We start from the raw sequence: 282,627 nt of genomic DNA, 5'->3' as shown, positions 1-282,627 counted from the left end.
AATGATGAGGATGAGAAGGAAGGATTTTTAACTGGAGCATTGCTTTGATCTCTTTCAGGTGGAAAGGAGAGGCACAATGAAAAGGAAAGCAAGAGCCCAGATTCAGCCGTGAGTTTTGGCATAGGGTTAAAGGACAGCAAACTGGAGGAATGGCGAGGAGGAGAACTGCTCTTTCAGAGTCAGGGTGGCATTGGTTCAAGCCTGTGGGTGCACAGGAAGGCTCTCTTGACCACTTGCCTTTCTCACCTCCACCTCCTTCTTCCTTTAGACACATCAATGTTGGCAGCGACTTTCAGGCTGAGCTGCCAGAGCTGCAGAGCAGAGCACCAAGTGAGGATGAAGAGCCTGCAACCCTGGTCTGGAAGCCCTGGGGGGAGGATGACTCTGACATGGAAAAACCTGACAGAGGTAGCTTTGCTTCAAGCTTTTCTTCCACCCCTGAGCTACTTGGGTCTTTAAAAGGCTCCTTTTGCGTAAAAAGGCAGCCTTTTGCAGGCTCTGCTTCTCTCCTTGTCTCGCCCATCTTCCCATGTAGAAGTGTTAGAGGCAAGGAGCAAGAGCAAGCACCTTGCTCTCCAAATTGGTCAGGGCCGTCTGCCACTGGAAGAGCGGAGATTGGCCCCCACTTCTTCTTACAGAAGCTGCTTTGGAGGGAGAGCCAGCACTGCGTGGGCCCTTGGTTCAGCTGGCCCTGGCTTTGCTCTCCTTTTCATACTCTGCAAGCTGCTGTCTTTAGCTCCCGGCCTTTCCTTCTGCCTTGCATGGCAGTCTTTGCCCTTGCTGGCCTCAAGGCTGACTTTCGGTGGGTTTTTTGTTGTGCTTGCAGTAAGAGAACTGTTGGACATGGCCAGCTCCCGTGGCATTCCCGGGGCAGCAGCTAACCTGGAGCGCGCCCTGCACTGCCTGCACCGGGCACGCGGCAGCGTTCCGGTAAGAAGCGGCTGTTTGGGCGCAGAGAAGAGGGCACAGGGAATGCAGAGGGCCCGGGCACTGGGACAGCCTTTCCTGGCTGCTCTTTGAAGAAGGGTCTTAACAGGGAGCAGAGCACTTGCTGCCTGCTGTGTCTCCTCCAGCTGCGTCAGGGCTGAGCCCAAAGGGCTCCAGCAGGGAGAATCTCCCTCCTGGAGGCGGCGGCGGCGGCGGAAGGTCCTGCTGCCTTGTAAATGGCCTGGAGAGCTGGCTTCTCTAAGACATTTGGAGGGGAAATTCCCAGAAGCCTCAGTCAGCTGAGGCCATTCTGGCTGCAGGAGCAGCAAAATCCTTAGGTTGGTGAGCAAAAGGCCACTCTCGGGGACCAGGATCAAAGGCTTGGGCAGCAAAAACCAGGGACTTGGAGCAAATGACAGTGTTTCACCCACATGGGATACAGTCGCTTGAATGTCTGGAGAGGCAAAGTAGCTGCAAGGCAGCACCTGTGATTTTTTGGCTCATTTTTAATGTGGTGGGGCGGCTAAAGCCTCTTCCCTCTTGATCTTGCAGGAGGCTCTGGAGATGCTGCTCTCAGAGGGGCCTGCAACACCTCAAGGCCACCCCATGGCTGATTATCATTACGCAGGTAAGCAAAGCAGAGCTTCTTGCGTCCCTGACAGATGCTGCCGTCCCCTTCATTGTTGTGGCAAGGGTTTCTGCTTAAAGCAATTGTGCTTAACACCAGCACAAGGTCTTGTCTCCTCTGCGGGTGGGGAAGCACCAGCATCTAGTCCTTCAGCTTTACTTCTTTTCCAATCCTTCTCCCCGGGCAATGCCTGCTCTTGTCTTCATGACCTTCTGAGGGAGCAGACACGTACACACACGTGAATGACGGCCTGCCACCATTTTCTTTCGGCAGCCAGTGGGATCTACTTGGTGTGGATCAAGGGATGCGTTTACTACCCGCTGCTTTTTCTTGCCAGGCTCTGATAGATGGACACCTGAGGAGAAGGAGTCCTTCCAAAAGGCTTTCCACACCTACGGCAAGGATTTTCATCTCATCCAGAAGCAGGTAAAGCCACGGGACATTCTTTACCCGAGCAGATCGTCAGGAGGAAAGCTTGGTTATTTCTGGGAACAAGCACTGGGCTTCAGTCTCTCTCTTCTCAAGTACCAAGTATCTTCAAGAAGTAACAAAAGGGGACATCAAAAGCCTGTGTCAAAAGGATGATCCTGCCTCTCCAGCCCTTTTCTCCAAGCTCTTTTGGAAGATGAAGCTTTCTTCTGTCAGACTTGTCGCACAGGTCTGCTGCTGCTTCCACAAGACGGTGTGCTGGCATAACTGGAGGGAAGCGGGGAAAGAAGAACTGTGCTAGATGGATTTGTTGTTGATCTGTGCATTGCGTGTATTACCACCTAGCAGAATACACGGTTTAAGACATTGCATGATGCCTCTCTTTCCCCATGTTGATTTCATTTTACACCCTACTCCATTTACTTCATGCTTTTCCTTCCTAGTTCACTCCATATTCTACTTTTTCCCCAGTGCACCCGACACCATTTTCGACTCCTTCTTTTTCTCTTCACAACAGATCCAGACTAAGACCGTGGCACAGTGTGTGGAGTACTACTACTCCTGGAAAAAGGAGCATAAACTTGCCAGCACTCTGGCTCAGGTGAGGGGCAAGAAAATCGAGACGTGCCAGGAAGGTCGAGAAACTGGCAGAAGGGGAGAAAAGCTGCTGGCGAGCCATGCCAGACGCCCCTTTGCCAGGATCACATCGTCCCATGCGCTGGGAAAGGCACAGCAGATGCTGCCCGGGGCTTCCTTGTGCTGCTGCCCTGAAGTATGCAATTCTGGAGCCTAACTTTGACCCAAGGAAGCAGCAGCGCCACCAAAATGGGCTTTGACTCTCTACAGATGGGCTTCTCAAGGGCTGGCACCCTCGCTGACTCCAATCAGACCCTTAATTCCCCACTGCTTGCTGACATCAGCAATCCAGGCTGCCTTTGTGGATATGCTGCAGATTTTCAGGGAGTTTTTCTAGCATCGCAGCATACTCCCCAAGAAAGAGCTGCCGGTGCCGTGGCTCCCCTAAAACTTTCCTTACCGGCAAAGAGCAATTTGCTTCACATCATGTGAGAGAGAGAGAGAGAGAGAGAGACAGGGAGGGAGATTATTTTGGGGACTAGAAAATGGCTAACCATGTGTCTACCCTAATTGGACTGAATTTAAATGCCATTGCCTAGACATTTGTGGAGGAAAAGCAGAGAGAAATAGATGTTAGGCAGAAAGGTAGAAATAAGAAATGTAGAGCTCTAAATAGGCAGGTATTTATCCCACCCCTTTGGCCTGTAGAAAAGAGGAGTATTTTCCTCCAAGCTCTGGGTTGGCAGCCCGCCGCAGCCCATTGGCAAAGGCAGCCGTTTTCTCAGCTCTTGAGGGTCTGGAAAGATTTGCTTAGGCCGATAGATTTTTGTGCTGGATGCTCTGATTTCCAGCTTTGTGAGAGGAAGGAAGCATTGATAAGGACTCTTTGATTTCCAGAGTGTGGGCAAAGCAAAGAGGAGGAAAAGCCCTCCCAGAAAGGAGAACGGGGAGACAGGGAAGAGAAGCCGCAAGAGGGCTCGCAGCGCCGAGTGTCCCTGCTGCCAAGCGCGCCAGCCGCCCCGCTCGGCGGGAGGCCCCTTTCCCTGCGGGCAGTGCAAACGGTGCGTAAGTTCCTCCTCTTTCTGCTCAAAGCTGCGCCTTTGGACTAAAACGGGCTGACCCTTTTCAAAGGCACCGCAGGGGAAGCTGGGGGCACTTGCAGCATCGCCCCCGGCAGCCGTGGTCAAGCTTAACACCCACCTCAAACCCAAAGAGCTTAGGTAAAACCCAGCCTTCACAATGAAACCTTGCCGTGCCCCAACAAGACACAGTTCATACAAGTAGGAATAGATCCATCAAAGCTTGGTTTGATGCTGCTGGTCAAATTCAAAAGAGGATGCAGCAAAAGGAGGAAGACATTTCAAGGCATTGAAAGTAGAACCATCAGACTCATGGTGCTGATCAATTCACAAATGTGCCACTGCCCGAAAAGACAGAAATTCCTACTCAAACGGAGATCTCGGCACTTGGTTTCATGGTGTGTACTAAAGTGAGCAATGGATGGTTTGTTTCCTATCTTGCAGGGTGTTTGAAACCGTGAAGGAAAGGAACAAACACAGGAGAAGACATCGGCCTCGGAAGGCAGCAGAGCCTCTCCCCAAGAAGAAAAGACCAAATTAGACAACCCTGCAGGTTGTCCAGGGCTAGCAAGAGTTAGGTATCAATAGGACTAGATAGGAATAGGACTGTTTTTTAAGCTTTTAGGGTAGTTTAATCTTCTACTTAGTTAGTTGACATGATAGGAATCTCCTCAATTTAGTCGTTAAGATCCATTAGTATTATTCAAGATTCAATAGTTTTATTAGATTTATCAATAAATTTCAAAGGTTGGGTGTTGTCTATGCTCTGCCTTTTGTCATTTTGCCTTTGTTGAGAGCCAATGGGTCTTTATCATTAAACCAAAGTTTGTTCCATTTTGTCTTTTTGTCTGTATGAAAACACTCTGGCAATGTTTGTTCCATTTGCCTGGTGTTGCAAAGACGGCACTTGCCCTGAGAGAAGAATCTGGGCAGGCGCCACCTCCCCCGGGCCCAGCCCCTTGCTCAGCTGGCAGGACTTACTGAGGTGTGTCTCCTTTACTGCCAGTGAAATAACGCTGGGGCTTCAGCCTTTGATTCCTCAACATCTCAGCTGGGAGTGGAAAGGGAGGCTTTGTTTAATTCACGGAATTGGATCTAGATGAGTGGTCTGGTCTCACCATATTTTCTGGCATAAAAGCAGCGGCTTTAGTCCTTTTTGGAGCCCAGCAACATAACTTTGTTTCATTTTGGGGGACTGATGGAGCTGACCACCTTGGAGGACGTTTCTAAGCCCTCCGATTCTATCCAATTCCTATCCTGCATGCGCCACAAAGGCATGGCTAGTTCAGTTTCAGTTTCTCTCGAAAGGACCAGTGTCCCGCTCTGGGCCTCCAGCAATCTCCTTAGCTAAAGCAGAGCGGGTGTGATCATTATCCTCTGACTTCTCACAGCTCGGGCACTTGCGCCAAAGAAGAATCAAAGGCACTCTTTCTTCGAGGCCAGCAAATGGCCCTGCCTAGCAAGGCTTTGGTGGCAGGGGCTGTGGAGGGTGGAGAGGGGGCGAGGGAGGGGGCAATTGCCAGGCTGCTTCTGGGAAGCCGAGGGAAGCTTGCCCTTGTCTGATGGAGGCGGTGCAGGTGGGCTTTGGAGCCTACAAAGTATCTGCCTTGCAGTGGGACTTGTTCCAGCTGCCCCCTCAGTTTGCTGGCCAGTGGGTAACGTGCAGGCTGGGAAGGAAGCAAGATTGGGACTGAAGCAAGATTTGCTTTTCCTTAACGACAGGCAGGAAAGCAGCAAAGCTGCCTGGGTTTTGTCATATCTGGGATCTAGGCATTAAAACCAATGTGAAGGCCAGCAGTGTGGAAAGGGAATTCTGTTAGTGTTGCTTTCTTAGAGGAATGCCAGAGTCTTTTGGGGACAAACACCGAGCTTCTCCAAGGGAGCTGGAAGAGGGCTATAGAAATTCTGCATGAATGTTTGCTAGAGAAATGCCCGTGTGCTGTCCCTGTGTGTGTGTGTGTGTCCCCATCAGTTGCCCTGAAAAACATCCTGTTTCTCCAAGTTTCAAGGGAGGAGTGATGAGGTGAGAGACCAGCTCAGAGGCCCAAAGGAGGGAAAACATGCAGTGACATTATTGGGCAGCAAAAGGAGAATTGAGAAAGGGGGCAGGATGAATGGCTCCACTTTGAGAGGAAGCTCTGGAGTTGGCTCTGCGCTGGACAACTTGCAAATTCCAGCTCCTCTCAGAGCTGGAGGAGAGCCAGTGGGAGGAGCCCTTCTGGTTCTCCAGGGCAGGAGATGAGGTCTGGGCCCTTGCACAGAGGCAGGCTCCTGTGCACGTTCAGCTGGAGGCACCTTGCAGAGAAGCACCGGGAAGACCCAGGGCTGTCCCTGCACTGCTTTTGCCCGTCTCATCAGACGACTGAGGAGAAAAGGCCCCATGGGAAGCTTCTCAGAGCAAACTTGCAGCAGAAGAAGTACAAGGGCCAGAGGCGGCCCATGCCTCTTTCTGTCCCATGGCTCCCCTGGGGTTCTAGATGGAATGTTGGGCTGTGGCCATAGCAACTGTCGTTGTCTCCTGCTCCTGCGGCCCTTGCTGGAACGCTGGTGGAGCAGCGCTGGAGCAGCAGCTGCAGGATCAGCTCCTGGGCTGTCCCTGACCAGCCGCCTTCTGCACTCAGCGCCAGACCCGGCCTCTGCACCGACGTCCTGGTCTCCTCGTCTGCCTCCGGGCGTCCCCAGAGCACTTGGGAACCGTCCAAGGTAAGAAAATCCCCGTTTGCCCTCAAAGCACTAGCACAGGGGCAGGAGGCTCCAGCTGCCTCTCCCACCAAGCACGACACACAGGCTGCGTGCTCACTTTCCCCAGACGAGCTTCCACGTGAAAGCAGGCTGCAGCTTCTGAAGGAATCATGTTGCCTCCAGGGGAAACACAGACCTTTCCATAGAGGACCTAGAGAGGTGTCCCAGTGCAGTTGCAGATCCTCGTCCACGGATGACCTGATTAAAAGTTCTTGGCACCCATTTCAGTCCTCAAACTATCTTGTGCTGACCCCAAAACAAATTGTTTGTGGCTGAGCACTTCAGGGCTTCAGTGTCAACAATCCCCTTATGCCCTGACTCTGCTCACACCCGCTCCAAAGCTTCAAACACCAGAATGATGGCACTTCTCCTCTGGCATCCCTGTCGTTCAGGGCATAGAAGCATTTGACTGGGCTTCTCCTCAAACACAGGCTTTCAACTTCAAAAACCATCTGGGATCAGCAATTCTTATATACTGACGTAGTTCCATGGCTTATAGATCCATGCTATTTTAATATCTTTATAGATTCTTTTTCCAGTGCACGTAGGGCTGGTTCTACCTCATGCTCAGGGGCGGCCGTCAAATGCCATCTCCTCAAGAGCACAATCACAGTAGCACAGAATTTCCTGGCTTGGAAGGGATTCTCAAAGATCACTGAGCCCAAGTCCAGGGCCTGCCCAGGGCAGCCTCAACAATCACAGCCTGTGCCCAAGAGCAGTGTCCAAACACTTTTGGAGCTCAGTCAGGCTTGGTGCTGTGCCCCCTTCCCTGGGGAGGCTGTTGCAGTGCCCAAGCAGCCTCTGGCTGAAGAACCTTTTCCTTCTATCCAACCTAAGCCTGCACTGGCACATCTCCCCTGCCATTCTCTGGGCTCTTCTCAGTGGCCCCGGGAGTGAAGAGAGTAGTGCATGGCCTTGTGCTTGCCCTCCTGAGGAAGCTGCTGACTGCTAGAGGGTCCTGCCTAGGACATTCCATGTCAAAAAGGCGGCAAAGAGAAAGGAGCTGGGACACAGGAGCTCGGGCTTTGCAATGATGAGGATGAGAAGGAAGGATTTTTAACTGGAGCATTGCTTTGATCTCTTTCAGGTGGAAAGGAGAGGCACAATGAAAAGGAAAGCAAGAGCCCAGATTCAGCCGTGAGTTTTGGCATAGGGTTAAAGGACAGCAAACTGGAGGAATGGCGAGGAGGAGAACTGCTCTTTCAGAGTCAGGGTGGCATTGGTTCAAGCCTGTGGGTGCACAGGAAGGCTCTCTTGACCACTTGCCTTTCTCACCTCCACCTCCTTCTTCCTTTAGACACATCAATGTTGGCAGCGACTTTCAGGCTGAGCTGCCAGAGCTGCAGAGCAGAGCACCAAGTGAGGATGAAGAGCCTGCAACCCTGGTCTGGAAGCCCTGGGGGGAGGATGACTCTGACATGGAAAAACCTGACAGAGGTAGCTTTGCTTCAAGCTTTTCTTCCACCCCTGAGCTACTTGGGTCTTTAAAAGGCTCCTTTTGCGTAAAAAGGCAGCCTTTTGCAGGCTCTGCTTCTCTCCTTGTCTCGCCCATCTTCCCATGTAGAAGTGTTAGAGGCAAGGAGCAAGAGCAAGCACCTTGCTCTCCAAATTGGTCAGGGCCGTCTGCCACTGGAAGAGCGGAGATTGGCCCCCACTTCTTCTTACAGAAGCTGCTTTGGAGGGAGAGCCAGCACTGCGTGGGCCCTTGGTTCAGCTGGCCCTGGCTTTGCTCTCCTTTTCATACTCTGCAAGCTGCTGTCTTTAGCTCCCGGCCTTTCCTTCTGCCTTGCATGGCAGTCTTTGCCCTTGCTGGCCTCAAGGCTGACTTTCGGTGGGTTTTTTGTTGTGCTTGCAGTAAGAGAACTGTTGGACATGGCCAGCTCCCGTGGCATTCCCGGGGCAGCAGCTAACCTGGAGCGCGCCCTGCACTGCCTGCACCGGGCACGCGGCAGCGTTCCGGTAAGAAGCGGCTGTTTGGGCGCAGAGAAGAGGGCACAGGGAATGCAGAGGGCCCGGGCACTGGGACAGCCTTTCCTGGCTGCTCTTTGAAGAAGGGTCTTAACAGGGAGCAGAGCACTTGCTGCCTGCTGTGTCTCCTCCAGCTGCGTCAGGGCTGAGCCCAAAGGGCTCCAGCAGGGAGAATCTCCCTCCTGGAGGCGGCGGCGGCGGCGGAAGGTCCTGCTGCCTTGTAAATGGCCTGGAGAGCTGGCTTCTCTAAGACATTTGGAGGGGAAATTCCCAGAAGCCTCAGTCAGCTGAGGCCATTCTGGCTGCAGGAGCAGCAAAATCCTTAGGTTGGTGAGCAAAAGGCCACTCTCGGGGACCCGGATCAAAGGGTTGGGCAGCAAAAACCAGGGACTTGGAGCAAATCACAGTGTTTCCCCCACATGGGATACAGTCGCTTGAATGTCTGGAGAGGCAAAGTAGCTGCAAGGCAGCACCTGTGATTTTTTGGCTCATTTTTAATGTGGTGGGGCGGCTAAAGCCTCTTCCCTCTTAATCTTGCAGGAGGCTCTGGAGATGCTGCTCTCAGAGGGGCCTGCAACACCTCAAGGCCACCCCATGGCTGATTATCATTACGCAGGTAAGCAAAGCAGAGCTTCTTGCGTCCCTGACAGATGCTGCCGTCCCCTTCATTGTTGTGGCAAGGGTTTCTGCTTAAAGCAATTGTGCTTAACACCAGCACAAGGTCTTGTCTCCTCTGCGGGTGGGGAAGCACCAGCATCTAGTCCTTCAGCTTTACTTCTTTTCCAATCCTTCTCCCCGGGCAATGCCTGCTCTTGTCTTCATGACCTTCTGAGGGAGCAGACACGTACACACACGGGAATGACGGCCTGCCACCATTTTCTTTCGGCAGCCAGTGGGATCTACTTGGTGTGGATCAAGGGATGCGTTTACTACCCGCTGCTTTTTCTTGCCAGGCTCTGATAGATGGACACCTGAGGAGAAGGAGTCCTTCCAAAAGGCTTTCCACACCTACGGCAAGGATTTTCATCTCATCCAGAAGCAGGTAAAGCCACGGGACATTCTTTACCCGAGCAGATCGTCAGGAGGAAAGCTTGGTTATTTCTGGGAACAAGCACTGGGCTTCAGTCTCTCTCTTCTCAAGTACCAAGTATCTTCAAGAAGTAACAAAAGGGGACATCAAAAGCCTGTGTCAAAAGGATGATCCTGCCTCTCCAGCCCTTTTCTCCAAGCTCTTTTGGAAGATGAAGCTTTCTTCTGTCAGACTTGTCGCACAGGTCTGCTGCTGCTTCCACAAGACGGTGTGCTGGCATAACTGGAGTGAAGCGGGGAAAGAAGAACTGTGCTAGATGGATTTGTTGCTGATCTGTGCATTGCGTGTATTACCACCTAGCAGAATACACGGTTTAAGACATTGCATGATGCCTCTCTTTCCCCATGTTGATTTCATTTTACACCCTGCTCCATTTACTTCATGCTTTTCCTTCCTAGTTCACTCCATATTCTACTTTTTCCCCAGTGCACCCGACACCATTTTCGACTCCTTCTTTTTCTCTTCACAACAGATCCAGACTAAGACAGTGGCACAGTGTGTGGAGTACTACTACTCCTGGAAAAAGGAGCATAAACTTGCCAGCACTCTGGCTCAGGTGAGGGGCAAGAAAATCGAGACGTGCCAGGAAGGTCGAGAAACTGGCAGAAGGGGAGAAAAGCTGCTGGCGAGCCATGCCAGACGCCCCTTTGCCAGGATCACATCGTCCCATGCGCTGGGAAAGGCACAGCAGATGCTGCCCGGGGCTTCCTTGTGCTGCTGCCCTGAAGTATGCAATCCTGGAGCCTAACTTTGACCCAAGGAAGCAGCAGCGCCACCAAAATGGGCTTTGACTCTCTACAGATGGGCTTCTCAAGGGCTGGCACCCTCGCTGACTCCAATCAGACCCTTAATTCGAGCAGTGCTGCTCGAGTCCGTAGGCCGGGAAACAAAAATGGAAACAAAACCCTACTTGCACAGGTTTTGAGACCATGCAAGGGAAAAAGGGAAAAACAGGACACTTGCACGAGTCCACGGACTGTGCAAGAAAATACAGAAGCAGAAGAACACCCGCTGTAAGCTGAGAACAGCTCAGTCGAGGTGATCCTCCTGCACTGAGCGTGCCAAGAGCTGCTCTGGACGCTGAGGCCTTGCAGGCAGCAGAACAACCTCCTGCTGACAAGGCTGTGACGTGGCAGCCCTCTGCTGACATCACAATAGCAGCTGCTGTGGGTTGGTCGGTGAATCCATGCATAGCAACCAAACCTTCTCTACAGCTAACGCAAAAGAATAGCCCAGAAAGTTCTCCTCTGCCCCAAAGCAGCACAAAACCCCCTTGCAGTCCGTAACCCACAGCTGAAAGCATCCAAGAGTAAGACAAAACAGGCACCAAGCCCATACACCTTGTGTACCAAGCTGGACTCAGAGAAAGAGCCAGGATGTGAGGAAACCAAAGGCCACGTGCCCTTCTGCCCAGCAGCACTTCTGACTAAAACCAAGAAGAATTGCTTAAATTCTGTGGATGAAATTGTGCTTTGCTCGTATCCTGGAGAGTTCTCTCCATTGGAATGCCTGTCATTCCTGCCCGTTTGCTGCATGGCTAACATCAACCAGCAAATTGTAGGGCTTGCTGAAGGAAGAATGACACCTGAGTGGGGAGAAAAAGCCAAGTAACCAACCTGCTGCACACGCAGCACACTGCTGCTGCACAATGACGGCACCTCAAAGAAGCCTTTGGGGCCTGTGCCTCACTTCTGGCAGCTTCCCTGCAGTAGGCATCTGGCAGTCACAGGGATATGACTCTAATGGACACACAGGAAGAAGGAAAAGAACGTTAAATCCCAATGTAGGACAATGTAGAAGCTGATGGGAGGAGGAAACCAGTGTGACAAAATGGGCAAGTCCCACTTAAAAGGGAGTTATGAGGCAGAGACCAAATGGGTGGTCCAGCTGGTGGACACACCTGAGGAAAACAGAGCCACCACAAGCTTTCCAAAGTTTGGAAGCTTCCTTCCCCCTCCTCTCCTCTGCCTTTGAAACCAGTTTTTGTCTCCCTCCTAAAAATAATTGCTTCATCATTAGCAGCAAGTGCCAGGAAAACCACCAGTGATTTTCTTTCTTAGTTAAAAACTAAAAAGAATGGAGAAAGATCTGGGCTTTTGCTCTTTGCCTGCTTTTGCAGCCATGGTAGCATTTTGGATGGGCTCTACACAAGTCCAGGTGTTTCCCAGCCCCAGGACCACCACTGGCATGAGCCCAGCAAGTGTAGCGGAGAGAGCAGCTGGTCAGGCACCACATGTGACGTGTGGGAGGCTGCATATTGTCCTGATGCAGATTCCCTCTGTGTGTCAGACTGAAAGTCAGGACAATTCTCAAGAAATGTCTGATTAGATGAGGAACCCCTTTGGATCCACAGACACCACATTTGCGCCTCACTGGTGTCATAATCCCCAATCTTTAAAATGTTGCTGGGTCACCTCAATTTCCTCCAGGCTAGACATCAGGGAATAGTTTCAAACATGCACTGCTTACAAATCAGTCCCCAGTGCCTGCATACCGTTTTCTGCCCACCATTCACAAAACGCCCCTATTTCCTCTAAGGAAAGCAACAGAAAGCTCTAGCAGCCTGCCCCCCACCCCAAGAGTTTCCAACCAATTTTTTCCTCTACTTTCTACATCCTATGTCTTAGCAAAAGTGCTTTCTGCCAGCACAGTGGAGACAGACTGTGCTGTTTCATTTTAGTTAAATGGTATGCTGTTTCACCCCTTGAAAATGTTCCGTTTATTCCAAGCCTGTGACCCTCCCCTGAAGTATCATGTATCTGTAATCCCACTGACCCGAGTTTAATTCCTCACCTACTTTGAATCTCGCTGTTAAGATGTGCAAGGGAGACCAGACTGTCTCTTGGCCCATTTCTCCCTTTCTCACCCTCCCTCTCTTCTCCCTCAGAAACCATGCTGCTCCTGGGGTGGCACCCCCAATAAACCCTCCTATAATTATCATACTCAGAAGCCTTGTGGAGTCTCCTTGCCTGCCTGCCTGCTACCAGCCAACATAAAGCTAAGGGGGCCCCCGAGGACTCCGCAGGGATCCTCAAAACAAACCGCAAGAGCCAAGCTGCTTGCTGAAACCCTGAACTTCAGTGCTCTTGAGAACAACACTTGGAAATCCCACTGGAATCAGCATTTCTTACAGGGATTGGCATTTGCTGAGGAATGGCGTACACTGCTCATCCTCTTGGCAGCTCACCTGGGCCTTGTGATAGAAAGAAGGAAGCTAAGTGAGTCTGTGGAGTTTCCTGGCAGGAACAAAGCCTTGGGAGAGCAAGCAGCATTCTCAGGCTGCTCTCAGGGGAAAATCCCAACAAGCTGAAGACACCTGGCTAAAGGGGTGAATAGCATTGTGAGCTATGCTGGCCTGCAATAGCAAGGTCCTGGACATGAAGGTAAGGGGCACAGTGTCCTCGTGTCCTGTTTCTGCATCTTTCTGGGAAGCAGAGGAATCCTGCCTCCGCCTGTGAGGAATTCAGCCTGGGAACTAATAGTTCCCTTCTGGTTTGGCTTTTGCCTTTTTTTCTTTTGGACAGCATTACTTTGTAACATCAGCTGAGCCTGCTCCCAGGGTGCCTGAGTGGACCCTGTCAGCAAAGGAAGTGCAGGAAGCCTGGAGAGGAGGCACCTGTGCTTGAGGAGGCTTTGTGGCCTGCCAGCTCAGCACAGGACTGGGAATGAAAACAGCTAAATCCTGCACTCCATGGGAAGGTTCCCTTGCCGGTCAGCGTGCGCTGAAGCGAAGCTTTGCCCTGGCGCTGTGCCTTGCGGACGGACAGTCCCGTCGGTGGCTGCGCAGCTGCCCGAGGCTCTCCTCCCTCACAGAGGGGCCCCGGCCCGCCCCGGGCGCCCCCTGGCGGCTGCCCCGCCCCGCCCGCCCCGCGCAGGGGCGCTCCCTTTTCATGGCGCCGCCCAGCGGCAGCCGCCCCTCACTGCAGGCAAGGAGGAGGGACCGGCCCCTGCTGCTCCTCCTGTCACGTGTCTCCTTTCTTTTCCAAGAGACAGGAAGGCTCCAAAGGAAGCGTTTTCCAGCTGTGTCCCTCTGCTTTACTTGCTGGGGGCCGACAGTCTCCCTGAAGGTGGCCCTAGTGCATCCATAAGTTCTGGTGCAGGAAAAGGCCCCTTCCTTCTCCCACCAGCTGTCATTACTGCCTCAAAAGCACCGCCCAGCTCTGGAAGGAGAAACAGCCCAAGGCACAGTGGTGCCATCCCTGCTCAGCCGGGGCTTTCTGGCACAGCAGCAGCAGCAGCAGCAGCAGCAGGGCTTGCCTTGGCTTCACCTGGGAAGCCAGAAGCCTCTGTAAATCAGCACGTTCCCAGGCTGCATCAGCTCCTGCTGCTGGGTGAATCCTACTAGCTCTGATAATTTCCAAAAGGTTATAAAGGCAGCAGTGTAGACATACATGCAGAGCAACCAGCATCCAATAAATGTGTGAGAAGTTTCCCCACAGAAAGGAAAAGAAAAATGTGTCCTGGGAGCAAGATCTCAAGAAGAAATGATTGAGATTTGCAGTTATACACAGATTTGTTGCGGCATGTCTGCAACTAGCCTCTGTGAGTGAGCTGCACTCCCAGAGCCCAGAGCACGCTTGCTTAAACTGCTGAGGAATGAGGCAAGAGACGGGTGTTTGTGTTGAACTCCAGACATTGTTTATTGCACTGAAGAGGGTCTAGGGACAGAGACAAAATGGGGCCGAGGACACAGGGTTTTATATGGGAGGAATAAGGCGTGGAGCAACACAGTAAGCCAGGACCAATAGGTGACAAGTGAGGGGAGAACATTCTAGGGTGTGTACATAGAAGGAAAAAATGGCAGTTGAACTGGGTGATACCAACAAAACCTGCTGCATCAGCATGAGCCTGCAAATGCCCATGGACGAGACTATTGCCTTCTGAGAAGTATCTCTCTTTGACCTTGGTCATCTTTGCCCTGAGGTTAAAGTTCCAATGGTAGGCCCCTAGGCTTCCACACAGATTTAAGGTGCAACCATGATACTGTAAAAAAGGGAAGAAAATTCACCTTTCTGAAGAGGCAAGCTCCTCATTGTATCATGTGCACAGCCAGCCTTTATCAAAATCAAAGGGTAAAAAGAGGGTTACTCCAAGAGGTATGACTTCAATCTAGTTCTCTGCAAATTTCTTATATGTGTTGGGATAAATTACTGTTCCTTTCCTGTGGCCTTGCAAGTGGAGGAGAATAATAGTAATAGTAATAGTAATGATGATTTTATATATCTATATATATATAAATATATATATATTTATATATATATAAAATCATCATTATTAATACTATTATATATATATATAGTATGCACATTAAATTATGCATTAAAAATGGAAGTACTTAGATAATCAGGCAGTATTTGCAATTCGTAGACTATTGATTCCATAGCATGTTTGAAGAAACGATCTTAATTCTGTTGTAATAACTTTTAACTGACGTGGAATGAAGATTGAGTATTGTACTGATGAACTCTGTGAGCTTACTTAGGTTGCACCAGTGGAAGAACAATTTTGTTTAAAATGTGATGTAAATTACATACGACTTTGAAACACAACGATGTTTTGTCCTTGTCATTTTAGAACAAAATTGTTCTTGCTCAAAATTCTGTTTATTAGGCAATGTAATGGTGTCCATTTGGATACATAAAAATTTAAAAGTCAGCTCCATTGCAACAACATATTCATTCAAATACTGGTTTAGGGAATGTTGCTGCCTTAGTGCAGCATAAATGACCACATTAGTTAAAAGTCAACCAATCAACAAATTCAGCTTTAAGTTATCATACAACTGCTGTTGTACAATTCTTTCAGGATCTTTTGCTGGTCACCGTGACTTTGAGAAATGTTAAAAGTCTCTTTCCTCAGCTTGAGTGCTTGAAGAATGAGTCGGAGCTTTTCAGTTCTTGGTCTCAAGGTTGTTTATTGCGTCTTATCTATAAAAAATTTTCTCTTACTCTGCTGAGCTCTGTCCAGCAGGACAGTTCTAGGCACACTGCCTGCCCCCAGAGTGGTGTTATGTCTTTATACTAAAAACTACATATATAATGTTTACAATCACTTTCTAATACTTATCACCTATGTTGACAGTGAGCTTCTACTCTAAACCAATCTAAAAGTGCCAACATCACAGCAGAAGATGGAGGCCAAGAAGAAGAAGGAGAAAGGCTGGACACACCCAGATCCCTCCGTCTTGCCTCCTGAACTCCCATTCTAGAAACCCCAAAATCTACTTTTCCACTCTGTGATAACTTCACTATTACTTTACCTAAAGTGTTGTGGCTTGCTGATCTTCATATAGGGTTGTTAATTTGCTCCATGGGTCATAATCAAAACTACAGGTGTTTTGGGCTCCGTGCCAGGGCTTCTGAGCCTCCTGGCAAGGGTCTTGGCCATTCTGGACAGCTAGAGAGATGTCCTATGTTCCCACACAATTCTAGCAGGATTTTCTTTTTCTCCTATTCTGCTACGTTTTTGTGACATTTGCTTTAGGACTCTGCTCTAGCAGGATGTTGATGACAGCTTCTAGTATTCTCTGCCTGGCATGCCTTCACAAAGATAAAGCTATGCTTTTAGGCCCCATGTGGGCCATTCATTTGCCAAAAATATCCAGTTAAAACATCATTGACGGGTGTAAATATGTGCTTCTTCATTGGTACCTGTTGCAGCGTGATTTCCTGTTTCACCTTTCCCAACCCCCTCAGGTGTGCCAACCTTTCCCATCCCCCTTTTGCCCTCCTGCCTAAGAGCTGTCAATCAACCTTAACATTCCAGCAAGGTGTCTTGTGATTGGCAGAAGTTCAAAAGATGCCCTTCAGGTCCGGGTTCATTGGCCCGTCCAAGCATCTATATCCCTTGAGGCTTCCCCTCCTCACACCTGGTTGGCCCTCACCTGTCCCTTCCCTCCCCCTGTCCCCGGGGCTTAAAAGGACACGAGACCACGTGGCTGGGAGTTCTATTGGGAGCTGTTACAACACTCAGAGGTCTACCACCCTAAAATAAAACTCTGGATTAAGACTCTACGATAGAACCCGCTCCTTTTCTCTTCACCGTCGCCTGAACCTTTTCCACCAGAGGTAAACTGAGTTCCTACTTTGCCTGGATTTGTTCCCAGTGCCTAGCTGCAGCATCCAGCCGGCCAAAGGTATCTCTGGGGTAAAACGCCACAGCTGCTGCCTTTGGTCTAGCAGCGAGGGCTAGACGAAGCCAGGCACCCCACACCCAGAAACATTGGGATTAATATTCTATATATTGGCGCCGAGACATGTGGCTGCACAGACCTGCAGCCCCAAAAGGATCCTCAGAACCTTGGAAAAGCCTTATGGCAGCTTAAGCTTCCACTGGAAGAGCTGTGGTTGCACAGCTCTCCAGAGAGACTTTGGGACTGAACCCACAAGAAGCCTCGAGGAGCGCATTGCGCCTCTGGAAAGTGCAGCTCCTTTATGGTGAGCGAATTTTCCAGGGGAGAATAGGGGAGCCCCTCGTGCCCAAGGGGTCCTATTCAGTGAAGAGACCAGCCTGCCTGACTTTGCCAGCAACAGCTTCAATTTCGTTGAGTATTTCTGCTCCTTGAGGGGGTAGAAGCTTAAACTGCGTCTCTGCTGTGAGAGTTGTTCTTTTTTGCTCTTGTATTTAGGCTGCGCAGCCCTGTGGAGCTAAGGCGGTTCCCTGTGTAAAGCTTTAACTCTGTGGCGTGTTTTCGCCGCTTTTGGGACTCGCGCCATCAGTCGGAGGAGCAGGACAGCTCTGCCTGCCCCTTCCCCAGGCTCGGCAGCACGGCGTGCTCTCTCTCGGTGCGGGGGGGCTGCTCTCTCTCGGTGCGCAGGGGTGGGGGGTGCTCCCTACACGCGGCGCGGAGCGGGCCCGGTTTCGGCTCGCCACGTGGCGCGGGGGGGCTGCGTTCGCGGGCGGAGGAGGCTTTGTCTGTCTCTCCATGCGGCCGGGGCGGATCCCCATTCCCTGCTGCTGTTGCCGCGGCAATTTTAAAAGCAATATATACAGCTGCATTGTGAAAGCTTTTGTCTGATACCGCTTTTTAACCGTGGTCTTTTTAGAAATTGGTAGCTGATTTTGGCTTTGCATTCGGTCGGCGGGACTTTGTTCTGTGCCATTTACATCTAAGATGGGCTAAAATTAAGCGCAGCACAAAAAGGAGTGTGTTATCATATTATTGGAATTTTAGGTAGTGCAAATGTAAAGTTCTCTAAAGGAAAATTGAAACAGTTTATAAGGTGGATAGTTCTACACTTCCCTTAAACTTCTCCTGAGGAAGTCCACAATGTTCAGTTATGGCATAAAGTAGGGCATGAATTGATAACCTTGGGACAGTCTGGGAATACATCCTCAGCTAAATTTGTGTTCCGGAGCTTACATATTCGGACAGCATTGCTGAAACAATGGGAATTGGAGAAAAAGCCCAATGTCAAGCCATGTACCTCTGCTCTCCCTGGTTCCCCCCCGTTCCAGCCCTAAATCTCTTACCCCAAAACTTGGTATTTTTAAGAGAGCAAATCCTGCTCATGTTCTGGGAAGTCGACTCCAGGTCCGGTAAGAAGCGGCTGTTTGGGCGCAGAGAAGAGGGCACAGGGAATGCAGAGGGCCCGGGCACTGGGACAGCCTTTCCTGGCTGCTCTTTGAAGAAGGGTCTTAACAGGGAGCAGAGCACTTGCTGCCTGCTGTGTCTCCTCCAGCTGCGTCAGGGCTGAGCCCAAAGGGCTCCAGCAGGGAGAATCTCCCTCCTGGAGGCGGCGGCGGCGGCGGAAGGTCCTGCTGCCTTGTAAATGGCCTGGAGAGCTGGCTTCTCTAAGACATTTGGAGGGGAAATTCCCAGAAGCCTCAGTCAGCTGAGGACATTCTGGCTGCAGGAGCAGCAAAATCCTTAGGTTGGTGAGCAAAAGGCCACTCTCGGGGACCCGGATCAAAGGGTTGGGCAGCAAAAACCAGGGACTTGGAGCAAATCACAGTGTTTCACCCACATGGGATACAGTCGCTTGAATGTCTGGAGAGGCAAAGTAGCTGCAAGGCAGCACCTGTGATTTTTTGGCTCATTTTTAATGTGGTGGGGCGGCTAAAGCCTCTTCCCTCTTAATCTTGCAGGAGGCTCTGGAGATGCTGCTCTCAGAGGGGCCTGCAACACCTCAAGGCCACCCCATGGCTGATTATCATTACGCAGGTAAGCAAAGCAGAGCTTCTTGCGTCCCTGACAGATGCTGCCGTCCCCTTCATTGTTGTGGCAAGGGTTTCTGCTTAAAGCAATTGTGCTTAACACCAGCACAAGGTCTTGTCTCCTCTGCGGGTGGGGAAGCACCAGCATCTAGTCCTTCAGCTTTACTTCTTTTCCAATCCTTCTCCCCGGGCAATGCCTGCTCTTGTCTTCATGACCTTCTGAGGGAGCAGACACGTACACACACGGGAATGACGGCCTGCCACCATTTTCTTTCGGCAGCCAGTGGGATCTACTTGGTGTGGATCAAGGGATGCGTTTACTACCCACTGCTTTTTCTTGCCAGGCTCTGATAGATGGACACCTGAGGAGAAGGAGTCCTTCCAAAAGGCTTTCCACACCTACGGCAAGGATTTTCATCTCATCCAGAAGCAGGTAAAGCCACGGGACATTCTTTACCCGAGCAGATCGTCAGGAGGAAAGCTTGGTTATTTCTGGGAACAAGCACTGGGCTTCAGTCTCTCTCTTCTCAAGTACCAAGTATCTTCAAGAAGTAACAAAAGGGGACATCAAAAGCCTGTGTCAAAAGGATGATCCTGCCTCTCCAGCCCTTTTCTCCAAGCTCTTTTGGAAGATGAAGCTTTCTTCTGTCAGACTTGTCGCACAGGTCTGCTGCTGCTTCCACAAGACGGTGTGCTGGCATAACTGGAGTGAAGCGGGGAAAGAAGAACTGTGCTAGATGGATTTGTTGCTGATCTGTGCATTGCGTGTATTACCACCTAGCAGAATACAGGGTTTAAGACATTGCATGATGCCTCTCTTTCCCCATGTTGATTTCATTTTACACCCTACTCCATTTACTTCATGCTTTTCCTTCCTAGTTCACTCCATATTCTACTTTTTCCCCAGTGCACCCGACACCATTTTCGACTCCTTCTTTTTCTCTTCACAACAGATCCAGACTAAGACAGTGGCACAGTGTGTGGAGTACTACTACTCCTGGAAAAAGGAGCATAAACTTGCCAGCACTCTGGCTCAGGTGAGGGGCAAGAAAATCGAGACGTGCCAGGAAGGTCGAGAAACTGGCAGAAGGGGAGAAAAGCTGCTGGCGAGCCATGCCAGACGCCCCTTTGCCAGGATCACATCGTCCCATGCGCTGGGAAAGGCACAGCAGATGCTGCCCGGGGCTTCCTTGTGCTGCTGCCCTGAAGTATGCAATCCTGGAGCCTAACTTTGACCCAAGGAAGCAGCAGCGCCACCAAAATGGGCTTTGACTCTCTACAGATGGGCTTCTCAAGGGCTGGCACCCTCGCTGACTCCAATCAGACCCTTAATTCGAGCAGTGCTGCTCGAGTCCGTAGGCCGGGAAACAAAAATGGAAACAAAACCCTACTTGCACAGGTTTTGAGACCGTGCAAGGGAAAAAGGGAAAAACAGGACACTTGCACGAGTCCACGGACTGTGCAAGAAAATACAGAAGCAGAAGAACACCCGCTGTAAGCTGAGAACAGCTCAGTCGAGGTGATCCTCCTGCACTGAGCGTGCCAAGAGCTGCTCTGGACGCTGAGGCCTTGCAGGCAGCAGAACAACCTCCTGCTGACAAGGCTGTGACGTGGCAGCCCTCTGCTGACATCACAATAGCAGCTGCTGTGGGTTGGTTGGTGAATCCATGCATAGCAACCAAACCTTCTCTACAGCTAACGCAAAAGAATATCCCAGAAAGTTCTCCTCTGCCCCAAAGCAGCACAAAACCCCCTTGCAGTCCGTAACCCACAGCTGAAAGCATCCAAGAGTAAGACAAAACAGGCACCAAGCCCATACACCTTGTGTACCAAGCTGGACTCAGAGAAAGAGCCAGGATGTGAGGAAACCAAAGGCCACGTGCCCTTCTGCCCAGCAGCACTTCTGACTAAAACCAAGAAGAATTGCTTAAATTCTGTGGATGAAATTGTGCTTTGCTCGTATCCTGGAGAGTTCTCTCCATTGGAATGCCTGTCATTCCTGCCCGTTTGCTGCATGGCTAACATCAACCAGCAAATTGTAGGCCTTGCTGAAGGAAGAATGACACCTGAGTGGGGAGAAAAAGCCAAGTAACCAACCTGCTGCACACGCAGCACACTGCTGCTGCACAATGACGGCACCTCAAAGAAGCCTTTGGGGCCTGTGCCTCACTTCTGGCAGCTTCCCTGCAGTAGGCATCTGGCAGTCACAGGGATATGACTCTAATGGACACACAGGAAGAAGGAAAAGAACGTTAAATCCCAATGTAGGACAATGTAGAAGCTGATGGGAGGAGGAAACCAGTGTGACAAAATGGGCAAGTCCCACTTAAAAGGGAGTTATGAGGCAGAGACCAAATGGGTGGTCCAGCTGGTGGACACACCTGAGGAAAACAGAGCCACCACAAGCTTTCCAAAGTTCGGAAGCTTCCTTCCCCCTCCTCTCCTCTGCCTTTGAAACCAGTTTTTGTCTCCCTCCTAAAAATAATTGCTTCATCATTAGCAGCAAGTGCCAGGAAAACCACCAGTGATTTTCTTTCTTAGTTAAAAACTAAAAAGAATGGAGAAAGATCTGGGCTTTTGCTCTTTGCCTGCTTTTGCAGCCATGGTAGCATTTTGGATGGGCTCTACACAAGTCCAGGTGTTTCCCAGCCCCAGGACCACCACTGGCATGAGCCCAGCAAGTGTAGCGGAGAGAGCAGCTGGTCAGGCACCACATGTGACGTGTGGGAGGCTGCATATTGTCCTGATGCAGATTCCCTCTGTGTGTCAGACTGAAAGTCAGGACAATTCTCAAGAAATGTCTGATTAGATGAGGAACCCCTTTGGATCCACAGACACCACATTTGCGCCTCACTGGTGTCATAATCCCCAATCTTTAAAATGTTGCTGGGTCACCTCAATTTCCTCCAGGCTAGACATCAGGGAATAGTTTCAAACATGCACTGCTTACAAATCAGTCCCCAGTGCCTGCATACCGTTTTCTGCCCACCATTCACAAAACGCCCCTATTTCCTCTAAGGAAAGCAACAGAAAGCTCTAGCAGCCTGCCCCCCACCCCAAGAGTTTCCAACCAATTTTTTCCTCTACTTTCTACATCCTATGTCTTAGCAAAAGTGCTTTCTGCCAGCACAGTGGAGACAGACTGTGCTGTTTCATTTTAGTTAAATGGTATGCTGTTTCACCCCTTGAAAATGTTCCGTTTATTCCAAGCCTGTGACCCTCCCCTGAAGTATCATGTATCTGTAATCCCACTGACCCGAGTTTAATTCCTCACCTACTTTGAATCTCGCTGTTAAGATGTGCAAGGGAGACCAGACTGTCTCTTGGCCCATTTCTCCCTTTCTCACCCTCCCTCTCTTCTCCCTCAGAAACCATGCTGCTCCTGGGGTGGCACCCCCAATAAACCCTCCTATAATTATCATACTCAGAAGCCTTGTGGAGTCTCCTTGCCTGCCTGCCTGCTACCAGCCAACATAAAGCTAAGGGGGCCCCCGAGGACTCCGCAGGGATCCTCAAAACAAACCGCAAGAGCCAAGCTGCTTGCTGAAACCCTGAACTTCAGTGCTCTTGAGAACAACACTTGGAAATCCCAATGGAATCAGCATTTCTTACAGGGATTGGCATTTGCTGAGGAATGGCGTACACTGCTCATCCTCTTGGCAGCTCACCTGGGCCTTGTGATAGAAAGAAGGAAGCTAAGTGAGTCTGTGGAGTTTCCTGGCAGGAACAAAGCCTTGGGAGAGCAAGCAGCATTCTCAGGCTGCTCTCAGGGGAAAATCCCAACAAGCTGAAGACACCTGGCTAAAGGGGTGAATAGCATTGTGAGCTATGCTGGCCTGCAATTGCAAGGTCCTGGACATGAAGGTAAGGGGCACAGTGTCCTCGTGTCCTGTTTCTGCATCTTTCTGGGAAGCAGAGGAATCCTGCCTCCGCCTGTGAGGAATTCAGCCTGGGAACTAATAGTTCCCTTCTGGTTTGGCTTTTGCCTTTTTTTCTTTTGGACAGCATTACTTTGTAACATCAGCTGAGCCTGCTCCCAGGGTGCCTGAGTGGACCCTGTCAGCAAAGGAAGTGCAGGAAGCCTGGAGAGGAGGCACCTGTGCTTGAGGAGGCTTTGTGGCCTGCCAGCTCAGCACAGGACTGGGAATGAAAACAGCTAAATCCTGCACTCCATGGGAAGGTTCCCTTGCCGGTCAGCGTGCGCTGAAGCGAAGCTTTGCCCTGGCGCTGTGCCTTGCGGACGGACAGTCCCGTCGGTGGCTGCGCAGCTGCCCGAGGCTCTCCTCCCTCACAGAGGGGCCCCGGCCCGCCCCGGGCGCCCCCTGGCGGCTGCCCCGCCCCGCCCGCCCCGCGCAGGGGCGCTCCCTTTTCATGGCGCCGCCCAGCGGCAGCCGCCCCTCACTGCAGGCAAGGAGGAGGGACCGGCCCCTGCTGCTCCTCCTGTCACGTGTCTCCTTTCTTTTCCAAGAGACAGGAAGGCTCCAAAGGAAGCATTTTCCAGCTGTGTCCCTCTGCTTTACTTGCTGGGGGCCGACAGTCTCCCTGAAGGTGGCCCTAGTGCATCCATAAGTTCTGGTGCAGGAAAAGGCCCCTTCCTTCTCCCACCAGCTGTCATTACTGCCTCAAAAGCACCGCCCAGCTCTGGAAGGAGAAACAGCCCAAGGCACAGAGGTGCCATCCCTGCTCAGCCGGGGCTTTCTGATTCACCCAGCAGCAGCAGCAGCAGCAGCAGCAGCAGCAGCAGCAGCAGCAGCAGCAGGGCTTGCCTTGGCTTCACCTGGGAAGCCAGAAGCCTCTGTAAATCAGCACGTTCCCAGGCTGCATCAGCTCCTGCTGCTGGGTGAATCCTACTAGCTCTGATAATTTCCAAAAGGTTATAAAGGCAGCAGTGTAGACATACATGCAGAGCAACCAGCATCCAATAAATGCGTGAGAAGTTTCCCCACAGAAAGGAAAAGAAAAATGTGTCCTGGGAGCAAGATCTCAAGAAGAAATGATTGAGATTTGCAGTTATACACAGATTTGTTGCGGCATGTCTGCAACTAGCCTCTGTGAGTGAGCTGCACTCCCAGAGCACGCTTGCTTAAACTGCTGAGGAATGAGGCAAGAGACGGGTCTTTGTGTTGAACTCCAGACATTGTTTATTGCACTGAAGAGGGTCTAGGGACAGAGACAAAATGGGGCCGAGGACACAGGGTTTTATATGGGAGGAATAAGGCGTGGAGCAACACAGTAAGCCAGGACCAATAGGTGACAAGTGAGGGGAGAACATTCTAGGGTGTGTACATAGAAGGAAAAAATGGCAGTTGAACTGGGTGATACCAACAAAACCTGCTGCATCAGCATGAGCCTGCAAATGCCCATGGACGAGACTATTGCCTTCTGAGAAGTATCTCTCTTTGACCTTGGTCATCTTTGCCCTGAGGTTAAAGTTCCAATGGTAGGCCCCTAGGCTTCCACACAGATTTAAGGTGCAACCATGATACTGTAAAAAAGGGAAGAAAATTCATCTTTCTGAAGAGGCAAGCTCCTCATTGTATCATGTGCACAGCCAGCCTTTATCAAAATCAAAGGGTAAAAAGAGGGTTACTCCAAGAGGTATGACTTCAATCTAGTTCTCTGCAAATTTCTTATATGTGTTGGGATAAATTACTGTTCCTTTCCTGTGGCCTTGCAAGTGGAGGAGAATAATAGTAATAGTAATAGTAATGATGATTTTATATATATATATAAATATATATATTTATATATATAAAATCATCATTATTAATACTATTATATATATATATATAGTATGCACATTAAATTATGCATTAAAAATGGAAGTACTTAGATAATCAGGCAGTATTTGAAATTCGTAGACTATTGATTCCATAGCATGTTTGAAGAAACGATCTTAATTCTGTTGTAATAACTTTTAACTGACGTGGAATGAAGATTGAGTATTGTACTGATGAACTCTGTGAACTTACTTAGGTTGCACCAGTGAAAGAACAATTTTGTTTAAAATGTGATGTAAATTACATACGACTTTGAAACACAAAGATGTTTTGTCCTTGTCATTTTAGAACAAAATTGTTCTTGCTCAAAATTCTGTTTATTAGGCAATGTAATGGTGTCCATTTGGATACATAAAAATTTAAAAGTCAGCTCCATTGCAACAACATATTCATTCAAATACTGGTTTAGGGAATGTTGCTGCCTTAGTGCAGCATAAATGACCACATTAGTTAAAAGTCAACCAATCAACAAATTCAGCTTTAAGTTATCATACAACTGCTGTTGTACAATTCTTTCAGGATCTTTTGCTGGTCACCGTGACTTTGAGAAATGTTAAAAGTCTCTTTCCTCAGCTTGAGTGCTTGAAGAATGAGTCGGAGCTTTTCAGTTCTTGGTCTCAAGGTTGTTTATTGCGTCTTATCTATAAAAAATTTTCTCTTACTCTGCTGAGCTCTGTCCAGCAGGACAGTTCTAGGCACACTGCCTGCCCCCAGAGTGGTGTTATGTCTTTATACTAAAAACTACATATATAATGTTTACAATCACTTTCTAATACTTATCACCTATGTTGACAGTGAGCTTCTACTCTAAACCAATCTAAAAGTGCCAACATCACAGCAGAAGATGGAGGCCAAGAAGAAGAAGGAGAAAGGCTGGACACACCCAGATCCCTCCGTCTTGCCTCCTGAACTCCCATTCTAGAAACCCCAAAATCTACTTTTCCACTCTGTGATAACTTCACTATTACTTTACCTAAAGTGTTGTGGCTTGCTGATCTTCATATAGGGTTGTTAATTTGCTCCATGGGTCATAATCAAAACTACAGGTGTTTTGGGTTCCGTGCCAGGGCTTCTGAGCCTCCTGGCAAGGGTCGTGGCCATTCTGGACAGCTAGAGAGGTGTCCTATGTTCCCACACAATTCTAGCAGGATTTTCTTTTTCTCCTATTCTGCTACGTTTTTGTGACATTTGCTTTAGGACTCTGCTCTAGCAGGATGTTGATGACAGCTTCTAGTATTCTCTGCCTGGCATGCCTTCACAAAGATAAAGCTATGTGCTGGCATAACTGGAGTGAAGCGGGGAAAGAAGAACTGTGCTAGATGGATTTGTTGCTGATCTGTGCATTGCGTGTATTACCACCTAGCAGAATACAGGGTTTAAGACATTGCATGATGCCTCTCTTTCCCCATGTTGATTTCATTTTACACCCTACTCCATTTACTTCATGCTTTTCCTTCCTAGTTCAGTCCATATTCTACTTTTTCCCCAGTGCACCCGACACCATTTTCGACTCCTTCTTTTTCTCTTCACAACAGATCCAGACTAAGACAGTGGCACAGTGTGTGGAGTACTACTACTCCTGGAAAAAGGAGCATAAACTTGCCAGCACTCTGGCTCAGGTGAGGGGCAAGAAAATCGAGACGTGCCAGGAAGGTCGAGAAACTGGCAGAAGGGGAGAAAAGCTGCTGGCGAGCCATGCCAGACGCCCCTTTGCCAGGATCACATCGTCCCATGCGCTGGGAAAGGCACAGCAGATGCTGCCCGGGGCTTCCTTGTGCTGCTGCCCTGAAGTATGCAATTCTGGAGCCTAACTTTGACCCAAGGAAGCAGCAGCACCACCAAAATGGGCTTTGACTCTCTACAGATGGGCTTCTCAAGGGCTGGCACCCTCGCTGACTCCAATCAGACCCTTAATTCCCCACTGCTTGCTGACATCAGCAATCCAGGCTGCCTTTGTGGATATGCTGCAGATTTTCAGGGAGTTTTTCTAGCATCGCAGCATACTCCCCAAGAAGGAGCTGCCGGTGCCGTGGCTCCCCTAAAACTTTCCTTACCGGCAAAGAGCAATTTGCTTCACATCATGTGAGAGAGAGAGAGAGAGAGAGAGAGAGAGGGAGGGAGATTATTTTGGGGACTAGAAAATGGCTAACCATGTGTCTACCCTAATTGGACTGAATTTAAATGCCATTGCCTAGACATTTGTGGAGGAAAAGCAGAGAGAAATAGATGTTAGGCAGAAAGGTAGAAATAAGAAATGTAGAGCTCTAAATAGGCAGGTATTTATCCCACCCCTTTGGCCTGTAGAAAAGAGGAGTATTTTCCTCCAAGCTCTGGGTTGGCAGCCCGCCGCAGCCCATTGGCAAAGGCAGCCGTTTTCTCAGCTCTTGAGGGTCTGGAAGGATTTGCTTAGGCCGATAGATTTTTTGCTGGATGCTCTGATTTCCAGCTTTGTGAGAGGAAGGAAGCATTGATAAGGACTCTTTGATTTCCAGAGTGTGGGCAAAGCAAAGAGGAGGAAAAGCCCTCCCAGAAAGGAGAACGGGGAGACAGGGAAGAGAAGCCGCAAGAGGGCTCGCAGCGCCGAGTGTCCCTGCTGCCAAGCGCGCCGGCCGCCCCGCTCGGCGGGAGGCCCCTTTCCCTGCGGGCAGTGCAAACGGTGCGTAAGTTCCTCCTCTTTCTGCTCAAAGCTGTGCCTTTGGACTAAAACAGGCTGACCCTTTTCAAAGGCACCGCAGGGGAAGCTGGGGGCACTTGCAGCATCGCCCCCGGCAGCCGTGGTCAAGCTTAACACCCACCTCAAACCCAAAGAGCTTAGGTAAAACCCAGCCTTCACAATGAAACCTTGCCGTGCCCCAACAAGACACAGTTCATACAAGTAGGAATAGATCCATCAAAGCTTGGTTTGATGCTGCTGATCAAATTCAAAAGAGGATGCAGCAAAAGGAGGAAGACATTTCAAGGCATTGAAAGTAGAACCATCAGACTCATGGTGCTGATCAATTCACAAATGTGCCACTGCCCGAAAAGACAGAAATTCCTACTCAAACGGAGATCTCGGCACTTGGTTTCATGGTGTGTACTAAAGTGAGCAATGGATGGTTTGTTTCCTATCTTGCAGGGTGTTTGAAACCGTGAAGGAAAGGAACAAACACAGGAGAAGACATCGGCCTCGGAAGGAAGCAGATCCTCTCCCCAAGAAGAAAAGACTTTGAAATTAGACAACCCTGCAGGTTGTCCAGGGCTAGCAAGAGTTAGGTATCAATAGGACTAGATAGGAAGAGGACTGTTTTTTTAGCTTTTAGGGTAGTTTAATCTTCTACTTAGTTAGTTGACATGATAGGAATCTCCTCAATTTAGTCGTTAAGATCCATTAGTATTATTCAAGATTCAATAGTTTTATTAGATTTATCAATAAATTTCAAAGGTTGGGTGTTGTCTATGCTCTGCCTTTTGTCATTTTGCCTTTGTTGAGAGCCAATGGGTCTTTATCATTAAACCAAAGTTTGTTCCATTTTGTCTTTTTGTCTGTATGAAAACACTCCAGCAATGTTTGTTCCATTTGCCTGGTGTTGCAAAGACGGCACTTGCCCTGAGAGAAGAATCTGGGCAGGTGCCACCTCCCCCAGGCCTAGCCCCTTGCTCAGCTGGCAGGACTTACTGAGGTGTGTCTCCTTTACTGCCAGTGAAATAAGGCTGGGGCTTCAGCCTTTGATTCCTCAACATCTCAGCTGGGAGTGGAAAGGGAGGCTTTGTTTAATTCACGGAATTGGATCTAGATGAGTGGTCTGCTCTCACCATATTTTCTGGCATAAAAGCAGCGGCTTTAGTCCTTTTTGGAGCCCAGCAACATAACTTTGTTTCATTTTGGGGGACTGATGGAGCTGACCACCTTGGAGGATGTTTCTAAGCCCTGCGATTCTATCCAATTCCTATCCGCATGCGCCACAAAGGCATGGCTAATTCAGTTTCAGTTTCTCTCGAAAGGACCAGTGTCCCGCTCTGGGCCTCCAGCAATCTCCTTAGCTAAAGCAGAGCGGGTGTGATCATTATCCTCTGACTTCTCACAGCTCGGGCACTTGCGCCAAAGAAGAATCAAAGGCACTCTTTCTTCGAGGCCAGCAAATGGCCCTGCCTAGCAAGGCTTTGGTGGCAGGGGCTGTGGAGGGTGGAGAGGGGGCGAGGGAGGGGGCAATTGCCAGGCTGCTTCTGGGAAGCCGAGGGAAGCTTGCCCTTGTCTGATGGAGGCGGTGCAGGTGGGCTTTGGATGCTACAAAGTATCTGCCTTGCAGTGGGACTTGTTCCAGCTGCCCCCTCAGTTTGCTGGCCAGTGGGTAACGTGCAGGCTGGGAAGGAAGCAAGATTGGGACTGAAGCAAGATTTGCTTTTCCTTAACGACAGGCAGGAAAGCAGCAAAGCTGCCTGGGTTTTGTCATATCTGGGATCTAGGCGTTAAAACCAATGTGAAGGCCAGCAGTGTGGAAAGGGAATTCTGTTAGTGTTGCTTTCTTAGAGGAATGGCAGAGTCTTTTGGGGACAAACACCGAGCTTCTCCAAGGGAGCTGGAAGAGGGCTATAGAAATTCTGCATGAATGTTTGCTAGAGAAATGCCCGTGTGCTGTCCCTGTGTGTGTGTGTGTGTCCCCATCAGTTGCCCTGAAAAACATCCTGTTTCTCCAAGTTTCAAGGGAGGAGTGATGAGGTGAGAGACCAGCTCAGAGGCCCAAAGGAGGGAAAACATGCAGTGACATTATTGGGCAGCAAAAGGAGAATTGAGAAAGGGGGCAGGATGAATGGCTCCACTTTGAGAGGAAGCTCTGGAGTTGGCTCTGCGCTGGACAACTTGCAAATTCCAGCTCCTCTCAGAGCTGGAGGAGAGCCAGTGGGAGAAGCCCTTCTGGTTCTCCAGGGCAGGAGATGAGGTCTGGGCCCTTGCACAGAGGCAGGCTCCTGTGCACGTTCAGCTGGAGGCACCTTGCAGAGAAGCACCGGGAAGACCCAGGGCTGTCCCTGCACTGCTTTTGCCCGTCTCATCAGACGACTGAGGAGAAAAGGCCCAATGGGAAGCTTCTCAGAGCAAACTTGCAGCAGAAGAAGTACAAGGGCCAGAGGCGGCCCATGCCTCTTTCTGTCCCATGGCTCCCCTGGGGTTCTAGATGGAATGTTGGGCTGTGGCCATAGCAACTGTCGTTGTCTCCTGCTCCTGCGGCCCTTGCTGGAACGCTGGTGGAGCAGCGCTGGAGCAGCAGCTGCAGGATCAGCTCCTGGGCTGTCCCTGACCAGCCGCCTTCTGCACTCAGCGCCAGACCCGGCCTCTGCACCGACGCCCTGGTGTCCTCGTCTGCCTCCGGGCATCCCCAGAGCACTTGGGATCCAAGTGTCCAGAATCACTGGCAGGTCCACTGCCAGGGGTACAAAGTTTCTGATCCAGAGTAGGAGTAAGAAGGATAGCCAGAGAACGGCTGGGGTCAGAAGAGCTCCCTGGGGCCTAGTCACTTGCTTGGTGCCAGCCTTCTGCTGAAGCAGAAAATGCTCAGCTTTTGTCTTTGGCACAGTAGGCAGCCTAGGCAGAGCCAAGCCAGGCCCAGCCGCTCTCATAGGCAGCAGGAACTCCCTGAGCTCTGCCGCACTGCCTCAAAGCACAACAACAGCTTCTGCAGAGTTGCCTAAGTGCCTTTGAGACCGAGGGGCAACTTCTGGCGCAGCCTACACCCAGACACGCACACAACACACTGCTCTGGCAGACAAGAAATGCACGGGACGTACTCAGTGTCTTCAGGCCCTGCTCCTCCCTCATCTCGAGCTGCTGGGCTGCGCTGCTGCAGGAAGTGCCAGCAGCGGGGGGCGAGCTGGCTGCTGCAGGCCATGCTGGTCCAGCGGCACCAGGTTGAATTGCAGAGCCCGTCTTGAGCTGGGACAAGAAAGGATTGCCCGTCAGAAGGGTGGCTGGCACAGATGCCCTGTGGAACGCACGGCAAAAGCAAGGCCTTGGGAAGGTGCTGTCAGCCACCGCCGGGCCTCTCCAGCTAGGGCGTTTCCCATGTCCCCTTCTCAAAGGCAACTTTGGGAAAAGCCCAAAGGCTACTTGGATCCAGCCCCTCAGGGACACTTCCATGCTCCACGATTGCAGCTTTTCTGCTAGACACTGGCAACAAGGTATCACTGAGGCTGCCAAGATGCCAGCAAGAGATCAGAGCATGGCCCCAGAGCCTTGTTGCTTTCCTCCTCCTGTCTTTTCCTGGGCAATGAAATCACCCTGCAGCTTGCATGCAACGGTCCACTCAGAAGCCCGCAGCGTGTCCCTTCTCTGATCTGTTTCACGGATTTCCCCTCTCTATGACAGCCTTTAGGGAGCGGCCCTTTGGAGCCACCTTCCAGCCCCGCCCAGACCCACCCGCCTTTCACAACGCAGGGCTGACGAGGATTCTCCTCTCCAAACTCTGCTTTGACCGGCTGGAAGTGAAGCACAGCCTGAAGCTAATTAGTCCATTAGGAGAGGGCAGGTCCCTTCCAGGGCCCAGTGTGATCCCCTGCAAGGCTGTCAGCTGCGTCTCTGGGCCGCTCCGTCTGCTTACCGACCACGGGCAGCCTGCACTGACAGTGGGCACAAGGGGCTGACTCCTACGCTGGGAATCATGGAATGCTGCCTCTTGTCTGATCCCAAGAGACATTCTCGGGCCCTCTCAGCATCCCAGCTTAAATGTCAAACTTCAGAACCCACTGGCCAGCACTTCTTAGGCCCTCCTCAAGCAGCACTACGTCATGGCAGGCACACCGCCCCCAGCATCTTCAGCCACGGGCAACAAGGGCTGCTCCAAAACGGGAAGCCTGGCCCTGCACCAAAGGCAGTGCCAAGCTCAGCTGCCACTTACCGGCTCTGCATGTTCAGGCTGTGGAGGGACAGCAGCTGGAGGCTTGATGTTCCTTTGCTCCTCTTCAGCCTCTTCCTCAATGACAGAGGCAGCTGGAGGAGCTGCTGAGCCAGCTGTTGAGCCCTGCAGACAGACAGAAGTGAGAGAGATGGGCAAAAGCCAATCCCTTAGGAGCTGCTTTCTATTGAGCTGGGAAAGGACCCAGAAGTAGGGGAAATCATAGACTTTGATACACGTGGGACTCTGAGTCGCGAAAACTCGAGGAAGATGGCTGCATGAGGTGCTACTCCATCTTGCTGTGCATTTGAGCTTCCCTGCTGGCTACAAGCAGAAAGACGCCTTGGAGCCGTCCCGTTTGCCTTTCGTCTCTTGAAAAGCTCTTCACTGGAAAATCAGCAAACAGCCAGGGCTCCCTTTGCTACTGCTGATGCCACCGGGCAGTTGGCCTTTCTTTCAGCCTCCCACGCTGGCACTCCACACTCAACTGCAACAGGCCAAGCTGGCAGAATTGCTGCACAATTCTCACACGCCAGCAACCTCTCAGCTTCCTTTGCCACTCACCGAAGGACTGGCTTGTCTCCACCCACGTGTCAGGTGACCTGCAGCGAGCAAGGCAAAAGTTACCAGAGGCCCTTAGAAAAGTGCCCGTGCTGGCGACTTTCACAGCACGAGGCAGTCCCAACACAGAGCCACTTTGCCAACGTGCCTCCAGGAGCAACAGCTCTTTCCCACAGCAAGCAAGAGAACCACAAGGGCGCTATAGTAGGCTCTGTCTACATTTGGGCCTCTTTTGCCAAGAGAGAAATAGAAACACGGTGGTGGAAATGCCCGTTGCTCTTCAAAAGTTGGAGCTCCTGTTGTGCCCAACAGCTCAAGCAGCATTTTCCTCTTCTCTTTCCTGCATTTTAGATCTCTATTCTTTTAAATGGCATGCCCTAATTCCCATTCGTTGGCTGAAGATGATAGCCCAGCAAAGCTTCCATAAAGGGCCCCTGGGCTGCGGCAGCTCCCTGCTGAAGCAGCCCAGGAACAGCTGCTGGGCTCAGCAGCAAACCCTCCATGCATTGGAGTTTGTGCTGCATCGCCAAGGGAATCACAGTCTTGGCACAGCATCAAAGGGTCAAGTCACGCAGCCAAGGCCTCTAAGGGGCAATGTTGGAGCAAAAGGCGTTTTCCTTCACTCCTGGAGAGAACCACTGAGTTGGTAGAAGTACTTCTACAAATCTCTCCTCAGAGTCTGCAATTTGCAGTTCGTCTTGCTTGAAGCAGCAAGCTGAGGAAATGACGGACTCTGCTGCCACGCACTCTCCCGGGGAGGGAAGGCAACCGCTGCAGGTTGCACTGCAAATACTCTGCACCTGCCACCCAGTACAGATGCCCCCTTTTTAGCTGATGCTGCTGGCAGGACATTGACCAAAGCAGTGGCATCTTCATGGCCATTTTGTTCCCAAATAAACTGGGTCACTAGTGCGGCATCAAGAGCAGAGTGAAGCAAAAGCTGGGCGATGCCAGCCCCAGGAGAAACCTTTACTTACGAGTCAGCTGGGTCAGGTAGTAGCCGGAATAGACAACAGAAAAGACAGTGCAAACCATGGCACAGACTTGCCTGATCATTTTGGCAGTGCTGTGTGGGTTTGCACGCTGAATGCCACCCAAGGGAAAGCCAAGACTCCTCTCGGGGTGCAGGCCATCTGCTGAGAACTCCTTGCGCACGAGGATCCTCCTGCAGGGAGCGAGCGGAAGAGCTGCTCTGGATGACCAGGCCTTGCGCGCACTGGGACAACGCTGGGCTGACAGCACTGTTGCACCGCTCCCTTGACCTCACAATAGCAGCTGCTCTGTGGCTTTCTTGTGCCCAGCAAGGCAACCTTCTGTACAGCTAATGCGAAAGAAAAGCCTGGGAAGTTCTCCTCATTCATAAAGCAGCAGAAAATGTCCTCCCAGCCCATAAGGCAGTGCTCAAGGCATCCCAGGGGAACTCAGAAAATGCGCCAACCCAAGTGGCATCCAAGGAAAACCCAAGCAAACCAGACTTTTGGTCTCAAAAGCTTTGACTGAAAGCAAGTCTGCTTCTTCTAGGTGGCATCCTAGCTGGTTCTGAAAAGCCTAACTTCTTCAATGAGATTTAGGGGGCAAAAGAAGCAAAGAGAATAAATTTCCAGGACTCTTGTAGGCTGCAGTTCCTTCTTTAGAATGCGGGTGCATGCTTACCTTTGCTCTGACTCCATTTGCAGGTTGACCTCATTTTGTGGCAGGGAGATGCAAAGCTCCTGTGGTCCTGCTTGCTGTTTCTCTGGCAACTGAATGTCTCCGAACATCCGGAAGATCCGTGCACTGATTCTTGGGCTGCCACACTTGTGTTGTGTTGGAGCTCTGGCAGCAGCCTGTGGCCCACTGCTCTGCAATGGCCTGCAGATGACAAACGCGAAGTAGACCCCTTTGGAACAGTCCAAAGCTGCAGTGGAATATTGGGGTGCATGAGACAGAGAGTACTTTGGACCTTATTAGCATAGGAGAATTGATAGATAAAATGCCTTGGCAAAAGCAAACGGAACTTTGAAAATTAGATCTAGATAGCAAGAAGATTTAATTAGACAGGTTTACCAGAAAAAGAAAATCCTATTAAACAACGTAAGCACGAGGTGTTGTTACATGAATAAGTTTGTGTATGTGATTTCAACCTAATCATTGTAGTATACATTACTAGTCTCCCTAAAATAGTATATAAGTGCTTGTATCCCACAAGAAAATCGGATTCTGATCACCGAGTCAGTCTCCCTGTCTATCTCCATCGCTGACAATTGGTGCCCTGTGTGAGGAAATGAATCTGCCTGACAGGCGGGGAGTCGGCGAGCCCCTGGAACTGATGGTGACGGTTAGAGAACCGCGTTTGGGCCTGCAATCCCTGTCTGCTGCGCTTTGACAGGTGAGCCAGGGGAACTAAAGGAATGGGAAAGGAAATGTTCAAAGAGAGAGACGTCTATGAAACCGTGCTTGCCCTTCTGGACAGGCGTGGCTCCCCCATCCCAAAGCACGACCTTAAGTCATTTTATGTTGGGTGTCACACATGGTCCCCGACGCTACCCCTTCTTCTGTATTTAGTCTCCGCTTCCGGGACAAGGTCGGAGTAAAGCTCTATGACCTCGCGACACTGCCTGGCCACGAGCCAGAGCTCCGAATGCTTCCTGCTTGGAAGGCAGTCATGGGCGCAATTAAAAAAGTGGGAGGCTGCGGGAAGACTGTGAGGCTACAGCCTGTGAGGCTACCCTGAGACGGCCCCAGCCGGATTGAAACCTGCCCAGGTCCCACTCTCCATCTCCCGTCTGCATGCCCTCCCCAGCGAGTGCCAGGGATAGAGCCCGGTCGCCACCCCCAGTCCCACCGCCACACTGCCAGCCATCCCAGAGCCGCCGCACACTTATGGCTTATGCAGCAGACACTGACTCTAGCAGTGAAGGGGAGCTGGACTCTTTCAACCCTGGCCCTGAAAAAGATGCGAGCTTACTCCCTTTGGATACGTGTAACAATTGGTTACAGATAAAAAGGAAAGCCCTTAAGGACAGAGACCTTGACACTACTGCAGAAATCTTTGTGGCCCTTGTGCAATTCGGCCTGAAGGGGGAAAATCCACAATGGGAGCCCCTAGATCACTCGGAAGTTAAGGAACTGCGCCATACGTACCGCTGTGCAGGAATATGGACTGGGGTCCCCCTACTTTAGTAATTTATTAAGAGCAAGCTTTACTACTCACCTCATGACTCCTCATGATGGTAAGTTTTTTGGCAAATCTGTTGCTCACACCAACACAATATGCTATATTTATGCCACAATGGAAAAAAGGGCTGGAAAATTTAATTGCAATGTATGCAGGGCATGCAAACCAAGCCCTGGCTGCCTTAACTATTGACCACCTTGTGGGGGAGGGGGTGCATACCAAGCCTAATGGCCAAGGCACCTTACTGAGAGAAGCCCTACAGGATATTAGGGCAGCTCACCTGGCATTCCTAAAGGTTCCTGATGCCAAAACTACGCAACAGTCCTTCATGAATATCAAACAAGGTCCGCAAGAGCCTTACTTGCAGTTTGTGGACAAATTGACACAAACATTGGAGAGACAAATCAATAGCGAGCAAGCCAGGGAGATTATACTCCTCAAACTGGCCGTCGAGAACACCAACCTGGACTGTAAGCAGCTTTTAAAATCTTTACCCCCTGAACCTGAACCCACTTTACTCCAAATGATACAAGCGTGCCACCACTTGGGGACATTAAAACACACCACAGCAGTCATATATCAAGCCGTGGGGCAAGGCATAGCGAACGCTTTTGCCACCGTGAAACTAACCCCTGGGAAACAGGTGGCTTGTTTTGACTGCGAGAGATATGGGCAAATCTGGAGAAACTGCCAAAAACGCAAAAACCTAAAGCTCCGGGTGTATGCCCTTGCTGCTGGAAAGGCCCTCACTTTGCTAATATATGTCGCTCCAAGTTCCACCACAATGGCCAGCCTTTGCAGGGAAACTTCTCTCGCAGCACGGGACGGCGATGCACGAGGATGCAAATTCCGCAGCCGACGCAGCAGCTGGGAGCAACTATGAACTTCCAATCGGCCCTGCCCTCGCCCGCCGAGCAATTGTCGCTGACTTACAACCAGCCACCCCAGGCAGCGCAGGAATGGACCTGGCAACCTCCGACACAGTAACATTGCTTGATTCATCTGTCCATTTGCTTCCCACAGGAGTTTTCGGACCGCCAGGACAGAATATGCATGCTTTGATTATAGGCAGATCTTCCACCTGGATAACAGGGTTGTTTGTTCTCCCTGGAGCTATAGACTCTGATTCCCTTGGGGAAATAAAGATCATGGCTTGGACCCCCCATCCGCCCTGTGTAGTCCCGGCCGGGAGCAATATAGCTCAACTTATAGCCTTTCCTGCAGCACCCCTGCCTGCACCCCTGATAGATGAATAAAGGGAGGAGGGGTTCAGTTCCACAGGGGTGCCACAGATTTTATGGACACAAAATATTACCTCTGAGCGTCCAACATGCCAATGCAATGGGACTCTGAAAGGCAGAGACACTCCTACCAGGACTCATTGATACAGGAGCCGGTGTGACTGTTATCTGAAGCAGCCAATAGCCCAATGAGCGGCAATTAACGACTCGGGGACTCTCCGGCGTGGATGGAAGGAGCAAAAGCCTGGAAAACCAACACTTGGTGCCAAACTTACATCAATCCTACAAGCAGTCTTTAAAAGCTGCTGCAGGGGGTGCAGCCCCACCTGCCTGGCACCAGCCAGTGTTGAGATTTACCTTCTAACTTGTGATCTGTGATTTTTAACAGGGTTGTTACTAGAACAATTCTAGTGTTGGTATAGAGGTGGTGTCTTTTTACCTATTAATAACGTAGCAAAACTGCATGGTTCACTGAGAGTAATTAGATAAGTCATAAATTCAAGATTCTTAAGCTCACATTCAAGACAAATCTTGAACTTTATCTGTAGTAATTTTTTGAGATTTAATTCCACTGTCGGCTTTTTTAGGTGCTTGCTTTTTACTCCATAGTTCTAACAAGGTAATTTTTTTGTAAAGATTTCAGTACAGTTGTTTACTTGCATGTTGTTTACTTTGATGTTTAACCGTTATATGACAAATTTTCAGTAACATTTTTGTAATAATAGAGTTTAAATAAGTTAATTCTTGTTAAGATTGAGTTTTGTTTAGTCTCAGCAATGTTAACTTTAAGTTCTTTTAGAGATACTTTATTAAGGTTAAGTTTTAGTGAAGTTGATTTTAAGTTTTGTTGAAGTATACCTGTTTGAGTTATAAGACATAATTCCTTTGCTATAACAAGTGAAGGACATAAAGTCTGAATGAATTTTTGTCAAAATTTACTCCTTTAAATTACAAGATAAGATATTTTGCTCTAGAAATAAGAACAGTTTTTGCTATTTTATTTTTCATAAGTAATACTGAAGAATGAGAAATAATTCCATATTAGGACTGTAATTAGTTATGAGTTATTTATTGCCTTCTTTTACTTTTTTGCTTTAATGTCATATATGTCTAGGGAAATAGAACCTCAATTTCTTAAGACCATTTTTACTGATATATTAGGTAACCCTGATTATGGTGTTGATTTTGTGATGTGAATTTGCTGTCTTTTTATAACCAACATTCCTTTTTTCATTTGCTATTTGTCTATGGTACCATTAACTAACTATTTAACTAACGATAAATGAGAAAACCAGCTACTTTTCAAACCTTCACTTATTGTTCTAGAACTATTTATAAGACATCTATTATTTTTCTAACTACTAAGAGGTTTCTAAAATATATTAAAAAGACTCTTCCGGTTAAAAGCCGTGACCCTAGCCAAGTCCTAGCTTTAACTAGTAGAGAAAATTTTCTGCACGAAAATTATATTCAAGTCATTTTGGCTTACCAAATTTAGACCTAGAACAGCTAAACCTCCGTTTAAGATGAACTTAGAAATCTTACCCGAGAATGATTTTTCAAGCCCTCACTTTAAAAAAATAAACCTTGCCGATTACTACAGACTCTAAGTAATGGTACAATATTCAAGAAATTGATCATGTATTGTTTTAAAACACCATTCTATTTCTCATGTGCTATAATTGTATCTATTATCTGATTAATTTTTACTTAGTAAAAGTTTATTGTTATGTTACATACTGTTTTGCTTTGATGTTACCTTCTTATGTTCATCATGAGAAACACACATGTTATTAAAAAGCAAAAAAAAACAGGGGGGAATATAGCTCCTCCAGAACTTTACACTATTTTTTTTTTTTTGAAAGCAGATCAAATCACATCAAATTGGATCCCTTAACCTCATGAACCACCATTGGTGGAACCCCAAGGATTAGAATTCCTGGGTTCTATGAAATTGGATTTTTGTGTTCATTTTAAATACATGGGAAGGAATCAGTCTAAAAATGCTTCTCCCTATCACCCTATCTATAAGAATTAAACTTTCAGTACAATTACACTTCTGGCAGACTTTCTAAATCCAGTAATGCAGCTGCCAGCAGGAATGTTTTTAGTTTATAAAGATCAAGCCTGAGATTTTAGTGGCTGGAGTTTTTAACTAAAAGATTCTTTTTAGGATGGGTATGTATGTGGTAATTTTGATAATAATTATATTAATCATGATACCTTGCTTGCTTCAATGTGTGCAGAGATTAATTAATAAGACCATTAAAGGAGTGGTTTTGGTTGACACAGAAGGGGGAGATATTGGGGTGCACAAGACAGAGAGTACTTTGGACCTTATTAGGATAAGAGAATTGATAGATAAAATGCCTTGGCAAAAGCAAACGGAACTTTGAAAATTAGATCTAGATAGCAAGAAGATTTAATTAGACAGGTTTACCAGAAAAAGAAAATCCTATTAAATAATGCAAGCAAGAGATGCTGTTATATGCATAAGTTCGTGTGACTTCAACCTAATCATTGTAGTACACAGTACTAGTCTCCCTAAAATAGTATATAAATGCTTGTATCCCACAAGAAAATCGGATTCTGATCACCGAGTCAGTCTTCCTGTCTCTCTCCATCGATGACAAGCAGCCATCTCAAAAGGCAAACAAATGAGGCTCTCCTGTACTTAAGCTGTGCCACGCAGCTACACAGCCCTGGGCAGACATCGCGGAGCACAGGGACAACAGAGGGCACTGTAAGAGGGACAAAGCCACTCAAGCACACAGACTTTCCATCATTGCTGAGCCCCAGACAACCTCAAGTGCAGCATCACCCACCAGTCCTGTACTGTTGACAAAGAGCAGGTACAGCGGGTGCTGGCCAGGGTCCTGCCAGGCACTTTCTCTCTGCTCTCCTGCACTGCCAGCAGACGTGCCTGCCTTCTTCGGTGCACTCTCAGAGCCTCATACCTATTAGCCACGGCCACCTGGGAGGCGGGAGCAGTCACAGGGGAGACGTGCCGGCTACACCGAGCAGGAACCAAAAGCATCCATGGGCACAGCTGAAAGCCTGGATCTGCACAGGATGTTCTGGCTGTGTCATGATCCGCTCACGCGAGCAGGGAGCTGTGATGGTTCGTTTTCCTGATCTCAGAGTGCAAAACACAACACAGTGGGGATTTCAGTATTAATCCAAACAAATGCACCTTTATTGAATGAGCACAGCAAATGCCATAGAGGGATTAAGGGAGAGGAAAAAGACAAAAGAGGAGAGAGAGAGAGCGAGGGGATATAGCTAGCAAACGTAGAAAGACAAAGTCCTTGTAATCCAGCTGATGGAGTTCACCAAGTCATGTTGGGAAGCTCTCAAAGGTTCTGGTTAACTCAAGATTCTGTTATAGTCCATTGCTGAGGGGGGGAAAACAGATCTTGAAGAAAGTCTATTGAAACCGCTGAGGGGGACAAAGATCCAATAAAGAATAGATGTAACAGGTAGTCCATGTTCTCAGCAGTAGGCGAGGACCAATGTCTTCTTGGTCCAATGGCCACACTTGCAGGCAAATATCTTGCTGTGGTCAGGTCGGCTCCCCCACACAGCTCCCCTGTGTTGGGGCTTTCAGTCTCAGTCCTTGGGAGGGGGGAGCTTCTCATGTCTCAGTCCTTGAGAGAGAGGCTTCTTCCATCTCAGTCTGTCTGTCACGGTGGTTGAAAAGCAGATGAGGGGTCTTCTTTGGACCACCAAAGGTTACCCCAGAAAAGTCCAACCGGGCCAAGAGGTGGGAAAATTCCTGGGCTATTGTCACCAAGCAGGTGCAAGCACATGGGGCGCCTCGCCCCCTGGCAGGCCCTGCTGGAAGCAGTCACTGTAGACACAGCTGTGAACAATTGCTTGGCAGGCCAGAACTCTGCTCAGGGGCCTCAGGATTTCTGGCCTTTATCCAGCACCGCAGACCAGGATTCCAATCAGGCTCCTCAGGGTCCCAAAGTCGGTCCTTGAGACAGTCATGAGGCAAATGAGGGGAACTTCAGACTGTCTCTCACAGGCTGCCCTGCTCTTCACTGGCTTTTGGCTGGAAATGCATTTGCATATTCTTCCTCATCCCAAAGTCCTCGGCTGGGCAAAAACTGGCCAATGGGCAGCATTCCAAAGGCAGGGTAGGTTGGAGCTGATAAAGGAACGGAGACTGTTCCCAATTCCAAACCACACCAGAATGCCCTTAGGAAGGACTTTCCATCTTTAAGAAAGAATGGCCAATTCAGAAGTGAATGTAGAGCCTTATTCCCTGGCTGACAAGGAAGGGAATCTTCCAACAGGCTTGAGGGTGTGTAGGACTATTATTGTGAGTCCAGCTCCAAGCTGCCATTGCAGAAAGTAATCCTGAAGTGGTCCTGATCATCTCTTCTGCTTCCTCCATTGCTTTGCTGCACGTTTCCTTCGTTTTCATTTGAAAAGCTCTTAGAGTGGGTGTTGTGGTTTGTTTCTAGAATGTTCTCTCTCCCCCATGTTATGGTGTTAATGGTTCTGCCTTTTTCCACAGTTACTTGTCAATCTCCCAACCCCTCCCCGGTTGCCCCAGTTACCGATGTATCATTTTAATTCCCCACCCCCGGCTGCCTGCCAGTCACCTGGCACTCCTGCCTCTATCTCTAGAACCTTCTAGCCAGGGCGTCAGGTGATTGGTTCAGGGGCCGGGGCCCCTCCCTCACTTACAAACTGAGGGCCCCTCCCTCAGTTTGTCCCTTTATGTCTGTCACCTATGTATCACCCTTCCCCAGACTCTGATTTCTTCATGTGTTGTTACCACCCCTACCTCCCACTCCCTTTAAAACCCAGTGTTTCCCCACCCTCGAGGCTCTCTTATTCCTGGATCCCTTGGGTGCACTTGGTCCCTCCGGGGGCTCAAAAAACCCAAATTTGCCACTAACTAGAGAGTTGCCTCTTCCTCCTGCGGAGTGGAAGTCCTGCACGGCAACATCCCTTTGGCTGAAGGCGGGCTGGCCAGCTAGCCTGCACGTTTCACCATCCCATTCCCAATCTCCCAGGGGTTGGGAGATTGACAAGTAACTGTGGAAGGGAGGGGAACAAAGGCAGAACCATTAACACCATAACATGGGGGAAGCAGAACATTCTAGAAACAAACCACAACACGTGGGGATTTAGATGGCGGGGCCCATGCAGCCTGCAAAGGGAATAACAGAAGTACAAACAGTCATAGAGACAACACCAGCATTAAACCAGCCCCACAGCCAAGCAATTTCTCTGAAGTATTTTGTCTCCAATGACTGGTTACCAGTCAGGAGTCTAAAGGGAATCTAGGAAGCCAAGTGTTCTCATCAGTTTGGCTGGACTAGCACACACACCTTCACTGAGTCATTGGCTAGGTTGCAGCCTTCTGCTGCTTGCAAAACAATCCCAGCTTTTGTCTCTACTGCACAGGGAAGCTCAGGCAAAGCCCACCCACTCCCACCTTTTGCCTCAATGGCAAAAGGAACGCCCCGAGTGCTCCCTGCCAGCTTCCAAGCACCACAATGGCTTCTGTAGGGAGTCCAAATGTCTGTCCAGCACCAAGTGAGGAGGAACATGTGCTACAGTTCATGCTGAGGCACCCACACAGTACACTGCTCGATCAGACAAAGGATGCACAGGACGTACTCAGCAGCTTCAGGCACCTCCTCAGCAGCCTGACTGGCAGCCCACTCCCACAGCTCTAGCCTGGCTCTGCAGGGGGCTTCCTGTGGGACCTCCCACCTTCTGAGACAAAGCTCTGGCTTTCCCATTCTCTGGCCCTGCAACGCCATTGCTGCCTTCCTCAAAACCTGCGCTCTGGTAGCCTCTCACCTGACCGGTCCTTGCCCTCTTGGCACCAGCACTGTTTACCAAGGGACAATGCCACCCAGACAGACAGTGTCCAGAGAAACAGTGCCCATAAGGAGCGCAGAGCAGTCCAAAACAACACACAAGCTCTCTTTTCACAGCCTTTGCCTTTTGACTGGCTCTGCTTCGCACCTCTTCTTGTTCAGCTTGCATGGTGGCAACTTCTTGCTTCATCTCAAGCAGCCTTTTCTCCTGCTCCTTCTGTACCTCTGCCAGGAGGTTTGCCCCTTGTGCCAGCAGCTGCTGTGCCGCCAAACGCTGCCCTTCCAGCTCCTGGTGAGGGGAGAAAGACACTTCCACATGAAGTCCCAGCCATCTCCCCCAAGAATCAGTGGAAGCTTCATGCCTCACACCACCCCCCAACTGAAAAGTGCATATCAGTAGTGACTTTGTGCCCTCCAGCAATGCTGTTCTAATCCAAAAGTTAGAGGGAGTGTCAGCAGCTGGGAGAAAAGGAGATGCCACCATGCTTTCCTGCTCTGATGGCTGCCTGTTTCCTGGCCCCTCTCTCCTCAGGATTTCTACCTGCTCTCAGAGGCTCTGTTCTCCAAGTGCTGAAGTTGTCCTTGTCATCTCCTTTGCTTCCTGCATTTCCTTGCTGCAGGAATGACAGCAATCAGCCTGTCAGAAGAGGCTTAAGAGAGGCTCCGCTGATTGGAGAAATGGATGCTGCCCAAAGGGAAAAAGAAACAAAACAAACCAAATTAAAAGAGACAAAGGAAAAAGGAGCCATTCTTTTCCGAACTGAGTTCCTAACAGGGTCAGGCTGGATTCCTCTAGTGCCCAGAAATACACAGACATCGGACTGAGGGCACCAGCAGCACATCTGCTTTCATGTCCAGGATGCTGCTATTGCAGGAAACATGGCCCAGAACTGCACTAGTCCATTCCTCAAGGTGTCGTCACTCTCTGGGATTTTGGTCCTGATATCACTGTGGGATTGCTGCTTGCTGTCCAAAGGTTTTTTCTTTTTAGGAAAGTCAACAGACCTACTGAAGATCCTATTTGCTATAGACATGGCCTATTTGAGTGACCAAGAGAGATCTGGGGCATAAGGCATTCCTCAAGAGACTCCCAAGAGCTCTGAAAATTATTGATCCCACATGTTGTTCTCAGAACCGCTGGACATGCAGGTTTTCAGCAGCAAGCCAGGAGCAAGGACACAAGCAGCAGGGCACAGATGTGCTCAGCTCTGGCTTGCAGGAAGAGCAGTGTCTGCCTCGGCATGCACCCCCTATCCTGTGCCGGCTGGCATCTTCCTTCACAGCAGGCACAGCCAAGGAAGTGGCCCGGTCAGCAGCTCCCTGTCTGCCACAAGACCTGGCAGCAAAGCCACAGCGATTCTCATCTCCTTGACCGGGCCAGGCAGCACATGGGGCTGGCACAAATCCTGCACAGCTGTCCCCGATTGCCTGGCAGAAACCTCTAAGAGTGCGACAGGAGGGACAAGCTGGGTGCCCTCAGATGCTCCCAGTGAGCTCCCCCACAGCCCCCGCCTTCCCACAGACCAATCTAAAACCGCTTGGCAGGGATTTCATTGTGTTCCTCAAACCCCGTCCCTGGCATTGCAATACTTCGGTTCCTTTGCTACCAGGTAAACCTGAATACACCAGCCGAGAGCAAAAGAGGGCCACAGAAATTACCAGAAGGTGGGAATTCTCCTCTAAGGGACAGCAGTGAGAGTTGTGCTTGTTTAGCCTTGTTTAGCTTGTTTAGAAGAGGAAGCCCCATGGAGACCTTTCCATAGCTGTAGGGCCTTCCAAGAAAGATGGGGACATCTCTTTTAGCAGGGCCAATTGCAAGAGGACAAGGGGCAACGGTTTGAAGCTAAAAGACACTCAATTCACATTGGCTCTAAGGAAGAAGCTGTTTATGAGGAGAATGCTGGAACACTGGCCCAGCCTGCCAAGAGAGCTGGGAGAAGCCCCAAGCCTGGCAACATTCAAGGTTGGATGGCACTCTGAGCAATCTGATCTACTTGAAGATGTCCTTGCCAGGGGCCGTGGCTTTGGAGTAGATGACATTCACAGATCCCTTCTAACCTCAAGCAGTCTTGGATCCTACTTGGTTTCCATTTGAAAAGCATGCAGAGCAGAGATTACTATGTGGGGGCCCATCTGATTGCCTGGAGTTTGGCCGAGGAGCAAACCCTGACAGAGAACAGCTGTTTGGCCTGCAGCCCCTTTGCCTTGTACCTGCAGAAGTTCCTTGGCAGAGCCTCGCCTGTCCACATCCATCTGCAGGCAGCAGCCCAGAAATTCACACAAGCCACGGGGTAGCCTGAGCTGGTGCAGATTTGGTACCCCTTGCTTGCCTATCAGGTAGTTAGCCTGAAGTGAAAGGAAACAGGAGACTCTACGTGATTCTTCCATAGCCTTCAGTGCTCACCTAGACCCCATCTTTTAAGCTGCAGTCTACAGTGGCAATTTCTTGCCTTAGCAGACGGTTAGACATGAGCCTTCTCTCCCAAAGGAAGAAAGGTGCCAGTGCAGCCCCAGCTATTCCAAGCTGCACCAGGTCTAGCCTTGACAGCTGATGTGAGTCCCAGGGACGGTTTTAGAAGTGGGCCTTGCTGGAAGCACTTCAAGCTGTGGGAATGGGATTTTGTCTAATAGACAGGGACCAGAAGGACACAGCTAACTGAGCGCATTTGCACCTTACCCTGTCACTGGTTTCCCGAAGATAAGGAGCCTCTCCTTTGGCCATTTCAATTCCCACGATGCCAAGGGACCAGGTGTCCACTTTGGGGCCGTAGGGCTCTCCTCTCACCACCTCGGGTGCCATCCAGCAGGTGGTGCCGACCATTGACCTCCGTTTACTCTGCTCAGGGCTGAGCAGAGCACAGAGGCCAAAATCAGCTGAGGAGAAAAACAAACACTGCTTCAAGTAGGAGACCAAGGAAAAGGGTTCTTCACTCTAAGTCCCAGAATGCAGTGCTGAATCGTGCTGGAAAAGCAGCTGGGCTCTCTTTCCTCAGGGCTGCAGCCAAGGACATGGGCAATTGTCCACTTAACAACCCTCCCACCATGGCTTTTCCTCATTCCCCTGACGTTTACATTGCAACTCTCTCCTTTTGGAAGGAACACACACAGAAACCAGAGTTACTCTTGGCACCTTGTTGCCCTCTAGACCACCCGGCACCCTCCAGCTGCGCCCTGGGCTTGCAGAGTGCTCCCTGCACTCTCACCAGCGCCACTGCTGGGCACCCGGCAGCCACTCCCAAGCAGCCCCACACCGCCTCCCCGCAGCGCTGCGCCTGACCAGGAATACCCACCCAACTTGACGGAGCCATCCCGGCCCAGAAGGATGTTGTCACTTTTGATGTCTCTGTGGATCACCTGGTTGGCATGAAGGAAAGCCAAGCCTTGCAGGCACTGCGAGAGAAAAAAGAAACAGGAAGCCAAAAGTCAGCCTGATCTGATTGCATCAGATGCAAATGGAGGCTGCTCCTGAAGGTTCACAGATCTCAAAGGAGCAGTGAGTGCAGGAAAGAGGAAGAGCTTGCTGCTGCAAGACTCGGAGAGCAGGATCTTTCCAAAGGAGGCGTATTAGCTATTGACGGGGAAATGTCAGTCATTGCTGGAGACTGTCCCCTGCAAAGGCAGTCAGAATGACCGCTGCTGCAGCGGATGCTCTCTCCCTGTCTGGAGGACAAACAAGGGTTTGCCAAAAGAGAAAAAGTCCCTGCCCTGGGTACCAAGGGGATCACCGACAGGTGGGAGCCTGCAGGACAAGGGTTATACGTCTGCCTCGACAGAACCTGGAAGCAGCTCATTGGTCAGTTTTCAGCGGCAAGCACCATGCTGGGTGCTATGCCATCCTTTGAAGCGGAGACCTGTGACAGGTGAGTCTCTCTTTGGCTTTGCCGCTGGTTGAAAACTCGCACACCAGCACCTTTGCACTTACGGGCAAAGAAGGCAATGCAGAAAGGTTTGGGGCAAAGGCTTGGAGAGGAAAAGGGCAGAACAGAAAATAAAAATGAAAAAGAGACAGGGAGTTCAACAACGGTAACTCAGAGTAAAGAACAGACTACAGTAAGGGCAGGGACACTGGCAGGCAGTTCAGTGCAGATGCCCCTTCTTCTCTGAAGCATGAGAGCAACACAGAAAGAATGCTCTGAACATGGAATCGCTCACTTAGCATCTCTTTCGAACTACGAGCCCGTCCAAGCCATCCCAAGCACAAGCAGGACCCCTTACCTCCCGACACACTGTTGCCATGTGTCCTACAGCCATCCTTCTTAGGCTGACTACATCAGCTAAGGAGCCTCCATCCATATATTCCAACACCAGCAGGACAGCCTCATTGACAAGGTAGCTGCAAGATGAAAGCAACAGCGTGGAGCTGAATGTGCACAGCTAAATTGCCGTATGGAAGAAAAGACTGCAGCTGAGTTTTGTTTCCAGGTCACTGGGAAATGAAGATGGAATCAAATGAAGACACACTCCACCCAGGCTATCCAGTGCCCCGTCATCTGTGCTGCCTCAATGAGGAAGGCACACCCGTGGAAAACGAGATGGCTTAGGTGGCAAGAAGGGGAAAAAGGCAGTTTGGTGAGGGCAAAGATCAATCTGGAAGCAGACGCATCCCAGCAGCTGCTTCATCATCTTCATACACAAACTGCACCATTAACTCCAGCAGCAAGGAGACACAGTTTTCACAGCTTTCACTCAGGGCATGTGGGTGTCCAGCACTGCCAACACCCTTTGGGAAACTTTGCAGAAAGGAAAGTACAAACAGGAAAAACAATTTCAAACCTGGCAAATTATGTGCCTCCTAGCCTAGTCTTTTGGCATGCAAGGCAATGAAAAATAGTGGGAATGGTGCAAGGGAAATCATCTCTGGGATGCTTTCTCAGCACTTCTCCTCCAACCCTTGGAAAAAAACACGCCCCAAACCAGCAAAACGTGCAGCCAGTGAACATACAGGCTGCTGGCTTAGTAAGAGAGCCAGGTTTCTGAGATCAATCTTCAAGCTGTTTATGCCACGAACCACTGATGGGGACAAAATGCAATCTCCTGCCATGCCTCATACAGGAGTGGATTGATGTTAATTGAAAGATCCATTTTCTGTCAGAACTACTTACCTTTCAAAGTAGGTGACAATGTTGGGGTTCCTAAGTTCCCGCATGACCAGGATTTCCTTTACCACTTCCTCACAACCCTGGTGCTGGAGATTAAGTTGCTTTACGGCCACCTACGATGACGTTGAAAGCAGTGAGGGACAGACATCACCAGAGCCTCTTTCTCTGTGAACTCACGGGCCTGGGTGCCTTGTCACCTCGGTCAAAAGGGACTCTAAACCATCAACCACAAAGTGCTAACAGCACTCTCTGCACCCACAGACTTCTCAAATAGACTTTGTTTAGCACTACTATTATCGCTTACACATGTTTAGAAGCCAAAAATAATTTTGCTCCTGTGAAGACAAATTGAAATCACTGGCAATACGTTAGCATTTCTAGGGGCTTTGACCAGCCTTTCAGAGACGGCTGCCATTTCCATTGTGTGCCAGAATGAACACACACATATGTGACAGGGAAAACGCTGTCCAAAAAAGAACTCCAAAGCGACTCAAAGTAAAGTTACAATCCTAGCACATCCTAACTTCTTCAGTTTGGGTCTCGCAACTCCGAAGAACAATCTTGCACATGGCTTAGACTTGTAATTATTTAGTGGGTTTATAAATTAATAACCCTTTCTGTGGTACACTGTGGATGCGCCCCAGGTTATAAGCACCTAAGGGCTTAGGCCTTTTGGACGCCTCCTAGACCTCCCCTCCCTCCAAGTGCAGTTCCTGAGCCCAGCACTGCAGGTGGATAAGGAACTTTGTTATCTAATTCCTTACTATTAAGGAAGATGGAATGTATGTGCTGAGAGCCAAAAAGCTGAATTCAGGACTCTGAACTTTTAGCCCCAAAGAGCAGCAGGACTCTCCAAGACACTGCCATGTCTGTGCGGTAGGTAGAGAGACAGCATCTCTCTAGTGGAATGTCACCCACACAGGATCAACACAAGGTTGTACTATTTAAGGCTCTTCAACAACTCCTTCATATTGATCTCTGTGTGTGTGCGTGTATGTGAACTAGGTTCCCTAGGACTGAAAGGCAAAACTGCGCTCCACACAAGATCTCTCCTTCTTTAGGTCTTGCATGATATTTTCCAACTAAACCACATGATGGAAAACAAAATATCTGTCTGAACCTTAAGAGGAATTGGGCCGGAATGAATGCTCTTGCCATCAGCTAATCTATGCAGATTCATCCAGTAAGTCCAAGCTAGGATGTCCTTCTCTGAAGGACACCACTGCCATCCTTGCATTCATTCAGGTGGGTAGGAAGGACAAAGTCTGTCCAAAATGCATTTTGCAGCCTGCCTCTAGACAGGCTGCTTCTGCGGGACAGCCTTTGCAGCAAAGATAGGCGGCCCAAAGCTCTGGCCACAGATCACATCCCAAGGGAAAGCAGTCAAGAGCTGCAAAATCCGCGTGGGCACTTACCGCTTGTCCTGTGGCAGCGTTGAAGGCCTTATAAACACTTCCAAAACCCCTAGAAACAGAGCAGAGGCAAAAAAACAGAGAAGTTGTTCAGTGCTCAGAAGCAAAAGGCAGCCCAGGCAGAAGCTCTCTGCTGCCTGCAGTGCCTCTAAAACACTGGGCTTTGTCTGCTCTTCAGCCAATGGCCCAGCGGCCCAGCAGCCCTCTGCCATGCAGAGTGTCCCAGAGAAAAGCTGGGTCCAACAGGAAAAAAATGGGCCGCTACAAATCTCAAACGTACACACTAGATTATGCATGCAGGGCTGTTCTTTGCCTTTTCCTTCTCGTGTCTGTGCCTGTGGCACGCCTGCCCAGCCAATGAAACACACAGTCCTGCCAGGCCTTCTCGCTCCTCTCTTGTGATCCTACCTGCCAAACTCAGGCAACACCACATGGCCTTTCTTATTTTCCTGACCACTGAATATCCAGCAAAATACGACTAAGAAATGCTACTGAGAGCTGTTATCTGACAGCTATCAGGTGGGAAACGGCTCTCTCAGGTTTTTCTTCTTTCATGAGTGTGGCCATATTACTTGGAATCATACAAAACCACGTCTCATGGGAAAACAGGCAATCTGGTGGCACATCTTGGAGGGACAGGAGGGCTTCCAGGTCCTGCTCCTTGAGGCAGCCAAGACACTGTCAGCATCCAAAGATTCATAATCTTTGAGGAAGCCTTGTACTGCCTCAGCACTGAGACAGGGACAATCTAAAGCCAGGGTCTGAAGATGCTTGCAGCTTGCCTGACTTTCCATGGGATATTGCACCACCAAACTTCCTGGCCCATGGCTCTGTAGAAGTAAGCCTGGCTGCACTCACCCACTGCCAATACGTCTCCATCCCGTGTACTTCTTTTCCGGACCTCCCACACTCACAACATGCCCTGAAAGAAACAAATTGCAAGAAGCAAACTTCAAAACAGAGATCCTGACTTCCAGGACAGCTGAAACCCAGCTCCACTCTCTGGGGCTCTGAGCAATTTCTGGTCGCTTGGCTAACAGTAACATCAACAAGAACAACAACAACAACAGCAGCCCCAGCAAGACAGGCAGCTCTGGCCTGCACAGAGTCTGATTCTCCCACACTCCTTTGGAGGGTTGCCTTGAAGGGAAACTAAGCCCATGGAAAAACCATCAGAACAGACAGAGACCAGAAAAGAATGGACACCAAGGCAAGTGGTGGTCATCTATGGGATGACAAATGGGAAGGAGGGCTGAAAACTCTGGACCCTTCATTTTCTTGGCAAGAAACACTCTCTTGTGAGATTCAACAAAAGGTTTCATACTTCCAAGGATTAAATGCACCCTAACACCTGGGATGAATTTTTATCAACATCCTCTTGTTTTTGGATCAGAAAGAATATTGCAAAGTGAATTCCAGAGAGGAGGGGATTTTCTCTACTTCTCAGCAGTTTGCCTAAAGAATGCCTTGACATTTTTAGAGAACAGCAGCTCATGCTGTGCTACATCCAAGAACAATGGCTGTAAGAAATAGAACCCTTTTCATTTATGAGCAGGCTAAGTTCTGAAGACCACTTTGCCCGTTCCCCATGTAGTGAAGAGCTACAAGGCCTTGTCTTCAGCCTGGGCTGAAGCAGTCACTAGCAGCAGAAGCAGTCACTAGCAGCAGCTGTCACTAGCACTGCACTCGGCCCCTTGGACACCACCCACGGCTCCCATCTTCCCACAGGGCACAGCCCAGACGGGCCACAAGGAGAGCGCCGCTCCTCAGGCGCTGCCGTGACACAGACACCTGCACAAATGAGATGCTGATCCTCTCACGAGTCCAGGTGAAGGCAGCTGAAACCTCACAGCTAAGGAAGGCTGCAGCCTCTGCAGTCACACCACTGTCAGTGGCAGGGCAGGTATGACAAAAAGCTGGGCAAAGCCCACGAATGGCCACTGACAGCCACTGTGAAGAAGCCAGAGCCCCAGCCAGCTGTGTTACAAGCTGTTGACTGTGGAATCCTCTGATTGCTTGTCCCTCAGGGAAATCCCCAGAGCCCTCCCATGAAGGGAGGAATACTTACAATAGAGTTCCACCCTACCTGGGCAGACAGAAAAGTCTTCCTCATGGACTCTTGCATAACACCGATACATCCCACTTCCTTTCCCCATAGGTCCCAACTTTCCCTGGTTTCTCCTTCCCCTGTTTCCTCATTGGTTGTGATACCCCTGGTGGACGGCCCCTTCTTCCTGAGAGCCCATTCCCTTTGCCCTCCCCCTTGCTACCGCCCTCGTACCCGCCCCTACTTAAACCTTGTGCAGAGGACACGGCTTATCTTTTGTCTTCTGGTTCCCCTCGGGCGTGCTCAAATAAACCTCGCTGAAACTGACCTTATAAAAGGCCTCTCTGCCTCTGTGCACTGAGCTTGCTGTGGTGAGTGTGGTGTGTGTGGACTTGACTGCCTGCCTGAATGTTTACCCAAGTGGCTTTTCTCCAGGAGATGCTTATTGGGAAATAGGTAGCAGCAACCAGCATCTTAAACACCCCCCCCCCCCCCCCCCCGCTGCTACAGCTGACCAACTCAAGCCAGAACATGGATGTCTTTGAATTCAGACCCCTGGAGGAGTCGATCCAACCCCTCTTTTGTCCCAGCAGCTGATGGCAGACACTGAGTAAACTGGGCTCTGTTCTGTACCTGACCGGTTATTCTCTGACAGCACTGCACTGGCAGCTCTTACTAGTTGTAAGAAGCAACTCAGTTGTAGTGCAGAGTCACTAAGCCTTGGTGTGCTTTCCTAGAGTGCAGGACTCTGTGCAGGGATTGGAACACTGAGCCAATGCTCAGTGTTCCAAGAATATTTACCAGCTGGGCATTAGCAGTGACAAAGTGCCTGCTACTGGAGGAACATGCAGCAGAGGAGCTGCAGGCTTCCTCCTGAGAATTGCTTGCAGGGCAGTTTTATCTGACCATGCCACATAGATGTGTCTCTTTGATGCATCTTCCTAAGGACACAACTAAAATACCAAGTAGGGATTGTAAGAAAAGCATCCTGGTTTTCTTCTTTAGGGGCACTTTGAAAACAGTTCTTCCTCTCTGATACCTTGAGATTGTTCTAAGAATGTAACTTTTTAACTTGTAGGGGGTACTGAAAAGACATCTTCCACTCTTATTTGTGCTGTCACCTGATGTTCTCTTCAAGGAGGTCAGGCTAACCAAAATGTAGAATTCTTATCAAACCAAACCACAGAAGGAATAACAGAAGGACCAACAGTCATATAAACAACACCAGCATTAAACCAGCTGCACAGCCAAGCAATTTCTCTGAAGTATTTTGTCTCCAATGACTGGTTACCAGTCAGGAGTCTAAAGGGAATCTAGGAAGCCAAGTGTTCTCATCAGTTTGGCTGGACTAGCACACACACCTTCACTGAGTCATTGGCTAGGCTGCAGCCTACTGCTGCTTGGGACACAATCCCAGCTTTTGTCTTTACTGCACAGGGAAGCTCAGGCAAAGCCCACCCACTCCCACCTTTTGCCTCAAAGGCAAAAGGAATGCCCCGAGTGCTCCCTGGCTGCCCCCAAGCACAACACTGGCTTCTGTAGGGAGTGCAAATGTCTGTCTGACACCAGAGTGAGGAGGAACGTGCTACAGCTCATGCTGAGGCACACACACTATAATACACTGCTGGATTGCACAAGAAATCGCCAGGACGTACTCAGCAGCTTCAGGAAGTGCTTCTCTCTCTCCTGGCTCGAGCGGGGCGAACTGCTCATGCTCTGGTTTTCAGGCTGCGGACAGGAGGCTTCTTCAGAGGATGCTGCTGCTGCGGCAGCTTTGACGGCAGATCCTGCGTCCCTCTGGGACAAGAAATTTGTTTGTGTCAGAAGGGCGCCTGGCAGCGATGGCCCAGACACAGCATTTCAAAGGCAAGCCCTTAGGAACAACACTGGTGTTAGGCTGCAAGCTGAGCTGTCAACTCTTCCTCCTCAAGTCAAACCCAAAGAGCAGTCAGAGACTACAGCTTGTCACAGCCAGCCATAGGAGAGACTGTGACAGGGAAAGAACAACTGTACATTTCACCCCGTTCTGCGGACTGCATTCACCATGGACAGGGACAACTTGTTCAGAATCTGTGTGGGTCACCATGCTCACCTGAACAAACCCCTCAAAAAACAAAGCAAGCTCTAAGAGACCAGCAGAAATACATGCACAGGATTGCTGGCCCACCGGCCAAGGCACCAGCCCTGCTGCCCAGGGCAGCAACTGAGATTCAGTGGCCCAGTAAGTGTCCTTCTGACCAGCTGCCATGGAGACCACAGAGCATGGCGCTCAGAGACATTTCCCCATCCACCTGCTGCTCTGCAGGGGAAAGGCAACAAGGGCAGAGACCACTTGTTGCATGAGTGCACTGCCTCCTGCTCTTTCACTCACCTGCTTTTGGTCAGCCAGCCTGTACTGCAGCAGGACCTTGTGCATCCTTTGCATTTCTTCTTGGTGCCTCTTCTCCATTGCCTTCATCTTCCTCTGAGCTTCCTGCAGTTCTGCCTGCAGCTTGTCCTTGATATTCCATCAGGAGAAATCTTACTGGCACCTGCCATCATGCTCAGGTTTCCTCTTTTCCAGTCTCAAAAGCACTTCTATTCAGGCACTTGCTTCTGCTTCTCTACCCAGCTCTAACCCTTCCATCCTAGCTCTTCTTCCTGGTGCTCAGTGCTGGAACCTGCCAGGCTCTGTGCTCCCAGTGCCTGCAGTAGTCCTTGCCTCCCCTTGCCTGAGATGTCCAGTTCATGCCCCATCACTGCCCTTCCCTCTGCTAGCTGGCTAGTCAGGCTCACCTGCCCATTCTCCCACTCCTCCTTCAGCACCTGCCTCAGCTGCTCCCTTTGGTCTAGCTCTCTCTGCAGCCAGTACACCCTGTCTAGGACAGCAGCCTTCTGACGCTGCTCTTCCTGCAGGACCTGCACACAAATGAAGACAGCTTTAAACTTCCCACCCACCGCTTGTGTGGCAAGCAAGACTGATGTGCTCACGCTTTCCAAAAGCATTTTGTTCTCATTCTCATTTTCATGAAGGGTCAGCTAAGAGACAATCCCATCCAGACAGACAGTGTCCAGAGAAGCAGCGCCCATAGGGAGAGCAGAGGAGTCCAAAACAGCGCACAAACTCTCTTTCCACAATCTGTGCCTCTTGACTGGCTCTGCTTGGTATCTTTTCTTGTTCAGCTTGCATGATGGCAATTTCCTGCTTCATTTCTCCTGCTCTCTCTGTACCTCAGCCAGGAAGTTTGCCCGTTCCTTCAGCTGCTCCAGTGCCTCCAAATGCTGTTGTTCCAGTTGTCTCTCCTGATGAGGGGGAGAGACAGTTCCAGATGAAGTCCCTGCAATGATCTCCAAAGAAAAAAAATGGAAGCTTCAACCCTCCAACAACCCCCCCCTCCCCACTTGAAAAGTGCACATTAGAAGTGACTTTGTGCCCTCCAGCAATGCTGTTCTAACCCAAAAGTTAGAGGGAGTGTCAGCAGGTGGAAGGAAGGAGATGCCACCTTTCTTCCCTGCTCTGTTGGCTTCCTGTTGTCTGGCCCTTCTCTCCTCAGGATTTCTGCCTCTTCTCAGAGGCTCTGTTCTCAAAGTCCCTCTGCCCTTTGATCAAGGAAGAGCTGCAGATGGACTGCAGGAAGAGGATGAGGCCAGCACCTCGATGACCCAGTCACTAGGCAGGCCACCAGCTGAAACACCAGCAACATGGGGCCTGTTGCATCTGCTTCAGGCTCAAAGGGAAGACAACTGTCCATCCACCATGGAAGGACAGAAAGCAAGGAACCCAGTTGCTGGCACTGCAGTTGGCAGCAAGCTCAGCAGCCGTCTCCTGCATGGCACGAGGCTGTGGGGAAGATCCTGCCCCTTCGCTGCCATGCTTTGGGTGGTGGGTCCACCAGCCTCCAGGTTATGCCCATCCTGAACCTGTGGCTGCCTATACTATCCCAGCATTATCCTCTGGGTCTTCACAGACCTTGGACTATGAGCCCTTGAAGCCCCCTGCTGCCTGGCTCAGCAAGGTATAGCCCACAGCAGATGCTTGCGGCCATGTCACATACTCAGGCTGCTCTTCTGCTAAGCCAGCCCTCCAAAGTTGCCTGAAATCTTCAGGTGTGTATTGTTTCTTACCAGTTTTTGCAGGAGCTTTTTTTCTTCCACTTGCTGAGCAGATTGCCAGAGTCTTAGAGCCTTCCCGCACTGCTCCTCTGCCCAGCAGAGCTGTTGAGCCATGCGTTCACTTTGCTGCTGGCTGAGAGATCTTAGAGCCAGCAGCTCACGACGAAGGCCCCTCACATCCTCTGCAAACATGACACATGGCAAGAGTCAGAGACTCCACAAGCAGAGGAATGTGCTGAAGTGAAGCCCTTTCAGTTTCAGGCAAGGAGGGACCTGCCCTCAGCTCCTTCACTCCTCAGGAGCCTTGCGGACTGAGCTGGCTTGGGAGCAACTGCACTAGGCCCGGCCATCAGCAGAAACAAAGCGCACGAGGCTCTCACCGAGCATGGCCTCCTGGGCCCGCGTGGCTGTGCGCACTTGGGCTTGCACACGGCTCCTGGCCATCTCCAGCTCCGATATGTGCTGCTGAGCCTCCAGCAGGCTGCTTTGCAGGCTCTCCTTCTCTGACCTACAAGGTGTGAAGATGAAGAGCAATTGTTCCTGGCACACAGGGATAGTTTCTCCAGTAACCTGTGCCTTAAGATCCCTACACCTTAGTATGGAAAATGCCTTGCATGGAAACTCAGAGACAGCAGGACTATTTTACCACTTCACATAGTAAAGCAGGCCCCTCCAGGTGACTGGGCAGCCTTCCCTCATGACCTAGCCCAGCTGAGCTTGATCTCAGCAGCCAAAGCTCAAATTGCTGTTGCCTGACACGTGGCTGTGCCCACCATGTATCTGCAAAGGAGCAAAAGCCCAGCCTCTGCTCACAGCCCTGAGCACATCAGCACTTCCAAGTCACTCTGCAGGGGGACAGAACAGTGCTCTCCTGGCTGACTCGTCAATGTTTCATGCCATTCATTGTGTACGGATCGGTACTTTGTTTGCCAGGCACTCTCTGAGTCAAAGGGACTAAGGGAATTCACCAAACGATATAGTGAAGCCTCCGGCTTTCAGCAGCATGAGTAGGGAAGCAGAACTAGGTTTTTATCTGAACAAGAACTATCTCAGGGTAGGGACCGTTTCCTGCCATTTAAATGACTGGAATTTGATGAACAAGACCACTCGCTACCTTTATTTTTGGCTAACTAAGCCAGCAGTGCCCAAATATCTTGGCACTCTTTAAAAAGGAAGAAGCAGCAGCCAAAGGGACCTTGACAGGTTACACAGGTGGGCGGACAAGTGGGCAAGAATCAGCGCTCATCAAGAATGCCCAGACAATGTCAAGAAGTCACAAGGCCTTTCCCTTCTGCTGCTGCTGCTGTTTGTAAGCCGATCTTGCTCCGGCACTATACTTCACAAGAGTGAGCTCTGAAGGCTCTCAAGATTTTCAGCATGACCCTCCAGCTTCACCTGAAGCGTCAGCACCCTCCTCACAACAATCACATGGAAGAGCCTTGAATTTCAAAAATCCCATGTCAAACTGCTTGTCGTGGAAAAATCGACTATCAGCTGCACCCAAGGAGAAAGCAAAACCGGAGGGAAACTTCCGTTTTCTGCAAACATCTGCTCGGTTTCCCTGCTATTCAATTCATTGCCAAGTTGGCTTGCTTTGCACTCGTGCAAAGTGTAGGAATGTGCAAGGGGTCCCAAGCAGGTGCCCAAAAAGAGCTTTGAGTGCTTGAGCTGGCAGAAAAAAAAAACCATTCGGATGACAGTATCCTTTTCTCTTTGCTTGTGTCTCCTTTATACTCTGTGTGAGAACCATCGGGAGAGCACACAGCAGGCTGTAAATCCTGACATCATGCCCAGCACCTTTGTAATTACAGACCTTCAATAATGTCCCACCCAGGGTCTCCTCCCTGCCCTTACCTGGCCTCTGCCAGCTGCTCTGAAAGGCCTCGTAGGTCCCGCTCTGTGGCTGCCAGTCGGGCTTCCAGGGCAGCATTCTCTTGCGCCAGCACCGCCTTCTCTCTGCACACCTGGGACAGTGTGTGCCCTTGGCGAGAGAACTCCTGGAGCAGCTTCTCCAGACCCCTGCGGGCTGGCCGCTGTGGGCGGCAAACCTGGAAGTGGGGGGGCACCATTTTTCAAGAGGAACAACAACAACAACAACAGCACAGTCTCTGTCTCAGCTTGCTGCCAGAAGCAGCATTCGGGGGGGTCTTGCCAGGACAAATCCCTCTCCCACAAGTGCTGCCTAGGAACAAGGGGAGCGTACCTTTGGCACTACCAGAGGAACGGCTTCCTTCAGCAGATCCCTTTGAGGCTGCCATTCCTCCTCTGTCTGTGCCACCACTTCAGACACCGTCTCTAGTGAGGAGTGGCACTGTCTCTCAAATGCAGCCAACTCCTTCCATCTACGACAAGCAAACAGACAAACAAGCCTTTAATTGCAACACGGTCTCCTTGCAAGACCAGGACTACATACCATGTCCCACGTAAGGCAGTCTCAGGGGCTTCCAACAGCCCTCTACTTCCACCTCAAGAGAATGCTGCAATTCCCTTCCTAGACCAGCATCTCTGTCGTTCGTGCTGGTCAAAGAGTCACCACTGAGGAAGTCAAACTAGCTTCCAGAAGCCACAGAACATTTCTAGAAAGCTCAGGTACTCTCAGTATAACAGCTTCCTGCCTGCTGATTACAGAGCTTCCTGCCTGCTCCTTTCTCATTACAGTGGATACCAGACTTGCAAAAGCTTTTCTTTGGCTTGGGAAGTCCAGATGAATACTCCCACCATTCCTATTGCTCTCACTAGTGAAATAAGGAAAGAGCCTGCAAGCTATAACTTGGGGAGGAGGAGGGTATGATTTCCCAATCCAATTATCAAAGGATGGTTTAGGCTGGCAGAGACCCTAGGAAGCATCTAGCCCAGTCTTCAGTTCCAAGCACTTGGGGTTAGCATCTGGACAGGCTGCTAAAGGCTCTGTCCATCTGGGACTTTTGAATTTCCAGGGGTGGAATCTGCACAAGCTCTCTGAGGCGCTTGTTCTGCTGCATGACTGCCTTTGCAGTTCAATGCTTTGCTGTCCTTAAGGCCAGCCTGAACCTCCCTTGCTTTTTACTCTGGTCTAGTTCAGAATGCTTTTTGTCAAGGTTTAAGAAGTGAGTCCCAGCAGGCAGCTCTGCTCTAGCTGGGTCAGCAGCCAGACCTGCCCTGGGCTGCCTTCCCCTGTCTGTGCTGAGCAAGTCAAAGGATGAGAAAGCCAAATTTGTTCTTTGACACTTGGCTTCCTAAAGCCCAGCAATGCCCACCCTTGCTGAGAGAAAGCGAAAAAGCTTAACACACACCTGAATTCCTGGATGCCGCGCACCGCATCCGTGCTCTCCTGCCGCTCCGCCTTTCCTGCCTGGGCCGAGGAGTCCTGACTGGCAAGAACCTCTCCTAGCGGGGCCTGCAAGGAATGGGCAGGGAAAAAGCACAAACAAGCAATAAGGAGCAGGCAAGTTGGCTCCTGAGAGCTGGCAGAAGCAGCAAGCAGTGACACAGCTCACCTGAAGGCAAAAGCTCATGTGTGGGGCTGCTCATGTGGTATTTCTGTGGTGTTTATGTCCCAAGTAACCCTTGAGTTGCTCTGGAAGTGTCTGAGTAGAAGCAGGGAACATTCCCCTGCTCTGCTCTGCTCAAGTGGCTTCCCCTCAGGATTTCAGGCCTTAGAGAGCAGCCAATAGGAACTGCATTCCAGCCCTTCACAGACAGACCTTGTCTCTGCCACGCAGAGCTGCTCAGGAGTCTTCTCAACAAACGTGGGTCACGTCCAAGTTAAGGGTGCAGTCGAAGCAGTGCCTGTAGCTACCTAGCTAGGGCGTGGAGAGGGGTAGGTCCCTGCAGGCAACAGTGGCTCCTCCACACCCCACAAGGCTGTGAACTGTGCCTTGGGACCTCTCTCTCTGCTGACAGCAGGGAGCCTGCACAGACTCTGGGCACAAAGGGGCTGCCTTTCACAGCAGTGGCCCTAAAGGACATCATGCTACCGCATATCTGACACCAAGGGAAGTTCACAGTCCCTGTGAGAATGCCAGGACAATGATGCCTGCATGTGAAAGTTCAGATGCCATTTCGCGTGGGTGGTCCGTGGCTGGGCTGAAGAGCTAGGTCATGGCAGGACTCCAGCCCACAGCATCCTCAGCCACAAAGGGCAAGTGCTGCCTGCTCAGAAACTTGCAGCCCTGCACTGCACCAAAGCTTTGCACTGAACCAACCAAAGCTGCCACTGATTGCTGCAGTATGCTCAGGCCCTGGACTGACAACACCTTTGTTGTCCTTTGCCTCCCCTTTAGCCTCTGGAGGAAGAGAGCGAGCCAGAGCAGGTTCTGCTGCTGCGGTGCTGCTCTGCAGACAGGCAGCAGCATGAGGGACAGGGAGGAACCTGTCATTTGGAACCTGACTTCTCCTGAGCTCTATCCCCAGATGTCCTGAAGAGAAGTCATGAATTTGGATAAAAGTGGGATGCTCACTCATTAAAACTCAATTCAAGTGGGCTAATGAGACGAATGTTTAGACAGGATTGCACATGCTTCTGAAGGAGCTACTTTAGCTAGGCTATAATTAGCATGCAGCCTCCTGTCTGCAAAGCTTGACTTTCATTAGTTCAAAGCTCTTCAGTGGAAAAGGAGGAAACTGATGGAATCCTTCTGGTCATGTTCATGCAGACTTTGATGTGGACTTTCCTTCGGCCTGCCAGGCCAAGCCCACAGCTTTCTCCAAATCCTCAGACAGCAGGAATTTCAAGGGTGCCCTTCCCACTCACCGAACCCTGGACTTCACTCCTTCCACGCCTGATGCAACCTGCCGGGGCCAAGGGAAAATGAACCAGGCACTCTTAGAAAACTGTTTGTGCTGAGGAATCCCACAGAACAAGTCCACCCAAGCAGAGAGCATTTTCCTTTCACAACATCCCTCCCGGAGCAACACTTCTTTAGCACAGCAAGCAGGACTGCAAACCAGTACCCTAGGCTGTGTCTACCTTTTGCTCGGCTTTGCCACTAAGGAACTAGGAACTTGGTTGTGAAGATGCAAATTGTTCCTTAGCAGTCAGTGCCTGCATGGGAGCTCATTGTCCAGCCTACAGCTAAAGCAGCTTTTTTCTCCTCTCTTTCCTGGACTTGCTTTTTCTTTTTGTACATTGCATGCAGGATGTCCCACGTGGTTGCTGTAAACAATTGCCCACAAAAGCTTCCAGCAAACCCCTCTTAGCACTTGCAGCGCTGTTGGGACACAGCACAGGCCCAGCTCCGGGCTTCAGGAGCACACACAAACTGCTCGGCACTTTGCCCTTCAGCGCAAAGCCAGTGGCTCTTGTAGCACACAGAGGGGCCCAGTTAGACAGGCACATCCTTTAAGGAGGGAATGCAGAAAAAAGATGCTCTTCCTCAGTTCTGCAGAGAAGCGCACAGTTTTTAGAAGGATGCCTGCAAAGCTCTCCCAGTCTGCATTTTGGAAGTTCCTACACCCTGCTGGGCCAGAGACACCCCTTTTCAGCTGAAGCTGTTGACAGGAACTTTACCAAGCCTATGGCATCTTGATGCCCTTGTTTTTCCAACACGCTGCCCCAAGGAAAAAATCTTCTATTTACCAGTCAAACGACGAAAAGCTTTCCGAGAAGCCGCCAATGAAAAGGCACTGCTGAATGCTCTACGGACTCGCTCCATCGCTTGAGCAGTGCTGCTCGAGTCCGTAGGCCGGGAAACAAAAATGGAAACAAAACCCTACTTGCACAGGTTTTGAGACCGTGCAAGGGAAAAAGGGAAAAACAGGACACTTGCACGAGTCCACGGACTGTGCAAGAAAATACAGAAGCAGAAGAACACCCGCTGTAAGCTGAGAACAGCTCAGTCGAGGTGATCCTCCTGCACCGAGCGTGCCAAGAGCTGCTCTGGACGCTGAGGCCTTGCAGGCAGCAGAACAACCTCCTGCTGACAAGGCTGTGACGTGGCAGCCCTCTGCTGACATCACAATAGCAGCTGCTGTGGGTTGGTCGGTGAATCCATGCATAGCAACCAAACCTTCTCTACAGCTAACGCAAAAGAATAGCCCAGAAAGTTCTCCTCTGCCCCAAAGCAGCACAAAACCCCCTTGCAGTCCGTAACCCACAGCTGAAAGGATCCAAGAGTAACACAAAACAGGCACCAAGCCCATACACCTTGTGTACCAAGCTGGACTCAGAGAAAGAGCCAGGATGTGAGGAAACCAAAGGCCACGTGCCCTTCTGCCCAGCAGCACTTCTGACTAAAACCAAGAAGAATTGCTTAAATTCTGTGGATGAAATTGTGCTTTGCTCGTATCCCGGAGAGTTCCCTCCATTGGAATGCCTGTCATTCCTGCCCGTTTGCTGCATGGCTAACATCAACCAGCAAATTGTAGGCCTTGCTGAAGGAAGAATGACACCTGAGTGGGGAGAAAAAGCCAAGTAACCAACCTGCTGCACACGCAGCACACTGCTGCTGCACAATGACGGCACCTCAAAGAAGCCTTTGGGGCCTGTGCCTCACTTCTGGCAGCTTCCCTGCAGTAGGCATCTGGCAGTCACAGGGATATGACTCTAATGGACACACAGGAAGAAGGAAAAGAACGTAAAATCCCAATGTAGGACAATGTAGAAGCTGATGGGAGGAGGAAACCAGTGTGACAAAATGGGCAAGTCCCACTTAAAAGGGAGTTATGAGGCAGAGACCAAATGGGTGGTCCAGCTGGTGGGCACACCTGAGGAAAACAGAGCCACCACAAGCTTTCCAAAGTTCGGAAGCTTCCTTCCCCCTCCTCTCCTCTGCCTTTGAAACCAGTTTTTGTCTCCCTCCTAAAAATAATTGCTTCATCATTAGCAGCAAGTGCCTGGAAAACCACTTGTGATTTTCTTTCTTAGTTAAAAACTAAAAAGAATGGAGAAAGATCTGGGCTTTTGCTCTTTGCCTGCTTTTGCAGCCATGGTAGCATTTTGGATGGGCTCTACACAAGTCCAGGTGTTTCCCAGCCCCAGGACCACCACTGGCATGAGCCCAGCAAGTGTAGCGGAGAGAGCAGCTGGTCAGGCACCACATGTGACGTGTGGGAGGCTGCATATTGTCCTGATGCAGATTCCCTCTGTGTGTCAGACTGAAAGTCAGGACAATTCTCAAGAAATGTCTGATTAGATGAGGAACCCCTTTGGATCCACAGACACCACATTTGCGCCTCACTGGTGTCATAATCCCCAATCTTTAAAATGTTGCTGGGTCACCTCAATTTCCTCCAGGCTAGACATCAGGGAATAGTTTCAAACATGCACTGCTTACAAATCAGTCCCCAGTGCCTGCATACCGTTTTCTGCCCACCATTCACAAAACGCCCCTATTTCCTCTAAGGAAAGCAACAGAAAGCTCTAGCAGCCTGCCCCCCACCCCAAGAGTTTCCAACCAATTTTTTCCTCTACTTTCTACATCCTATGTCTTAGCAAAAGTGCTTTCTGCCAGCACAGTGGAGACAGACTGTGCTGTTTCATTTTAGTTAAATGGTATGCTGTTTCACCCCTTGAAAATGTTCCGTTTATTCCAAGCCTGTGACCCTCCCCTGAAGTATCATGTATCTGTAATCCCACTGACCCGAGTTTTATTCCTCACCTACTTTGAATCTCGCTGTTAAGATGTGCAAGGGAGACCAGACTGTCTCTTGGCCCATTTCTCCCTTTCTCACCCTCCCTCTCTTCTCCCTCAGAAACCATGCTGCTCCTGGGGTGGCACCCCCAATAAACCCTCCTATAATTATCATACTCAGAAGCCTTGTGGAGTCTCCTTGCCTGCCTGCCTGCTACCAGCCAACATAAAGCTAAGGGGGCCCCCGAGGACTCCGCAGGGATCCTCAAAACAAACCGCAAGAGCCAAGCTGCTTGCTGAAACCCTGAACTTCAGTGCTCTTGAGAACAACACTTGGAAATCCCACTGGAATCAGCATTTCTTACAGGGATTGGCATTTGCTGAGGAATGGCTTACACTGCTCATCCTCTTGGCAGCTCACCTGGGCCTTGTGATAGAAAGAAGGAAGCTAAGTGAGTCTGTGGAGTTTCCTGGCAGGAACAAAGCCTTGGGAGAGCAAGCAGCATTCTCAGGCTGCTCTCAGGGGAAAATCCCAACAAGCTGAAGACACCTGGCTAAAGGGGTGAATAGCATTGTGAGCTATGCTGGCCTGCAATAGCAAGGTCCTGGACATGAAGGTAAGGGGCACAGTGTCCTCGTGTCCTGTTTCTGCATCTTTCTGGGAAGCAGAGGAATCCTGCCTCCGCCTGTGAGGAATTCAGCCTGGGAACTAATAGTTCCCTTCTGGTTTGGCTTTTGCCTTTTTTTCTTTTGGACAGCATTGCTTTGTAACATCAGCTGAGCCTGCTCCCAGGGTGCCTGAGTGGACCCTGTCAGCAAAGGAAGTGCAGGAAGCCTGGAGAGGAGGCACCTGTGCTTGAGGAGGCTTTGTGGCCTGCTAGCTCAGCACAGGACTGGGAATGAAAACAGCTAAATCCTGCACTCCATGGGAAGGTTCCCTTGCCGGTCAGCGTGCGCTGAAGCGAAGCTTTGCCCTGGCGCTGTGCCTTGCGGACGGACAGTCCCGTCGGTGGCTGCGCAGCTGCCCGAGGCTCTCCTCCCTCACAGAGGGGCCCCGGCCCGCCCCGGGCGCCCCCTGGCGGCTGCCCCGCCCCGCCCGCCCCGCGCAGGGGCGCTCCCTTTTCATGGCGCCGCCCAGCGGCAGCCGCCCCTCACTGCAGGCAAGGAGGAGGACCGCCCCTAGCTGCTCCTCCTGTCACGTGTCTCCTTTACTTTTCCAAGAGACAGGAAGGCTCCCAAAGGAAGGTTTTTCCCCATTTTGTCTCTGTCCCTAACCCTCTTCATGCAATAAACAATGTCTGGAGTTCAACACAAACACCCTCTCTTGCCTCATTCGTCAGCAGTTTAAGCAAGCGTGCTCTGGGCTCTGGAGTGCAGCTCACTCACAGAGGCTAGTTGCAGACAGCCGCAACAAATCTGTGTATAACTGCAAATCTCAATCATTTCTCTTGAGATCTTGCTCCCAGGACACATTTTTCTTTTCCTTTCTGTGGGAAACTTCTCACACATTTATTGGATGCTGGTTGCTCTGCATGTATGTCTACACTGCTGCCTTTATAACCTTTTGGAAATTATCAGAGCTAGTAGGATTCACCCAGCAGCAGGAGCTGATGCAGCCTGGGAACGTGCTGATTTACAGAGGCTTCTGGCTTCCCAGGTGAAGACAAGGCAAGCCCTGCTGCTGCTGCTGCTGCTGCTGTGCCAGAAAGCCCCGGCTGAGCAGGGATGGCACCACTGTGCCTTGGGCTGTTTCTCCTTCCAGAGCTGGGCGGTGCTTTTGAGGCAGTAATGACAGCTGGTGGGAGAAGGAAGGGGCCTTTTCCTGCACCAGAACTTATGGATGCACTAGGGCCACCTTCAGGGAGACTGTCGGCCCCCAGCAAGTAAAGCAGAGGGACACAGCTGGAAAACGCTTCCTTTGGAGCCTTCCTGTCTCTTGGAAAAGAAAGGAGACACGTGACAGGAGGAGCAGCAGGGGCCGGTCCCTCCTCCTTGCCTGCAGTGAGGGGCGGCTGCCGCTGGGCGGCGCCATGAAAAGGGAGCGCCCCTGCGCGGGGCGGGCGGGGGCGGGGCAGCCGCCAGGGGGGCGCCCGGGGCGGGCCGGGGCCCCTCTGTGAGGGAGGAGAGCCTCGGGCAGCTGCGCAGCCACCGACGGGACTGTCCGTCCGCAAGGCACAGCGCCAGGGCAAAGCTTCGCTTCAGCGCACGCTGACCGGCAAGGGAACCTTCCCATGGAGTGCAGGATTTAGCTGTTTTCATTCCCAGTCCTGTGCTGAGCTAGCAGGCCACAAAGCCTCCTCAAGCACAGGTGCCTCCTCTCCAGGCTTCCTGCACTTCCTTTGCTGACAGGGTCCACTCAGGCACCCTGGGAGCAGGCTCAGCTGATGTTACAAAGCAATGCTGTCCAAAAGAAAAAAAGGCAAAAGCCAAACCAGAAGGGAACTATTAGTTCCCAGGCTGAATTCCTCACAGGCGGAGGCAGGATTCCTCTGCTTCCCAGAAAGATGCAGAAACAGGACACGAGGACACTGTGCCCCTTACCTTCATGTCCAGGACCTTGCTATTGCAGGCCAGCATAGCTCACAATGCTATTCACCCCTTTAGCCAGGTGTCTTCAGCTTGTTGGGATTTTCCCCTGAGAGCAGCCTGAGAATGCTGCTTGCTCTCCCAAGGCTTTGTTCCTGCCAGGAAACTCCACAGACTCACTTAGCTTCCTTCTTTCTATCACAAGGCCCAGGTGAGCTGCCAAGAGGATGAGCAGTGTAAGCCATTCCTCAGCAAATGCCAATCCCTGTAAGAAATGCTGATTCCAGTGGGATTTCCAAGTGTTGTTCTCAAGAGCACTGAAGTTCAGGGTTTCAGCAAGCAGCTTGGCTCTTGCGGTTTGTTTTGAGGATCCCTGCGGAGTCCTCGGGGGCCCCCTTAGCTTTATGTTGGCTGGTAGCAGGCAGGCAGGCAAGGAGACTCCACAAGGCTTCTGAGTATGATAATTATATGAGGGTTTATTGGGGGTGCCACCCCAGGAGCAGCATGGTTTCTGAGGGAGAAGAGAGGGAGGGTGAGAAAGGGAGAAATGGGCCAAGAGACAGTCTGGTCTCCCTTGCACATCTTAACAGCGAGATTCAAAGTAGGTGAGGAATAAAACTCGGGTCAGTGGGATTACAGATACATGATACTTCAGGGGAGGGTCACAGGCTTGGAATAAACGGAACATTTTCAAGGGGTGAAACAGCATACCATTTAACTAAAATGAAACAGCACAGTCTGTCTCCACTGTGCTGGCAGAAAGCACTTTTGCTAAGACATAGGATGTAGAAAGTAGAGGAAAAAATTGGTTGGAAACTCTTGGGGTGGGGGGCAGGCTGCTAGAGCTTTCTGTTGCTTTCCTTAGAGGAAATAGGGGCGTTTTGTGAATGGTGGGCAGAAAACGGTATGCAGGCACTGGGGACTGATTTGTAAGCAGTGCATGTTTGAAACTATTCCCTGATGTCTAGCCTGGAGGAAATTGAGGTGACCCAGCAACATTTTAAAGATTGGGGATTATGACACCAGTGAGGCGCAAATGTGGTGTCTGTGGATCCAAAGGGGTTCCTCATCTAATCAGACATTTCTTGAGAATTGTCCTGACTTTCAGTCTGACACACAGAGGGAATCTGCATCAGGACAATATGCAGCCTCCCACACGTCACATGTGGTGCCTGACCAGCTGCTCTCTCCGCTACACTTGCTGGGCTCATGCCAGTGGTGGTCCTGGGGCTGGGAAACACCTGGACTTGTGTAGAGCCCATCCAAAATGCTACCATGGCTGCAAAAGCAGGCAAAGAGCAAAAGCCCAGATCTTTCTCCATTCTTTTTAGTTTTTAACTAAGAAAGAAAATCACAAGCGGTTTTCCAGGCACTTGCTGCTAATGATGAAGCAATTATTTTTAGGAGGGAGACAAAAACTGGTTTCAAAGGCAGAGGAGAGGAGGGGGAAGGAAGCTTCCGAACTTTGGAAAGCTTGTGGTGGCTCTGTTTTCCTCAGGTGTGCCCACCAGCTGGACCACCCATTTGGTCTCTGCCTCATAACTCCCTTTTAAGTGGGACTTGCCCATTTTGTCACACTGGTTTCCTCCTCCCATCAGCTTCTACATTGTCCTACATTGGGATTTTACGTTCTTTTCCTTCTTCCTGTGTGTCCATTAGAGTCATATCCCTGTGACTGCCAGATGCCTACTGCAGGGAAGCTGCCAGAAGTGAGGCACAGGCCCCAAAGGCTTCTTTGAGGTGCCGTCATTGTGCAGCAGCAGTGTGCTGCGTGTGCAGCGGGTTGGTTACTTGGCTTTTTCTCCCCACTCAGGTGACATTCTTCCTTCAGCAAGCCCTACAATTTGCTGGTTGATGTTAGCCATGCAGCAAACGGGCAGGAATGACAGGCATTCCAATGGAGGGAACTCTCCGGGATACGAGCAAAGCACAATTTCATCCACAGAATTTAAGCAATTCTTCTTGGTTTTAGTCAGAAGTGCTGCTGGGCAGAAGGGCACGTGGCCTTTGGTTTCCTCACATCCTGGCTCTTTCTCTGAGTCCAGCTTGGTACACAAGGTGTATGGGCTTGATGCCTGTTTTGTGTTACTCTTGGATCCTTTCAGCTGTGGGTTACGGACTGCAAGGGGGTTTTGTGCTGCTTTGGGGCAGAGGAGAACTTTCTGGGCTATTCTTTTGCGTTAGCTGTAGAGAAGGTTTGGTTGCTATGCATGGATTCACCGACCAACCCACAGCAGCTGCTATTGTGATGTCAGCAGAGGGCTGCCACGTCACAGCCTTGTCAGCAGGAGGTTGTTCTGCTGCCTGCAAGGCCTCAGCGTCCAGAGCAGCTCTTGGCACGCTCAGTGCAGGAGGATCACCTCGACTGAGCTGTTCTCAGCTTACAGCAGGTGTTCTTCTGCTTCTGTATTTTCTTGCACAGTCCGTGGACTCGTGCAAGTGTCCTGTTTTTCCCTTTTTCCCTTGCACGGTCTCAAAACCTGTGCAAGTAGGGTTTTGTTTCCATTTTTGTTTCCCGGCCTACGGACTCGAGCAGCACTGCTCAAGCGATGGAGCGAGTCCGTAGAGCATTCAGCAGTGCCTTTTCATTGGCGGCTTCTCGGAAAGCTTTTCGTCGTTTGACTGGTAAATAGAAGATTTTTTCCTTGGGGCAGCGTGTTGGAAAAACAAGGGCATCAAGATGCCATAGGCTTGGTAAAGTTCCTGTCAACAGCTTCAGCTGAAAAGGGGTGTCTCTGGCCCAGCAGGGTGTAGGAACTTCCAAAATGCAGACTGGGAGAGCTTTGCAGGTATCCTTCTAAAAACTGTGCACTTCTCTGCAGAACTGAGGAAGAGCATCTTTTTTCTGCATTCCCTCCTTAAAGGATGTGCCTGTCTAACTGGGCCCCTCTGTGTGCTACAAGAGCCACTGGCTTTGCACTGAAGGGCAAAGTGCCGAGCAGTTTGTGTGTGCTCCTGAAGCCCGGAGCTGGGCCTGTGCTGTGTCCCAACAGCGCTGCAAGTGCTAAGAGGGGTTTGCTGGAAGCTTTTGTGGGCAATTGTTTACAGCAACCACGTGGGACTTCCTGCATGCAATGTACAAAAAGAAAAAGCAAGTCCAGGAAAGAGAGGAGAAAAAAGCTGCTTTAGCTGTAGGCTGGACAATGAGCTCCCATGCAGGCACTGACTGCTAAGGAACAATTTGCATCTTCACAACCAAGTTCCTAGTTCCTTAGTGGCAAAGCCGAGCAAAAGGTAGACACAGCCTAGGGTACTGGTTTGCAGTCCTGCTTGCTGTGCTAAAGAAGTGTTGCTCCGGGAGGGATGTTGTGAAAGGAAAATGCTCTCTGCTTGGGTGGACTTGTTCTGTGGGATTCCTCAGCACAAACAGTTTTCTAAGAGTGCCTGGTTCATTTTCCCTTGCCCCCGGCAGGTTGCATCAGGCGTGGAAGGAGTGAACGGCAGGGTTCGGTGAGTGGGAAGGGCACCCTTGAAATTCCTGCTGTCTGAGGATTGTGGAGAAAGCTGTGGGCTTGGCCTGGCAGGCCGAAGGAAAGTCCACATCAAAGTCTGCATGAACATGACCAGAAGGATTCCATCAGTTTCCTCCTTTTCCACTGAAGAGCTTTGAACTAATGAAAGTCAAGCTTTGCAGACAGGAGGCTGCATGCTAATTATAGCCTAGCTAAAGTAGCTCCTTCAGAAGCATGTGCAATCCTGTCTAAACATTCGTCTCATTAGCCCACTTGAATTGAGTTTTAAAGAGTGAGCATCCCACTTTTATCCAAATTCATGACTTCTCTTCAGGACATCTGGGGATAGAGCTCAGGAGAAGTCAGGTTCCAAATGACAGGTTCCTCCCTGTCCCTCATGCTGCTGCCTGTCTGCAGAGCAGCACCGCAGCAGCAGAACCTGCTCTGGCTCGCTCTCTTCCTCCAGAGGCTAAAGGGGAGGCAAAGGACAACAAAGGTGTTGTCAGTCCAGGGCCTGAGCATACTGCAGCAATCAGTGGCAGCTTTGGTTGGTTCAGTGCAAAGCTTTGGTGCAGTGCAGGGCTGCAAGTTTCTGAGCAGGCAGCACTTGCCTTTTGTGGCTGAGGATGCTGTGGGCTGGAGTCCTGCCATGACCTAGCTCTTCAGCCCAGCCACGGACCACCCACGCGAAATGGCATCTGAACTTTCACATGCAGGCATCATTGTCCTGGCATTCTCACAGGGACTGTGAACTTCCCTTGGTGTCAGATATGCGGTAGCATGATGTCCTTTAGGGCCACTGCTGTGAAAGGCAGCCCCTTTGTGCCCAGAGTCTGTGCAGGCTCCCTGCTGTCAGCAGAGAGAGAGGTCCCAAGGCACAGTTCACAGCCTTGTGGGGTGTGGAGGAGCCACTGTTGCCTGCAGGGACCTACCCCTCTCCACGCCCTAGCTAGGTAGCTACAGGCACTGCTTTGACTGCACCCTTAACTTGGACGTGACCCACGTTTGTTGAGAAGACTCCTGAGCAGCTCTGCGTGGCAGAGACAAGGTCTGTCTGTGAAGGGCTGGAATGCAGTTCCTATTGGCTGCTCTCTAAGGCCTGAAATCCTGAGGGGAAGCCACTTGAGCAGAGCAGAGCAGGGGAATGTTCCCTGCTTCTACTCAGACACTTCCAGAGCAACTCAAGGGTTACTTGGGACATAAACACCACAGAAATACCACATGAGCAGCCCCACACATGAGCTTTTGCCTTCAGGTGAGCTGTGTCACTGCTTGCTGCTTCTGCCAGCTCTCAGGAGCCAACTTGCCTGCTCCTTATTGCTTGTTTGTGCTTTTTCCCTGCCCATTCCTTGCAGGCCCCGCTAGGAGAGGTTCTTGCCAGTCAGGACTCCTCGGCCCAGGCAGGAAAGGCGGAGCGGCAGGAGAGCACGGATGCGGTGCGCGGCATCCAGGAATTCAGGTGTGTGTTAAGCTTTTTCGCTTTCTCTCAGCAAGGGTGCGCATTGCTGGGCTTTAGGAAGCCAAGTGTCAAAGAACAAATTTGGCTTTCTCATCCTTTGACTTGCTCAGCACAGACAGGGGAAGGCAGCCCAGGGCAGGTCTGGCTGCTGACCCAGCTAGAGCAGAGCTGCCTGCTGGGACTCACTTCTTAAACCTTGACAAAAAGCATTCTGAACTAGACCAGAGTAAAAAGCAAGGGAGGTTCAGGCTGGCCTTAAGGACAGCAAAGCATTGAACTGCAAAGGCAGTCATGCAGCAGAACAAGCGCCTCAGAGAGCTTGTGCAGATTCCACCCCTGGAAATTCAAAAGTCCCAGATGGACAGAGCCTTTAGCAGCCTGTCCAGGTGCTAACCCCAAGTGCTTGGAACTGAAGACTGGGCTAGATGCTTCCTAGGGTCTCTGCCAGCCTAAACCATCCTTTGATAATTGGATTGGAAAATCATACCCTCCTCCTCCCCAAGTTATAGCTTGCAGGCTCTTTCCTTATTTCACTAGTGAGAGCAATAGGAATGGTGGGAGTATTCATCTGGACTTCCCAAGCCAAAGAAAAGCTTTTGCAAGTCTGGTATCCACTGTAATGAGAAAGGAGCAGGCAGGAAGCTCTGTAATCAGCAGGCAGGAAGCTGTTATACTGAGAGTACCTGAGCTTTCTGGAAATGTTCTGTGGCTTCTGGAAGCTAGTTTGACTTCCTCAGTGGTGACTCTTTGACCAGCACGAACGACAGAGATGCTGGTCTAGGAAGGGAATTGCAGCATTCTCTTGAGGTGGAAGTAGAGGGCTGTTGGAAGCCCCTGAGACTGCCTTACGTGGGACATGGTATGTAGTCCTGGTCTTGCAAGGAGACCGTGTTGCAATTAAAGGCTTGTTTGTCTGTTTGCTTGTCGTAGATGGAAGGAGTTGGCTGCATTTGAGAGACAGTGCCACTCCTCACTAGAGACGGTGTCTGAAGTGGTGGCACAGACAGAGGGGGAATGGCAGCCTCAAAGGGATCTGCTGAAGGAAGCCGTTCCTCTGGTGGTGCCAAAGGTACGCACCCCTTGTTCCTAGGCAGCACTTGTGGGAGAGGGATTTGTCCTGGCAAGACCCCCCCCGAATGCTGCTTCTGGCAGCAAGCTGAGACAGAGACTGTGCTGTTGTTGTTGTTCCTCTTGAAAAATGGTGCCCCCCCACTTCCAGGTTTGCCGCCCACAGCGGCCAGCCCGCAGGGGTCTGGAGAAGCTGCTCCAGGAGTTCTCTCGCCAAGGGCACACACTGTCCCAGGTGTGCAGAGAGAAGGCAGTGCTGGCGCAAGAGAATGCTGCCCTGGAAGCCCGACTGGCAGCCACAGAGCGGGACCTACGAGGCCTTTCAGAGCAGCTGGCAGAGGCCAGGTAAGGGCAGGGAGGAGACCCTGGGTGGGACATTATTGAAGGTCTGTAATTACAAAGGTGCTGGGCATGATGTCAGGATTTACAGCCTGCTGTGTGCTCTCCCGATGGTTCTCACACAGAGTATAAAGGAGACACAAGCAAAGAGAAAAGGATACTGTCATCCGAATGTTTTTTTTTTCTGCCAGCTCAAGCACTCAAAGCTCTTTTTGGGCACCTGCTTGGGACCCCTTGCACATTCCTACACTTTACACGAGTGCAAAGCAAGCCAACTTGGCAATGAATTGAATAGCAGGGAAACCGAGCAGATGTTTGCAGAAAACGGAAGTTTCCCTCCGGTTTTGCTTTCTCCTTGGGTGCAGCTGATAGTCAATTTTTCCACGACAAGCAGTTTGCCATGGGATTTTTGAAATTCAAGGCTCTTCCATATGATTGTTGTGAGGAGGGTGCTGACGCTTCAGGTGAAGCTGGAGGGTCATGCTGAAAATCTTGAGAGCCTTCAGAGCTCACTCTTGTGAAGTATAGTGCCGGAGCAAGATCGGCTTACAAACAGCAGCAGCAGCAGCAGCAGAAGGGAAAGGCCTTGTGACTTCTTGACATTGTCTGGGCATTCTTGATGAGCGCTGATTCTTGCCCACTTGTCCGCCCACCTGTGTAACCTGTCAAGGTCCCTTTGGCTGCTGCTTCTTCCTTTTTAAAGAGTGCCAAGATATTTGGGCACTGCTGGCTTAGTTAGCCAAAAATAAAGGTAGCGAGTGGTCTTGTTCATCAAATTCCAGTCATTTAAATGGCAGGAAACGGTCCCTACCCTGAGATAGTTCTTGTTCAGATAAAAACCTAGTTCTGCTTCCCTACTCGTGCTGCTGAAAGCCGGAGGCTTCACTATATCGTTTGGTGAATTCCCTTAGTCCCTTTGACTCAGAGAGTGCCTGGCAAACAAAGTACCGATCCGTACACAATGAATGGCATGAAACATTGACGAGTCAGCCAGGAGAGCACTGTTCTGTCCCCCTGCAGAGTGACTTGGAAGTGCTGATGTGCTCAGGGCTGTGAGCAGAGGCTGGGCTTTTGCTCCTTTGCAGATACATGGTGGGCACAGCCACGTGTCAGGCAACAGCAATTTGAGCTTTGGCTGCTGAGATCAAGCTCAGCTGGGCTAGGTCATGAGGGAAGGCTGCCCAGTCACCTGGAGGGGCCTGCTTTACTATGTGAAGTGGTAAAATAGTCCTGCTGTCTCTGAGTTGCCATGCAAGGCATTTTCCATACTAAGGTGTAGGGATCTTAAGGCACAGGTTACTGGAGAAACTATCCCTGTGTGCCAGGAACAATTGCTCTTCATCTTCACACCTTGTAGGTCAGAGAAGGAGAGCCTGCAAAGCAGCCTGCTGGAGGCTCAGCAGCACATATCGGAGCTGGAGATGGCCAGGAGCCGTGTGCAAGCCCAAGTGCGCACAGCCACGCGGGCCCAGGAGGCCATGCTCGGTGAGAGCCTCGTGCGCTTTGTTTCTGCTGATGGCCGGGCCTAGTGCAGTTGCTCCCAAGCCAGCTCAGTCCGCAAGGCTCCTGAGGAGTGAAGGAGCTGAGGGCAGGTCCCTCCTTGCCTGAAACTGAAAGGGCTTCACTTCAGCACATTCCTCTGCTTGTGGAGTCTCTGACTCTTGCCATGTGTCATGTTTGCAGAGGATGTGAGGGGCCTTCGTCGTGAGCTGCTGGCTCTAAGATCTCTCAGCCAGCAGCAAAGTGAACGCATGGCTCAACAGCTCTGCTGGGCAGAGGAGCAGTGCGGGAAGGCTCTAAGACTCTGGCAATCTGCTCAGCAAGTGGAAGAAAAAAAGCTCCTGCAAAAACTGGTAAGAAACAATACACACCTGAAGATTTCAGGCAACTTTGGAGGGCTGGCTTAGCAGAAGAGCAGCCTGAGTATGTGACATGGCCGCAAGCATCTGCTGTGGGCTATACCTTGCTGAGCCAGGCAGCAGGGGGCTTCAAGGGCTCATAGTCCAAGGTCTGTGAAGACCCAGAGGATAATGCTGGGATAGTATATGCAGCCACAGGTTCAGGATGGGCATAACCTGGAGGCTGGTGGACCCACCACCCAAAGCATGGCAGCGAAGGGGCAGGATCTTCCCCACAGCCTCGTGCCATGCAGCAGACGGCTGCTGAGCTTGCTGCCAACTGCAGTGCCAGCAACTGGGTTCCTTGCTTTCTGTCCTTCCATGGTGGATGGACAGTTGTCTTCCCTTTGAGCCTGAAGCAGATGCAACAGGCCCCATGTTGCTGGTGTTTCAGCTGGTGGCCTGCCTAGTGACTGGGTCATCGAGGTGCTGGCCTCATCCTCTTCCTGCAGTCCATCTGCAGCTCTTCCTTGATCAAAGGGCAGAGGGACTTTGAGAACAGAGCCTCTGAGAAGAGGCAGAAATCCTGAGGAGAGAAGGGCCAGACAACAGGAAGCCAACAGAGCAGGGAAGAAAGGTGGCATCTCCTTCCTTCCACCTGCTGACACTCCCTCTAACTTTTGGGTTAGAACAGCATTGCTGGAGGGCACAAAGTCACTTCTAATGTGCACTTTTCAAGTGGGGAGGGGGGGGGGTTGTTGGAGGGTTGAAGCTTCCATTTTTTTCTTTGGAGATCATTGCAGGGACTTCATCTGGAACTGTCTCTCCCCCTCATCAGGAGAGACAACTGGAACAACAGCATTTGGAGGCACTGGAGCAGCTGAAGGAACGGGCAAACTTCCTGGCTGAGGTACAGAGAGAGCAGGAGAAATGAAGCAGGAAATTGCCATCATGCAAGCTGAACAAGAAAAGATACCAAGCAGAGCCAGTCAAGAGGCACAGATTGTGGAAAGAGAGTTTGTGCGCTGTTTTGGACTTCTCTGCTCTCCCTATGGGCGCTGCTTCTCTGGACACTGTCTGTCTGGATGGGATTGTCTCTTAGCTGACCCTTCATGAAAATGAGAATGAGAACAAAGTGCTTTTGGAAAGCGTGAGCACATCAGTCTTGCTTGCCGCACAAGCGGTGGGTGGGAAGTTTAAAGCTGTCTTCATTTGTGTGCAGGTCCTGCAGGAAGAGCAGCGTCAGAAGGCTGCTGTCCTAGACAGGGTGTACTGGCTGCAGAGAGAGCTAGACCAAAGGGAGCAGCTGAGGCAGGTGCTGAAGGAGGAGTGGGAGAATGGGCAGGTGAGCCTGACTAGCCAGCTAGCAGAGGGAAGGGCAGTGATGGGGCGTGAACTGGACATCTCAGGCAAGGGGAGGCAAGGACTACTGCAGGCACTGGGAGCACAGAGCCTGGCAGGTTCCAGCACTGAGCACCAGGAAGAAGAGCTAGGATGGAAGGGTTAGAGCTGGGTAGAGAAGCAGAAGCAAGTGCCTGAATAGAAGTGCTTTTGAGACTGGAAAAGAGGAAACCTGAGCATGATGGCAGGTGCCAGTAAGATTTCTCCTGATGGAATATCAAGGACAAGCTGCAGGCAGAACTGCAGGAAGCTCAGAGGAAGATGAAGGCAATGGAGAAGAGGCACCAAGAAGAAATGCAAAGGATGCACAAGGTCCTGCTGCAGTACAGGCTGGCTGACCAAAAGCAGGTGAGTGAAAGAGCAGGAGGCAGTGCACTCATGCAACAAGTGGTCTCTGCCCTTGTTGCCTTTCCCCTGCAGAGCAGCAGGTAGATGGGGAAATGTCTCTGAGCGCCATGCTCTGTGGTCTCCATGGCAGCTGGTCAGAAGGACACTTACTGGGCCACTGAATCTCAGTTGCTGCCCTGGGCAGCAGGGCTGGTGCCTTGGCCGGTGGGCCAGCAATCCTGTGCATGTATTTCTGCTGGTCTCTTAGAGCTTGCTTTGTTTTTTGAGGGGTTTGTTCAGGTGAGCATGGTGACCCACACAGATTCTGAACAAGTTGTCCCTGTCCATGGTGAATGCAGTCCGCAGAACGGGGTGAAATGTACAGTTGTTCTTTCCCTGTCACAGTCTCTCCTATGGCTGGCTGTGACAAGCTGTAGTCTCTGACTGCTCTTTGGGTTTGACTTGAGGAGGAAGAGTTGACAGCTCAGCTTGCAGCCTAACACCAGTGTTGTTCCTAAGGGCTTGCCTTTGAAATGCTGTGTCTGGGCCATCGCTGCCAGGCGCCCTTCTGACACAAACAAATTTCTTGTCCCAGAGGGACGCAGGATCTGCCGTCAAAGCTGCCGCAGCAGCAGCATCCTCTGAAGAAGCCTCCTGTCCGCAGCCTGAAAACCAGAGCATGAGCAGTTCGCCCCGCTTGAGCCAGAAGAGAGAGAAGCACTTCCTGAAGCTGCTGAGTACGTCCTGGCGATTTCTTGTGCAATCCAGCAGTGTATTATAGTGTGTGTGCCTCAGCATGAGCTGTAGCACGTTCCTCCTCACTCTGGTGTCAGACAGACATTTGCACTCCCTACAGAAGCCAGTGTTGTGCTTGGGGGAAGCTGGCAGGGAGCACTCGGGGCGTTCCTTTTGCCTTTGAGGTAAAAGGTGGGAGTGGGTGGGCTTTGCCTGAGCTTCCCTGTGCAGTAAAGACAAAAGCTGGGATTGTGTCCCAAGCAGCAGTAGGCTGCAGCCTAGCCAATGACTCAGTGAAGGTGTGTGTGCTAGTCCAGCCAAACTGATGAGAACACTTGGCTTCCTAGATTCCCTTTAGACTCCTGACTGGTAACCAGTCATTGGAGACAAAATACTTCAGAGAAATTGCTTGGCTGTGCAGCTGGTTTAATGCTGGTGTTGTTTATATGACTGTTGGTACTTCTGTTATTCCTTCTGTGGTTTGGTTTGATAAGAATTCTACATTTTGGTTAGCCTGACCTCCTTGAAGAGAACATCAGGTGACAGCACAAATAAGAGTGGAAGATGTCTTTTCAGTACCCCCTACAAGTTAAAAAGTTACATTCTTAGAAAAATCTCAAGGTATCAGAGAGGAAGAACTGTTTTCAAAGTGCCCCTAAAGAAGAAAACCAGGACACTTTTCTTACAATCCCTACTTGGTATTTTAGTTGTGTCCTTAGGAAGATGCATCAAAGAGACACATCTATGTGGCATGGTCAGATAAAACTGCCCTGCAAGCAATTCTCAGGAGGAAGCCTGCAGCTCCTCTGCTGCATGTTCCTCCAGTAGCAGGCACTTTGTCACTGCTAATGCCCAGCTGGTAAATATTCTTGGAACACCGAGCATTGGCTCAGTGTTCCAATCCCTGTACAGAGTCCTGCACTCTAGGAAAGCACACCAAGGCTTAGTGACTCTGCACTACAACTGAGTTGCTTCTTACAACTAGTAAGAGCTGCCAGTGCAGTGCTGTCAGAGAATAACCGGTCAGGTACAGAACAGAGCCCAGTTTACTCAGTGTCTGCCATCAGCTGCTGGGACAAAAGAGGGGTTGGATCGACTCCTCCAGGGGTCTGAATTCAAAGACATCCATGTTCTGGCTTGAGTTGGTCAGCTGTAGCAGCGGGCGGGGGGGGGTTTAGATGCTGGTTGCTGCTACCTATTTCCCAATAAGCATCTCCTGGAGAAAAGCCACTTGGGTAAACATTCAGGCAGGCAGTCAAGTCCACACACACCACACTCACCACAGCAAGCTCAGTGCACAGAGGCAGAGAGGCCTTTTATAAGGTCAGTTTCAGCGAGGTTTATTTGAGCACGCCCAAGGGGAACCAGAAGACAAAAGATAAGCCATGTCCTCTGCACAAGGTTTAAGTAGGGGCGGGTACGAGGGCGGTAGCAAGGGGGAGGGCAAAGGGAATGGGCTCTCAGGAAGAAGGGGCCATCCACCAGGGGTATCACAACCAATGAGGAAACAGGGGAAGGAGAAACCAGGGAAAGTTGGGACCTATGGGGAAAGGAAGTGGGATGTATCGGTGTTATGCAAGAGTCCATGAGGAAGACTTTTCTGTCTGCCCAGGTAGGGTGGAACTCTATTGTAAGTATTCCTCCCTTCATGGGAGGGCTCTGGGGATTTCCCTGAGGGACAAGCAATCAGAGGATTCCACAGTCAACAGCTTGTAACACAGCTGGCTGGGGCTCTGGCTTCTTCACAGTGGCTGTCAGTGGCCATTCGTGGGCTTTGCCCAGCTTTTTGTCATACCTGCCCTGCCACTGACAGTGGTGTGACTGCAGAGGCTGCAGCCTTCCTTAGCTGTGAGGTTTCAGCTGCCTTCACCTGGACTCGTGAGAGGATCAGCATCTCATTTGTGCAGGTGTCTGTGTCACGGCAGCGCCTGAGGAGCGGCGCTCTCCTTGTGGCCCGTCTGGGCTGTGCCCTGTGGGAAGATGGGAGCCGTGGGTGGTGTCCAAGGGGCCGAGTGCAGTGCTAGTGACAGCTGCTGCTAGTGACTGCTTCTGCTGCTAGTGACTGCTTCAGCCCAGGCTGAAGACAAGGCCTTGTAGCTCTTCACTACATGGGGAACGGGCAAAGTGGTCTTCAGAACTTAGCCTGCTCATAAATGAAAAGGGTTCTATTTCTTACAGCCATTGTTCTTGGATGTAGCACAGCGTGAGCTGCTGTTCTCTAAAAATGTCAAGGCATTCTTTAGGCAAACTGCTGAGAAGTAGAGAAAATCCCCTCCTCTCCTGGAATTCACTTTGCAATATTCTTTCTGATCCGAAAACAAGAGGATGTTGATAAAAATTCATCCCAGGTGTTAGGGTGCATTTAATCCTTGGAAGTATGAAACCTTTTGTTGAATCTCACAAGAGAGTGTTTCTTGCCAAGAAAATGAAGGGTCCAGAGTTTTCAGCCCTCCTTCCCATTTGTCATCCCATAGATGACCACCACTTGCCTTGGTGTCCATTCTTTTCTGGTCTCTGTCTGTTCTGATGGTTTTTCCATGGGCTTAGTTTCCCTTCAAGGCAACCCTCCAAAGGAGTGTGGGAGAATCAGACTCTGTGCAGGCCAGAGCTGCCTGTCTTGCTGGGGCTGCTGTTGTTGTTGTTGTTCTTGTTGATGTTACTGTTAGCCAAGCGACCAGAAATTGCTCAGAGCCCCAGAGAGTGGAGCTGGGTTTCAGCTGTCCTGGAAGTCAGGATCTCTGTTTTGAAGTTTGCTTCTTGCAATTTGTTTCTTTCAGGGCATGTTGTGAGTGTGGGAGGTCCGGAAAAGAAGTACACGGGATGGAGACGTATTGGCAGTGGGTGAGTGCAGCCAGGCTTACTTCTACAGAGCCATGGGCCAGGAAGTTTGGTGGTGCAATATCCCATGGAAAGTCAGGCAAGCTGCAAGCATCTTCAGACCCTGGCTTTAGATTGTCCCTGTCTCAGTGCTGAGGCAGTACAAGGCTTCCTCAAAGATTATGAATCTTTGGATGCTGACAGTGTCTTGGCTGCCTCAAGGAGCAGGACCTGGAAGCCCTCCTGTCCCTCCAAGATGTGCCACCAGATTGCCTGTTTTCCCATGAGACGTGGTTTTGTATGATTCCAAGTAATATGGCCACACTCATGAAAGAAGAAAAACCTGAGAGAGCCGTTTCCCACCTGATAGCTGTCAGATAACAGCTCTCAGTAGCATTTCTTAGTCGTATTTTGCTGGATATTCAGTGGTCAGGAAAATAAGAAAGGCCATGTGGTGTTGCCTGAGTTTGGCAGGTAGGATCACAAGAGAGGAGCGAGAAGGCCTGGCAGGACTGTGTGTTTCATTGGCTGGGCAGGCATGCCACAGGCACAGACACGAGAAGGAAAAGGCAAAGAACAGCCCTGCATGCATAATCTAGTGTGTACGTTTGAGATTTGTAGCGGCCCATTTTTTTCCTGTTGGACCCAGCTTTTCTCTGGGACACTCTGCATGGCAGAGGGCTGCTGGGCCGCTGGGCCATTGGCTGAAGAGCAGACAATGCCCAGTGTTTTAGAGGCACTGCAGGCAGCAGAGAGCTTCTGCCTGGGCTGCCTTTTGCTTCTGAGCACTGAACAACTTCTCTGTTTTTTTGCCTCTGCTCTGTTTCTAGGGGTTTTGGAAGTGTTTATAAGGCCTTCAACGCTGCCACAGGACAAGCGGTAAGTGCCCACGCGGATTTTGCAGCTCTTGACTGCTTTCCCTTGGGATGTGATCTGTGGCCAGAGCTTTGGGCCGCCTATCTTTGCTGCAAAGGCTGTCCCGCAGAAGCAGCCTGTCTAGAGGCAGGCTGCAAAATGCATTTTGGACAGACTTTGTCCTTCCTACCCACCTGAATGAATGCAAGGATGGCAGTGGTGTCCTTCAGAGAAGGACATCCTAGCTTGGACTTACTGGATGAATCTGCATAGATTAGCTGATGGCAAGAGCATTCATTCTGGCCCAATTCCTCTTAAGGTTCAGACAGATATTTTGTTTTCCATCATGTGGTTTAGTTGGAAAATATCATGCAAGACCTAAAGAAGGAGAGATCTTGTGTGGAGCGCAGTTTTGCCTTTCAGTCCTAGGGAACCTAGTTCACATACACGCACACACACAGAGATCAATATGAAGGAGTTGTTGAAGAGCCTTAAATAGTACAACCTTGTGTTGATCCTGTGTGGGTGACATTCCACTAGAGAGATGCTGTCTCTCTACCTACCGCACAGACATGGCAGTGTCTTGGAGAGTCCTGCTGCTCTTTGGGGCTAAAAGTTCAGAGTCCTGAATTCAGCTTTTTGGCTCTCAGCACATACATTCCATCTTCCTTAATAGTAAGGAATTAGATAACGAAGTTCCTTATCCACCTGCAGTGCTGGGCTCAGGAACTGCACTTGGAGGGAGGGGAGGTCTAGGAGGCGTCCTAGGAGGGCCTAAGCCCTTAGGTGCTTATAACCTGGGGCGCATCCACAGTGTACCACAGAAAGGGTTATTAATTTATAAACCCACTAAATAATTACAAGTCTAAGCCATGTGCAAGATTGTTCTTCGGAGTTGCGAGACCCAAACTGAAGAAGTTAGGATGTGCTAGGATTGTAACTTTACTTTGAGTCGCTTTGGAGTTCTTTTTTGGACAGCGTTTTCCCTGTCACATATGTGTGTGTTTACTCTGGCACACAATGGAAATGGCAGCCGTCTCTGAAAGGCTGGTCAAAGCCCCTAGAAATGCTAACGTATTGCCAGTGATTTCAATTTGTCTTCACAGGAGCAAAATTATTTTTGGCTTGCAAAACATGTGTAAGCGATAATAGTAGTGCTAAACAAAGTCTATTTGAGAAGTCTGTGGGTGCAGAGAGTGCTGTTAGCACTTTGTGGTTGATGGTTTAGAGTCCCTTTTGACCGAGGTGACAAGGTACCCAGGCCCGTGAGTTCACAGAGAAAGAGTCTCTGGTGATGTCTGTCCCTCACTGCTTTCAACGTCATCGTAGGTGGCCGTAAAGCAACTTAATCTCCAGCACCAGGGTTGTGAGGAAGTGGTAAAGGAAATCCTGGTCATGCGGGAACTTAGGAACCCCAACATTGTCACCTACTTTGAAAGGTAAGTAGTTCTGACAGAAAATGGATCTTTCAATTAACATCAATCCACTCCTGTATGAGGCATGGCAGGAGATTGCATTTTGTCCCCATCAGTGGTTCGTGGCATAAACAGCTTGAAGATTGATCTCAGAAACCTGGCTCTCTTACTAAGCCAGCAGCCTGTATGTTCACTGGCTGCACATTTTGCTGGTTTGGGGCGTGGTTTTTTCCAAGGGTTGGAGGAGAAGTGCTGAGAAAGCATCCCAGAGATGATTTCCCTTGCACCATTCCCACTATTTTTCATTGCCTTGCATGCCAAAAGACTAGGCTAGGAGGCACATAATTTGCCAGGTTTGAAATTGTTTTTCCTGTTTGTACTTTCCTTTCTGCAAAGTTTCCCAAAGGGTGTTGGCAGTGCTGGACACCCACATGCCCTGAGTGAAAGCTGTGAAAACTGTGTCTCCTTGCTGCTGGAGTTAATGGTGCAGTTTGTGTATGAAGATGATGAAGCAGCTGCTGGGATGCGTCTGCTTCCAGATTGATCTTTGCCCTCACCAAACTGCCTTTTTCCCCTTCTTGCCACCTAAGCCATCTCGTTTTCCACGGGTGTGCCTTCCTCATTGAGGCAGCACAGATGACGGGGCACTGGATAGCCTGGGTGGAGTGTGTCTTCATTTGATTCCATCTTCATTTCCCAGTGACCTGGAAACAAAACTCAGCTGCAGTCTTTTCTTCCATACGGCAATTTAGCTGTGCACATTCAGCTCCACGCTGTTGCTTTCATCTTGCAGCTACCTTGTCAATGAGGCTGTCCTGCTGGTGTTGGAATATATGGATGGAGGCTCCTTAGCTGATGTAGTCAGCCTAAGAAGGATGGCTGTAGGACACATGGCAACAGTGTGTCGGGAGGTAAGGGGTCCTGCTTGTGCTTGGGATGGCTTGGACGGGCTCGTAGTTCGAAAGAGATGCTAAGTGAGCGATTCCATGTTCAGAGCATTCTTTCTGTGTTGCTCTCATGCTTCAGAGAAGAAGGGGCATCTGCACTGAACTGCCTGCCAGTGTCCCTGCCCTTACTGTAGTCTGTTCTTTACTCTGAGTTACCGTTGTTGAACTCCCTGTCTCTTTTTCATTTTTATTTTCTGTTCTGCCCTTTTCCTCTCCAAGCCTTTGCCCCAAACCTTTCTGCATTGCCTTCTTTGCCCGTAAGTGCAAAGGTGCTGGTGTGCGAGTTTTCAACCAGCGGCAAAGCCAAAGAGAGACTCACCTGTCACAGGTCTCATCTTCAAAGGATGGCATAGCACCCAGCATGGTGCTTGCCGCTGAAAACTGACCAATGAGCTGCTTCCAGGTTCTGTCGAGGCAGACGTATAACCCTTGTCCTGCAGTCTCCCACCTGTCAGTGATCCCCTTGGTACCCAAGGCAGGGACTTTTTCTCTTTTGGCAAACCCTTGTTTGTCCTCCAGACAGGGAGAGAGCATCCGCTGCAGCAGCGGTCATTCTGACTGCCTTTGCAGGGGACAGTCTCCAGCAACGACTGACATTTCCCCGTCAATAGCTAATATGCCTCCTTTGGAAAGATCCTGCTCTCCGAGTCTTGCAGCAGCAAGCTCTTCCTCTTTCCTGCACTCGCTGCTCCTTTGAGATCTGTGAACCTTCAGGAGCAGCCTCCATTTGCGTCTGATGCAATCAGATCAGGCTGACTTTTGGCTTCCTGTTTCTTTTTTCTCTCGCAGTGCCTGCAAGGCTTGGCTTTCCTTCATGCCAACCAGGTGATCCACAGAGACATCAAAAGTGACAACATCCTTCTGGGCCGGGATGGCTCCGTCAAGTTGGGTGGGTATTCCTGGTCAGGCGCAGCGCTGCGGGGAGGCGGTGTGGGGCTGCTTGGGAGTGGCTGCCGGGTGCCCAGCAGTGGCGCTGCTGAGAGTGCAGGGAGCACTCTGCAAGCCCAGGGCGCAGCTGGAGGGTGCCGGGTGGTCTAGAGGGCAACAAGGTGCCAAGAGTAACTCTGGTTTCTGTGTGTGTTCCTTCCAAAAGGAGAGAGTTGCAATGTAAACGTCAGGGGAATGAGGAAAAGCCATGGTGGGAGGGTTGTTAAGTGGACAATTGCCCATGTCCTTGGCTGCAGCCCTGAGGAAAGAGAGCCCAGCTGCTTTTCCAGCACGATTCAGCACTGCATTCTGGGACTTAGAGTGAAGAACCCTTTTCCTTGGTCTCCTACTTGAAGCAGTGTTTGTTTTTCTCCTCAGCTGATTTTGGCCTCTGTGCTCTGCTCAGCCCTGAGCAGAGTAAACGGAGGTCAATGGTCGGCACCACCTGCTGGATGGCACCCGAGGTGGTGAGAGGAGAGCCCTACGGCCCCAAAGTGGACACCTGGTCCCTTGGCATCGTGGGAATTGAAATGGCCAAAGGAGAGGCTCCTTATCTTTGGGAAACCAGTGACAGGGTAAGGTGCAAATACGCTCAGTTAGCTGTGTCCTTCTGGTCCCTGTCTATTAGACAAAATCCCATTCCCACAGCTTGAAGTGCTTCCAGCAAGGCCCACTTCTAAAACCGTCCCTGGGACTCACATCAGCTGTCAAGGCTAGACCTGGTGCAGCTTGGAATAGCTGGGGCTGCACTGGCACCTTTCTTCCTTTGGGAGAGAAGGCTCATGTCTAACCGTCTGCTAAGGCAAGAAATTGCCACTGTAGACTGCAGCTTAAAAGATGGGGTCTAGGTGAGCACTGAAGGCTATGGAAGAATCACGTAGAGTCTCCTGTTTCCTTTCACTTCAGGCTAACTACCTGATAGGCAAGCAAGGGGTACCAAATCTGCACCAGCTCAGGCTACCCCGTGGCTTGTGTGAATTTCTGGGCTGCTGCCTGCAGATGGATGTGGACAGGCGAGGCTCTGCCAAGGAACTTCTGCAGGTACAAGGCAAAGGGGCTGCAGGCCAAACAGCTGTTCTCTGTCAGGGTTTGCTCCTCGGCCAAACTCCAGGCAATCAGATGGGCCCCCACATAGTAATCTCTGCTCTGCATGCTTTTCAAATGGAAACCAAGTAGGATCCAAGACTGCTTGAGGTTAGAAGGGATCTGTGAATGTCATCTACTCCAAAGCCACGGCCCCTGGCAAGGACATCTTCAAGTAGATCAGATTGCTCAGAGTGCCATCCAACCTTGAATGTTGCCAGGCTTGGGGCTTCTCCCAGCTCTCTTGGCAGGCTGGGCCAGTGTTCCAGCATTCTCCTCATAAACAGCTTCTTCCTTAGAGCCAATGTGAATTGAGTGTCTTTTAGCTTCAAACCGTTGCCCCTTGTCCTCTTGCAATTGGCCCTGCTAAAAGAGATGTCCCCATCTTTCTTGGAAGGCCCTACAGCTATGGAAAGGTCTCCATGGGGCTTCCTCTTCTAAACAAGCTAAACAAGGCTAAACAAGCACAACTCTCACTGCTGTCCCTTAGAGGAGAATTCCCACCTTCTGGTAATTTCTGTGGCCCTCTTTTGCTCTCGGCTGGTGTATTCAGGTTTACCTGGTAGCAAAGGAACCGAAGTATTGCAATGCCAGGGACGGGGTTTGAGGAACACAATGAAAAAAATCCCTGCCAAGCGGTTTTAGATTGGTCTGTGGGAAGGCGGGGGCTGTGGGGGAGCTCACTGGGAGCATCTGAGGGCACCCAGCTTGTCCCTCCTGTCGCACTCTTAGAGGTTTCTGCCAGGCAATCGGGGACAGCTGTGCAGGATTTGTGCCAGCCCCATGTGCTGCCTGGCCCGGTCAAGGAGATGAGAATCGCTGTGGCTTTGCTGCCAGGTCTTGTGGCAGACAGGGAGCTGCTGATCGGGCCACTTCCTTGGCTGTGCCTGCTGTGAAGGAAGATGCCAGCCGGCACAGGATAGGGGGTGCATGCCGAGGCAGACACTGCTCTTCCTGCAAGCCAGAGCTGAGCACATCTGTGCCCTGCTGCTTGTGTCCTTGCTCCTGGCTTGCTGCTGAAAACCTGCATGTCCAGCGGTTCTGAGAACAACATGTGGGATCAATAATTTTCAGAGCTCTTGGGAGTCTCTTGAGGAATGCCTTATGCCCCAGATCTCTCTTGGTCACTCAAATAGGCCATGTCTATAGCAAATAGGATCTTGAGTAGGTCTGTTGACTTTCCTAAAAAGAAAAAACCTTTGGACAGCAAGCAGCAATCCCACAGTGATATCAGGACCAAAATCCCAGAGAGTGACGACACCTTGAGGAATGGACTAGTGCAGTTCTGGGCCATGTTTCCTGCAATAGCAGCATCCTGGACATGAAAGCAGATGTGCTGCTGGTGCCCTCAGTCCGATGTCTGTGTATTTCTGGGCACTAGAGGAATCCAGCCTGACCCTGTTAGGAACTCAGTTTGGAAAAGAATGGCTCCTTTTTCCTTTGTCTCTTTTAATTTGGTTTGTTTTGTTTCTTTTTCCCTTTGGGCAGCATCCATTTCTCCAATCAGCGGAGCCTCTCTTAAGCCTCTTCTGACAGGCTGATTGCTGTCATTCCTGCAGCAAGGAAATGCAGGAAGCAAAGGAGATGACAGGGACAACTTCAGCACTTGGAGAACAGAGCCTCTGAGAGCAGGTAGAAATCCTGAGGAGAGAGGGGCCAGGAAACAGGCAGCCATCAGAGCAGGAAAGCATGGTGGCATCTCCTTTTCTCCCAGCTGCTGACACTCCCTCTAACTTTTGGATTAGAACAGCATTGCTGGAGGGCACAAAGTCACTACTGATATGCACTTTTCAGTTGGGGGGTGGTGTGAGGCATGAAGCTTCCACTGATTCTTGGGGGAGATGGCTGGGACTTCATGTGGAAGTGTCTTTCTCCCCTCACCAGGAGCTGGAAGGGCAGCGTTTGGCGGCACAGCAGCTGCTGGCACAAGGGGCAAACCTCCTGGCAGAGGTAGAGAAGGAGCAGGAGAAAAGGCTGCTTGAGATGAAGCAAGAAGTTGCCACCATGCAAGCTGAACAAGAAGAGGTGCGAAGCAGAGCCAGTCAAAAGGCAAAGGCTGTGAAAAGAGAGCTTGTGTGTTGTTTTGGACTGCTCTGCGCTCCTTATGGGCACTGTTTCTCTGGACACTGTCTGTCTGGGTGGCATTGTCCCTTGGTAAACAGTGCTGGTGCCAAGAGGGCAAGGACCGGTCAGGTGAGAGGCTACCAGAGCGCAGGTTTGAGGAAGGCAGCAATGGCGTTGCAGGGCCAGAGAATGGGAAAGCCAGAGCTTTGTCTCAGAAGGTGGGAGGTCCCACAGGAAGCCCCCTGCAGAGCCAGGCTAGAGCTGTGGGAGTGGGCTGCCAGTCAGGCTGCTGAGGAGGTGCCTGAAGCTGCTGAGTACGTCCTGTGCATCCTTTGTCTGATCGAGCAGTGTACTGTGTGGGTGCCTCAGCATGAACTGTAGCACATGTTCCTCCTCACTTGGTGCTGGACAGACATTTGGACTCCCTACAGAAGCCATTGTGGTGCTTGGAAGCTGGCAGGGAGCACTCGGGGCGTTGCTTTTGCCATTGAGGCAAAAGGTGGGAGTGGGTGGGCTTTGCCTGAGCTTCCCTGTGCAGTAAAGACAAAAGCTGGGATTGTGTCCCAAGCAGCAGTAGGCTGCAGCCTAGCCAATGACTCAGTGAAGGTGTGTGTGCTAGTCCAGCCAAACTGATGAGAACACTTGGCTTCCTAGATTCCCTTTAGACTCCTGACTGGTAACCAGTCATTGGAGACAAAATACTTCAGAGAAATTGCTTGGCTGTGGGGCTGGTTTAATGCTGGTGTTGTCTCTATGACTGTTTGTACTTCTGTTATTCCCTCTGCAGGCTGCATGGGCCCCGCCATCTAAATCCCCACGTGTTGTGGTTTGTTTCTAGAATGTTCTGCTTCCCCCATGTTATGGTGTTAATGGTTCTGCCTTTGTTCCCCTCCCTTCCACAGTTACTTGTCAATCTCCCAACCCCTGGGAGATTGGGAATGGGATGGTGAAACGTGCAGGCTAGCTGGCCAGCCCGCCTTCAGCCAAAGGGATGTTGCCGTGCAGGACTTCCACTCCGCAGGAGGAAGAGGCAACTCTCTAGTTAGTGGCAAATTTGGGTTTTTTGAGCCCCCGGAGGGACCAAGTGCACCCAAGGGATCCAGGAATAAGAGAGCCTCGAGGGTGGGGAAACACTGGGTTTTAAAGGGAGTGGGAGGTAGGGGTGGTAACAACACACGAAGAAATCAGAGTCTGGGGAAGGGTGATACATAGGTGACAGACATAAAGGGACAAACTGAGGGAGGGGCCCTCAGTTTGTAACTGAGGGAGGGGCCCCGGCCCCTGAACCAATCACCTGACGCCCTGGCTAGAAGGTTCTAGAGATAGAGGCAGGAGTGCCAGGTGACTGGCAGGCAGCCGGGGGTGGGGAATTAAAATGATACATCGGTAACTGGGGCAACCGGGGAGGGGTTGGGAGATTGACAAGTAACTGTGGAAAAAGGCAGAACCATTAACACCATAACATGGGGGAGAGAGAACATTCTAGAAACAAACCACAACACCCACTCTAAGAGCTTTTCAAATGAAAACGAAGGAAACGTGCAGCGAAGCAATGGAGGAAGCGGAAGAGATGATCAGGACCACTTCAGGATTACTTTCTGCAATGGCAGCTTGGAGCTGGACTCACAATAATAGTCCTACACACCCTCAAGCCTGTTGGAAGATTCCCTTCCTTGTCAGCCAGGGAATAAGGCTCTACATTCACTTCTGAATTGGCCATTCTTTCTTAAAGATGGAAAGTCCTTCCTAAGGGCATTCTGGTGTGGTTTGGAATTGGGAACAGTCTCCGTTCCTTTATCAGCTCCAACCTACCCTGCCTTTGGAATGCTGCCCATTGGCCAGTTTTTGCCCAGCCGAGGACTTTGGGATGAGGAAGAATATGCAAATGCATTTCCAGCCAAAAGCCAGTGAAGAGCAGGGCAGCCTGTGAGAGACAGTCTGAAGTTCCCCTCATTTGCCTCATGACTGTCTCAAGGACCGACTTTGGGACCCTGAGGAGCCTGATTGGAATCCTGGTCTGCGGTGCTGGATAAAGGCCAGAAATCCTGAGGCCCCTGAGCAGAGTTCTGGCCTGCCAAGCAATTGTTCACAGCTGTGTCTACAGTGACTGCTTCCAGCAGGGCCTGCCAGGGGGCGAGGCGCCCCATGTGCTTGCACCTGCTTGGCGACAATAGCCCAGGAATTTTCCCACCTCTTGGCCCGGTTGGACTTTTCTGGGGTAACCTTTGGTGGTCCAAAGAAGACCCCTCATCTGCTTTTCAACCACCGTGACAGACAGACTGAGATGGAAGAAGCCTCTCTCTCAAGGACTGAGACATGAGAAGCTCCCCCCTCCCAAGGACTGAGACTGAAAGCCCCAACACGGGGGAGCTGTGTGGGGGAGCCGACCTGACCACAGCAAGATATTTGCCTGCAAGTGTGGCCATTGGACCAAGAAGACATTGGTCCTCGCCTACTGCTGAGAACATGGACTACATGTTACATCTATTCTTTATTGGATCTTTGTCCCCCCCAGCGGTTTCAATAGACTTTCTTCCAGATCTGTTTTCCCCCCCCTCAGCAATGGACTATAACAGAATCTTGAGTTAACCAGAACCTTTGAGAGCTTCCCAACATGACTTGGTGAACTCCATCAGCTGGATTACAAGGACTTTGTCTTTCTACGTTTGCTAGCTATATCCCCTCGCTCTCTCTCTCTCTCCTCTTTTGTCTTTTTCCTCTCCCTTAATCCCTCTATGGCATTTGCTGTGCTCATTCAATAAAGGTGCATTTGTTTGGATTAATACTGAAATCCCCACTGTGTTGTGTTTTGCACTCTGAGATCAGGAAAACGAACCATCACGGCTCCCTGCTCGCGTGAGCGGATCATGACACAGCCAGAACATCCTGTGCAGATCCAGGCTTTCAGCTGTGCCCATGGATGCTTTTGGTTCCTGCTCGGTGTAGCCGGCACGTCTCCCCTGTGACTGCTCCCGCCTCCCAGGTGGCCGTGGCTAATAGGTATGAGGCTCTGAGAGTGCACCGAAGAAGGCAGGCACGTCTGCTGGCAGTACAGGAGAGCAGAGAGAAAGTGCCTGGCAGGACCCTGGCCAGCACCCGCTGTACCTGCTCTTTGTCAACAGTACAGGACTGGTGGGTGATGCCGCACTTGAGGTTGTCTGGGGCTCAGCAATGATGGAAAGTCTGTGTGCTTGAGTGGCTTTGTCCCTCTTACTGTGCCTTCTGTTGTCCCTGTGCTCCGCGATGTCTGCCCAGGGCTGTGTAGCTGCGTGGCACAGCTTAAGTGCAGGAGAGCCTCATTTGTTTGCCTTTTGAGATGGCTGCTTGTCATCGATGGAGAGAGACAGGAAGACTGACTCGGTGATCAGAATCCGATTTTCTTGTGGGATACAAGCATTTATATACTATTTTAGGGAGACTAGTACTGTGTACTACAATGATTAGGTTGAAGTCACACGAACTTATGCATATAACAGCATCTCTTGCTTGCATTATTTAATAGGATTTTCTTTTTCTGGTAAACCTGTCTAATTAAATCTTCTTGCTATCTAGATCTAATTTTCAAAGTTCCGTTTGCTTTTGCCAAGGCATTTTATCTATCAATTCTCTTATCCTAATAAGGTCCAAAGTACTCTCTGTCTTGTGCACCCCAATATCTCCCCCTTCTGTGTCAACCAAAACCACTCCTTTAATGGTCTTATTAATTAATCTCTGCACACATTGAAGCAAGCAAGGTATCATGATTAATATAATTATTATCAAAATTACCACATACATACCCATCCTAAAAAGAATCTTTTAGTTAAAAACTCCAGCCACTAAAATCTCAGGCTTGATCTTTATAAACTAAAAACATTCCTGCTGGCAGCTGCATTACTGGATTTAGAAAGTCTGCCAGAAGTGTAATTGTACTGAAAGTTTAATTCTTATAGATAGGGTGATAGGGAGAAGCATTTTTAGACTGATTCCTTCCCATGTATTTAAAATGAACACAAAAATCCAATTTCATAGAACCCAGGAATTCTAATCCTTGGGGTTCCACCAATGGTGGTTCATGAGGTTAAGGGATCCAATTTGATGTGATTTGATCTGCTTTCAAAAAAAAAAAAATAGTGTAAAGTTCTGGAGGAGCTATATTCCCCCCTGTTTTTTTTTGCTTTTTAATAACATGTGTGTTTCTCATGATGAACATAAGAAGGTAACATCAAAGCAAAACAGTATGTAACATAACAATAAACTTTTACTAAGTAAAAATTAATCAGATAATAGATACAATTATAGCACATGAGAAATAGAATGGTGTTTTAAAACAATACATGATCAATTTCTTGAATATTGTACCATTACTTAGAGTCTGTAGTAATCGGCAAGGTTTATTTTTTTAAAGTGAGGGCTTGAAAAATCATTCTTGGGTAAAATTTCTAAGTTCATCTTAAACGGAGGTTTAGCTGTTCTAGGTCTAAATTTGGTAAGCCAAAATGACTTGAATATAATTTTCGTGCAGAAAATTTTCTCTACTAGTTAAAGCTAGGACTTGGCTAGGGTCACGGCTTTTAACCGGAAGAGTCTTTTTAATATATTTTAGAAACCTCTTAGTAGTTAGAAAAATAATAGATGTCTTATAAATAGTTCTAGAACAATAAGTGAAGGTTTGAAAAGTAGCTGGTTTTCTCATTTATCGTTAGTTAAATAGTTAGTTAATGGTACCATAGACAAATAGCAAATGAAAAAAGGAATGTTGGTTATAAAAAGACAGCAAATTCACATCACAAAATCAACACCATAATCAGGGTTACCTAATATATCAGTAAAAATGGTCTTAAGAAATTGAGGTTCTATTTCCCTAGACATATATGACATTAAAGCAAAAAAGTAAAAGAAGGCAATAAATAACTCATAACTAATTACAGTCCTAATATGGAATTATTTCTCATTCTTCAGTATTACTTATGAAAAATAAAATAGCAAAAACTGTTCTTATTTCTAGAGCAAAATATCTTATCTTGTAATTTAAAGGAGTAAATTTTGACAAAAATTCATTCAGACTTTATGTCCTTCACTTGTTATAGCAAAGGAATTATGTCTTATAACTCAAACAGGTATACTTCAACAAAACTTAAAATCAACTTCACTAAAACTTAACCTTAATAAAGTATCTCTAAAAGAACTTAAAGTTAACATTGCTGAGACTAAACAAAACTCAATCTTAACAAGAATTAACTTATTTAAACTCTATTATTACAAAAATGTTACTGAAAATTTGTCATATAACGGTTAAACATCAAAGTAAACAACATGCAAGTAAACAACTGTACTGAAATCTTTACAATAAAATTACCTTGTTAGAACTATGGAGTAAAAAGCAAGCACCTAAAAAATCCGACAGTGGAATTAAATCTCAAAAAATTACTACAGATAAAGTTCAAGATTGGTCTTGAATGTGAGCTAAAGAATCTTGAATTTATGACTTATCTAATTACTCTCAGTGAACCATGCAGTTTTGCTATGTTATTAATAGGTAAAAAAAGACACCACCTCTATACCAACACTAGAATTGTTCTAGTAACAACCCTGTTAAAAATCACAGATCACAAGTTAGAAGGTAAATCTCAATCTGCATGGAGGGTTTGCTGCTGAGCCCAGCAGCTGTTCCTGGGCTGCTTCAGCAGGGAGCTGCCGCAGCCCAGGGGCCCTTTATGGAAGCTTTGCTGGGCTATCATCTTCAGCCAACGAATGGGAATTAGGGCATGCCATTTAAAAGAATAGAGATCTAAAATGAAGGAAAGAGAAGAGGAAAATGCTGCTTGAGCTGTTGGGCACAACAGGAGCTCCAACTTTTGAAGAGCAACGGGCATTTCCACCACCGTGTTTCTAGTTCTCTCTTGGCAAAAGAGGCCCAAATGTAGACAGAGCCTACTATAGCGCCCTTGTGGTTCTCTTGCTTGCTGTGGGAAAGAGCTGTTGCTCCTGGAGGCACGTTGGCAAAGTGGCTCTGTGTTGGGACTGCCTCGTGCTGTGAAAGTCGCCAGCACGGGCACTTTTCTAAGGGCCTCTGGTAACTTTTGCCTTGCTCGCTGCAGGTCACCTGACACGTGGGTGGAGACAAGCCAGTCCTTCGGTGAGTGGCAAAGGAAGCTGAGAGGTTGCTGGCGTGTGAGAATTGTGCAGCAATTCTGCCAGCTTGGCCTGTTGCAGTTGAGTGTGGAGTGCCAGCGTGGGAGGCTGAAAGAAAGGCCAACTGCCCGGTGGCATCAGCAGTAGCAAAGGGAGCCCTGGCTGTTTGCTGATTTTCCAGTGAAGAGCTTTTCAAGAGACGAAAGGCAAACGGGACGGCTCCAAGGCGTCTTTCTGCTTGTAGCCAGCAGGGAAGCTCAAATGCACAGCAAGATGGAGTAGCACCTCATGCAGCCATCTTCCTCGAGTTTTCGCGACTCAGAGTCCCACGTGTATCAAAGTCTATGATTTCCCCTACTTCTGGGTCCTTTCCCAGCTCAATAGAAAGCAGCTCCTAAGGGATTGGCTTTTGCCCATCTCTCTCACTTCTGTCTGTCTGCAGGGCTCAACAGCTGGCTCAGCAGCTCCTCCAGCTGCCTCTGTCATTGAGGAAGAGGCTGAAGAGGAGCAAAGGAACATCAAGCCTCCAGCTGCTGTCCCTCCACAGCCTGAACATGCAGAGCCGGTAAGTGGCAGCTGAGCTTGGCACTGCCTTTGGTGCAGGGCCAGGCTTCCCGTTTTGGAGCAGCCCTTGTTGCCCGTGGCTGAAGATGCTGGGGGCGGTGTGCCTGCCATGACGTAGTGCTGCTTGAGGAGGGCCTAAGAAGTGCTGGCCAGTGGGTTCTGAAGTTTGACATTTAAGCTGGGATGCTGAGAGGGCCCGAGAATGTCTCTTGGGATCAGACAAGAGGCAGCATTCCATGATTCCCAGCGTAGGAGTCAGCCCCTTGTGCCCACTGTCAGTGCAGGCTGCCCGTGGTCGGTAAGCAGACGGAGCGGCCCAGAGACGCAGCTGACAGCCTTGCAGGGGATCACACTGGGCCCTGGAAGGGACCTGCCCTCTCCTAATGGACTAATTAGCTTCAGGCTGTGCTTCACTTCCAGCCGGTCAAAGCAGAGTTTGGAGAGGAGAATCCTCGTCAGCCCTGCGTTGTGAAAGGCGGGTGGGTCTGGGCGGGGCTGGAAGGTGGCTCCAAAGGGCCGCTCCCTAAAGGCTGTCATAGAGAGGGGAAATCCGTGAAACAGATCAGAGAAGGGACACGCTGCGGGCTTCTGAGTGGACCGTTGCATGCAAGCTGCAGGGTGATTTCATTGCCCAGGAAAAGACAGGAGGAGGAAAGCAACAAGGCTCTGGGGCCATGCTCTGATCTCTTGCTGGATCTTGGCAGCCTCAGTGATACCTTGTTGCCAGTGTCTAGCAGAAAAGCTGCAATCGTGGAGCATGGAAGTGTCCCTGAGGGGCTGGATCCAAGTAGCCTTTGGGCTTTTCCCAAAGTTGCCTTTGAGAAGGGGACATGGGAAACGCCCTAGCTGGAGAGGCCCGGCGGTGGCTGACAGCACCTTCCCAAGGCCTTGCTTTTGCCGTGCGTTCCACAGGGCATCTGTGCCAGCCACCCTCCTGACGGGCAATCCTTTCTTGTCCCAGCTCAAGACGGACTCTGCAATTCAACCTGGTGCCGCTGGACCAGCATGGCCTGCAGCAGCCAGCTCGCCCCCCGCTGCTGGCACTTCCTGCAGCAGCGCAGCCCAGCAGCTCGAGATGAGGGAGGAGCACGGCCTGAAGACACTGAGTACGTCCCGTGCATTTCTTGTCTGCCAGAGCAGTGTGTTGTGTGCGTGTCTGGGTGTAGGCTGCGCCAGAAGTTGCCCCTCGGTCTCAAAGGCACTTAGGCAACTCTGCAGAAGCTGTTGTTGTGCTTTGAGGCAGTGCGGCAGAGCTCAGGGAGTTCCTGCTGCCTATGAGAGCGGCTGGGCCTGGCTTGGCTCTGCCTAGGCTGCCTACTGTGCCAAAGACAAAAGCTGAGCATTTTCTGCTTCAGCAGAAGGCTGGCACCAAGCAAGTGACTAGGCCCCAGGGAGCTCTTCTGACCCCAGCCGTTCTCTGGCTATCCTTCTTACTCCTACTCTGGATCAGAAACTTTGTACCCCTGGCAGTGGACCTGCCAGTGATTCTGGACACTTGGATCCCAAGTGCTCTGGGGATGCCCGGAGGCAGACGAGGACACCAGGGCGTCGGTGCAGAGGCCGGGTCTGGCGCTGAGTGCAGAAGGCGGCTGGTCAGGGACAGCCCAGGAGCTGATCCTGCAGCTGCTGCTCCAGCGCTGCTCCACCAGCGTTCCAGCAAGGGCCGCAGGAGCAGGAGACAACGACAGTTGCTATGGGCACAGCCCAACATTCCATCTAGAACCCCAGGGGAGCCATGGGACAGAAAGAGGCATGGGCCGCCTCTGGCCCTTGTACTTCTTCTGCTGCAAGTTTGCTCTGAGAAGCTTCCCATTGGGCCTTTTCTCCTCAGTCGTCTGATGAGACGGGCAAAAGCAGTGCAGGGACAGCCCTGGGTCTTCCCGGTGCTTCTCTGCAAGGTGCCTCCAGCTGAACGTGCACAGGAGCCTGCCTCTGTGCAAGGGCCCAGACCTCATCTCCTGCCCTGGAGAACCAGAAGGGCTCCTCCCACTGGCTCTCCTCCAGCTCTGAGAGGAGCTGGAATTTGCAAGTTGTCCAGCGCAGAGCCAACTCCAGAGCTTCCTCTCAAAGTGGAGCCATTCATCCTGCCCCCTTTCTCAATTCTCCTTTTGCTGCCCAATAATGTCACTGCATGTTTTCCCTCCTTTGGGCCTCTGAGCTGGTCTCTCACCTCATCACTCCTCCCTTGAAACTTGGAGAAACAGGATGTTTTTCAGGGCAACTGATGGGGACACACACACACACACAGGGACAGCACACGGGCATTTCTCTAGCAAACATTCATGCAGAATTTCTATAGCCCTCTTCCAGCTCCCTTGAAGAAGCTCGGTGTTTGTCCCCAAAAGACTCTGCCATTCCTCTAAGAAAGCAACACTAACAGAATTCCCTTTCCACACTGCTGGCCTTCACATTGGTTTTAACGCCTAGATCCCAGATATGACAAAACCCAGGCAGCTTTGCTGCTTTCCTGCCTGTCGTTAAGGAAAAGCAAATCTTGCTTCAGTCCCAATCTTGCTTCCTTCCCAGCCTGCACGTTACCCACTGGCCAGCAAACTGAGGGGGCAGCTGGAACAAGTCCCACTGCAAGGCAGATACTTTGTAGCATCCAAAGCCCACCTGCACCGCCTCCATCAGACAAGGGCAAGCTTCCCTCGGCTTCCCAGAAGCAGCCTGGCAATTGCCCCCTCCCTCGCCCCCTCTCCACCCTCCACAGCCCCTGCCACCAAAGCCTTGCTAGGCAGGGCCATTTGCTGGCCTCGAAGAAAGAGTGCCTTTGATTCTTCTTTGGCGCAAGTGCCCGAGCTGTGAGAAGTCAGAGGATAATGATCACACCCGCTCTGCTTTAGCTAAGGAGATTGCTGGAGGCCCAGAGCGGGACACTGGTCCTTTCGAGAGAAACTGAAACTGAATTAGCCATGCCTTTGTGGCGCATGCGGATAGGAATTGGATAGAATCGCAGGGCTTAGAAACATCCTCCAAGGTGGTCAGCTCCATCAGTCCCCCAAAATGAAACAAAGTTATGTTGCTGGGCTCCAAAAAGGACTAAAGCCGCTGCTTTTATGCCAGAAAATATGGTGAGAGCAGACCACTCATCTAGATCCAATTCCGTGAATTAAACAAAGCCTCCCTTTCCACTCCCAGCTGAGATGTTGAGGAATCAAAGGCTGAAGCCCCAGCCTTATTTCACTGGCAGTAAAGGAGACACACCTCAGTAAGTCCTGCCAGCTGAGCAAGGGGCTGGGCCTGGGGGAGGTGGCACCTGCCCAGATTCTTCTCTCAGGGCAAGTGCCGTCTTTGCAACACCAGGCAAATGGAACAAACATTGCCGGAGTGTTTTCATACAGACAAAAAGACAAAATGGAACAAACTTTGGTTTAATGATAAAGACCCATTGGCTCTCAACAAAGGCAAAATGACAAAAGGCAGAGCATAGACAACACCCAACCTTTGAAATTTATTGATAAATCTAATAAAACTATTGAATCTTGAATAATACTAATGGATCTTAACGACTAAATTGAGGAGATTCCTATCATGTCAACTAACTAAGTAGAAGATTAAACTACCCTAAAAGCTTATAAAACAGTCCTATTCCTATCTAGTCCTATTGATACCTAACTCTTGCTAGCCCTGGACAACCTGCAGGGTTGTCTAATTTCAAAGTCTTTTCTTCTTGGGGAGAGGATCTGCTTCCTTCCGAGGCCGATGTCTTCTCCTGTGTTTGTTCCTTTCCTTCACGGTTTCAAACACCCTGCAAGATAGGAAACAAACCATCCACTGCTCACTTTAGTACACACCATGAAACCAAGTGCCGAGATCTCCGTTTGAGTAGGAATTTCTGTCTTTTCGGGCAGTGGCACATTTGTGAATTGATCAGCACCATGAGTCTGATCGTTCTACTTTCAATGCCTTGAAATGTCTTCCTCCTTTTGCTGCATCCTCTTTTGAATTTGATCAGCAGCATCAAACCAAGCTTTGATGGATCTATTCCTACTTGTATGAACTGTGTCTTGTTGGGGCACGGCAAGGTTTCATTGTGAAGGCTGGGTTTTACCTAAGCTCTTTGGGTTTGAGGTGGGTGTTAAGCTTGACCACGGCTGCCGGGGGCGATGCTGCAAGTGCCCCCAGCTTCCCCTGCGGTGCCTTTGAAAAGGGTCAGCCTGTTTTAGTCCAAAGGCACAGCTTTGAGCAGAAAGAGGAGGAACTTGCGCACCGTTTGCACTGCCCGCAGGGAAAGGGGCCTCCCGCCGAGCGGGGCGGCCGGCGCGCTTGGCAGCAGGGACACTCGGCGCTGCGAGCCCTCTTGCGGCTTCTCTTCCCTGTCTCCCCGTTCTCCTTTCTGGGAGGGCTTTTCCTCCTCTTTGCTTTGCCCACACTCTGGAAATCAAAGAGTCCTTATCAATGCTTCCTTCCTCTCACAAAGCTGGAAATCAGAGCATCCAGCAAAAAATCTATCGGCCTAAGCAAATCCTTCCAGACCCTCAAGAGCTGAGAAAACGGCTGCCTTTGCCAATGGGCTGGGGCGGGCTGCCAACCCAGAGCTTGGAGGAAAATACTCCTCTTTTCTACAGGCCAAAGGGGTGGGATAAATACCTGCCTATTTAGAGCTCTACATTTCTTATTTCTACCTTTCTGCCTAACATCTATTTCTCTCTGCTTTTCCTCCACAAATGTCTAGGCAATGGCATTAAATTCAGTCCAATTAGGGTAGACACATGGTTAGCCATTTTCTAGTCCCCAAAATAATCTCCCTCCCTGTCACTCTCTCTCTCTTTCTCTCTCACATGATGTGAAGCAAATTGTTCTTTGCCGGTAAGGAAAGTTTTAGGGGAGCCACGGCACCGGCAGCTCCTTCTTGGGGAGTATGCTGCGATGCTAGAAAAACTCCCTGAAAATCTGCAGCATATCCACAAAGGCAGCCTGGATTGCTGATGTCAGCAAGCAGTGGGGAATTAAGGGTCTGATTGGAGTCAGCGAGGGTGCCAGCCCTTGAGAAGCCCATCTGTAGAGAGTCAAAGCCCATTTTGGTGGCGCTGCTGCTTTCTTGGGTCAAAGTTAGGCTCCAGAATTGCATACTTCAGGGCAGCAGCACAAGGAAGCCCCGGGCAGCATCTGCTGTGCCTTTCCCAGCGCATGGGACGATGTGATCCTGGCAAAGGGGCGTCTGGCATGGCTCGCCAGCAGCTTTTCTCCCCTTCTGCCAGTTTCTCGACCTTCCTGGCACGTCTCGATTTTCTTGCCCCTCACCTGAGCCAGAGTGCTGGCAAGTTTATGCTCCTTTTTCCAGGAGTAGTAGTACTCCACACACTGTGCCACTGTCTTAGTCTGGATCTGTTGTGAAGAGAAAAAGAAGGAGTTGAAAATGGTGTCGGGTGCACTGGGGAAAAAGTAGAATATGGAGTGAACTAGGAAGGAAAAGCATGAAGTAAATGGAGTAGGGTGTAAAATGAAATCAACATGGGGAAAGAGAGGCATCATGCAATGTCTTAAACCCTGTATTCTGCTAGGTGGTAATACACGCAATGCACAGATCAGCAACAAATCCATCTAGCACAGTTCTTCTTTCCCCGCTTCACTCCAGTTATGCCAGCACATAGCTTTATCTTTGTGAAGGCATGCCAGGCAGAGAATACTAGAAGCTGTCATCAACATCCTGCTAGAGCAGAGTCCTAAAGCAAATGTCACAAAAAGTAGCAGAATAGGAGAAAAAGAAAATCCTGCTAGAATTGTGTGGGAACATAGGACACCTCTCTAGCTGTCCAGAATGGCCACGATCCTTGCCAGGAGGCTCAGAAGCCCTGGCACGGAACCCAAAACACCTGTAGTTTTGATTATGACCCATGGAGCAAATTAACAACCCTATATGAAGATCAGCAAGCCACAACACTTTAGGTAAAGTAATAGTGAAGTTATCACAGAGTGGAAAAGTAGATTTTGGGGTTTCTAGAATGGGAGTTCAGGAGGCAAGACGGAGGGATCTGGGTGTGTCCAGCCTTTCTCCTTCTTCTTCTTGGCCTCCATCTTCTGCTGTGATGTTGGCACTTTTAGATTGGTTTAGAGTAGAAGCTCACTGTCAACATAGGTGATAAGTATTAGAAAGTGATTGTAAACATTATATATGTAGTTTTTAGTATAAAGACATAACACCACTCTGTGGGCAGGCAGTGTGCCTAGAACTGTCCTGCTGGACAGAGCTCAGCAGAGTAAGAGAAAATTTTTTATAGATAAGACGCAATAAACAACCTTGAGACCAAGAACTGAAAAGCTCCGACTCATTCTTCAAGCACTCAAGCTGAGGAAAGAGACTTTTAACATTTCTCAAAGTCACGGTGACCAGCAAAAGATCCTGAAAGAATTGTACAACAGCAGTTGTATGATAACTTAAAGCTGAATTTGTTGATTGGTTGACTTTTAACTAATGTGGTCATTTATGCTGCACTAAGGCAGCAACATTCCCTAAACCAGTATTTGAATGAATATGTTGTTGCAATGGAGCTGACTTTTAAATTTTTATGTATCCAAATGGACACCATTACATTGCCTAATAAACAGAATTTTGAGCAAGAACAATTTTGTTCTAAAATGACAAGGACAAAACATCTTTGTGTTTCAAAGTCGTATGTAATTTACATCACATTTTAAACAAAATTGTTCTTTCACTGGTGCAACCTAAGTAAGTTCACAGAGTTCATCAGTACAATACTCAATCTTCATTCCACGTCAGTTAAAAGTTATTACAACAGAATTAAGATCGTTTCTTCAAACATGCTATGGAATCAATAGTCTATGAATTTCAAATACTGCCTGATTATCTAAGTACTTCCATTTTTAATGCATAATTTAATGTGCATACTATATATATATATATAATAGTATTAATAATGATGATTTTATATATATAAATATATATATTTATATATATATATAAAATCATCATTACTATTACTATTACTATTATTCTCCTCCACTTGCAAGGCCACAGGAAAGGAACAGTAATTTATCCCAACACATATAAGAAATTTGCAGAGAACTAGATTGAAGTCATACCTCTTGGAGTAACCCTCTTTTTACCCTTTGATTTTGATAAAGGCTGGCTGTGCACATGATACAATGAGGAGCTTGCCTCTTCAGAAAGATGAATTTTCTTCCCTTTTTTACAGTATCATGGTTGCACCTTAAATCTGTGTGGAAGCCTAGGGGCCTACCATTGGAACTTTAACCTCAGGGCAAAGATGACCAAGGTCAAAGAGAGATACTTCTCAGAAGGCAATAGTCTCGTCCATGGCCATTTGCAGGCTCATGCTGATGCAGCAGGTTTTGTTGGTATCACCCAGTTCAACTGCCATTTTTTCCTTCTATGTACACACCCTAGAATGTTCTCCCCTCACTTGTCACCTATTGGTCCTGGCTTACTGTGTTGCTCCACGCCTTATTCCTCCCATATAAAACCCTGTGTCCTCGGCCCCATTTTGTCTCTGTCCCTAGACCCTCTTCAGTGCAATAAACAATGTCTGGAGTTCAACACAAACACCCGTCTCTTGCCTCATTCGTCAGCAGTTTAAGCAAGCGTGCTCTGGGCTCTGGGAGTGCAGCTCACTCACAGAGGCTAGTTGCAGACATGCCGCAACAAATCTGTGTATAACTGCAAATCTCAATCATTTCTTCTTGAGATCTTGCTCCCAGGACCCATTTTTCTTTTCCTTTCTGTGGGGAAACTTCTCACGCATTTATTGGATGCTGGTTGCTCTGCATGTATGTCTACACTGCTGCCTTTATAACCTTTTGGAAATTATCAGAGCTAGTAGGATTCACCCAGCAGCAGGAGCTGATGCAGCCTGGGAACGTGCTGATTTACAGAGGCTTCTGGCTTCCCAGGTGAAGCCAAGGCAAGCCCTGCTGCTGCTGCTGCTGCTGCTGCTGCTGCTGCTGCTGCTGTGCCAGAAAGCCCCGGCTGAGCAGGGATGGCACCACTGTGCCTTGGGCTGTTTCTCCTTCCAGAGCTGGGCGGTGCTTTTGAGGCAGTAATGACAGCTGGTGGGAGAAGGAAGGGGCCTTTTCCTGCACCAGAACTTATGGATGCACTAGGGCCACCTTCAGGGAGACTGTCGGCCCCCAGCAAGTAAAGCAGAGGGACACAGCTGGAAAACGCTTCCTTTGGAGCCTTCCTGTCTCTTGGAAAAGAAAGGAGACACGTGACAGGAGGAGCAGCAGGGGCCGGTCCCTCCTCCTTGCCTGCAGTGAGGGGCGGCTGCCGCTGGGCGGCGCCATGAAAAGGGAGCGCCCCTGCGCGGGGCGGGCGGGGCGGGGCAGCCGCCAGGGGGCGCCCGGGGCGGGCCGGGGCCCCTCTGTGAGGGAGGAGAGCCTCGGGCAGCTGCGCAGCCACCGACGGGACTGTCCGTCCGCAAGGCACAGCGCCAGGGCAAAGCTTCGCTTCAGCGCACGCTGACCGGCAAGGGAACCTTCCCATGGAGTGCGGGATTTAGCTGTTTTCATTCCCAGTCATGTGCTGAGCTGGCAGGCCACAAAGCCTCCTCAAGCACAGGTGCCTCCTCTCCAGGCTTCCTGCACTTCCTTTGCTGACAGGGTCCACTCAGGCACCCTGGGAGCAGGCTCAGCTGATGTTACAAAGTAATGCTGTCCAAAAGAAAAAAAGGCAAAAGCCAAACCAGAAGGGAACTATTAGTTCCCAGGCTGAATTCCTCACAGGCGGAGGCAGGATTCCTCTGCTTCCCAGAAAGATGCAGAAACAGGACACGAGGACACTGTGCCCCTTACCTTCATGTCCAGGACCTTGCTATTGCAGGCCAGCATAGCTCACAATGCTATTCACCCCTTTAGCCAGGTGTCTTCAGCTTGTTGGGATTTTCCCCTGAGAGCAGCCTGAGAATGCTGCTTGCTCTCCCAAGGCTTTGTTCCTGCCAGGAAACTCCACAGACTCACTTAGCTTCCTTCTTTCTATCACAAGGCCCAGGTGAGCTGCCAAGAGGATGAGCAGTGTAAGCCATTCCTCAGCAAATGCCAATCCCTGTAAGAAATGCTGATTCCATTGGGATTTCCAAGTGTTGTTCTCAAGAGCACTGAAGTTCAGGGTTTCAGCAAGCAGCTTGGCTCTTGCGGTTTGTTTTGAGGATCCCTGCGGAGTCCTCGGGGGCCCCCTTAGCTTTATGTTGGCTGGTAGCAGGCAGGCAGGCAAGGAGACTCCACAAGGCTTCTGAGTATGATAATTATAGGAGGGTTTATTGAGGGTGCCACCCCAGGAGCAGCATGGTTTCTGAGGGAGAAGAGAGGGAGGGTGAGAAAGGGAGAAATGGGCCAAGAGACAGTCTGGTCTCCCTTGCACATCTTAACAGCGAGATTCAAAGTAGGTGAGGAATAAAACTCGGGTCAGTGGGATTACAGATACATGATACTTCAGGGGAGGGTCACAGGCTTGGAATAAACGGAACATTTTCAAGGGGTGAAACAGCATACCATTTAACTAAAATGAAACAGCACAGTCTGTCTCCACTGTGCTGGCAGAAAGCACTTTTGCTAAGACATAGGATGTAGAAAGTAGAGGAAAAAATTGGTTGGAAACTCTTGGGGTGGGGGGCAGGCTGCTAGAGCTTTCTGTTGCTTTCCTTAGAGGAAATAGGGGCGTTTTGTGAATGGTGGGCAGAAAACGGTATGCAGGCACTGGGGACTGATTTGTAAGCAGTGCATGTTTGAAACTATTCCCTGATGTCTAGCCTGGAGGAAATTGAGGTGACCCAGCAACATTTTAAAGATTGGGGATTATGACACCAGTGAGGCGCAAATGTGGTGTCTGTGGATCCAAAGGGGTTCCTCATCTAATCAGACATTTCTTGAGAATTGTCCTGACTTTCAGTCTGACACACAGAGGGAATCTGCATCAGGACAATATGCAGCCTTCCACACGTCACATGTGGTGCCTGACCAGCTGCTCTCTCCGCTACACTTGCTGGGCTCATGCCAGTGGTGGTCCTGGGGCTGGGAAACACCTGGACTTGTGTAGAGCCCATCCAAAATGCTACCATGGCTGCAAAAGCAGGCAAACAGCAAAAGCCCAGATCTTTCTCCATTCTTTTTAGTTTTTAACTAAGAAAGAAAATCACAAGCGGTTTTCCAGGCACTTGCTGCTAATGATGAAGCAATTATTTTTAGGAGGGAGACAAAAACTGGTTTCAAAGGCAGAGGAGAGGAGGGGGAAGGAAGCTTCCAAACTTTGGAAAGCTTGTGGTGGCTCTGTTTTCCTCAGGTGTGCCCACCAGCTGGACCACCCATTTGGTCTCTGCCTCATAACTCCCTTTTAAGTGGGACTTGCCCATTTTGTCACACTGGTTTCCTCCTCCCATCAGCTTCTACATTGTCCTACATTGGGATTTAACGTTCTTTTCCTTCTTCCTGTGTGTCCATTAGAGTCATATCCCTGTGACTGCCAGATGCCTACTGCAGGGAAGCTGCCAGAAGTGAGGCACAGGCCCCAAAGGCTTCTTTGAGGTGCCGTCATTGTGCAGCAGCAGTGTGCTGCGTGTGCAGCAGGTTGGTTACTTGGCTTTTTCTCCCCACTCAGGTGTCATTCTTCCTTCAGCAAGCCCTACAATTTGCTGGTTGATGTTAGCCATGCAGCAAACGGGCAGGAATGACAGGCATTCCAATGGAGGGAACTCTCTGGGATACGAGCAAAGCACAATTTCATCCACAGAATTTAAGCAATTCTTCTTGGTTTTAGTCAGAAGTGCTGCTGGGCAGCAGGGCACGTGGCCTTTGGTTTCCTCACATCCTGGCTCTTTCTCTGAGTCCAGCTTGGTACACAAGGTGTATGGGCTTGGTGCCTGTTTTGTCTTACTCTTGGATCCTTTCAGCTGTGGGTTACGGACTGCAAGGGGGTTTTGTGCTGCTTTGGGGCAGAGGAGAACTTTCTGGGCTATTCTTTTGCGTTAGCTGTAGAGAAGGTTTGGTTGCTATGCATGGATTCACCGACCAACTCACAGCAGCTGCTATTGTGATGTCAGCAGAGGGCTGCCACGTCACAGCCTTGTCAGCAGGAGGTTGTTCTGCTGCCTGCAAGGCCTCAGCGTCCAGAGCAGCTCTTGGCGTGCTCGGTGCAGGAGGATCACCTCGACTGAGCTGTTCTCAGTTTACAGCGGGTGTTCTTCTGCTTCTGTATTTTCTTGCACAGTCCGTGGACTCGTGCAAGTGTCCTGTTTTTCCCTTTTTCCCTTGCACGGTCTCAAAACCTGTGCAAGTAGGGTTTTGTTTCCATTTTTGTTTCCCGGCCTACGGACTCGAGCAGCACTGCTCAAGCGATGGAGCGAGTCCGTAGAGCATTCATCAGTTCCTTTTCATTGGTGGCTTCTCGGAAAGCTTTTCGTCGTTTGACTGGTAAATAGAAGATTTTTTCCTTGGGGCAGCGTGTTGGAAAAACAAGGGCATCAAGATGCCATAGGCTTGGTAAAGTTCCTGTCAACAGCTTCAGCTGAAAAGGGGTGTCTCTGGCCCAGCAGGGTGTAGGAACTTCCAAAATGCAGACTGGGAGAGCTTTGCAGGCATCCTTCTAAAAACTGTGCGCTTCTCTGCAGAACTGAGGAAGAGCATCTTTTTTCTGCATTCCCTCCTTAAAGGATGTGCCTGTCTAACTGGGCCCCTCTGTGTGCTACAAGAGCCACTGGCTTTGCGCTGAAGGGCAAAGTGCCGAGCAGTTTGTGTGTGCTCCTGAAGCCCGGAGCTGGGCCTGTGCTGTGTCCCAACAGCGCTGCAAGTGCTAAGAGGGGTTTGCTGGAAGCTTTTGTGGGCAATTGTTTACAGCAACCACGTGGGACTTCCTGCATGCAATGTACAAAAAGAAAAAGCAAGTCCAGGAAAGAGAGGAGAAAAAAGCTGCTTTAGCTGTAGGCTGGACAATGAGCTCCCATGCAGGCACTGACTGCTAAGGAACAATTTGCATCTTCACAACCAAGTTCCTAGTTCCTTAGTGGCAAAGCCGAGCAAAAGGTAGACACAGCCTAGGGTACTGGTTTGCAGTCCTGCTTGCTGTGCTAAAGAAGTGTTGCTCCGGGAGGGATGTTGTGAAAGGAAAATGCTCTCTGCTTGGGTGAACTTGTTCTGTGGGATTCCTCAGCACAAACAGTTTTCTAAGAGTGCCTGGTTCATTTTCCCTTGCCCCCGGCAGGTTGCATCAGGCGTGGAAGGAGTGAAGTCCAGGGTTCGGTGAGTGGGAAGGGCACCCTTGAAATTCCTGCTGTCTGAGGATTTGGAGAAAGCTGTGGGCTTGGCCTGGTAGGCCGAAGGAAAGTCCACATCAAAGTCTGCATGAACATGACCAGAAGGATTCCATCAGTTTCCTCCTTTTCCACTGAAGAGCTTTGAACTAATGAAAGTCAAGCTTTGCAGACAGGAGGCTGCATGCTAATTATAGCCTAGCTAAAGTAGCTCCTTCAGAAGCATGTGCAATCCTGTCTAAACATTCGTCTCATTAGCCCACTTGAATTGAGTTTTAATGAGTGAGCATCCCACTTTTATCCAAATTCATGACTTCTCTTCAGGACATCTGGGGATAGAGCTCAGGAGAAGTCAGGTTCCAAATGACAGGTTCCTCCCTGTCCCTCATGCTGCTGCCTGTCTGCAGAGCAGCACCGCAGCAGCAGAACCTGCTCTGGCTCGCTCTCTTCCTCCAGAGGCTAAAGGGGAGGCAAAGGACAACAAAGGTGTTGTCAGTCCAGGGCCTGAGCATACTGCAGCAATCAGTGGCAGCTTTGGTTGGTTCAGTGCAAAGCTTTGGTGCAGTGCAGGGCTGCAAGTTTCTGAGCAGGCAGCACTTGCCCTTTGTGGCTGAGGATGCTGTGGGCTGCAGTCCTGCCATGACCTAGCTCTTCAGCCCAGCCACGGACCACCCACGCGAAATGGCATCTGAACTTTCACATGCAGGCATCATTGTCCTGGCATTCTCACAGGGACTGTGAACTTCCCTTGGTGTCAGATATGCGGTAGCATGATGTCCTTTAGGGCCACTGCTGTGAAAGGCAGCCCCTTTGTGCCCAGAGTCTGTGCAGGCTCCCTGCTGTCAGCAGAGAGAGAGGTCCCAAGGCACAGTTGACAGCCTTGTGGGGTGTGGAGGAGCCACTGTTGCCTGCAGGGACCTACCCCTCTCCACGCCCTAGCTAGGTAGCTACAGGCACTGCTTCGACTGCACCCTTAACTTGGACGTGACCCACGTTTGTTGAGAAGACTCCTGAGCAGCTCTGCGTGGCAGAGACAAGGTCTGTCTGTGAAGGGCTGGAATGCAGTTCCTATTGGCTGCTCTCTAAGGCCTGAAATCCTGAGGGGAAGCCACTTGAGCAGAGCAGAGCAGGGGAATGTTCCCTGCTTCTACTCAGACACTTCCAGAGCAACTCAAGGGTTACTTGGGACATAAACACCACAGAAATACCACATGAGCAGCCCCACACATGAGCTTTTGCCTTCAGGTGAGCTGTGTCACTGCTTGCTGCTTCTGCCAGCTCTCAGGAGCCAACTTGCCTGCTCCTTATTGCTTGTTTGTGCTTTTTCCCTGCCCATTCCTTGCAGGCCCCGCTAGGAGAGGTTCTTGCCAGTCAGGACTCCTCGGCCCAGGCAGGAAAGGCGGAGCGGCAGGAGAGCACGGATGCGGTGCGCGGCATCCAGGAATTCAGGTGTGTGTGTTAAGCTTTTTCGCTTTCTCTCAGCAAGGGTGGGCATTGCTGGGCTTTAGGAAGCCAAGTGTCAAAGAACAAATTTGGCTTTCTCATCCTTTGACTTGCTCAGCACAGACAGGGGAAGGCAGCCCAGGGCAGGTCTGGCTGCTGACCCAGCTAGAGCAGAGCTGCCTGCTGGGACTCACTTCTTAAACCTTGACAAAAAGCATTCTGAACTAGACCAGAGTAAAAAGCAAGGGAGGTTCAGGCTGGCCTTAAGGACAGCAAAGCATTGAACTGCAAAGGCAGTCATGCAGCAGAACAAGCGCCTCAGAGAGCTTGTGCAGATTCCACCCCTGGAAATTCAAAAGTCCCAGATGGACAGAGCCTTTAGCAGCCTGTCCAGATGCTAACCCCAAGTGCTTGGAACTGAAGACTGGGCTAGATGCTTCCTAGGGTCTCTGCCAGCCTAAACCATCCTTTGATAATTGGATTGGGAAATCATACCCTCCTCCTCCCCAAGTTATAGCTTGCAGGCTCTTTCCTTATTTCACTAGTGAGAGCAATAGGAATGGTGGGAGTATTCATCTGGACTTCCCAAGCCAAAGAAAAGCTTTTGCAAGTCTGGTATCCACTGTAATGAGAAAGGAGCAGGCAGGAAGCTCTGTAATCAGCAGGCAGGAAGCTGTTATACTGAGAGTACCTGAGCTTTCTGGAAATGTTCTGTGGCTTCTGGAAGCTAGTTTGACTTCCTCAGTGGTGACTCTTTGACCAGCACGAACGACAGAGATGCTGGTCTAGGAAGGGAATTGCAGCATTCTCTTGAGGTGGAAGTAGACGGCTGTTGGAAGCCCCTGAGACTGCCTTACGTGGGACATGGTATGTAGTCCTGGTCTTGCAAGGAGACCGTGTTGCAATTAAAGGCTTGTTTGTCTGTTTGCTTGTCGTAGATGGAAGGAGTTGGCTGCATTTGAGAGACAGTGCCACTCCTCACTAGAGACGGTGTCTGAAGTGGTGGCACAGACAGAGGAGGAATGGCAGCCTCAAAGGGATCTGCTGAAGGAAGCCGTTCCTCTGGTAGTGCCAAAGGTACGCTCCCCTTGTTCCTAGGCAGCACTTGTGGGAGAGGGATTTGTCCTGGCAAGACCCCCCCGAATGCTGCTTCTGGCAGCAAGCTGAGACAGAGACTGTGCTGTTGTTGTTGTTGTTCCTCTTGAAAAATGGTGCCCCCCCACTTCCAGGTTTGCCGCCCACAGCGGCCAGCCCGCAGGGGTCTGGAGAAGCTGCTCCAGGAGTTCTCTCGCCAAGGGCACACACTGTCCCAGGTGTGCAGAGAGAAGGCGGTGCTGGCGCAAGAGAATGCTGCCCTGGAAGCCCGACTGGAAGCCACAGAGCGGGACCTACGAGGCCTTTCAGAGCAGCTGGCAGAGGCCAGGTAAGGGCAGGGAGGAGACCCTGGGTGGGACATTATTGAAGGTCTGTAATTACAAAGGTGCTGGGCATGATGTCAGGATTTACAGCCTGCTGTGTGCTCTCCCGATGGTTCTCACACAGAGTATAAAGGAGACACAAGCAAAGAGAAAAGGATACTGTCATCCGAATGTTTTTTTTTTCTGCCAGCTCAAGCACTCAAAGCTCTTTTTGGGCACCTGCTTGGGACCCCTTGCACATTCCTACACTTTGCACGAGTGCAAAGCAAGCCAACTTGGCAATGAATTGAATAGCAGGGAAACCGAGCAGATGTTTGCAGAAAACGGAAGTTTCCCTCCGGTTTTGCTTTCTCCTTGGGTGCAGCTGATAGTCGATTTTTCCACGACAAGCAGTTTGCCATGGGATTTTTGAAATTCAAGGCTCTTCCATGTGATTGTTGTGAGGAGGGTGCTGACGCTTCAGGTGAAGCTGGAGGGTCATGCTGAAAATCTTGAGAGCCTTCAGAGCTCACTCTTGTGAAGTATAGTGCCGGAGCAAGATCGGCTTACAAACAGCAGCAGCAGCAGCAGAAGGGAAAGGCCTTGTGACTTCTTGACATTGTCTGGGCATTCTTGATGAGCGCTGATTCTTGCCCACTTGTCCGCCCACCTGTGTAACCTGTCAAGGTCCCTTTGGCTGCTGCTTCTTCCTTTTTAAAGAGTGCCAAGATATTTGGGCACTGCTGGCTTAGTTAGCCAAAAATAAAGGTAGCGAGTGGTCTTGTTCATCAAATTCCAGTCATTTAAATGGCAGGAAACGGTCCCTACCCTGAGATAGTTCTTGTTCAGATAAAAACCTAGTTCTGCTTCCCTACTCATGCTGCTGAAAGCCGGAGGCTTCACTATATCGTTTGGTGAATTCCCTTAGTCCCTTTGACTCAGAGAGTGCCTGGCAAACAAAGTACCGATCCGTACACAATGAATGGCATGAAACATTGACGAGTCAGCCAGGAGAGCACTGTTCTGTCCCCCTGCAGAGTGACTTGGAAGTGCTGATGAGCTCAGGGCTGTGAGCAGAGGCTGGGCTTTTGCTCCTTTGCAGATACATGGTGGGCACAGCCACGTGTCAGGCAACAGCAATTTGAGCTTTGGCTGCTGAGATCAAGCTCAGCTGGGCTAGGTCATGAGGGAAGGCTGCCCAGTCACCTGGAGGGGCCTGCTTTACTATGTGAAGTGGTAAAATAGTCCTGCTGTCTCTGAGTTTCCATGCAAGGCATTTTCCATACTAAGGTGTAGGGATCTTAAGGCACAGGTTACTGGAGAAACTATCCCTGTGTGCCAGGAACAATTGCTCTTCATCTTCACACCTTGTAGGTCAGAGAAGGAGAGCCTGCAAAGCAGCCTGCTGGAGGCTCAGCAGCACATATCGGAGCTGGAGATGGCCAGGAGCCGTGTGCAAGCCCAAGTGCGCACAGCCACGCAGGCCCAGGAGGCCATGCTCGGTGAGAGCCTCGTGCGCTTTGTTTCTGCTGATGGCCGGGCCTAGTGCAGTTGCTCCCAAGCCAGCTCAGTCCGCAAGGCTCCTGAGGAGTGAAGGAGCTGAGGGCAGGTCCCTCCTTGCCTGAAACTGAAAGGGCTTCACTTCAGCACATTCCTCTGCTTGTGGAGTCTCTGACTCTTGCCATGTGTCATGTTTGCAGAGGATGTGAGGGGCCTTCGTCGTGAGCTGCTGGCTCTAAGATCTCTCAGCCAGCAGCAAAGTGAACGCATGGCTCAACAGCTCTGCTGGGCAGAGGAGCAGTGCGGGAAGGCTCTAAGACTCTGGCAATCTGCTCAGCAAGTGGAAGAAAAAAAGCTCCTGCAAAAACTGGTAAGAAACAATACACACCTGAAGATTTCAGGCAACTTTGGAGGGCTGGCTTAGCAGAAGAGCAGCCTGAGTATGTGACATGGCCGCAAGCATCTGCTGTGGGCTATACCTTGCTGAGCCAGGCAGCAGGGGGCTTCAAGGGCTCATAGTCCAAGGTCTGTGAAGACCCAGAGGATAATGCTGGGATAGTATATGCAGCCACAGGTTCAGGATGGGCATAACCTGGAGGCTGGTGGACCCACCACCCAAAGCATGGCAGCGAAGGGGCAGGATCTTCCCCACAGCCTCGTGCCATGCAGGAGACGGCTGCTGAGCTTGCTGCCAACTGCAGTGCCAGCAACTGGGTTCCTTGCTTTCTGTCCTTCCATGGTGGATGGACAGTTGTCTTCCCTTTGAGCCTGAAGCAGATGCAACAGGCCCCATGTTGCTGGTGTTTCAGCTGGTGGCCTGCCTAGTGACTGGGTCATCGAGGTGCTGGCCTCATCCTCTTCCTGCAGTCCATCTGCAGCTCTTCCTTGATCAAAGGGCAGAGGGACTTTGAGAACAGAGCCTCTGAGAAGAGGCAGAAATCCTGAGGAGAGAAGGGCCAGACAACAGGAAGCCAACAGAGCAGGGAAGAAAGGTGGCATCTCCTTCCTTCCACCTGCTGACACTCCCTCTAACTTTTGGGTTAGAACAGCATTGCTGGAGGGCACAAAGTCACTTCTAATGTGCACTTTTCAAGTGGGGAGGGGGGGGGTTGTTGGAGGGTTGAAGCTTCCATTTTTTTCTTTGGAGATCATTGCAGGGACTTCATCTGGAACTGTCTCTCCCCCTCATCAGGAGAGACAACTGGAACAACAGCATTTGGAGGCACTGGAGCAGCTGAAGGAACGGGCAAACTTCCTGGCTGAGGTACAGAGAGAGCAGGAGAAATGAAGCAGGAAATTGCCATCATGCAAGCTGAACAAGAAAAGATACCAAGCAGAGCCAGTCAAGAGGCACAGATTGTGGAAAGAGAGTTTGTGCGCTGTTTTGGACTCCTCTGCTCTCCCTATGGGCGCTGCTTCTCTGGACACTGTCTGTCTGGATGGGATTGTCTCTTAGCTGACCCTTCATGAAAATGAGAATGAGAACAAAATGCTTTTGGAAAGCGTGAGCACATTAGTCTTGCTTGCCACACAAGCGGTGGGTGGGAAGTTTAAAGCTGTCTTCATTTGTGTGCAGGTCCTGCAGGAAGAGCAGCGTCAGAAGGCTGCTGTCCTAGACAGGGTGTACTGGCTGCAGAGAGAGCTAGACCAAAGGGAGCAGCTGAGGCAGGTGCTGAAGGAGGAGTGGGAGAATGGGCAGGTGAGCCTGACTAGCCAGCTAGCAGAGGGAAGGGCAGTGATGGGGCGTGAACTGGACATCTCAGGCAAGGGGAGGCAAGGACTACTGCAGGCACTGGGAGCACAGAGCCTGGCAGGTTCCAGCACTGAGCACCAGGAAGAAGAGCTAGGATGGAAGGGTTAGAGCTGGGTAGAGAAGCAGAAGCAAGTGCCTGAATAGAAGTGCTTTTGAGACTGGAAAAGAGGAAACCTGAGCATGATGGCAGGTGCCAGTAAGATTTCTCCTGATGGAATATCAAGGACAAGCTGCAGGCAGAACTGCAGGAAGCTCAGAGGAAGATGAAGGCAATGGAGAAGAGGCACCAAGAAGAAATGCAAAGGATGCACAAGGTCCTGCTGCAGTACAGGCTGGCTGACCAAAAGCAGGTGAGTGAAAGAGCAGGAGGCAGTGCACTCATGCAACAAGTGGTCTCTGCCCTTGTTGCCTTTCCCCTGCAGAGCAGCAGGTGGATGGGGAAATGTCTCTGAGCGCCATGCTCTGTGGTCTCCATGGCAGCTGGTCAGAAGGACACTTACTGGGCCACCGAATCTCAGTTGCTGCCCTGGGCAGCAGGGCTGGTGCCTTGGCCGGTGGGCCAGCAATCCTGTGCATGTATTTCTGCTGGTCTCTTAGAGCTTGCTTTGTTTTTTGAGGGGTTTGTTCAGGTGAGCATGGTGACCCACACAGATTCTGAACAAGTTGTCCCTGTCCATGGTGAATGCAGTCCGCAGAACGGGGTGAAATGTACAGTTGTTCTTTCCCTGTCACAGTCTCTCCTATGGCTGGCTGTGACAAGCTGTAGTCTCTGACTGCTCTTTGGGTTTGACTTGAGGAGGAAGAGTTGACAGCTCAGCTTGCAGCCTAACACCAGTGTTGTTCCTAAGGGCTTGCCTTTGAAATGCTGTGTCTGGGCCATCGCTGCCAGGCGCCCTTCTGACACAAACAAATTTCTTGTCCCAGAGGGACGCAGGATCTGCCGTCAAAGCTGCCGCAGCAGCAGCATCCTCTGAAGAAGCCTCCTGTCCGCAGCCTGAAAACCAGAGCATGAGCAGTTCGCCCCGCTTGAGCCAGGAGAGAGAGAAGCACTTCCTGAAGCTGCTGAGTACGTCCTGGCGATTTCTTGTGCAATCCAGCAGTGTATTATAGTGTGTGTGCCTCAGCATGAGCTGTAGCACGTTCCTCCTCACTCTGGTGTCAGACAGACATTTGCACTCCCTACAGAAGCCAGTGTTGTGCTTGGGGGCAGCCAGGGAGCACTCGGGGCGTTCCTTTTGCCTTTGAGGCAAAAGGTGGGAGTGGGTGGGCTTTGCCTGAGCTTCCCTGTGCAGTAAAGACAAAAGCTGGGATTGTGTCCCAAGCAGCAGTAGGCTGCAGCCTAGCCAATGACTCAGTGAAGGTGTGTGTGCTAGTCCAGCCAAACTGATGAGAACACTTGGCTTCCTAGATTCCCTTTAGACTCCTGACTGGTAACCAGTCATTGGAGACAAAATACTTCAGAGAAATTGCTTGGCTGTGCAGCTGGTTTAATGCTGGTGTTGTTTATATGACTGTTGGTCCTTCTGTTATTCCTTCTGTGGTTTGGTTTGATAAGAATTCTACATTTTGGTTAGCCTGACCTCCTTGAAGAGAACATCAGGTGACAGCACAAATAAGAGTGGAAGATGTCTTTTCAGTACCCCCTACAAGTTAAAAAGTTACATTCTTAGAACAATCTCAAGGTATCAGAGAGGAAGAACTGTTTTCAAAGTGCCCCTAAAGAAGAAAACCAGGATGCTTTTCTTACAATCCCTACTTGGTATTTTAGTTGTGTCCTTAGGAAGATGCATCAAAGAGACACATCTATGTGGCATGGTCAGATAAAACTGCCCTGCAAGCAATTCTCAGGAGGAAGCCTGCAGCTCCTCTGCTGCATGTTCCTCCAGTAGCAGGCACTTTGTCACTGCTAATGCCCAGCTGGTAAATATTCTTGGAACACTGAGCATTGGCTCAGTGTTCCAATCCCTGCACAGAGTCCTGCACTCTAGGAAAGCACACCAAGGCTTAGTGACTCTGCACTACAACTGAGTTGCTTCTTACAACTAGTAAGAGCTGCCAGTGCAGTGCTGTCAGAGAATAACCGGTCAGGTACAGAACAGAGCCCAGTTTACTCAGTGTCTGCCATCAGCTGCTGGGACAAAAGAGGGGTTGGATCGACTCCTCCAGGGGTCTGAATTCAAAGACAACCATGTTCTGGCTTGAGTTGGTCAGCTGTAGCAGCGGGGGGCGGGGGGGGGGGGGTTTAGATGCTGGTTGCTGCTACCTATTTCCCAATAAGCATCTCCTGGAGAAAAGCCACTTGGGTAAACATTCAGGCAGGCAGTCAAGTCCACACACACCACACTCACCACAGCAAGCTCAGTGCACAGAGGCAGAGAGGCCTTTTATAAGGTCAGTTTCAGCGAGGTTTATTTGAGCACGCCCGAGGGGAACCAGAAGACAAAAGATAAGCCATGTCCTCTGCACAAGGTTTAAGTAGGGGCGGGTACGAGGGCGGTAGCAAGGGGGAGGGCAAAGGGAATGGGCTCTCAGGAAGAAGGGGCCGTCCACCAGGGGTATCACAACCAATGAGGAAACAGGGGAAGGAGAAACCAGGGAAAGTTGGGACCTATGGGGAAAGGAAGTGGGATGTATCGGTGTTATGCAAGAGTCCATGAGGAAGACTTTTCTGTCTGCCCAGGTAGGGTGGAACTCTATTGTAAGTATTCCTCCCTTCATGGGAGGGCTCTGGGGATTTCCCTGAGGGACAAGCAATCAGAGGATTCCACAGTCAACAGCTTGTAACACAGCTGGCTGGGGCTCTGGCTTCTTCACAGTGGCTGTCAGTGGCCATTCGTGGGCTTTGCCCAGCTTTTTGTCATACCTGCCCTGCCACTGACAGTGGTGTGACTGCAGAGGCTGCAGCCTTCCTTAGCTGTGAGGTTTCAGCTGCCTTCACCTGGACTCGTGAGAGGATCAGCATCTCATTTGTGCAGGCGTCTGTGTCACGGCAGCGCCTGAGGAGCGGCGCTCTCCTTGTGGCCCGTCTGGGCTGTGCCCTGTGGGAAGATGGGAGCCGTGGGTGGTGTCCAAGGGGCCGAGTGCAGTGCTAGTGACAGCTGCTGCTAGTGACTGCTTCTGCTGCTAGTGACTGCTTCAGCCCAGGCTGAAGACAAGGCCTTGTAGCTCTTCACTACATGGGGAACGGGCAAAGTGGTCTTCAGAACTTAGCCTGCTCATAAATGAAAAGGGTTCTATTTCTTACAGCCATTGTTCTTGGATGTAGCACAGCATGAGCTGCTGTTCTCTAAAAATGTCAAGGCATTCTTTAGGCAAACTGCTGAGAAGTAGAGAAAATCCCCTCCTCTCCTGGAATTCACTTTGCAATATTCTTTCTGATCCGAAAACAAGAGGATGTTGATAAAAATTCATCCCAGGTGTTAGGGTGCATTTAATCCTTGGAAGTATGAAACCTTTTGTTGAATCTCACAAGAGAGTGTTTCTTGCCAAGAAAATGAAGGGTCCAGAGTTTTCAGCCCTCCTTCCCATTTGTCATCCCATAGATGACCACCACTTGCCTTGGTGTCCATTCTTTTCTGGTCTCTGTCTGTTCTGATGGTTTTTCCATGGGCTTAGTTTCCCTTCAAGGCAACCCTCCAAAGGAGTGTGGGAGAATCAGACTCTGTGCAGGCCAGAGCTGCCTGTCTTGCTGGGGCTGCTGTTGTTGTTGTTGTTCTTGTTGATGTTACTGTTAGCCAAGCGACCAGAAATTGCTCAGAGCCCCAGAGAGTGGAGCTGGGTTTCAGCTGTCCTGGAAGTCAGGATCTCTGTTTTGAAGTTTGCTTCTTGCAATTTGTTTCTTTCAGGGCATGTTGTGAGTGTGGGAGGTCCGGAAAAGAAGTACACGGGATGGAGACGTATTGGCAGTGGGTGAGTGCAGCCAGGCTTACTTCTACAGAGCCATGGGCCAGGAAGTTTGGTGGTGCAATATCCCATGGAAAGTCAGGCAAGCTGCAAGCATCTTCAGACCCTGGCTTTAGATTGTCCCTGTCTCAGTGCTGAGGCAGTACAAGGCTTCATCAAAGATTATGAATCTTTGGATGCTGACAGTGTCTTGGCTGCCTCAAGGAGCAGGACCTGGAAGCCCTCCTGTCCCTCCAAGATGTGCCACCAGATTGCCTGTTTTCCCATGAGACATGGTTTTGTATGATTCCAAGTAATATGGCCACACTCATGAAAGAAGAAAAACCTGAGAGAGCCGTTTCCCACCTGATAGCTGTCAGATAACAGCTCTCAGTAGCATTTCTTAGTCGTATTTTGCTGGATATTCAGTGGTCAGGAAAATAAGCAAGGCCGTGTGGTGTTGCCTGAGTTTGGCAGGTAGGATCACAAGAGAGGAGCGAGAAGGCCTGGCAGGACTGTGTGTTTCATTGGCTGGGCAGGCGTGCCACAGGCACAGACACGAGAAGGAAAAGGCAAAGAACAGCCCTGCATGCATAATCTAGTGTGTACGTTTGAGATTTGTAGCGGCCCATTTTTTTCCTGTTGGACCCAGCTTTTCTCTGGGACACTCTGCATGGCAGAGGGCTGCTGGGCCGCTGGGCCATTGGCTGAAGAGCAGACAAAGCCCAGTGTTTTAGAGGCACTGCAGGCAGCAGAGAGCTTCTGCCTGGGCTGCCTTTTGCTTCTGAGCACTGAACAACTTCTCTGTTTTTTTGCCTCTGCTCTGTTTCTAGGGGTTTTGGAAGTGTTTATAAGGCCTTCAACGCTGCCACAGGACAAGCGGTAAGTGCCCACGCGGATTTTGCAGCTCTTGAGTGCTTTCCCTTGGGATGTGATCTGTGGCCAGAGCTTTGGGCCGCCTATCTTTGCTGCAAAGGCTGTCCCGCAGAAGCAGCCTGTCTAGAGGCAGGCTGCAAAATGCATTTTGGACAGACTTTGTCCTTCCTACCCACCTGAATGAATGCAAGGATGGCAGTGGTGTCCTTCAGAGAAGGACATCCTAGCTTGGACTTACTGGATGAATCTGCATAGATTAGCTGATGGCAAGAGCATTCATTCCGGCCCAATTCCTCTTAAGGTTCAGACAGATATTTTGTTTTCCATCATGTGGTTTAGTTGGAAAATATCATGCAAGACCTAAAGAAGGAGAGATCTTGTGTGGAGCGCAGTTTTGCCTTTCAGTCCTAGGGAACCTAGTTCACATACACGCACACACACAGAGATCAATATGAAGGAGTTGTTGAAGAGCCTTAAATAGTACAACCTTGTGTTGATCCTGTGTGGGTGACATTCCACTAGAGAGATGCTGTCTCTCTACCTACCGCACAGACATGGCAGTGTCTTGGAGAGTCCTGCTGCTCTTTGGGGCTAAAAGTTCAGAGTCCTGAATTCAGCTTTTTGGCTCTCAGCACATACATTCCATCTTCCTTAATAGTAAGGAATTAGATAACGAAGTTCCTTATCCACCTGCAGTGCTGGGCTCAGGAACTGCACTTGGAGGGAGGGGAGGTCTAGGAGGCGTCCAAAAGGCCTAAGCCCTTAGGTGCTTATAACCTGGGGCGCATCCACAGTGTACCACAGAAAGGGCTATTAATTTATAAACCCACTAAATAATTACAAGTCTAAGCCATGTGCAAGATTGTTCTTCGGAGTTGCGAGACCCAAACTGAAGAAGTTAGGATGTGCTAGGATTGTAACTTTACTTTGAGTCGCTTTGGAGTTCTTTTTTGGACAGCGTTTTCCCTGTCACATATGTGTGTGTTCACTCTGGCACACAATGGAAATGGCAGCCGTCTCTGAAAGGCTGGTCAAAGCCCCTAGAAATGCTAATGTATTGCCAGTGATTTCAATTTGTCTTCACAGGAGCAAAATTATTTTTGGCTTCTAAACATGTGTAAGCGATAATAGTAGTGCTAAACAAAGTCTATTTGAGAAGTCTGTGGGTGCAGAGAGTGCTGTTAGCACTTTGTGGTTGATGGTTTAGAGTCCCTTTTGACCGAGGTGACAAGGCACCCAGGCCCGTGAGTTCACAGAGAAAGAGGCTCTGGTGATGTCTGTCCCTCACTGCTTTCAACGTCATCGTAGGTGGCCGTAAAGCAACTTAATCTCCAGCACCAGGGTTGTGAGGAAGTGGTAAAGGAAATCCTGGTCATGCGGGAACTTAGGAACCCCAACATTGTCACCTACTTTGAAAGGTAAGTAGTTCTGACAGAAAATGGATCTTTCAATTAACATCAATCCACTCCTGTATGAGGCATGGCAGGAGATTGCATTTTGTCCCCATCAGTGGTTCGTGGCATAAACAGCTTGAAGATTGATCTCAGAAACCTGGCTCTCTTACTAAGCCAGCAGCCTGTATGTTCACTGGCTGCACGTTTTGCTGGTTTGGGGCGTGGTTCTTTCCAAGGGTTGGAGGAGAAGTGCTGAGAAAGCATCCCAGAGATGATTTCCCTTGCACCATTCCCACTATTTTTCATTGCCTTGCATGCCAAAAGACTAGGCTAGGAGGCACATAATTTGCCAGGTTTTAAATTGTTTTTCCTGTTTGTACTTTCCTTTCTGCAAAGTTTCCCAAAGGGTGTTGGCAGTGCTGGACACCCACATGCCCTGAGTGAAAGCTGTGAAAACTGTGTCTCCTTGCTGCTGGAGTTAATGGTGCAGTTTGTGTATGAAGATGATGAAGCAGCTGCTGGGATGCGTCTGCTTCCAGATTAATCTTTGCCCTCACCAAACTGCCTTTTTCCCCTTCTTGCCACCTAAGCCATCTCGTTTTCCACGGGTGTGCCTTCCTCATTGAGGCAGCACAGATGACGGGGCACTGGATAGCCTGGGTGGAGTGTGTCTTCATTTGATTCCATCTTCATTTCCCAGTGACCTGGAAACAAAACTCAGCTGCAGTCTTTTCTTCCATACGGCAATTTAGCTGTGCACATTCAGCTCCATGCTGTTGCTTTCATCTTGCAGCTACCTTGTCAATGAGGCTGTCCTGCTGGTGTTGGAATATATGGATGGAGGCTCCTTAGCTGATGTAGTCAGCCTAAGAAGGATGGCTGTAGGACACATGGCAACAGTGTGTCGGGAGGTAAGGGGTCCTGCTTGTGCTTGGGATGGCTTGGACGGGCTCGTAGTTCGAAAGAGATGCTAAGTGAGCGATTCCATGTTCAGAGCATTCTTTCTGTGTTGCTCTCATGCTTCAGAGAAGAAGGGGCATCTGCACTGAACTGCCTGCCAGTGTCCCTGCCCTTACTGTAGTCTGTTCTTTACTCTGAGTTACCGTTGTTGAACTCCCTGTCTCTTTTTCATTTTTATTTTCTGTTCTGCCCTTTTCCTCTCCAAGCCTTTGCCCCAAACCTTTCTGCATTGCCTTCTTTGCCCGTAAGTGCAAAGGTGCTGGTGTGCGAGTTTTCAACCAGCGGCAAAGCCAAAGAGAGACTCACCTGTCACAGGTCTCCGCTTCAAAGGATGGCATAGCACCCAGCATGGTGCTTGCCGCTGAAAACTGACCAATGAGCTGCTTCCAGGTTCTGTCGAGGCAGACGTATAACCCTTGTCCTGCAGTCTCCCACCTGTCAGTGATCCCCTTGGTACCCAAGGCAGGGACTTTTTCTCTTTTGGCAAACCCTTGTTTGTCCTCCAGACAGGGAGAGAGCATCCGCTGCAGCAGCGGTCATTCTGACTGCCTTTGCAGGGGACAGTCTCCAGCAACGACTGACATTTCCCCGTCAATAGCTAATATGCCTCCTTTGGAAAGATCCTGCTCTCCGAGTCTTGCAGCAGCAAGCTCTTCCTCTTTCCTGCACTTGCTGCTCCTTTGAGATCTGTGAACCTTCAGGAGCAGCCTCCATTTGCGTCTGATGCAATCAGATCAGGCTGACTTTTGGCTTCCTGTTTCTTTTTTCTCTCGCAGTGCCTGCAAGGCTTGGCTTTCCTTCATGCCAACCAGGTGATCCACAGAGACATCAAAAGTGACAACATCCTTCTGGGCCGGGATGGCTCCGTCAAGTTGGGTGGGTATTCCTGGTCAGGCGCAGCGCTCCGGGGAGGCGGCGTGGGGCTGCTTGGGAGTGGCTGCCGGGTGCCCAGCAGTGGCGCTGCTGAGAGTGCAGGGAGCACTCTGCAAGCCCAGGGCGCAGCTGGAGGGTGCCGGGTGGTCTAGAGGGCAACAAGGTGCCAAGAGTAACTCTGGTTTCTGTGTGTGTTCCTTCCAAAAGGAGAGCGTTGCAATGTAAACGTCAGGGGAATGAGGAAAAGCCATGGTGGGAGGGTTGTTAAGTGGACAATTGCCCATGTCCTTGGCTGCAGCCCTGAGGAAAGAGAGCCCAGCTGCTTTTCCAGCACGATTCAGCACTGCATTCTGGGACTTAGAGTGAAGAACCCTTTTCCTTGGTCTCCTACTTGAAGCAGTGTTTGTTTTTCTCCTCAGCTGATTTTGGCCTCTGTGCTCTGCTCAGCCCTGAGCAGAGTAAACGGAGGTCAATGGTTGGCACCACCTGCTGGATGGCACCCGAGGTGGTGAGAGGAGAGCCCTACGGCCCCAAAGTGGACACCTGGTCCCTTGGCATCGTGGGAATTGAAATGGCCAAAGGAGAGGCTCCTTATCTTCGGGAAACCAGTGACAGGGTAAGGTGCAAATACGCTCAGTTAGCTGTGTCCTTCTGGTCCCTGTCTATTAGACAAAATCCCATTCCCACAGCTTGAAGTGCTTCCAGCAAGGCCCACTTCTAAAACCGTCCCTGGGACTCACATCAGCTGTCAAGGCTAGACCTGGTGCAGCTTGGAATAGCTGGGGCTGCACTGGCACCTTTCTTCCTTTGGGAGAGAAGGCTCATGTCTAACTGTCTGCTAAGGCAAGAAATTGCCACTGTAGACTGCAGCTTAAAAGATGGGGCCTAGGTGAGCACTGAAGGCTATGGAAGAATCACGTAGAGTCTCCTGTTTCCTTTCACTTCAGGCTAACTACCTGATAGCCAAGCAAGGGGTGCCAAATCTGCACCAGCTCAGGCTACCCCGTGGCTTGTGTGAATTTCTGGGCTGCTGCCTGCAGATGGATGTGGACAGGCGAGGCTCTGCCAAGGAACTTCTGCAGGTACAAGGCAAAGGGGCTGCAGGCCAAACAGCCGTTCCCTGTCAGGGTTTGCTCCTCGGCCAAACTCCAGGCAATCAGATGGGCCCCCACATAGTAATCTCTGCTCTGCATGCTTTTCAAATGGAAACCAAGTAGGATCCAAGACTGCTTGAGGTTAGAAGGGATCTGTGAATGTCATCTACTCCAAAGCCACGGCCCCTGGCAAGGACATCTTCAAGTAGATCAGATTGCTCAGAGTGCCATCCAACCTTGAATGTTGCCAGGCTTGGGGCTTCTCCCAGCTCTCTTGGCAGGCTGGGCCAGTGTTCCAGCATTCTCCTCATAAACAGCTTCTTCCTTAGAGCCAATGTGAATTGAGTGTCTTTTAGCTTCAAACCGTTGCCCCTTGTCCTCTTGCAATTGGCCCTGCTAAAAGAGATGTCCCCATCTTTCTTGGAAGGCCCTACAGCTATGGAAAGGTCTCCATGGGGCTTCCTCTTCTAAACAAGCTAAACAAGGCTAAACAAGCACAACTCTCACTGCTGTCCCTTAGAGGAGAATTCCCACCTTCTGGTAATTTCTGTGGCCCTCTTTTGCTCTCGGCTGGTGTATTCAGGTTTACCTGGTAGCAAAGGAACCGAAGTATTGCATTGCCAGGGACGGGGTTTGAGGAACACAATGAAAACAATCCCTGCCAAGCGGTTTTAGATTGGTCTGTGGGAAGGCGGGGGCTGTGGGGGAGCTCACTGGGAGCATCTGAGGGCACCCAGCTTGTCCCTCCTGTCGCACTCTTAGAGGTTTCTGCCAGGCAAACGGGGACAGCTGTGCAGGATTTGTGCCAGCCCCATGTGCTGCCTGGCCCGGTCAAGGAGATGAGAATCGCTGTGGCTTTGCTGCCAGGTCTTGTGGCAGACAAGGAGCTGCTGACCGGGCCACTTCCTTGGCTGTGCCTGCTGTGAAGGAAGATGCCAGCCGGCACAGGATAGGGGGTGCATGCCGAGGCAGACACTGCTCTTCCTGCAAGCCAGAGCTGAGCACATCTGTGCCCTGCTGCTTGTGTCCGTGCTCCTGGCTTGCTACTGAAAACCTGCATGTCCAGCGGTTCTGAGAACAACATGTGGGATCAATAATTTTCAGAGCTCTTGGGAGTCTCTTGAGGAATGCCTTATGCCCCAGATCTCTCTTGGTCACTCAAATAGGCCATGTCTATAGCAAATAGGATCTTGAGTAGGTCTGTTGACTTTCCTAAAAAGAAAAAACCTTTGGACAGCAAGCAGCAATCCCACAGTGATATCAGGACCAAAATCCCAGAGAGTGACGCCACCTTGAGGAATGGACTAGTGCAGTTCTGGGCCATGTTTCCTGCAATAGCAGCATCCTGGACATGAAGGCAGATGTGCTGCTGGTGCCCTCAGTCCGATGTCTGTGTATTTCTGGGCACTAGAGGAATCCAGCCTGACCCTGTTAGGAACTCAGTTTGGAAAAGAATGGCTCCTTTTTCCTTTATCTCTTTTAATTTGGTTTGTTTTGTTTCTTTTTCCCTTTGGGCAGCATCCATTTCTCCAATCAGCGGAGCCTCTCTTAAGCCTCTTCTGACAGGCTGATTGCTGTCATTCCTGCAGCAAGGAAATGCAGGAAGCAAAGGAGATGACAAGGACAACTTCAGCACTTGGAGAACAGAGCCTCTGAGAGCAGGTAGAAATCCTGAGGAGAGAAGGGCCAGGAAACAGGCAGCCATCAGAGCAGGAAAGCATGGTGGCATCTCCTTTTCTCCCAGCTGCTGACACTCCCTCTAACTTTTGGATTAGAACAGCATTGCTGGAGGGCACAAAGTCACTACTGATATGCACTTTTCAGTTGGGGGGTGGTGTGAGGCATGAAGCTTCCACTGATTCTTGGGGGAGATGGCTGGGACTTCATGTGGAAGTGTCTTTCTCCCCTCACCAGGAGCTGGAAGGGCAGCGTTTGGTGGCACAGCAGCTGCTGGCACAAGGGGCAAACCTCCTGTCAGAGGTAGAGAAGGAGCAGGAGAAAAGGCTGCTTGAGATGAAGCAAGAAGTTTCCACCATGCAAGCTGAACAAGAAGAGGTGCGAAGCAGAGCCAGTCCAAAGGCAAAGGCTGTGAAAAGAGAGCTTGTGTGTTGTTTTGGACTGCTCTGCGCTCCTTATGGGCACTGTTTCTCTGGACACTGTCTGTCTGGGTGGCATTGTCCCTTGGTAAACAGTGCTGGTGCCAAGAGGGCAAGGACCGGTCAGGTGAGAGGCTACCAGAGCGCAGGTTTGAGTTAGGCAGCAATGGCGTTGCAGGGCCAGGGAATGGGAAAGCCAGAGCTTTGTCTCAGAAGGTGGGAGGTCCCACAGGAAGCCCCCTGCAGAGCCAGGCTAGAGCTGTGGGAGTGGGCTGCCAGTCAGGCTGCTGAGGAGGTGCCTGAAGCTGCTGAGTACGTCCTGTGCATCCTTTGTCTGATCGAGCAGTGTACTGTGTGGGTGCCTCAGCATGAACTGTAGCACATGTTCCTCCTCACTTGGTGCTGGACAGACATTTGGACTCCCTACAGAAGCCATTGTGGTGCTTGGAAGCTGGCAGGGAGCACTCGGGGCGTTGCTTTTGCCATTGAGGCAAAAGGTGGGAGTGGGTGGGCTTTGCCTGAGCTTCCCTGTGCAGTAAAGACAAAAGCTGGGATTGTTTTGCAAGCAGCAGAAGGCTGCAACCTGGCCAATGACTCAGTGAAGGTGTGTGTGCTAGTCCAGCCAAACTGATGAGAACACTTGGCTTCCTAGATTCCCTTTAGACTCCTGACTGGTAACCAGTCATTGGAGACAAAATACTTCAGAGAAATTGCTTGGCTGTGGGGCTGGTTTAATGCTGGTGTTGTCTCTATGACTGTTTGTACTTCTGTTATTCCCTCTGCAGGCTGCATGGGCCCCGCCATCTAAATCCCCACGTGTTGTGGTTTGTTTCTAGAATGTTCTGCTTCCCCCATGTTATGGTGTTAATGGTTCTGCCTTTGTTCCCCTCCCTTCCACAGTTACTTGTCAATCTCCCAACCCCTGGGAGATTGGGAATGGGATGGTGAAACGTGCAGGCTAGCTGGCCAGCCCACCTTCAGCCAAAGGGATGTTGCCGTGCAGGACTTCCACTCCGCAGGAGGAAGAGGCAACTCTCTAGTTAGTGGCAAATTTGGGTTTTTTGAGCCCCCGGAGGGACCAAGTGCACCCAAGGGATCCAGGAATAAGAGAGCCTCGAGGGTGGGGAAACACTGGGTTTTAAAGGGAGTGGGAGGTAGGGGTGGTAACAACACATGAAGAAATCAGAGTCTGGGGAAGGGTGATACATAGGTGACAGACATAAAGGGACAAACTGAGGGAGGGGCCCCGGCCCCTGAACCAATCACCTGACGCCCTGGCTAGAAGGTTCTAGAGATAGAGGCAGGAGTGCCAGGTGACTGGCAGGCAGCCGGGGGTGGGGAATTAAAATGATACATCGGTAACTGGGGCAACCGGGGAGGGGTTGGGAGATTGACAAGTAACTGTGGAAAAAGGCAGAACCATTAACACCATAACATGGGGGAGAGAGAACATTCTAGAAACACACCACAACACCCACTCTAAGAGCTTTTCAAATGAAAACGAAGGAAACGTGCAGCGAAGCAATGGAGGAAGCGGAAGAGATGATCAGGACCACTTCAGGATTACTTTCTGCAATGGCAGCTTGGAGCTGGACTCACAATAATAGTCCTACACACCCTCAAGCCTGTTGGAAGATTCCCTTCCTTGTCAGCCAGGGAATAAGGCTCTACATTCACTTCTGAATTGGCCATTCTTTCTTAAAGATGGAAAGTTCTTCCTAAGGGCATTCTGGTGTGGTTTGGAATTGGGAACAGTCTCCGTTCCTTTATCAGCTCCAACCTACACTGCCTTTGGAATGCTGCCCATTGGCCAGTTTTTGCCCAGCCGAGGACTTTGGGATGAGGAAGAATATGCAAATGCATTTCCAGCCAAAAGCCAGTGAAGAGCAGGGCAGCCTGTGAGAGACAGTCTGAAGTTCCCCTCATTTGCCTCATGACTGTCTCAAGGACTGACTTTGGGACCCTGAGGAGCCTGATTGGAATCCTGGTCTGCGGTGCTGGATAAAGGCCAGAAATCCTGAGGCCCCTGAGCAGAGTTCTGGCCTGCCAAGCAATTGTTCACAGCTGTGTCTACAGTGACTGCTTCCAGCAGGGCCTGCCAGGGGGCGAGGCGCCCCATGTGCTTGCACCTGCTTGGCGACAATAGCCCAGGAATTTTCCCACCTCTTGGCCCGGTTGGACTTTTCTGGGGTAACCTTTCGTGGTCCAAAGAAGACCCCTCATCTGCTTTTCAACCACCTTGACAGACAGACTGAGATGGAAGAAGCCTCTCTCTCAAGGACTGAGACATGAGAAGCTCCCCCCTCCCAAGGACTGAGACTGAAAGCCCCAACACGGGGGAGCTGTGTGGGGGAGCTGACCTGACCACAGCAAGATATTTGCCTGCAAGTGTGGCCATTGGACCAAGAAGACATTGGTCCTCGCCTACTGCTGAGAACATGGACTACCTGTTACATCTATTCTTTATTGGATCTTTGTCCCCCTCAGCGGTTTCAATAGACTTTCTTCAAGATCTGTTTTCCCCCCCTCAGCAATGGACTATAACAGAATCTTGAGTTAACCAGAACCTTTGAGAGCTTCCCAACATGACTTGGTGAACTCCATCAGCTGGATTACAAGGACTTTGTCTTTCTACGTTTGCTAGCTATATCCCCTCGCTCTCTCTCTCTCTCTCCTCTTTTGTCTTTTTCCTCTCCCTTAATCCCTCTATGGCATTTGCTGTGCTCATTCAATAAAGGTGCATTTGTTTGGATTAATACTGAAATCCCCACTGTGTTGTGTTTTGCACTCTGAGATCAGGAAAACGAACCATCACAGCTCCAACAAACAACCCTGTTATCCAGGTGGAAGATCTGCCTATATCAAAGCATGCATATTCTGTCCTGGCGGTCCGAAAACTCCTGTGGGAAGCAAATGGACAGATGAATCAAGCAATGTTACTGTGTCGGAGGTTGCCAGGTCCATTCCTGCGCTGCCTGGGGTGGCTGGTTGTAAGTCAGCGACAATTGCTTGGCGGGCGAGGGCAGGGCCGATTGGAAGTTCATGGTTGCTCCCAGCTGCTGCGTCGGCTGCGGAATTTGCATCCTCGTGCATCGCCGTCCCGTGCTGCGAGAGAAGTTTCCCTGCAAAGGCTGGCCATTGTGGTGGAACTTGGAGCGACATATATTAGCAAAGTGAGGGCCTTTCCAGCAGCAAGGGCATACACCCGGAGCTTTAGGTTTTTGCGTTTTTGGCAGTTTCTCCAGATTTGCCCATATCTCTCGCAGTCAAAACAAGCCACCTGTTTCCCAGGGGTTAGTTTCACGGTGGCAAAAGCGTTCGCTATGCCTTGCCCCACGGCTTGATATGTGACTGCTGTGGTGTGTTTTAATGTCCCCAAGCGGTGGCACGCTTGTATCATTTGGAGTAAAGTGGGTTCAGGTTCAGGGGGTAAAGATTTTAAAAGCTGCTTACAGTCCTGGTTGGTGTTCTCGACGGCCAGTTTGAGGAGTATAATCTCCCTGGCTTGCTCGCTATTGATTTGTCTCTCCAATGTTTGTGTCAATTTGTCCACAAACTGTAAGTAAGGCTCTTGCGGACCTTGTTTGATATTCATGAAGGACTGTTGTGTAGTTTTGGCATCAGGAACCTTTAGGAATGCCAGGTGAGCTGCCCTAATATCCTGTAGGGCTTCTCTCAGTAAGGTGCCTTGGCCATTAGGCTTGGTATGCGCCCCCTCCCTCACAAGGTGGTCAATAGTTAAGGCAGCCAGGGCTTGGTTTGCATGCCATGCATACATTGCAATTAAATTTTCCAGCCCTTTTTTCCATTGTGGCATAAATATAGCATATTGTGTTGGTGTGAGCAACAGATTTGCCAAAAACTTACCATCGTGAGGAGTCATGAGGTGAGTAGTAAAGCTTGCTCTTAATAAATTACTAAAGTAGGGGGACCCCAGTCCATATTCCTGCGCAGCGGTACATATGGCGCAGTTCCTTAACTTCCGAGTGATCTAGGGGCTCCCATTGTGGATCTTCCCCCTTCAGGCCAAATTGCACAAGGGCCACAAAGATTTCTGCAGCAGTGTCAAGTCTCTGTCCTTAAGGGCTTTCCTTTTTATCTGTAACCAATTGTTACACGTATCCAAAGGGAGTAAGCTCGCATCTTTTTCAGGGCCAGGGTTGAAAGAGTCCAGCTCCCCTTCACTGCTAGAGTCAGTGTCTGCTACATAAGCCATAAGTGTGCGGCGGCTCTGGGATGGCTGGCAGTGTGGCGGTGGGACTGGGGGTGGCGACCGGGCTCTATCCCTGGCACTCGCTGGGGAGGGCATGCAGACGGGAGATGGAGAGTGGGACCTGGGCAGGTTTCAATCCGGCTGGGGCCGTCTCAGGGTAGCCTCACAGGCTGTAGCCTCACAGTCTTCCCCGCAGCCTCCCACTTTTTTAATTGCGCCCATGACTGCCTTCCAAGCAGGAAGCATTCGGAGCTCTGGCTCGTGGCCAGGCAGTGTCGCGAGGTCATAGAGCTTTACTCCGACCTTGTCCCGGAAGCGGAGACTAAATACAGAAGAAGGGGTAGCGTCGGGGACCATGTGTGACACCCATCATAAAATGACTTAAGGTCGTGCTTTGGGATGGGGGAGCCACGCCTGTCCAGAAGGGCAAGCACGGTTTCATAGACGTCTCTCTCTTTGAACATTTCCTTTCCCATTCCTTTAGTTCCCCTGGCTCACCTGTCAAAGCGCAGCAGACAGGGATTGCAGGCCCAAACGCGGTTCTCTAACCGTCACCATCAGTTCCAGGGGCTCGCCGACTCCCCGCCTGTCAGGCAGATTCATTTCCTCACACAGGGCACCAGTTGTCGGCGATGGAGATAGACAGGGAGACTGACTCGGTGATCAGAATCCGATTTTCTTGTGGGATATGAGCACTTATATACTATTTTAGGGAGACTAGTAATGTATACTACAATGATTAGGTTGAAATCACATACACAAACTTATTCATGTAACAACACCTCGTGCTTACGTTGTTTAATAGGATTTTCTTTTTCTGGTAAACCTGTCTAATTAAATCTTCTTGCTATCTAGATCTAATTTTCAAAGTTCCGTTTGCTTTTGCCAAGGCATTTTATCTATCAATTCTCCTATGCTCATAAGGTCCAAAGTACTCTCTGTCTCATGCACCCCAATATTCCACTGCAGCTTTGGACTGTTCCAAAGGGGTCTACTTGGCGTTTGTCATCTGCAGGCCATTGCAGAGCAGTGGGCCACAGGCTGCTGCCAGAGCTCCAACACAACACAAGTGTGGCAGCCCAAGAATCAGTGCACGGATCTTCCGGATGTTCGGAGACATTCAGTTGCCAGAGAAACAGCAAGCAGGACCAGAGGAGCTTTGCATCTCCCTGCCACAAAACGAGGTCAGCCTGCAAATGGAGTCAGAGCAAAGGTAAGCATGCACCCGCATTCTAAAGAAGGAACTGCAGCCTACAAGAGTCCTGGAAATTTATTCTCTTTGCTTCTTTTGCCCCCTAAATCTCATTGAAGAAGTTAGGCTTTTCAGAACCAGCTAGGATGCCACCTAGAAGAAGCAGACTTGCTTTCAGTCAAAGCTTTTGAGACCAAAAGTCTGGTTTGCTTGGGTTTTCCTTGGATGCCACTTGGGTTGGCGCATTTTCTGAGTTCCCCTGGGATGCCTTGAGCACTGCCTTATGGGCTGGGAGGACATTTTCTGCTGCTTTATGAATGAGGAGAACTTCCCAGGCTTTTCTTTCGCATTAGCTGTACAGAAGGTTGCCTTGCTGGGCACAAGAAAGCCACAGAGCAGCTGCTATTGTGAGGTCAAGGGAGCGGTGCAACAGTGCTGTCAGCCCAGCGTTGTCCCAGTGCGCGCAAGGCCTGGTCATCCAGAGCAGCTCTTCCGCTCGCTCCCTGCAGGAGGATCCTCGTGCGCAAGGAGTTCTCAGCGGATGGCCTGCACCCCGAGAGGAGTCTTGGCTTTCCCTTGGGTGGCATTCAGCGTGCAAACCCACGCAGCACTGCCAAAATGATCAGGCAAGTCTGTGCCATGGTTTGCACTGTCTTTTCTGTTGTCTATTCCGGCTACTACCTGACCCAGCTGACTCGTAAGTAAAGGTTTCTCCTGGGGCTGGCATCGCCCAGCTTTTGCTTCACTCTGCTCTTGATGCCGCACTAGTGACCCAGTTTATTTGGGAACAAAATGGCCATGAAGATGCCACCGCTTTGGTCAATGTCCTGCCAGCAGCATCAGCTAAAAAGGGGGCACCTGTACTGGGTGGCAGGTGCAGAGTATTTGCAGTGCAACCTGCAGCGGTTGCCTTCCCTCCCCGGGAGAGTGCGTGGCAGCGGAGTCCGTCATTTCCTCAGCTTGCTGCTTCAAGCAAGACGAACTGCAAATTGCAGACTCTGAGGAGAGATTTGTAGAAGTACTTCTACCAACTCAGTGGTTCTCTCCAGGAGTGAAGGAAAGCGCCTTTTGCTCCAACATTGCCCCTTAGAGGCCTTGGCTGCGTGACTTGACCCTTTGATGCTGTGCCAAGACTGCGATTTCCTTGGCGATGCAGCACAAACTCCAATGCATGGAGGGTTTGCTGCTGAGCCCAGCAGCTGTTCCTGGGCTGCTTCAGCAGGGAGCTGCCGCAGCCCAGGGGCCCTTTATGGAAGCTTTGCTGGGCTATCATCTTCAGCCAACGAATGGGAATTAGGGCATGCCATTTAAAAGAATAGAGATCTAAAATGCAGGAAAGAGAAGAGGAAAATGCTGCTTGAGCTGTTGGGCACAACAGGAGCTCCAACTTTTGAAGAGCAACGGGCATTTCCACCACCGTGTTTCTATTTCTCTCTTGGCAAAAGAGGCCCGAATGTAGACAGAGCCTACTATAGCGCCCTTGTGGTTCTCTTGCTTGCTGTGGGAAAGAGCTGTTGCTCCTGGAGGCACGTTGGCAAAGTGGCTCTGTGTTGGGACTGCCTCGTGCTGTGAAAGTCGCCAGCACGGGCACTTTTCTAAGGGCCTCTGGTAACTTTTGCCTTGCTCGCTGCAGGTCACCTGACACGTGGGTGGAGACAAGCCAGTCCTTTGGTGAGTGGCAAAGGAAGCTGAGAGGTTGCTGGCGTGTGAGAATTGTGCAGCAATTCTGCCAGCTTGGCCTGTTGCAGTTGAGTGTGGAGTGCCAGCGTGGGAGGCTGAAAGAAAGGCCAACTGCCCGGTGGCATCAGCAGTAGCAAAGGGAGCCCTGGCTGTTTGCTGATTTTCCGGTGAAGAGCCTTTCAAGAGACGAAAGGCAAACGGGACGGCTCCAAGGCGTCTTTCTGCTTGTAGCCAGCAGGGAAGCTCAAATGCACAGCAAGATGGAGTAGCACCTCATGCAGCCATCTTCCTCGAGTTTTCGCGACTCAGAGTCCCACGTGTATCAAAGTCTATGATTTCCCCTACTTCTGGGTCCTTTCCCAGCTCAATAGAAAGCAGCTCCTAAGGGATTGGCTTTTGCCCATCTCTCTCACTTCTGTCTGTCTGCAGGGCTCAACAGCTGGCTCAGCAGCTCCTCCAGCTGCCTCTGTCATTGAGGAAGAGGCTGAAGAGGAGCAAAGGAACATCAAGCCTCCAGCTGCTGTCCCTCCACAGCCTGAACACGCAGAGCCGGTAAGTGGCAGCTGAGCTTGGCACTGCCTTTGGTGCAGGGCCAGGCTTCCCGTTTTGGAGCAGCCCTTGTTGCTCGTGGCTGAAGATGCTGGGGGCGGTGTGCCTGCCATGACGTAGTGCTGCTTGAGGAGGGCCTAAGAAGTGCTGGCCAGTGGGTTCTGAAGTTTGACATTTAAGCTGGGATGCTGAGAGGGCCCGAGAATGTCTCTTGGGATCAGACAAGAGGCAGCATTCCATGATTCCCAGCGTAGGAGTCAGCCCCTTGTGCCCACTGTCAGTGCAGGCTGCCCGTGGTCGGTAAGCAGACGGAGCGGCCCAGAGACGCAGCTGACAGCCTTGCAGGGGATCACACTGGGCCCTGGAAGGGACCTGCCCTCTCCTAATGGACTAATTAGCTTCAGGCTGTGCTTCACTTCCAGCCGGTCAAAGCAGAGTTTGGAGAGGAGAATCCTCGTCAGCCCTGCGTTGTGAAAGGCGGGTGGGTCTGGGCGGGGCTGGAAGGTGGCTCCAAAGGGCCGCTCCCTAAAGGCTGTCATAGAGAGGGGAAATCCGTGAAACAGATCAGAGAAGGGACACGCTGCGGGCTTCTGAGTGGACCGTTGCATGCAAGCTGCAGGGTGATTTCATTGCCCAGGAAAAGACAGGAGGAGGAAAGCAACAAGGCTCTGGGGCCATGCTCTGATCTCTTGCTGGATCTTGGCAGCCTCAGTGATACCTTGTTGCCAGTGTCTAGCAGAAAAGCTGCAATCGTGGAGCATGGAAGTGTCCCTGAGGGGCTAGATCCAAGTAGCCTTTGGGCTTTTCCCAAAGTTGCCTTTGAGAAGGGGACATGGGAAACGCCCTAGCTGGAGAGGCCCGGCGGTGGCTGACAGCACCTTCCCAAGGCCTTGCTTTTGCCGTGCGTTCCACAGGGCATCTGTGCCAGCCACCCTTCTGACGGGCAATCCTTTCTTGTCCCAGCTCAAGACGGGCTCTGCAATTCAACCTGGTGCCGCTGGACCAGCATGGCCTGCAGCAGCCAGCTCGCCCCCCGCTGCTGGCACTTCCTGCAGCAGCGCAGCCCAGCAGCTCGAGATGAGGGAGGAGCAGGGCCTGAAGACACTGAGTACGTCCCGTGCATTTCTTGTCTGCCAGAGCAGTGTGTTGTGTGCGTGTCTGGGTGTAGGCTGCGCCAGAAGTTGCCCCTCGGTCTCAAAGGCACTTAGGCCCCTCTGCAGAAGCTGTTGTTGTGCTTTGAGGCAGTGCGGCAGCGCTCAGGGAGTTCCTGCTGCCTATGAGAGCGGCTGGGCCTGGCTTGGCTCTGCCTAGGCTGCCTACTGTGCCAAAGACAAAAGCTGAGCATTTTCTGCTTCAGCAGAAGGCTGGCACCAAGCGAGTGACTAGGCCCCAGGGAGCTCTTCTGACCCCAGCCGTTCTCTGGCTATCCTTCTTACTCCACCTCTGGATCAGACACTTTGTGGCCCTGGCAGTGGACCTGCCAGTGATTCTGGACACTTGGATCCCAAGTGCTCTGGGGATGCCCGGAGGCAGACCAGGATGTCGGTGCAGAGGCCGGGTCTGGCGCTGAGTGCAGAAGGCGGCTGGTCAGGGACAGCCCAGGAGCTGATCCTGCAGCTGCTGCTCCAGCGCTGCTCCACCAGCGTTCCAGCAAGGGCCGCAGGAGCAGGAGACAACGACAGTTGCTATGGGCACAGCCCAACATTCCATCTAGAACCCCAGGGGAGCCATGGGACAGAAAGAGGCATGGGCCGCCTCTGGCCCTTGTACTTCTTCTGCTGCAAGTTTGCTCTGAGAAGCTTCCCATGGGGCCTTTTCTCCTCAGTCGTCTGATGAGACGGGCAAAAGCAGTGCAGGGACAGCCCTGGGTCTTCCCGGTGCTTCTCTGCAAGGTGCCTCCAGCTGAACGTGCACAGGAGCCTGCCTCTGTGCAAGGGCCCAGACCTCATCTCCTGCCCTGGAGAACCAGAAGGGCTCCTCCCACTGGCTCTCCTCCAGCTCTGAGAGGAGCTGGAATTTGCAAGTTGTCCAGCGCAGAGCCAACTCCAGAGCTTCCTCTCAAAGTGGAGCCATTCATCCTGCCCCCTTTCTCAATTCTCCTTTTGCGGCCCAATAATGTCACTGCATGTTTTCCCTCCTTTGGGCCTCTGAGCTGGTCTCTCACCTCATCACTCCTCCCTTGAAACTTGGAGAAACAGGATGTTTTTCAGGGCAACTGATGGGGACACACACACACACACACAGGGACAGCACACGGGCATTTCTCTAGCAAACATTCATGCAGAATTTCTATAGCCCTCTTCCAGCTCCCTTGGAGAAGCTCGGTGTTTGTCCCCAAAAGACTCTGCCATTCCTCTAAGAAAGCAACACTAACAGAATTCCCTTTCCACACTGCTGGCCTTCACATTGGTTTTAATGCCTAGATCCCAGATATGACAAAACCCAGGCAGCTTTGCTGCTTTCCTGCCTGTCGTTAAGGAAAAGCAAATCTTGCTTCAGTCCCAATCTTGCTTCCTTCCCAGCCTGCACGTTAGCCACTGGCCAGCAAACTGAGGGGGCAGCTGGAACAAGTCCCACTGCAAGGCAGATACTTTGTAGGCTCCAAAGCCCACCTGCACCGCCTCCATCAGACAAGGGCAAGCTTCCCTCGGCTTCCCAGAAGCAGCCTGGCAATTGCCCCCTCCCTCGCCCCCTCTCCACCCTCCACAGCCCCTGCCACCAAAGCCTTGCTAGGCAGGGCCATTTGCTGGCCTCGAAGAAAGAGTGCCTTTGATTCTTCTTTGGCGCAAGTGCCCGAGCTGTGAGAAGTCAGAGGATAATGATCACACCCGCTCTGCTTTAGCTAAGGAGATTGCTGGAGGCCCAGAGCGGGACACTGGTCCTTTCGAGAGAAACTGAAACTGAACTAGCCATGCCTTTGTGGCGCATGCGGATAGGAATTGGATAGAATCGGAGGGCTTAGAAACGTCCTCCAAGGTGGTCAGCTCCATCAGTCCCCCAAAATGAAACAAAGTTATGTTGCTGGGCTCCAAAAAGGACTAAAGCCGCTGCTTTTATGCCAGAAAATATGGTGAGACCAGACCACTCATCTAGATCCAATTCCGTGAATTAAACAAAGCCTCCCTTTCCACTCCCAGCTGAGATGTTGAGGAATCAAAGGCTGAAGCCCCAGCCTTATTTCACTGGCAGTAAAGGAGACACACCTCAGTAAGTCCTGCCAGCTGAGCAAGGGGCTGGGCCTGGGGGAGGTGGCGCCTGCCCAGATTCTTCTCTCAGGGCAAGTGCCGTCTTTGCAACACCAGGCAAATGGAACAAACATTGCCGGAGTGTTTTCATACAGACAGAAAGACAAAATGGAACAAACTTTGGTTTAATGATAAAGACCCATTGGCTCTCAACAAAGGCAAAATGACAAAAGGCAGAGCATAGACAACACCCAACCTTTGAAATTTATTGATAAATCTAATAAAACTATTGAATCTTGAATAATACTAATGGATCTTAACGACTACATTGAGGAGATTCCTATCATGTCAACTAACTAAGTAGAAGATTAAACTACCCTAAAAGCTTAAAAAACAGTCCTATTCCTATCTAGTCCTATTGATACCTAACTCTTGCTAGCCCTGGACAACCTGCAGGGTTGTCTAATTTGGTCTTTTCTTCTTGGCGAGAGGCTCTGCTTCCTTCCGAGGCCGATGTCTTCTCCTGTGGTTGTTCCTTTCCTTCACGGTTTCAAACACCCTGCAAGATAGGAAACAAACCATCCATTGCTCACTTTAGTACACACCATGAAACCAAGTGCCGAGATCTCCGTTTGAGTAGGAATTTCTGTCTTTTCAGGCAGTGGCACATTTGTGAATTGATCAGCACCATGAGTCTGATGGTTCTACTTTCAATGCCTTGAAATGTCTTCCTCCTTTTGCTGCATCCTCTTTTGAATTTGATCAGCAGCATCAAACCAAGCTTTGATGGATCTATTCCTACTTGTATGAACTGTGTCTTGTTGGGGCACGGCAAGGTTTCATTGTGAAGGCTGGGTTTTACCTAAGCTCTTTGGGTTTGAGGTGGGTGTTAAGCTTGACCACGGCTGCCGGGGGCGATGCTGCAAGTGCCCCCAGCTTCCCCTGCGGTGCCTTTGAAAAGGGTCAGCCTGTTTTAGTCCAAAGGCGCAGCTTTGAGCAGAAAGAGGAGGAACTTGCGCACCGTTTGCACTGCCCGCAGGGAAAGGGGCCTCCCGCCGAGCGGGGCGGCTGGCGCGCTTGGCAGCAGGGACACTCGGCGCTGCGAGCCCTCTTGCGGCTTCTCTTCCCTGTCTCCCCGTTCTCCTTTCTGGGAGGGCTTTTCCTCCTCTTTGCTTTGCCCACACTCTGGAAATCAAAGAGTCCTTATCAATGCTTCCTTCCTCTCACAAAGCTGGAAATCAGAGCATCCAGCACAAAAATCTATCGGCCTAAGCAAATCCTTCCAGACCCTCAAGAGCTGAGAAAACGGCTGCCTTTGCCAATGGGCTGCGGCGGGCTGCCAACCCAGAGCTTGGAGGAAAATACTCCTCTTTTCTACAGGCCAAAGGGGTGGGATAAATACCTGCCTATTTAGAGCTCTACATTTCTTATTTCTACCTTTCTGCCTAACATCTATTTCTCTCTGCTTTTCCTCCACAAATGTCTAGGCAATGGCATTTAAATTCAGTCCAATTAGGGTAGACACATGGTTAGCCATTTTCTAGTACCCAAAATAATCTCCCTCCCTGTCTCTCTCTCTCTCTCTCTCTCTCTCACATGATGTGAAGCAAATTGCTCTTTGCCGGTAAGGAAAGTTTTAGGGGAGCCACGGCACCGGCAGCTCCTTCTTGGGGAGTATGCTGCGATGCTAGAAAAACTCCCTGAAAATCTGCAGCATATCCACAAAGGCAGCCTGGATTGCTGATGTCAGCAAGCAGTGGGGAATTAAGGGTCTGATTGGAGTCAGCGAGGGTGCCAGCCCTTGAGAAGCCCATCTGTAGAGAGTCAAAGCCCATTTTGGTGGCGCTGCTGCTTCCTTGGGTCAAAGTTAGGCTCCAGAATTGCATACTTCAGGGCAGCAGCACAAGGAAGCCCCGGGCAGCATCTGCTGTGCCTTTCCCAGCGCATGGGACGATGTGATCCTGGCAAAGGGGCGTCTGGCATGGCTCGCCAGCAGCTTTTCTCCCCTTCTGCCAGTTTCTCGACCTTCCTGGCACGTCTCGATTTTCTTGCCCCTCACCTGAGCCAGAGTGCTGGCAAGTTTATGCTCCTTTTTCCAGGAGTAGTAGTACTCCACACACTGTGCCACGGTCTTAGTCTGGATCTGTTGTGAAGAGAAAAAGAAGGAGTCGAAAATGGTGTCGGGTGCACTGGGGAAAAAGTAGAATATGGAGTGAACTAGGAAGGAAAAGCATGAAGTAAATGGAGTAGGGTGTAAAATGAAATCAACATGGGGAAAGAGAGGCATCATGCAATGTCTTAAACCGTGTATTCTGCTAGGTGGTAATACACGCAATGCACAGATCAACAACAAATCCATCTAGCACAGTTCTTCTTTCCCCGCTTCCCTCCAGTTATGCCAGCACACCGTCTTGTGGAAGCAGCAGCAGACCTGTGCGACAAGTCTGACAGAAGAAAGCTTCATCTTCCAAAAGAGCTTGGAGAAAAGGGCTGGAGAGGCAGGATCATCCTTTTGACACAGGCTTTTGATGTCCCCTTTTGTTACTTCTTGAAGATACTTGGTACTTGAGAAGAGAGAGACTGAAGCCCAGGGCTTGTTCCCAGAAATAACCAAGCTTTCCTCCTGACGATCTGCTCGGGTAAAGAATGTCCCGTGGCTTTACCTGCTTCTGGATGAGATGAAAATCCTTGCCGTAGGTGTGGAAAGCCTTTTGGAAGGACTCCTTCTCCTCAGGTGTCCATCTATCAGAGCCTGGCAAGAAAAAGCAGCGGGTAGTAAACGCATCCCTTGATCCACACCAAGTAGATCCCACTGGCTGCCGAAAGAAAATGGTGGCAGGCCGTCATTCACGTGTGTGTACGTGTCTGCTCCCTCAGAAGGTCATGAAGACAAGAGCAGGCATTGCCCGGGGAGAAGGATTGGAAAAGAAGTAAAGCTGAAGGACTAGATGCTGGTGCTTCCCCACCCGCAGAGGAGACAAGACCTTGTGCTGGTGTTAAGCACAATTGCTTTAAGCAGAAACCCTTGCCACAACAATGAAGGGGACGGCAGCATCTGTCAGGGACGCAAGAAGCTCTGCTTTGCTTACCTGCGTAATGATAATCAGCCATGGGGTGGCCTTGAGGTGTTGCAGGCCCCTCTGAGAGCAGCATCTCCAGAGCCTCCTGCAAGATCAAGAGGGAAGAGGCTTTAGCCGCCCCACCACATTAAAAATGAGCCAAAAAATCACAGGTGCTGCCTTGCAGCTACTTTGCCTCTCCAGACATTCAAGCGACTGTATCCCATGTGGGTGAAACACTGTCATTTGCTCCAAGTCCCTGGTTTTTGCTGCCCAACCCTTTGATCCTGGTCCCCGAGAGTGGCCTTTTGCTCACCAACCTAAGGATTTTGCTGCTCCTGCAGCCAGAATGGCCTCAGCTGACTGAGGCTTCTGGGAATTTCCCCTCCAAATGTCTTAGAGAAGCCAGCTCTCCAGGCCATTTACAAGGCAGCAGGACCTTCCGCCGCCGCCGCCGCCTCCAGGAGGGAGATTCTCCCTGCTGGAGCCCTTTGGGCTCAGCCCTGACGCAGCTGGAGGAGACACAGCAGGCAGCAAGTGCTCTGCTCCCTGTTAAGACCCTTCTTCAAAGAGCAGCCAGGAAAGGCTGTCCCAGTGCCCGGGCCCTCTGCATTCCCTGTGCCCTCTTCTCTGCGCCCAAACAGCCGCTTCTTACCGGACCTGGAGTCGACTTCCCAGAACATGAGCAGGATTTGCTCTCTTAAAAATACCAAGTTTTGGGGTAAGAGATTTAGGGCTGGAACGGGGGGGAACCAGGGAGAGCAGAGGTACATGGCTTGACATTGGGCTTTTTCTCCAATTCCCATTGTTTCAGCAATGCTGTCTGAATATGTAAGCTCCGGAACACAAATTTAGCTGAGGATGTATTCCCAGACTGTCCCAAGGTTATCAATTCATGCCCTACTTTATGCCATAACTGAACATTGTGGACTTCCTCAGGAGAAGTTTAAGGGAAGTGTAGAAATATCCACCTTATAAACTGTTTCAATTTTCCTTTAGAGAACTTTACATTTGCACTACCTAAAATTCCAATAATATGATAACACACTCCTTTTTGTGCTGCGCTTAATTTTGAGCCCATCTTAGATGTAAATGGCACAGAACAAAGTCCCGCCGACCGAATGCAAAGCCAAAATCAGCTACCAATTTCTAAAAAGACCACGGTTAAAAAGCGGTATCAGACAAAAGCTTTCACAATGCAGCTGTATATATTGCTTTTAAAATTGCCGCGGCAACAGCAGCAGGGAATGGGGATCCGCCCCGGCCGCATGGAGAGACAGACAAAGCCTCCTCCGCCCGCGAACGCAGCCCCCCCGCGCCACGTGGCGAGCCGAAACCGGGGCCGCTCCGCGCCGCGTGTAGGGAGCACCCCCCACCCCTGCGCACCGAGAGAGAGCAGCCCCCCCGCACCGAGAGAGAGCACGCCGCGCTGCCGAGCCGGGGGAGGGGCAGGCAGAGCTGTCCTGCTCCTCCGACTGATGGCGCGAGTCCCAAAAGCGGCGAAAACACGCCGCAGAGTTAAAGCTTTACACAGGGAACCGCCTTAGCTCCACAGGGCTGCGCAGCCTAAATACAAGAGCAAAAAAGAACAACTCTCACAGCAGAGACGCAGTTTAAGCTTCTACCCCCTCAAGGAGCAGAAATACTCAACGAAATTGAAGCTGTTGCTGGCAAAGTCAGGCAGGCTGGTCTCTTCACTGAATAGGACCCCTTGGGCAGGAGGGGCTCCCCTATCCTCCCCTGGAAAATTCGCTCACCATAAAGGAGCTGCACTTTCCAGAGGCGCAATGCGCTCCTCGAGGCTTCTTGTGGGTTCAGTCCCAAAGTCTCTCTGGAGAGCTGTGCAACCACAGCTCTTCCAGTGGAAGCTTAAGCTGCCGTAAGGCTTTTCCAAGGTTCTGAGGATCCTTTTGGGGCTGCAGGTCTGTGCAGCCACATGTCTCGGCGCCAATATATAGAATATTAATCCCAATGTTTCTGGGTGTGGGGTGCCTGGCTTCGTCTAGCCCTCGCTGCTAGACCAAAGGCAGCAGCTGTGGCGTTTTACCCCAGAGATACCTTTGGCCGGCTGGATGCTGCAGCTAGGCACTGGGAACAAATCCAGGCAAAGTAGGAACTCAGTTTACCTCTGGTGGAAAAGGTTCAGGCGACGGTGAAGAGAAAAGGAGCGGGTTCTATTGTAGAGTCTTAATCCAGAGTTTTATTTTAGGGTGGTAGACCTCTGAGTGTTGTAACAGCTCCCAATAGAACTCCCAGCCACGTGGTCTCGTGTCCTTTTAAGCCCCGGGGACAGGGGGAGGGAAGGGACAGGTGAGGGCCAACCAGGTGTGAGGAGGGGAAGCCTCAAGGGATATAGATGCTTGGACGGGCCAATGAACCCGGACCTGAAGGGCATCTTTTGAACTTCTGCCAATCACAAGACACCTTGCTGGAATGTTAAGGTTGATTGACAGCTCTTAGGCAGGAGGGCAAAAGGGGGATGGGAAAGGTTGGCACACCTGAGGGGGTTGGGAAAGGTGAAACAGGAAATCACGCTGCAACAGGTACCAATGAAGAAGCACATATTTACACCCGTCAATGATGTTTTAACTGGATATTTTTGGCAAATGAATGGCCCACATGGGGCCTAAAAGCATAGCTTTATCTTTGTGAAGGCATGCCAGGCAGAGAATACTAGAAGCTGTCATCAACATCCTGCTAGAGCAGAGTCCTAAAGCAAATGTCACAAAAAAGTAGCAGAATAGGAGAAAAAGAAAATCCTGCTAGAATTGTGTGGGAACATAGGACATCTCTCTAGCTGTCCAGAATGGCCAAGACCCTTGCCAGGAGGCTCAGAAGCCCTGGCACGGAGCCCAAAACACCTGTAGTTTTGATTATGACCCGTGGAGCAAATTAACAACCCTATATGAAGATCAGCAAGCCACAACACTTTAGGTAAAGTAATAGTGAAGTTATCACAGAGTGGAAAAGTAGATTTTGGGGTTTCTAGAATGGGAGTTCAGGAGGCAAGACGGAGGGATCTGGGTGTGTCCAGCCTTTCTCCTTCTTCTTCTTGGCCTCCATCTTCTGCTGTGATGTTGGCACTTTTAGATTGGTTTAGAGTAGAAGCTCACTGTCAACATAGGTGATAAGTATTAGAAAGTGATTGTAAACACGATATATGTAGTTTTTAGTATAAAGACATAACACCACCCTGGGGGCAGGCAGTGTGCCTAGAACTGTCCTGCTGGACAGAGCTCAGCAGAGTAAGAGAAAATTTTTTATAGATAAGACGCAATAAACAACCTTGAGACCAAGAACTGAAAAGCTCCGACTCATTCTTCAAGCACTCAAGCTGAGGAAAGAGACTTTTAACATTTCTCAAAGTCACGGTGACCAGCAAAAGATCCTGAAAGAATTGTACAACAGCAGTTGTATGATAACTTAAAGCTGAATTTGTTTATTGGTTGACTTTTAACTAATGTGGTCATTTATGCTGCACTAAGGCAGCAACATTCCCTAAACCAGTATTTGAATGAATATGTTGTTGCAATGGAGCTGACTTTTAAATTTTTATAGATCCAAATGGACACCATTACATTGCCTAATAAACAGAATTTTGAGCAAGAACAATTTTGTTCTAAAATGACAAGGACAAAACATCTTTGTGTTTCAAAGTCGTATGTAATTTACATCACATTTTAAACAAAATTGTTCTTCCACTGGTGCAACCTAAGTAAGCTCACAGAGTTCATCAGTACAATACTCAATCTTCATTCCACGTCAGTTAAAAGTTATTACAACAGAATTAAGATTGTTTCTTCAAACATGCTATGGAATCAATAGTCTACGAATTGCAAATACTGCCTGATTATCTAAGTACTTCCATTTTTAATGCATAATTTAATGTGCATACTATATATATATATAATAGTATTAATAATGATGATTTTATATATATAAATATATATATATTTATATATATATATATAAAATCATCATTACTATTACTATTACTATTATTCTCCTCCACTTGCAAGGCCACAGGAAAGGAACAGTAATTTATCCCAACACATATAAGAAATTTGCAGAGAACTAGATTGAAGTCATACCTCTTGGAGTAACCCTCTTTTTACCCTTTGATTTTGATAAAGGCTGGCTGTGCACATGATACAATGAGGAGCTTGCCTCTTCAGAAAGGTGAATTTTCTTCCCTTTTTTACAGTATCATGGTTGCACCTTAAATCTGTGTGGAAGCCTAGGGGCCTACCATTGGAACTTTAACCTCAGGGCAAAGATGACCAAGGTCAAAGAGAGATACTTCTCAGAAGGCAATAGTCTCGTCCATGGGCATTTGCAGGCTCATGCTGATGCAGCAGGTTTTGTTGGTATCACCCAGTTCAACTGCCATTTTTTCCTTCTATGTACACACCCTAGAATGTTCTCCCCTCACTTGTCACCTATTGGTCCTGGCTTACTGTGTTGCTCCACGCCTTATTCCTCCCATCTAAAACCCTGTGTCCTCGGCCCCATTTTGTCTCTGTCCCTAGACCCTCTTCAGTGCAATAAACAATGTCTGGAGTTCAACACAAAGACCCGTCTCTTGCCTCATTCCTCAGCAGTTTAAGCAAGCGTGCTCTGGGCTCTGGGAGTGCAGCTCACTCACAGAGGCTAGTTGCAGACATGCCGCAACAAATCTGTGTATAACTGCAAATCTCAATCATTTCTTCTTGAGATCTTGCTCCCAGGACACATTTTTCTTTTCCTTTCTGTGGGGAAACTTCTCACACATTTATTGGATGCTGGTTGCTCTGCATGTATGTCTACACTGCTGCCTTTATAACCTTTTGGAAATTATCAGAGCTAGTAGGATTCACCCAGCAGCAGGAGCTGATGCAGCCTGGGAACGTGCTGATTTACAGAGGCTTCTGGCTTCCCAGGTGAAGCCAAGGCAAGCCCTGCTGCTGCTGCTGCTGCTGCTGCTGCTGCTGCTGCTGCTGCTGCTGCTGCTGCTGTGCCAGAAAGCCCCGGCTGAGCAGGGATGGCACCACTGTGCCTTGGGCTGTTTCTCCTTCCAGAGCTGGGCGGTGCTTTTGAGGCAGTAATGACAGCTGGTGGGAGAAGGAAGGGGCCTTTTCCTGCACCAGAACTTATGGATGCACTAGGGCCACCTTCAGGGAGACTGTCGGCCCCCAGCAAGTAAAGCAGAGGGACACAGCTGGAAAACGCTTCCTTTGGAGCCTTCCTGTCTCTTGGAAAAGAAAGGAGACACGTGACAGGAGGAGCAGCAGGGGCCGGTCCCTCCTCCTTGCCTGCAGTGAGGGGCGGCTGCCGCTGGGCGGCGCCATGAAAAGGGAGCGCCCCTGCGCGGGGCGGGCGGGGCGGGGCAGCCGCCAGGGGGCGCCCGGGGCGGGGCGGGGCCCCTCTGTGAGGGAGGAGAGCCTCGGGCAGCTGCGCAGCCACCAACGGGACTGTCCGTCCGCAAGGCACAGCGCCAGGGCAAAGCTTCGCTTCAGCGCACGCTGACCGGCAAGGGAACCTTCCCATGGAGTGCAGGATTTAGCTGTTTTCATTCCCAGTCCTGTGCTGAGCTAGCAGGCCACAAAGCCTCCTCAAGCACAGGTGCCTCCTCTCCAGGCTTCCTGCACTTCCTTTGCTGACAGGGTCCACTCAGGCACCCTGGGAGCAGGCTCAGCTGATGTTACAAAGCAATGCTTTCCAAAAGAAAAAAAGGCAAAAGCCAAACCAGAAGGGAACTATTAGTTCCCAGGCTGAATTCCTCACAGGCGGAGGCAGGATTCCTCTGCTTCCCAGAAAGATGCAGAAACAGGACACGAGGACACTGTGCCCCTTTCCTTCATGTCCAGGACCATGCTATTGCAGGCCAGCATAGCTCACAATGCTATTCACCCCTTTAGCCAGGTGTCTTCAGCTTGTTGGGATTTTCCCCTGAGAGCAGCCTGAGAATGCTGCTTGCTCTCCCAAGGCTTTGTTCCTGCCAGGAAACTCCACAGACTCACTTAGCTTCCTTCTTTCTATCACAAGGCCCAGGTGAGCTGCCAAGAGGATGAGCAGTGTAAGCCATTCCTCAGCAAATGCCAATCCCTGTAAGAAATGCTGATTCCAGTGGGATTTCCAAGTGTTGTTCTCAAGAGCACTGAAGTTCAGGGTTTCAGCAAGCAGCTTGGCTCTTGCGGTTTGTTTTGAGGATCCCTGCGGAGTCCTCGGGGGCCCCCTTAGCTTTATGTTCGCTGGTAGCAGGCAGGCAGGCAAGGAGACTCCACAAGGCTTCTGAGTATGATAATTATAGGAGGGTTTATTGGGGGTGCCACCCCAGGAGCAGCATGGTTTCTGAGGGAGAAGAGAGGGAGGGTGAGAAAGGGAGAAATGGGCCAAGAGACAGTCTGGTCTCCCTTGCACATCTTAACAGCGAGATTCAAAGTAGGTGAGGAATAAAACTCGGGTCAGTGGGATTACAGATACATGATACTTCAGGGGAGGGTCACAGGCTTGGAATAAACGGAACATTTTCAAGGGGTGAAACAGCATACCATTTAACTAAAATGAAACAGCACAGTCTGTCTCCACTGTGCTGGCAGAAAGCACTTTTGCTAAGACATAGGATGTAGAAAGTAGAGGAAAAAATTGGTTGGAAACTCTTGGGGTGGGGGGCAGGCTGCTAGAGCTTTCTGTTGCTTTCCTTAGAGGAAATAGGGGCGTTTTGTGAATGGTGGGCAGAAAACGGTATGCAGGCACTGGGGACTGATTTGTAAGCAGTGCATGTTTGAAACTATTCCCTGATGTCTAGCCTGGAGGAAATTGAGGTGACCCAGCAACATTTTAAAGATTGGGGATTATGACACCAGTGAGGCGCAAATGTGGTGTCTGTGGATCCAAAGGGGTTCCTCATCTAATCAGACATTTCTTGAGAATTGTCCTGACTTTCAGTCTGACACACAGAGGGAATCTGCATCAGGACAATATGCAGCCTCCCACACGTCACATGTGGTGCCTGACAAAGAGCAAAAGCCCAGATCTTTCTCCATTCTTTTTAGTTTTTAACTAAGAAAGAAAATCACTGGTGGTTTTCCAGGCACTTGCTGCTAATGATGAAGCAATTATTTTTAGAAGGGAGACAAAAACTGGTTTCAAAGGCAGAGGAGAGGAGGGGGAAGGAAGCTTCCAAACTTTGGAAAGCTTGTGGTGGCTCTGTTTTCCTCAGGTGTGCCCATCAGCTGGACCACCCATTTGGTCTCTGCCTCATAACTCCCTTTTAAGTGGGACTTGCCCATTTTGTCACACTGGTTTCCTCCTCCCATCAGCTTCTACATTGTCCTACATTGGGATTTTACGTTCTTTTCCTTCTTCCTGTGTGTCCATTAGAGTCATATCCCTGTGACTGCCAGATGCCTACTGCAGGGAAGCTGCCAGAAGTGAGGCACAGGCCCCAAAGGCTTCTTTGAGGTGCCGTCATTGTGCAGCAGCAGTGTGCTGCGTGTGCAGCAGGTTGGTTACTTGGCTTTTTCTCCCCACTCAGGTGTCATTCTTCCTTCAGCAAGGCCTACAATTTGCTGGTTGATGTTAGCCATGCAGCAAACGGGCAGGAATGACAGGCATTCCAATGGAGGGAACTTTCCGGGATACGAGCAAAGCACAATTTCATCCACAGAATTTAAGCAATTCTTCTTGGTTTTAGTCAGAAGTGCTGCTGGGCAGAAGGGCACGTGGCCTTTGGTTTCCTCACATCCTGGCTCTTTCTCTGAGTCCAGCTTGGTACACAAGGTGTATGGGCTTGGTGCCTGTTTTGTGTTACTCTTGGATCCTTTCAGCTGTGGGTTACGGACTGCAAGGGGGTTTTGTGCTGCTTTGGGGCAGAGGAGAACTTTCTAGGCTATTCTTTTGCGTTAGCTGTAGAGAAGGTTTGGTTGCTATGCATGGATTCACCGACCAACCCACAGCAGCTGCTATTGTGATGTCAGCAGAGGGCTGCCACGTCACAGCCTTGTCAGCAGGAGGTTGTTCTGCTGCCTGCAAGGCCTCAGCGTCCAGAGCAGCTCTTGGCACGCTCGGTGCAGGAGGATCACCTCGACTGAGCTGTTCTCAGCTTACAGCGGGTGTTCTTCTGCTTCTGTATTTTCTTGCACAGTCCGTGGACTCGTGCAAGTGTCCTGTTTTTCCCTTTTTCCCTTGCACGGTCTCAAAACCTGTGCAAGTAGGGTTTTGTTTCCATTTTTGTTTCCCGGCCTACGGACTCGAGCAGCACTGCTCAAGCGATGGAGCGAGTCCGTAGAGCATTCAGCAGTGCCTTTTCATTGGCGGCTTCTCGGAAAGCTTTTCGTCGTTTGACTGGTAAATAGAAGATTTTTTCCTTGGGGCAGCGTGTTGGAAAAACAAGGGCATCAAGATGCCATAGGCTTGGTAAAGTTCCTGTCAACAGCTTCAGCTGAAAAGGGGTGTCTCTGGCCCAGCAGGGTGTAGGAACTTCCAAAATGCAGACTGGGAGAGCTTTGCAGGCATCCTTCTAAAAACTGTGCACTTCTCTGCAGAACTGAGGAAGAGCATCTTTTTTCTGCATTCCCTCCTTAAAGGATGTGCCTGTCTAACTGGGCCCCTCTGTGTGCTACAAGAGCCACTGGCTTTGCGCTGAAGGGCAAAGTGCCGAGCAGTTTGTGTGTGCTCCTGAAGCCCGGAGCTGGGCCTGTGCTGTGTCCCAACAGCGCTGCAAGTGCTAAGAGGGGTTTGCTGGAAGCTTTTGTGGGCAATTGTTTACAGCAACCACATGGGACATCCTGCATGCAATGTACAAAAAGAAAAAGCAAGTCCAGGAAAGAGAGGAGAAAAAAGCTGCTTTAGCTGTAGGCTGGACAATGAGCTCCCATGCAGGCACTGACTGCTAAGGAACAATTTGCATCTTCACGACCAAGTTCCTAGTTCCTTAGTGGCAAAGCCGAGCAAAAGGTAGACACAGCCTAGGGTACTGGTTTGCAGTCCTGCTTGCTGCGCTAAAGAAGTGTTGCTCCGGGAGGGATGTTGTGAAAGGAAAATGCTCTCTGCTTGGGTGGACTTGTTCTGTGGGATTCCTCAGCACAAACAGTTTTCTAAGAGTGCCTGGTTCATTTTCCCTTGCCTCCGGCAGGTTGCATCAGGCGTGGAAGGAGTGAAGTCCAGGGTTCGGTGAGTGGGAAGGGCACCCTTGAAATTCCTGCTGTCTGAGGATTGTGGAGAAAGCTGTGGGCTTGGCCTGGCAGGCCGAAGGAAAGTCCACATCAAAGTCTGCATGAACATGACCAGAAGGATTCCATCAGTTTCCTCCTTTTCCACTGAAGAGCTTTGAACTAATGAAAGTCAAGCTTTGCAGACAGGAGGCTGCATGCTAATTATAGCCTAGCTAAAGTAGCTCCTTCAGAAGCATGTGCAATCCTGTCTAAACATTCGTCTCATTAGCCCACTTGAATTGAGTTTTAATGAGTGAGCATCCCACTTTTATCCAAATTCATGACTTCTCTTCAGGACATCTGGGGATAGAGCTCAGGAGAAGTCAGGTTCCAAATGACAGGTTCCTCCCTGTCCCTCATGCTGCTGCCTGTCTGCAGAGCAGCACCGCAGCAGCAGAACCTGCTCTGGCTCGCTCTCTTCCTCCAGAGGCTAAAGGGGAGGCAAAGGACAACAAAGGTGTTGTCAGTCCAGGGCCTGAGCATACTGCAGCAATCAGTGGCAGCTTTGGTTGGTTCAGTGCAAAGCTTTGGTGCAGTGCAGGGCTGCAAGTTTCTGAGCAGGCAGCACTTGCCTGAGGATGCTGTGGGCTGGAGTCCTGCCATGACCTAGCTCTTCAGCCCAGCCACGGACCACCCACGCGAAATGGCATCTGAACTTTCACATGCAGGCATCATTGTCCTGGCATTCTCACAGGGACTGTGAACTTCCCTTGGTGTCAGATATGCGGTAGCATGATGTCCTTTAGGGCCACTGCTGTGAAAGGCAGCCCCTTTGTGCCCAGAGTCTGTGCAGGCTCCCTGCTGTCAGCAGAGAGAGAGGTCCCAAGGCACAGTTCACAGCCTTGTGGGGTGTGGAGGAGCCACTGTTGCCTGCAGGGACCTACCCCTCTCCACGCCCTAGCTAGGTAGCTACAGGCACTGCTTCGACTGCACCCTTAACTTGGACGTGACCCACGTTTGTTGAGAAGACTCCTGAGCAGCTCTGCGTGGCAGAGACAAGGTCTGTCTGTGAAGGGCTGGAATGCAGTTCCTATTGGCTGCTCTCTAAGGCCTGAAATCCTGAGGGGAAGCCACTTGAGCAGAGCAGAGCAGGGGAATGTTCCCTGCTTCTACTCAGACACTTCCAGAGCAACTCAAGGGTTACTTGGGACATAAACACCACAGAAATACCACATGAGCAGCCCCACACATGAGCTTTTGCCTTCAGGTGAGCTGTGTCACTGCTTGCTGCTTCTGCCAGCTCTCAGGAGCCAACTTGCCTGCTCCTTATTGCTTGTTTGTGCTTTTTCCCTGCCCATTCCTTGCAGGCCCCGCTAGGAGAGGTTCTTGCCAGTCAGGACTCCTCGGCCCAGGCAGGAAAGGCGGAGCGGCAGGAGAGCATGGATGCGGTGCGCGGCATCCAGGAATTCAGGTGTGTGTGTTAAGCTTTTTCGCTTTCTCTCAGCAAGGGTGGGCATTGCTGGGCTTTAGGAAGCCAAGTGTCGAAGAACAAATTTGGCTTTCTCATCCTTTGACTTGCTCAGCACAGACAGGGGAAGGCAGCCCAGGGCAGGTCTGGCTGCTGACCCAGCTAGAGCAGAGCTGCCTGCTGGGACTCACTTCTTAAACCTTGACAAAAAGCATTCTGAACTAGACCAGAGTAAAAAGCAAGGGAGGTTCAGGCTGGCCTTAAGGACAGCAAAGCATTGAACTGCAAAGGCAGTCATGCAGCAGAACAGGCGCCTCAGAGAGCTTGTGCAGATTCCACCCCTGGAAATTCAAAAGTCCCCGATGGACAGAGCCTTTAGCAGCCTGTCCAGGTGCTAACCCCAAGTGCTTGGAACTGAAGACTGGGCTAGATGCTTCCTAGGGTCTCTGCCAGCCTAAACCATCCTTTGATAATTGGATTGGAAAATCATACCCTCCTCCTCCCCAAGTTATACCTTGCAGGCTCTTTCCTTATTTCACTAGTGAGAGCAATAGGAATGGTGGGAGTATTCATCTGGACTTCCCAAGCCAAAGAAAAGCTTTTGCAAGTCTGGTATCCACTGTAATGAGAAAGGAGCAGGCAGGAAGCTCTGTAATCAGCAGGCAGGAAGCTGTTATACTGAGAGTACCTGAGCTTTCTGGAAATGTTCTGTGGCTTCTGGAAGCTAGTTTGACTTCCTCAGTGGTGACTCTTTGACCAGCACGAACGACAGAGATGCTGGTCTAGGAAGGGAATTGCAGCATTCTCTGGAGGTGGAAGTAGAGGGCTGTTGGAAGCCCCTGAGACTGCCTTACGTGGGACATGGTATGTAGTCCTGCTCTTGCAAGGAGACCGTGTTGCAATTAAAGGCTTGTTTGTCTGTTTGCTTGTCGTAGATGGAAGGAGTTGGCTGCATTTGAGAGACAGTGCCACTCCTCACTAGAGACGGTGTCTGAAGTGGTGGCACAGACAGAGGAGGAATGGCAGCCTCAAAGGGATCTGCTGAAGGAAGCCGTTCCTCTGGTAGTGCCAAAGGTACGCTCCCCTTGTTCCTAGGCAGCACTTGTGGGAGAGGGATTTGTCCTGGCAAGACCCCCCCGAATGCTGCTTCTGGCAGCAAGCTGAGACAGAGACTGTGCTGTTGTTGTTGTTGTTCCTCTTGAAAAATGGTGCCCCCCCACTTCCAGGTTTGCCGCCCACAGCGGCCAGCCCGCAGGGGTCTGGAGAAGCTGCTCCAGGAGTTCTCTCGCCAAGGGCACACACTGTCCCAGGTGTGCAGAGAGAAGGCGGTGCTGGCGCAAGAGAATGCTGCCCTGGAAGCCCGACTGGCAGCCACAGAGCGGGACCTACGAGGCCTTTCAGAGCAGCTGGCAGAGGCCAGGTAAGGGCAGGGAGGAGACCCTGGGTGGGACATTATTGAAGGTCTGTAATTACAAAGGTGCTGGGCATGATGTCAGGATTTACAGCCTGCTGTGTGCTCTCCCGATGGTTCTCACACAGAGTATAAAGGAGACACGAGCAAAGAGAAAAGGATACTGTCATCCGAATGGTTTTTTTTTCTGCCAGCTCAAGCACTCAAAGCACTTTTTGGGCACCTGCTTGGGACCCCTTGCACAGTCCTACACTTTGCACGAGTGCAAAGCAAGCCAACTTGGCAATGAATTGAATAGCGGGGAAACCGAGCAGATGTTTGCAGAAAACGGAAGTTTCCCTCCGGTTTTGCTTTCTCCTTGGGTGCAGCTGATAGTCGATTTTTCCACGACAAGCAGTTTGCCATGGGATTTTTGAAATTCAAGGCTCTTCCATGTGATTGTTGTGAGGAGGGTGCTGACGCTTCAAGTGAAGCTGGAGGGTCATGCTGAAAATCTTGAGAGCCTTCAGAGCTCACTCTTGTGAAGTATAGTGCCGGAGCAAGATCGGCTTACAAACAGCAGCAGCAGCAGCAGCAGAAGGGAAAGGCCTTGTGACTTCTTGACATTGTCTGGGCATTCTTGATGAGCGCTGAATCTTGCCCACTTGTCCGCCCACCTGTGTAACCTGTCAAGGTCCCTTTGGCTGCTGCTTCTTCCTTTTTAAAGAGTGCCAAGATATTTGGGCACTGCTGGCTTAGTTAGCCAAAAATAAAGGTAGCGAGTGGTCTTATTCATCAAATTCCAGTCATTTAAATGGCAGGAAACGGTCCCTACCCTGAGATAGTTCTTGTTCAGATAAAAACCTAGTTCTGCTTCCCTACTCATGCTGCTGAAAGCCGGAGGCTTCACTATATCGTTTGGTGAATTCCCTTAGTCCCTTTGACTCAGAGAGTGCCTGGCAAACAAAGTACCGATCCGTACACAATGAATGGCATGAAACATTGACGAGTCAGCCAGGAGAGCACTGTTCTGTCCCCCTGCAGAGTGACTTGGAAGTGCTGATGTGCTCAGGGCTGTGAGCAGAGGCTGGGCTTTTGCTCCTTTGCAGATACATGGTGGGCACAGCCACGTGTCAGGCAACAGCAATTTGAGCTTTGGCTGCTGAGATCAAGCTCAGCTGGGCTAGGTCATGAGGGAAGGCTGCCCAGTCACCTGGAGGGGCCTGCTTTACTATGTGAAGTGGTAAAATAGTCCTGCTGTCTCTGAGTTTCCATGCAAGGCATTTTCCATACTAAGGTGTAGGGATCTTAAGGCACAGGTTACTGGAGAAACTATCCCTGTGTGCCAGGAACAATTGCTCTTCATCTTCACACCTTGTAGGTCAGAGAAGGAGAGCCTGCAAAGCAGCCTGCTGGAGGCTCAGCAGCACATATCGGAGCTGGAGATGGCCAGGAGCCGTGTGCAAGCCCAAGTGCGCACAGCCACGCAGGCCCAGGAGGCCATACTCGGTGAGAGCCTCGTGCGCTTTGTTTCTGCTGATGGCTGGGCCTAGTGCAGTTGCTCCCAAGCCAGCTCAGTCCGCAAGGCTCCTGAGGAATGAAGGAGCTGAGGGCAGGTTCCTCCTTGCCTGAAACTGAAAGGGCTTCACTTCAGCACATTCCTCTGCTTGTGGAGTCTCTGACTCTTGCCATGTGTCATGTTTGCAGAGGATGTGAGGGGCCTTCGTCGTGAGCTGCTGGCTCTAAGATCTCTCAGCCAGCAGCAAAGTGAACGCATGGCTCAACAGCTCTGCTGGGCAGAGGAGCAGTGCGGGAAGGCTCTAAGACTCTGGCAATCTGCTCAGCAAGTGGAAGAAAAAAAGCTCCTGCAAAAACTGGTAAGAAACAATACACACCTGAAGATTTCAGGCAACTTTGGAGGGCTGGCTTAGCAGAAGAGCGGCCTGAGTATGTGACATGGCCGCAAGCATCTGCTGTGGGCTATACCTTGCTGAGCCAGGCAGCAGGGGGCTTCAAGGGCTCATAGTCCAAGGTCTGTGAAGAGCCAGAGGATAATGCTGGGATAGTATATGCAGCCACAGGTTCAGGATGGGCATAACCTGGAGGCTGGTGGACCCACCACCCAAAGCATGGCAGCAAAGGGGCAGGATCTTCCCCACAGCCTCGTGCCATGCAGCAGATGGCTGCTGAGCTTGCTGCCAACTGCAGTGCCAGCAACTGGGTTCCTTGCTTTCTGTCCTTCCATGGTGGATGGACAGTTGTCTTCCCTTTGAGCCTGAAGCAGATGCAACAGGCCCCATGTTGCTGGTGTTTCAGCTGGTGGCCTGCCTAGTGACTGGGTCATCGAGGTGCTGGCCTCATCCTCTTCCTGCAGTCCATCTGCAGCTCTTCCTTGATCAAAGGGCAGAGGGACTTTGAGAACAGAGCCTCTGAGAAGAGGCAGAAATCCTGAGGAGAGAAGGGCCAGACAACAGGAAGCCAACAGAGCAGGGAAGAAAGGTGGCATCTCCTTCCTTCCACCTGCTGACACTCCCTCTAACTTTTGGGTTAGAACAGCATTGCTGGAGGGCACAAAGTCACTTCTAATGTGCACTTTTCAAGTGGGGAGGGGGGGGGTTGTTGGAGGGTTGAAGCTTCCATTTTTTTCTTTGGAGATCATTGCAGGGACTTCATCTGGAACTGTCTCTCCCCCTCATCAGGAGAGACAACTGGAACAACAGCATTTGGAGGCCCTGGAGCAGCTGAAGGAACGGGCAAACTTCCTGGCTGAGGTACAGAGAGAGCAGGAGAAATGAAGCAGGAAATTGCCATCATGCAAGCTGAACAAGAAAAGATACCAAGCAGAGCCAGTCAAGAGGCACAGATTGTGGAAAGAGAGTTTGTGCACTGTTTTGGACTCCTCTGCTCTCCCTATGGGCGCTGCTTCTCTGGACACTGTCTGTCTGGATGGGATTGTCTCTTAGCTGACCCTTCATGAAAATGAGAATGAGAACAAAATGCTTTTGGAAAGCGTGAGCACATTAGTCTTGCTTGCCGCACAAGCGGTGGGTGGGAAGTTTAAAGCTGTCTTCATTTGTGTGCAGGTCCTGCAGGAAGAGCAGCGTCAGAAGGCTGCTGTCCTAGACAGGGTGTACTGGCTGCAGAGAGAGCTAGACCAAAGGGAGCAGCTGAGGCAGGTGCTGAAGGAGGAGTGGGAGAATGGGCAGGTGAGCCTGACTAGCCAGCTAGCAGAGGGAAGGGCAGTGATGGGGCGTGAACTGGACATCTCAGGCAAGGGGAGGCAAGGACTACTGCAGGCACTGGGAGCACAGAGCCTGGCAGGTTCCAGCACTGAGCACCAGGAAGAAGAGCTAGGATGGAAGGGTTAGAGCTGGGTAGAGAAGCAGAAGCAAGTGCCTGAATAGAAGTGCTTTTGAGACTGGAAAAGAGGAAACCTGAGCATGATGGCAGGTGCCAGTAAGATTTCTCCTGATGGAATATCAAGGACAAGCTGCAGGCAGAACTGCAGGAAGCTCAGAGGAAGATGAAGGCAATGGAGAAGAGGCACCAAGAAGAAATGCAAAGGATGCACAAGGTCCTGCTGCAGTACAGGCTGGCTGACCAAAAGCAGGTGAGTGAAAGAGCAGGAGGCACTGCACTCATGCAACAAGTGGTCTCTGCCCTTGTTGCCTTTCCCCTGCAGAGCAGCAGGTGGATGGGGAAATGTCTCTGAGCGCCATGCTCTGTGGTCTCCATGGCAGCTGGTCAGAAGGACACTTACTGGGCCACTGAATCTCAGTTGCTGCCCTGGGCAGCAGGGCTGGTGCCTTGGCCGGTGGGCCAGCAATCCTGTGCATGTATTTCTGCTGGCCTCTTAGAGCTTGCTTTGTTTTTTGAGGGGTTTGTTCAGGTGAGCATGGTGACCCACACAGATTCTGAACAAGTTGTCCCTGTCCATGGTGAATGCAGTCCGCAGAACGGGGTGAAATGTACAGTTGTTCTTTCCCTGTCACAGTCTCTCCTATGGCTGGCTGTGACAAGCTGTAGTCTCTGACTGCTCTTTGGGTTTGACTTGAGGAGGAAGAGTTGACAGCTCAGCTTGCAGCCTAACACCAGTGTTGTTCCTAAGGGCTTGCCTTTGAAATGCTGTGTCTGGGCCATCGCTGCCAGGCGCCCTTCTGACACAAACAAATTTCTTGTCCCAGAGGGACGCAGGATCTGCCGTCAAAGCTGCCGCAGCAGCAGCATCCTCTGAAGAAGCCTCCTGTCCGCAGCCTGAAAACCAGAGCATGAGCAGTTCGCCCCGCTTGAGCCAGAAGAGAGAGAAGCACTTCCTGAAGCTGCTGAGTACGTCCTGGCGATTTCTTGTGCAATCCAGCAGTGTATTATAGTGTGTGTGCCTCAGCATGAGCTGTAGCACGTTCCTCCTCACTCTGGTTTCAGACAGACATTTGCACTCCCTACAGAAGCCAGTGTTGTGCTTGGGGGCAGCCAGGGAGCACTCGGGGCGTTCCTTTTGCCTTTGAGGCAAAAGGTGGGAGTGGGTGGGCTTTGCCTGAGCTTCCCTGTGCAGTAAAGACAAAAGCTGGGATTGTGTCCCAAGCAGCAGTAGGCTGCAGCCTAGCCAATGACTCAGTGAAGGTGTGTGTGCTAGTCCAGCCAAACTGATGAGAACACTTGGCTTCCTAGATTCCCTTTAGACTCCTGACTGGTAACCAGTCATTGGAGACAAAATACTTCAGAGAAATTGCTTGGCTGTGCAGCTGGTTTAATGCTGGTGTTGTTTATATGACTGTTGGTACTTCTGTTATTCCTTCTGTGGTTTGGTTTGATATGAATTCTACATTTTGGTTAGCCTGACCTCCTTGAAGAGAACATCAGGTGACAGCACAAGTAAGAGTGGAAGATGTCTTTTCAGTACCCCCTACAAGTTAAAAAGTTACATTCTTAGAACAATCTCAAGGTATCAGAGAGGAAGAACTGTTTTCAAAGTGCCCCTAAAGAAGAAAACCAGGACGCTTTTCTTACAATCCCTACTTGGTATTTTAGCTGTGTCCTTAGGAAGATGCATCAAAGAGACACATCTATGTGGCATGGTCAGATAAAACTGCCCTGCAAGCAATTCTCAGGAGGAAGCCTGCAGCTCCTCTGCTGCATGTTCCTCCAGTAGCAGGCACTTTGTCACTGCTAATGCCCAGCTGGTAAATATTCTTGGAACACTGAGCATTGGCTCAGTGTTCCAATCCCTGCACAGAGTCCTGCACTCTAGGAAAGCACACCAAGGCTTAGTGACTCTGCACTACAACTGAGTTGCTTCTTACAACTAGTAAGAGCTGCCAGTGCAGTGCTGTCAGAGAATAACCGGTCAGGTACAGAACAGAGCCCAGTTTACTCAGTGTCTGCCATCAGCTGCTGGGACAAAAGAGGGGTTGGATCGACTCCTCCAGGGGTCTGAATTCAAAGACAACCATGTTCTGGCTTGAGTTGGTCAGCTGTAGCAGCGGGCGGGGGGGGCGGTTTAGATGCTGGTTGCTGCTACCTATTTCCCAATAAGCATCTCCTGGAGAAAAGCCACTTGGGTAAACATTCAGGCAGGCAGTCAAGTCCACACACACCACACTCACCACAGCAAGCTCAGTGCACAGAGGCAGAGAGGCCTTTTATAAGGTCAGTTTCAGCGAGGTTTATTTGAGCACGCCCGAGGGGAACCAGAAGACAAAAGATAAGCCATGTCCTCTGCGCAAGGTTTAAGTAGGGGCGGGTACGAGGGCGGTAGCAAGGGGGAGGGCAAAGGGAATGGGCTCTCAGGAAGAAGGGGCCGTCCACCAGGGGTATCACAACCAATGAGGAAACAGGGGAAGGAGAAACCAGGGAAAGTTGGGACCTATGGGGAAAGGAAGTGGGATGTATCGGTGTTATGCAAGAGTCCATGAGGAAGACTTTTCTGTCTGCCCAGGTAGGGTGGAACTCTATTGTAAGTATTCCTCCCTTCATGGGAGGGCTCTGGGGATTTCCCTGAGGGACAAGCAATCAGAGGATTCCACAGTCAACAGCTTGTAACACAGCTGGCTGGGGCTCTGGCTTCTTCACAGTGGCTGTCAGTGGCCATTTGTGGGCTTTGCCCAGCTTTTTGTCATACCTGCCCTGCCACTGACAGTGGCGTGACTGCAGAGGCTGCAGCCTTCCTTAGCTGTGAGGTTTCAGCTGCCTTCACCTGGACTCGTGAGAGGATCAGCATCTCATTTGTGCAGGCGTCTGTGTCACGGCAGCGCCTGAGGAGCGGCGCTCTCCTTGTGGCCCGTCTGGGCTGTGCCCTGTGGGAAGATGGGAGCCGTGGGTGGTGTCCAAGGGGCCGAGTGCAGTGCTAGTGACAGCTGCTGCTAGTGACTGCTTCTGCTGCTAGTGACTGCTTCAGCCCAGGCTGAAGACAAGGCCTTGTAGCTCTTCACTGCATGGGGAACGGGCAAAGTGGTCTTCAGAACTTAGCCTGCTCATAAATGAAAAGGGTTCTATTTCTTACAGCCATTGTTCTTGGATGTAGCACAGCATGAGCTGCTGTTCTCTAAAAATGTCAAGGCATTCTTTAGGCAAACTGCTGAGAAGTAGAGAAAATCCCCTCCTCTCCTGGAATTCACTTTGCAATATTCTTTCTGATCCGAAAACAAGAGGATGTTGATAAAAATTCATCCCAGGTGTTAGGGTGCATTTAATCCTTGGAAGTATGAAACCTTTTGTTGAATCTCACAAGAGAGTGTTTCTTGCCAAGAAAATGTAGGGTCCAGAGTTTTCAGCCCTCCTTCCCATTTGTCATCCCATAGATGACCACCACTTGCCTTGGTGTCCATTCTTTTCTGGTCTCTGTCTGTTCTGATGGTTTTTCCATGGGCTTAGTTTCCCTTCAAGGCAACCCTCCAAAGGAGTGTGGGAGAATCAGACTCTGTGCAGGCCAGAGCTGCCTGTCTTGCTGGGGCTGCTGTTGTTGTTGTTGTTCTTGTTGATGTTACTGTTAGCCAAGCGACCAGAAATTGCTCAGAGCCCCAGAGAGTGGAGCTGGGTTTCAGCTGTCCTGGAAGTCAGGATCTCTGTTTTGAAGTTTGCTTCTTGCAATTTGTTTCTTTCAGGGCATGTTGTGAGTGTGGGAGGTCCGGAAAAGAAGTACACGGGATGGAGACGTATTGGCAGTGGGTGAGTGCAGCCAGGCTTACTTCTACAGAGCCATGGGCCAGGAAGTTTGGTGGTGCAATATCCCATGGAAAGTCAGGCAAGCTGCAAGCATCTTCAGACCCTGGCTTTAGATTGTCCCTGTCTCAGTGCTGAGGCAGTACAAGGCTTCATCAAAGATTATGAATCTTTGGATGCTGACAGTGTCTTGGCTGCCTCAAGGAGCAGGACCTGGAAGCCCTCCTGTCCCTCCAAGATGTGCCACCAGATTGCCTGTTTTCCCATGAGACATGGTTTTGTATGATTCCAAGTAATATGGCCACACTCATGAAAGAAGAAAAACCTGAGAGAGCCGTTTCCCACCTGATAGCTGTCAGATAACAGCTCTCAGTAGCATTTCTTAGTCGTATTTTGCTGGATATTCAGTGGTCAGGAAAATAAGAAAGGCCGTGTGGTGTTGCCTGAGTTTGGCAGGTAGGATCACAAGAGAGGAGCGAGAAGGCCTGGCAGGACTGTGTGTTTCATTGGCTGGGCAGGCGTGCCACAGGCACAGACACGAGAAGGAAAAGGCAAAGAACAGCCCTGCATGCATAATCTAGTGTGTACGTTTGAGATTTGTAGCGGCCCATTTTTTTCCTGTTGGACCCAGCTTTTCTCTGGGACACTCTGCATGGCAGAGGGCTGCTGGGCCACTGGGCCATTGGCTGAAGAGCAGACAAAGCCCAGTGTTTTAGAGGCACTGCAGGCAACAGAGAGCTTCTGCCTGGGCTGCCTTTTGCTTCTCAGCACTGAACAACTTTTCTGGTTTTTTGCCTCTGCTCTGTTTCTAGGGGTTTTGGAAGTGTTTATAAGGCCTTCAACGCTGCCACAGGACAAGCGGTAAGTGCCCACGCGGATTTTGCAGCTCTTGAGTGCTTTCCCTTGGGATGTGATCTGTGGCCAGAGCTTTGGGCCGCCTATCTTTGCTGCAAAGGCTGTCCCGCAGAAGCAGCCTGTCTAGAGGCGGGCTGCAAAATGCATTTTGGACAGACTTTGTCCTTCCTACCCACCTGAATGAATGCAAGGATGGCAGTGGTGTCCTTCAGAGAAGGACATCCTAGCTTGGACTTACTGGATGAATCTGCATAGATTAGCTGATGGCAAGAGCATTCATTCCGGCCCAATTCCTCTTAAGGTTCAGACAGATATTTTGTTTTCCATCATGTGGTTTAGTTGGAAAATATCATGCAAGACCTAAAGAAGGAGAGATCTTGTGTGGAGCACAGTTTTGCCTTTCAGTCCTAGGGAACCTAGTTCACATACACGCACACACACACAGAGATCAATATGAAGGAGTTGTTGAAGAGCCTTAAATAGTACAACCTTGTGTTGATCCTGTGTAGGTGACATTCCACTAGAGAGATGCTGTCTGTACCACACAGACATGGCAGTGTCTTGGAGAGTCCTGCTGCTCTTTGGGGCTAAAAGTTCAGAGTCCTGAATTCAGCTTTTTGGCTCTCAGCACATACATTCCATCTTCCTTAATAGTAAGGAATTAGATAACGAAGTTCCTTATCCACCTGCAGTGCTGGGCTCAGGAACTGCACTTGGAGGGAGGGGAGGTCTAGGAGGCGTCCAAAAGGCCTAAACCCTTAGGTGCTTTTAACCTGTGTACCACAGAAAGGGCTATTAATTTATAAACCCACTAAATAATTACAAGTCTAAGCCATGTGCAAGATTGTTCTTCGGAGTTGCAAGACCCAAACTGAAGAAGTTAGGATGTGCTAGGATTGTAACTTTACTTTGAGTCGCTTTGGAGTTCTTTTTTGGACAGCGTTTTCCCTGTCACATATGTGTGTGTTTACTCTGGCACACAATGGAAATGGCAGCCGTCTCTGAAAGGCTGGTCAAAGCCCCTAGAAATGCTAACGTATTGCCAGTGATTTCAATTTGTCTTCACAGGAGCAAAATTATTTTTGGCTTCAAAACATGTGTAAGCGATAATAGGAGTGCTAAACAAAGTCTATTTGAGAAGTCTGTGGGTGCAGAGAGTGCTGTTAGCACTTTGTGGTTGATGGTTTAGAGTCCCTTTTGACCGAGGTGACAAGGCACCCAGGCCCGTGAGTTCACAGAGAAAGAGGCTCTGGTGATGTCTGTCCCTCACTGCTTTCAACGTCATCGTAGGTGACCGTAAAGCAACTTAATCTCCAGCACCAGGGTTGTGAGGAAGTGGTAAAGGAAATCCTGGTCATGCGGGAACTTAGGAACCCCAACATTGTCACCTACTTTGAAAGGTAAGTAGTTCTGACAGAAAATGGATCTTTCAATTAACATCAATCCACTCCTGGATGAGGCATGGCAGGAGATTGCATTTTGTCCCCATCAGTGGTTCGTGCCATGAACAGCTTGAAGATTGATCTCAGAAACCTGGCTCTCTTACTAATCCAGCAGCCTGTATGTTCACTGGCTGCACGTTTTGCTGGTTTGGGGCATGGTTCTTTCCAAGGGTTGGAGGAGAAGTGCTGAGAAAGCATCCCAGAGATGATTTCCCTTGCACCATTCCCACTATTTTTCATTGCCTTGCATGCCAAAAGACTAGGCTAGGAGGCACATAATTTGCCAGGTTTGAAATTGTTTTTCCTGTTTGTACTTTCCTTTCTGCAAAGTTTCCCAAAGGGTGTTGGCAGTGCTGGACACCCACATGCCCTGAGTGAAAGCTGTGAAAACTGTGTCTCCTTGCTGCTGGAGTTAATGGTGCAGTTTGTGTATGAAGATGATGAAGCAGCTGCTGGGATGCGTCTGCTTCCAGATTGATCTTTGCCCTCACCAAACTGCCTTTTTCCCCTTCTTGCCACCTAAGCCATCTCGTTTTCCACAGGTGTGCCTTCCTCATTGAGGCAGCACAGATGACGGGGCACTGGATAGCCTGGGTGGAGTGTGTCTTCATTTGATTCCATCTTCATTTCCCAGTGACCTGGAAACAAAACTCAGCTGCAGTCTTTTCTTCCATACGGCAATTTAGCTGTGCACATTCAGCTCCACGCTGTTGCTTTCATCTTGCAGCTACCTTGTCAATGAGGCTGTCCTGCTGGTGTTGGAATATATGGATGGAGGCTCCTTAGCTGATGTAGTCAGCCTAAGAAGGATGGCTGTAGGACACATTGCAACAGTGTGTCGGGAGGTAAGGGGTCCTGCTTGTGCTTGGGATGGCTTGGACGGGCTCGTAGTTCGAAAGAGATGCTAAGTGAGCGATTCCATGTTCAGAGCATTCTTTCTGTGTTGCTCTCATGCTTCAGAGAAGAAGGGGCATCTGCACTGAACTGCCTGCCAGTGTCCCTGCCCTTACTGTAGTCTGTTCTTTACTCTGAGTTACCGTTGTTGAACTCCCTGTCTCTTTTTCATTTTTATTTTCTGTTCTGCCCTTTTCCTCTCCAAGCCTTTGCCCCAAACCTTTCTGCATTGCCTTCTTTGCCCGTAAGTGCAAAGGTGCTGGTGTGCGAGTTTTCAACCAGCGGCAAAGCCAAAGAGAGACTCACCTGTCACAGGTCTCCGCTTCAAAGGATGGCATAGCACCCAGCATGGTGCTTGCCGCTGAAAACTGACCAATGAGCTGCTTCCAGGTTCTGTCGAGGCAGACGTATAACCCTTGTCCTGCAGTCTCCCACCTGTCAGTGATCCCCTTGGTACCCAAGGCAGGGACTTTTTCTCTTTTGGCAAACCCTTGTTTGTCCTCCAGACAGGGAGAGAGCATCCGCTGCAGCAGTGGTCATTCTGACTGCCTTTGCAGGGGACAGTCTCCAGCAACGACTGACATTTCCCCGTCAATAGCTAATATGCCTCCTTTGGAAAGATCCTGCTCTCCGAGTCTTGCAGCAGCAAGCTCTTCCTCTTTCCTGCACTCGCTGCTCCTTTGAGATCTGTGAACCTTCAGGAGCAGCCTCCATTTGCGTCTGATGCAATCAGATCAGGCTGACTTTTGGCTTCCTGTTTCTTTTTTCTCTCGCAGTGCCTGCAAGGCTTGGCTTTCCTTCATGCCAACCAGGTGATCCACAGAGACATCAAAAGTGACAACATCCTTCTGGGCTGGGATGGCTCCGTCAAGTTGGGTGGGTATTCCTGGTCAGGCGCAGCGCTCCGGGGAGGCGGTGTGGGGCTGCTTGGGAGTGGCTGCCGGGTGCCCAGCAGTGGCGCTGCTGAGAGTGCAGGGAGCACTCTGCAAGCCCAGGGCGCAGCTGGAGGGTGCCGGGTGGTCTAGAGGGCAACAAGGTGCCAAGAGTAACTCTGGTTTCTGTGTGTGTTCCTTCCAAAAGGAGAGAGTTGCAATGTAAACATCAGGGGAATGAGGAAAAGCCATGGTGGGAGGGTTGTTAAGTGGACAATTGCCCATGTCCTTGGCTGCAGCCCTGAGGAAAGAGAGCCCAGCTGCTTTTCCAGCACGATTCAGCACTGCATTCTGGGACTTAGAGTGAAGAACCCTTTTCCTTGGTCTCCTACTTGAAGCAGTGTTTGTTTTTCTCCTCAGCTGATTTTGGCCTCTGTGCTCTGCTCAGCCCTGAGCAGAGTAAACGGAGGTCAATGGTCGGCACCACCTGCTGGATGGCACCCGAGGTGGTGAGAGGAGAGCCCTACGGCCCCAAAGTGGACACCTGGTCCCTTGGCATCGTGGGAATTGAAATGGCCAAAGGAGAGGCTCCTTATCTTCGGGAAACCAGTGACAGGGTAAGGTGCAAATACGCTCAGTTAGCTGTGTCCTTCTGGTCCCTGTCTATTAGACAAAATCCCATTCCCACAGCTTGAAGTGCTTCCAGCAAGGCCCACTTCTAAAACCGTCCCTGGGACTCACATCAGCTGTCAAGGCTAGACCTGGTGCAGCTTGGAATAGCTGGGGCTGCACTGGCACCTTTCTTCCTTTGGGAGAGAAGGCTCATGTCTAACCATCTGCTAAGGCAAGAAATTGCCACTGTAGACTGCAGCTTAAAAGATGGGGTCTAGGTGAGCACTGAAGGCTATGGAAGAATCACGTAGAGTCTCCTGTTTCCTTTCACTTCAGGCTAACTACCTGATAGGCAAGCAAGGGGTACCAAATCTGCACCAGCTCAGGCTACCCCGTGGCTTGTGTGAATTTCTGGGCTGCTGCCTGCAGATGGATGTGGACAGGCGAGGCTCTGCCAAGGAACTTCTGCAGGTACAAGGCAAAGGGGCTGCAGGCCAAACAGCTGTTCCCTGTCAGGGTTTGCTCCTCGGCCAAACTCCAGGCAATCAGATGGGCCCCCACATAGTAATCTCTGCTCTGCATGCTTTTCAAATGGAAACCAAGTAGGATCCAAGACTGCTTGAGGTTAGAAGGGATCTGTGAATGTCATCTACTCCAAAGCCACGGCCCCTGGCAAGGACATCTTCAAGTAGATCAGATTGCTCAGAGTGCCATCCAACCTTGAATGTTGCCAGGCTTGGGGCTTCTCCCAGCTCTCTTGGCAGGCTGGGCCAGTGTTCCAGCATTCTCCTCATAAACAGCTTCTTCCTTAGAGCCAATGTGAATTGAGTGTCTTTTAGCTTCAAACCGTTGCCCCTTGTCCTCTTGCAATTGGCCCTGCTAAAAGAGATGTCCCCATCTTTCTTGGAAGGCCCTACAGCTATGGAAAGGTCTCCATGGGGCTTCCTCTTCTAAACAAGCTAAACAAGGCTAAACAAGCACAACTCTCACTGCTGTTCCTTAGAGGAGAATTCCCACCTTCTGGTAATTTCTGTGGCCCTCTTTTGCTCTCGGCTGGTGTATTCAGGTTTACCTGGTAGCAAAGGAACCGAAGTATTGCAATGCCAGGGACGGGGTTTGAGGAACACAATGAAAACAATCCCTGCCAAGCGGTTTTAGATTGGTCTGTGGGAAGGCGGAGGCTGTGGGGGAGCTCACTGGGAGCATCTGAGGGCACCCAGCTTGTCCCTCCTGTCGCACTCTTAGAGGTTTCTGCCAGGCAAATGGGGACAGCTGTGCAGGATTTGTGCCAGCCCCAGACTCCTGACTGGTAACCAGTCATTGGAGACAAAATACTTCAGAGAAATTGCTTGGCTGTGGGGCTGGTTTAATGCTGGTGTTGTCTCTATGACTGTTTGTACTTCTGTTATTCCCTCTGCAGGCTGCATGGGCCCCGCCATCTAAATCCCCACGTGTTGTGGTTTGTTTCTAGAATGTTCTGCTTCCCCCATGTTATGGTGTTAATGGTTCTGCCTTTGTTCCCCTCCCTTCCACAGTTACTTGTCAATCTCCCAACCCCTGGGAGATTGGGAATGGGATGGTGAAACGTGCAGGCTAGCTGGCCAGCCCGCCTTCAGCCAAAGGGATGTTGCCATGCAGGACTTCCACTCCGCAGGAGGAAGAGGCAACTCTCTAGTTAGTGGCAAATTTGGGTTTTTTGAGCCCCCGGAGGGACCAAGTGCACCCAAGGGATCCAGGAATAAGAGAGCCTCGAGGGTGGGGAAACACTGGGTTTTAAAGGGAGTGGGAGGTAGGGGTGGTAACAACACATGAAGAAATCAGAGTCTGGGGAAGGGTGATACATAGGTGACAGACATAAAGGGACAAACTGAGGGAGGGGCCCTCAGTTTGTAACTGAGGGAGGGGCCCCGGCCCCTGAACCAATCACCTGACGCCCTGGCTAGAAGGTTCTAGAGATGGAGGCAGGAGTGCCAGGTGACTGGCAGGCAGCCGGGGGTGGGGAATTAAAATGATACATCGGTAACTGGGGCAACTGGGAAGGGCTTGGGAGATTGACAAGTAACTGTGGAAAAAGGCAGAACCTTTAACACCATAACATGGGGGAGAGAGAACATTCTAGAAACAAACCACAACACCCACTCTAAGAGCTTTTCAAATGAAAACGAAGGAAACGTGCAGCGAAGCAACGGAGGAAGCAGAAGAGATGATCAGGACCACTTCAGGATTACTTTCTGCAATGGCAGCTTGGAGCTGGACTCACAATAATAGTCCTACACACCCTCAAGCCTGTTGGAAGATTCCCTTCCTTGTCAGCCAGGGAATAAGGCTCTACATTCACTTCTGAATTGGCCATTCTTTCTTAAAGATGGAAAGTCCTTCCTAAGGGCATTCTGGTGTGGTTTGGAACTGGGAACAGTCTCCGTTCCTTTATCAGCTCCAACCTACCCTGCCTTTGGAATGCTGCTCATTGGCCAGTTTTTGCCCAGCCGAGGACTTTGGGATGAGGAAGAATATGCAAATGCATTTCCAGCCAAAAGCCAGTGAAGAGCAGGGCAGCCTGTGAGAGACAGTCTGAAGTTCCCCTCATTTGCCTCATGACTGTCTCAAGGACCGACTTTGGGACCCTGAGGAGCCTGATTGGAATCCTGGTCTGCGGTGCTGGATAAAGGCCAGAAATCCTGAGGCCCCTGAGCAGAGTTCTGGCCTGCCAAGCAATTGTTCACAGCTGTGTCTACAGTGACTGCTTCCAGCAGGGCCTGCCAGGGGGCGAGGCGCCCCATGTGCTTGCACCTGCTTGGCGACAATAGCCCAGGAATTTTCCCACCTCTTGGCCCGGTTGGACTTTTCTGGGGTAACCTTTGGTGGTCCAAAGAAGACCCCTCATCTGCTTTTCAACCACCGTGACAGACAGACTGAGATGGAAGAAGCCTCTCTCTCAAGGACTGAGACATGAGAAGCTCCCCCCTCCCAAGGACTGAGACTGAAAGCCCCAACACGGGGGAGCTGTGTGGGGGAGCCGACCTGACCACAGCAAGATATTTGCCTGCAAGTGTGGCCATTGGACCAAGAAGACATTGGTCCTCGCCTACTGCTGAGAACATGGACTACCTGTTACATCTATTCTTTATTGGATCTTTGTCCCCCTCAGCGGTTTCAATAGACTTTCTTCCAGATCTGTTTTCCCCCCCTCAGCAATGGACTATAACAGAATCTTGAGTTAACCAGAACCTTTGAGAGCTTCCCAACATGACTTGGTGAACTCCATCAGCTGGATTACAAGGACTTTGTCTTTCTACGTTTGCTAGCTATATCCCCTCTCTCTCTCTCTCTCTCTCCTCTTTTGTCTTTTTCCTCTCCCTTAATCCCTCTATGGCATTTGCTGTGCTCATTCAATAAAGGTGCATTTGTTTGGATTAATACTGAAATCCCCACTGTGTTGTGTTTTGCACTCTGAGATCAGGAAAACGAACCATCACAGCTCCCTGCTCGCGTGAGCGGATCATGACACAGCCAGAACATCCTGTGCAGATCCAGGCTTTCAGCTGTGCCCATGGATGCTTTTGGTTCCTGCTCGGTGTAGCCGGCACGTCTCCCCTGTGACTGCTCCCGCCTCCCAGGTGGCCGTGGCTAATAGGTATGAGGCTCTGAGAGTGCACCGAAGAAGGCAGGCACGTCTGCTGGCAGTGCAGGAGAGCAGAGAGAAAGTGCCTGGCAGGACCCTGGCCAGCACCCGCTGTACCTGCTCTTTGTCAACAGTACAGGACTGGTGGGTGATGCTGCACTTGAGGTTGTCTGGGGCTCAGCAATGATGGAAAGTCTGTGTGCTTGAGTGGCTTTGTCCCTCTTACTGTGCCTTCTGTTGTCCCTGTGCTCCGCGATGTCTGCCCAGGGCTGTGTAGCTGCGTGGCACAGCTTAAGTGCAGGAGAGCCTCATTTGTTTGCCTTTTGAGATGGCTGCTTGTCATCGATGGAGAGAGACAGGAAGACTGACTCGGTGATCAGAATCCGATTTTCTTGTGGGATACAAGCATTTATATACTATTTTAGGGAGACTAGTACTGTGTACTACAATGATTAGGTTGAAGTCACTTACACGAACTTATGCATATAACAGCATCTCTTGCTTGCATTATTTAATAGGATTTTCTTTTTCTGGTAAACCTGTCCAATTAAATCTTCTTGCTATCTAGATCTAATTTTCAAAGTTCCGTTTGCTTTTGCCAAGGCATTTTATCTATCAATTCTCTTATCCTAATAAGGTCCAAAGTACTCTCTGTCTTGTGCACCCCAATATCATATCTCCCCCTTCTGTGTCAACCAAAACCACTCCTTTAATGGTCTTATTAATTAATCTCTGCACACATTGAAGCAAGCAAGGTATCATGATTAATATAATTATTATCAAAATTACCACATACATACCCATCCTAAAAAGAATCTTTTAGTTAAAAACTCCAGCCACTAAAATCTCAGGCTTGATCTTTATAAACTAAAAACATTCCTGCTGGCAGCTGCATTACTGGATTTAGAAAGTCTGCCAGAAGTGTAATTGTACTGAAAGTTTAATTCTTATAGATAGGGTGATAGGGAGAAGCATTTTTAGACTGATTCCTTCCCATGTATTTAAAATGAACACAAAAATCCAATTTCACAGAACCCAGGAATTCTAATCCTTGGGGTTCCACCAATGGTGGTTCATGAGGTTAAGGGATCCAATTTGATGTGATTTGATCTGCTTTCAAAAAAAAAAAAATAGTGTAAAGTTCTGGAGGAGCTATATTCCCCCGTTTTTTTTTGCTTTTTAATAACATGTGTGTTTCTCATGATGAACATAAGAAGGTAACATCAAAGCAAAACAGTATGTAACATAACGATAAACTTTTACTAAGTAAAAATTAATCAGATAATAGATACAATTATAGCACATGAGAAATAGAATGGTGTTTTAAAACAATACATGATCAATTTCTTGAATATTGTACCATTACTTAGAGTCTGTAGTAATCGGCAAGCTTTATTTTTTTAAAGTGAGGGCTTGAAAAATCATTCTCGGGTAAGATTTCTAAGTTCATCTTAAACGGAGGTTTAGCTGTTCTACGTCTAAATTTGGTAAGCCAAAATGACTTGCATATAATTTTCGTGCAGAAAATTTTCTCTACTAGTTAAAGCTAGAACTTGGCTAGGGTCACGGCTTTTAACCAGAAGAGTCTTTTTAATATATTTTAGAAACCTCTTAGTAGTTAGAAAAATAATAGATGTCTTATAAATAGTTCTAGAACAATAAGTGAAGGTTTGAAAAGTAGCTGGTTTTCTCATTTATCGTTAGTTAAATAGTTAGTTAATGGTACCATAGACAAATAGCAAATGTAAAAAGGAATGTTGGTTATAAAAAGACAGCAAATTCACATCACAAAATCAACACCATAATCAGGGTTACCTAATATATCAGTAAAAATGGTCTTAAGAAATTGAAGTTCTATTTCCCTAGACATATATGACATTAAAGCAAAAAAGTAAAAGAAGGCAATAAATAACTCATAACTAATTACAGTCCTAATATGGAATTATTTCTCATTCTTCAGTATTACTTATAAAAAATAAAATAGCAAAAACTGTTCTTATTTCTAGAGCAAAATATCTTATCTTGTAATTTAAAGGAGTAAATTTTGACAAAAATTCATTCAGACTTTATGTCCTTCACTTGTTATAGCAAAGGAATTATGTCTTATAACTCAAACAGGTATACTTCAACAAAACTTAAAATCAACTTCACTAAAACTTAACCTTAATAAAGTATCTCTAAAAGAACTTAAAGTTAACATTGCTGAGACTAAGCAAAACTCAATCTTAACAAGAATTAACTTATTTAAACTCTATTATTACAAAAATGTTACTGAAAATTTGTCATATAACGGTTAAACATCAAAGTAAACAACATGCAAGTAAACAACTGTACTGAAAGCTTTACAATAAAATTACCTTGTTAGAACTATGGAGTAAAAAGCAAGCACCTAAAAAAGCCGACAGTGGAATTAAATCTCAAAAAATTACTACAGATAAAGTTCAAGATTGGTCTTGAATGTGAGCTAAAGAATCTTGAATTTATGACTTATCTAATTACTCTCAGTGAACCATGCAGTTTTTCTATGTTATTAATAGGTAAAAAGACACCACCTCTATACCAACACTAGAATTGTTCTAGTAACAACCCTGTTAAAAATCACAGATCACAAGTTAGAAGGTAAATCTCAACACTGGCTGGTGCCAGGCAGGTGGGGCTGCACCCCCTGCAGCAGCTTTTAAAGACTGCTTGTAGGATTGATGTAAGTTTGGCTTCGTAAGAGTAATGGCAGATAAACATTGAAGGCTAAACTAAAAGAGATTTAGTTCTATTGTTCTGAGCAGAAAAAGCTGCCCATTTTTTAAAAGGTTGCAGAGTTCTCAAGTTAAAGCAATTGCTGCCAAGTGTGAGTTGTAGCTATTTCTTGTTAATAATTGCATGTTGTAATCTCCTGTTAACAGTTTCCTTTTTAATAGTGCCTCGAGCCAGCCCGCCGCTGCCCCGGCGGGGGCCCCACCTTTCGGCGTGGGCCCGCCCGTGCCGGGGGTGACCCCGGGGAGCGGGGGGGCGCTCCCGCCTCGGCGCGGGTCGCGGTCGTGCCGGGGGTACCGGCCCGGGTCGCCGTGTCCCGCGGGAGCAGCTGCTGGACGGCTCCCTTAGCCGAGCGTCGCCCTGCTGCTCCCTGGAAGAGGGCACCCAGACGCTGGAGGGGAAGGGACATCGAGTCGGCATGCAAATGACCTCATTTCCTGCATGCAACGGGATGGACCCCTCACGAAACAAAGCCAAAAACCCCTAAAACAACGAGCCAACACAAAATTGATGAATCAAAGTGATGACTAGACGTGAGGATAGAATCCAGTGTCCACCAAGGCCTTTTTACCCATCACCCTAATCTCAAAGATGTCAGCTACACACAAGACCTCAAATGTTGAAGTAAAAAGCAGCAGATTTCCTTATGTTGTCTTGAGGATGGAACTTCTAGCTCTAGTCTGCGGATCAGTGGACGAAGTTGCGCTCTTCCTCCTTTTGTGAGTCGCTCCTGGGAATGCTAGTGTTATGAGCATGGACCCACCCAGAGGTTCTCCCCACCAGAGCTGATCAGTTTTAATAAAGGCATCAAGGAGGAGGAAGGTCCCCTGCCTGTGTTTATTTCAATACAGTACTAAACACTGTACCAAAAAATGATTAACAAATACATTGTTAAAAAAAAGGCAAGTAACTGGAAAACTGACCAGGGCTAGGTGTCCTTCAGGGCTTTAGATCTGTACGAACTGTGGCTTTTGATAGCTGGGCTGCTCCTTCCAATACTTGAAAGTGCCTGGGGCACTTCAGCTGGGGACCATTGTGGGGGTGTCGAGTGTCCCAAATGACTCGTGTACAAAATTGAAATGCATCAAAATTCTCCACTCTGTTAAAAAATATTTCCCCCACAAAACCAGGGACACAGACATCACAAAAAGTTTAACTGTGGCAATCAGGCCCTGTTATTTGCACCAAGTGTTGGTTTTCCAGGCTTGCGCTCCTTCCATCCACGCCGGAGAGTCCCCGAGTCGTTAATCGCCGCTCATTGGGCTATTGGCTGCTTCAGATAACAGTCACACCGGCTCCTGTATCAATGAGTCCTGTTAGGAGTGTCTCTGCCTTTCAGAGTCCCATTGCATTGGCATGTTGGACGCTCAGAGGAAATATTTTGTGTCCATAAAATCTGTGGCACCCCTGTGGAACTGAACCCCTCCTCCCTTTATTCATCTATCAGGGGTGCAGGCAGGGGTGCTGCAGGAAAGGCTATAAGTTGAGCTATATTGCTCCCGGCCGGGACTACACAGGGCGGATGGGGGGTCCAAGCCATGATCTTTATTTCCCCAAGGGAATCAGAGTCTATAGCTCCAGGGAGAACAAACAACCCTGTTATCCAGGTGGAAGATCTGCCTATAATCAAAGCATGCATATTCTGTCCTGGCGGTCCGAAAACTCCTGTGGGAAGCAAATGGACAGATGAATCAAGCAATGTTACTGTGTCGGAGGTTGCCAGGTCCATTCCTGCGCTGCCTGGGGTGGCTGGTTGTAAGTCAGCGACAATTGCTCGGCGGGCGAGGGCAGGGCCGATTGGAAGTTCATGGTTGCTCCCAGCTGCTGCGTCGGCTGCGGAATTTGCATCCTCGCGCATCGCCGTCCCGTGCTGCGAGAGAAGTTTCCCTGCAAAGGCTGGCCATTGTGGTGGAACTTGGAGCGACATATATTAGCAAAGCGAGGGCCTTTCCAGCAGCAAGGGCATACACCCGGAGCTTTAGGTTTTTGCGTTTTTGGCAGTTTCTCCAGATTTGCCCATATCTCTCGCAGCCAAAACAAGCCACCTGTTTCCCAGGGGTTAGTTTCACGGTGGCAAAAGCGTTCGCTATGCCTTGCCCCACGGCTTGATATGTGACTGCTGTGGTGTGTTTTAATGTCCCCAAGCGGTGGCACGCTTGTATCATTTGGAGTAAAGTGGGTTCAGGTTCAGGGGGTAAAGATTTTAAAAGCTGCTTACAGTCCAGGTTGGTGTTCTCGACGGCCAGTTTGAGGAGTATAATCTCCCTGGCTTGCTCGCTATTGATTTGTCTCTCCAATGTTTGTGTCAATTTGTCCACAAACTGCAAGTAAGGCTCTTGCGGACCTTGTTTGATATTCATGAAGGACTGTTGCGTAGTTTTGGCATCAGGAACCTTTAGGAATGCCAGGTGAGCTGTCCTAATATCCTGTAGGGCTTCTCTCCGTAAGGTGCCTTGGCCATTAGGCTTGGTATGCGCCCCCTCCCCCACAAGGTGGTCAATAGTTAAGGCAGCCAGGGCTTGGTTTGCATGCCATGCATACATTGCAATTAAATTTTCCAGCCCTTTTTTCCATTGTGGCATAAATATAGCATATTGTGTTGGTGTGAGCAACAGATTTGCCAAAAAACTTACCATCGTGAGGAGTCATGAGGTGAGTAGTAAAGCTTGCTCTTAATAAATTACTAAAGTAGGGGGACCCCAGTCCATATTCCTGCGCAGCGGTACGTATGGCGCAGTTCCTTAACTTCCGAGTGATCTAGAGGCTCTCATTGTGGATTTTCCCCCTTCAGGCCGAATTGCACAAGGGCCACAAAGATTTCTGCAGTAGTGTCAAGGTCTCTGTCCTTAAGGGCTTTCCTTTTTATCTGTAACCAATTGTTACACGTATCCAAAGGGAGTAAGCTCGCATCTTTTTCAGGGCCAGGGTTGAAAGAGTCCAGCTCCCCTTCACTGCTAGAGTCAGTGTCTGCTGCATAAGCCATAAGTGTGCGGCGGCTCTGGGATGGCTGGCAGTGTGGCGGTGGGACTGGGGGTGGCGACCGGGCTCTATCCCTGGCTCTCGCTGGGGAGGGCGTGCAGACGGGAGATGGAGAGTGGGACCTGGGCAGGTTTCAATCCGGCTGGGGCCGTCTCAGGGTAGCCTCACAGGCTGTAGCCTCACAGTCTTCCCCGCAGCCTCCCACTTTTTTTAATTGCGCCCATGACTGCCTTCCAAGCAGGAAGCATTCGGAGCTCTGGCTCGTGGCCAGGCAGTGTCGCGAGGTCATAGAGCTTTACTCCGACCTTGTCCCGGAAGCGGAGACTAAATACAGAAGAAGGGGTAGCGTCGGGGACCATGTGTGACACCCATCATAAAATGACTTAAGGTCGTGCTTTGGGATGGGGGAGCCACGCCTGTCCAGAAGGGCAAGCACGGTTTCATAGACGTCTCTCTCTTTGAACATTTCCTTTCCCATTCCTTTAGTTCCCCTGGCTCACCTGTCAAAGCGCAGCAGACAGGGATTGCAGGCCCAAACGCGGTTCTCTAACCGTCACCATCAGTTCCAGGGGCTCGCCGACTCCCCGCCTGTCAGGCAGATTCATTTCCTCACACAGGGCACCAATTGTCGGCGATGGAGATAGACAGGGAGACTGACTCGGTGATCAGAATCCGATTTTCTTGTGGGATATGAGCACTTATATACTATTTTAGGGAGACTAGTAATGTATACTACAATGATTAGGTTGAAATCACATACACAAACTTATTCATGTAACACCACCTCGTGCTTACGTTGTTTAATAGGATTTTCTTTTTCTGGTAAACCTGTCTAATTAAATCTTCTTGCTATCTAGATCTAATTTTCAAAGTTCCGTTTGCTTTTGCCAAGGCATTTTATCTATCCATTCTCCTATGCTAATAAGGTCCAAAGTACTCTCTGTCTCATGCACCCCAATATTCCACTGCAGCTTTGGACTGTTCCAAAGGGGTCTACTTCGCGTTTGTCATCTGCAGGCCATTGCAGAGCAGTGGGCCACAGGCTGCTGCCAGAGCTCCAACACAACACAAGTGTGGCAGCCCAAGAATCAGTGCACGGATCTTCCGGATGTTCGGAGACATTCAGTTGCCAGAGAAACAGCAAGCAGGACCAGAGGAGCTTTGCATCTCCCTGCCACAAAACGAGGTCAGCCTGCAAATGGAGTCAGAGCAAAGGTAAGCATGTACCCGCATTCTAAAGAAGGAACTGCAGCCTACAAGAGTCCTGGAAATTTATTCTCTTTGCTTCTTTTGCCCCCTAAATCTCATTGAAGAAGTTAGGCTTTTCAGAACCAGCTAGGATGCCACCTAGAAGAAGCAGACTTGCTTTCAGTCAAAGCTTTTGAGACCAAAAGTCTGGTTTGCTTGGGTTTTCCTTGGATGCCACTTGGGTTGGCGCATTTTCTGAGTTCCCCTGGGATGCCTTGAGCACTGCCTTATGGGCTGGGAGGACATTTTCTGCTGCTTTATGAATGAGGAGAACTTCCCAGGCTTTTCTTTCGCATTAGCTGTACAGAAGGTTGCCTTGCTGGGCACAAGAAAGCCACAGAGCAGCTGCTATTGTGAGGTCAAGGGAGCGGTGCAACAGTGCTGTCAGCCCAGCGTTGTCCCAGTGCGCGCAAGGCCTGGTCATCCAGAGCAGCTCTTCCGCTCGCTCCCTGCAGGAGGATCCTCGTGCGCAAGGAGTTCTCAGCGGATGGCCTGCACCCCGAGAGGAGTCTTGGCTTTCCCTTGGGTGGCATTCAGCGTGCAAACCCACGCAGCACTGCCAAAATGATCAGGCAAGTCTGTGCCATGGTTTGCACTGTCTTTTCTGTTGTCTATTCCGGCTACTACCTGACCCAGCTGACTCGTAAGTAAAGGTTTCTCCTGGGGCTGGCATCGCCCAGCTTTTGCTTCACTCTGCTCTTGATGCCGCACTAGTGACCCAGTTTATTTGGGAACAAAATAGCCATGAAGATGCCACCGCTTTGGTCAATGTCCTGCCAGCAGCATCAGCTAAAAAGGGGGCATCTGTACTGGGTGGCAGGTGCAGAGTATTTGCAGTGCAACCTGCAGCGTTTGCCTTCCCTCCCCGGGAGAGTGCGTGGCAGCGGAGTCCGTCATTTCCTCAGCTTGCTGCTTCAAGCAAGACGAACTGCAAATTGCAGACTCTGAGGAGAGATTTGTAGAAGTACTTCTACCAACTCAGTGGTTCTCTCCAGGAGTGAAGGAAAGCGCCTTTTGCTCCAACATTGCCCCTTAGAGGCCTTGGCTGCGTGACTTGACCCTTTGATGCTGTGCCAAGACTGTGATTCCCTTGGCGATGCAGCACAAACTCCAATGCATGGAGGGTTTGCTGCTGAGCCCAGCAGCTGTTCCTGGGCTGCTTCAGCAGGGAGCTGCCGCAGCCCAGGGGCCCTTTATGGAAGCTTTGCTGGGCTATCATCTTCAGCCAACGAATGGGAATTAGGGCATGCCATTTAAAAGAATAGAGATCTAAAATGCAGGAAAGAGAAGAGGAAAATGCTGCTTGAGCTGTTGGGCACAACAGGAGCTCCAACTTTTGAAGAGCAACGGGCATTTCCACCACCGTGTTTCTATTTCTCTCTTGGCAAAAGAGGCCCAAATGTAGACAGAGCCTACTATAGCGCCCTTGTGGTTCTCTTGCTTGCTGTGGGAAAGAGCTGTTGCTCCTGGAGGCACGTTGGCAAAGTGGCTCTGTGTTGGGACTGCCTCGTGCTGTGAAAGTCGCCAGCACGGGCACTTTTCTAAGGGCCTCTGGTAACTTTTGCCTTGCTCACTGCAGGTCACCTGACACGTGGGTGGAGACAAGCCAGTCCTTTGGTGAGTGGCAAAGGAAGCTGAGAGGTTGCTGGCGTGTGAGAATTGTGCAGCAATTCTGCCAGCTTGGCCTGTTGCAGTTGAGTGTGGAGTGCCAGCGTGGGAGGCTGAAAGAAAGGCCAACTGCCCGGTGGCATCAGCAGTAGCAAAGGGAGCCCTGGCTGTTTGCTGATTTTCCGGTGAAGAGCCTTTCAAGAGACGAAAGGCAAACGGGACGGCTCCAAGGCGTCTTTCTGCTTGTAGCCAGCAGGGAAGCTCAAATGCACAGCAAGATGGAGTAGCACCTCATGCAGCCATCTTCCTCGAGTTTTTGCGACTCAGAGTCCCACGTGTATCAAAGTCTATGATTTCCCCTACTTCTGGGTCCTTTCCCAGCTCAATAGAAAGCAGCTCCTAAGGGATTGGCTTTTGCCCATCTCTCTCACTTCTGTCTGTCTGCAGGGCTCAACAGCTGGCTCAGCAGCTCCTCCAGCTGCCTCTGTCATTGAGGAAGAGGCTGAAGAGGAGCAAAGGAACATCAAGCCTCCAGCTGCTGTCCCTCCACAGCCTGAACACGCAGAGCCGGTATGTGGCAGCTGAGCTTGGCACTGCCTTTGGTGCAGGGCCAGGCTTCCCGTTTTGGAGCAGCCCTTGTTGCTCGTGGCTGAAGATGCTGGGGGCGGTGTGCCTGCCATGACGTAGTGCTGCTTGAGGAGGGCCTAAGAAGTGCTGGCCAGTGGGTTCTGAAGTTTGACATTTAAGCTGGGATGCTGAGAGGGCCCGAGAATGTCTCTTGGGATCAGACAAGAGGCAGCATTCCATGATTCCCAGCGTAGGAGTCAGCCCCTTGTGCCCACTGTCAGTGCAGGCTGCCCGTGGTCGGTAAGCAGACGGAGCGGCCCAGAGACGCAGCTGACAGCCTTGCAGGGGATCACACTGGGCCCTGGAAGGGACCTGCCCTCTCCTAATGGACTAATTAGCTTCAGGCTGTGCTTCACTTCCAGCCGGTCAAAGCAGAGTTTGGAGAGGAGAATCCTCGTCAGCCCTGCGTTGTGAAAGGCGGGTGGGTCTGGGCGGGGCTGGAAGGTGGCTCCAAAGGGCCGCTCCCTAAAGGCTGTCATAGAGAGGGGAAATCCGTGAAACAGATCAGAGAAGGGACATGCTGCGGGCTTCTGAGTGGACCGTTGCATGCAAGCTGCAGGGTGATTTCATTGCCCAGGAAAAGACAGGAGGAGGAAAGCAACAAGGCTCTGGGGCCATGCTCTGATCTCTTTCTGGATCTTGGCAGCCTCAGTGATACCTTGTTGCCAGTGTCTAGCAGAAAAGCTGCAATCGTGGAGCATGGAAGTGTCCCTGAGGGGCTGGATCCAAGTAGCCTTTGGGCTTTTCCCAAAGTTGCCTTTGAGAAGGGGACATGGGAAACGCCCTAGCTGGAGAGGCCCGGCGGTGGCTCACAGCACCTTGCCAAGGCCTTGCTTTTGCCGTGCGTTCCACAGGGCATCTGTGCCAGCCACCCTTCTGACGGGCAATCCTTTCTTGTCCCAGCTCAAGACGGGCTCTGCAATTCAACCTGGTGCCGCTGGACCAGCATGGCCTGCAGCAGCCAGCTCGCCCCCCGCTGCTGGCACTTCCTGCAGCAGCGCAGCCCAGCAGCTCGAGATGAGGGAGGAGCAGGGCCTGAAGACACTGAGTACGTCCCGTGCATTTCTTGTTGCCAGAGCAGTGTGTTGTGTGCGTGTCTGGGTGTAGGCTGCGCCAGAAGTTGCCCCTCGGTCTCAAAGGCACTTTGGCCCCTCTGCAGAAGCTGTTGTTGTGCTTTGAGGCAGTGCGGCAGCGCTCAGGGAGTCCCTGCTGCCTATGAGAGCGGCTGGGACTGGCTTGGCTCTGCCTAGGCTGCCTACTGTGCCAAAGACAAAAGCTGAGCATTTTCTGCTTCAGCAGAAGGCTGGCACCAAGCAAGTGACTAGGCCCCAGGGAGCTCTTCTGACCCCAGCCGTTTTCTGGCTATCCTTCTTACTCCTACTCTGGATCAGACATTTTGTGCCCCTGGCAGTGGACCTGCCAGTGATTCTGGACACTTGGATCCCAAGTGCTGTGGGGATGCCTGGAGGCAGACGAGGAGACCAGGACGTCGGTGCAGAGGCCGGGTCTGGCGCTGAGTGCAGAAGGCGGCTGGTCAGGGACAGCCCAGGAGCTGATCCTGCAGCTGCTGCTGCAGCGCTGCTCCACCAGCGTTCCAGCAAGGGCCGCAGGAGCAGGAGACAACGACAGTTGCTATGGGCACAGCCCAACATTCCATCTAGAACCCCAGGGCAGCCATGGGACAGAAAGAGGCATGGGCCGCCTCTGGCCCTTGTACTTCTTCTGCTGCAAGTTTGCTCTGAGAAGCTTCCCATGGGGCCTTTTCTCCTCAGTCGTCTGATGAGACGGGCAAAAGCAGTGCAGGGACAGCCCTGGGTCTTCCCGGTGCTTCTCTGCAAGGTGCCTCCAGCTGAACGTGCACAGGAGCCTGCCTCTGTGCAAGGGCCCAGACCTCATCTCCTGCCCTGGAGAACCAGAAGGGCTCCTCCCACTGGCTCTCCTCCAGCTCTGAGAGGAGCTGGAATTTGCAAGTTGTCCAGCGCAGAGCCAACTCCAGAGCTTCCTCTCAAAGTGGAGCCATTCATCCTGCCCCCTTTCTCAAGTCTCCTTTTGCTGCCCAATAATGTCACTGCATGTTTTCCCTCCTTTGGGCCTCTGAGCTGGTCTCTCACCTCATCACTCCTCCCTTGAAACTTGGAGAAACAGGATGTTTTTCAGGGCAACTGATGGGGACACACACACACACACACACAGGGACAGCACACGGGCATTTCTCTAGCAAACATTCATGCAGAATTTCTATAGCCCTCTTCCAGCTCCCTTGGAGAAGCTCGGTGTTTGTCCCCAAAAGACTCTGCCATTCCTCTAAGAAAGCAACACTAACAGAATTCCCTTTCCACACTGCTGGCCTTCACATTGGTTTTAATGCCTAGATCCCAGATATGACAAAACCCAGGCAGCTTTGCTGCTTTCCTGCCTGTCGTTAAGGAAAAGCAAATCTTGCTTCAGTCCCAATCTTGCTTCCTTCCCAGCCTGCACGTTAGCCACTGGCCAGCAAACTGAGGGGGCAGCTGGAACAAGTCCCACTGCAAGGCAGATACTTTGTAGCATCCAAAGCCCACCTGCACCGCCTCCATCAGACAAGGGCAAGCTTCCCTCGGCTTCCCAGAAGCAGCCTGGCAATTGCCCCCTCCCTCGCCCCCTCTCCACCCTCCACAGCCCCTGCCACCAAAGCCTTGCTAGGCAGGGCCATTTGCTGGCCTCGAAGAAAGAGTGCCTTTGATTCTTCTTTGGCGCAAGTGCCCGAGCTGTGAGAAGTCAGAGGATAATGATCACACCCGCTCTGCTTTAGCTAAGGAGATTGCTGGAGGCCCAGAGCGGGACACTGGTCCTTTCGAGAGAAACTGAAACTGAACTAGCCATGCCTTTGTGGCGCATGCCGATAGGAATTGGATAGAATCGGAGGGCTTAGAAACGTCCTCCAAGGTGGTCAGCTTCATCAGTCCCCCAAAATGAAACAAAGTTATGTTACTGGGCTCCAAAAAGGACTAAAGCCGCTGCTTTTATGCCAGAAAATATGGTGAGACCAGACCACTCATCTAGATCCAATTCCGTGAATTAAACAAAGCCTCCCTTTCCACTCCCAGCTGAGATGTTGAGGAATCAAAGGCTGAAGCCCCAGCCTTATTTCACTGGCAGTAAAGGAGACACACCTCAGTAAGTCCTGCCAGCTGAGCAAGGGGCTGGGCCCCGGGGGAGGTGGCGCCTGCCCAGATTCTTCTCTCAGGGCAAGTGCCCTCTTTGCAACACCAGGCAAATGGAACAAACATTGCCGGAGTGTTTTCATACAGACAGAAAGACAAAATGGAACAAACTTTGGTTTAATGATAAAGACCCATTGGCTCTCAACAAAGGCAAAAATGACAAAAGGCAGAGCATAGACAACACCCAAACTTTGAAATTTATTGATAAATCTAATAAAACTAATGAATCTTAAATAATACTAATGGATCTTAACGACTAAATTGAGGAGATTCCTATCATGTCAACTAACTAAGTAGAAGATTAAACTACCCTAAAAGCTTAAAAAACAGTCCTATTCCTATCTAGTCCTATTGATACCTAACTCTTGCTAGCCCTGGACAACCTGCAGGGTTGTCTAATTTCAAAGTCTTTTCTTCTTGGCGAGAGGCTCTGCTGCCTTCCGAGGCCGATGTCTTCTCCTGTGGTTGTTCCTTTCCTTCACGGTTTCAAACACCCTGCAAGATAGGAAACAAACCATCCATTGCTCACTTTAGTACACACCATGAAACCAAGTGCCGAGATCGCCGTTTGAGTAGGAATTTCTGTCTTTTCGGGCAGTGGCACATTTGTGAATTGATCAGCACCATGAGTCTGATTGTTCTACTTTCAATGCCTTGAAATGTCTTCCTCCTTTTGCTGCATCCTCTTTTGAATTTGATCAGCAGCATCAAACCAAGCTTTGATGGATCTATTCCTACTTGTATGAACTGTGTCTTGTTGGGGCACGGCAAGGTTTCATTGTGAAGGCTGGGTTTTACCTAAGCTCTTTGGGTTTGAGGTGGGTGTTAAGCTTGACCACGGCTGCCAGGGGCGATGCTGCAAGTGCCCCCAGCTTCCCCTGCGGTGCCTTTGAAAAGGGTCAGCCCGTTTTAGTCCAAAGGCGCAGCTTTGAGCAGAAAGAGGAGGAACTTACGCACCGTTTGCACTGCCCGCAGGGAAAGGGGCCTCCCGCCGAGCGGGGCGGCTGGCGCGCTTGGCAGCAGGGACACTCGGCGCTGCGAGCCCTCTTGCGGCTTCTCTTCCCTGTCTCCCCGTTCTCCTTTCTGGGAGGGCTTTTCCTCCTCTTTGCTTTGCCCACACTCTGGAAATCAAAGAGTCCTTATCAATGCTTCCTTCCTCTCACAAAGCTGGAAATCAGAGCATCCAGCACAAAAATCTATCGGCTTAAGCAAATCCGTCCAGACCCTCAAGAGCTGAGAAAACGGCTGCCTTTGCCAATGGGCTGCGGCGGGCTGCCAACCCAGAGCTTGGAGGAAAATACTCCTCTTTTCTACAGGCCAAAGGGGTGGGATAAATACCTGCCTATTTAGAGCTCTACATTTCTTATTTCTACCTTTCTGCCTAACATCTATTTCTCTCTGCTTTTCCTCCACAAATGTCTAGCCAATGGCATTTAAATTCAGTCCAATTAGGGTAGACACATGGTTAGCCATTTTCTAGTCCCCAAAATAATCTCCCTCCCTGTCTCTCTCTCTCTCTCTCTCTCTCACATGATGTGAAGCAAATTGCTCTTTGCCGGTAAGGAAAGTTTTAGGGGAGCCACGGCACCGGCAGCTCCTTCTTGGGGAGTATGCTGCGATGCTAGAAAAACTCCCTGAAAATCTGCAGCATATCCACAAAGGCAGCCTGGATTGCTGATGTCAGCAAGCAGTGGGGAATTAAGGGTCTGATTGGAGTCAGCGAGGGTGCCAGCCCTTGAGAAGCCCATCTGTAGAGAGTCAAAGCCCATTTTGGTGGCGCTGCTGCTTCCTTGGGTCAAAGTTAGGCTCCAGAATTGCATACTTCAGGGCAGCAGCACAAGGAAGCCCCGGGCAGCATCTGCTGTGCCTTTCCCAGCGCATGGGACGATGTGATCCTGGCAAAGGGGCGTCTGGCATGGCTCGCCAGCAGCTTTTCTCCCCTTCTGCCAGTTTCTCGACCTTCCTGGCACGTCTCGATTTTCTTGCCCCTCACCTGAGCCAGAGTGCTGGCAAGTTTATGCTCCTTTTTCCAGGAGTAGTAGTACTGCACACACTGTGCCACGGTCTTAGTCTGGATCTGTTGTGAAGAGAAAAAGAAGGAGTCGAAAATGGTGTCGGGTGCACTGGGGAAAAAGTAGAATATGGAGTGAACTAGGAAGGAAAAGCATGAAGTAAATGGAGCAGGGTGTAAAATGAAATCAACATGGGGAAAGAGAGGCATCATGCAATGTCTTAAACCGTGTATTCTGCTAGGTGGTAATACACGCAATGCACAGATCAACAACAAATCCATCTAGCACAGTTCTTCTTTCCCCGCTTCCCTCCAGTTATGCCAGCACACCGTCTTGTGGAAGCAGCAGCAGACCTGTGCGACAAGTCGGACAGAAGAAAGCTTCATCTTCCAAAAGAGCTTGGAGAAAAGGGCTGGAGAGGCAGGATCATCCTTTTGACACAGGCTTTTGATGTCCCCTTTTGTTACTTCTTGAAGATACTTGGTACTTGAGAAGAGAGAGACTGAAGCCCAGTGCTTGTTCCCAGAAATAACCAAGCTTTCCTCCTGACGATCTGCTCGGGTAAAGAATGTCCTGTGGCTTTACCTGCTTCTGGATGAGATGAAAATCCTTGCCGTAGGTGTGGAAAGCCTTTTGGAAGGACTCCTTCTCCTCAGGTGTCCATCTATCAGAGCCTGGCAAGAAAAAGCAGCGGGTAGTAAACGCATCCCTTGATCCACACCAAGTAGATCCCACTGGCTGCCGAAAGAAAATGGTGGCAGGCCGTCATTCCCGTGTGTGTACGTGTCTGCTCCCTCAGAAGGTCATGAAGACAAGAGCAGGCATTGCCCGGGGAGAAGGATTGGAAAAGAAGTAAAGCTGAAGGACTAGATGCTGGTGCTTCCCCACCCGCAGAGGAGACAAGACCTTGTGCTGGTGTTAAGCACAATTGCTTTAAGCAGAAACCCTTGCCACAACAATGAAGGGGACGGCAGCATCTGTCAGGGACGCAAGAAGCTCTGCTTTGCTTACCTGCGTAATGATAATCAGCCATGGGGTGGCCTTGAGGTGTTGCAGGCCCCTCTGAGAGCAGCATCTCCAGAGCCTCCTGCAAGATCAAGAGGGAAGAGGCTTTAGCCGCCCCACCACATTAAAAATGAGCCAAAAAATCACAGGTGCTGCCTTGCAGCTACTTTGCCTCTCCAGACATTCAAGCGACTGTATCCCATGTGGGTGAAACACTGTGATTTGCTCCAAGTCCCTGGTTTTTGCTGCCCAACCCTTTGATCCTGGTCCCCGAGAGTGGCCTTTTGCTCACCAACCTAAGGATTTTGCTGCTCCTGCAGCCAGAATGGCCTCAGCTGACTGAGGCTTCTGGGAATTTCCCCTCCAAATGTCTTAGAGAAGCCAGCTCTCCAGGCCATTTACAAGGCAGCAGGACCTTCCGCCGCCGCCGCCGCCTCCAGGAGGGAGATTCTCCCTGCTGGAGCCCTTTGGGCTCAGCCCTGACGCAGCTGGAGGAGACACAGCAGGCAGCAAGTGCTCTGCTCCCTGTTAAGACCCTTCTTCAAAGAGCAGCCAGGAAAGGCTGTCCCAGTGCCCGGGCCCTCTGCATTCCCTGTGCCCTCTTCTCTGCGCCCAAACAGCCGCTTCTTACCGGAACGCTGCCGCGTGCCCGGTGCAGGCAGTGCAGGGCGCGCTCCAGGTTAGCTGCTGCCCCGGGAATGCCACGGGAGCTGGCCATGTCCAACAGTTCTCTTACTGCAAGCACAACAAAAAACCCACCGAAAGTCAGCCTTGAGGCCAGCAAGGGCAAAGACTGCCATGCAAGGCAGAAGGAAAGGCCGGGAGCTAAAGACAGCAGCTTGGAGAGTATGAAAAGGAGAGCAAAGCCAGAGCCAGCTGAACCAAGGGCCCACGCAGTGCTGGCTCTCCCTCCCAAGCAGCTTCTGTAAGAAGAAGTGGGGGCCAATCTCCGCTCTTCCAGTGGCAGACGGCCCTGACCAATTTGGAGAGCAAGGTGCTTGCTCTTGCTCCTTGCCTCTAACACTTCTACATGGGAAGATGGGCGAGACAAGGAGAGAAGCAGAGCCTGCAAAAGGCTGCCTTTTTACGCAAAAGGAGCCTTTTAAAGACCCAAGTAGCTCAGGGGTGGAAGAAAAGCTTGAAGCAAAGCTACCTCTGTAAAGTTTTTCCATGTCAGAGTCATCCTCCCCCCAGGGCTTCCAGACCAGGGTTGCAGGCTCTTCATCCTCACTTGGTGCTCTGCTCTGCAGCTCTGGCAGCTCAGCCTGAAAGTCGCTGCCAACATTGATGTGTCTAAAGGAAGAAGGAGGTGGAGGTGAGAAAGGAAAGTGGTCAAGAGAGCCTTCCTGTGCACCCACAGGCTTGAACCAACGCCACCCTGACTCTGAAAGAGCAGTTCTCCTCCTCGCCATTCTTCCAGTTTGCTGTCCTTTAACCCTATGCCAAAACTCACGGCTGAATCTGGGCTCTTGCTTTCCTTTTCATTGGGCCTCTCCTTTCCACCTGAAAGAGATCAAAGCAATGCTCCAGTTAAAAATCCTTCCTTCTCATCCTCATCATTGCAAAGCCCGAGCTCCTGTGTCCCAGCTCCTTTCTCTTTGCTGTCATTGCCGCCTTTTTGACATGGAATGTCCTAGGGAGGACCCTCTAGCAGTTCCTCAGGAGGGCAAGCACAAGGCCATGCACTACTCTCTTCACTCCCGGGGCCACTGAGAAGAGCACAGACAATGGCAGGGGAGATGTGCCAGTGCAGGCTTAGGTTGGATAGAAGGAAAAGGTTCTTCAGCCAGAGGCTGCTTGGGCACTGCAACAGCCTCCCCAGGGAAGGGAGCACAGCACCAAGCCTGACTGAGCTCCAAAAGTGTTTGGACACTGCTCTTGGGCACAGGCTGTGATTGTTGAGGCTGCCCTGGGCAGGCCCTGGACTTGGGCTCAGTGATCTTTGAGAATCCCTTCCAAGCCAGGAAATTCTGTGCTACTGTGATTGTGCTCTTGAGGAGATGGCATTTGACGGCCGCCCCTGAGCATGAGGTAGAACCAGCCCTACGTGCACTGGAAAAAGAATCTATAAAGATATTAAAATAGAATGGATCTATAAGCCATGGAACTACGTCAGTATGTAAGAATTGCTGATCCCAGATGGTTTTTGAAGTTGAAAGCCTGTGTTTGAGGAGAAGCCCAGTCAAATGCTTCTATGCCCTGAAGGACAGGGATGCCAGAGGAGAAGTGCCATCATTCTGGTGTTTGAAGCTTTGGAGCGGGTGTGAGCAGAGTCAGGGCATAAGGGGATTTGTTGACACTGAAGCCCTGAAGTGCTCAGCCACAAACAATTTGTTTTGGGGTCAGCACAAGATAGTTTGAGGACTGAAATGGGTGCCAAGAACTTTTAATCAGGTCATCCGTGGACGAGGATCTGCAACTGCACTGGGACACCTCTCTAGGTCCTCTATGGAAAGGTCTGTGTTTCCCCTGGAGGCAACATGATTCCTTCAGAAGCTGCAGCCTGCTTTCACGTGGAAGCTCGTCTGGGGAAAGTGAGCACGCAGCCTGTGTGTCGTGCTTGGTGGGAGAGGCAGCTGGAGCCTCCTGCCCCTGTGCTAGTGCTTTGAGGGCAAACGGGGATTTTCTTACCTTGGACGGTTCCCAAGTGCTCTGGGGATGCCCGGAGGCAGACGAGGAGACCAGGACGTCGGTGCAGAGGCCGGGTCTGGCGCTGAGTGCAGAAGGCGGCTGGTCAGGGACAGCCCAGGAGCTGATCCTGCAGCTGCTGCTCCAGCGCTGCTCCACCAGCGTTCCAGCAAGGGCCGCAGGAGCAGGAGACAACGACAGTTGCTATGGGCACAGCCCAACATTCCATCTAGAACCCCAGGGGAGCCATGGGACAGAAAGAGGCATGGGCCGCCTCTGGCCCTTGTACTTCTTCTGCTGCAAGTTTGCTCTGAGAAGCTTCCCATGGGGCCTTTTCTCCTCAGTCGTCTGATGAGACGGGCAAAAGCAGTGCAGGGACAGCCCTGGGTCTTCCCGGTGCTTCTCTGCAAGGTGCCTCCAGCTGAACGTGCACAGGAGCCTGCCTCTGTGCAAGGGCCCAGACCTCATCTCCTGCCCTGGAGAACCAGAAGGGCTCCTCCCACTGGCTCTCCTCCAGCTCTGAGAGGAGCTGGAATTTGCAAGTTGTCCAGCGCAGAGCCAACTCCAGAGCTTCCTCTCAAAGTGGAGCCATTCATCCTGCCCCCTTTCTCAAGTCTCCTTTTGCTGCCCAATAATGTCACTGCATGTTTTCCCTCCTTTGGGCCTCTGAGCTGGTCTCTCACCTCATCACTCCTCCCTTGAAACTTGGAGAAACAGGATGTTTTTCAGGGCAACTGATGGGGACACACACACACACAGGGACAGCACACGGGCATTTCTCTAGCAAACATTCATGCAGAATTTCTATAGCCCTCTTCCAGCTCCCTTGGAGAAGCTCGGTGTTTGTCCCCAAAAGACTCTGCCATTCCTCTAAGAAAGCAACACTAACAGAATTCCCTTTCCACACTGCTGGCCTTCACATTGGTTTTAATGCCTAGATCCCAGATATGACAAAACCCAGGCAGCTTTGCTGCTTTCCTGCCTGTCGTTAAGGAAAAGCAAATCTTGCTTCAGTCCCAATCTTGCGCTTCCTTCCCAGCCTGCACGTTAGCCACTGGCCAGAAAACTGAGGGGGCAGCTGGAACAAGTCCCACTGCAAGGCAGATACTTTGTAGCATCCAAAGCCCACCTGCACCGCCTCCATCAGACAAGGGCAAGCTTCCCTCGGCTTCCCAGAAGCAGCCTGGCAATTGCCCCCTCCCTCGCCCCCTCTCCACCCTCCACAGCCCCTGCCACCAAAGCCTTGCTAGGCAGGGCCATTTGCTGGCCTCGAAGAAAGAGTGCCTTTGATTCTTCTTTGGCGCAAGTGCCCGAGCTGTGAGAAGTCAGAGGATAACGATCACACCCGCTCTGCTTTAGCTAAGGAGATTGCTGGAGGCCCAGAGCGGGACACTGGTCCTTTCGAGAGAAACTGAAACTGAACTAGCCATGCCTTTGTGGCGCATGCCGATAGGAATTGGATAGAATCGGAGGGCTTAGAAACGTCCTCCAAGGTGGTCAGCTCCATCAGTCCCCCAAAATGAAACAAGTTATGTTGCTGGGCTCCAAAAAGGACTAAAGCCGCTGCTTTTATGCCAGAAAATATGGTGAGACCAGACCACTCATCTAGATCCAATTCCGTGAATTAAACAAAGCCTCCCTTTCCACTCCCAGCTGAGATGTTGAGGAATCAAAGGCTGAAGCCCCAGCCTTATTTCACTGGCAGTAAAGGAGACACACCTCAGTAAGTCCTGCCAGCTGAGCAAGGGGCTGGGCCTGGGGGAGGTGGCGCCTGCCCAGATTCTTCTCTCAGGGCAAGTGCCGTCTTTGCAACACCAGGCAAATGGAACAAACATTGCCGGAGTGTTTTCATACAGACAAAAAGACAAAATGGAACAAACTTTGGTTTAATGATAAAGACCCATTGGCTCTCAACAAAGGCAAAATGACAAAAGGCAGAGCATAGACAACACCCAACCTTTGAAATTTATTGATAAATCTAATAAAACTAATGAATCTTGAATAATACTAATGGATCTTAACGACTAAATTGAGGAGATTCCTATCATGTCAACTAACTAAGTAGAAGATTAAACTACCCTAAAAGCTTAAAAAACAGTCCTATTCCTATCTAGTCCTATTGATACCTAACTCTTGCTAGCCCTGGACAACCTGCAGGGTTGTCTAATTTGGTCTTTTCTTCTTGGCGAGAGGCTCTGCTGCCTTCCGAGGCCGATGTCTTCTCCTGTGGTTGTTCCTTTCCTTCACGGTTTCAAACACCCTGCAAGATAGGAAACAAACCATCCATTGCTCACTTTAGTACACACCATGAAACCAAGTGCCGAGATCTCCGTTTGAGTAGGAATTTCTGTCTTTTCGGGCAGTGGCACATTTGTGAATTGATCAGCACCATGAGTCTGATGGTTCTACTTTCAATGCCTTGAAATGTCTTCCTCCTTTTGCTGCATCCTCTTTTGAATTTGATCAGCAGCATCAAACCAAGCTTTGATGGATCTATTCCTACTTGTATGAACTGTGTCTTGTTGGGGCACGGCAAGGTTTCATTGTGAAGGCTGGGTTTTACCTAAGCTCTTTGGGTTTGAGGTGGGTGTTAAGCTTGACCACGGCTGCCGGGGGCGATGCTGCAAGTGCCCCCAGCTTCCCCTGCGGTGCCTTTGAAAAGGGTCAGCCTGTTTTAGTCCAAAGGCGCAGCTTTGAGCAGAAAGAGGAGGAACTTACGCACCGTTTGCACTGCCCGCAGGGAAAGGGGCCTCCCGCCGAGCGGGGCGGCTGGCGCGCTTGGCAGCAGGGACACTCGGCGCTGCGAGCCCTCTTGCGGCTTCTCTTCCCTGTCTCCCCGTTCTCCTTTCTGGGAGGGCTTTTCCTCCTCTTTGCTTTGCCCACACTCTGGAAATCAAAGAGTCCTTATCAATGCTTCCTTCCTCTCACAAAGCTGGAAATCAGAGCATCCAGCACAAAAATCTATCGGCCTAAGCAAATCCTTCCAGACCCTCAAGAGCTGAGAAAACGGCTGCCTTTGCCAATGGGCTGCGGCGGGCTGCCAACCCAGAGCTTGGAGGAAAATACTCCTCTTTTCTACAGGCCAAAGGGGTGGGATAAATACCTGCCTATTTAGAGCTCTACATTTCTTATTTCTACCTTTCTGCCTAACATCTATTTCTCTCTGCTTTTCCTCCACAAATGTCTAGGCAATGGCATTTAAATTCAGTCCAATTAGGGTAGACACATGGTTAGCCATTTTCTAGTCCCCAAAATAATCTCCCTCCCTGTCTCTCTCTCTCTCTCTCTCTCACATGATGTGAAGCAAATTGCTCTTTGCCGGTAAGGAAAGTTTTAGGGGAGCCACGGCACCGGCAGCTCCTTCTTGGGGAGTATGCTGCGATGCTAGAAAAACTCCCTGAAAATCTGCAGCATATCCACAAAGGCAGCCTGGATTGCTGATGTCAGCAAGCAGTGGGGAATTAAGGGTCTGATTGGAGTCAGCGAGGGTGCCAGCCCTTGAGAAGCCCATCTGTAGAGAGTCAAAGCCCATTTTGGTGGCGCTGCTGCTTCCTTGGGTCAAAGTTAGGCTCCAGAATTGCATACTTCAGGGCAGCAGCACAAGGAAGCCCCGGGCAGCATCTGCTGTGCCTTTCCCAGCGCATGGGACGATGTGATCCTGGCAAAGGGGCGTCTGGCATGGCTCGCCAGCAGCTTTTCTCCCCTTCTGCCAGTTTCTCGACCTTCCTGGCACGTCTCGATTTTCTTGCCCCTCACCTGAGCCAGAGTGCTGGCAAGTTTATGCTCCTTTTTCCAGGAGTAGTAGTACTCCACACACTGTGCCACGGTCTTAGTCTGGATCTGTTGTGAAGAGAAAAAGAAGGAGTCGAAAATGGTGTCGGGTGCACTGGGGAAAAAGTAGAATATGGAGTGAACTAGGAAGGAAAAGCATGAAGTAAATGGAGTAGGGTGTAAAATGAAATCAACATGGGGAAAGAGAGGCATCATGCAATGTCTTAAACCGTGTATTCTGCTAGGTGGTAATACACGCAATGCACAGATCAACAACAAATCCATCTAGCACAGTTCTTCTTTCCCCGCTTCCCTCCAGTTATGCCAGCACACCGTCTTGTGGAAGCAGCAGCAGACCTGTGCGACAAGTCTGACAGAAGAAAGCTTCATCTTCCAAAAGAGCTTGGAGAAAAGGGCTGGAGAGGCAGGATCATCCTTTTGACACAGGCTTTTGATGTCCCCTTTTGTTACTTCTTGAAGATACTTGGTACTTGAGAAGAGAGAGACTGAAGCCCAGGGCTTGTTCCCAGAAATAACCAAGCTTTCCTCCTGACGATCTGCTCGGGTAAAGAATGTCCCGTGGCTTTACCTGCTTCTGGATGAGATGAAAATCCTTGCCGTAGGTGTGGAAAGCCTTTTGGAAGGACTCCTTCTCCTCAGGTGTCCATCTATCAGAGCCTGGCAAGAAAAAGCAGCGGGTAGTAAACGCATCCCTTGATCCACACCAAGTAGATCCCACTGGCTGCCGAAAGAAAATGGTGGCAGGCCGTCATTCACGTGTGTGTACGTGTCTGCTCCCTCAGAAGGTCATGAAGACAAGAGCAGGCATTGCCCGGGGAGAAGGATTGGAAAAGAAGTAAAGCTGAAGGACTAGATGCTGGTGCTTCCCCACCCGCAGAGGAGACAAGACCTTGTGCTGGTGTTAAGCACAATTGCTTTAAGCAGAAACCCTTGCCACAACAATGAAGGGGACGGCAGCATCTGTCAGGGACGCAAGAAGCTCTGCTTTGCTTACCTGCGTAATGATAATCAGCCATGGGGTGGCCTTGAGGTGTTGCAGGCCCCTCTGAGAGCAGCATCTCCAGAGCCTCCTGCAAGATCAAGAGGGAAGAGGCTTTAGCCGCCCCACCACATTAAAAATGAGCCAAAAAATCACAGGTGCTGCCTTGCAGCTACTTTGCCTCTCCAGACATTCAAGCGACTGTATCCCATGTGGGTGAAACACTGTCATTTGCTCCAAGTCCCTGGTTTTTGCTGCCCAACCCTTTGATCCTGGTCCCCGAGAGTGGCCTTTTGCTCACCAACCTAAGGATTTTGCTGCTCCTGCAGCCAGAATGGCCTCAGCTGACTGAGGCTTCTGGGAATTTCCCCTCCAAATGTCTTAGAGAAGCCAGCTCTCCAGGCCATTTACAAGGCAGCAGGACCTTCCGCCGCCGCCGCCGCCTCCAGGAGGGAGATTCTCCCTGCTGGAGCCCTTTGGGCTCAGCCCTGACGCAGCTGGAGGAGACACAGCAGGCAGCAAGTGCTCTGCTCCCTGTTAAGACCCTTCTTCAAAGAGCAGCCAGGAAAGGCTGTCCCAGTGCCCGGGCCCTCTGCATTCCCTGTGCCCTCTTCTCTGCGCCCAAACAGCCGCTTCTTACCGGAACGCTGCCGCGTGCCCGGTGCAGGCAGTGCAGGGCGCGCTCCAGGTTAGCTGCTGCCCCGGGAATGCCACGGGAGCTGGCCATGTCCAACAGTTCTCTTACTGCAAGCACAACAAAAAACCCACCGAAAGTCAGCCTTGAGGCCAGCAAGGGCAAAGACTGCCATGCAAGGCAGAAGGAAAGGCCGGGAGCTAAAGACAGCAGCTTGGAGAGTATGAAAAGGAGAGCAAAGCCAGGGCCAGCTGAACCAAGGGCCCACGCAGTGCTGGCTCTCCCTCCAAAGCAGCTTCTGTAAGAAGAAGTGGGGGCCAATCTCCGCTCTTCCAGTGGCAGACGGCCCTGACCAATTTGGAGAGCAAGGTGCTTGCTCTTGCTCCTTGCCTCTAACACTTCTACATGGGAAGATGGGCGAGACAAGGAGAGAAGCAGAGCCTGCAAAAGGCTGCCTTTTTACGCAAAAGGAGCCTTTTAAAGACCCAAGTAGCTCAGGGGTGGAAGAAAAGCTTGAAGCAAAGCTACCTCTGTCAGGTTTTTCCATGTCAGAGTCATCCTCCCCCCAGGGCTTCCAGACCAGGGTTGCAGGCTCTTCATCCTCACTTGGTGCTCTGCTCTGCAGCTCTGGCAGCTCAGCCTGAAAGTCGCTGCCAACATTGATGTGTCTAAAGGAAGAAGGAGGTGGAGGTGAGAAAGGCAAGTGGTCAAGAGAGCCTTCCTGTGCACCCACAGGCTTGAACCAATGCCACCCTGACTCTGAAAGAGCAGTTCTCCTCCTCGCCATTCCTCCAGTTTGCTGTCCTTTAACCCTATGCCAAAACTCACGGCTGAATCTGGGCTCTTGCTTTCCTTTTCATTGTGCCTCTCCTTTCCACCTGAAAGAGATCAAAGCAATGCTCCAGTTAAAAATCCTTCCTTCTCATCCTCATCATTGCAAAGCCCGAGCTCCTGTGTCCCAGCTCCTTTCTCTTTGCCGCCTTTTTGACATGGAATGTCCTAGGCAGGACCCTCTAGCAGTCAGCAGCTTCCTCAGGAGGGCAAGCACAAGGCCATGCACTACTCTCTTCACTCCCGGGGCCACTGAGAAGAGCCAGACAATGGCAGGGGAGATGTGCCAGTGCAGGCTTAGGTTGGATAGAAGGAAAAGGTTCTTCAGCCAGAGGCTGCTTGGGCACTGCAACAGCCTCCCCAGGGAAGGGGGCACAGCACCAAGCCTGACTGAGCTCCAAAAGTGTTTGGACACTGCTCTTGGGCACAGGCTGTGATTGTTGAGGCTGCCCTGGGCAGGCCCTGGACTTGGCTCAGTGATCTTTGAGAATCCCTTCCAAGCCAGGAAATTCTGTGCTACTGTGATTGTGCTCTTGAGGAGATGGCATTTGACGGCCGCCCCTGAGCATGAGGTAGAACCAGCCCTACGTGCACTGGAAAAAGAATCTATAAAGATATTAAAATAGCATGGATCTATAAGCCATGGAACTACGTCAGTATATAAGAATTGCTGATCCCAGATGGTTTTTGAAGTTGAAAGCCTGTGTTTGAGGAGAAGCCCAGTCAAATGCTTCTATGCCCTGAAGGACAGGGATGCCAGAGGAGAAGTGCCATCATTCTGGTGTTTGAAGCTTTGGAGCGGGTGTGAGCAGAGTCAGGGCATAAGGGGATTTGTTGACACTGAAGCCCTGAAGTGCTCAGCCACAAACAATTTGTTTTGGGGTCAGCACAAGATAGTTTGAGGACTGAAATGGGTGCCAAGAACTTTTAATCAGGTCATCCGTGGACGAGGATCTGCAACTGCACTGGGACACCTCTCTAGGTCCTCTATGGAAAGGTCTGTGTTTCCCCTGGAGGCAACATGATTCCTTCAGAAGCTGCAGCCTGCTTTCACGTGGAAGCTCGTCTGGGGAAAGTGAGCACGCAGCCTGTGTGTCGTGCTTGGTGGGAGAGGCAGCTGGAGCCTCCTGCCCCTGTGCTAGTGCTTTGAGGGCAAACGGGGATTTTCTTACCTTGGACGGTTCCCAAGTGCTCTGGGGATGCCCGGAGGCAGACGAGGAGACCAGGACGTCGGTGCAGAGGCCGGGTCTGGCGCTGAGTGCAGAAGGCGGCTGGTCAGGGACAGCCCAGGAGCTGATCCTGCAGCTGCTGCTCCAGCGCTGCTCCACCAGCGTTCCAGCAAGGGCCGCAGGAGCAGGAGACAACGACAGTTGCTATGGGCACAGCCCAACATTCCATCTAGAACCCCAGGGGAGCCATGGGACAGAAAGAGGCATGGGCCGCCTCTGGCCCTTGTACTTCTTCTGCTGCAAGTTTGCTCTGAGAAGCTTCCCATGGGGCCTTTTCTCCTCAGTCGTCTGATGAGACGGGCAAAAGCAGTGCAGGGACAGCCCTGGGTCTTCCCGGTGCTTCTCTGCAAGGTGCCTCCAGCTGAACGTGCACAGGAGCCTGCCTCTGTGCAAGGGCCCAGACCTCATCTCCTGCCCTGGAGAACCAGAAGGGCTCCTCCCACTGGCTCTCCTCCAGCTCTGAGAGGAGCTGGAATTTGCAAGTTGTCCAGCGCAGAGCCAACTCCAGAGCTTCCTCTCAAAGTGGAGCCATTCATCCTGCCCCCTTTCTCAATTCTCCTTTTGCTGCCCAATAATGTCACTGCATGTTTTCCCTCCTTTGGGCCTCTGAGCTGGTCTCTCACCTCATCACTCCTCCCTTGAAACTTGGAGAAACAGGATGTTTTTCAGGGCAACTGATGGGGACACACACACACACACAGGGACAGCACACGGGCATTTCTCTAGCAAACATTCATGCAGAATTTCTATAGCCCTCTTCCAGCTCCCTTGGAGAAGCTCGGTGTTTGTCCCCAAAAGACTCTGCCATTCCTCTAAGAAAGCAACACTAACAGAATTCCCTTTCCACACTGCTGGCCTTCACATTGGTTTTAATGCCTAGATCCCAGATATGACAAAACCCAGGCAGCTTTGCTGCTTTCCTGCCTGTCGTTAAGGAAAAGCAAATCTTGCTTCAGTCCCAATCTTGCTTCCTTCCCAGCCTGCACGTTAGCCACTGGCCAGCAAACTGAGGGGGCAGCTGGAACAAGTCCCACTGCAAGGCAGATACTTTGTAGCATCCAAAGCCCACCTGCACCGCCTCCATCAGACAAGGGCAAGCTTCCCTCGGCTTCCCAGAAGCAGCCTGGCAATTGCCCCCTCCCTCGCCCCCTCTCCACCCTCCACAGCCCCTGCCACCAAAGCCTTGCTAGGCAGGGCCATTTGCTGGCCTCGAAGAAAGAGTGCCTTTGATTCTTCTTTGGCGCAAGTGCCCGAGCTGTGAGAAGTCAGAGGATAATGATCACACCCGCTCTGCTTTAGCTAAGGAGATTGCTGGAGGCCCAGAGCGGGACACTGGTCCTTTCGAGAGAAACTGAAACTGAACTAGCCATGCCTTTGTGGCGCATGCGGATAGGAATTGGATAGAATCGGAGGGCTTAGAAACGTCCTCCAAGGTGGTCAGCTCCATCAGTCCCCCAAAATGAAACAAAGTTATGTTGCTGGGCTCCAAAAAGGACTAAAGCCGCTGCTTTTATGCCAGAAAATATGGTGAGACCAGACCACTCATCTAGATCCAATTCCGTGAATTAAACAAAGCCTCCCTTTCCACTCCCAGCTGAGATGTTGAGGAATCAAAGGCTGAAGCCCCAGCCTTATTTCACTGGCAGTAAAGGAGACACACCTCAGTAAGTCCTGCCAGCTGAGCAAGGGGCTGGGCCTGGGGGAGGTGGCGCCTGCCCAGATTCTTCTCTCAGGGCAAGTGCCGTCTTTGCAACACCAGGCAAATGGAACAAACATTGCCAGAGTGTTTTCATACAGACAAAAAGACAAAATGGAACAAACTTTGGTTTAATGATAAAGACCCATTGGCTCTCAACAAAGGCAAAATGACAAAAGGCAGAGCATAGACAACACCCAACCTTTGAAATTTATTGATAAATCTAATAAAACTATTGAATCTTGAATAATACTAATGGATCTTAACGACTAAATTGAGGAGATTCCTATCATGTCAACTAACTAAGTAGAAGATTAAACTACCCTAAAAGCTTAAAAAACAGTCCTATTCCTATCTAGTCCTATTGATACCTAACTCTTGCTAGCCCTGGACAACCTGCAGGGTTGTCTAATTTGGTCTTTTCTTCTTGGCGAGAGGCTCTGCTGCCTTCCGAGGCCGATGTCTTCTCCTGTGGTTGTTCCTTTCCTTCACGGTTTCAAACACCCTGCAAGATAGGAAACAAACCATCCATTGCTCACTTTAGTACACACCATGAAACCAAGTGCCGAGATCTCCGTTTGAGTAGGAATTTCTGTCTTTTCGGGCAGTGGCACATTTGTGAATTGATCAGCACCATGAGTCTGATCGTTCTACTTTCAATGCCTTGAAATGTCTTCCTCCTTTTGCTGCATCCTCTTTTGAATTTGATCAGCAGCATCAAACCAAGCTTTGATGGATCTATTCCTACTTGTATGAACTGTGTCTTGTTGGGGCACGGCAAGGTTTCATTGTGAAGGCTGGGTTTTACCTAAGCTCTTTGGGTTTGAGGTGGGTGTTAAGCTTGACCACGGCTGCCGGGGCGATGCTGCAAGTGCCCCCAGCTTCCCCTGCGGTGCCTTTGAAAAGGGTCAGCCCGTTTTAGTCCAAAGGCGCAGCTTTGAGCAGAAAGAGGAGGAACTTACGCACCGTTTGCACTGCCCGCAGGGAAAGGGGCCTCCCGCCGAGCGGGGCGGCTGGCGCGCTTGGCAGCAGGGACACTCGGCGCTGCGAGCCCTCTTGCGGCTTCTCTTCCCTGTCTCCCCGTTCTCCTTTCTGGGAGGGCTTTTCCTCCTCTTTGCTTTGCCCACACTCTGGAAATCAAAGAGTCCTTATCAATGCTTCCTTCCTCTCACAAAGCTGGAAATCAGAGCATCCAGCACAAAAATCTATCGGCCTAAGCAAATCCTTCCAGACCCTCAAGAGCTGAGAAAACGGCTGCCTTTGCCAATGGGCTGCGGCGGGCTGCCAACCCAGAGCTTGGAGGAAAATACTCCTCTTTTCTACAGGCCAAAGGGGTGGGATAAATACCTGCCTATTTAGAGCTCTACATTTCTTATTTCTACCTTTCTGCCTAACATCTATTTCTCTCTGCTTTTCCTCCACAAATGTCTAGGCAATGGCATTTAAATTCAGTCCAATTAGGGTAGACACATGGTTAGCCATTTTCTAGTCCCCAAAATAATCTCCCTCCCTGTCTCTCTCTCTCTCTCTCTCTCACATGATGTGAAGCAAATTGCTCTTTGCCGGTAAGGAAAGTTTTAGGGGAGCCACGGCACCGGCAGCTCCTTCTTGGGGAGTATGCTGCGATGCTAGAAAAACTCCCTGAAAATCTGCAGCATATCCACAAAGGCAGCCTGGATTGCTGATGTCAGCAAGCAGTGGGGAATTAAGGGTCTGATTGGAGTCAGCGAGGGTGCCAGCCCTTGAGAAGCCCATCTGTAGAGAGTCAAAGCCCATTTTGGTGGCGCTGCTGCTTCCTTGGGTCAAAGTTAGGCTCCAGAATTGCATACTTCAGGGCAGCAGCACAAGGAAGCCCCGGGCAGCATCTGCTGTGCCTTTCCCAGCGCATGGGACGATGTGATCCTGGCAAAGGGGCGTCTGGCATGGCTCGCCAGCAGCTTTCTCCCCTTCTGCCAGTTTCTCGACCTTCCTGGCACGTCTCGATTTTCTTGCCCCTCACCTGAGCCAGAGTGCTGGCAAGTTTATGCTCCTTTTTCCAGGAGTAGTAGTACTCCACACACTGTGCCACGGTCTTAGTCTGGATCTGTTGTGAAGAGAAAAAGAAGGAGTCGAAAATGGTGTCGGGTGCACTGGGAAAAAGTAGAATATGGAGTGAACTAGGAAGGAAAAGCATGAAGTAAATGGAGTAGGGTGTAAAATGAAATCAACATGGGGAAAGAGAGGCATCATGCAATGTCTTAAACCGTGTATTCTGCTAGGTGGTAATACACGCAATGCACAGATCAACAACAAATCCATCTAGCACAGTTCTTCTTTCCCCGCTTCCCTCCAGTTATGCCAGCACACCGTCTTGTGGAAGCAGCAGCAGACCTGTGCGACAAGTCTGACAGAAGAAAGCTTCATCTTCCAAAAGAGCTTGGAGAAAAGGGCTGGAGAGGCAGGATCATCCTTTTGACACAGGCTTTTGATGTCCCCTTTTGTTACTTCTTGAAGATACTTGGTACTTGAGAAGAGAGAGACTGAAGCCCAGGCTTGTTCCCAGAAATAACCAAGCTTTCCTCCTGACGATCTGCTCGGGTAAAGAATGTCCCGTGGCTTTACCTGCTTCTGGATGAGATGAAAATCCTTGCCGTAGGTGTGGAAAGCCTTTTGGAAGGACTCCTTCTCCTCAGGTGTCCATCTATCAGAGCCTGGCAAGAAAAAGCAGCGGGTAGTAAACGCATCCCTTGATCCACACCAAGTAGATCCCACTGGCTGCCGAAAGAAAATGGTGGCAGGCCGTCATTCACGTGTGTGTACGTGTCTGCTCCCTCAGAAGGTCATGAAGACAAGAGCAGGCATTGCCCGGGGAGAAGGATTGGAAAAGAAGTAAAGCTGAAGGACTAGATGCTGGTGCTTCCCCACCCGCAGAGGAGACAAGACCTTGTGCTGGTGTTAAGCACAATTGCTTTAAGCAGAAACCCTTGCCACAACAATGAAGGGGACGGCAGCATCTGTCAGGGACGCAAGAAGCTCTGCTTTGCTTACCTGCGTAATGATAATCAGCCATGGGGTGGCCTTGAGGTGTTGCAGGCCCCTCTGAGAGCAGCATCTCCAGAGCCTCCTGCAAGATCAAGAGGGAAGAGGCTTTAGCCGCCCCACCACATTAAAAATGAGCCAAAAAATCACAGGTGCTGCCTTGCAGCTACTTTGCCTCTCCAGACATTCAAGCGACTGTATCCCATGTGGGTGAAACACTGTCATTTGCTCCAAGTCCCTGGTTTTTGCTGCCCAACCCTTTGATCCTGGTCCCCGAGAGTGGCCTTTTGCTCACCAACCTAAGGATTTTGCTGCTCCTGCAGCCAGAATGGCCTCAGCTGACTGAGGCTTCTGGGAATTTCCCCTCCAAATGTCTTAGAGAAGCCAGCTCTCCAGGCCATTTACAAGGCAGCAGGACCTTCCGCCGCCGCCGCCGCCTCCAGGAGGGAGATTCTCCCTGCTGGAGCCCTTTGGGCTCAGCCCTGACGCAGCTGGAGGAGACACAGCAGGCAGCAAGTGCTCTGCTCCCTGTTAAGACCCTTCTTCAAAGAGCAGCCAGGAAAGGCTGTCCCAGTGCCCGGGCCCTCTGCATTCCCTGTGCCCTCTTCTCTGCGCCCAAACAGCCGCTTCTTACCGGAACGCTGCCGCGTGCCCGGTGCAGGCAGTGCAGGGCGCGCTCCAGGTTAGCTGCTGCCCCGGGAATGCCACGGGAGCTGGCCATGTCCAACAGTTCTCTTACTGCAAGCACAACAAAAAACCCACCGAAAGTCAGCCTTGAGGCCAGCAAGGGCAAAGACTGCCATGCAAGGCAGAAGGAAAGGCCGGGAGCTAAAGACAGCAGCTTGGAGAGTATGAAAAGGAGAGCAAAGCCAGGGCCAGCTGAACCAAGGGCCCACGCAGTGCTGGCTCTCCCTCCAAAGCAGCTTCTGTAAGAAGAAGTGGGGGCCAATCTCCGCTCTTCCAGTGGCAGACGGCCCTGACCAATTTGGAGAGCAAGGTGCTTGCTCTTGCTCCTTGCCTCTAACACTTCTACATGGGAAGATGGGCGAGACAAGGAGAGAAGCAGAGCCTGCAAAAGGCTGCCTTTTTACGCAAAAGGAGCCTTTTAAAGACCCAAGTAGCTCAGGGGTGGAAGAAAAGCTTGAAGCAAAGCTACCTCTGTCAGGTTTTTCCATGTCAGAGTCATCCTCCCCCCAGGGCTTCCAGACCAGGGTTGCAGGCTCTTCATCCTCACTTGGTGCTCTGCTCTGCAGCTCTGGCAGCTCAGCCTGAAAGTCGCTGCCAACATTGATGTGTCTAAAGGAAGAAGGAGGTGGAGGTGAGAAAGGCAAGTGGTCAAGAGAGCCTTCCTGTGCACCCACAGGCTTGAACCAATGCCACCCTGACTCTGAAAGAGCAGTTCTCCTCCTCGCCATTCCTCCAGTTTGCTGTCCTTTAACCCTATGCCAAAACTCACGGCTGAATCTGGGCTCTTGCTTTCCTTTTCATTGTGCCTCTCCTTTCCACCTGAAAGAGATCAAAGCAATGCTCCAGTTAAAAATCCTTCCTTCTCATCCTCATCATTGCAAAGCCCGAGCTCCTGTGTCCCAGCTCCTTTCCTCTTGCCGCCTTTTTGACATGGAATGTCCTAGGCAGGACCCTCTAGCAGTCAGCAGCTTCCTCAGGAGGGCAAGCACAAGGCCATGCACTACTCTCTTCACTCCCGGGGCCACTGAGAAGAGCACAGACAATGGCAGGGGAGATGTGCCAGTGCAGGCTTAGGTTGGATAGAAGGAAAAGGTTCTTCAGCCAGAGGCTGCTTGGGCACTGCAACAGCCTCCCCAGGGAAGGGGCACAGCACCAAGCCTGACTGAGCTCCAAAAGTGTTTGGACACTGCTCTTGGGCACAGGCTGTGATTGTTGAGGCTGCCCTGGGCAGGCCCTGGACTTGGGCTCAGTGATCTTTGAGAATCCCTTCCAAGCCAGGAAATTCTGTGCTACTGTGATTGTGCTCTTGAGGAGATGGCATTTGACGGCCGCCCCTGAGCATGAGGTAGAACCAGCCCTACGTGCACTGGAAAAAGAATCTATAAAGATATTAAAATAGCATGGATCTATAAGCCATGGAACTACGTAAGTATATAAGAATTGCTGATCCCAGATGGTTTTTGAAGTTGAAAGCCTGTGTTTGAGGAGAAGCCCAGTCAAATGCTTCTATGCCCTGAAGACAGGGATGCCAGAGGAGAAGTGCCATCATTCTGGTGTTTGAAGCTTTGGAGCGGGTGTGAGCAGAGTCAGGGCATAAGGGGATTTGTTGACACTGAAGCCCTGAAGTGCTCAGCCACAAACAATTTGTTTTGGGGTCAGCACAAGATAGTTTGAGGACTGAAATGGGTGCCAAGAACTTTTAATCAGGTCATCCGTGGACGAGGATCTGCAACTGCACTGGGACACCTCTCTAGGTCCTCTATGGAAAGGTCTGTGTTTCCCCTGGAGGCAACATGATTCCTTCAGAAGCTGCAGCCTGCTTTCACGTGGAAGCTCGTCTGGGGAAAGTGAGCACGCAGCCTGTGTGTCGTGCTTGGTGGGAGAGGCAGCTGGAGCCTCCTGCCCCTGTGCTAGTGCTTTGAGGGCAAACGGGGATTTTCTTACCTTGGACGGTTCCCAAGTGCTCTGGGGATGCCCGGAGGCAGACGAGGAGACCAGGACGTCGGTGCAGAGGCCGGGTCTGGCGCTGAGTGCAGAAGGCGGCTGGTCAGGGACAGCCCAGGAGCTGATCCTGCAGCTGCTGCTCCAGCGCTGCTCCACCAGCGTTCCAGCAAGGGCCGCAGGAGCAGGAGACAACGACAGTTGCTATGGGCACAGCCCAACATTCCATCTAGAACCCCAGGGGAGCCATGGGACAGAAAGAGGCATGGGCCGCCTCTGGCCCTTGTACTTCTTCTGCTGCAAGTTTGCTCTGAGAAGCTTCCCATGGGGCCTTTTCTCCTCAGTCGTCTGATGAGACGGGCAAAAGCAGTGCAGGGACAGCCCTGGGTCTTCCCGTGCTTCTCTGCAAGGTGCCTCCAGCTGAACGTGCACAGGAGCCTGCCTCTGTGCAAGGGCCCAGACCTCATCTCCTGCCCTGGAGAACCAGAAGGGCTCCTCCCACTGGCTCTCTCCAGCTCTGAGAGGAGCTGGCCCTTGCACAGAGGCAGGCTCCTGAGCACCTTCAGCTGGAGCCACCTTGCAGAGAAGCACCGGAAAGACCCAGGCTGTCCCTCCACTGCTTTTAGCCGTCTCATCAGACGACTGAGGAAAAAGCCCCATGGGAAGCTTCTCAGAGCAAACTTGCAGCAGAAGAAGTACAAGGGCCAGAGGCGGCCCATGCCTCTTTCTGTCCCATGGCTGCCCCTGGGGTTCTAGATGGAATGTTGGGCTGTGCCCATAGCAACTGTCGTTGTCTCCTGCTCCTGCGGCCCTTGCTGGAACGCTGGTGGAGCAGCGCTGGAGCAGCAGCTGCAGGATCAGCTCCTGGGCTGTCCCTGACCAGCCGCCTTCTGCACTCAGCGCCAGACCCGGCCTCTGCACCGACGTCCTGGTCTCCTCGTCTGCCTCCGGGCATCCCCAGAGCACTTGGGAACCGTCCAAGGTAAGAAAATCCCCGTTTGCCCTCAAAGCACTAGCACAGGGGCAGGAGGCTCCAGCTGCCTCTCCCACCAAGCACGACACACAGGCTGCGTGCTCACTTTCCCCAGACGAGCTTCCACGTGAAAGCAGGCTGCAGCTTCTGAAGGAATCATGTTGCCTCCAGGGGAAACACAGACCTTTCCATAGAGGACCTAGAGAGGTGTCCCAGTGCAGTTGCAGATCCTCGTCCACGGATGACCTGATTAAAAGTTCTTGGCACCCATTTCAGTCCTCAAACTATCTTGTGCTGACCCCAAAACAAATTGTTTGTGGCTGAGCACTTCAGGGCTTCAGTGTCAACAAATCCCCTTATGCCCTGACTCTGCTCACACCCGCTCCAAAGCTTCAAACACCAGAATGATGGCACTTCTCCTCTGGCATCCCTGTCGTTCAGGGCATAGAAGCATTTGACTGGGCTTCTCCTCAAACACAGGCTTTCAACTTCAAAAACCATCTGGGATCAGCAATTCTTATATACTGACGTAGTTCCATGGCTTATAGATCCATGCTATTTTAATATCTTTATAGATTCTTTTTCCAGTGCACGTAGGGCTGGTTCTACCTCATGCTCAGGGGCGGCCGTCAAATGCCATCTCCTCAAGAGCACAATCACAGTAGCACAGAATTTCCTGGCTTGGAAGGGATTCTCAAAGATCACTGAGCCCAAGTCCAGGGCCTGCCCAGGGCAGCCTCAACAATCACAGCCTGTGCCCAAGAGCAGTGTCCAAACACTTTTGGAGCTCAGTCAGGCTTGGTGCTGTGCCCCCTTCCCTGGGGAGGCTGTTGCAGTGCCCAAGCAGCCTCTGGCTGAAGAACCTTTTCCTTCTATCCAACCTAAGCCTGCACTGGCACATCTCCCCTGCCATTGTCTGGGCTCTTCTCAGTGGCCCCGGGAGTGAAGAGAGTAGTGCATGGCCTTGTGCTTGCCCTCCTGAGGAAGCTGCTGACTGCTAGAGGGTCCTGCCTAGGACATTCCATGTCAAAAAGGCGGCAAAGAGAAAGGAGCTGGGACACAGGAGCTCGGGCTTTGCAATGATGAGGATGAGAAGGAAGGATTTTTAACTGGAGCATTGCTTTGATCTCTTTCAGGTGGAAAGGAGAGGCACAATGAAAAGGAAAGCAAGAGCCCAGATTCAGCCGTGAGTTTTGGCATAGGGTTAAAGGACAGCAAACTGGAGGAATGGCGAGGAGGAGAACTGCTCTTTCAGAGTCAGGGTGGCATTGGTTCAAGCCTGTGGGTGCACAGGAAGGCTCTCTTGACCACTTGCCTTTCTCACCTCCACCTCCTTCTTCCTTTAGACACATCAATGTTGGCAGCGACTTTCAGGCTGAGCTGCCAGAGCTGCAGAGCAGAGCACCAAGTGAGGATGAAGAGCCTGCAACCCTGGTCTGGAAGCCCTGGGGGGAGGATGACTCTGACATGGAAAAACCTGACAGAGGTAGCTTTGCTTCAAGCTTTTCTTCCACCCCTGAGCTACTTGGGTCTTTAAAAGGCTCCTTTTGCGTAAAAAGGCAGCCTTTTGCAGGCTCTGCTTCTCTCCTTGTCTCGCCCATCTTCCCATGTAGAAGTGTTAGAGGCAAGGAGCAAGAGCAAGCACCTTGCTCTCCAAATTGGTCAGGGCCGTCTGCCACTGGAAGAGCGGAGATTGGCCCCCACTTCTTCTTACAGAAGCTGCTTTGGAGGGAGAGCCAGCACTGCGTGGGCCCTTGGTTCAGCTGGCCCTGGCTTTGCTCTCCTTTTCATACTCTCCAAGCTGCTGTCTTTAGCTCCCGGCCTTTCCTTCTGCCTTGCATGGCAGTCTTTGCCCTTGCTGGCCTCAAGGCTGACTTTCGGTGGGTTTTTTGTTGTGCTTGCAGTAAGAGAACTGTTGGACATGGCCAGCTCCCGTGGCATTCCCGGGGCAGCAGCTAACCTGGAGCGCGCCCTGCACTGCCTGCACCGGGCACGCGGCAGCGTTCCGGTAAGAAGCGGCTGTTTGGGCGCAGAGAAGAGGGCACAGGGAATGCAGAGGGCCCGGGCACTGGGACAGCCTTTCCTGGCTGCTCTTTGAAGAAGGGTCTTAACAGGGAGCAGAGCACTTGCTGCCTGCTGTGTCTCCTCCAGCTGCGTCAGGGCTGAGCCCAAAGGGCTCCAGCAGGGAGAATCTCCCTCCTGGAGGCGGCGGCGGCGGCGGAAGGTCCTGCTGCCTTGTAAATGGCCTGGAGAGCTGGCTTCTCTAAGACATTTGGAGGGGAAATTCCCAGAAGCCTCAGTCAGCTGAGGCCATTCTGGCTGCAGGAGCAGCAAAATCCTTAGGTTGGTGAGCAAAAGGCCACTCTCGGGGACCAGGATCAAAGGGTTGGGCAGCAAAAACCAGGGACTTGGAGCAAATGACAGTGTTTCACCCACATGGGATACAGTCGCTTGAATGTCTGGAGAGGCAAAGTAGCTGCAAGGCAGCACCTGTGATTTTTTGGCTCATTTTTAATGTGGTGGGGCGGCTAAAGCCTCTTCCCTCTTGATCTTGCAGGAGGCTCTGGAGATGCTGCTCTCAGAGGGGCCTGCAACACCTCAAGGCCACCCCATGGCTGATTATCATTACGCAGGTAAGCAAAGCAGAGCTTCTTGCGTCCCTGACAGATGCTGCCGTCCCCTTCATTGTTGTGGCAAGGGTTTCTGCTTAAAGCAATTGTGCTTAACACCAGCACAAGGTCTTGTCTCCTCTGCGGGTGGGGAAGCACCAGCATCTAGTCCTTCAGCTTTACTTCTTTTCCAATCCTTCTCCCCGGGCAATGCCTGCTCTTGTCTTCATGACCTTCTGAGGGAGCAGACACGTACACACACGTGAATGACGGCCTGCCACCATTTTCTTTCGGCAGCCAGTGGGATCTACTTGGTGTGGATCAAGGGATGCGTTTACTACCCGCTGCTTTTTCTTGCCAGGCTCTGATAGATGGACACCTGAGGAGAAGGAGTCCTTCCAAAAGGCTTTCCACACCTACGGCAAGGATTTTCATCTCATCCAGAAGCAGGTAAAGCCACGGGACATTCTTTACCCGAGCAGATCGTCAGGAGGAAAGCTTGGTTATTTCTGGGAACAAGCCCTGGGCTTCAGTCTCTCTCTTCTCAAGTACCAAGTATCTTCAAGAAGTAACAAAAGGGGACATCAAAAGCCTGTGTCAAAAGGATGATCCTGCCTCTCCAGCCCTTTTCTCCAAGCTCTTTTGGAAGATGAAGCTTTCTTCTGTCAGACTTGTCGCACAGGTCTGCTGCTGCTTCCACAAGACGGTGTGCTGGCATAACTGGAGGGAAGCGGGGAAAGAAGAACTGTGCTAGATGGATTTGTTGTTGATCTGTGCATTGCGTGTATTACCACCTAGCAGAATACACGGTTTAAGACATTGCATGATGCCTCTCTTTCCCCATGTTGATTTCATTTTACACCCTACTCCATTTACTTCATGCTTTTCCTTCCTAGTTCACTCCATATTCTACTTTTTCCCCAGTGCACCCGACACCATTTTCGACTCCTTCTTTTTCTCTTCACAACAGATCCAGACTAAGACCGTGGCACAGTGTGTGGAGTACTACTACTCCTGGAAAAAGGAGCATAAACTTGCCAGCACTCTGGCTCAGGTGAGGGGCAAGAAAATCGAGACGTGCCAGGAAGGTCGAGAAACTGGCAGAAGGGGAGAAAAGCTGCTGGCGAGCCATGCCAGACGCCCCTTTGCCAGGATCACATCGTCCCATGCGCTGGGAAAGGCACAGCAGATGCTGCCCGGGGCTTCCTTGTGCTGCTGCCCTGAAGTATGCAATTCTGGAGCCTAACTTTGACCCAAGGAAGCAGCAGCGCCACCAAAATGGGCTTTGACTCTCTACAGATGGGCTTCTCAAGGGCTGGCACCCTCGCTGACTCCAATCAGACCCTTAATTCCCCACTGCTTGCTGACATCAGCAATCCAGGCTGCCTTTGTGGATATGCTGCAGATTTTCAGGGAGTTTTTCTAGCATCGCAGCATACTCCCCAAGAAGGAGCTGCCGGTGCCGTGGCTCCCCTAAAACTTTCCTTACCGGCAAAGAGCAATTTGCTTCACATCATGTGAGAGAGAGAGAGAGAGAGAGACAGGGAGGGAGATTATTTTGGGGACTAGAAAATGGCTAACCATGTGTCTACCCTAATTGGACTGAATTTAAATGCCATTGCCTAGACATTTGTGGAGGAAAAGCAGAGAGAAATAGATGTTAGGCAGAAAGGTAGAAATAAGAAATGTAGAGCTCTAAATAGGCAGGTATTTATCCCACCCCTTTGGCCTGTAGAAAAGAGGAGTATTTTCCTCCAAGCTCTGGGTTGGCAGCCCGCCGCAGCCCATTGGCAAAGGCAGCCGTTTTCTCAGCTCTTGAGGGTCTGGAAGGATTTGCTTAGGCCGATAGATTTTTGTGCTGGATGCTCTGATTTCCAGCTTTGTGAGAGGAAGGAAGCATTGATAAGGACTCTTTGATTTCCAGAGTGTGGGCAAAGCAAAGAGGAGGAAAAGCCCTCCCAGAAAGGAGAACGGGGAGACAGGGAAGAGAAGCCGCAAGAGGGCTCGCAGCGCCGAGTGTCCCTGCTGCCAAGCGCGCCAGCCGCCCCGCTCGGCGGGAGGCCCCTTTCCCTGCGGGCAGTGCAAACGGTGCGTAAGTTCCTCCTCTTTCTGCTCAAAGCTGCGCCTTTGGACTAAAACGGGCTGACCCTTTTCAAAGGCACCGCAGGGGAAGCTGGGGGCACTTGCAGCATCGCCCCCGGCAGCCGTGGTCAAGCTTAACACCCACCTCAAACCCAAAGAGCTTAGGTAAAACCCAGCCTTCACAATGAAACCTTGCCGTGCCCCAACAAGACACAGTTCATACAAGTAGGAATAGATCCATCAAAGCTTGGTTTGATGCTGCTGATCAAATTCAAAAGAGGATGCAGCAAAAGGAGGAAGACATTTCAAGGCATTGAAAGTAGAACCATCAGACTCATGGTGCTGATCAATTCACAAATGTGCCACTGCCCGAAAAGACAGAAATTCCTACTCAAACGGAGATCTCGGCACTTGGTTTCATGGTGTGTACTAAAGTGAGCAATGGATGGTTTGTTTCCTATCTTGCAGGGTGTTTGAAACCGTGAAGGAAAGGAACAACCACAGGAGAAGACATCGGCCTCGGAAGGCAGCAGAGCCTCTCGCCAAGAAGAAAAGACCAAATTAGACAACCCTGCAGGTTGTCCAGGGCTAGCAAGAGTTAGGTATCAATAGGACTAGATAGGAATAGGACTGTTTTTTAAGCTTTTAGGGTAGTTTAATCTTCTACTTAGTTAGTTGACATGATAGGAATCTCCTCAATTTAGTCGTTAAGATCCATTAGTATTATTCAAGATTCAATAGTTTTATTAGATTTATCAATAAATTTCAAAGGTTGGGTGTTGTCTATGCTCTGCCTTTTGTCATTTTGCCTTTGTTGAGAGCCAATGGGTCTTTATCATTAAACCAAAGTTTGTTCCATTTTGTCTTTTTGTCTGTATGAAAACACTCTGGCAATGTTTGTTCCATTTGCCTGGTGTTGCAAAGACGGCACTTGCCCTGAGAGAAGAATCTGGGCAGGCGCCACCTCCCCCAGGGCCCAGCCCCTTGCTCAGCTGGCAGGACTTACTGAGGTGTGTCTCCTTTACTGCCAGTGAAATAAGGCTGGGGCTTCAGCCTTTGATTCCTCAACATCTCAGCTGGGAGTGGAAAGGGAGGCTTTGTTTAATTCACGGAATTGGATCTAGATGAGTGGTCTGGTCTCACCATATTTTCTGGCATAAAAGCAGCGGCTTTAGTCCTTTTTGGAGCCCAGCAACATAACTTTGTTTCATTTTGGGGGACTGATGGAGCTGACCACCTTGGAGGACGTTTCTAAGCCCTCCGATTCTATCCAATTCCTATCCGCATGCGCCACAAAGGCATGGCTAGTTCAGTTTCAGTTTCTCTCGAAAGGACCAGTGTCCCGCTCTGGGCCTCCAGCAATCTCCTTAGCTAAAGCAGAGCGGGTGTGATCATTATCCTCTGACTTCTCACAGCTCGGGCACTTGCGCCAAAGAAGAATCAAAGGCACTCTTTCTTCGAGGCCAGCAAATGGCCCTGCCTAGCAAGGCTTTGGTGGCAGGGGCTGTGGAGGGTGGAGAGGGGGCGAGGGAGGGGGCAATTGCCAGGCTGCTTCTGGGAAGCCGAGGGAAGCTTGCCCTTGTCTGATGGAGGCGGTGCAGGTGGGCTTTGGATGCTACAAAGTATCTGCCTTGCAGTGGGACTTGTTCCAGCTGCCCCCTCAGTTTGCTGGCCAGTGGCTAACGTGCAGGCTGGGAAGGAAGCAAGATTGGGACTGAAGCAAGATTTGCTTTTCCTTAACGACAGGCAGGAAAGCAGCAAAGCTGCCTGGGTTTTGTCATATCTGGGATCTAGGCATTAAAACCAATGTGAAGGCCAGCAGTGTGGAAAGGGAATTCTGTTAGTGTTGCTTTCTTAGAGGAATGGCAGAGTCTTTTGGGGACAAACACCGAGCTTCTCCAAGGGAGCTGGAAGAGGGCTATAGAAATTCTGCATGAATGTTTGCTAGAGAAATGCCCGTGTGCTGTCCCTGTGTGTGTGTGTGTGTCCCCATCAGTTGCCCTGAAAAACATCCTGTTTCTCCAAGTTTCAAGGGAGGAGTGATGAGGTGAGAGACCAGCTCAGAGGCCCAAAGGAGGGAAAACATGCAGTGACATTATTGGGCAGCAAAAGGAGAATTGAGAAAGGGGGCAGGATGAATGGCTCCACTTTGAGAGGAAGCTCTGGAGTTGGCTCTGCGCTGGACAACTTGCAAATTCCAGCTCCTCTCAGAGCTGGAGGAGAGCCAGTGGGAGGAGCCCTTCTGGTTCTCCAGGGCAGGAGATGAGGTCTGGGCCCTTGCACAGAGGCAGGCTCCTGTGCACGTTCAGCTGGAGGCACCTTGCAGAGAAGCACCGGGAAGACCCAGGGCTGTCCCTGCACTGCTTTTGCCCGTCTCATCAGACGACTGAGGAGAAAAGGCCCCATGGGAAGCTTCTCAGAGCAAACTTGCAGCAGAAGAAGTACAAGGGCCAGAGGCGGCCCATGCCTCTTTCTGTCCCATGGCTGCCCCTGGGGTTCTAGATGGAATGTTGGGCTGTGCCCATAGCAACTGTCGTTGTCTCCTGCTCCTGCGGCCCTTGCTGGAACGCTGGTGGAGCAGCGCTGGAGCAGCAGCTGCAGGATCAGCTCCTGGGCTGTCCCTGACCAGCCGCCTTCTGCACTCAGCGCCAGACCCGGCCTCTGCACCGACGTCCTGGTCTCCTCGTCTGCCTCCGGGCATCCCCAGAGCACTTGGGAACCGTCCAAGGTAAGAAAATCCCCGTTTGCCCTCAAAGCACTAGCACAGGGGCAGGAGGCTCCAGCTGCCTCTCCCACCAAGCACGACACACAGGCTGCGTGCTCACTTTCCCCAGACGAGCTTCCACGTGAAAGCAGGCTGCAGCTTCTGAAGGAATCATGTTGCCTCCAGGGGAAACACAGACCTTTCCATAGAGGACCTAGAGAGGTGTCCCAGTGCAGTTGCAGATCCTCGTCCACGGATGACCTGATTAAAAGTTCTTGGCACCCATTTCAGTCCTCAAACTATCTTGTGCTGACCCCAAAACAAATTGTTTGTGGCTGAGCACTTCAGGGCTTCAGTGTCAACAAATCCCCTTATGCCCTGACTCTGCTCACACCCGCTCCAAAGCTTCAAACACCAGAATGATGGCACTTCTCCTCTGGCATCCCTGTCGTTCAGGGCATAGAAGCATTTGACTGGGCTTCTCCTCAAACACAGGCTTTCAACTTCAAAAACCATCTGGGATCAGCAATTCTTATATACTGACGTAGTTCCATGGCTTATAGATCCATGCTATTTTAATATCTTTATAGATTCTTTTTCCAGTGCACGTAGGGCTGGTTCTACCTCATGCTCAGGGGCGGCCGTCAAATGCCATCTCCTCAAGAGCACAATCACAGTAGCACAGAATTTCCTGGCTTGGAAGGGATTCTCAAAGATCACTGAGCCCAAGTCCAGGGCCTGCCCAGGGCAGCCTCAACAATCACAGCCTGTGCCCAAGAGCAGTGTCCAAACACTTTTGGAGCTCAGTCAGGCTTGGTGCTGTGCCCCCTTCCCTGGGGAGGCTGTTGCAGTGCCCAAGCAGCCTCTGGCTGAAGAACCTTTTCCTTCTATCCAACCTAAGCCTGCACTGGCACATCTCCCCTGCCATTGTCTGGGCTCTTCTCAGTGGCCCCGGGAGTGAAGAGAGTAGTGCATGGCCTTGTGCTTGCCCTCCTGAGGAAGCTGCTGACTGCTAGAGGGTCCTGCCTAGGACATTCCATGTCAAAAAGGCGGCAATGACAGCAAGAGAAAGGAGCTGGGACACAGGAGCTCGGGCTTTGCAATGATGAGGATGAGAAGGAAGGATTTTTAACTGGAGCATTGCTTTGATCTCTTTCAGGTGGAAAGGAGAGGCACAATGAAAAGGAAAGCAAGAGCCCAGATTCAGCCGTGAGTTTTGGCATAGGGTTAAAGGACAGCAAACTGGAGGAATGGCGAGGAGGAGAACTGCTCTTTCAGAGTCAGGGTGGCATTGGTTCAAGCCTGTGGGTGCACAGGAAGGCTCTCTTGACCACTTGCCTTTCTCACCTCCACCTCCTTCTTCCTTTAGACACATCAATGTTGGCAGCGACTTTCAGGCTGAGCTGCCAGAGCTGCAGAGCAGAGCACCAAGTGAGGATGAAGAGCCTGCAACCCTGGTCTGGAAGCCCTGGGGGGAGGATGACTCTGACATGGAAAAACCTGACAGAGGTAGCTTTGCTTCAAGCTTTTCTTCCACCCCTGAGCTACTTGGGTCTTTAAAAGGCTCCTTTTGCGTAAAAAGGCAGCCTTTTGCAGGCTCTGCTTCTCTCCTTGTCTCGCCCATCTTCCCATGTAGAAGTGTTAGAGGCAAGGAGCAAGAGCAAGCACCTTGCTCTCCAAATTGGTCAGGGCCGTCTGCCACTGGAAGAGCGGAGATTGGCCCCCACTTCTTCTTACAGAAGCTGCTTTGGAGGGAGAGCCAGCACTGCGTGGGCCCTTGGTTCAGCTGGCCCTGGCTTTGCTCTCCTTTTCATACTCTCCAAGCTGCTGTCTTTAGCTCCCGGCCTTTCCTTCTGCCTTGCATGGCAGTCTTTGCCCTTGCTGGCCTCAAGGCTGACTTTCGGTGGGTTTTTTGTTGTGCTTGCAGTAAGAGAACTGTTGGACATGGCCAGCTCCCGTGGCATTCCCGGGGCAGCAGCTAACCTGGAGCGCGCCCTGCACTGCCTGCACCGGGCACGCGGCAGCGTTCCGGTAAGAAGCGGCTGTTTGGGCGCAGAGAAGAGGGCACAGGGAATGCAGAGGGCCCGGGCACTGGGACAGCCTTTCCTGGCTGCTCTTTGAAGAAGGGTCTTAACAGGGAGCAGAGCACTTGCTGCCTGCTGTGTCTCCTCCAGCTGCGTCAGGGCTGAGCCCAAAGGGCTCCAGCAGGGAGAATCTCCCTCCTGGAGGCGGCGGCGGCGGCGGAAGGTCCTGCTGCCTTGTAAATGGCCTGGAGAGCTGGCTTCTCTAAGACATTTGGAGGGGAAATTCCCAGAAGCCTCAGTCAGCTGAGGCCATTCTGGCTGCAGGAGCAGCAAAATCCTTAGGTTGGTGAGCAAAAGGCCACTCTCGGGGACCAGGATCAAAGGGTTGGGCAGCAAAAACCAGGGACTTGGAGCAAATGACAGTGTTTCACCCACATGGGATACAGTCGCTTGAATGTCTGGAGAGGCAAAGTAGCTGCAAGGCAGCACCTGTGATTTTTTGGCTCATTTTTAATGTGGTGGGGCGGCTAAAGCCTCTTCCCTCTTGATCTTGCAGGAGGCTCTGGAGATGCTGCTCTCAGAGGGGCCTGCAACACCTCAAGGCCACCCCATGGCTGATTATCATTACGCAGGTAAGCAAAGCAGAGCTTCTTGCGTCCCTGACAGATGCTGCCGTCCCCTTCATTGTTGTGGCAAGGGTTTCTGCTTAAAGCAATTGTGCTTAACACCAGCACAAGGTCTTGTCTCCTCTGCGGGTGGGGAAGCACCAGCATCTAGTCCTTCAGCTTTACTTCTTTTCCAATCCTTCTCCCCGGGCAATGCCTGCTCTTGTCTTCATGACCTTCTGAGGGAGCAGACACGTACACACACGTGAATGACGGCCTGCCACCATTTTCTTTCGGCAGCCAGTGGGATCTACTTGGTGTGGATCAAGGGATGCGTTTACTACCCGCTGCTTTTTCTTGCCAGGCTCTGATAGATGGACACCTGAGGAGAAGGAGTCCTTCCAAAAGGCTTTCCACACCTACGGCAAGGATTTTCATCTCATCCAGAAGCAGGTAAAGCCACGGGACATTCTTTACCCGAGCAGATCGTCAGGAGGAAAGCTTGGTTATTTCTGGGAACAAGCCCTGGGCTTCAGTCTCTCTCTTCTCAAGTACCAAGTATCTTCAAGAAGTAACAAAAGGGGACATCAAAAGCCTGTGTCAAAAGGATGATCCTGCCTCTCCAGCCCTTTTCTCCAAGCTCTTTTGGAAGATGAAGCTTTCTTCTGTCAGACTTGTCGCACAGGTCTGCTGCTGCTTCCACAAGACGGTGTGCTGGCATAACTGGAGGGAAGCGGGGAAAGAAGAACTGTGCTAGATGGATTTGTTGTTGATCTGTGCATTGCGTGTATTACCACCTAGCAGAATACACGGTTTAAGACATTGCATGATGCCTCTCTTTCCCCATGTTGATTTCATTTTACACCCTACTCCATTTACTTCATGCTTTTCCTTCCTAGTTCACTCCATATTCTACTTTTTCCCCAGTGCACCCGACACCATTTTCGACTCCTTCTTTTTCTCTTCACAACAGATCCAGACTAAGACCGTGGCACAGTGTGTGGAGTACTACTACTCCTGGAAAAAGGAGCATAAACTTGCCAGCACTCTGGCTCAGGTGAGGGGCAAGAAAATCGAGACGTGCCAGGAAGGTCGAGAAACTGGCAGAAGGGGAGAAAAGCTGCTGGCGAGCCATGCCAGACGCCCCTTTGCCAGGATCACATCGTCCCATGCGCTGGGAAAGGCACAGCAGATGCTGCCCGGGGCTTCCTTGTGCTGCTGCCCTGAAGTATGCAATTCTGGAGCCTAACTTTGACCCAAGGAAGCAGCAGCGCCACCAAAATGGGCTTTGACTCTCTACAGATGGGCTTCTCAAGGGCTGGCACCCTCGCTGACTCCAATCAGACCCTTAATTCCCCACTGCTTGCTGACATCAGCAATCCAGGCTGCCTTTGTGGATATGCTGCAGATTTTCAGGGAGTTTTTCTAGCATCGCAGCATACTCCCCAAGAAGGAGCTGCCGGTGCCGTGGCTCCCCTAAAACTTTCCTTACCGGCAAAGAGCAATTTGCTTCACATCATGTGAGAGAGAGAGAGAGAGAGAGACAGGGAGGGAGATTATTTTGGGGACTAGAAAATGGCTAACCATGTGTCTACCCTAATTGGACTGAATTTAAATGCCATTGCCTAGACATTTGTGGAGGAAAAGCAGAGAGAAATAGATGTTAGGCAGAAAGGTAGAAATAAGAAATGTAGAGCTCTAAATAGGCAGGTATTTATCCCACCCCTTTGGCCTGTAGAAAAGAGGAGTATTTTCCTCCAAGCTCTGGGTTGGCAGCCCGCCGCAGCCCATTGGCAAAGGCAGCCGTTTTCTCAGCTCTTGAGGGTCTGGAAGGATTTGCTTAGGCCGATAGATTTTTGTGCTGGATGCTCTGATTTCCAGCTTTGTGAGAGGAAGGAAGCATTGATAAGGACTCTTTGATTTCCAGAGTGTGGGCAAAGCAAAGAGGAGGAAAAGCCCTCCCAGAAAGGAGAACGGGGAGACAGGGAAGAGAAGCCGCAAGAGGGCTCGCAGCGCCGAGTGTCCCTGCTGCCAAGCGCGCCAGCCGCCCCGCTCGGCGGGAGGCCCCTTTCCCTGCGGGCAGTGCAAACGGTGCGTAAGTTCCTCCTCTTTCTGCTCAAAGCTGCGCCTTTGGACTAAAACGGGCTGACCCTTTTCAAAGGCACCGCAGGGGAAGCTGGGGGCACTTGCAGCATCGCCCCCGGCAGCCGTGGTCAAGCTTAACACCCACCTCAAACCCAAAGAGCTTAGGTAAAACCCAGCCTTCACAATGAAACCTTGCCGTGCCCCAACAAGACACAGTTCATACAAGTAGGAATAGATCCATCAAAGCTTGGTTTGATGCTGCTGATCAAATTCAAAAGAGGATGCAGCAAAAGGAGGAAGACATTTCAAGGCATTGAAAGTAGAACCATCAGACTCATGGTGCTGATCAATTCACAAATGTGCCACTGCCCGAAAAGACAGAAATTCCTACTCAAACGGAGATCTCGGCACTTGGTTTCATGGTGTGTACTAAAGTGAGCAATGGATGGTTTGTTTCCTATCTTGCAGGGTGTTTGAAACCGTGAAGGAAAGGAACAACCACAGGAGAAGACATCGGCCTCGGAAGGAAGCAGAGCCTCTCGCCAAGAAGAAAAGACCAAATTAGACAACCCTGCAGGTTGTCCAGGGCTAGCAAGAGTTAGGTATCAATAGGACTAGATAGGAATAGGACTGTTTTTTAAGCTTTTAGGGTAGTTTAATCTTCTACTTAGTTAGTTGACATGATAGGAATCTCCTCAATTTAGTCGTTAAGATCCATTAGTATTATTCAAGATTCAATAGTTTTATTAGATTTATCAATAAATTTCAAAGGTTGGGTGTTGTCTATGCTCTGCCTTTTGTCATTTTGCCTTTGTTGAGAGCCAATGGGTCTTTATCATTAAACCAAAGTTTGTTCCATTTTGTCTTTTTGTCTGTATGAAAACACTCTGGCAATGTTTGTTCCATTTGCCTGGTGTTGCAAAGACGGCACTTGCCCTGAGAGAAGAATCTGGGCAGGCGCCACCTCCCCCGGCCCAGCCCCTTGCTCAGCTGGCAGGACTTACTGAGGTGTGTCTCCTTTACTGCCAGTGAAATAAGGCTGGGGCTTCAGCCTTTGATTCCTCAACATCTCAGCTGGGAGTGGAAAGGGAGGCTTTGTTTAATTCACGGAATTGGATCTAGATGAGTGGTCTGGTCTCACCATATTTTCTGGCATAAAAGCAGCGGCTTTAGTCCTTTTTGGAGCCCAGCAACATAACTTTGTTTCATTTTGGGGGACTGATGGAGCTGACCACCTTGGAGGACGTTTCTAAGCCCTCCGATTCTATCCAATTCCTATCCGCATGCGCCACAAAGGCATGGCTAGTTCAGTTTCAGTTTCTCTCGAAAGGACCAGTGTCCCGCTCTGGGCCTCCAGCAATCTCCTTAGCTAAAGCAGAGCGGGTGTGATCATTATCCTCTGACTTCTCACAGCTCGGGCACTTGCGCCAAAGAAGAATCAAAGGCACTCTTTCTTCGAGGCCAGCAAATGGCCCTGCCTAGCAAGGCTTTGGTGGCAGGGGCTGTGGAGGGTGGAGAGGGGGCGAGGGAGGGGGCAATTGCCAGGCTGCTTCTGGGAAGCCGAGGGAAGCTTGCCCTTGTCTGATGGAGGCGGTGCAGGTGGGCTTTGGATGCTACAAAGTATCTGCCTTGCAGTGGGACTTGTTCCAGCTGCCCCCTCAGTTTGCTGGCCAGTGGCTAACGTGCAGGCTGGGAAGGAAGCAAGATTGGGACTGAAGCAAGATTTGCTTTTCCTTAACGACAGGCAGGAAAGCAGCAAAGCTGCCTGGGTTTTGTCATATCTGGGATCTAGGCATTAAAACCAATGTGAAGGCCAGCAGTGTGGAAAGGGAATTCTGTTAGTGTTGCTTTCTTAGAGGAATGGCAGAGTCTTTTGGGGACAAACACCGAGCTTCTCCAAGGGAGCTGGAAGAGGGCTATAGAAATTCTGCATGAATGTTTGCTAGAGAAATGCCCGTGTGCTGTCCCTGTGTGTGTGTGTGTGTGTCCCCATCAGTTGCCCTGAAAAACATCCTGTTTCTCCAAGTTTCAAGGGAGGAGTGATGAGGTGAGAGACCAGCTCAGAGGCCCAAAGGAGGGAAAACATGCAGTGACATTATTGGGCAGCAAAAGGAGAATTGAGAAAGGGGGCAGGATGAATGGCTCCACTTTGAGAGGAAGCTCTGGAGTTGGCTCTGCGCTGGACAACTTGCAAATTCCAGCTCCTCTCAGAGCTGGAGGAGAGCCAGTGGGAGGAGCCCTTCTGGTTCTCCAGGGCAGGAGATGAGGTCTGGGCCCTTGCACAGAGGCAGGCTCCTGTGCACGTTCAGCTGGAGGCACCTTGCAGAGAAGCACCGGGAAGACCCAGGGCTGTCCCTGCACTGCTTTTGCCCGTCTCATCAGACGACTGAGGAGAAAAGGCCCCATGGGAAGCTTCTCAGAGCAAACTTGCAGCAGAAGAAGTACAAGGGCCAGAGGCGGCCCATGCCTCTTTCTGTCCCATGGCTCCCCTGGGGTTCTAGATGGAATGTTGGGCTGTGCCCATAGCAACTGTCGTTGTCTCCTGCTCCTGCGGCCCTTGCTGGAACGCTGGTGGAGCAGCGCTGGAGCAGCAGCTGCAGGATCAGCTCCTGGGCTGTCCCTGACCAGCCGCCTTCTGCACTCAGCGCCAGACCCGGCCTCTGCACCGACGTCCTGGTCTCCTCGTCTGCCTCCGGGCATCCCCAGAGCACTTGGGAACCGTCCAAGGTAAGAAAATCCCCGTTTGCCCTCAAAGCACTAGCACAGGGGCAGGAGGCTCCAGCTGCCTCTCCCACCAAGCACGACACACAGGCTGCGTGCTCACTTTCCCCAGACGAGCTTCCACGTGAAAGCAGGCTGCAGCTTCTGAAGGAATCATGTTGCCTCCAGGGGAAACACAGACCTTTCCATAGAGGACCTAGAGAGGTGTCCCAGTGCAGTTGCAGATCCTCGTCCACGGATGACCTGATTAAAAGTTCTTGGCACCCATTTCAGTCCTCAAACTATCTTGTGCTGACCCCAAAACAAATTGTTTGTGGCTGAGCACTTCAGGGTTCAACAAATCCCCTTATGCCCTGACTCTGCTCACACCCGCTCCAAAGCTTCAAACACCAGAATGATGGCACTTCTCCTCTGGCATCCCTGTCTTCAGGGCATAGAAGCATTTGACTGGGCTTCTCCTCAAACACAGGCTTTCAACTTCAAAAACCATCTGGGATCAGCAATTCTTATATACTGACGTAGTTCCATGGCTTATAGATCCATGCTATTTTAATATCTTTATAGATTCTTTTTCCAGTGCACGTAGGGCTGGTTCTACCTCATGCTCAGGGGCGGCCGTCAAATGCCATCTCCTCAAGAGCACAATCACAGTAGCACAGAATTTCCTGGCTTGGAAGGGATTCTCAAAGATCACTGAGCCCAAGTCCAGGGCCTGCCCAGGGCAGCCTCAACAATCACAGCCTGTGCCCAAGAGCAGTGTCCAAACACTTTTGGAGCTCAGTCAGGCTTGGTGCTGTGCCCCCTTCCCTGGGGAGGCTGTTGCAGTGCCCAAGCAGCCTCTGGCTGAAGAACCTTTTCCTTCTATCCAACCTAAGCCTGCACTGGCACATCTCCCCTGCCATTGTCTGGGCTCTTCTCAGTGGCCCCGGGAGTGAAGAGAGTAGTGCATGGCCTTGTGCTTGCCCTCCTGAGGAAGCTGCTGACTGCTAGAGGGTCCTGCCTAGGACATTCCATGTCAAAAAGGCGGCAAAGAGAAAGGAGCTGGGACACAGGAGCTCGGGCTTTGCAATGATGAGGATGAGAAGGAAGGATTTTTAACTGGAGCATTGCTTTGATCTCTTTCAGGTGGAAAGGAGAGGCACAATGAAAAGGAAAGCAAGAGCCCAGATTCAGCCGTGAGTTTTGGCATAGGGTTAAAGGACAGCAAACTGGAGGAATGGCGAGGAGGAGAACTGCTCTTTCAGAGTCAGGGTGGCATTGGTTCAAGCCTGTGGGTGCACAGGAAGGCTCTCTTGACCACTTGCCTTTCTCACCTCCACCTCCTTCTTCCTTTAGACACATCAATGTTGGCAGCGACTTTCAGGCTGAGCTGCCAGAGCTGCAGAGCAGAGCACCAAGTGAGGATGAAGAGCCTGCAACCCTGGTCTGGAAGCCCTGGGGGGAGGATGACTCTGACATGGAAAAACCTGACAGAGGTAGCTTTGCTTCAAGCTTTTCTTCCACCCCTGAGCTACTTGGGTCTTTAAAAGGCTCCTTTTGCGTAAAAAGGCAGCCTTTTGCAGGCTCTGCTTCTCTCCTTGTCTCGCCCATCTTCCCATGTAGAAGTGTTAGAGGCAAGGAGAAAGAGCAAGCACCTTGCTCTCCAAATTGGTCAGGGCCGTCTGCCACTGGAAGAGCGGAGATTGGCCCCCACTTCTTCTTACAGAAGCTGCTTTGGAGGGAGAGCCAGCACTGCGTGGGCCCTTGGTTCAGCTGGCCCTGGCTTTGCTCTCCTTTTCATACTCTCCAAGCTGCTGTCTTTAGCTCCCGGCCTTTCCTTCTGCCTTGCATGGCAGTCTTTGCCCTTGCTGGCCTCAAGGCTGACTTTCGGTGGGTTTTTTGTTGTGCTTGCAGTAAGAGAACTGTTGGACATGGCCAGCTCCCGTGGCATTCCCGGGGCAGCAGCTAACCTGGAGCGCGCCCTGCACTGCCTGCACCGGGCACGCGGCAGCGTTCCGGTAAGAAGCGGCTGTTTGGGCGCAGAGAAGAGGGCACAGGGAATGCAGAGGGCCCGGGCACTGGGACAGCCTTTCCTGGCTGCTCTTTGAAGAAGGGTCTTAACAGGGAGCAGAGCACTTGCTGCCTGCTGTGTCTCCTCCAGCTGCGTCAGGGCTGAGCCCAAAGGGCTCCAGCAGGGAGAATCTCCCTCCTGGAGGCGGCGGCGGCGGCGGAAGGTCCTGCTGCCTTGTAAATGGCCTGGAGAGCTGGCTTCTCTAAGACATTTGGAGGGGAAATTCCCAGAAGCCTCAGTCAGCTGAGGCCATTCTGGCTGCAGGAGCAGCAAAATCCTTAGGTTGGTGAGCAAAAGGCCACTCTCGGGGACCAGGATCAAAGGGTTGGGCAGCAAAAACCAGGGACTTGGAGCAAATGACAGTGTTTCACCCACATGGGATACAGTCGCTTGAATGTCTGGAGAGGCAAAGTAGCTGCAAGGCAGCACCTGTGATTTTTTGGCTCATTTTTAATGTGGTGGGGCGGCTAAAGCCTCTTCCCTCTTGATCTTGCAGGAGGCTCTGGAGATGCTGCTCTCAGAGGGGCCTGCAACACCTCAAGGCCACCCCATGGCTGATTATCATTACGCAGGTAAGCAAAGCAGAGCTTCTTGCGTCCCTGACAGATGCTGCCGTCCCCTTCATTGTTGTGGCAAGGGTTTCTGCTTAAAGCAATTGTGCTTAACACCAGCACAAGGTCTTGTCTCCTCTGCGGGTGGGGAAGCACCAGCATCTAGTCCTTCAGCTTTACTTCTTTTCCAATCCTTCTCCCCGGGCAATGCCTGCTCTTGTCTTCATGACCTTCTGAGGGAGCAGACACGTACACACACGTGAATGACGGCCTGCCACCATTTTCTTTCGGCAGCCAGTGGGATCTACTTGGTGTGGATCAAGGGATGCGTTTACTACCCGCTGCTTTTTCTTGCCAGGCTCTGATAGATGGACACCTGAGGAGAAGGAGTCCTTCCAAAAGGCTTTCCACACCTACGGCAAGGATTTTCATCTCATCCAGAAGCAGGTAAAGCCACGGGACATTCTTTACCCGAGCAGATCGTCAGGAGGAAAGCTTGGTTATTTCTGGGAACAAGCACTGGGCTTCAGTCTCTCTCTTCTCAAGTACCAAGTATCTTCAAGAAGTAACAAAAGGGGACATCAAAAGCCTGTGTCAAAAGGATGATCCTGCCTCTCCAGCCCTTTTCTCCAAGCTCTTTTGGAAGATGAAGCTTTCTTCTGTCAGACTTGTCGCACAGGTCTGCTGCTGCTTCCACAAGACGGTGTGCTGGCATAACTGGAGGAAGCGGGGAAAGAAGAACTGTGCTAGATGGATTTGTTGTTGATCTGTGCATTGCGTGTATTACCACCTAGCAGAATACACGGTTTAAGACATTGCATGATGCCTCTCTTTCCCCATGTTGATTTCATTTTACACCCTACTCCATTTACTTCATGCTTTTCCTTCCTAGTTCACTCCATATTCTACTTTTTCCCCAGTGCACCCGACACCATTTTCGACTCCTTCTTTTTCTCTTCACAACAGATCCAGACTAAGACCGTGGCACAGTGTGTGGAGTACTACTACTCCTGGAAAAAGGAGCATAAACTTGCCAGCACTCTGGCTCAGGTGAGGGGCAAGAAAATCGAGACGTGCCAGGAAGGTCGAGAAACTGGCAGAAGGGGAGAAAAGCTGCTGGCGAGCCATGCCAGACGCCCCTTTGCCAGGATCACATCGTCCCATGCGCTGGGAAAGGCACAGCAGATGCTGCCCGGGGCTTCCTTGTGCTGCTGCCCTGAAGTATGCAATTCTGGAGCCTAACTTTGACCCAAGGAAGCAGCAGCGCCACCAAAATGGGCTTTGACTCTCTACAGATGGGCTTCTCAAGGGCTGGCACCCTCGCTGACTCCAATCAGACCCTTAATTCCCCACTGCTTGCTGACATCAGCAATCCAGGCTGCCTTTGTGGATATGCTGCAGATTTTCAGGGAGTTTTTCTAGCATCGCAGCATACTCCCCAAGAAGGAGCTGCCGGTGCCGTGGCTCCCCTAAAACTTTCCTTACCGGCAAAGAGCAATTTGCTTCACATCATGTGAGAGAGAGAGAGAGAGAGAGAGACAGGGAGGGAGATTATTTTGGGGACTAGAAAATGGCTAACCATGTGTCTACCCTAATTGGACTGAATTTAAATGCCATTGCCTAGACATTTGTGGAGGAAAAGCAGAGAGAAATAGATGTTAGGCAGAAAGGTAGAAATAAGAAATGTAGAGCTCTAAATAGGCAGGTATTTATCCCACCCCTTTGGCCTGTAGAAAAGAGGAGTATTTTCCTCCAAGCTCTGGGTTGGCAGCCCGCCGCAGCCCATTGGCAAAGGCAGCCGTTTTCTCAGCTCTTGAGGGTCTGGAAGGATTTGCTTAGGCCGATAGATTTTTGTGCTGGATGCTCTGATTTCCAGCTTTGTGAGAGGAAGGAAGCATTGATAAGGACTCTTTGATTTCCAGAGTGTGGGCAAAGCAAAGAGGAGGAAAAGCCCTCCCAGAAAGGAGAACGGGGAGACAGGGAAGAGAAGCCGCAAGAGGGCTCGCAGCGCCGAGTGTCCCTGCTGCCAAGCGCGCCAGCCGCCCCGCTCGGCGGGAGGCCCCTTTCCCTGCGGGCAGTGCAAACGGTGCGTAAGTTCCTCCTCTTTCTGCTCAAAGCTGCGCCTTTGGACTAAAACGGGCTGACCCTTTTCAAAGGCACCGCAGGGGAAGCTGGGGGCACTTGCAGCATCGCCCCCGGCAGCCGTGGTCAAGCTTAACACCCACCTCAAACCCAAAGAGCTTAGGTAAAACCCAGCCTTCACAATGAAACCTTGCCGTGCCCCAACAAGACACAGTTCATACAAGTAGGAATAGATCCATCAAAGCTTGGTTTGATGCTGCTGATCAAATTCAAAAGAGGATGCAGCAAAAGGAGGAAGACATTTCAAGGCATTGAAAGTAGAACCATCAGACTCATGGTGCTGATCAATTCACAAATGTGCCACTGCCCGAAAAGACAGAAATTCCTACTCAAACGGAGATCTCGGCACTTGGTTTCATGGTGTGTACTAAAGTGAGCAATGGATGGTTTGTTTCCTATCTTGCAGGGTGTTTGAAACCGTGAAGGAAAGGAACAACCACAGGAGAAGACATCGGCCTCGGAAGGCAGCAGAGCCTCTCGCCAAGAAGAAAAGACCAAATTAGACAACCCTGCAGGTTGTCCAGGGCTAGCAAGAGTTAGGTATCAATAGGACTAGATAGGAATAGGACTGTTTTTTAAGCTTTTAGGGTAGTTTAATCTTCTACTTAGTTAGTTGACATGATAGGAATCTCCTCAATTTAGTCGTTAAGATCCATTAGTATTATTCAAGATTCAATAGTTTTATTAGATTTATCAATAAATTTCAAAGGTTGGGTGTTGTCTATGCTCTGCCTTTTGTCATTTTGCCTTTGTTGAGAGCCAATGGGTCTTTATCATTAAACCAAAGTTTGTTCCATTTTGTCTTTTTGTCTGTATGAAAACACTCTGGCAATGTTTGTTCCATTTGCCTGGTGTTGCAAAGACGGCACTTGCCCTGAGAGAAGAATCTGGGCAGGCGCCACCTCCCCGGGCCCAGCCCCTTGCTCAGCTGGCAGGACTTACTGAGGTGTGTCTCCTTTACTGCCAGTGAAATAAGGCTGGGGCTTCAGCCTTTGATTCCTCAACATCTCAGCTGGGAGTGGAAAGGGAGGCTTTGTTTAATTCACGGAATTGGATCTAGATGAGTGGTCTGGTCTCACCATATTTTCTGGCATAAAAGCAGCGGCTTTAGTCCTTTTTGGAGCCCAGCAACATAACTTTGTTTCATTTTGGGGGACTGATGGAGCTGACCACCTTGGAGGACGTTTCTAAGCCCTCCGATTCTATCCAATTCCTATCCGCATGCGCCACAAAGGCATGGCTAGTTCAGTTTCAGTTTCTCTCGAAAGGACCAGTGTCCCGCTCTGGGCCTCCAGCAATCTCCTTAGCTAAAGCAGAGCGGGTGTGATCATTATCCTCTGACTTCTCACAGCTCGGGCACTTGCGCCAAAGAAGAATCAAAGGCACTCTTTCTTCGAGGCCAGCAAATGGCCCTGCCTAGCAAGGCTTTGGTGGCAGGGGCTGTGGAGGGTGGAGAGGGGGCGAGGGAGGGGGCAATTGCCAGGCTGCTTCTGGGAAGCCGAGGGAAGCTTGCCCTTGTCTGATGGAGGCGGTGCAGGTGGGCTTTGGATGCTACAAAGTATCTGCCTTGCAGTGGGACTTGTTCCAGCTGCCCCCTCAGTTTGCTGGCCAGTGGCTAACGTGCAGGCTGGGAAGGAAGCAAGATTGGGACTGAAGCAAGATTTGCTTTTCCTTAACGACAGGCAGGAAAGCAGCAAAGCTGCCTGGGTTTTGTCATATCTGGGATCTAGGCATTAAAACCAATGTGAAGGCCAGCAGTGTGGAAAGGGAATTCTGTTAGTGTTGCTTTCTTAGAGGAATGGCAGAGTCTTTTGGGGACAAACACCGAGCTTCTCCAAGGGAGCTGGAAGAGGGCTATAGAAATTCTGCATGAATGTTTGCTAGAGAAATGCCCGTGTGCTGTCCCTGTGTGTGTGTGTGTGTGTCCCCATCAGTTGCCCTGAAAAACATCCTGTTTCTCCAAGTTTCAAGGGAGGAGTGATGAGGTGAGAGACCAGCTCAGAGGCCCAAAGGAGGGAAAACATGCAGTGACATTATTGGGCAGCAAAAGGAGAATTGAGAAAGGGGGCAGGATGAATGGCTCCACTTTGAGAGGAAGCTCTGGAGTTGGCTCTGCGCTGGACAACTTGCAAATTCCAGCTCCTCTCAGAGCTGGAGGAGAGCCAGTGGGAGGAGCCCTTCTGGTTCTCCAGGGCAGGAGATGAGGTCTGGGCCCTTGCACAGAGGCAGGCTCCTGTGCACGTTCAGCTGGAGGCACCTTGCAGAGAAGCACCGGGAAGACCCAGGGCTGTCCCTGCACTGCTTTTGCCCGTCTCATCAGACGACTGAGGAGAAAAGGCCCCATGGGAAGCTTCTCAGAGCAAACTTGCAGCAGAAGAAGTACAAGGGCCAGAGGCGGCCCATGCCTCTTTCTGTCCCATGGCTCCCCTGGGGTTCTAGATGGAATGTTGGGCTGTGCCCATAGCAACTGTCGTTGTCTCCTGCTCCTGCGGCCCTTGCTGGAACGCTGGTGGAGCAGCGCTGGAGCAGCAGCTGCAGGATCAGCTCCTGGGCTGTCCCTGACCAGCCGCCTTCTGCACTCAGCGCCAGACCCGGCCTCTGCACCGACGTCCTGGTCTCCTCGTCTGCCTCCGGGCATCCCCAGAGCACTTGGGAACCGTCCAAGGTAAGAAAATCCCCGTTTGCCCTCAAAGCACTAGCACAGGGGCAGGAGGCTCCAGCTGCCTCTCCCACCAAGCACGACACACAGGCTGCGTGCTCACTTTCCCCAGACGAGCTTCCACGTGAAAGCAGGCTGCAGCTTCTGAAGGAATCATGTTGCCTCCAGGGGAAACACAGACCTTTCCATAGAGGACCTAGAGAGGTGTCCCAGTGCAGTTGCAGATCCTCGTCCACGGATGACCTGATTAAAAGTTCTTGGCACCCATTTCAGTCCTCAAACTATCTTGTGCTGACCCCAAAACAAATTGTTTGTGGCTGAGCACTTCAGGGCTTCAGTGTCAACAAATCCCCTTATGCCCTGACTCTGCTCACACCCGCTCCAAAGCTTCAAACACCAGAATGATGGCACTTCTCCTCTGGCATCCCTGTCCTTCAGGGCATAGAAGCATTTGACTGGGCTTCTCCTCAAACACAGGCTTTCAACTTCAAAAACCATCTGGGATCAGCAATTCTTATATACTGACGTAGTTCCATGGCTTATAGATCCATGCTATTTTAATATCTTTATAGATTCTTTTTCCAGTGCACGTAGGGCTGGTTCTACCTCATGCTCAGGGGCGGCCGTCAAATGCCATCTCCTCAAGAGCACAATCACAGTAGCACAGAATTTCCTGGCTTGGAAGGGATTCTCAAAGATCACTGAGCCCAAGTCCAGGGCCTGCCCAGGGCAGCCTCAACAATCACAGCCTGTGCCCAAGAGCAGTGTCCAAACACTTTTGGAGCTCAGTCAGGCTTGGTGCTGTGCCCCCTTCCCTGGGGAGGCTGTTGCAGTGCCCAAGCAGCCTCTGGCTGAAGAACCTTTTCCTTCTATCCAACCTAAGCCTGCACTGGCACATCTCCCCTGCCATTGTCTGGCTCTTCTCAGTGGCCCCGGGAGTGAAGAGAGTAGTGCATGGCCTTGTGCTTGCCCTCCTGAGGAAGCTGCTGACTGCTAGAGGGTCCTGCCTAGGACATTCCATGTCAAAAAGGCGGCAAAGAGAAAGGAGCTGGGACACAGGAGCTCGGGCTTTGCAATGATGAGGATGAGAAGGAAGGATTTTTAACTGGAGCATTGCTTTGATCTCTTTCAGGTGGAAAGGAGAGGCACAATGAAAAGGAAAGCAAGAGCCCAGATTCAGCCGTGAGTTTTGGCATAGGGTTAAAGGACAGCAAACTGGAGGAATGGCGAGGAGGAGAACTGCTCTTTCAGAGTCAGGGTGGCATTGGTTCAAGCCTGTGGGTGCACAGGAAGGCTCTCTTGACCACTTGCCTTTCTCACCTCCACCTCCTTCTTCCTTTAGACACATCAATGTTGGCAGCGACTTTCAGGCTGAGCTGCCAGAGCTGCAGAGCAGAGCACCAAGTGAGGATGAAGAGCCTGCAACCCTGGTCTGGAAGCCCTGGGGGGAGGATGACTCTGACATGGAAAAACCTGACAGAGGTAGCTTTGCTTCAAGCTTTTCTTCCACCCCTGAGCTACTTGGGTCTTTAAAAGGCTCCTTTTGCGTAAAAAGGCAGCCTTTTGCAGGCTCTGCTTCTCTCCTTGTCTCGCCCATCTTCCCATGTAGAAGTGTTAGAGGCAAGGAGCAAGAGCAAGCACCTTGCTCTCCAAATTGGTCAGGGCCGTCTGCCACTGGAAGAGCGGAGATTGGCCCCCACTTCTTCTTACAGAAGCTGCTTTGGAGGGAGAGCCAGCACTGCGTGGGCCCTTGGTTCAGCTGGCCCTGGCTTTGCTCTCCTTTTCATACTCTCCAAGCTGCTGTCTTTAGCTCCCGGCCTTTCCTTCTGCCTTGCATGGCAGTCTTTGCCCTTGCTGGCCTCAAGGCTGACTTTCGGTGGGTTTTTTGTTGTGCTTGCAGTAAGAGAACTGTTGGACATGGCCAGCTCCCGTGGCATTCCCGGGGCAGCAGCTAACCTGGAGCGCGCCCTGCACTGCCTGCACCGGGCACGCGGCAGCGTTCCGGTAAGAAGCGGCTGTTTGGGCGCAGAGAAGAGGGCACAGGGAATGCAGAGGGCCCGGGCACTGGGACAGCCTTTCCTGGCTGCTCTTTGAAGAAGGGTCTTAACAGGGAGCAGAGCACTTGCTGCCTGCTGTGTCTCCTCCAGCTGCGTCAGGGCTGAGCCCAAAGGGCTCCAGCAGGGAGAATCTCCCTCCTGGAGGCGGCGGCGGCGGCGGAAGGTCCTGCTGCCTTGTAAATGGCCTGGAGAGCTGGGTTCTCTAAGACATTTGGAGGGGAAATTCCCAGAAGCCTCAGTCAGCTGAGGCCATTCTGGCTGCAGGAGCAGCAAAATCCTTAGGTTGGTGAGCAAAAGGCCACTCTCGGGGACCAGGATCAAAGGGTTGGGCAGCAAAAACCAGGGACTTGGAGCAAATGACAGTGTTTCACCCACATGGGATACAGTCGCTTGAATGTCTGGAGAGGCAAAGTAGCTGCAAGGCAGCACCTGTGATTTTTTGGCTCATTTTTAATGTGGTGGGGCGGCTAAAGCCTCTTCCCTCTTGATCTTGCAGGAGGCTCTGGAGATGCTGCTCTCAGAGGGGCCTGCAACACCTCAAGGCCACCCCATGGCTGATTATCATTACGCAGGTAAGCAAAGCAGAGCTTCTTGCGTCCCTGACAGATGCTGCCGTCCCCTTCATTGTTGTGGCAAGGGTTTCTGCTTAAAGCAATTGTGCTTAACACCAGCACAAGGTCTTGTCTCCTCTGCGGGTGGGGAAGCACCAGCATCTAGTCCTTCAGCTTTACTTCTTTTCCAATCCTTCTCCCCGGGCAATGCCTGCTCTTGTCTTCATGACCTTCTGAGGGAGCAGACACGTACACACACGTGAATGACGGCCTGCCACCATTTTCTTTCGGCAGCCAGTGGGATCTACTTGGTGTGGATCAAGGGATGCGTTTACTACCCGCTGCTTTTTCTTGCCAGGCTCTGATAGATGGACACCTGAGGAGAAGGAGTCCTTCCAAAAGGCTTTCCACACCTACGGCAAGGATTTTCATCTCATCCAGAAGCAGGTAAAGCCACGGGACATTCTTTACCCGAGCAGATCGTCAGGAGGAAAGCTTGGTTATTTCTGGGAACAAGCACTGGGCTTCAGTCTCTCTCTTCTCAAGTACCAAGTATCTTCAAGAAGTAACAAAAGGGGACATCAAAAGCCTGTGTCAAAAGGATGATCCTGCCTCTCCAGCCCTTTTCTCCAAGCTCTTTTGGAAGATGAAGCTTTCTTCTGTCAGACTTGTCGCACAGGTCTGCTGCTGCTTCCACAAGACGGTGTGCTGGCATAACTGGAGGGAAGCGGGGAAAGAAGAACTGTGCTAGATGGATTTGTTGTTGATCTGTGCATTGCGTGTATTACCACCTAGCAGAATACAGGGTTTAAGACATTGCATGATGCCTCTCTTTCCCCATGTTGATTTCATTTTACACCCTACTCCATTTACTTCATGCTTTTCCTTCCTAGTTCACTCCATATTCTACTTTTTCCCCAGTGCACCCGACACCATTTTCGACTCCTTCTTTTTCTCTTCACAACAGATCCAGACTAAGACCGTGGCACAGTGTGTGGAGTACTACTACTCCTGGAAAAAGGAGCATAAACTTGCCAGCACTCTGGCTCAGGTGAGGGGCAAGAAAATCGAGACGTGCCAGGAAGGTCGAGAAACTGGCAGAAGGGGAGAAAAGCTGCTGGCGAGCCATGCCAGACGCCCCTTTGCCAGGATCACATCGTCCCATGCGCTGGGAAAGGCACAGCAGATGCTGCCCGGGGCTTCCTTGTGCTGCTGCCCTGAAGTATGCAATTCTGGAGCCTAACTTTGACCCAAGGAAGCAGCAGCGCCACCAAAATGGGCTTTGACTCTCTACAGATGGGCTTCTCAAGGGCTGGCACCCTCGCTGACTCCAATCAGACCCTTAATTCCCCAGTGCTGCTCGAGTCCGTAGGCCGGGAAACAAAAATGGAAACAAAACCTACTTGCACAGGTTTTGAGACCGTGCAAGGGAAAAAGGGAAAAACAGGACACTTGCACGAGTCCACGGACTGTGCAAGAAAATACAGAAGCAGAAGAACACCCGCTGTAAGCTGAGAACAGCTCAGTTGAGGTGATCCTCCTGCACTGAGCGTGCCAAGAGCTGCTCTGGACGCTGAGGCCTTGCAGGCAGCAGAACAACCTCCTGCTGACAAGGCTGTGACGTGGCAGCCCTCTGCTGACATCACAATAGCAGCTGCTGTGGGTTGGTCGGTGAATCCATGCATAGCAACCAAACCTTCTCTACAGCTAACGCAAAAGAATAGCCCAGAAAGTTCTCCTCTGCCCCAAAGCAGCACAAAACCCCCTTGCAGTCCGTAACCCACAGCTGAAAGGATCCAAGAGTAACACAAAACAGGCACCAAGCCCATACACCTTGTGTACCAAGCTGGACTCAGAGAAAGAGCCAGGATGTGAGGAAACCAAAGGCCACGTGCCCTTCTGCCCAGCAGCACTTCTGACTAAAACCAAGAAGAATTGCTTAAATTCTGTGGATGAAATTGTGCTTTGCTCGTATCCTGGAGAGTTCTCTCCATTGGAATGCCTGTCATTCCTGCCCGTTTGCTGCATGGCTAACATCAACCAGCAAATTGTAGGCCTTGCTGAAGGAAGAATGACACCTGAGTGGGGAGAAAAAGCCAAGTAACCAACCTGCTGCACACGCAGCACACTGCTGCTGCACAATGACGGCACCTCAAAGAAGCCTTTGGGGCCTGTGCCTCACTTCTGGCAGCTTCCCTGCAGTAGGCATCTGGCAGTCACAGGGATATGACTCTAATGGACACACAGGAAGAAGGAAAAGAACGTTAAATCCCAATGTAGGACAATGTAGAAGCTGATGGGAGGAGGAAACCAGTGTGACAAAATGGGCAAGTCCCACTTAAAAGGGAGTTATGAGGCAGAGACCAAATGGGTGGTCCAGCTGGTGGACACACCTGAGGAAAACAGAGCCACCACAAGCTTTCCAAAGTTTGGAAGCTTCCTTCCCCCTCCTCTCCTCTGCCTTTGAAACCAGTTTTTGTCTCCCTCCTAAAATAATTGCTTCATCATTAGCAGCAAGTGCCAGGAAAACCACCAGTGATTTTCTTTCTTAGTTAAAAACTAAAAAGAATGGAGAAAGATCTGGGCTTTTGCTCTTTGCCTGCTTTTGCAGCCATGGTAGCATTTTGGATGGGCTCTACACAAGTCCAGGTGTTTCCCAGCCCCAGGACCACCACTGGCATGAGCCCAGCAAGTGTAGCGGAGAGAGCAGCTGGTCAGGCACCACATGTGACGTGTGGGAGGCTGCATATTGTCCTGATGCAGATTCCCTCTGTGTGTCAGACTGAAAGTCAGGACAATTCTCAAGAAATGTCTGATTAGATGAGGAACCCTTTGGATCCACAGACACCACATTTGCGCCTCACTGGTGTCATAATCCCCAATCTTTAAAATGTTGCTGGGTCACCTCAATTTCCTCCAGGCTAGACATCAGGGAATAGTTTCAAACATGCACTGCTTACAAATCAGTCCCCAGTGCCTGCATACCGTTTTCTGCCCACCATTCACAAAACGCCCCTATTTCCTCTAAGGAAAGCAACAGAAAGCTCTAGCAGCCTGCCCCCACCCCAAGAGTTTCCAACCAATTTTTTCCTCTACTTTCTACATCCTATGTCTTAGCAAAAGTGCTTTCTGCCAGCACAGTGGAGACAGACTGTGCTGTTTCATTTTAGTTAAATGGTATGCTGTTTCACCCCTTGAAAATGTTCCGTTTATTCCAAGCCTGTGACCCTCCCCTGAAGTATCATGTATCTGTAATCCCACTGACCCGAGTTTTAATTCCTCACCTACTTTGAATCTCGCTGTTAAGATGTGCAAGGGAGACCAGACTGTCTCTTGGCCCATTTCTCCCTTTCTCACCCTCCCTCTCTTCTCCCTCAGAAACCATGCTGCTCCTGGGGTGGCACCCCCAATAAACCCTCCTATAATTATCATACTCAGAAGCCTTGTGGAGTCTCCTTGCCTGCCTGCCTGCTACCAGCCAACATAAAGCTAAGGGGCCCCCGAGGACTCCGCAGGGATCCTCAAAACAAACCGCAAGAGCCAAGCTGCTTGCTGAAACCCTGAACTTCAGTGCTCTTGAGAACAACACTTGGAAATCCCAATGGAATCAGCATTTCTTACAGGGATTGGCATTTGCTGAGGAATGGCTTACACTGCTCATCCTCTTGGCAGCTCACCTGGGCCTTGTGATAGAAAGAAGGAAGCTAAGTGAGTCTGTGGAGTTTCCTGGCAGGAACAAAGCCTTGGGAGAGCAAGCAGCATTCTCAGGCTGCTCTCAGGGGAAAATCCCAACAAGCTGAAGACACCTGGCTAAAGGGGTGAATAGCATTGTGAGCTATGCTGGCCTGCAATAGCAAGGTCCTGGACATGAAGGTAAGGGGCACAGTGTCCTCGTGTCCTGTTTCTGCATCTTTCTGGGAAGCAGAGGAATCCTGCCTCCGCCTGTGAGGAATTCAGCCTGGGAACTAATAGTTCCCTTCTGGTTTGGCTTTTGCCTTTTTTTCTTTTGGACAGCATTACTTTGTAACATCAGCTGAGCCTGCTCCCAGGGTGCCTGAGTGGACCCTGTCAGCAAAGGAAGTGCAGGAAGCCTGGAGAGGAGGCACCTGTGCTTGAGGAGGCTTTGTGGCCTGCTAGCTCAGCACAGGACTGGGAATGAAAACAGCTAAATCCTGCACTCCATGGGAAGGTTCCCTTGCCGGTCAGCGTGCGCTGAAGCGAAGCTTTGCCCTGGCGCTGTGCCTTGCGGACGGACAGTCCCGTCGGTGGCTGCGCAGCTGCCCGAGGCTCTCCTCCCTCACAGAGGGGCCCCGGCCCGCCCCGGGCGCCCCCTGGCGGCTGCCCCGCCCCGCCCGCCCCGCGCAGGGGCGCTCCCTTTTCATGGCGCCGCCCAGCGGCAGCCGCCCCTCACTGCAGGCAAGGAGGAGGGACCGGCCCCTGCTGCTCCTCCTGTCACGTGTCTCCTTTCTTTTCCAAGAGACAGGAAGGCTCCAAAGGAAGCGTTTTCCAGCTGTGTCCCTCTGCTTTACTTGCTGGGGCCGACAGTCTCCCTGAAGGTGGCCCTAGTGCATCCATAAGTTCTGGTGCAGGAAAAGGCCCCTTCCTTCTCCCACCAGCTGTCATTACTGCCTCAAAAGCACCGCCCAGCTCTGGAAGGAGAAACAGCCAAGGCACAGTGGTGCCATCCCTGCTCAGCCGGGGCTTTCTGGCACAGCAGCAGCAGCAGCAGCAGCAGCAGCAGCAGCAGCAGCAGCAACAGCAGCAGGGCTTGCCTTGGCTTCACCTGGGAAGCCAGAAGCCTCTGTAAATCAGCACGTTCCCAGGCTGCATCAGCTCCTGCTGCTGGGTGAATCCTACTAGCTCTGATAATTTCCAAAGGTTATAAAGGCAGCAGTGTAGACATACATGCAGAGCAACCAGCATCCAATAAATGTGTGAGAAGTTTCCCCACAGAAAGGAAAAGAAAAATGTGTCCTGGGAGCAAGATCTCAAGAAGAAATGATTGAGATTTGCAGTTATACACAGATTTGTTGCGGCATGTCTGCAACTAGCCTCTGTGAGTGAGCTGCACTCCCAGAGCCCAGAGCACGCTTGCTTAAACTGCTGAGGAATGAGGCAAGAGACGGGTGTTTGTGTTGAACTCCAGACATTGTTTATTGCACTGAAGAGGGTCTAGGGACAGAGACAAAATGGGGCGAGGACACAGGGTTTTATATGGGAGGAATAAGGCGTGGAGCAACACAGTAAGCCAGGACCAATAGGTGACAAGTGAGGGGAGAACATTCTAGGGTGTGTACATAGAAGGAAAAAATGGCAGTTGAACTGGGTGATACCAACAAAACCTGCTGCATCAGCATGAGCCTGCAAATGCCCATGGACGAGACTATTGCCTTCTGAGAAGTATCTCTCTTTGACCTTGGTCATCTTTGCCCTGAGGTTAAAGTTCCAATGGTAGGCCCCTAGGCTTCCACACAGATTTAAGGTGCAACCATGATACTGTAAAAAAGGGAAGAAAATTCACCTTTCTGAAGAGGCAAGCTCCTCATTGTATCATGTGCACAGCCAGCCTTTATCAAAATCAAAGGGTAAAAAGAGGGTTACTCCAGAGGTATGACTTCAATCTAGTTCTCTGCAAATTTCTTATATGTGTTGGGATAAATTACTGTTCCTTTCCTGTGGCCTTGCAAGTGGAGGAGAATAATAGTAATAGTAATGATGATTTTATATATCTATATATATATAAATATATATATATTTATATATATATAAAATCATCATTATTAATACTATTATATATATATATAGTATGCACATTAAATTATGCATTAAAAATGGAAGTACTTAGATAATCAGGCAGTATTTGCAATTCGTAGACTATTGATTCCATAGCATGTTTGAAGAAACGATCTTAATTCTGTTGTAATAACTTTTAACTGACGTGGAATGAAGATTGAGTATTGTACTGATGAACTCTGTGAGCTTACTTAGGTTGCACCAGTGGAAGAACAATTTTGTTTAAAATGTGATGTAAATTACATACGACTTTGAAACACAACGATGTTTTGTCCTTGTCATTTTAGAACAAAATTGTTCTTGCTCAAAATTCTGTTTATTAGGCAATGTAATGGTGTCCATTTGGATACATAAAAATTTAAAAGTCAGCTCCATTGCAACAACATATTCATTCAAATACTGGTTTAGGGAATGTTGCTGCCTTAGTGCAGCATAAATGACCACATTAGTTAAAAGTCAACCAATCAACAAATTCAGCTTTAAGTTATCATACAACTGCTGTTGTACAATTCTTTCAGGATCTTTTGCTGGTCACCGTGACTTTGAGAAATGTTAAAAGTCTCTTTCCTCAGCTTGAGTGCTTGAAGAATGAGTCGGAGCTTTTCAGTTCTTGGTCTCAAGGTTGTTTATTGCGTCTTATCTATAAAAAATTTTCTCTTACTCTGCTGAGCTCTGTCCAGCAGGACAGTTCTAGGCACACTGCCTGCCCCCAGGGTGGTGTTATGTCTTTATACTAAAAACTACATATATCATGTTTACAATCACTTTCTAATACTTATCACCTATGTTGACAGTGAGCTTCTACTCTAAACCAATCTAAAAGTGCCAACATCACAGCAGAAGATGGAGGCCAAGAAGAAGAAGGAGAAAGGCTGGACACACCCAGATCCCTCCGTCTTGCCTCCTGAACTCCCATTCTAGAAACCCCAAAATCTACTTTTCCACTCTGTGATAACTTCACTATTACTTTACCTAAAGTGTTGTGGCTTGCTGATCTTCATATAGGGTTGTTAATTTGCTCCATGGGTCATAATCAAAACTACAGGTGTTTTGGGCTCCGTGCCAGGGCTTCTGAGCCTCCTGGCAAGGGTCTTGGCCATTCTGGACAGCTAGAGAGATGTCCTATGTTCCCACACAATTCTAGCAGGATTTTCTTTTTCTCCTATTCTGCTACGTTTTTGTGACATTTGCTTTAGGACTCTGCTCTAGCAGGATGTTGATGACAGCTTCTAGTATTCTCTGCCTGGCATGCCTTCACAAAGATAAAGCTATGCTTTTAGGCCCCATGTGGGCCATTCATTTGCCAAAAATATCCAGTTAAAACATCATTGACGGGTGTAAATATGTGCTTCTTCATTGGTACCTGTTGCAGCGTGATTTCCTGTTTCACCTTTCCCAACCCCCTCAGGTGTGCCAACCTTTCCCATCCCCCTTTTGCCCTCCTGCCTAAGAGCTGTCAATCAACCTTAACATTCCAGCAAGGTGTCTTGTGATTGGCAGAAGTTCAAAAGATGCCCTTCAGGTCCGGGTTCATTGGCCCGTCCAAGCATCTATATCCCTTGAGGCTTCCCCTCCTCACACCTGGTTGGCCCTCACCTGTCCCTTCCCTCCCCCTGTCCCGGGGCTTAAAAGGACACGAGACCACGTGGCTGGGAGTTCTATTGGGAGCTGTTACAACACTCAGAGGTCTACCACCCTAAAATAAAACTCTGGATTAAGACTCTACGATAGAACCCGCTCCTTTTCTCTTCACCGTCGCCTGAACCTTTTCCACCAGAGGTAAACTGAGTTCCTACTTTGCCTGGATTTGTTCCCAGTGCCTAGCTGCAGCATCCAGCCGGCCAAAGGTATCTCTGGGGTAAAACGCCACAGCTGCTGCCTTTGGTCTAGCAGCGAGGGCTAGACGAAGCCAGGCACCCCACACCCAGAAACATTGGGATTAATATTCTATATATTGGCGCCGAGACATGTGGCTGCACAGACCTGCAGCCCCAAAAGGATCCTCAGAACCTTGGAAAAGCCTTACGGCAGCTTAAGCTTCCACTGGAAGAGCTGTGGTTGCACAGCTCTCCAGAGAGACTTTGGACTGAACCCACAAGAAGCCTCGAGGAGCGCATTGCGCCTCTGGAAAGTGCAGCTCCTTTATGGTGAGCGAATTTTCCAGGGGAGATAGGGGAGCCCCTCCTGCCCAAGGGGTCCTATTCAGTGAAGAGACCAGCCTGCCTGACTTTGCCAGCAACAGCTTCAATTTCGTTGAGTATTTCTGCTCCTTGAGGGGGTAGAAGCTTAAACTGCGTCTCTGCTGTGAGAGTTGTTCTTTTTTGCTCTTGTATTTAGGCTGCGCAGCCCTGTGGAGCTAAGGCGGTTCCCTGTGTAAAGCTTTAACTCTGCGGCGTGTTTTCGCCGCTTTGGGACTCGCGCCATCAGTCGGAGGAGCAGGACAGCTCTGCCTGCCCTTCCCCGGCTCGGCAGCACGGCGTGCTCTCTCTCGGTGCGGGGGGCTGCTCTCTCTCGGTGCGCAGGGGTGGGGGGTGCTCCCTACACGCGGCGCGGAGCGGCCCGGTTTCGGCTCGCCACGTGGCGCGGGGGGGCTGCGTTCGCGGGCGGAGGAGGCTTTGTCTGTCTCTCCATGCGGCCGGGGCGGATCCCCATTCCCTGCTGCTGTTGCCGCGGCAATTTTAAAAGCAATATATACAGCTGCATTGTGAAAGCTTTTGTCTGATAGCTTTTTAACCGTGGTCTTTTTAGAAATTGGTAGCTGATTTTGGCTTTGCATTCGGTCGGCGGGACTTTGTTCTGTGCCATTTACATCTAAGATGGGCTAAAATTAAGCGCAGCACAAAAAGGAGTGTGTTATCATATTATTGGAATTTTAGGTAGTGCAAATGTAAAGTTCTCTAAAGGAAAATTGAAACAGTTTATAAGGTGGATAGTTCTACACTTCCCTTAAACTTCTCCTGAGGAAGTCCACAATGTTCAGTTATGGCATAAAGTAGGGCATGAATTGATAACCTTGGGACAGTCTGGGAATACATCCTCAGCTAAATTTGTGTTCCGGAGCTTACATATTCGGACAGCATTGCTGAAACAATGGGAATTGGAGAAAAAGCCCAATGTCAAGCCATGTACCTCTGCTCTCCCTGGTTCCCCCCGTTCCAGCCCTAAATCTCTTACCCCAAAACTTGGTATTTTTAAGAGAGCAAATCCTGCTCATGTTCTGGGAAGTCGACTCCAGGTCCGGTAAGAAGCGGCTGTTTGGGCGCAGAGAAGAGGGCACAGGGAATGCAGAGGGCCCGGGCACTGGGACAGCCTTTCCTGGCTGCTCTTTGAAGAAGGGTCTTAACAGGGAGCAGAGCACTTGCTGCCTGCTGTGTCTCCTCCAGCTGCGTCAGGGCTGAGCCCAAAGGGCTCCAGCAGGGAGAATCTCCCTCCTGGAGGCGGCGGCGGCGGCGGAAGGTCCTGCTGCCTTGTAAATGGCCTGGAGAGCTGGCTTCTCTAAGACATTTGGAGGGGAAATTCCCAGAAGCCTCAGTCAGCTGAGGCCATTCTGGCTGCAGGAGCAGCAAAATCCTTAGGTTGGTGAGCAAAAGGCCACTCTCGGGGACCAGGATCAAAGGGTTGGGCAGCAAAAACCAGGGACTTGGAGCAAATGACAGTGTTTCACCCACATGGGATACAGTCGCTTGAATGTCTGGAGAGGCAAAGTAGCTGCAAGGCAGCACCTGTGATTTTTTGGCTCATTTTTAATGTGGTGGGGCGGCTAAAGCCTCTTCCCTCTTGATCTTGCAGGAGGCTCTGGAGATGCTGCTCTCAGAGGGGCCTGCAACACCTCAAGGCCACCCCATGGCTGATTATCATTACGCAGGTAAGCAAAGCAGAGCTTCTTGCGTCCCTGACAGATGCTGCCGTCCCCTTCATTGTTGTGGCAAGGGTTTCTGCTTAAAGCAATTGTGCTTAACACCAGCACAAGGTCTTGTCTCCTCTGCGGGTGGGGAAGCACCAGCATCTAGTCCTTCAGCTTTACTTCTTTTCCAATCCTTCTCCCCGGGCAATGCCTGCTCTTGTCTTCATGACCTTCTGAGGGAGCAGACACGTACACACACGTGAATGACGGCCTGCCACCATTTTCTTTCGGCAGCCAGTGGGATCTACTTGGTGTGGATCAAGGGATGCGTTTACTACCCGCTGCTTTTTCTTGCCAGGCTCTGATAGATGGACACCTGAGGAGAAGGAGTCCTTCCAAAAGGCTTTCCACACCTACGGCAAGGATTTTCATCTCATCCAGAAGCAGGTAAAGCCACGGGACATTCTTTACCCGAGCAGATCGTCAGGAGGAAAGCTTGGTTATTTCTGGGAACAAGCACTGGGCTTCAGTCTCTCTCTTCTCAAGTACCAAGTATCTTCAAGAAGTAACAAAAGGGGACATCAAAAGCCTGTGTCAAAAGGATGATCCTGCCTCTCCAGCCCTTTTCTCCAAGCTCTTTTGGAAGATGAAGCTTTCTTCTGTCAGACTTGTCGCACAGGTCTGCTGCTGCTTCCACAAGACGGTGTGCTGGCATAACTGGAGGGAAGCGGGGAAAGAAGAACTGTGCTAGATGGATTTGTTGTTGATCTGTGCATTGCGTGTATTACCACCTAGCAGAATACACGGTTTAAGACATTGCATGATGCCTCTCTTTCCCCATGTTGATTTCATTTTACACCCTACTCCATTTACTTCATGCTTTTCCTTCCTAGTTCACTCCATATTCTACTTTTTCCCCAGTGCACCCGACACCATTTTCGACTCCTTCTTTTTCTCTTCACAACAGATCCAGACTAAGACCGTGGCACAGTGTGTGGAGTACTACTACTCCTGGAAAAAGGAGCATAAACTTGCCAGCACTCTGGCTCAGGTGAGGGGCAAGAAAATCGAGACGTGCCAGGAAGGTCGAGAAACTGGCAGAAGGGGAGAAAAGCTGCTGGCGAGCCATGCCAGACGCCCCTTTGCCAGGATCACATCGTCCCATGCGCTGGGAAAGGCACAGCAGATGCTGCCCGGGGCTTCCTTGTGCTGCTGCCCTGAAGTATGCAATTCTGGAGCCTAACTTTGACCCAAGGAAGCAGCAGCGCCACCAAAATGGGCTTTGACTCTCTACAGATGGGCTTCTCAAGGGCTGGCACCCTCGCTGACTCCAATCAGACCCTTAATTCCCCACTGCTTGCTGACATCAGCAATCCAGGCTGCCTTTGTGGATATGCTGCAGATTTTCAGGGAGTTTTTCTAGCATCGCAGCATACTCCCCAAGAAGGAGCTGCCGGTGCCGTGGCTCCCCTAAAACTTTCCTTACCGGCAAAGAGCAATTTGCTTCACATCATGTGAGAGAGAGAGAGAGAGAGAGAGACAGGGAGGGAGATTATTTTGGGACTAGAAAATGGCTAACCATGTGTCTACCCTAATTGGACTGAATTTAAATGCCATTGCCTAGACATTTGTGGAGGAAAAGCAGAGAGAAATAGATGTTAGGCAGAAAGGTAGAAATAAGAAATGTAGAGCTCTAAATAGGCAGGTATTTATCCCACCCCTTTGGCCTGTAGAAAAGAGGAGTATTTTCCTCCAAGCTCTGGGTTGGCAGCCCGCCGCAGCCCATTGGCAAAGGCAGCCGTTTTCTCAGCTCTTGAGGGTCTGGAAGGATTTGCTTAGGCCGATAGATTTTTGTGCTGGATGCTCTGATTTCCAGCTTTGTGAGAGGAAGGAAGCATTGATAAGGACTCTTTGATTTCCAGAGTGTGGGCAAAGCAAAGAGGAGGAAAAGCCCTCCCAGAAAGGAGAACGGGGAGACAGGGAAGAGAAGCCGCAAGAGGGCTCGCAGCGCCGAGTGTCCCTGCTGCCAAGCGCGCCAGCCGCCCCGCTCGGCGGGAGGCCCCTTTCCCTGCGGGCAGTGCAAACGGTGCGTAAGTTCCTCCTCTTTCTGCTCAAAGCTGCGCCTTTGGACTAAAACGGGCTGACCCTTTTCAAAGGCACCGCAGGGGAAGCTGGGGGCACTTGCAGCATCGCCCCCGGCAGCCGTGGTCAAGCTTAACACCCACCTCAAACCCAAAGAGCTTAGGTAAAACCCAGCCTTCACAATGAAACCTTGCCGTGCCCCAACAAGACACAGTTCATACAAGTAGGAATAGATCCATCAAAGCTTGGTTTGATGCTGCTGATCAAATTCAAAAGAGGATGCAGCAAAAGGAGGAAGACATTTCAAGGCATTGAAAGTAGAACCATCAGACTCATGGTGCTGATCAATTCACAAATGTGCCACTGCCCGAAAAGACAGAAATTCCTACTCAAACGGAGATCTCGGCACTTGGTTTCATGGTGTGTACTAAAGTGAGCAATGGATGGTTTGTTTCCTATCTTGCAGGGTGTTTGAAACCGTGAAGGAAAGGAACAACCACAGGAGAAGACATCGGCCTCGGAAGGCAGCAGAGCCTCTCGCCAAGAAGAAAAGACCAAATTAGACAACCCTGCAGGTTGTCCAGGGCTAGCAAGAGTTAGGTATCAATAGGACTAGATAGGAATAGGACTGTTTTTTAAGCTTTTAGGGTAGTTTAATCTTCTACTTAGTTAGTTGACATGATAGGAATCTCCTCAATTTAGTCGTTAAGATCCATTAGTATTATTCAAGATTCAATAGTTTTATTAGATTTATCAATAAATTTCAAAGGTTGGGTGTTGTCTATGCTCTGCCTTTTGTCATTTTGCCTTTGTTGAGAGCCAATGGGTCTTTATCATTAAACCAAAGTTTGTTCCATTTTGTCTTTTTGTCTGTATGAAAACACTCCGGCAATGTTTGTTCCATTTGCCTGGTGTTGCAAAGACGGCACTTGCCCTGAGAGAAGAATCTGGGCAGGCGCCACCTCCCCAGGCCCAGCCCCTTGCTCAGCTGGCAGGACTTACTGAGGTGTGTCTCCTTTACTGCCAGTGAAATAAGGCTGGGGCTTCAGCCTTTGATTCCTCAACATCTCAGCTGGGAGTGGAAAGGGAGGCTTTGTTTAATTCACGGAATTGGATCTAGATGAGTGGTCTGGTCTCACCATATTTTCTGGCATAAAAGCAGCGGCTTTAGTCCTTTTTGGAGCCCAGCAACATAACTTTGTTTCATTTTGGGGGACTGATGGAGCTGACCACCTTGGAGGACGTTTCTAAGCCCTCCGATTCTATCCAATTCCTATCCGCATGCGCCACAAAGGCATGGCTAGTTCAGTTTCAGTTTCTCTCGAAAGGACCAGTGTCCCGCTCTGGGCCTCCAGCAATCTCCTTAGCTAAAGCAGAGCGGGTGTGATCATTATCCTCTGACTTCTCACAGCTCGGGCACTTGCGCCAAAGAAGAATCAAAGGCACTCTTTCTTCGAGGCCAGCAAATGGCCCTGCCTAGCAAGGCTTTGGTGGCAGGGGCTGTGGAGGGTGGAGAGGGGGCGAGGGAGGGGGCAATTGCCAGGCTGCTTCTGGGAAGCCGAGGGAAGCTTGCCCTTGTCTGATGGAGGCGGTGCAGGTGGGCTTTGGATGCTACAAAGTATCTGCCTTGCAGTGGGACTTGTTCCAGCTGCCCCCTCAGTTTGCTGGCCAGTGGCTAACGTGCAGGCTGGGAAGGAAGCAAGATTGGGACTGAAGCAAGATTTGCTTTTCCTTAACGACAGGCAGGAAAGCAGCAAAGCTGCCTGGGTTTTGTCATATCTGGGATCTAGGCATTAAAACCAATGTGAAGGCCAGCAGTGTGGAAAGGGAATTCTGTTAGTGTTGCTTTCTTAGAGGAATGGCAGAGTCTTTTGGGGACAAACACCGAGCTTCTCCAAGGGAGCTGGAAGAGGGCTATAGAAATTCTGCATGAATGTTTGCTAGAGAAATGCCCGTGTGCTGTCCCTGTGTGTGTGTGTGTGTCCCCATCAGTTGCCCTGAAAAACATCCTGTTTCTCCAAGTTTCAAGGGAGGAGTGATGAGGTGAGAGACCAGCTCAGAGGCCCAAAGGAGGGAAAACATGCAGTGACATTATTGGGCAGCAAAAGGAGAATTGAGAAAGGGGGCAGGATGAATGGCTCCACTTTGAGAGGAAGCTCTGGAGTTGGCTCTGCGCTGGACAACTTGCAAATTCCAGCTCCTCTCAGAGCTGGAGGAGAGCCAGTGGGAGGAGCCCTTCTGGTTCTCCAGGGCAGGAGATGAGGTCTGGGCCCTTGCACAGAGGCAGGCTCCTGTGCACGTTCAGCTGGAGGCACCTTGCAGAGAAGCACCGGGAAGACCCAGGGCTGTCCCTGCACTGCTTTTGCCCGTCTCATCAGACGACTGAGGAGAAAAGGCCCCATGGGAAGCTTCTCAGAGCAAACTTGCAGCAGAAGAAGTACAAGGGCCAGAGGCGGCCCATGCCTCTTTCTGTCCCATGGCTCCCCTGGGGTTCTAGATGGAATGTTGGGCTGTGCCCATAGCAACTGTCGTTGTCTCCTGCTCCTGCGGCCCTTGCTGGAACGCTGGTGGAGCAGCGCTGGAGCAGCAGCTGCAGGATCAGCTCCTGGGCTGTCCCTGACCAGCCGCCTTCTGCACTCAGCGCCAGACCCGGCCTCTGCACCGACGTCCTGGTCTCCTCGTCTGCCTCCGGGCATCCCCAGAGCACTTGGGAACCGTCCAAGGTAAGAAAATCCCCGTTTGCCCTCAAAGCACTAGCACAGGGGCAGGAGGCTCCAGCTGCCTCTCCCACCAAGCACGACACACAGGCTGCGTGCTCACTTTCCCCAGACGAGCTTCCACGTGAAAGCAGGCTGCAGCTTCTGAAGGAATCATGTTGCCTCCAGGGGAAACACAGACCTTTCCATAGAGGACCTAGAGAGGTGTCCCAGTGCAGTTGCAGATCCTCGTCCACGGATGACCTGATTAAAAGTTCTTGGCACCCATTTCAGTCCTCAAACTATCTTGTGCTGACCCCAAAACAAATTGTTTGTGGCTGAGCACTTCAGGGCTTCAGTGTCAACAAATCCCCTTATGCCCTGACTCTGCTCACACCCGCTCCAAAGCTTCAAACACCAGAATGATGGCACTTCTCCTCTGGCATCCCTGTCGTTCAGGGCATAGAAGCATTTGACTGGGCTTCTCCTCAAACACAGGCTTTCAACTTCAAAAACCATCTGGGATCAGCAATTCTTATATACTTACGTAGTTCCATGGCTTATAGATCCATGCTATTTTAATATCTTTATAGATTCTTTTTCCAGTGCACGTAGGGCTGGTTCTACCTCATGCTCAGGGGCGGCCGTCAAATGCCATCTCCTCAAGAGCACAATCACAGTAGCACAGAATTTCCTGGCTTGGAAGGGATTCTCAAAGATCACTGAGCCCAAGTCCAGGGCCTGCCCAGGGCAGCCTCAACAATCACAGCCTGTGCCCAAGAGCAGTGTCCAAACACTTTTGGAGCTCAGTCAGGCTTGGTGCTGTGCCCCCTTCCCTGGGGAGGCTGTTGCAGTGCCCAAGCAGCCTCTGGCTGAAGAACCTTTTCCTTCTATCCAACCTAAGCCTGCACTGGCACATCTCCCCTGCCATTGTCTGGGCTCTTCTCAGTGGCCCCGGGAGTGAAGAGAGTAGTGCATGGCCTTGTGCTTGCCCTCCTGAGGAAGCTGCTGACTGCTAGAGGGTCCTGCCTAGGACATTCCATGTCAAAAAGGCGGCAAAGAGAAAGGAGCTGGGACACAGGAGCTCGGGCTTTGCAATGATGAGGATGAGAAGGAAGGATTTTTAACTGGAGCATTGCTTTGATCTCTTTCAGGTGGAAAGGAGAGGCACAATGAAAAGGAAAGCAAGAGCCCAGATTCAGCCGTGAGTTTTGGCATAGGGTTAAAGGACAGCAAACTGGAGGAATGGCGAGGAGGAGAACTGCTCTTTCAGAGTCAGGGTGGCATTGGTTCAAGCCTGTGGGTGCACAGGAAGGCTCTCTTGACCACTTGCCTTTCTCACCTCCACCTCCTTCTTCCTTTAGACACATCAATGTTGGCAGCGACTTTCAGGCTGAGCTGCCAGAGCTGCAGAGCAGAGCACCAAGTGAGGATGAAGAGCCTGCAACCCTGGTCTGGAAGCCCTGGGGGGAGGATGACTCTGACATGGAAAAACCTGACAGAGGTAGCTTTGCTTCAAGCTTTTCTTCCACCCCTGAGCTACTTGGGTCTTTAAAAGGCTCCTTTTGCGTAAAAAGGCAGCCTTTTGCAGGCTCTCCTTGTCTCGCCCATCTTCCCATGTAGAAGTGTTAGAGGCAAGGAGCAAGAGCAAGCACCTTGCTCTCCAAATTGGTCAGGGCCGTCTGCCACTGGAAGAGCGGAGATTGGCCCCCACTTCTTCTTACAGAAGCTGCTTTGGAGGGAGAGCCAGCACTGCGTGGGCCCTTGGTTCAGCTGGCCCTGGCTTTGCTCTCCTTTTCATACTCTCCAAGCTGCTGTCTTTAGCTCCCGGCCTTTCCTTCTGCCTTGCATGGCAGTCTTTGCCCTTGCTGGCCTCAAGGCTGACTTTCGGTGGGTTTTTTGTTGTGCTTGCAGTAAGAGAACTGTTGGACATGGCCAGCTCCCGTGGCATTCCCGGGGCAGCAGCTAACCTGGAGCGCGCCCTGCACTGCCTGCACCGGGCACGCGGCAGCGTTCCGGTAAGAAGCGGCTGTTTGGGCGCAGAGAAGAGGGCACAGGGAATGCAGAGGGCCCGGGCACTGGGACAGCCTTTCCTGGCTGCTCTTTGAAGAAGGGTCTTAACAGGGAGCAGAGCACTTGCTGCCTGCTGTGTCTCCTCCAGCTGCGTCAGGGCTGAGCCCAAAGGGCTCCAGCAGGGAGAATCTCCCTCCTGGAGGCGGCGGCGGCGGCGGAAGGTCCTGCTGCCTTGTAAATGGCCTGGAGAGCTGGCTTCTCTAAGACATTTGGAGGGGAAATTCCCAGAAGCCTCAGTCAGCTGAGGCCATTCTGGCTGCAGGAGCAGCAAAATCCTTAGGTTGGTGAGCAAAAGGCCACTCTCGGGGACCAGGATCAAAGGGTTGGGCAGCAAAAACCAGGGACTTGGAGCAAATGACAGTGTTTCACCCACATGGGATACAGTCGCTTGAATGTCTGGAGAGGCAAAGTAGCTGCAAGGCAGCACCTGTGATTTTTTGGCTCATTTTTAATGTGGTGGGGCGGCTAAAGCCTCTTCCCTCTTGATCTTGCAGGAGGCTCTGGAGATGCTGCTCTCAGAGGGGCCTGCAACACCTCAAGGCCACCCCATGGCTGATTATCATTACGCAGGTAAGCAAAGCAGAGCTTCTTGCGTCCCTGACAGATGCTGCCGTCCCCTTCATTGTTGTGGCAAGGGTTTCTGCTTAAAGCAATTGTGCTTAACACCAGCACAAGGTCTTGTCTCCTCTGCGGGTGGGGAAGCACCAGCATCTAGTCCTTCAGCTTTACTTCTTTTCCAATCCTTCTCCCCGGGCAATGCCTGCTCTTGTCTTCATGACCTTCTGAGGGAGCAGACACGTACACACACGTGAATGACGGCCTGCCACCATTTTCTTTCGGCAGCCAGTGGGATCTACTTGGTGTGGATCAAGGGATGCGTTTACTACCCGCTGCTTTTTCTTGCCAGGCTCTGATAGATGGACACCTGAGGAGAAGGAGTCCTTCCAAAAGGCTTTCCACACCTACGGCAAGGATTTTCATCTCATCCAGAAGCAGGTAAAGCCACGGGACATTCTTTACCCGAGCAGATCGTCAGGAGGAAAGCTTGGTTATTTCTGGGAACAAGCACTGGGCTTCAGTCTCTCTCTTCTCAAGTACCAAGTATCTTCAAGAAGTAACAAAAGGGGACATCAAAAGCCTGTGTCAAAAGGATGATCCTGCCTCTCCAGCCCTTTTCTCCAAGCTCTTTTGGAAGATGAAGCTTTCTTCTGTCAGACTTGTCGCACAGGTCTGCTGCTGCTTCCACAAGACGGTGTGCTGGCATAACTGGAGGGAAGCGGGGAAAGAAGAACTGTGCTAGATGGATTTGTTGTTGATCTGTGCATTGCGTGTATTACCACCTAGCAGAATACACGGTTTAAGACATTGCATGATGCCTCTCTTTCCCCATGTTGATTTCATTTTACACCCTACTCCATTTACTTCATGCTTTTCCTTCCTAGTTCACTCCATATTCTACTTTTTCCCCAGTGCACCCGACACCATTTTCGACTCCTTCTTTTTCTCTTCACAACAGATCCAGACTAAGACCGTGGCACAGTGTGTGGAGTACTACTACTCCTGGAAAAAGGAGCATAAACTTGCCAGCACTCTGGCTCAGGTGAGGGGCAAGAAAATCGAGACGTGCCAGGAAGGTCGAGAAACTGGCAGAAGGGGAGAAAAGCTGCTGGCGAGCCATGCCAGACGCCCCTTTGCCAGGATCACATCGTCCCATGCGCTGGGAAAGGCACAGCAGATGCTGCCCGGGGCTTCCTTGTGCTGCTGCCCTGAAGTATGCAATTCTGGAGCCTAACTTTGACCCAAGGAAGCAGCAGCGCCACCAAAATGGGCTTTGACTCTCTACAGATGGGCTTCTCAAGGGCTGGCACCCTCGCTGACTCCAATCAGACCCTTAATTCCCCACTGCTTGCTGACATCAGCAATCCAGGCTGCCTTTGTGGATATGCTGCAGATTTTCAGGGAGTTTTTCTAGCATCGCAGCATACTCCCCAAGAAGGAGCTGCCGGTGCCGTGGCTCCCCTAAAACTTTCCTTACCGGCAAAGAGCAATTTGCTTCACATCATGTGAGAGAGAGAGAGAGAGAGAGACAGGGAGGGAGATTATTTTGGGACTAGAAAATGGCTAACCATGTGTCTACCCTAATTGGACTGAATTTAAATGCCATTGCCTAGACATTTGTGGAGGAAAAGCAGAGAGAAATAGATGTTAGGCAGAAAGGTAGAAATAAGAAATGTAGAGCTCTAAATAGGCAGGTATTTATCCCACCCCTTTGGCCTGTAGAAAAGAGGAGTATTTTCCTCCAAGCTCTGGGTTGGCAGCCCGCCGCAGCCCATTGGCAAAGGCAGCCGTTTTCTCAGCTCTTGAGGGTCTGGAAGGATTTGCTTAGGCCGATAGATTTTTGTGCTGGATGCTCTGATTTCCAGCTTTGTGAGAGGAAGGAAGCATTGATAAGGACTCTTTGATTTCCAGAGTGTGGGCAAAGCAAAGAGGAGGAAAAGCCCTCCCAGAAAGGAGAACGGGGAGACAGGGAAGAGAAGCCGCAAGAGGGCTCGCAGCGCCGAGTGTCCCTGCTGCCAAGCGCGCCAGCCGCCCCGCTCGGCGGGAGGCCCCTTTCCCTGCGGGCAGTGCAAACGGTGCGTAAGTTCCTCCTCTTTCTGCTCAAAGCTGCGCCTTTGGACTAAAACGGGCTGACCCTTTTCAAAGGCACCGCAGGGGAAGCTGGGGGCACTTGCAGCATCGCCCCCGGCAGCCGTGGTCAAGCTTAACACCCACCTCAAACCCAAAGAGCTTAGGTAAAACCCAGCCTTCACAATGAAACCTTGCCGTGCCCCAACAAGACACAGTTCATACAAGTAGGAATAGATCCATCAAAGCTTGGTTTGATGCTGCTGATCAAATTCAAAAGAGGATGCAGCAAAAGGAGGAAGACATTTCAAGGCATTGAAAGTAGAACCATCAGACTCATGGTGCTGATCAATTCACAAATGTGCCACTGCCCGAAAAGACAGAAATTCCTACTCAAACGGAGATCTCGGCACTTGGTTTCATGGTGTGTACTAAAGTGAGCAATGGATGGTTTGTTTCCTATCTTGCAGGGTGTTTGAAACCGTGAAGGAAAGGAACAACCACAGGAGAAGACATCGGCCTCGGAAGGCAGCAGAGCCTCTCGCCAAGAAGAAAAGACCAAATTAGACAACCCTGCAGGTTGTCCAGGGCTAGCAAGAGTTAGGTATCAATAGGACTAGATAGGAATAGGACTGTTTTTTAAGCTTTTAGGGTAGTTTAATCTTCTACTTAGTTAGTTGACATGATAGGAATCTCCTCAATTTAGTCGTTAAGATCCATTAGTATTATTCAAGATTCAATAGTTTTATTAGATTTATCAATAAATTTCAAAGGTTGGGTGTTGTCTATGCTCTGCCTTTTGTCATTTTGCCTTTGTTGAGAGCCAATGGGTCTTTATCATTAAACCAAAGTTTGTTCCATTTTGTCTTTTTGTCTGTATGAAAACACTCCGGCAATGTTTGTTCCATTTGCCTGGTGTTGCAAAGACGGCACTTGCCCTGAGAGAAGAATCTGGGCAGGCGCCACCTCCCCCGGCCCAGCCCCTTGCTCAGCTGGCAGGACTTACTGAGGTGTGTCTCCTTTACTGCCAGTGAAATAAGGCTGGGGCTTCAGCCTTTGATTCCTCAACATCTCAGCTGGGAGTGGAAAGGGAGGCTTTGTTTAATTCACGGAATTGGATCTAGATGAGTGGTCTGGTCTCACCATATTTTCTGGCATAAAAGCAGCGGCTTTAGTCCTTTTTGGAGCCCAGCAACATAACTTTGTTTCATTTTGGGGGACTGATGGAGCTGACCACCTTGGAGGACGTTTCTAAGCCCTCCGATTCTATCCAATTCCTATCCGCATGCGCCACAAAGGCATGGCTAGTTCAGTTTCAGTTTCTCTCGAAAGGACCAGTGTCCCGCTCTGGGCCTCCAGCAATCTCCTTAGCTAAAGCAGAGCGGGTGTGATCATTATCCTCTGACTTCTCACAGCTCGGGCACTTGCGCCAAAGAAGAATCAAAGGCACTCTTTCTTCGAGGCCAGCAAATGGCCCTGCCTAGCAAGGCTTTGGTGGCAGGGGCTGTGGAGGGTGGAGAGGGGGCGAGGGAGGGGGCAATTGCCAGGCTGCTTCTGGGAAGCCGAGGGAAGCTTGCCCTTGTCTGATGGAGGCGGTGCAGGTGGGCTTTGGATGCTACAAAGTATCTGCCTTGCAGTGGGACTTGTTCCAGCTGCCCCCTCAGTTTGCTGGCCAGTGGCTAACGTGCAGGCTGGGAAGGAAGCAAGATTGGGACTGAAGCAAGATTTGCTTTTCCTTAACGACAGGCAGGAAAGCAGCAAAGCTGCCTGGGTTTTGTCATATCTGGGATCTAGGCATTAAAACCAATGTGAAGGCCAGCAGTGTGGAAAGGGAATTCTGTTAGTGTTGCTTTCTTAGAGGAATGGCAGAGTCTTTTGGGGACAAACACCGAGCTTCTCCAAGGGAGCTGGAAGAGGGCTATAGAAATTCTGCATGAATGTTTGCTAGAGAAATGCCCGTGTGCTGTCCCTGTGTGTGTGTGTGTGTCCCCATCAGTTGCCCTGAAAAACATCCTGTTTCTCCAAGTTTCAAGGGAGGAGTGATGAGGTGAGAGACCAGCTCAGAGGCCCAAAGGAGGGAAAACATGCAGTGACATTATTGGGCAGCAAAAGGAGAATTGAGAAAGGGGGCAGGATGAATGGCTCCACTTTGAGAGGAAGCTCTGGAGTTGGCTCTGCGCTGGACAACTTGCAAATTCCAGCTCCTCTCAGAGCTGGAGGAGAGCCAGTGGGAGGAGCCCTTCTGGTTCTCCAGGGCAGGAGATGAGGTCTGGGCCCTTGCACAGAGGCAGGCTCCTGTGCACGTTCAGCTGGAGGCACCTTGCAGAGAAGCACCGGGAAGACCCAGGGCTGTCCCTGCACTGCTTTTGCCCGTCTCATCAGACGACTGAGGAGAAAAGGCCCCATGGGAAGCTTCTCAGAGCAAACTTGCAGCAGAAGAAGTACAAGGGCCAGAGGCGGCCCATGCCTCTTTCTGTCCCATGGCTCCCCTGGGGTTCTAGATGGAATGTTGGGCTGTGCCCATAGCAACTGTCGTTGTCTCCTGCTCCTGCGGCCCTTGCTGGAACGCTGGTGGAGCAGCGCTGGAGCAGCAGCTGCAGGATCAGCTCCTGGGCTGTCCCTGACCAGCCGCCTTCTGCACTCAGCGCCAGACCCGGCCTCTGCACCGACGTCCTGGTCTCCTCGTCTGCCTCCGGGCATCCCCAGAGCACTTGGGAACCGTCCAAGGTAAGAAAATCCCCGTTTGCCCTCAAAGCACTAGCACAGGGGCAGGAGGCTCCAGCTGCCTCTCCCACCAAGCACGACACACAGGCTGCGTGCTCACTTTCCCCAGACGAGCTTCCACGTGAAAGCAGGCTGCAGCTTCTGAAGGAATCATGTTGCCTCCAGGGGAAACACAGACCTTTCCATAGAGGACCTAGAGAGGTGTCCCAGTGCAGTTGCAGATCCTCGTCCACGGATGACCTGATTAAAAGTTCTTGGCACCCATTTCAGTCCTCAAACTATCTTGTGCTGACCCCAAAACAAATTGTTTGTGGCTGAGCACTTCAGGGCTTCAGTGTCAACAAATCCCCTTATGCCCTGACTCTGCTCACACCCGCTCCAAAGCTTCAAACACCAGAATGATGGCACTTCTCCTCTGGCATCCCTGTCCTTCAGGGCATAGAAGCATTTGACTGGGCTTCTCCTCAAACACAGGCTTTCAACTTCAAAAACCATCTGGGATCAGCAATTCTTATATACTGACGTAGTTCCATGGCTTATAGATCCATGCTATTTTAATATCTTTATAGATTCTTTTTCCAGTGCACGTAGGGCTGGTTCTACCTCATGCTCAGGGGCGGCCGTCAAATGCCATCTCCTCAAGAGCACAATCACAGTAGCACAGAATTTCCTGGCTTGGAAGGGATTCTCAAAGATCACTGAGCCCAAGTCCAGGGCCTGCCCAGGGCAGCCTCAACAATCACAGCCTGTGCCCAAGAGCAGTGTCCAAACACTTTTGGAGCTCAGTCAGGCTTGGTGCTGTGCCCCCTTCCCTGGGGAGGCTGTTGCAGTGCCCAAGCAGCCTCTGGCTGAAGAACCTTTTCCTTCTATCCAACCTAAGCCTGCACTGGCACATCTCCCCTGCCATTGTCTGGCTCTTCTCAGTGGCCCCGGGAGTGAAGAGAGTAGTGCATGGCCTTGTGCTTGCCCTCCTGAGGAAGCTGCTGACTGCTAGAGGGTCCTGCCTAGGACATTCCATGTCAAAAAGGCGGCAAAGAGAAAGGAGCTGGGACACAGGAGCTCGGGCTTTGCAATGATGAGGATGAGAAGGAAGGATTTTTAACTGGAGCATTGCTTTGATCTCTTTCAGGTGGAAAGGAGAGGCACAATGAAAAGGAAAGCAAGAGCCCAGATTCAGCCGTGAGTTTTGGCATAGGGTTAAAGGACAGCAAACTGGAGGAATGGCGAGGAGGAGAACTGCTCTTTCAGAGTCAGGGTGGCATTGGTTCAAGCCTGTGGGTGCACAGGAAGGCTCTCTTGACCACTTGCCTTTCTCACCTCCACCTCCTTCTTCCTTTAGACACATCAATGTTGGCAGCGACTTTCAGGCTGAGCTGCCAGAGCTGCAGAGCAGAGCACCAAGTGAGGATGAAGAGCCTGCAACCCTGGTCTGGAAGCCCTGGGGGGAGGATGACTCTGACATGGAAAAACCTGACAGAGGTAGCTTTGCTTCAAGCTTTTCTTCCACCCCTGAGCTACTTGGGTCTTTAAAAGGCTCCTTTTGCGTAAAAAGGCAGCCTTTTGCAGGCTCTGCTTCTCTCCTTGTCTCGCCCATCTTCCCATGTAGAAGTGTTAGAGGCAAGGAGCAAGAGCAAGCACCTTGCTCTCCAAATTGGTCAGGGCCGTCTGCCACTGGAAGAGCGGAGATTGGCCCCCACTTCTTCTTACAGAAGCTGCTTTGGAGGGAGAGCCAGCACTGCGTGGGCCCTTGGTTCAGCTGGCCCTGGCTTTGCTCTCCTTTTCATACTCTCCAAGCTGCTGTCTTTAGCTCCCGGCCTTTCCTTCTGCCTTGCATGGCAGTCTTTGCCCTTGCTGGCCTCAAGGCTGACTTTCGGTGGGTTTTTTGTTGTGCTTGCAGTAAGAGAACTGTTGGACATGGCCAGCTCCCGTGGCATTCCCGGGGCAGCAGCTAACCTGGAGCGCGCCCTGCACTGCCTGCACCGGGCACGCGGCAGCGTTCCGGTAAGAAGCGGCTGTTTGGGCGCAGAGAAGAGGGCACAGGGAATGCAGAGGGCCCGGGCACTGGGACAGCCTTTCCTGGCTGCTCTTTGAAGAAGGGTCTTAACAGGGAGCAGAGCACTTGCTGCCTGCTGTGTCTCCTCCAGCTGCGTCAGGGCTGAGCCCAAAGGGCTCCAGCAGGGAGAATCTCCCTCCTGGAGGCGGCGGCGGCGGCGGAAGGTCCTGCTGCCTTGTAAATGGCCTGGAGAGCTGGCTTCTCTAAGACATTTGGAGGGGAAATTCCCAGAAGCCTCAGTCAGCTGAGGCCATTCTGGCTGCAGGAGCAGCAAAATCCTTAGGTTGGTGAGCAAAAGGCCACTCTCGGGGACCAGGATCAAAGGGTTGGGCAGCAAAAACCAGGGACTTGGAGCAAATGACAGTGTTTCACCCACATGGGATACAGTCGCTTGAATGTCTGGAGAGGCAAAGTAGCTGCAAGGCAGCACCTGTGATTTTTTGGCTCATTTTTAATGTGGTGGGGCGGCTAAAGCCTCTTCCCTCTTGATCTTGCAGGAGGCTCTGGAGATGCTGCTCTCAGAGGGGCCTGCAACACCTCAAGGCCACCCCATGGCTGATTATCATTACGCAGGTAAGCAAAGCAGAGCTTCTTGCGTCCCTGACAGATGCTGCCGTCCCCTTCATTGTTGTGGCAAGGGTTTCTGCTTAAAGCAATTGTGCTTAACACCAGCACAAGGTCTTGTCTCCTCTGCGGGTGGGGAAGCACCAGCATCTAGTCCTTCAGCTTTACTTCTTTTCCAATCCTTCTCCCCGGGCAATGCCTGCTCTTGTCTTCATGACCTTCTGAGGGAGCAGACACGTACACACACGTGAATGACGGCCTGCCACCATTTTCTTTCGGCAGCCAGTGGGATCTACTTGGTGTGGATCAAGGGATGCGTTTACTACCCGCTGCTTTTTCTTGCCAGGCTCTGATAGATGGACACCTGAGGAGAAGGAGTCCTTCCAAAAGGCTTTCCACACCTACGGCAAGGATTTTCATCTCATCCAGAAGCAGGTAAAGCCACGGGACATTCTTTACCCGAGCAGATCGTCAGGAGGAAAGCTTGGTTATTTCTGGGAACAAGCACTGGGCTTCAGTCTCTCTCTTCTCAAGTACCAAGTATCTTCAAGAAGTAACAAAAGGGGACATCAAAAGCCTGTGTCAAAAGGATGATCCTGCCTCTCCAGCCCTTTTCTCCAAGCTCTTTTGGAAGATGAAGCTTTCTTCTGTCAGACTTGTCGCACAGGTCTGCTGCTGCTTCCACAAGACGGTGTGCTGGCATAACTGGAGGGAAGCGGGGAAAGAAGAACTGTGCTAGATGGATTTGTTGTTGATCTGTGCATTGCGTGTATTACCACCTAGCAGAATACACGGTTTAAGACATTGCATGATGCCTCTCTTTCCCCATGTTGATTTCATTTTACACCCTACTCCATTTACTTCATGCTTTTCCTTCCTAGTTCACTCCATATTCTACTTTTTCCCCAGTGCACCCGACACCATTTTCGACTCCTTCTTTTTCTCTTCACAACAGATCCAGACTAAGACCGTGGCACAGTGTGTGGAGTACTACTACTCCTGGAAAAAGGAGCATAAACTTGCCAGCACTCTGGCTCAGGTGAGGGGCAAGAAAATCGAGACGTGCCAGGAAGGTCGAGAAACTGGCAGAAGGGGAGAAAAGCTGCTGGCGAGCCATGCCAGACGCCCCTTTGCCAGGATCACATCGTCCCATGCGCTGGGAAAGGCACAGCAGATGCTGCCCGGGGCTTCCTTGTGCTGCTGCCCTGAAGTATGCAATTCTGGAGCCTAACTTTGACCCAAGGAAGCAGCAGCGCCACCAAAATGGGCTTTGACTCTCTACAGATGGGCTTCTCAAGGGCTGGCACCCTCGCTGACTCCAATCAGACCCTTAATTCCCCACTGCTTGCTGACATCAGCAATCCAGGCTGCCTTTGTGGATATGCTGCAGATTTTCAGGGAGTTTTTCTAGCATCGCAGCATACTCCCCAAGAAGGAGCTGCCGGTGCCGTGGCTCCCCTAAAACTTTCCTTACCGGCAAAGAGCAATTTGCTTCACATCATGTGAGAGAGAGAGAGAGAGAGAGACAGGGAGGGAGATTATTTTGGGGACTAGAAAATGGCTAACCATGTGTCTACCCTAATTGGACTGAATTTAAATGCCATTGCCTAGACATTTGTGGAGGAAAAGCAGAGAGAAATAGATGTTAGGCAGAAAGGTAGAAATAAGAAATGTAGAGCTCTAAATAGGCAGGTATTTATCCCACCCCTTTGGCCTGTAGAAAAGAGGAGTATTTTCCTCCAAGCTCTGGGTTGGCAGCCCGCCGCAGCCCATTGGCAAAGGCAGCCGTTTTCTCAGCTCTTGAGGGTCTGGAAGGATTTGCTTAGGCCGATAGATTTTTGTGCTGGATGCTCTGATTTCCAGCTTTGTGAGAGGAAGGAAGCATTGATAAGGACTCTTTGATTTCCAGAGTGTGGGCAAAGCAAAGAGGAGGAAAAGCCCTCCCAGAAAGGAGAACGGGGAGACAGGGAAGAGAAGCCGCAAGAGGGCTCGCAGCGCCGAGTGTCCCTGCTGCCAAGCGCGCCAGCCGCCCCGCTCGGCGGGAGGCCCCTTTCCCTGCGGGCAGTGCAAACGGTGCGTAAGTTCCTCCTCTTTCTGCTCAAAGCTGCGCCTTTGGACTAAAACAGGCTGACCCTTTTCAAAGGCACCGCAGGGGAAGCTGGGGGCACTTGCAGCATCGCCCCCGGCAGCCGTGGTCAAGCTTAACACCCACCTCAAACCCAAAGAGCTTAGGTAAAACCCAGCCTTCACAATGAAACCTTGCCGTGCCCCAACAAGACACAGTTCATACAAGTAGGAATAGATCCATCAAAGCTTGGTTTGATGCTGCTGATCAAATTCAAAAGAGGATGCAGCAAAAGGAGGAAGACATTTCAAGGCATTGAAAGTAGAACCATCAGACTCATGGTGCTGATCAATTCACAAATGTGCCACTGCCCGAAAAGACAGAAATTCCTACTCAAACGGAGATCTCGGCACTTGGTTTCATGGTGTGTACTAAAGTGAGCAATGGATGGTTTGTTTCCTATCTTGCAGGGTGTTTGAAACCGTGAAGGAAAGGAACAACCACAGGAGAAGACATCGGCCTCGGAAGGCAGCAGAGCCTCTCGCCAAGAAGAAAAGACCAAATTAGACAACCCTGCAGGTTGTCCAGGGCTAGCAAGAGTTAGGTATCAATAGGACTAGATAGGAATAGGACTGTTTTTTAAGCTTTTAGGGTAGTTTAATCTTCTACTTAGTTAGTTGACATGATAGGAATCTCCTCAATTTAGTCGTTAAGATCCATTAGTATTATTCAAGATTCAATAGTTTTATTAGATTTATCAATAAATTTCAAAGGTTGGGTGTTGTCTATGCTCTGCCTTTTGTCATTTTGCCTTTGTTGAGAGCCAATGGGTCTTTATCATTAAACCAAAGTTTGTTCCATTTTGTCTTTTTGTCTGTATGAAAACACTCTGGCAATGTTTGTTCCATTTGCCTGGTGTTGCAAAGACGGCACTTGCCCTGAGAGAAGAATCTGGGCAGGCGCCACCTCCCCCGGCCCAGCCCCTTGCTCAGCTGGCAGGACTTACTGAGGTGTGTCTCCTTTACTGCCAGTGAAATAAGGCTGGGGCTTCAGCCTTTGATTCCTCAACATCTCAGCTGGGAGTGGAAAGGGAGGCTTTGTTTAATTCACGGAATTGGATCTAGATGAGTGGTCTGGTCTCACCATATTTTCTGGCATAAAAGCAGCGGCTTTAGTCCTTTTTGGAGCCCAGCAACATAACTTTGTTTCATTTTGGGGGACTGATGGAGCTGACCACCTTGGAGGACGTTTCTAAGCCCTCCGATTCTATCCAATTCCTATCCGCATGCGCCACAAAGGCATGGCTAGTTCAGTTTCAGTTTCTCTCGAAAGGACCAGTGTCCCGCTCTGGGCCTCCAGCAATCTCCTTAGCTAAAGCAGAGCGGGTGTGATCATTATCCTCTGACTTCTCACAGCTCGGGCACTTGCGCCAAAGAAGAATCAAAGGCACTCTTTCTTCGAGGCCAGCAAATGGCCCTGCCTAGCAAGGCTTTGGTGGCAGGGGCTGTGGAGGGTGGAGAGGGGGCGAGGGAGGGGGCAATTGCCAGGCTGCTTCTGGGAAGCCGAGGGAAGCTTGCCCTTGTCTGATGGAGGCGGTGCAGGTGGGCTTTGGATGCTACAAAGTATCTGCCTTGCAGTGGGACTTGTTCCAGCTGCCCCCTCAGTTTGCTGGCCAGTGGCTAACGTGCAGGCTGGGAAGGAAGCAAGATTGGGACTGAAGCAAGATTTGCTTTTCCTTAACGACAGGCAGGAAAGCAGCAAAGCTGCCTGGGTTTTGTCATATCTGGGATCTAGGCATTAAAACCAATGTGAAGGCCAGCAGTGTGGAAAGGGAATTCTGTTAGTGTTGCTTTCTTAGAGGAATGGCAGAGTCTTTTGGGGACAAACACCGAGCTTCTCCAAGGGAGCTGGAAGAGGGCTATAGAAATTCTGCATGAATGTTTGCTAGAGAAATGCCCGTGTGCTGTCCCTGTGTGTGTGTGTGTGTCCCCATCAGTTGCCCTGAAAAACATCCTGTTTCTCCAAGTTTCAAGGGAGGAGTGATGAGGTGAGAGACCAGCTCAGAGGCCCAAAGGAGGGAAAACATGCAGTGACATTATTGGGCAGCAAAAGGAGAATTGAGAAAGGGGGCAGGATGAATGGCTCCACTTTGAGAGGAAGCTCTGGAGTTGGCTCTGCGCTGGACAACTTGCAAATTCCAGCTCCTCTCAGAGCTGGAGGAGAGCCAGTGGGAGGAGCCCTTCTGGTTCTCCAGGGCAGGAGATGAGGTCTGGGCCCTTGCACAGAGGCAGGCTCCTGTGCACGTTCAGCTGGAGGCACCTTGCAGAGAAGCACCGGGAAGACCCAGGGCTGTCCCTGCACTGCTTTTGCCCGTCTCATCAGACGACTGAGGAGAAAAGGCCCCATGGGAAGCTTCTCAGAGCAAACTTGCAGCAGAAGAAGTACAAGGGCCAGAGGCGGCCCATGCCTCTTTCTGTCCCATGGCTCCCCTGGGGTTCTAGATGGAATGTTGGGCTGTGCCCATAGCAACTGTCGTTGTCTCCTGCTCCTGCGGCCCTTGCTGGAACGCTGGTGGAGCAGCGCTGGAGCAGCAGCTGCAGGATCAGCTCCTGGGCTGTCCCTGACCAGCCGCCTTCTGCACTCAGCGCCAGACCCGGCCTCTGCACCGACGTCCTGGTCTCCTCGTCTGCCTCCGGGCATCCCCAGAGCACTTGGGAACCGTCCAAGGTAAGAAAATCCCCGTTTGCCCTCAAAGCACTAGCACAGGGGCAGGAGGCTCCAGCTGCCTCTCCCACCAAGCACGACACACAGGCTGCGTGCTCACTTTCCCCAGACGAGCTTCCACGTGAAAGCAGGCTGCAGCTTCTGAAGGAATCATGTTGCCTCCAGGGGAAACACAGACCTTTCCATAGAGGACCTAGAGAGGTGTCCCAGTGCAGTTGCAGATCCTCGTCCACGGATGACCTGATTAAAAGTTCTTGGCACCCATTTCAGTCCTCAAACTATCTTGTGCTGACCCCAAAACAAATTGTTTGTGGCTGAGCACTTCAGGGCTTCAGTGTCAACAAATCCCCTTATGCCCTGACTCTGCTCACACCCGCTCCAAAGCTTCAAACACCAGAATGATGGCACTTCTCCTCTGGCATCCCTGTCGTTCAGGGCATAGAAGCATTTGACTGGGCTTCTCCTCAAACACAGGCTTTCAACTTCAAAAACCATCTGGGATCAGCAATTCTTATATACTGACGTAGTTCCATGGCTTATAGATCCATGCTATTTTAATATCTTTATAGATTCTTTTTCCAGTGCACGTAGGGCTGGTTCTACCTCATGCTCAGGGGCGGCCGTCAAATGCCATCTCCTCAAGAGCACAATCACAGTAGCACAGAATTTCCTGGCTTGGAAGGGATTCTCAAAGATCACTGAGCCCAAGTCCAGGGCCTGCCCAGGGCAGCCTCAACAATCACAGCCTGTGCCCAAGAGCAGTGTCCAAACACTTTTGGAGCTCAGTCAGGCTTGGTGCTGTGCCCCCTTCCCTGGGGAGGCTGTTGCAGTGCCCAAGCAGCCTCTGGCTGAAGAACCTTTTCCTTCTATCCAACCTAAGCCTGCACTGGCACATCTCCCCTGCCATTGTCTGGCTCTTCTCAGTGGCCCCGGGAGTGAAGAGAGTAGTGCATGGCCTTGTGCTTGCCCTCCTGAGGAAGCTGCTGACTGCTAGAGGGTCCTGCCTAGGACATTCCATGTCAAAAAGGCGGCAAAGAGAAAGGAGCTGGGACACAGGAGCTCGGGCTTTGCAATGATGAGGATGAGAAGGAAGGATTTTTAACTGGAGCATTGCTTTGATCTCTTTCAGGTGGAAAGGAGAGGCACAATGAAAAGGAAAGCAAGAGCCCAGATTCAGCCGTGAGTTTTGGCATAGGGTTAAAGGACAGCAAACTGGAGGAATGGCGAGGAGGAGAACTGCTCTTTCAGAGTCAGGGTGGCATTGGTTCAAGCCTGTGGGTGCACAGGAAGGCTCTCTTGACCACTTGCCTTTCTCACCTCCACCTCCTTCTTCCTTTAGACACATCAATGTTGGCAGCGACTTTCAGGCTGAGCTGCCAGAGCTGCAGAGCAGAGCACCAAGTGAGGATGAAGAGCCTGCAACCCTGGTCTGGAAGCCCTGGGGGGAGGATGACTCTGACATGGAAAAACCTGACAGAGGTAGCTTTGCTTCAAGCTTTTCTTCCACCCCTGAGCTACTTGGGTCTTTAAAAGGCTCCTTTTGCGTAAAAAGGCAGCCTTTTGCAGGCTCTGCTTCTCTCCTTGTCTCGCCCATCTTCCCATGTAGAAGTGTTAGAGGCAAGGAGCAAGAGCAAGCACCTTGCTCTCCAAATTGGTCAGGGCCGTCTGCCACTGGAAGAGCGGAGATTGGCCCCCACTTCTTCTTACAGAAGCTGCTTTGGAGGGAGAGCCAGCACTGCGTGGGCCCTTGGTTCAGCTGGCCCTGGCTTTGCTCTCCTTTTCATACTCTCCAAGCTGCTGTCTTTAGCTCCCGGCCTTTCCTTCTGCCTTGCATGGCAGTCTTTGCCCTTGCTGGCCTCAAGGCTGACTTTCGGTGGGTTTTTTGTTGTGCTTGCAGTAAGAGAACTGTTGGACATGGCCAGCTCCCGTGGCATTCCCGGGGCAGCAGCTAACCTGGAGCGCGCCCTGCACTGCCTGCACCGGGCACGCGGCAGCGTTCCGGTAAGAAGCGGCTGTTTGGGCGCAGAGAAGAGGGCACAGGGAATGCAGAGGGCCCGGGCACTGGGACAGCCTTTCCTGGCTGCTCTTTGAAGAAGGGTCTTAACAGGGAGCAGAGCACTTGCTGCCTGCTGTGTCTCCTCCAGCTGCGTCAGGGCTGAGCCCAAAGGGCTCCAGCAGGGAGAATCTCCCTCCTGGAGGCGGCGGCGGCGGCGGAAGGTCCTGCTGCCTTGTAAATGGCCTGGAGAGCTGGCTTCTCTAAGACATTTGGAGGGGAAATTCCCAGAAGCCTCAGTCAGCTGAGGCCATTCTGGCTGCAGGAGCAGCAAAATCCTTAGGTTGGTGAGCAAAAGGCCACTCTCGGGGACCAGGATCAAAGGGTTGGGCAGCAAAAACCAGGGACTTGGAGCAAATGACAGTGTTTCACCCACATGGGATACAGTCGCTTGAATGTCTGGAGAGGCAAAGTAGCTGCAAGGCAGCACCTGTGATTTTTTGGCTCATTTTTAATGTGGTGGGGCGGCTAAAGCCTCTTCCCTCTTGATCTTGCAGGAGGCTCTGGAGATGCTGCTCTCAGAGGGGCCTGCAACACCTCAAGGCCACCCCATGGCTGATTATCATTACGCAGGTAAGCAAAGCAGAGCTTCTTGCGTCCCTGACAGATGCTGCCGTCCCCTTCATTGTTGTGGCAAGGGTTTCTGCTTAAAGCAATTGTGCTTAACACCAGCACAAGGTCTTGTCTCCTCTGCGGGTGGGGAAGCACCAGCATCTAGTCCTTCAGCTTTACTTCTTTTCCAATCCTTCTCCCCGGGCAATGCCTGCTCTTGTCTTCATGACCTTCTGAGGGAGCAGACACGTACACACACGTGAATGACGGCCTGCCACCATTTTCTTTCGGCAGCCAGTGGGATCTACTTGGTGTGGATCAAGGGATGCGTTTACTACCCGCTGCTTTTTCTTGCCAGGCTCTGATAGATGGACACCTGAGGAGAAGGAGTCCTTCCAAAAGGCTTTCCACACCTACGGCAAGGATTTTCATCTCATCCAGAAGCAGGTAAAGCCACGGGACATTCTTTACCCGAGCAGATCGTCAGGAGGAAAGCTTGGTTATTTCTGGGAACAAGCACTGGGCTTCAGTCTCTCTCTTCTCAAGTACCAAGTATCTTCAAGAAGTAACAAAAGGGGACATCAAAAGCCTGTGTCAAAAGGATGATCCTGCCTCTCCAGCCCTTTTCTCCAAGCTCTTTTGGAAGATGAAGCTTTCTTCTGTCAGACTTGTCGCACAGGTCTGCTGCTGCTTCCACAAGACGGTGTGCTGGCATAACTGGAGGGAAGCGGGGAAAGAAGAACTGTGCTAGATGGATTTGTTGTTGATCTGTGCATTGCGTGTATTACCACCTAGCAGAATACACGGTTTAAGACATTGCATGATGCCTCTCTTTCCCCATGTTGATTTCATTTTACACCCTACTCCATTTACTTCATGCTTTTCCTTCCTAGTTCACTCCATATTCTACTTTTTCCCCAGTGCACCCGACACCATTTTCGACTCCTTCTTTTTCTCTTCACAACAGATCCAGACTAAGACCGTGGCACAGTGTGTGGAGTACTACTACTCCTGGAAAAAGGAGCATAAACTTGCCAGCACTCTGGCTCAGGTGAGGGGCAAGAAAATCGAGACGTGCCAGGAAGGTCGAGAAACTGGCAGAAGGGGAGAAAAGCTGCTGGCGAGCCATGCCAGACGCCCCTTTGCCAGGATCACATCGTCCCATGCGCTGGGAAAGGCACAGCAGATGCTGCCCGGGGCTTCCTTGTGCTGCTGCCCTGAAGTATGCAATTCTGGAGCCTAACTTTGACCCAAGGAAGCAGCAGCGCCACCAAAATGGGCTTTGACTCTCTACAGATGGGCTTCTCAAGGGCTGGCACCCTCGCTGACTCCAATCAGACCCTTAATTCCCCACTGCTTGCTGACATCAGCAATCCAGGCTGCCTTTGTGGATATGCTGCAGATTTTCAGGGAGTTTTTCTAGCATCGCAGCATACTCCCCAAGAAGGAGCTGCCGGTGCCGTGGCTCCCCTAAAACTTTCCTTACCGGCAAAGAGCAATTTGCTTCACATCATGTGAGAGAGAGAGAGAGAGAGAGACAGGGAGGGAGATTATTTTGGGGACTAGAAAATGGCTAACCATGTGTCTACCCTAATTGGACTGAATTTAAATGCCATTGCCTAGACATTTGTGGAGGAAAAGCAGAGAGAAATAGATGTTAGGCAGAAAGGTAGAAATAAGAAATGTAGAGCTCTAAATAGGCAGGTATTTATCCCACCCCTTTGGCCTGTAGAAAAGAGGAGTATTTTCCTCCAAGCTCTGGGTTGGCAGCCCGCCGCAGCCCATTGGCAAAGGCAGCCGTTTTCTCAGCTCTTGAGGGTCTGGAAGGATTTGCTTAGGCCGATAGATTTTTGTGCTGGATGCTCTGATTTCCAGCTTTGTGAGAGGAAGGAAGCATTGATAAGGACTCTTTGATTTCCAGAGTGTGGGCAAAGCAAAGAGGAGGAAAAGCCCTCCCAGAAAGGAGAACGGGGAGACAGGGAAGAGAAGCCGCAAGAGGGCTCGCAGCGCCGAGTGTCCCTGCTGCCAAGCGCGCCAGCCGCCCCGCTCGGCGGGAGGCCCCTTTCCCTGCGGGCAGTGCAAACGGTGCGTAAGTTCCTCCTCTTTCTGCTCAAAGCTGCGCCTTTGGACTAAAACAGGCTGACCCTTTTCAAAGGCACCGCAGGGGAAGCTGGGGGCACTTGCAGCATCGCCCCCGGCAGCCGTGGTCAAGCTTAACACCCACCTCAAACCCAAAGAGCTTAGGTAAAACCCAGCCTTCACAATGAAACCTTGCCGTGCCCCAACAAGACACAGTTCATACAAGTAGGAATAGATCCATCAAAGCTTGGTTTGATGCTGCTGATCAAATTCAAAAGAGGATGCAGCAAAAGGAGGAAGACATTTCAAGGCATTGAAAGTAGAACCATCAGACTCATGGTGCTGATCAATTCACAAATGTGCCACTGCCCGAAAAGACAGAAATTCCTACTCAAACGGAGATCTCGGCACTTGGTTTCATGGTGTGTACTAAAGTGAGCAATGGATGGTTTGTTTCCTATCTTGCAGGGTGTTTGAAACCGTGAAGGAAAGGAACAACCACAGGAGAAGACATCGGCCTCGGAAGGCAGCAGAGCCTCTCGCCAAGAAGAAAAGACCAAATTAGACAACCCTGCAGGTTGTCCAGGGCTAGCAAGAGTTAGGTATCAATAGGACTAGATAGGAATAGGACTGTTTTTTAAGCTTTTAGGGTAGTTTAATCTTCTACTTAGTTAGTTGACATGATAGGAATCTCCTCAATTTAGTCGTTAAGATCCATTAGTATTATTCAAGATTCAATAGTTTTATTAGATTTATCAATAAATTTCAAAGGTTGGGTGTTGTCTATGCTCTGCCTTTTGTCATTTTGCCTTTGTTGAGAGCCAATGGGTCTTTATCATTAAACCAAAGTTTGTTCCATTTTGTCTTTTTGTCTGTATGAAAACACTCCGGCAATGTTTGTTCCATTTGCCTGGTGTTGCAAAGACGGCACTTGCCCTGAGAGAAGAATCTGGGCAGGCGCCACCTCCCCCGGGCCCAGCCCCTTGCTCAGCTGGCAGGACTTACTGAGGTGTGTCTCCTTTACTGCCAGTGAAATAAGGCTGGGGCTTCAGCCTTTGATTCCTCAACATCTCAGCTGGGAGTGGAAAGGGAGGCTTTGTTTAATTCACGGAATTGGATCTAGATGAGTGGTCTGGTCTCACCATATTTTCTGGCATAAAAGCAGCGGCTTTAGTCCTTTTTGGAGCCCAGCAACATAACTTTGTTTCATTTTGGGGGACTGATGGAGCTGACCACCTTGGAGGACGTTTCTAAGCCCTCCGATTCTATCCAATTCCTATCCGCATGCACCACAAAGGCATGGCTAGTTCAGTTTCAGTTTCTCTCGAAAGGACCAGTGTCCCGCTCTGGGCCTCCAGCAATCTCCTTAGCTAAAGCAGAGCGGGTGTGATCATTATCCTCTGACTTCTCACAGCTCGGGCACTTGCGCCAAAGAAGAATCAAAGGCACTCTTTCTTCGAGGCCAGCAAATGGCCCTGCCTAGCAAGGCTTTGGTGGCAGGGGCTGTGGAGGGTGGAGAGGGGGCGAGGGAGGGGGCAATTGCCAGGCTGCTTCTGGGAAGCCGAGGGAAGCTTGCCCTTGTCTGATGGAGGCGGTGCAGGTGGGCTTTGGATGCTACAAAGTATCTGCCTTGCAGTGGGACTTGTTCCAGCTGCCCCCTCAGTTTGCTGGCCAGTGGCTAACGTGCAGGCTGGGAAGGAAGCAAGATTGGGACTGAAGCAAGATTTGCTTTTCCTTAACGACAGGCAGGAAAGCAGCAAAGCTGCCTGGGTTTTGTCATATCTGGGATCTAGGCATTAAAACCAATGTGAAGGCCAGCAGTGTGGAAAGGGAATTCTGTTAGTGTTGCTTTCTTAGAGGAATGGCAGAGTCTTTTGGGGACAAACACCGAGCTTCTCCAAGGGAGCTGGAAGAGGGCTATAGAAATTCTGCATGAATGTTTGCTAGAGAAATGCCCGTGTGCTGTCCCTGTGTGTGTGTGTGTGTCCCCATCAGTTGCCCTGAAAAACATCCTGTTTCTCCAAGTTTCAAGGGAGGAGTGATGAGGTGAGAGACCAGCTCAGAGGCCCAAAGGAGGGAAAACATGCAGTGACATTATTGGGCAGCAAAAGGAGAATTGAGAAAGGGGGCAGGATGAATGGCTCCACTTTGAGAGGAAGCTCTGGAGTTGGCTCTGCGCTGGACAACTTGCAAATTCCAGCTCCTCTCAGAGCTGGAGGAGAGCCAGTGGGAGGAGCCCTTCTGGTTCTCCAGGGCAGGAGATGAGGTCTGGGCCCTTGCACAGAGGCAGGCTCCTGTGCACGTTCAGCTGGAGGCACCTTGCAGAGAAGCACCGGGAAGACCCAGGGCTGTCCCTGCACTGCTTTTGCCCGTCTCATCAGACGACTGAGGAGAAAAGGCCCCATGGGAAGCTTCTCAGAGCAAACTTGCAGCAGAAGAAGTACAAGGGCCAGAGGCGGCCCATGCCTCTTTCTGTCCCATGGCTCCCCTGGGGTTCTAGATGGAATGTTGGGCTGTGCCCATAGCAACTGTCGTTGTCTCCTGCTCCTGCGGCCCTTGCTGGAACGCTGGTGGAGCAGCGCTGGAGCAGCAGCTGCAGGATCAGCTCCTGGGCTGTCCCTGACCAGCCGCCTTCTGCACTCAGCGCCAGACCCGGCCTCTGCACCGACGTCCTGGTCTCCTCGTCTGCCTCCGGGCATCCCCAGAGCACTTGGGAACCGTCCAAGGTAAGAAAATCCCCGTTTGCCCTCAAAGCACTAGCACAGGGGCAGGAGGCTCCAGCTGCCTCTCCCACCAAGCACGACACACAGGCTGCGTGCTCACTTTCCCCAGACGAGCTTCCACGTGAAAGCAGGCTGCAGCTTCTGAAGGAATCATGTTGCCTCCAGGGGAAACACAGACCTTTCCATAGAGGACCTAGAGAGGTGTCCCAGTGCAGTTGCAGATCCTCGTCCACGGATGACCTGATTAAAAGTTCTTGGCACCCATTTCAGTCCTCAAACTATCTTGTGCTGACCCCAAAACAAATTGTTTGTGGCTGAGCACTTCAGGGCTTCAGTGTCAACAAATCCCCTTATGCCCTGACTCTGCTCACACCCGCTCCAAAGCTTCAAACACCAGAATGATGGCACTTCTCCTCTGGCATCCCTGTCGTTCAGGGCATAGAAGCATTTGACTGGGCTTCTCCTCAAACACAGGCTTTCAACTTCAAAAACCATCTGGGATCAGCAATTCTTATATACTGACGTAGTTCCATGGCTTATAGATCCATGCTATTTTAATATCTTTATAGATTCTTTTTCCAGTGCACGTAGGGCTGGTTCTACCTCATGCTCAGGGGCGGCCGTCAAATGCCATCTCCTCAAGAGCACAATCACAGTAGCACAGAATTTCCTGGCTTGGAAGGGATTCTCAAAGATCACTGAGCCCAAGTCCAGGGCCTGCCCAGGGCAGCCTCAACAATCACAGCCTGTGCCCAAGAGCAGTGTCCAAACACTTTTGGAGCTCAGTCAGGCTTGGTGCTGTGCCCCCTTCCCTGGGGAGGCTGTTGCAGTGCCCAAGCAGCCTCTGGCTGAAGAACCTTTTCCTTCTATCCAACCTAAGCCTGCACTGGCACATCTCCCCTGCCATTGTCTGGGCTCTTCTCAGTGGCCCCGGGAGTGAAGAGAGTAGTGCATGGCCTTGTGCTTGCCCTCCTGAGGAAGCTGCTGACTGCTAGAGGGTCCTGCCTAGGACATTCCATGTCAAAAAGGCGGCAAAGAGAAAGGAGCTGGGACACAGGAGCTCGGGCTTTGCAATGATGAGGATGAGAAGGAAGGATTTTTAACTGGAGCATTGCTTTGATCTCTTTCAGGTGGAAAGGAGAGGCACAATGAAAAGGAAAGCAAGAGCCCAGATTCAGCCGTGAGTTTTGGCATAGGGTTAAAGGACAGCAAACTGGAGGAATGGCGAGGAGGAGAACTGCTCTTTCAGAGTCAGGGTGGCATTGGTTCAAGCCTGTGGGTGCACAGGAAGGCTCTCTTGACCACTTGCCTTTCTCACCTCCACCTCCTTCTTCCTTTAGACACATCAATGTTGGCAGCGACTTTCAGGCTGAGCTGCCAGAGCTGCAGAGCAGAGCACCAAGTGAGGATGAAGAGCCTGCAACCCTGGTCTGGAAGCCCTGGGGGGAGGATGACTCTGACATGGAAAAACCTGACAGAGGTAGCTTTGCTTCAAGCTTTTCTTCCACCCCTGAGCTACTTGGGTCTTTAAAAGGCTCCTTTTGCGTAAAAAGGCAGCCTTTTGCAGGCTCTGCTTCTCTCCTTGTCTCGCCCATCTTCCCATGTAGAAGTGTTAGAGGCAAGGAGCAAGAGCAAGCACCTTGCTCTCCAAATTGGTCAGGGCCGTCTGCCACTGGAAGAGCGGAGATTGGCCCCCACTTCTTCTTACAGAAGCTGCTTTGGAGGGAGAGCCAGCACTGCGTGGGCCCTTGGTTCAGCTGGCCCTGGCTTTGCTCTCCTTTTCATACTCTCCAAGCTGCTGTCTTTAGCTCCCGGCCTTTCCTTCTGCCTTGCATGGCAGTCTTTGCCCTTGCTGGCCTCAAGGCTGACTTTCGGTGGGTTTTTTGTTGTGCTTGCAGTAAGAGAACTGTTGGACATGGCCAGCTCCCGTGGCATTCCCGGGGCAGCAGCTAACCTGGAGCGCGCCCTGCACTGCCTGCACCGGGCACGCGGCAGCGTTCCGGTAAGAAGCGGCTGTTTGGGCGCAGAGAAGAGGGCACAGGGAATGCAGAGGGCCCGGGCACTGGGACAGCCTTTCCTGGCTGCTCTTTGAAGAAGGGTCTTAACAGGGAGCAGAGCACTTGCTGCCTGCTGTGTCTCCTCCAGCTGCGTCAGGGCTGAGCCCAAAGGGCTCCAGCAGGGAGAATCTCCCTCCTGGAGGCGGCGGCGGCGGCGGAAGGTCCTGCTGCCTTGTAAATGGCCTGGAGAGCTGGCTTCTCTAAGACATTTGGAGGGGAAATTCCCAGAAGCCTCAGTCAGCTGAGGCCATTCTGGCTGCAGGAGCAGCAAAATCCTTAGGTTGGTGAGCAAAAGGCCACTCTCGGGGACCAGGATCAAAGGGTTGGGCAGCAAAAACCAGGGACTTGGAGCAAATGACAGTGTTTCACCCACATGGGATACAGTCGCTTGAATGTCTGGAGAGGCAAAGTAGCTGCAAGGCAGCACCTGTGATTTTTTGGCTCATTTTTAATGTGGTGGGGCGGCTAAAGCCTCTTCCCTCTTGATCTTGCAGGAGGCTCTGGAGATGCTGCTCTCAGAGGGGCCTGCAACACCTCAAGGCCACCCCATGGCTGATTATCATTACGCAGGTAAGCAAAGCAGAGCTTCTTGCGTCCCTGACAGATGCTGCCGTCCCCTTCATTGTTGTGGCAAGGGTTTCTGCTTAAAGCAATTGTGCTTAACACCAGCACAAGGTCTTGTCTCCTCTGCGGGTGGGGAAGCACCAGCATCTAGTCCTTCAGCTTTACTTCTTTTCCAATCCTTCTCCCCGGGCAATGCCTGCTCTTGTCTTCATGACCTTCTGAGGGAGCAGACACGTACACACACGTGAATGACGGCCTGCCACCATTTTCTTTCGGCAGCCAGTGGGATCTACTTGGTGTGGATCAAGGGATGCGTTTACTACCCGCTGCTTTTTCTTGCCAGGCTCTGATAGATGGACACCTGAGGAGAAGGAGTCCTTCCAAAAGGCTTTCCACACCTACGGCAAGGATTTTCATCTCATCCAGAAGCAGGTAAAGCCACGGGACATTCTTTACCCGAGCAGATCGTCAGGAGGAAAGCTTGGTTATTTCTGGGAACAAGCCCTGGGCTTCAGTCTCTCTCTTCTCAAGTACCAAGTATCTTCAAGAAGTAACAAAAGGGGACATCAAAAGCCTGTGTCAAAAGGATGATCCTGCCTCTCCAGCCCTTTTCTCCAAGCTCTTTTGGAAGATGAAGCTTTCTTCTGTCAGACTTGTCGCACAGGTCTGCTGCTGCTTCCACAAGACGGTGTGCTGGCATAACTGGAGGGAAGCGGGGAAAGAAGAACTGTGCTAGATGGATTTGTTGTTGATCTGTGCATTGCGTGTATTACCACCTAGCAGAATACACGGTTTAAGACATTGCATGATGCCTCTCTTTCCCCATGTTGATTTCATTTTACACCCTACTCCATTTACTTCATGCTTTTCCTTCCTAGTTCACTCCATATTCTACTTTTTCCCCAGTGCACCCGACACCATTTTCGACTCCTTCTTTTTCTCTTCACAACAGATCCAGACTAAGACCGTGGCACAGTGTGTGGAGTACTACTACTCCTGGAAAAAGGAGCATAAACTTGCCAGCACTCTGGCTCAGGTGAGGGGCAAGAAAATCGAGACGTGCCAGGAAGGTCGAGAAACTGGCAGAAGGGGAGAAAAGCTGCTGGCGAGCCATGCCAGACGCCCCTTTGCCAGGATCACATCGTCCCATGCGCTGGGAAAGGCACAGCAGATGCTGCCCGGGGCTTCCTTGTGCTGCTGCCCTGAAGTATGCAATTCTGGAGCCTAACTTTGACCCAAGGAAGCAGCAGCGCCACCAAAATGGGCTTTGACTCTCTACAGATGGGCTTCTCAAGGGCTGGCACCCTCGCTGACTCCAATCAGACCCTTAATTCCCCACTGCTTGCTGACATCAGCAATCCAGGCTGCCTTTGTGGATATGCTGCAGATTTTCAGGGAGTTTTTCTAGCATCGCAGCATACTCCCCAAGAAGGAGCTGCCGGTGCCGTGGCTCCCCTAAAACTTTCCTTACCGGCAAAGAGCAATTTGCTTCACATCATGTGAGAGAGAGAGAGAGAGAGAGAGACAGGGAGGGAGATTATTTTGGGGACTAGAAAATGGCTAACCATGTGTCTACCCTAATTGGACTGAATTTAAATGCCATTGCCTAGACATTTGTGGAGGAAAAGCAGAGAGAAATAGATGTTAGGCAGAAAGGTAGAAATAAGAAATGTAGAGCTCTAAATAGGCAGGTATTTATCCCACCCCTTTGGCCTGTAGAAAAGAGGAGTATTTTCCTCCAAGCTCTGGGTTGGCAGCCCGCCGCAGCCCATTGGCAAAGGCAGCCGTTTTCTCAGCTCTTGAGGGTCTGGAAGGATTTGCTTAGGCCGATAGATTTTTGTGCTGGATGCTCTGCTTTCCAGCTTTGTGAGAGGAAGGAAGCATTGATAAGGACTCTTTGATTTCCAGAGTGTGGGCAAAGCAAAGAGGAGGAAAAGCCCTCCCAGAAAGGAGAACGGGGAGACAGGGAAGAGAAGCCGCAAGAGGGCTCGCAGCGCCGAGTGTCCCTGCTGCCAAGCGCGCCAGCCGCCCCGCTCGGCGGGAGGCCCCTTTCCCTGCGGGCAGTGCAAACGGTGCGCAAGTTCCTCCTCTTTCTGCTCAAAGCTGCGCCTTTGGACTAAAACAGGCTGACCCTTTTCAAAGGCACCGCAGGGGAAGCTGGGGGCACTTGCAGCATCGCCCCCGGCAGCCGTGGTCAAGCTTAACACCCACCTCAAACCCAAAGAGCTTAGGTAAAACCCAGCCTTCACAATGAAACCTTGCCGTGCCCCAACAAGACACAGTTCATACAAGTAGGAATAGATCCATCAAAGCTTGGTTTGATGCTGCTGATCAAATTCAAAAGAGGATGCAGCAAAAGGAGGAAGACATTTCAAGGCATTGAAAGTAGAACCATCAGACTCATGGTGCTGATCAATTCACAAATGTGCCACTGCCCGAAAAGACAGAAATTCCTACTCAAACGGAGATCTCGGCACTTGGTTTCATGGTGTGTACTAAAGTGAGCAATGGATGGTTTGTTTCCTATCTTGCAGGGTGTTTGAAACCGTGAAGGAAAGGAACAACCACAGGAGAAGACATCGGCCTCGGAAGGCAGCAGAGCCTCTCGCCAAGAAGAAAAGACCAAATTAGACAACCCTGCAGGTTGTCCAGGGCTAGCAAGAGTTAGGTATCAATAGGACTAGATAGGAATAGGACTGTTTTTTAAGCTTTTAGGGTAGTTTAATCTTCTACTTAGTTAGTTGACATGATAGGAATCTCCTCAATTTAGTCGTTAAGATCCATTAGTATTATTCAAGATTCAATAGTTTTATTAGATTTATCAATAAATTTCAAAGGTTGGGTGTTGTCTATGCTCTGCCTTTTGTCATTTTGCCTTTGTTGAGAGCCAATGGGTCTTTATCATTAAACCAAAGTTTGTTCCATTTTGTCTTTCTGTCTGTATGAAAACACTCCGGCAATGTTTGTTCCATTTGCCTGGTGTTGCAAAGACGGCACTTGCCCTGAGAGAAGAATCTGGGCAGGCGCCACCTCCCCCGGGCCCAGCCCCTTGCTCAGCTGGCAGGACTTACTGAGGTGTGTCTCCTTTACTGCCAGTGAAATAAGGCTGGGGCTTCAGCCTTTGATTCCTCAACATCTCAGCTGGGAGTGGAAAGGGAGGCTTTGTTTAATTCACGGAATTGGATCTAGATGAGTGGTCTGGTCTCACCATATTTTCTGGCATAAAAGCAGCGGCTTTAGTCCTTTTTGGAGCCCAGCAACATAACTTTGTTTCATTTTGGGGGACTGATGGAGCTGACCACCTTGGAGGACGTTTCTAAGCCCTCCGATTCTATCCAATTCCTATCCGCATGCGCCACAAAGGCATGGCTAGTTCAGTTTCAGTTTCTCTCGAAAGGACCAGTGTCCCGCTCTGGGCCTCCAGCAATCTCCTTAGCTAAAGCAGAGCGGGTGTGATCATTATCCTCTGACTTCTCACAGCTCGGGCACTTGCGCCAAAGAAGAATCAAAGGCACTCTTTCTTCGAGGCCAGCAAATGGCCCTGCCTAGCAAGGCTTTGGTGGCAGGGGCTGTGGAGGGTGGAGAGGGGGCGAGGGAGGGGGCAATTGCCAGGCTGCTTCTGGGAAGCCGAGGGAAGCTTGCCCTTGTCTGATGGAGGCGGTGCAGGTGGGCTTTGGATGCTACAAAGTATCTGCCTTGCAGTGGGACTTGTTCCAGCTGCCCCCTCAGTTTGCTGGCCAGTGGCTAACGTGCAGGCTGGGAAGGAAGCAAGATTGGGACTGAAGCAAGATTTGCTTTTCCTTAACGACAGGCAGGAAAGCAGCAAAGCTGCCTGGGTTTTGTCATATCTGGGATCTAGGCATTAAAACCAATGTGAAGGCCAGCAGTGTGGAAAGGGAATTCTGTTAGTGTTGCTTTCTTAGAGGAATGGCAGAGTCTTTTGGGGACAAACACCGAGCTTCTCCAAGGGAGCTGGAAGAGGGCTATAGAAATTCTGCATGAATGTTTGCTAGAGAAATGCCCGTGTGCTGTCCCTGTGTGTGTGTGTGTGTCCCCATCAGTTGCCCTGAAAAACATCCTGTTTCTCCAAGTTTCAAGGGAGGAGTGATGAGGTGAGAGACCAGCTCAGAGGCCCAAAGGAGGGAAAACATGCAGTGACATTATTGGGCAGCAAAAGGAGAATTGAGAAAGGGGGCAGGATGAATGGCTCCACTTTGAGAGGAAGCTCTGGAGTTGGCTCTGCGCTGGACAACTTGCAAATTCCAGCTCCTCTCAGAGCTGGAGGAGAGCCAGTGGGAGGAGCCCTTCTGGTTCTCCAGGGCAGGAGATGAGGTCTGGGCCCTTGCACAGAGGCAGGCTCCTGTGCACGTTCAGCTGGAGGCACCTTGCAGAGAAGCACCGGGAAGACCCAGGGCTGTCCCTGCACTGCTTTTGCCCGTCTCATCAGACGACTGAGGAGAAAAGGCCCCATGGGAAGCTTCTCAGAGCAAACTTGCAGCAGAAGAAGTACAAGGGCCAGAGGCGGCCCATGCCTCTTTCTGTCCCATGGCTCCCCTGGGGTTCTAGATGGAATGTTGGGCTGTGCCCATAGCAACTGTCGTTGTCTCCTGCTCCTGCGGCCCTTGCTGGAACGCTGGTGGAGCAGCGCTGGAGCAGCAGCTGCAGGATCAGCTCCTGGGCTGTCCCTGACCAGCCGCCTTCTGCACTCAGCGCCAGACCCGGCCTCTGCACCGACGTCCTGGTCTCCTCGTCTGCCTCCGGGCATCCCCACAGCACTTGGGATCCAAGTGTCCAGAATCACTGGCAGGTCCACTGCCAGGGGCACAAAGTGTCTGATCCAGAGTAGGAGTAAGAAGGATAGCCAGAAAACGGCTGGGGTCAGAAGAGCTCCCTGGGGCCTAGTCACTTGCTTGGTGCCAGCCTTCTGCTGAAGCAGAAAATGCTCAGCTTTTGTCTTTGGCACAGTAGGCAGCCTAGGCAGAGCCAAGCCAGGCCCAGCCGCTCTCATAGGCAGCAGGAACTCCCTGAGCGCTGCCGCACTGCCTCAAAGCACAACAACAGCTTCTGCAGAGGGGCCTAAGTGCCTTTGAGACCGAGGGGCAACTTCTGGCGCAGCCTACACCCAGACACGCACACAACACACTGCTCTGGCAGACAAGAAATGCACGGGACGTACTCAGTGTCTTCAGGCCCTGCTCCTCCCTCATCTCGAGCTGCTGGGCTGCGCTGCTGCAGGAAGTGCCAGCAGCGGGGGGCGAGCTGGCTGCTGCAGGCCATGCTGGTCCAGCGGCACCAGGTTGAATTGCAGAGCCCGTCTTGAGCTGGGACAAGAAAGGATTGCCCGTCAGAAGGGTGGCTGGCACAGATGCCCTGTGGAACGCACGGCAAAAGCAAGGCCTTGGGAAGGTGCTGTCAGCCACCGCCGGGCCTCTCCAGCTAGGGCGTTTCCCATGTCCCCTTCTCAAAGGCAACTTTGGGAAAAGCCCAAAGGCTACTTGGATCCAGCCCCTCAGGGACACTTCCATGCTCCACGATTGCAGCTTTTCTGCTAGACACTGGCAACAAGGTATCACTGAGGCTGCCAAGATCCAGAAAGAGATCAGAGCATGGCCCCAGAGCCTTGTTGCTTTCCTCCTCCTGTCTTTTCCTGGGCAATGAAATCACCCTGCAGCTTGCATGCAACGGTCCACTCAGAAGCCCGCAGCGTGTCCCTTCTCTGATCTGTTTCACGGATTTCCCCTCTCTATGACAGCCTTTAGGGAGCGGCCCTTTGGAGCCACCTTCCAGCCCCGCCCAGACCCACCCGCCTTTCACAACGCAGGGCTGACGAGGATTCTCCTCTCCAAACTCTGCTTTGACCGGCTGGAAGTGAAGCACAGCCTGAAGCTAATTAGTCCATTAGGAGAGGGCAGGTCCCTTCCAGGGCCCAGTGTGATCCCCTGCAAGGCTGTCAGCTGCGTCTCTGGGCCGCTCCGTCTGCTTACCGACCACGGGCAGCCTGCACTGACAGTGGGCACAAGGGGCTGACTCCTACGCTGGGAATCATGGAATGCTGCCTCTTGTCTGATCCCAAGAGACATTCTCGGGCCCTCTCAGCATCCCAGCTTAAATGTCAAACTTCAGAACCCACTGGCCAGCACTTCTTAGGCCCTCCTCAAGCAGCACTACGTCATGGCAGGCACACCGCCCCCAGCATCTTCAGCCACGAGCAACAAGGGCTGCTCCAAAACGGGAAGCCTGGCCCTGCACCAAAGGCAGTGCCAAGCTCAGCTGCCACTTACCGGCTCTGCGTGTTCAGGCTGTGGAGGGACAGCAGCTGGAGGCTTGATGTTCCTTTGCTCCTCTTCAGCCTCTTCCTCAATGACAGAGGCAGCTGGAGGAGCTGCTGAGCCAGCTGTTGAGCCCTGCAGACAGACAGAAGTGAGAGAGATGGGCAAAAGCCAATCCCTTAGGAGCTGCTTTCTATTGAGCTGGGAAAGGACCCAGAAGTAGGGGAAATCATAGACTTTGATACACGTGGGACTCTGAGTCGCGAAAACTCGAGGAAGATGGCTGCATGAGGTGCTACTCCATCTTGCTGTGCATTTGAGCTTCCCTGCTGGCTACAAGCAGAAAGACGCCTTGGAGCCGTCCCGTTTGCCTTTCGTCTCTTGAAAGGCTCTTCACTGGAAAATCAGCAAACAGCCAGGGCTCCCTTTGCTACTGCTGATGCCACCGGGCAGTTGGCCTTTCTTTCAGCCTCCCACGCTGGCACTCCACACTCAACTGCAACAGGCCAAGCTGGCAGAATTGCTGCACAATTCTCACACGCCAGCAACCTCTCAGCTTCCTTTGCCACTCACCAAAGGACTGGCTTGTCTCCACCCACGTGTCAGGTGACCTGCAGCGAGCAAGGCAAAAGTTACCAGAGGCCCTTAGAAAAGTGCCCGTGCTGGCGACTTTCACAGCACGAGGCAGTCCCAACACAGAGCCACTTTGCCAACGTGCCTCCAGGAGCAACAGCTCTTTCCCACAGCAAGCAAGAGAACCACAAGGGCGCTATAGTAGGCTCTGTCTACATTTGGGCCTCTTTTGCCAAGAGAGAAATAGAAACACGGTGGTGGAAATGCCCGTTGCTCTTCAAAAGTTGGAGCTCCTGTTGTGCCCAACAGCTCAAGCAGCATTTTCCTCTTCTCTTTCCTGCATTTTAGATCTCTATTCTTTTAAATGGCATGCCCTAATTCCCATTCGTTGGCTGAAGATGATAGCCCAGCAAAGCTTCCATAAAGGGCCCCTGGGCTGCGGCAGCTCCCTGCTGAAGCAGCCCAGGAACAGCTGCTGGGCTCAGCAGCAAACCCTCCATGCATTGGAGTTTGTGCTGCATCGCCAAGGGAATCGCAGTCTTGGCACAGCATCAAAGGGTCAAGTCACGCAGCCAAGGCCTCTAAGGGGCAATGTTGGAGCAAAAGGCGCTTTCCTTCACTCCTGGAGAGAACCACTGAGTTGGTAGAAGTACTTCTACAAATCTCTCCTCAGAGTCTGCAATTTGCAGTTCGTCTTGCTTGAAGCAGCAAGCTGAGGAAATGACGGACTCCGCTGCCACGCACTCTCCCGGGGAGGGAAGGCAACCGCTGCAGGTTGCACTGCAAATACTCTGCACCTGCCACCCAGTACAGATGCCCCCTTTTTAGCTGATGCTGCTGGCAGGACATTGACCAAAGCGGTGGCATCTTCATGGCCATTTTGTTCCCAAATAAACTGGGTCACTAGTGCGGCATCAAGAGCAGAGTGAAGCAAAAGCTGGGCGATGCCAGCCCCAGGAGAAACCTTTACTTACGAGTCAGCTGGGTCAGGTAGTAGCCGGAATAGACAACAGAAAAGACAGTGCAAACCATGGCACAGACTTGCCTGATCATTTTGGCAGTGCTGCGTGGGTTTGCACGCTGAATGCCACCCAAGGGAAAGCCAAGACTCCTCTCGGGGTGCAGGCCATCCGCTGAGAACTCCTTGCGCACGAGGATCCTCCTGCAGGGAGCGAGCGGAAGAGCTGCTCTGGATGACCAGGCCTTGCGCGCACTGGGACAACGCTGGGCTGACAGCACTGTTGCACCGCTCCCTTGACCTCACAATAGCAGCTGCTCTGTGGCTTTCTTGTGCCCAGCAAGGCAACCTTCTGTACAGCTAATGCGAAAGAAAAGCCTGGGAAGTTCTCCTCATTCATAAAGCAGCAGAAAATGTCCTCCCAGCCCATAAGGCAGTGCTCAAGGCATCCCAGGGGAACTCAGAAAATGCGCCAACCCAAGTGGCATCCAAGGAAAACCCAAGCAAACCAGACTTTTGGTCTCAAAAGCTTTGACTGAAAGCAAGTCTGCTTCTTCTAGGTGGCATCCTAGCTGGTTCTGAAAAGCCTAACTTCTTCAATGAGATTTAGGGGGCAAAAGAAGCAAAGAGAATAAATTTCCAGGACTCTTGTAGGCTGCAGTTCCTTCTTTAGAATGCGGGTGCATGCTTACCTTTGCTCTGACTCCATTTGCAGGCTGACCTCGTTTTGTGGCAGGGAGATGCAAAGCTCCTCTGGTCCTGCTTGCTGTTTCTCTGGCAACTGAATGTCTCCGAACATCCGGAAGATCCGTGCACTGATTCTTGGGCTGCCACACTTGTGTTGTGTTGGAGCTCTGGCAGCAGCCTGTGGCCCACTGCTCTGCAATGGCCTGCAGATGACAAACGCCAAGTAGACCCCTTTGGAACAGTCCAAAGCTGCAGTGGAATATTGGGGTGCATGAGACAGAGAGTACTTTGGACCTTATTAGCATAGGAGAATTGATAGATAAAATGCCTTGGCAAAAGCAAACGGAACTTTGAAAATTAGATCTAGATAGCAAGAAGATTTAATTAGACAGGTTTACCAGAAAAAGAAAATCCTATTAAACAACGTAAGCACGAGGTGTTGTTACATGAATAAGTTTGTGTATGTGATTTCAACCTAATCATTGTAGTATACATTACTAGTCTCCCTAAAATAGTATATAAGTGCTCATATCCCACAAGAAAATCGGATTCTGATCACCGAGTCAGTCTCCCTGTCTATCTCCATCGCCGACAATTGGTGCCCTGTGTGAGGAAATGAATCTGCCTGACAGGCGGGGAGTCGGCGAGCCCCTGGAACTGATGGTGACGGTTAGAGAACCGCGTTTGGGCCTGCAATCCCTGTCTGCTGCGCTTTGACAGGTGAGCCAGGGGAACTAAAGGAATGGGAAAGGAAATGTTCAAAGAGAGAGACGTCTATGAAACCGTGCTTGCCCTTCTGGACAGGCGTGGCTCCCCCATCCCAAAGCACGACCTTAAGTCATTTTATGATGGGTGTCACACATGGTCCCCGACGCTACCCCTTCTTCTGTATTTAGTCTCCGCTTCCGGGACAAGGTCGGAGTAAAGCTCTATGACCTCGCGACACTGCCTGGCCACGAGCCAGAGCTCCGAATGCTTCCTGCTTGGAAGGCAGTCATGGGCGCAATTAAAAAAGTGGGAGGCTGCGGGGAAGACTGTGAGGCTACAGCCTGTGAGGCTACCCTGAGACGGCCCCAGCCGGATTGAAACCTGCCCAGGTCCCACTCTCCATCTCCCGTCTGCATGCCCTCCCCAGCGAGTGCCAGGGATAGAGCCCGGTCGCCACCCCCAGTCCCACCGCCACACTGCCAGCCATCCCAGAGCCGCCGCACACTTATGGCTTATGCAGCAGACACTGACTCTAGCAGTGAAGGGGAGCTGGACTCTTTCAACCCTGGCCCTGAAAAAGATGCGAGCTTACTCCCTTTGGATACGTGTAACAATTGGTTACAGATAAAAAGGAAAGCCCTTAAGGACAGAGACCTTGACACTACTGCAGAAATCTTTGTGGCCCTTGTGCAATTCGGCCTGAAGGGGGAAAATCCACAATGGGAGCCCCTAGATCACTCGGAAGTTAAGGAACTGCGCCATACGTACCGCTGCGCAGGAATATGGACTGGGGTCCCCCTACTTTAGTAATTTATTAAGAGCAAGCTTTACTACTCACCTCATGACTCCTCACGATGGTAAGTTTTTGGCAAATCTGTTGCTCACACCAACACAATATGCTATATTTATGCCACAATGGAAAAAAGGGCTGGAAAATTTAATTGCAATGTATGCATGGCATGCAAACCAAGCCCTGGCTGCCTTAACTATTGACCACCTTGTGGGGGAGGGGGCGCATACCAAGCCTAATGGCCAAGGCACCTTACTGAGAGAAGCCCTACAGGATATTAGGGCAGCTCACCTGGCATTCCTAAAGGTTCCTGATGCCAAAACTACGCAACAGTCCTTCATGAATATCAAACAAGGTCCGCAAGAGCCTTACTTGCAGTTTGTGGACAAATTGACACAAACATTGGAGAGACAAATCAATAGCGAGCAAGCCAGGGAGATTATACTCCTCAAACTGGCCGTCGAGAACACCAACCTGGACTGTAAGCAGCTTTTAAAATCTTTACCCCCTGAACCTGAACCCACTTTACTCCAAATGATACAAGCGTGCCACCGCTTGGGGACATTAAAACACACCACAGATGTCACATATCAAGCCGTGGGGCAAGGCATAGCGAACGCTTTTGCCACCGTGAAACTAACCCCTGGGAAACAGGTGGCTTGTTTTGACTGCGAGAGATATGGGCAAATCTGGAGAAACTGCCAAAAACGCAAAAACCTAAAGCTCCGGGTGTATGCCCTTGCTGCTGGAAAGGCCCTCACTTTGCTAATATATGTCGCTCCAAGTTCCACCACAATGGCCAGCCTTTGCAGGGAAACTTCTCTCGCAGCACGGGACGGCGATGCACGAGGATGCAAATTCCGCAGCCGACGCAGCAGCTGGGAGCAACCATGAACTTCCAATCGGCCCTGCCCTCGCCCGCCGAGCAATTGTCGCTGACTTACAACCAGCCACCCCAGGCAGCGCAGGAATGGACCTGGCAACCTCCGACACAGTAACATTGCTTGATTCATCTGTCCATTTGCTTCCCACAGGAGTTTTCGGACCGCCAGGACAGAATATGCATGCTTTGATTATAGGCAGATCTTCCACCTGGATAACAGGGTTGTTTGTTCTCCCTGGAGCTATAGACTCTGATTCCCTTGGGGAAATAAAGATCATGGCTTGGACCCCCCATCCGCCCTGTGTAGTCCCGGCCGGGAGCAATATAGCTCAACTTATAGCCTTTCCTGCAGCACCCCTGCCTGCACCCCTGATAGATGAATAAAGGGAGGGGGGGTTCAGTTCCACAGGGGTGCCACAGATTTTATGGACACAAAATATTACCTCTGAGCGTCCAACATGCCAATGCAATGGGACTCTGAAAGGCAGAGACACTCCTAACAGGACTCATTGATACAGGAGCCGGTGTGACTGTTATCTGAAGCAGCCAATAGCCCAATGAGCGGCGATTAACGACTCGGGGACTCTCCGGCGTGGATGGAAGGAGCGAAAGCCTGGAAAACCAACACTTGGTGCAAATAACAGGGCCTGATTGCCACAGTTAAACTTTTTGTGATGTCTGTGTCCCTGGTTTTGTGGGGGAAATATTTTTTAACAGAGTGGAGAATTTTGATGCATTTAAATTTTGTACACGAGTCATTTGGGACACTCGACACCCCCACAATGGTCCCCAGCTGAAGTGCCCCAGGCACTTTCAAGTCTTGGAAGGAGCAGCCCAGCTATCAAAAGCCACAGTTCGTACAGATCTAAAGCCCTGAAGGACACCTAGCCCTGGTCAGTTTTCCAGTTACTTGCCTTTTTTTTAACAATGTATTTGTTAATCATTTTTTGGTACAGTGTTTAGTACTGTATTGAAATAAACACAGGCAGGGGACCTTCCTCCTCCTTGATGCCTTTATTAAAACTGATCAGCTCTGGTGGGGAGAACCTCTGGGTGGGTCCATGCTCATAACACTAGTGTTCCCAGGAGCGACTCACAAAAGGAGGAAGAGTGCAACTTCGTCCACTGATCCGCAGACTAGAGCTAGAAGTTCCATCCTCAAGACAACATAAGGAAATCTGCTGCTTTTTACTTCAACATTTGAGGTCTTGTGTGTAGCTGACATCTTTGAGATTAGGGTGATGGGTAAAAAGGCCTTGGTGGACACTGGATTCTATCCTCACGTCTAGTCATCACTTTGATTCATCAATTTTGTGTTGGCTCGTTGTTTTAGGGGTTTTTGGCTTTGTTTCGTGAGGGGTCCATCCCGTTGCATGCAGGAAATGAGGTCATTTGCATGCCGACTCGATGTCCCTTCCCCTCCAGCGTCTGGGTGCCCTCTTCCAGGGAGCAGCAGGGCGACGCTCGGCTAAGGGAGCCGTCCAGCAGCTGCTCCCGCGGGACACGGCGACCCGGGCCGGTACCCCCGGCACGACCGCGACCCGCGCCGAGGCGGGAGCGCCCCCCCGCTCCCCGGGGTCACCCCCGGCACGGGCGGGCCCACGCCGAAAGGTGGGGCCCCCGCCGGGGCAGCGGCGGGCTGGCTCGAGGCACTATTAAAAAGGAAACTGTTAACAGGAGATTACAACATGCAATTATTAACAAGAAATAGCTACAACTCACACTTGGCAGCAATTGCTTTAACTTGAGAACTCTGCAACCTTTAAAAAAATGGGCAGCTTTTTCTGCTCAGAACAATAGAACTAAATCTCTTTTAGTTTAGCCTTCAATGTTTATCTGCCATTACTCTTACGAAGCCAAACTTACATCAATCCTACAAGCAGTCTTTAAAAGCTGCTGCAGGGGGTGCAGCCCCACCTGCCTGGCACCAGCCAGTGTTGAGATTTACCTTCTAACTTGTGATCTGTGATTTTTAACAGGGTTGTTACTAGAACAATTCTAGTGTTGGTATAGAGGTGGTGTCTTTTTACCTATTAATAACATAGCAAAACTGCATGGTTCACTGAGAGTAATTAGATAAGTCATAAATTCAAGATTCTTTAGCTCACATTCAAGACAAATCTTGAACTTTATCTGTAGTAATTTTTTGAGATTTAATTCCACTGTCGGCTTTTTTAGGTGCTTGCTTTTTACTCCATAGTTCTAACAAGGTAATTTTATTGTAAAGATTTCAGTACAGTTGTTTACTTGCATGTTGTTTACTTTGATGTTTAACCGTTATATGACAAATTTTCAGTAACATTTTTGTAATAATAGAGTTTAAATAAGTTAATTCTTGTTAAGATTGAGTTTTGTTTAGTCTCAGCAATGTTAACTTTAAGTTCTTTTAGAGATACTTTATTAAGGTTAAGTTTTAGTGAAGTTGATTTTAAGTTTTGTTGAAGTATACCTGTTTGAGTTATAAGACATAATTCCTTTGCTATAACAAGTGAAGGACATAAAGTCTGAATGAATTTTTGTCAAAATTTACTCCTTTAAATTACAAGATAAGATATTTTGCTCTAGAAATAAGAACAGTTTTTGCTATTTTATTTTTTATAAGTAATACTGAAGAATGAGAAATAATTCCATATTAGGACTGTAATTAGTTATGAGTTATTTATTGCCTTCTTTTACTTTTTTGCTTTAATGTCATATATGTCTAGGGAAATAGAACCTCAATTTCTTAAGACCATTTTTACTGATATATTAGGTAACCCTGATTATGGTGTTGATTTTGTGATGTGAATTTGCTGTCTTTTTATAACCAACATTCCTTTTTTCATTTGCTATTTGTCTATGGTACCATTAACTAACTATTTAACTAACGATAAATGAGAAAACCAGCTACTTTTCAAACCTTCACTTATTGTTCTAGAACTATTTATAAGACATCTATTATTTTTCTAACTACTAAGAGGTTTCTAAAATATATTAAAAAGACTCTTCCGGTTAAAAGCCGTGACCCTAGCCAAGTCCTAGCTTTAACTAGTAGAGAAAATTTTCTGCACGAAAATTATATTCAAGTCATTTTGGCTTACCAAATTTAGACGTAGAACAGCTAAACCTCCGTTTAAGATGAACTTAGAAATCTTACCCGAGAATGATTTTTCAAGCCCTCACTTTAAAAAAATAAAGCTTGCCGATTACTACAGACTCTAAGTAATGGTACAATATTCAAGAAATTGATCATGTATTGTTTTAAAACACCATTCTATTTCTCATGTGCTATAATTGTATCTATTATCTGATTAATTTTTACTTAGTAAAAGTTTATCGTTATGTTACATACTGTTTGGCTTTGATGTTACCTTCTTATGTTCATCATGAGAAACACACATGTTATTAAAAAGCAAAAAAAACCAGGGGGGAATATAGCTCCTCCAGAACTTTACACTATTTTTTTTTTTTTTGAAAGCAGATCAAATCACATCAAATTGGATCCCTTAACCTCATGAACCACCATTGGTGGAACCCCAAGGATTAGAATTCCTGGGTTCTGTGAAATTGGATTTTTGTGTTCATTTTAAATACATGGGAAGGAATCAGTCTAAAAATGCTTCTCCCTATCACCCTATCTATAAGAATTAAACTTTCAGTACAATTACACTTCTGGCAGACTTTCTAAATCCAGTAATGCAGCTGCCAGCAGGAATGTTTTTAGTTTATAAAGATCAAGCCTGAGATTTTAGTGGCTGGAGTTTTTAACTAAAAGATTCTTTTTAGGATGGGTATGTATGTGGTAATTTTGATAATAATTATATTAATCATGATACCTTGCTTGCTTCAATGTGTGCAGAGATTAATTAATAAGACCATTAAAGGAGTGGTTTTGGTTGACACAGAAGGGGGAGATATGATATTGGGGTGCACAAGACAGAGAGTACTTTGGACCTTATTAGGATAAGAGAATTGATAGATAAAATGCCTTGGCAAAAGCAAACGGAACTTTGAAAATTAGATCTAGATAGCAAGAAGATTTAATTAGACAGGTTTACCAGAAAAAGAAAATCCTATTAAATAATGCAAGCAAGAGATGCTGTTATATGCATAAGTTCGTGTAAGTGACTTCAACCTAATCATTGTAGTACACAGTACTAGTCTCCCTAAAATAGTATATAAATGCTTGTATCCCACAAGAAAATCGGATTCTGATCACCGAGTCAGTCTTCCTGTCTCTCTCCATCGATGACAAGCAGCCATCTCAAAAGGCAAACAAATGAGGCTCTCCTGCACTTAAGCTGTGCCACGCAGCTACACAGCCCTGGGCAGACATCGCGGAGCACAGGGACAACAGAAGGCACAGTGAGAGGGACAAAGCCACTCAAGCACACAGACTTTCCATCATTGCTGAGCCCCAGACAACCTCAAGTGCGGCATCACCCACCAGTCCTGTACTGTTGACAAAGAGCAGGTACAGCGGGTGCTGGCCAGGGTCCTGCCAGGCACTTTCTCTCTGCTCTCCTGCACTGCCAGCAGACGTGCCTGCCTTCTTCGGTGCACTCTCAGAGCCTCATACCTATTAGCCACGGCCACCTGGGAGGCGGGAGCAGTCACAGGGGAGACGTGCCGGCTACACCGAGCAGGAACCAAAAGCATCCATGGGCACAGCTGAAAGCCTGGATCTGCACAGGATGTTCTGGCTGTGTCATGATCCGCTCACGCGAGCAGGGAGCTGTGATGGTTCGTTTTCCTGATCTCAGAGTGCAAAACACAACACAGTGGGGATTTCAGTATTAATCCAAACAAATGCACCTTTATTGAATGAGCACAGCAAATGCCATAGAGGGATTAAGGGAGAGGAAAAAGACAAAAGAGGAGAGAGAGAGAGAGAGAGAGAGAGGGGATATAGCTAGCAAACGTAGAAAGACAAAGTCCTTGTAATCCAGCTGATGGAGTTCACCAAGTCATGTTGGGAAGCTCTCAAAGGTTCTGGTTAACTCAAGATTCTGTTATAGTCCATTGCTGAGGGGGGGAAAACAGATCTGGAAGAAAGTCTATTGAAACCGCTGAGGGGGACAAAGATCCAATAAAGAATAGATGTAACAGGTAGTCCATGTTCTCAGCAGTAGGCGAGGACCAATGTCTTCTTGGTCCAATGGCCACACTTGCAGGCAAATATCTTGCTGTGGTCAGGTCGGCTCCCCCACACAGCTCCCCCGTGTTGGGGCTTTCAGTCTCAGTCCTTGGGAGGGGGGAGCTTCTCATGTCTCAGTCCTTGAGAGAGAGGCTTCTTCCATCTCAGTCTGTCTGTCACGGTGGTTGAAAAGCAGATGAGGGGTCTTCTTTGGACCACCAAAGGTTACCCCAGAAAAGTCCAACCGGGCCAAGAGGTGGGAAAATTCCTGGGCTATTGTCGCCAAGCAGGTGCAAGCACATGGGGCGCCTCGCCCCCTGGCAGGCCCTGCTGGAAGCAGTCACTGTAGACACAGCTGTGAACAATTGCTTGGCAGGCCAGAACTCTGCTCAGGGGCCTCAGGATTTCTGGCCTTTATCCAGCACCGCAGACCAGGATTCCAATCAGGCTCCTCAGGGTCCCAAAGTCGGTCCTTGAGACAGTCATGAGGCAAATGAGGGGAACTTCAGACTGTCTCTCACAGGCTGCCCTGCTCTTCACTGGCTTTTGGCTGGAAATGCATTTGCATATTCTTCCTCATCCCAAAGTCCTCGGCTGGGCAAAAACTGGCCAATGGGCAGCATTCCAAAGGCAGGGTAGGTTGGAGCTGATAAAGGAACGGAGACTGTTCCCAATTCCAAACCACACCAGAATGCCCTTAGGAAGGACTTTCCATCTTTAAGAAAGAATGGCCAATTCAGAAGTGAATGTAGAGCCTTATTCCCTGGCTGACAAGGAAGGGAATCTTCCAACAGGCTTGAGGGTGTGTAGGACTATTATTGTGAGTCCAGCTCCAAGCTGCCATTGCAGAAAGTAATCCTGAAGTGGTCCTGATCATCTCTTCCGCTTCCTCCATTGCTTCGCTGCACGTTTCCTTCGTTTTCATTTGAAAAGCTCTTAGAGTGGGTGTTGTGGTTTGTTTCTAGAATGTTCTCTCTCCCCCATGTTATGGTGTTAATGGTTCTGCCTTTTTCCACAGTTACTTGTCAATCTCCCAAGCCCTCCCCGGTTGCCCCAGTTACCGATGTATCATTTTAATTCCCCACCCCCGGCTGCCTGCCAGTCACCTGGCACTCCTGCCTCCATCTCTAGAACCTTCTAGCCAGGGCGTCAGGTGATTGGTTCAGGGGCCGGGGCCCCTCCCTCAGTTACAAACTGAGGGCCCCTCCCTCAGTTTGTCCCTTTATGTCTGTCACCTATGTATCACCCTTCCCCAGACTCTGATTTCTTCATGTGTTGTTACCACCCCTACCTCCCACTCCCTTTAAAACCCAGTGTTTCCCCACCCTCGAGGCTCTCTTATTCCTGGATCCCTTGGGTGCACTTGGTCCCTCCGGGGGCTCAAAAAACCCAAATTTGCCACTAACTAGAGAGTTGCCTCTTCCTCCTGCGGAGTGGAAGTCCTGCACGGCAACATCCCTTTGGCTGAAGGCGGGCTGGCCAGCTAGCCTGCACGTTTCACCATCCCATTCCCAATCTCCCAGGGGTTGGGAGATTGACAAGTAACTGTGGAAGGGAGGGGAACAAAGGCAGAACCATTAACACCATAACATGGGGGAAGCAGAACATTCTAGAAACAAACCACAACACGTGGGGATTTAGATGGCGGGGCCCATGCAGCCTGCAGAGGGAATAACAGAAGTACAAACAGTCATAGAGACAACACCAGCATTAAACCAGCCCCACAGCCAAGCAATTTCTCTGAAGTATTTTGTCTCCAATGACTGGTTACCAGTCAGGAGTCTAAAGGGAATCTAGGAAGCCAAGTGTTCTCATCAGTTTGGCTGGACTAGCACACACACCTTCACTGAGTCATTGGCTAGGCTGCAGCCTACTGCTGCTTGCAAAACAATCCCAGCTTTTGTCTTTACTGCACAGGGAAGCTCAGGCAAAGCCCACCCACTCCCACCTTTTGCCTCAATGGCAAAAGCAACGCCCCGAGTGCTCCCTGCCAGCTTCCAAGCACCACAATGGCTTCTGTAGGGAGTCCAAATGTCTGTCCAGCACCAAGTGAGGAGGAACATGTGCTACAGTTCATGCTGAGGCACCCACACAGTACACTGCTCGATCAGACAAAGGATGCACAGGACGTACTCAGCAGCTTCAGGCACCTCCTCAGCAGCCTGACTGGCAGCCCACTCCCACAGCTCTAGCCTGGCTCTGCAGGGGGCTTCCTGTGGGACCTCCCACCTTCTGAGACAAAGCTCTGGCTTTCCCATTCTCTGGCCCTGCAACGCCATTGCTGCCTACCTCAAACCTGCGCTCTGGTAGCCTCTCACCTGACCGGTCCTTGCCCTCTTGGCACCAGCACTGTTTACCAAGGGACAATGCCACCCAGACAGACAGTGTCCAGAGAAACAGTGCCCATAAGGAGCGCAGAGCAGTCCAAAACAACACACAAGCTCTCTTTTCACAGCCTTTGCCTTTTGACTGGCTCTGCTTCGCACCTCTTCTTGTTCAGCTTGCATGGTGGCAACTTCTTGCTTCATCTCAAGCAGCCTTTTCTCCTGCTCCTTCTCTACCTCTGCCAGGAGGTTTGCCCCTTGTGCCAGCAGCTGCTGTGCCGCCAAACGCTGCCCTTCCAGCTCCTGGTGAGGGGAGAAAGACACTTCCACATGAAGTCCCAGCCATCTCCCCCAAGAATCAGTGGAAGCTTCATGCCTCACACCACCCCCCAACTGAAAAGCGCATATCAGTAGTGACTTTGTGCCCTCCAGCAATGCTGTTCTAATCCAAAAGTTAGAGGGAGTGTCAGCAGCTGGGAGAAAAGGAGATGCCACCATGCTTTCCTGCTCTGATGGCTGCCTGTTTCCTGGCCCCTCTCTCCTCAGGATTTCTACCTGCTCTCAGAGGCTCTGTTCTCCAAGTGCTGAAGTTGTCCTTGTCATCTCCTTTGCTTCCTGCATTTCCTTGCTGCAGGAATGACAGCAATCAGCCTGTCAGAAGAGGCTTAAGAGAGGCTCCGCTGATTGGAGAAATGGATGCTGCCCAAAGGGAAAAAGAAACAAAACAAACCAAATTAAAAGAGACAAAGGAAAAAGGAGCCATTCTTTTCCAAACTGAGTTCCTAACAGGGTCAGGCTGGATTCCTCTAGTGCCCAGAAATACACAGACATCGGACTGAGGGCACCAGCAGCACATCTGCCTTCATGTCCAGGATGCTGCTATTGCAGGAAACATGGCCCAGAACTGCACTAGTCCATTCCTCAAGGTGTCGTCACTCTCTGGGATTTTGGTCCTGATATCACTGTGGGATTGCTGCTTGCTGTCCAAAGGTTTTTTCTTTTTAGGAAAGTCAACAGACCTACTCAAGATCCTATTTGCTATAGACATGGCCTATTTGAGTGACCAAGAGAGATCTGGGGCATAAGGCATTCCTCAAGAGACTCCCAAGAGCTCTGAAAATTATTGATCCCACATGTTGTTCTCAGAACCGCTGGACATGCAGGTTTTCAGCAGCAAGCCAGGAGCAAGGACACAAGCAGCAGGGCACAGATGTGCTCAGCTCTGGCTTGCAGGAAGAGCAGTGTCTGCCTCGGCATGCACCCCCTATCCTGTGCCGGCTGGCATCTTCCTTCACAGCAGGCACAGCCAAGGAAGTGGCCCGGTCAGCAGCTCCTTGTCTGCCACAAGACCTGGCAGCAAAGCCACAGCGATTCTCATCTACTTGACCGGGCCAGGCAGCACATGGGGCTGGCACAAATCCTGCACAGCTGTCCCCGATTGCCTGGCAGAAACCTCTAAGAGTGCGACAGGAGGGACAAGCTGGGTGCCCTCAGATGCTCCCAGTGAGCTCCCCCACAGCCCCCGCCTTCCCACAGACCAATCTAAAACCGCTTGGCAGGGATTGTTTTCATTGTGTTCCTCAAACCCCGTCCCTGGCATTGCAATACTTCGGTTCCTTTGCTACCAGGTAAACCTGAATACACCAGCCGAGAGCAAAAGAGGGCCACAGAAATTACCAGAAGGTGGGAATTCTCCTCTAAGGAACAGCAGTGAGAGTTGTGCTTGTTTAGCCTTGTTTAGCTTGTTTAGAAGAGGAAGCCCCATGGAGACCTTTCCATAGCTGTAGGGCCTTCCAAGAAAGATGGGGACATCTCTTTTAGCAGGGCCAATTGCAAGAGGACAAGGGGCAACGGTTTGAAGCTAAAAGACACTCAATTCACATTGGCTCTAAGGAAGAAGCTGTTTATGAGGAGAATGCTGGAACACTGGCCCAGCCTGCCAAGAGAGCTGGGAGAAGCCCCAAGCCTGGCAACATTCAAGGTTGGATGGCACTCTGAGCAATCTGATCTACTTGAAGATGTCCTTGCCAGGGGCCGTGGCTTTGGAGTAGATGACATTCACAGATCCCTTCTAACCTCAAGCAGTCTTGGATCCTACTTGGTTTCCATTTGAAAAGCATGCAGAGCAGAGATTACTATGTGGGGGCCCATCTGATTGCCTGGAGTTTGGCCGAGGAGCAAACCCTGACAGGGAACAGCTGTTTGGCCTGCAGCCCCTTTGCCTTGTACCTGCAGAAGTTCCTTGGCAGAGCCTCGCCTGTCCACATCCATCTGCAGGCAGCAGCCCAGAAATTCACACAAGCCACGGGGTAGCCTGAGCTGGTGCAGATTTGGTACCCCTTGCTTGCCTATCAGGTAGTTAGCCTGAAGTGAAAGGAAACAGGAGACTCTACATGATTCTTCCATAGCCTTCAGTGCTCACCTAGACCCCATCTTTTAAGCTGCAGTCTACAGTGGCAATTTCTTGCCTTAGCAGACGGTTAGACATGAGCCTTCTCTCCCAAAGGAAGAAAGGTGCCAGTGCAGCCCCAGCTATTCCAAGCTGCACCAGGTCTAGCCTTGACAGCTGATGTGAGTCCCAGGGACGGTTTTAGAAGTGGGCCTTGCTGGAAGCACTTCAAGCTGTGGGAATGGGATTTTGTCTAATAGACAGGGACCAGAAGGACACAGCTAACTGAGCGTATTTGCACCTTACCCTGTCACTGGTTTCCCGAAGATAAGGAGCCTCTCCTTTGGCCATTTCAATTCCCACGATGCCAAGGGACCAGGTGTCCACTTTGGGGCCGTAGGGCTCTCCTCTCACCACCTCGGGTGCCATCCAGCAGGTGGTGCCGACCATTGACCTCCGTTTACTCTGCTCAGGGCTGAGCAGAGCACAGAGGCCAAAATCAGCTGAGGAGAAAAACAAACACTGCTTCAAGTAGGAGACCAAGGAAAAGGGTTCTTCACTCTAAGTCCCAGAATGCAGTGCTGAATCGTGCTGGAAAAGCAGCTGGGCTCTCTTTCCTCAGGGCTGCAGCCAAGGACATGGGCAATTGTCCACTTAACAACCCTCCCACCATGGCTTTTCCTCATTCCCCTGATGTTTACATTGCAACTCTCTCCTTTTGGAAGGAACACACACAGAAACCAGAGTTACTCTTGGCACCTTGTTGCCCTCTAGACCACCCGGCACCCTCCAGCTGCGCCCTGGGCTTGCAGAGTGCTCCCTGCACTCTCAGCAGCGCCACTGCTGGGCACCCGGCAGCCACTCCCAAGCAGCCCCACACCGCCTCCCCGGAGCGCTGCGCCTGACCAGGAATACCCACCCAACTTGACGGAGCCATCCCGGCCCAGAAGGATGTTGTCACTTTTGATGTCTCTGTGGATCACCTGG

The 282,627-nt window shown here is 50.8% G+C and overlaps 1 protein-coding gene across 1 annotated transcript; it reads right to left on the bottom strand.

Moving 5' to 3' along the window:
• Positions 1-43,916: 43,916 nt before the first annotated feature.
• On the bottom strand, positions 43,917-268,838 carry LOC129047086 (serine/threonine-protein kinase PAK 3-like). The gene is made up of 11 exons (XM_054518215.1): positions 268,760-268,838; positions 267,786-267,823; positions 267,225-267,347; positions 266,120-266,264; positions 49,416-49,479; positions 48,561-48,609; positions 47,149-47,258; positions 46,262-46,379; positions 45,337-45,436; positions 44,724-44,920; positions 43,917-43,928 (listed from the first exon to the last, which is right to left on the bottom strand). The coding sequence occupies exons 1-11, from the start codon at positions 268,836-268,838 to the stop codon at positions 43,917-43,919; spliced, it is 1,035 nt and encodes a 344-aa protein (XP_054374190.1).
• Positions 268,839-282,627: the final 13,789 nt, after the last annotated feature.

Source organism: Molothrus ater, unplaced genomic scaffold (genome assembly GCF_012460135.2).
Source record: "Molothrus ater isolate BHLD 08-10-18 breed brown headed cowbird unplaced genomic scaffold, BPBGC_Mater_1.1 matUn_MA500, whole genome shotgun sequence".
Classification (NCBI taxonomy): domain Eukaryota; kingdom Metazoa; phylum Chordata; class Aves; order Passeriformes; family Icteridae; genus Molothrus; species Molothrus ater.
Note: the sequence above shows the minus strand (reverse complement) of the source record. Positions and strands in the feature narration are given on the sequence as shown.

What these genes read in the sequence shown, in the direction of transcription:
- LOC129047086 (XM_054518215.1), bottom strand. Translation starts at nt 268,838, where the DNA reads ATGATCAGGCAAGTCTGTGCCATGGTTTGCACTGTCTTTTCTGTTGTC. An exon ending in ACGCTGCCACAGGACAAGCG is followed by an intron (nt 47,259 to 48,560) that starts GTAAGTGCCCAC and finishes ACGTCATCGTAG; the next exon opens with GTGGCCGTAAAGCAACTTAA. An exon ending in TGGCAACAGTGTGTCGGGAG is followed by an intron (nt 45,437 to 46,261) that starts GTAAGGGGTCCT and finishes TTTCTCTCGCAG; the next exon opens with TGCCTGCAAGGCTTGGCTTT.